We start from the raw sequence: 288,358 nt of genomic DNA on the forward strand, positions 1-288,358 counted from the left end.
TGTGCCCTATATCAGAACTACACACCTTATCATAGCAATGGTTCCATTTATTGAGCACTTACTATGTGCTTGCTGCGTATCTATCTATATATATATAAAAGCTTAAGCAACTGTCCAACAGTTCAACCGTCCGACCGGTAGCTATGACATGCACTGACCACCAGGGGCAGACACTCAACGCAGGAGCTGCTAAGCAACAGCAACTTTGCAGAGTGCCCTCTCGCACTCTGGGATTCCTCAGACTTAGGGTTTCAGCCTGATCCCAGGCTGAGGGACCCCCACCTGCCAGAGGGACCCTGCTCGCTCTGTAGACACGCTTCGTGCCCTAGCGCCACCCCAGGTGCAACTGGCTGGGCAGGGACTGCAGGAGGTAGGCTCTCGGGCATGTCAGGCCCATCTCGCCCAGTCCTGCCCTGCTGGCCACCTTCTAATTAATTTACTTTCAATGTGCATGAATCTGTGCACGGGCCTCTAGTTTTATATAATATACTAGAAGGCCGGTGCACGACATTCGTGCACTGGGGAGGGGGGTGTCCCTCAGCCCAGCCTGCACCCTCTCCAATCTGGGACCTCTTGGGGGCAGTCGGACATCCCTCTCACAATCCGGGACTGCTGGCTCCTAACGGCTCACCTGCCTGCCTGCCTGATTGCCCCTAACTGCTTCTGCCTGCCAACCTGATCACCCCCAACCACTCCCCTGCCGGCCTGATTAACACCTAACTGCTTCCCTGCCGGCCCGATTGCCCCCAGCTGCCCTCCCCTGCCAGCCTGATTCCAACCCCAATTGCCCTCCCCTGCCGTCCTGATCTCACCCCCAACTGCCCTCCCCTGCCAGCCTGGTCGCCCCCAACCGCCCTCCCTGCAGGCCTGGTCCCCCCCCCAACTGCCCTCCCCTGCTGGCCTGGTCGCCTCCAACTGCCCTCCCCTGCAAGCCTGGTTCCCCCCTCCCCAACTGCCCTCCCCTGTCGGCCTGATCTCGCCCCCAACTGCCCTCCCCTGCCGGCCTGAACTCGCCCCCAACTGCTCTCCCCTGCCGGCCTGGTCATCCCCAACTGCCCTCCCCTGCCAGCTTGGTCGCCCCCAAATGCCCTCCCCTGCTGGCCTGATGGCCCCCAACCACCCTCCCTGCAGGCCTGGTCCCCCCACAACTGCCCTCCCCTGTCGGCCTGGTTCCCCCCCCCACAACTGCCCTCCCCTGCAAGCCTGGTCCCCCCCCCCCCAACTGCCCTCCCCTGTTGGCCTGATTGTCCCCAACTGCCCTTCACTGAAGCAGTGAATCACAGGGATTACTTGCTTAAATGGAGGGGGAAACAGGAAGGGTGGAAATAATGGGAGAAAAAGTTTTCATTAATATAAAAAAAATCTCACCACATATGTTCCATCTTGAGACTCCCTTTATATTCATAACAACCTCAAAGAACTTGTTTCTGTAGGTTATATGTACTAATGTTTAATGTATTAGAAATTAAGTTGAATAAATGAATAAAATATTTATTCATTTTAAAATAACAATAAACCCATTACATGTTAACATAAATCACATATTTTTTATTTAAAATAATTTTCTAAAAAAAGATTTAATGATGCATTGCTTAAATTTTTGTAAATAATTTAAATGTCTGGCTTAATAGAAGGCAGCTGTGTTCTCCTATCTGCTTCTGCACTCAGTGTGTTGTGATGTCACATGTTATGTAGCCTCTGGGAAACTTCCCTGTACACTTGTAAGTGAACAAGAGTGAAAGAGACAAAGACCTTGGTATCATGATGAAAATACCTAGAGGAGGGCTTTTGTGGAGGACCACTTTCTGGTCCTGCACTTTGAGAACTGCTGTTTTAGATCATGAAGTTCAGAGTACTAACCCTGGGAGGGAACAGGTATGGTTTTCATAGAAGGGAGACGGTATACGTAATGGGTAAGGACATTAACTTTGGAGGCGGACACTTCTAGGCTTGAATCCCAGCTCCTCACCTTCCTATACAGTGAGCGACCTTGGGAAGGTTTCCGAATTTTTCTAAGCCTCAGCTCTCCTACCTATAAATAGAAAACGATACTACATCGCTGGGTTGTTGAAAGATGAAGTATTTTTCAAACTTCATTAGTCATATCTTTTGTCAAGTCCATGTAAGGCCTATACTATTATCCTCTTTATATTATTCCATAGCTCACTGTTAAACTTAAATACATTTTTAAAAAATATATTTTATTGATTTTTTTACAGAGAGGAAGGGAGAGGGATAGAGAGTTAGAAACATCGATGAGAGAGAAACATCGATCAGCTGCCTCCTGCACACTCCCCACTGGGTATGTGCCCGCAACCAAGGTACATGCCCTTGACCGGAATCGAAACTGGGACCCTTGAGTCTGCAGGTCGATGCTCTATCCACTGAGCCAAGCTGGTTAGGGAAAACTTAAATACATTTTTAAGGAAATTTTACATCCTCATTACAAATGGAAAACAACTTGCCCTAAATTAAAAGTGCAATGAAAAAAAAAAAAAAGACCTTGTTTCCAGACAAATGTTATGCCCAAGGCCTGGTCTCCTTACGTAACAAAAGGAAATATGTTAGGAAGTCACTCAAGACCTGTACTGAAGGGACTCTACCAGATGTGATCAGAGGGAGTCAGAGACCTAAAGAAGAAATAGCTTTCTCATTATGCGATGGGATTTGACTTCTGCCTGACCCATGCACCACTTAATCATCTCCCCTATTACCTGAAACCATTTCCTGTACCACCCCACACTTAGGTACACTGAGATCATGCATATATAAAGTCCTTAGCTCAATTCCTGGCACAGGGGAAGGACTCTTCAGTGTGGCTTTTGTTATCTTTTTTAACTCTTCCGTTTCTTTTCCCACAGTTAAATGACTCACATAAGCCCATAGTTATTTGGTGAAAGACTATGACTACAACGCCTGTCTCTGTCCCCATACAGATAAAAGCATGGACTCTGAAACTAGGCTCTGTCCTATAGAGCTGTGTGACCTTGAGCAAAGAACTCAATCAATCTCTCAGTCTTCTTATCAGTAATATGGTGATAAATGGCATCTAATTTATAAGGTAAGAGCAAAGGATTTAATACATGTAAAGCACACAGAGCATGCCTGACAGGTATTTAATATGATATACATATTAGCTAATAGTATTTCTTTTTCACCAGCTGGGTTTGACAATAGTAGTCATTAGCAGGCAGGTTAATATAGACATTTTTCTCAAAATATTTGAGAAGGACCAGTTACCCCCCACCACCACCACCACCACCAATCCATGTGGACCAATACTTTTATAAATAGAACAAAAGTGAATTACTAGAAAAATAAAACAATATTAGTAAATAAAGCAAAAGTGAATTACTAGAAAAATAAAAGAAAATATGAAATACAAGCTCACTTTTTAAATTAGATTAGACATACATTTCAATAAAGATAATCAGAGAAAAACAGGAAAAACTACAAAAATGTGTACATTGTTCATTGAAAGCCTGAGTTCAGGCAATTAATAGTCTTACTTTAGTACCTTTTTGTCATTCTATATCTGCAAGAAAACAAAGAGTTATGAAGGAAATAGAAATTCTCCATATTAAATGCTGATATGCATACTGAAAACAATTTCTATATTAATATTTAAAGTTTTCATGTGGTAAGTGAGCTTGCTTTTTCATTTTTTTTAATATATTTTATTGACATTTTACAGAGAGGAAGGGAGAGGGATAGAGAGCTAGAAACATCGATCAGCTGCCTCCTGCACACCTCCCACTGGGGATGTGCCCGCAACCAAGGTACATGCCCTTGACCGGAATCGAACCCGGGACCCTTCAGTCCACAGGCCGACACTCTATCCACTGAGCCAAACCGGTTTCGGCTTCATTTTGTTTTTCAATTACAGTTTACATTCAATATTATTTTGTATTAGTTTGAGGTGGTGAGCTTGCTTTTTGCTTGTCAATTTATCTTATCAAATTTGGATAGATGATAGCACTATGAAGAGAGGATCGTGTATATCTAAACAGTTTCTAGGTTTGCTTTAAAAACATTCATAGTAGAGAAACCAGTCTTACAGAGATAGGTGGGGGCACACAAACATTCAATTTATAGCAACCTGTTCAATGAGATTAGTTCTTTGATGATGCCCTGACATGTTGTGACAATGTCAAATTACTATAAAAGTTTCTAAACCATCATTGCTGATTTTTGTATTTATCTTGTTGTGGCTGGGAACAAACCCACAGACCACACTTTGAGTAACAGTGATATGGAGCACAGTGCTGGAATGATGAGTTGCATAATTTTAGGAGGAATATTACTGGATGGCAGATGATGCTTCAGTTCTTTATCAAGACTATTTCCACTTTTGAAGAAAAAAAACAACAACTCCTATTCACACATTTGCATTTCAGGGGCTAAAGAAATCTTGAGAGGAATACTGAGGCTATCAAAGTAATGCTACAAACTTTACAGAGGAAGGAAAACTGGGGCAGAATTTGCCCTTCCTCTCAAACTACAAACAGCCTTCTTTTCATACTCACAGACTTGGGTAGTAATTGTTCACACACACCTGTGAGCTTCATGAGAGCAGAGACCGGGTATTTTTTACCTGTAACTGGAGCACTTAGTACAGAGATGGGCCTATAGTAATCATTCAGTAAACATTCATTAAGGGAGTGGATTCTAAAAGCTTAGCTGTCTTAAATCTTGGTTGGAGTGCTGTGGAGGGACAGTTACTGGGGAAAGAAGGAACAGTTTACCAGTGTAGGAGATGTATGCATCTTTCCTTTTTCTTCTTACTATTTTGCTAGGTTATCTTCTCATGAAAAACAAACACAAATTCAGGTGTGTTGTCTTCATTGAAAGTCATTCTGAACTCCACTCTTTTGCAGAGCAGAAAGGCATTTAGATATGGGAATTCTCATTGATCCAGGTTAGCATTTTTAGATTGCTCAGAATTCTTTTTTTATTCTACTTCCTCTCTATCACAGAGGTCATTCTTAGTTATCTTCGTATTACTGTGGCCTCATAGAGGGCCTGGCACACACTTCAGGACTGTGGCATAGTGTTATTAGCACATCTGCCAGGAAGCGGCCAGGTGAACTAGAGCAGAGCTCCTCATATTTCATGTGCATGTGAATCACCTGAGGGATCTTGTTAAAATGCAGATTTTGATTCAATTGCTCCAGGTGTGCTCCCAGGTGTGCTCTTAAGAGATGCCAATACTTCTGGTCCAGGGGCCACAGTTTGAGTAGCACGTAACCAAAAGAAATAAAAGGAACCTGAGCTTCGATTTAGCTGCTTGTTTTAGCAAATGAAGCTAAAAAACTGGAATGATTTTTAGTGATCTGTAGCTAGCTCTTTTGGTGATACCAGGAAAGACCTTTTTAAGAAAGGAAAATAAGTCATGTGGGCCACACGTGATTCCACAATTCTCCCTGGGAACTCACAATTGTCTTAGAACAGAAACATGATACCACAACAATCAACCATCTTTTAAAGCTTGGTACTCAAGCATCTGGTTCCATGGAGAAACAAAACACAGTGAAGCAGTCATAGGATACATTCTTCTGTGTCTTCTGGAATATATGATGGCACTGTCCTTAAAACATTTTTTTAATCACTTACTACTTATTACCATTACGGTGGATTGTAAAATTTCAATATATGTTTCTTTCCAGGTTTCTTTGCTGCCAAGTCAACAATGCTGAGTGCAAAACACACCTTTGGGGTCTTACAAACTTGGGTAATACTCCCAATTCTGACCCATTTATGACTGTGTGGCGGTAGGTTTGAGCCACAGGTTCAACAGTAAAATAAGATTAACACTCCTACCTTGAAGTTTTATTAGGATAAACTGAAGGGGCACTTGGGCCATGGTGGGATCCCTATAAATAATTTTTGTTCCCTCCAAATATTGCCAACCTAGGCTCTAAGTCACCTACTTAAGTGGGATTAAAGTGAAGCACAACCTGTAACCCAACTACACTAATTTGGAACCTAGATCTTACCTGAGTTTCCTCCTAGGAGCAGGGGATAGAGGTTGGCTAAGAAATGTACCTCCAGCAGCTGTGACTGGCCTCTGGGCAGCCTAATAAGAAGGTATTCTTGAAATTCTTTCACTACTTGAGCTTGGTGAGATTTTAGAGTTTGTCTTAGCAGGTTAATAATAGCCATCACTGCCCTAGATGGTTTGGCTCAGTGGATAGAATGTGGGCCCTCGGATTGAAGGGTTCTGGGTTCCATTTCAGCACGTACCTCAGTTGCAGGCTCGAACCCCAGCTTGAGGAGGAAACCAATCGATGTGCCTCTCTTACATTGATGTTTCTCTCACTCTCTGTCTCTCCCCTTCCCTCTTACTCATTCTAAAAATCAATGTAAAAATATCCTGAAGTGAGGATTAAAAAAATAATAATAATAGCCATTACTTATTAATGGTTAACTACATGCTAAGCACTGTTTTGAGATATACTGGCTTTTATTTTTCAGATTGATGATAATTGAGATGGACTTATTTTTTCCAGAAAATTATATTTTATTTTAGAAATAATTATGATAAATGGGATTTTTGTAAAAGAATCTTCAGACAATCACATAAGATAGAAAGTAAGCTTCTTTGAGGGTGGGAAGCATGTCCTGTTCATCTTGTTCCCACAGTCACACTCCATGTCTCACTTTTCAGAGGCAAACCCTGTTAAGAGTGCAAGACTGTCTCTATTAAGAGAGGGACAATTTCTTGGACTAATCGACCACAAAGAATAACTGTGGGCCACAAGTTCTAGATGAAATATAGCCATTTCTCAGACATGTGGTGAAGCCATAAGCTTAATACCGGCCCCCAGGACTGTAAGTGACCAATAAGTGGTTCCAGGTTGAGGCTTGCTAAAAGTGAGTGGGGCTGGAAAAGCTGCTCCTGGGGGAAGGGTTGGGCCTATTTCTTCATTTCCTTCATACCACACACCTGACTGACCCTTATAACAATGGGCTTGCAGAGAAAGCCCAAAATATTAGGGAAGTGTAGGTATTCTCATTCTCTCAAAAAGTCTTATCACAGCCCTAACTGGTTTAGCTCAGTGGATAGAGGGTTGGCCTGCAGACTGAAAGGTCCCGGGTTCAATTCCGGTCAAGGGCATGTATCTTGGTTGCAGGCACATCCCCAGTGGGAGGTGTGCAGGAGGCAGCTGATCGATGTTTCTAGCTCTCTATCCCTCTCCCTTCCTCTCTATAAAAAATCAATAAAATATATATATTTTTTAAAAAGTCTTATCATAGAGGGTTGACTGCGGTATCACAGAAAGCCAGGACAAGAGGCACACATGAGAATGGGAGCCCGACATGGACAGTGACACCAACTCTGAGTCAGGCTTGGACTCAAGCAGGACAACAGAACTGACACCTGCAGTAGGAGGTGTGAAGGAATTCTAAAACTGAATGACCAGGAGGGGCTAGGGACAATCTTCAGGGACTTGAGGTACCCCACTGCTGGGGAATGGTATGTTAAGCTTTTTCACTATTCATCCAATGTTTATTAAGTGTATATTTTATGCCTGAGACTCTGCAGTGAATAGAACATGCATAGCTCAAAGTATTTCAAATAAATGAACTTTTCAGACAACTGCAAGTTGTGATTTTCTTAAATACTATCAATGGAACATTTTATAATATTGTATTGGTTACATGGTTTTGAATTGTATACTAAACATAGGTTGTGCTTTACTGATGACTTGGGGTCACCATCTTATTTAGGATTGCCAGATAAAATAAAGGACACCCAGTAAAATTTGGATTTCAGATCAGCATAGGCAATATTGGGGACAAGTGTACTAACAAATTATTCCTTGTTTACCTGAAATTCTAATTTAACTGGGTGTCTTACACTTTTATTTGTTAAATCTGGCAATCCTACCATTGTTATGTGATGCTGTGATAATACAGTAATGCCTCAGGTGCATTGGGCTGACTGTCCTGATATTTTGGGGCTCAAGGCTGTTGTGCTTTTTGAATTTTTTAGTTATTTTTTAGTCTTTTTCTTTACTATCCAATGATTGTATTGCTTGTTGTAGTCAGTGGATAGCATCCTCGCTTCTCATTCCCCTCTCCTACTACTTCATTGTTCTAATTGGTGTGGGCTGAGAAAGAAGATCCCAAACATGGTTGACTTTTCTGTAAAGTAAGAGTAACTAGTTTCTGAGTAAGGATACAGGTACCTGAATATACATATTTGAGAGAAGTAAGCAAATTTTAAAATAAGGACTTCATAAAAATTTATTTTTACTGCCCAGAGATCATCTTGTAGTTTCTTTCAAAGTCCCTTAGGATTTTGGATGATGTTCCGGAAAATCTTTAGGAAGAGTCAGATATATACTGATTTGGCTTGAGGAATCATAGTAATCATGCCTTGAGTCTGGGGACTAGACTAGATGACCTTTTGAAATCACTCACAGATATGTAATTTTGATTACTTTATGACCTATCCAATCAACTCAAAATAATGACCACATCCAAAATAATGAAATCAAAGTAAAATTACCCAGCATCATATCTGCAATGAAAAATAATATGTATTCCAATCATGGTGCTTAGAAGAGGTTCTGGCCAGGCTGCAAAATCTTATGTGGAAGGAATTACAATGTCTAGTCCTCCCTGCTGCACTCATTTACGCAGTGATTAAACAATTTTTTTGTCCCTAGGCAATGCTTGTTCTGAATATAGATTTGAAGCCACTCCTGAATTGGAAATGCTGTTCCTAATGCTAAGCCTACCATTACTCAAACTCAGCATGCAATGTCAGCAAACACCTCTCCACACCTTACATATTTGCATTTATCTTTATTTGACGTCAGAACAATAGTTTGGAAATAATTTATGGTGCGAAGAGGATCTTCAGGCTCAGTATGATGAAATTTTGTGTCATCCAGCTATGTCTACTTTTATAGGCTTTAAAGAATGACTCATCTGAATCAGATCCTGGGGAATATTTTGGGAGGTGTTAGAGATGTCGAGGGCCAAGCAAAGACCAGCATCTTGGTATAATAGTTTGATTTTTTTCAGAGGCTTCCGATATTGTACAAACTGGGAAATGCTTGCTTGACTGTTGCAAAACTATTCTAAATATTTCAAGCCTTTAAAGTTTGTTTTAGGCCTTTTAGTCACAACAAGAGCAATTCTGGTCTGTGTAGAACACTGGAGCCGTTAGCTGTACTATATATTTAGATTCATGTGACCTGAATCAACTTATTAATGTGTTAAATATAGTTTTCTTTTCTTCTTGATCAACAAAATAAAAATTCACTTCTAAACAATGTTAAGACTTATGGGCTTTCGAGTATTATTTTTATTTTGGTCTAAGAAATATTTCCTTAGTTGTTTTATTTTTTCTTCTTCAACAGCTTTCTTCTACCCTAACATGGTTGCTATAATATTTTAGTAGATATCTATCTTAAAGGACAAGGATAATGTGGGCTACTGGGAGGATAGAGTGATTAAAACATATTTAAGAAATATTCAACTTCAATTGTTGAAGTTTACAAGGTACTATACTATAGGCAAGGAGTTAAATAGTACAGTGGTGGGAGAGGCAGATTCATGAACAGAGTTATATTACAATGTGGTGAGGGTAATGATGAAGATATGCAGAGAGGTGTCCCTTTCTCCGTGAAGCTATATAACAAATTCATCCTAGAAGTGTTGAGGGAAGGCCTCCTATAGGAGTTAGCCTAGGTTGAGTCTTAAAGGTAAGTAGTCAGGCAAAAAGTCTGAGCAGAAAGCCTGAGCAAAGACACAGAAGTGAATAGAGAAAGGTCCCTCTTGTTCCTCTCAGCTTCTTAGTCATTAGTAAAAGGGGAGGCTGTCCCAGCCCTGTCACTGTTTAATCATAACAGAGAGGCTTGTGTAGACATGCTGTGCAGTGGTGATCACAGTGGCAGCTATTATGACTAAAATGTTAAGTTTACTAGCTATCCCCACCCCCCCACCTTTACATACAACTCTTAATTTTCCAGGCAGTCCAGTGTAGCTCAAATAACCACAACCCTGCATTAGTTTGCTAGGGCTGCTGTAATAAAGCACCATACCTGGATGGCTTAAACAACAGAAGTTTATTGTCTCACAGTTCTGGAGACTGGAACTCTGAGATCAAGGTATCAGCAGGGCTGGCTCCTTCTGTGGATTGTGAGGAGAATCTGTTCCATGCCTCTCTCCTAGCTTCTGGTGGTTTGCTGGCGTCTCTGGCTTTCCTTGGCTTGTGGACACCACCCAGATTTCTGTTTGCCTTCATAGTCACACGGTGTTCTGCCTGTGTCCAGATTTCCCCTTTTTCTAAGAATACCAGTTTACTGGATTCCCAGTAACACCTCATTTTAATTAGTTACATCTGAAATTACCCTATTTCCAATATGGCCACATTCTAATTAATTACATCTGAAATTACCCTATTTCCAATATGGCCACATTCTAAATCCTAGAGTTAGGATTTCTACAAATTAAATTTAAGGTGACAATTCAACTCATAACTCTCCCTTTCCAATATAAGTTCTATAATGTAAGGTCAAATCTTAATTTCAGAAAACATTTACCAGGAACATAAATGTTTTGTTACTTGTTTTCCATGGGTTAACCTTCCTACTCTTAAAAATAAAATATGTATAACCTGTTAATTTTACCTTATCATAGATTTCACAAAGTGTTTGAAATTTAGTAAAAATTTACCTATAAGCTGTTGTTTCATTAAATGCTGATCTTTTTCGAAAGACATTTTTCAGTGTAATATCAGACATTTATTCTATTAAGATATTTATATTTATTCTATAAAACAAGAATATATTGTATAAAGAATAATAGACAAAACAGTACAAAATATCTTTTAGTTACTGAACAAATAAGCCCTGCAAGCCAGTATTTGATATCTATGATCATTTGACAAGATGGCATTCACATAGATAACTAGTTTTGTATTGGATTGGTGATAGCTTACATAGGCCAAGGACTAGTGACAGTTATTTTTTTTTTATAAATCACTTTTTTATTAATGCTGTATTTTCTGATTAAAAGTACAATTTACAGGAAAAAAGTGTTTTCCCTGCTTATGAAATGGGCTCAACATCTACTCCTTAGACATTGTGTCTTTTACTTCTTTACCTTTCACAATGTATACACCAATATTCAACAGAGATAAAAGAATTTCCAATATCATTCACTTTTTATCCAAAGCAAAACAATTTGGTTCTGTATGTTATTCAAATTCTATTCATTTACAGGGTAAAACTAGCTTAGCAGAATTACTAAGTGGATGCAAGTAACTACTTGGGAAAGGCAAAGCATCTAGTTCAATCAAAGATCCTGTAATCTGATACTATTACCGTTCTCTTTAGCAGTCCTAAATAAGTTCTATAATCTTATTTCATAGCCCCTCAAGGTGACAGGTTTTATTTTTGGCACTCATATTATCGAAATTAATCTGTCTTGGGCTGTTGTTTCTTATTTCCCGGTTGTTAAATAACTGTGGAATTGGTATCAGGACAACTAAATTTTAAAGGTCTTTAAGCCTGCTTTCCCTACCGGTTAGTTTTCCGGTCTCCCAGTTTCTCAAAGCCTTTTCTTTTTTTCTTTTGCTGAGTTCTTACACGCAAACTGTAGGGGGATTTAAATTCCAACCCGGAACTCGGAATCACGCGCCTTGAATGACGGGAGTCGTAGTTTGCGCGACTCCTTCCTAACCCCTTCTCTCGCCGACTCCTACCCACAGTGAAAACCTACAACTCCCAGAATGCACGCTCCGGGTGTCCACCCCTGAGCGCACGCGCCCTGACGCCGCAGGATTTGAATCGGCGGCGTTGTTATTGACGCCATATTGCGGCCGGTGGCGGGTGGAAGAGTCGTACCGCGGAGGGGGAAGTGACTGGACGTGTTTGCCGGAGCTCCTGACGCCGCCGTTGCTGCTTTGCAATCTCTCCTCATCGACCGCCGGTCTCAAGCTTCGGACCCCTACTCAGTCATTTTAAGAGCCACATTCCAGCCTCACACCTCACGAGGCTGGTATCGACTGCCGAAGGGAGCCGGTTTCGGCGCAGGAGCGCCTCTGGAGCGGCGCAAAGCTCGAGCGGACGGCGGGGGCGCCCGGTGCCTCTCCCGGGGGATCCGCGCCTGAGGAGGCGGAAGAGCCCCCCTGACGCGGCTGGCGTGAGCTGGCGACACCGCCCCTCCCTCTCTCGCCGCGCCGGCCCGGGCCCCTGCCCCTGCCGCGGAGGCGGCGGCCTCCTCTCACGCCGGCGCTTCCCCACACGCCTTTCTGCTCTTGAGCCCGTGGGTCAGCCGCTCTTCGAGTCCCCGCTCTCCCCCCTTCCCTCGCCCTCCCCTCCCGTCTCCCCTCTCAACCCCACCCGAGCCCGGCACTTCGGCGGCTCCGGCCATGGCGTGCGGGGCCACTCTGAAAAGGACTCTGGATTTCGACCCGCTGCTGAGTCCGGCGTCCCCGAAGCGGCGGCGATGTGCGCCATTGTCGGCGCCCACCTCGGCCGCAGCCTCCCCGTCGTCTGCGGCCGCGGCCACCGCCGCTTGCTTCTCGGCCGCCGCCGCCTCGCCGCAGAAGTATCTCCGAATGGAGCCGTCCCCCTTCGGCGACGTCTCGTCCCGCCTCACCACAGGTGGGACTCGGCCCTGCGACCGCCGCGGTGGCAAGTGGGGTTCCCGGGCGGCCGCCGGGGTGGGGGCGCAGGACCGGTTCTTAGCAAAGTAGTCGGGCGACCACATTTCTTTAACTTCTCCAGCTTCGGAGACACAATAGAAATGGCCTGATGTGAAGGGGCGGGGAGGGGGCGTCGGGACGTGGGTGAGTAGGGGCTGTGTCTCGCCGAGTATTGTGGGGAGGAGGAAGGTCCTTTTATTTGGGGCGAATGACTGGAATTGAGTGTTTCCGTAGTCTGGAGAGCCCCAGCGGAAATGATCAGAGAGGGCGATATTTATTTATAAATTTAGACTGTAGAAGGGTCACATTTCACGCGAATCTCGACGTCTTATCTCCCCGAATCGATTGGTCGCAGCTATTAACTCTGGGACTGGGTGGTTTCAGGCGAGGAGGCAGCCCCTCCTCCAGTTCAGACATGGCTGATTTTAGTTCGGAGGGGGTGGGGATGGCTGTCATTGGGGCGAGATCTAGGCCTGTCATTAATCACCCACAAGAACGCCACTTTGGCTGAGTCAAGACCTGTTTTCCTAGCAGGGTCAACAACAAAGAAAATGCTCTTCCCGAGTCCTGTAACATGATCACACTACACTCTAGACCTTGAACAACTTGAACTTTTAACGAAAAGCAAATTGTATCGAAAATTGGGACTGATTAGTTGCTTTTATAGGAAGTGCTTTATTTTGCCCGGCAAAACACGTTGGGAGGAAGCCTAGGCCTTGAGAATAATAAAGAAATTAACCCAAGATTCCAAGGGACTTCAGACTATTTTTGCTTTTCATCTTGAAACATTTCCTGAAAGTGACTAGAGGGAAATGCCCCTTGGCTGCTTTGTACTGCATGTGTATGCCATTTTTATGTACTTTAAAAGCCCTTGTGTGCCCCTGGCACAGTCCTAGGATAAGCTTTTATGGACTGATAGTGTAAATCTGTTTCCTTTGTGTGTGAGCCTTTGGTAATAATATGACCTGTAGACAAAGCCTTTTAATAGCTTGATTAGATGTTTCGCTATCTTGAGCTTAAAAAAAAAAATCTGTGGGTAGTATATGTCACCATGTTTAGTAACTTCCATTTGGAATTGACTTAGTTTAGTTATATCTTTTTCAGGCCAGATTTTTAAATATCCTTTTCTAAATAATATGGGGCTTCCTTTTTTTCTATTAAATATTTTATCTAACTAAGTATATACTATTGTATAGTTGTAGTGGATTTTCAGAGAATTTCCACTTTTATTTAGTGACCACACCTAAGTAGTCTTCTATGTAAAGGCATTTATTGATTTATTGTTAGGCTTTACATTAAAAAAGAAACAAGAATGGGCTCCTAGTGCTGAACATTATTTTTAGAGTTTGACTCTTTAGTAAAATCGTTGGAAATTGAAATGATACCATGGAACCTGTACTTAACTAGGCCACTTAAAAATAGCTCTAGCTAACCAGCAATAAATTTTAGTCCACAGGGTGAATTAATGCAGTGTTAGGTTTGGGAGTTAAAGTATATCTCAATGCTGAAATAGTCTTGAGCACATACCTGGTAAACCCGCCAGGAGTTACAACATTTGTCCTCACTTTAAAAAGAACTTACTCAGAAAGAATTGTGATCCTTGGCAAATTTGCTATTTCATTGAAATATTTGTAGCATTGGCTAATGCATTTGTTTCACATTATCTCAAGTTTCAATTAAGTGGATAGAAAAACGATTGAAATTGCTTAAACCTGCTGATTCAAATACATTTTCCAAAATATTGCTGTCTTCTGTTCTTCAAGGTGCTTTTGACATCATCTGAAGTTTGATCATAACCTGAACTGTAAAATCACACTGTAATTGAATTTTGTTGAGTTTGCTAATAGTTATTAGCTATTACAACTAATTTGAATATTAACATAAAAAGTTGCCTTGAAAACAGCTAAAATCGCTAAAGTTTTGGATTGCTAAAATTTGCTTTTTCTAATTTTGAATAACATTTTACATGTAATTTGGCCTTGTGTGTTTTCATGGCCGGTTTGGGGTATGCTCTTGTGTGGTTTTTGTAATAATGTTGTCATAATGGGAGCTGCAGTGTTGTGCAGATATCAAAGAGCTTCCCAGTTTTGTTGTCACCAAACTTGAAAATAACTTTCCAACCACCTAATATTTAGATTTCTCTTTTTAACAGTGGTGATTCTTAAGCTTTACAAAAGTGAATATCCATATATCCTTAGCTGAAGTTAACTAACTAGGATTGGAAATGGAAAGTGACTTACCAAATTGAGATTGGGATTCTACAGAAACTTTGTTTTCCTTTCATTTCTGTGAATTCATATGTAATTTAAACGATTCAGAGCATTTATATAATTAATCATTATCATTGTTCTTCTCTGGCTACTTAATGTCTTCTGATGTGTAGCTTGAAGTCATGTTGTGGCTTTACCAGTAGTTTCAGAAAAGTGGACATCTGTTTTAAACCCGAGTTTATTTTACTTATCCCAGGAAGGTGATTCCAAAGTTTGACTTGATGACTATTATTTAAATCAATATTCCAAATTGTTGCAACCTTATACCAGGAAAAAGGAAAGGGCTGGCAAATAAAGTTTTATTGGAACACAACCTGTTCTTTTTCTTTTTTTTTTTTTTTAAGTTTGTTTATTGCAGGCTATCACAGCAGAGTTTAGTAGTGACAGATTTTTTTTTTTTAATTAGGGTAACTTTTAAAATGGGGTGGCTGCAGCAGATATTATATAGACTTTCTTATGGCATTGCTATCTATGTACCTTGTCTAAAGCTATGCCACTTAAATTGCCATATTTCCTTAGTTTGGTGCCTATTTATTACATGAATATAATTTTTGCATTATCACTTTTCATACAGATGTTGTGTGTGTGTGTTTTCCCAAAGCTCAAATATTTTGTCTGGTCCTTTATAGAAAAGTTTTGCCTATCCTTGGTCTAGAGTGTCAGCAGTTTATAATACTGTGTATGTGAAAGGGGAAAATTGAATGAGGAGAGGATGGAAGAGGAAGCATTGACCGGAATTCGGTAAATGAAGGTCTATAATAGCTATGTCAGCACTCATTCTGGTAAGTTAGTTGAAAACAGTCAAAGGTTTTTACCTTTCTCACTTTGTTTTTGAAACATCTTAGAATATTCTATTTAGCCAAAAGATCGTTATGATATTCCCAAGAACAAAATTGTTTTAATAAAACCAAAATATTATGCAACATTACAAAAGTCTGTCAGTCAAATCCAGTACAGTGTTTTTCATAATTATGTAGTGAATGAATGAATTGTCTGGTGAAAAGATCCTTCTGTAAATGTCAACCTATTTTGTGAGTTTCCAGGCACTTTTGTACACATTGTTTTGTTACCATTGTTATAGTCTGCCTTAGGAATTGAGTTGGATGAAGAGTTAAATTCCACTGTAAGGCCTCATTGTATTTGCTGGAAACCTGCCATTAAAAATGGAAATTGCAGCTTGTGAATGGGGAAGGGTTTGCATTGATGCATGCCTGCAAACAGAGACACCAGCTGGCTTAAATGAAGTATAAATGTAGATTCTAGGCAAACAAATGAGATTCTGTTGGAGGAGGCAGCATTTCACTTCAGATGTCATTTATATTGAGCCAGAAGTGTTTCTAATATTTTGTGGTTATTTAGACAGCTGTTAAGTTGCTTCTACTTTCTCAGTGGATTTGGCAAATAAACAGTTTTTAATGGTCTTTGTACTTGGGATTTTAAGCCTGTATATTATTTAGGACTATGTGTGTAGCTTCATTTATTTTATAATTCTTGAATTATGCATTTAAGAATCCTGTAAGCTTATGGCCATTAAAAAGCAGAATGCAGTTGTATTCATTATTGGGCTATTTTGTTTTGAAAGTAGAAAAATAAAGCCTAACTTCAGCACAGAAACACATTGGGTAAACATGGCTAGATCAGAGAGAAGTTAGCCCTTTAGATATAGATGCTATATCATGGTTACCACGGAGATATAATCTGAGATGTAAAGGAGAATAATTTCTCTGTCCTTGAATGACATTATGGGAAAAAGAATATACTGTATTTTTCAGGTAGGTCTTTCCTAAGTGTTTAGGTAGACCCAGGAAGACAATGATAGCAATACTTTTGTTTTGAAAGGTTGAGAATAAGAGATTCAGAGGAAGTGCCCAGTTTTGTGTATTTTTCCTATTTGAAAAGAAACTTGATTCTCCTTCAGAATATGGGGCTACCGTAAGTTTGGACCTCTTGGATAGTTGGTTTATGAAACTAGATAATGGTGCTGGGGGTGAGTCTTTTCAAATACTTATTACTGAACTAACCAGCAACTTGTGGTTCCTGCAGTCTTGGCCTTAACCACTGTTAGTACTGTGACTCACAGTATGTTCTCTATGTATATGTGAAACCACAGTGAATTTCTTGCCTCTGAGACTACCTACTTTCAAAAAAGTACGAAGGGTGAAGTACTTGTTGGAGCCTATATGAATTAGTCTGGCATCTGCAGATAGTAAAGAGGTCTTCACAAATGAATTTAGTTAAAAGAGATTTATCTTTAACTAGAGGCCCAGTGTACTGACATTTGTGCACTGAGGCGGGGAGAGGTCCCTCAGCCCAGCATGTGCCCTCTTGCAGTCCAGGACCCTCGGGAGATGTCTGACTGCCAGCTTAGGCCAGCTCCCCACAGGCTGGCAGTCTGACCTCCCCTAAGGGGTCTTTAGCGCTGCTGCGGAGGCAGGCCGCTGTGCTCGCCATCAGCCCGGCTTGTGGCTGAGCTGCGCTCCCCCTGTGGGAGTGCACTGACCACCAGGGGGCAGCTCCTGGTGGTCATTCTGCCGTTCAGTGTATTTGCATATTACCCTTTAATTATATAGGATTTTATTGCTGAGTGTAGGGATTCTAGAACTCGTCTTAACATTTCTCAGTTTATAAACCAACAACCTGAGAAATGTGATCTGTCAGTAGCAGTCCTTATAGCAATGAGACTTGCTAACAGGATTTGTTAATCTGGATTTTGAGGTGGTTGGTCACATGGGTCTTGTATAATTCGAAAATAATCCCAAAGTTATTTTCTGCCCTCTTAATCACAAATAAAGTTTAAAAATATTTATGAATTAATCAAGCCTTGGCATTTCCCAAGGTTCTTAGAGCTACTGAAGCTGTTTTTTTTTTAATGTAATTTCAGTTTTACCCCTCATTCTGTATCAATTTTTTAAGACTTTTGGGAAAATATAGTTATCCTTTGTGATTATATATATATATTTTAAATTGTGATGCCAAAAAATGGGTAGTAATAAGTATAGCAATTCCCTTAAGACTTTAAAGGGTACTTTTTCTTTGGCATTTGAAGTATACTTAGTATTCCCTCATCTTTCTGGATAATGGTGAACATGGATTATGTGCATTCTAATTTTTTATGGAACGCTTAACGAATTTGCGTGTCATCCTTGCGCAGGGGCCATACTAATCTCCTCTGCATAGTTCCAATTTTAGTATATGTGCTGCCAAAGCAAGAATGGTTCTAATATTTGGAATAGCCCCATTTACATATATTTTTTCCATTTTCAGAGATTGGCTCATTTGAAGAAACACATTTTTAAAGATTTTACATGATTTTTAGGAGAAAATACTTTGTATTATGAAGTTCTAATCTTATTTCTAAAAGAATTGAATTATTTTAAGTTACAAAAATATTCTCATGTGTTAAGATGTTGCCAGCTATATTGAGCAGGGAGATTATCTTTGAAGATAAATTAATTCTAGTGTATGTCAGGTTGTCAACTTTGATATTTATTTTGGGCCTTTTGATCAGAATTTTGCAAGTATGCCAGATTGTGTAGTCTTCCTGAGATAATAAGCTTTTGGAGGATGGTGGTAATGGTTTTTAACATTCTAGTACTAGAAAAACAGCTCATAATAAATATACTGGTAGTTTGTCTTGGAGTATAACTTAATTTCTTCCTCCCTTTAAAAATCATAAGTCATAAGTTTTTGCCAGAATCGTCATAGGTCAGATCATCCTGACATGTACTAGTAATTTGCAATATTTTTATTTTATTAAAATTGTAGTCTTTCCATTGATAGAATTTTTGGATTTGACTTAAATTTTAATTTTTAGGTCTATGTAAGTACGAGGTTTTTCACAACATTCTTTTAAAAGTCTAAATACTTACTCTACAAGTCACTTGTTCTAGCTTTTAACAGCCTCACTTGAGTTCCAGGTACTGTGCTGTTTAGGCAAAGAAGACAGTCTCTGGAGGGAATGATAAAGCCACCACGGCTAATACATTATTTAGCTAGCTAAACTTGAATAAAAATACTGTAGTGTTTATGCTTTACCACATCTTTAACTCCGTGTGGACATTTATCCACATTAGTATTATTTTCACCTTTGGCAGCCCAAGTCTTGAAATTGGGTTACTGGATTAAATCACATGTTGACTACTTATGAAACCTTAAAAAGTTATTCTTTTTAGGTGAATGTTGAACCTTGTTTATTGGCTAGTTCTGAAATTGCTTCAACCTATGATGTGTAGTTTGACTTTAATTTAGCATTCATTTTCATTAATATTAATTCTTAACGCTCCAGAAATCAAACTAAAGGGAACGGTTGGAGGGAGGGACCTGGGAGAATTGGTTTTCTTTTGTTTCTTTAAAAAAAAAAAAGTATTGTTAAGTATTGTTGCATTGATTTAGCAATCGAAGAACAAAATATAGAGTGGGATTTGAAAATTTGCAGAAAGTCAATTTTTAAAAACATTGCTGTCCCTGGAGTTTGCCTCTTAATTGTTATAGAGGATTGCCTTGTTCCTAGTGCTGAAGTATTCTCTGCAGCAAAACTTTTCTAAGTGTGTAATTGGTTTACTAGTAAAGTATAGGAGGTTTTAGGTTGCTGTGACAGAACAGGGGAACCTGATGCTCACTGTAACCACCCATCCATGGCCGATGGTGAAAATAGTACATTATCAGAGGCTGGCATTGTAGTCAGTACTGCATGGCATTGCTGATCTGCTAATTTAAAATACTTACTCAGTTTTAAAATACCAATAAAACATTCTGGTTAGATATAGGTGCCTATCCTGAGAGGAGGCAATTTAGAGACTCTTGAACAGGAGTGGGCAAACTTTTTGACTCGAGGGCCACAATGGGTTCTTAAACTGGACCGGAGGGCCGGAACAAAAGCATGGATGGAGTGTTTGTGTGAACTAATATAAATTCAAAGTAAAGGAGCGGAGGGGAGAGCAAGAGAACCCGGATAGAACAGCCGGATCCGGCCCGCGGGCCGTAGTTTGCCCACGGCTGCTCTTGAAGCATCCCTTAAGTAAATATCTGAATGTAACGAAGATTTCTTATAATCTGTTATAGCCAGTGATTGTTGTTTCAGATCTCTAGGTAGGTGAGAATTATGTTCCATTTTGGTTAATACCATCTTAAGAGTCGCAAAGTTTGAAGTTTCAGGGTATGATGTAGCAATGATACATGGTAGTAGTCCTATATAATAAAAGCCTAATATGCAGATTGTCCCCATTGGCGGTTGTTCGGCTGGGAGTTTGACCACTTGCTACAATGTGCGCTGACCACCAGGTGGCGGCGTGGAACATGGTGGGCGTCAGCAATGTGGTGCTGGCAGTGGAGGCGCTGCCCCAACGAGACCAGGACCACGGGATGGTGGAGCAGGTGAGCAAGGCGGCGCCAGGCCAAGCGGGTGCGAGCGGGGGGCCCCGTCGCCCCACCAATCCCCCCACAGACTGCGACCAGTGGCAGGGCGGGGGCCGGGCCCCTGGGCTGGGATTGGGAACTGGGGGTGGGTGGTGGCGACCAAACTCCCAAGGAGCGGGGTAAGGGGGGTTGAGGGGGGGCGATGGAGACAGAGGTGTGTTGAGAATGTAGGGTGTCCGCCAAGCTCGCTCTCATTCCCCCTGCTACCCTCCACCGGGACGCCAGGGCTCGCACACCAGGAAGCCCCACGCTCAGGTGCTGGGTGCCCATGCAGAGCCTGTCCTGCATCCGCGCAGCCTCTTCCAGGTGAGCTGGGCCCATAGGGATTGGTTAGGCTCCTCATGGGTTCATGCAGGAGCTGGTCTACGAGGCTGGCTGGGAGAGAGTGTGCTGCCTGCCCGGCTTCCGTGCGGTGCTGCTGGGTGGCCCAGAGGTCCAAGCTGCGTCCCGTCCAGACACTGCAGGCCGTGCTCACTGCATCTCCACGTGGGGACCCAGGCGCCATGACTCAGGCAGAGGGGTGCACCCAGGGGCCCAGGTGCTTCCCAGGGCCCAGAGGTCAGCTGGGACCTGCCCTTCCACTCCAGATACTTGCGCTTCAATCGCCGTCCAGGCCTAGGGACCGCACCCATGCACAAATTTCGTGCACTGGATCTCTAGTCCCTCTTATAACTGGCATCCTATGTGTTGTTGTTTTTTAAATTAGCTTTCCTTATTGTGACTTATTATAGCTTCAGGTGATTGTAGAATGCTGGCTAGGTATAGTAGTGCAATACTGGAGAGGGGAGTGGATATTAAGAGTGTAGGCCCAGAGATCAGGGTTGGCTCTGCCATAATACAGCTGATGTTAAAGCAAAACTTCAAATTATGCACATGGTGATAGTATCTCCCTTCTAGGGTTGTTATTAGGGTTGAGCTTTCCTGTCCCTGAGTGCTGAAAACGGTCACAATAGAGCAATCTCAAATGTGACATTTTACACTGTCCAGCAATCCTGCTATTTTAGTGAATAGCCTTGTCTTGTATTTCACAGAAAAAAAATAGAAGCCATCGTATGGCAGATTCTTCATTTTTCCCTGTACCAGCACTACCAACATTTGTGCCTATCTAGTTTTCCTTTTAGTATCATTGAGGAAAATTAAGTGAGGTAATTAAAGCACTTGACACAGTGAGGGGAAGGGTCCCACTTCTCTCCAAAGGAATGTTTCCTCAACTATTTTTCTTTCCCAACCAGACCTTTGCTTTAATTTCCCATTATAAAGTAAGTAAAACTTTCTCATTTTCCTTCAGCAGTCATCCAGAGTCCTCCACTTCAAAATCTAATTCGAAGAGCTTTCAGGTAGTCTATTTGCTTCCATTTCTTGGGTTTTCAACTCACTCCAAATATATTTGTGCCTCAAACCGCTCTTGTCAAGTCATCAATGACTTACATGGCACATTGTGAATCCTATTCTTGTTTGACTTTTCTTACAACACTGCTGACTTATTCCCTTCTTTTTGAAATACTTTTTTCTTCCCTTCTGTGACAATACTGTTCTTTAATTTCTCTGGCTGTGTTCTGTCTTCATGTGGCCATTAAACTTAGGAGTTCTTTAGCTATAGATTCAGCTCCACTTTGTCTAGCTTCATAGTCCCTAAGCAGTCACATTTCATGCTTCAGGCTTTAGTTTCCCTTCATAGATAACTATTTAATTTATATCTTCAGACCATTTCTCTCAGTTCAGGCCATTGAGCACTTGGACCTTTTTATTGTCAGATCTTCTCAGTAGCCTACCCTCCTTCTAGAAGTCACAATTATTGTGAAATATGTTGACTTTTAAATATTCCTAACTAATTTATAATATATATGGAATAAACAAGATGTCTGTGGGCTTCTAATCAGTGCTTTCTGGTGTGAGATAGTCTTAATTGCTTTTTTAAAGCAGCCATATAAAAGCAGATGCATTTGTTCACTATTGATTACATAATGAACATGGATTTTAAAAAAGGTGTGTTAGGAAAAATGAATAGATATGTGTATGTTAATGTCATGTAATGAGTCTCCTGAAGTAGATCCAATCAAGTTCAAATTGATTTACAGAATATTTTCCTGCTGGGGAGGAGGGCATGTCTACCATTGAACTAGAATAGCTATGCAAGTGAGGGTAGCAAAGTGTATTTAGTACATCTTACATATATTTATACTTTTAATAATTTCTGCTGTTACTACTTTTCTTCTCTCCATTTCCTGGTATGGCCAATAAAACATAAACCAACCACTTTTTAATTGGATAGAAACTTTAATGCCCATAAGGTATGTGGGAACCAGTGAATTCCAACCTTGCTACTGATCAGCAGCATCACCTGGAAATTTATTAAAAATGCAGAATCTGAGGCTCCATTCCTCAGTCTTCATTTAAAAAAGAAAATCCTTAGGTGATTTATGTATTCATTGGAAGTTTAAAAGCACTTGAGAACTTATGCCCAAAAGGTAGCAGCTACTCTTAGCTGGATTTTACCACATATCCAATTCCTCCCTCACCCCATCGTAGCAAAAAACCTGACTTTTAGTGTAAAATACCAACTTTTAAATGACAGCCACAAATTCATACTTGTTTAAGTATTCAAGCCAGATATGTCTTTAGTCTGTCAATCATCAGTTTGCAACCTGGTTTCCAGGTATGCTATAGCTCAGTGTATGTGTGTGTTTTGGGTGCCCTAATAACTTGTAGAAGATTGGTTTATTCCTCAGCTTGATTGTGCTGTCTGTCCTTCTAAGCCTTACTTATCCTCATGGCCATGGTAAATTGGAACCAAAGCTTCTATAACATGCATGCTTGAGGATTTGGATAGTTCAATTTCCCCTTTCTGTTATCCATTTACTGCTTTTTTTGTTCTTATTACTTTGTGTTTTTCTAGTTTGAAAGCTATTTGAAGAGATACTTGCAGATAGTAAAGAGCTGAACAGCAAAAGCAACAGGGTTAACATATCCCTTAGAATCTAGTGTAATATAAAATAGAGGTATGAAGCTTCTTGGATATCAGGGAAGAGACATCTGCTGTTAGAGCGTTGTTGGACTCCTTGCATTAGTGACTCCCGTTGTGCAGTTAATTTGTGAAATTTATACTTAGGCCTGGCAGGGTTTTAACAGATTGAGTCATTTCAAATAAATAATCAGCTATTATAGTACCCGTGAAATAATAGAATTTGACCTGTAATGATTATAGTTTTTCTTCCTCCTGTAAGAAACCAATGAATGCTGCTTATCTATACTAATAAGAGAGAAATATGGTAATTGACCATCACTCTGTGACACACCCAACCAGGAAGGAATATGCAAATTAGCGGTACAAGATGGCATCCACAGAGCCAGCCATAGTGGGAGGGAGGCTTGGGTCGCCCCTGGCAACAGAGGAAGCCAAGCTTCCTTGCCCGCCTGGGCAGGCTGCCAAGGGAGGGGCCTGCAAACGGCCCTCAGCTCCTCACCCAGGCTGGCCATGCCACCATTGGGGTGAGGGTACCCGCTGGGGAGGCGTGGCCAGCCTGCAAACGGCCATCAGCCCCTCACCCAGGCTGTCCAGGCACCCAGCGGGGACCCCTACCATGAAGAGGGTGTGGCCAGCCTGAAAACAGCCTCAGCCCCTCGCCCAGGCTGCCCTGCCCCCCAAGGGAACCCCCACCCTGATCTGGGACACCCTTCAGGGCAAATCAGCCGGCCTCCACCGGTGTACCAGGCCTCTATATATACTAATAAAAGGGTAATATCCTAATTAGACTGGGAGACCTCCCAGGAGGCCTTCTGGACGTTCTTTTGGACAAAGCCATAGTGGTGGGGCCAAGATAGAGGTGGTTAGGGGCCAAGAGAGGAGGGAAGTTGTGGGTGATCAGGCCAGGATGGGGACGGCAGTTGTGGGTGATCAGGCCTGGGGGGGGGGGGGCGTTTGGGGTGACAGGCTGGCAGGGGGGCCAGTTGGGAATGAGCAGGCCAGCGGGGAGGGCAAGGTGGGGGCGAGCAGGCTGGCAGGGGGGGCAGGTGGGGGTGAGCAGGCAGGCGGGGGGCAGGTGGGGCCGAGCAGGCCAGCAGGCAGAGTGGTTAGGGGCAATCAGGCAGGCGAGCGGTTAGAAGCCAGCAGTCTCGGATTGCCAGAGGTATGTTCGACTGCTCGTTTAGGCCCTATCAGGCCTAAACCAGCAGTTGGACATCCCCCAAGGGGTCCCAGATTGGAGAGGGTGCCCGCCAGGCTGAGGGACACCTTCTCCCCCACCCCACATGAATTTCGTGCACCGGGCCACTAGTACATTTAAAATATTATATAATGTAATTTTTTTTAAAGAACTGTAAATAATACCCTAATGTTTATATAATTGTGTGCAACTATATTACACTTGTTAGGATTCATGCTAATCCCAATAGAAGTTAAGATTGTAGATACAACTTTACAATTTTTTGTTAAAGTTTGGTTTCAGGTCCCTTTGACATAGCAATAATTTTAAAGTGAATTAAAAACAGCATCAGCACATTCTTTTTACTTACATAGCTCTTGGCTGGATAAGAACATTGTCCTTAAGGATTCCTTCAGGGAGAATGTGAGAACTGTTTGTGAACAGATGATCTTGGGAAAATAATTGATTTACAAAAGATGGGTCTTCATAGCAACTGTTAATTGAGTGTTGTAATTTATAAAGCAGGCATGACATGCCTAGTATATAGTTCAAAGCTTTAGATTTGGTCTTAATTTGGAACATTTTCTTAGTTTTAGGTTTTAATGGCTACTGCAGGTTTTCTGTACTTGTGTATAGGTTTTCCATTAGATTTGTGTTCCTGCCTGGAGCTGACAGACTTTTAAGATTTATTTTATTTATTTTAATCCCACTGTTGGAGGCATCTGTCTAAACGAACTTTCACTTTGTGTTTTCAAAGATATGCCATAGAAACATTAGTACACAATGTGAAATAAAAGAGTATTATTCTACACCTACACTTAAAATGGTTAATGAAAATTAATGTTTGATCTATTAATGATGTCAGTAGGAAAACAGTAAGTCTATACAAGTCCAGACCAAAAGTTTAATATCACAGATGTTTAGACATTTTGTGGACTCTACTCTAGAAAAAAAGATATTTGATTCCTCCCCTTCTACAATTTTTTTGGTCCTCTAAACACATTTTTAGTTGCTTCTAATTCCGTATTTCTCCTGTAGCTCTCAGTCCCATCTTAATGCCGTTTTTCTTACCCTCATCAACTCAGGCTTTTTCTTTTCCCATTTACGTAGGATTTTTTTTGTTTGTTTTTCTCTTTTAATATCCCAAAGGAGTAAGTGCTGTCTCATTGATAATCTACTACCACCTGTTAAAGGAGGAGAATTTTATTTGCAATCTCAATGTCATTTACTAGATTTGGGAATGAAAAGCTGTAGTCATAGAATTTGCTAATACTGATTTTTACTTAATCTAGTACAGCGGAAAAAAAAGTGTTAGCAGTATTCTTTTATAAAAGAGTGATGTAGTTTTTAGGATTTTTGAAAAGCGATATATACAGCCATTTGTTGTGGTAGATTGTCATGAAGGTAACTACATATTTTACTAGTAAGTGATTTACTGCAAATCCAATCTATTTTTCCTGGTCAATTATGAAAGCTGCATGATTAAAACTCAAATGTGCAACTAACTGATCATGTAAGTGAAGCTTTGACTTTTTCTTTAATGGACTGCAAATTGTGTTGTCAAAACAATGTCAGATGTTACATGTACTTGGAATAAAATGTCACTTGCTAGTTTGCTAAGAGATGGCTAGATTTAAGTAACTTATGATTAAGTGGACATAGGTACTTTATTGATATATGGAAGGCCTTTTTGCAGCTGGTAGGAAAGCAACTTAAGTCAGACTAATATCTAGGCTGAGCTTACTACACTGAGTGGCCAGCTTATTACGATCTCTGAAAGCATAATAATCTGGCGCGCGCGTGTGCGCGTGCGCGTGCGCGTGCGCGTGTGCGTGTGCGTGTGTGTGTGTGTGTGTGTCCGGGTCCGGTTGGCCGGCTGGTCGAACTCCTGGTCAAGGGGACAATTTGCATATTAGCCTTTTATTATATAGGATATACACTGAACGGCCAGATTGTTATGCGTTCAGAGATCATAATAATCTGGCCACTCAGTGTATGTGTGTGGTGGTATTAAATTAAATCTAGGGAAGTATTCAAAATTGCTTTCACCTCTGAACTGAGATAGAGGATTAAGTTTGAGGTTTGCAGTTATTAGCCTTTTACTGTTTGTGTTGCTAAGATTTTGGTCAAGTTATTCACATGTTACCAGTATTAGAGCATTTGAGGGCACATTGAGGCTTAGATGACATAGTTGCATCCTGTTAGATGTACTAGTAGTACATTTAAATTTGTGAACTAATTTGTAAATTATATCTTGAAAATTCCTTAGCTTTTTTGATTCTTCTTAAGATCGTATGGACGTTTGTAAAGCTAAAATTTTAAAAGTTTGACCATATCTGTTTTTTTTTAATCCTCACCTGAGGATATGTTGATTGATTTTTAGAAAGAGAAAGAAGCAGGGAGAGAAACATCGATTGGTTTGCCTTTTGATAGCTCCGTGATGGGATTGGAACCCTCAACCTTTTTGGTGTATGAGACTATGCTCCAACCAACTGAACCACCTGGCCAGGAGAAATTTTACCATATCTTAATCCCAGGCTCGGTATTTTTTGAAAGTATTAAAGGAACAAATTACTTGTTACAACTATTCTTTTGGTACATCTTAGTTATGCTTTTGTTGATTTTGTGAAAACAAAAGGAAGACTAAGTAATCTGAGAACAGCTGTGTGGTGATCAAAGAATAAATCATATGGGAGATGTTAAGGTCAAGTTACTCTGTGCCTAGTACATTTGAAATCTCTGGTTGTGAATAAACTTTAGGATGCATTGAATGGCACTTTTGATGGTGATGATGTTAGCTTTCAGCAGAAAATAAAAAATGAATGAGACTAAACCATCATAACGTATTACAATATTGCTACTGAAAGTGTTAAAAAAATAAGGATGCTTGAGCTTGTCCTGGTTGGTATAGGATGTTGCACCCATTTTAATGGACACCTGTGAATCTTAGGAAACCCATTTCTATTAAGGTGCTTAACTGTTCAAATAGACATCCATTTTATTTCACACTGGTAACTTTGATTTTAAATTATAAACTATTGCAAATAAATCGATCAAGACTGAAAATAACTTTGACATAAACAAATGCAAATATTCTGAAAAATGTAGCTAAAGCATCCCTCACACAACTACCCTAAAAGTGTGGTTTTTGTGCTTACACTGCACATTCATATACTGTACATGTAAACAGGTTTGTTACACACAAAATTTACATAAATGAAATCTTCGCTGAGTATCTCTTGCAATTTTTCTTCCCCCTTTTTTCAGTTAAAATAATGAAATGGCATGATATACAATGTTCAAAGGAGTGATTGATGTCTGCTTAGTCTATCTCTCAAAAGCCCTAAAAGTACTTACTAGGAAACAATATAAACTGAGAAAAGAAAATTAAATGTATACCTAAGAAAATAACCAGTATGAAATATTTTTTTAAAGGATCATTCTTATCTTAAAAAATTGCTAGCCTTGCCCTAGTTGGTTTGGCTCAATGGATAGAGCGTCAGCCTGCAGACTGAAGGGTCCCAGGTTCGATTCCAGCCAAGGGCACATGCCTGGGTTGCCGGCTCGATCCCCAGTAGGGGGTGTGCAAGAGGCAGCCAATCAATGATTCTCTTTCATCATTGATATTTCTCTCTCTCTCTCCCTCTCCCTTCCTCTCTCAAATCAATAAAATATATTTTTTTAAAAAATTGCTAGCCTTCAATTGAGTTTTTAGTTCATATTTAAATTAATTAATCATTATATAATTGATAAAGTTACACTCTATTATATTTATGGATCATGTTATTGCCTCTTAGTTACCATTTGGATTGGCATTATTCATTTCTTGGGATGTACAGTAAGTCCTCACTTAACATCATTGAAGTATAACTAAACCAGTTTTACCATGGCTAAATGATATAAACAAGAGTTAAATTCCTATGGCATCTCATCAATGTTATTTTAAAATGACATTCAATGAAATGATGTTTATAAAAGGACCTGTTGTAGTTTCAGATGGGTAGCCTATTAAATTTAGGGGCTGTGGTGGTTGTGAGAAAGTCTGTTAGGAGGAACATTGGAGAACCTCAGGGAGGGATTTTCTGGAGAGGCTAAATGGTAACTATTTTGAATTAGAAATTGTTCTAAAATGAATCATACTGACCTTAGGGATATGCTTGATATAATTTTTTCCCTGTTTCCGTGGTTGAAGATAATGGCACCATGGTATAGTGATTCTAACTAATTACCAGTGATATACCAAGCATTTTACATGGATTTTTACTCCAAATATTCAGAACAAAAATTTGCTGTTAATGCCTTAATTGTCATAGGTTCTGTTGAGCTTCATATTAATGGCTATTACCATTTAATATATGATAATATTTTAGTTCTCATGTATTCTGTCATTTTGCTGAATGGCAGTTCTCACTTTTAATTTTTGTTTGGCTTTGGATTGGAATTAGTAACTTCTTAAAGATGTACAGTAAGTCCTCACTTCACATCATTGACATGTTCTATGACATTTAGTGAAATGACATATAACAAAACCAGTTTTTACCATAAGCTAATTGATATAAACAACCCTTTTTTAAAAACTTGAAAGTTTTTATCTTGCCAACTTTTAACTTTTTTCTTTTAGAACAAATTCTGTACAACATAAAACAAGAGTATAAACGCATGCAGAAGAGAAGACATTTAGAAACTAGTTTTCAACAGACGGATCCATGTTGTACTTCTGATGCACAGCCACATGCATTTCTCCTCAGTGGACCAGCTTTGCCAGGTAATAATAAACTACGTGAAAGGAAATGTTACTTAGTATAGGAAAAAGTAATCCGTTAGACACTTAAGCTCCTATTTCTTCCCTTGATTAAAAAAAACAAAACCCCCACAACATTTATTCAAGTAAATGCATGATCACTTAAAAAACTTGGTACAAAAATAAGTAAATGCTATGATTTGAAGCTTCCATTTAAAAAAAAAAACATAAAGTATACCTACCATGTGCTTCTGTTAGGTATATATGTACTTTGCCATAGCTGAATACTATGCCATTTTATGGATTTCCCATGATTATCAAAACATGAATTAGACTCAGAATTTCTGCTACTATAGTATTTACAAAAATTTGTCTTTTGTACATATATTCTCATGCACTTGTCCTGTTAGGATAGATTCCTAAACATGTATTATTTTGATCCAATGTTTTATACCTACTTTTTAGTTGGGGGGAGTAGTTTGCAAATACACTTTATAAAAAGAGCAGAAAAATGAAGGCTATTTGAAATGAAGGGGAAGTAAAGCTTCTTACTAAAAAAGCCATCAAAGTGGCTCTTACCTTTAGTAAACTTCTCAGCAAAATAGTCTTTCTTGTGACAATAGTTGCCTGCCTTCTTTCTCTCCCCTCCCAGCAGGGATAGGAAAATCTGATAGAATTGAAAAGGAAAAAAAAAAAAAAACAACAAAAAAAACAAACATTCAAAGGCTGTAAAAACAGTGAAATAAAATTAGATTAGGAAACATGAACTTGTTCAAAACTAAATTCTACAGCACTCCTGCCAATTTGGGAGGCCAGGTATAAGTGGGTGAAAATGTAGTATGGGGAGGTAAGTGTAGAGACTAGACTATATCAGAGGATGAAGATCATAATCATTCATTAGTCTATTTATTTTGTAGATCAATTAACTGGCAGGTTCAACTAACAAAGCTGGGAATTTGAAAGTAAATAAACATAGCCTTAGTGTAGTTATGCATTGCTTTAGGTGGTATAAATAAAGTTCTGGGATACTTTGTTCTTGCTATATGGACACAGCTCTAAGAAGCAGTTAACTGGTCCCAGTCATGCAGGTTATAAGGGGCAAATGAAAAGAGGAATTGGGGCTACACCAGGGACAGGTATACATAGCAGGAAAAAGGATTGGTAGCAAATCTATGTATTTGTGTGTGCATAAAATACTTGTAGCAATGTTATAATGGATGCTTGTCAATCCTGAGTTCTCAAAAAGATTAATTTTAGATGTTCTTTTTAAGATATGAGGAATGATATTTTTTGAAAATAAAATTGCCTTAAGAGGAATACATTCTGAAGAAATCTTTCCTTTTTTTCTTTAATCTTCACCCCAGGATATATTTTCATTGATTTTGAGAGAGAGAGAGAGAGAGAGAGAGAGAGAGAGAGAGAGAGAGAGAGAGTTAGAGAGAGAGAGAGAGAGATAGTTCAGTTGCCTCTCATACATGCCCGAACCAGGAATGCAACCCACAACCTTTTGGTATACAAGACAACACGCCAACCAAGTGAGCCACCTAGTCCGGGCTGAAGAAAGAAATCTTTTGTATCAAGCATAACTATCTGGTTATGACAAGTGGCTTTTTAGATCAATAATCTTTAAGGACTCTGAACCATTAAATTCAATATTTAATATTAATAATATATTCTCAGTATTTATTTTTACAAAGTGGTCTCCTAGCTAATATCACTAATTAAAAAATCAAAATTTATTACGTTTTGTTTGTATTTTGTAGTTTTCTCCACTCATCTTCAGACTTTTCCTCTAATATTTGATTGCATTCATCTTGCTGTTTTTCCAATCACAGCAAAAGATTCAAATGAGACCTCTTCCATTACAAGACGCTTTTCTATGGCAGCCCTAAATCAGTTGCTTTTCTTTGTTCTTCATGTTATACATAGGGACTTCATCTGCAACATCCTCACCATTAAAAAAAGAACAGCCCTTATTCACTCTAAGGCAGGTTGGGATGATCTGTGAACGTTTATTGAAAGAACGTGAAGAGAAAGTTCGAGAAGAGTATGAAGAAATACTGAACACAAAACTTGCAGGTATGAGTTTATTTAGTCTCCTAGAAACTCACCATAAGAAATGCATTATTTCCCAATTATACTTCATGTCAATTAAATTACCCCTTTCTGTATACACTGGTATAATAAGTTTTCTAAGAACCAGAGAATTTCAGTTCAAGAAAGGAAATGAATCTTTCTGTAGCTCATGGCCCTCGGTAACTTCAAGAAATAGTATTTGTTAGCCATGTAGATCAGCACCAGTATTAATGAACTAGATTTATTTTTTCAGATAGAAATTTGATTGGATTTTTGGGCTTTATTTCTTTCACGGTAACTTTGATTAGAAACATGAAATAATCTAACTGGTACTATATATCAATTTAGAGTATCAAGCTACTGCAGCCTTTTTTTTTTTTTTAAGTATGCTTTCACTGATTTTTAGAGAAAGGAGAGGAATAGAGAGATAGAAACATCTAAGAGAGAGGAACATCATAGATCTGGCTGCCTCCTGCACGCCCCATAATGGGGATTGAAGCTGGCATCCTGAGTATGTGCCCTGACCAGAAATTGAAAGATGACCTCTTGGTTCCTGGGTCGACGCTCAGCCATTGAGCCACACTGGCTGGGCTGCTGCAGTCTTAATGATAAAAAAACCCTTTTTTTTTTTTTTAACCCTTTTTTTTTTAAAGTAAAATTTGCAGTAAATACAATGTGTTCCTCCCACCCCTATTTTTATGCCACAGATTTTACTGGATAGCAATATTATAAGCTTTTTTATTCTTAAGGAGTTAAATCAAGGTGCTAATATAATGCCGGGGGTCTTAATCCAGCATCTAGAAGGATTCAGGAATCTGGAGATGGCACTGCGTGTAAATTATTAAAGAGTCCAGAGACGAAACATAATTTTGGAAGGCATTTTGGGGAGCCAGAGAAGACTTAGCTAAAGGAGCCAAGTTCTCTCTGTCTCAGGACCCCTTGTTCTTTATTAACACAAATTGTCCTAAGGCAAGGTAGATAACACATCAAAGGCCAAGGTTTAGTATACAGAATCCATTGTCAGATTTGGGGGAACTGCCTTCAGCTGTTCAAGTGTTTGGCCAGCAGGAAGCAGTAACATGTAGATTGAAATGCCCTCAGCTGTCTGGCAGCAAGCAATCATTTATGCATCCTTTTCAGGTTTGGGGGAATGCCCTCAGCCATTCCACATGATTCAGCCCTGCTGACATGCTGGAATTAGCTTCCGGCACTAATATAGCCATAGCCTGGCCAGTGTGGCTCTATAGATTGAGCATAAACCCATGGAACCAAGAGGTCCCTGGCTCAATTCCCAGTCAAGACACATGCCTGGGTTGTGGACTCAATCCCCAGTAGGGGGAGACAGCCGAATGATGTCTCTGTCATCGGTGCATCTATCTCTCCCTTGCCCTTCCTCTCTTTCTAAAATCAATAAAAACATTTTTTAAAAGGTAAGATAATTTGTTTAGTTATATAAGACATCTTTTTCTGTGACATCTGATAACAGGTGGATTTCGGGGGGGATATATCATATTTTTTAAGCATTATCTTATTTCCTCTCATTACGGTAAATTTGCCATTTAATAGACAACTTACAATTTCAGAGTAGAAAGACATCTTTTTATTTCAAGCCCTTTATTTTTAATAGGTTAAGAAATATGCCTTACCCAGCCTATCCATGAGGTCTTGTGCTTTGGACTAAAATGTGGATTTTCATATGATACATTATCATTATTACTAAAGTTAAGTGTCTGATTAAGTGCCAACTTAGAATTGTTTCACTATACATACTGGATTTTTTAGTTTATCTGGCTCTAATTTATTACAGAGGACATTTATAAGCCATGTAATTCACATATACCTTTACTTATAGAACAATATGATGCATTTGTGAAATTTACGCATGATCAAATAATGCGACGATATGGAGAACAGCCTGCTAGTTGTAAGTATTGCATATCTGAACTGAAAATAAGACAATCTTTTAATAAGACATTTATTATAATTATCTTCATACTTGAGAATGAAATAGAAAATGATGGAAAAACCCTGGTGGAAAATAGGACATTTTACTAAGGCTTGTTATTTAAGTACGTAGGGCAGTGATTTTTTCAACCAGTGTGCCGAAAGAATTTTTAACACATGGAATACCTGACTAGTCAGGGGCACTGACCTTTCCCCTTAGATTGTCAGATAAAATAATTACAGCAGCCATTGGTGTGAATGAACCAAAATTAAACCTTTTTTGTCTGATGGGCAAAAATATATTTTTTGGTCTGCTGCAGAATTTTAGTAATTAGTTTATGTGTGCCATGAGATGCAAATGGTTGAAAATTGCTGACCTGGGGCAATATTGGGGATAGAGATCTGGTATGTGTTTGAATTTTGAATTGGACTTTGCACTAATTTTCCTTTTCTCCCCCTTTAGATGTTTCATGAATCACATTTTCTGCATTTGTGGGCTGCCTTTGTTCCTTGTTGAATTGTTGCAAGAGGTCCCAATTATGACATGCGGCAATGCGAATATACCCCCCTGTGAAACAGGATATTTCAAGCTTTCGTCAGTGACAATTACTCTTAGGCAGTAACTGGTTTTGGAAATTTCCCTGATGTCAGTACCATCTGGATATGGACCTTTGCTACCTGTTTAATACCAGTGGTCTTACTTGCTGTATCATTACAATTTGGCTTCTCATATTCATATGTTTGAGAGGATTAGCGCTGGTATTCTAAGAACATGCCCTTCACTGGTTATGTAAATAAAACTGTAGAATGACACTTCAGATGAAGTTAGTGTGATTTTAATTGTGCACTACAACCAAGCTGTAACCAGTTATTAATAATTTAGAATGTAATCCCAGGACATTATTAAGCAAATAGCCTACAGTGCTTCCTGTGAAATAGTGAAGGAGAAGGGCATTTCTTCTCGGGGTTTCAAAATGGATTTATATGATTTTCTCTCACTTTTTTTTTTTTTTTTTGGTAGTTTTTATTTATTCTATCAGTCTTTTTAACAAATGTTTATTGCTGCATTCTCCCGCCCCCCAGTGTATCATTGTTTTACTGCCCTTGTAGTACTGGAATTTAGTTGGAAGAATAAAACCTTTACTTCTAATCTGCTTGTTTTTTAATGTACAGATGGGTAGTATTTGAATAAAGGCAATGTTTTAAAGGTAAGCATTTTCCAGGAACCAATCAATTTAATCTGACTTAAAAGACTTAAATATCAGTATTTTCATTTACCAAATCTAAGATTTTAGTGCTATTTTCAAAAGCTGAGTCTGATTCCAAATTGTTACATGATTGATCAGTTTTAACAGCTTTGGAAGTTTTACTTCAAAAGCACATTTAAGTCACTTTCAACAAAGCTTTCCTATAATGAAATGAATGGAAATGCTTCAGTGAGTTCTTTTAGCATATCCCAGTCATAAATGGCCTAAGACAGTGGTCGGCAAACTGCAGCTCGCGAGCCACATGCAGCTCTTTGGCCCCTTGAGTGTGGCTCTTCCACAAAATACCACGTGCGGCATGCATGTACAGTGCGATTGAAACTTCGTGGCCCGTGCACAGAAGTTGGTTTTCGGTGAGTTTATTTTGAAGTGGCGTTAGAACACTCAAGGGGCCAGAGAGCTGCATGTGGCTCATGAGCCGCAGTTTGCCGACCACTGGCTTAGGATATGGCCTGGTACATGAAATTTTGTGCACTGGGGGGCATCCCTCAGCCCAGCCTGCACTCTCACAGTCCGGGACCTCTTGCTCCTTACGGCCCGCACAGGAGAGGCTCCCCCCACTGCCACTGCGCTCACCAGTCCTGAGCCCACCTTCTGGCTGAGCAGCACTCCCCCTGTGGGAGTGCACTGACCACCAGGGGGCAGCTCCTGCATTGAGCATCTGCCCCCCTGGTGGTCAGTGCGCATAATAGCAACCGGTCGTTTCTCCATTTGGTTGATTTGCATATTAGGGTTTTATTATATAGGATTTATATATGACTTAATTTGTCAGAGAAAGCAAAATGTTTATTTTTCCTTTATTAAAACTTGAGTGCTTATGTTTTCCCAATTCTTTGTTTAAAACAAGGCCAAAATGAGGTACAGAGCTTTCACAAGATCTCCAGATAATTCATATACCCATTAAGTGCTTGAGAAACACTGGTATAACACAAGGTGCCATCAATAAGGGGGGGGAGCAGTTCTATCTGGTTTTAATGGACTAATACAGATTCTCAACTGCAACATATCAATTTGAGCCAGATCATTCTTGGTTTGCAGGGTTATCCTGTGTAGTATAGGATGTTCAGCATCATCTCTGGCCTCTCCCACTAGATACCAGTAGCACTCTCCCCCAAATCCCTCTTGTGACAATTAAAATGTACCTCCAGATACTGCTAAATGCTGGGGGTAGGAGGAGGAGACAGTCCCCAGCTGAGAACCAATGATACAGTGGGATAGCATTTTTAGGAGAATGTAAATAGGAAGTTAAAATCTAGAGTGAATACATTTTATCAGAATAATGAATGAATATTCTTTTTAGTATGTAAGTTTTCACATAGTATTAAATATAAAACAATTGGTTTTATTTTTCTATTAAATTTACTGGAGTGACAACTTTTATTTTTTTGCATCACAATATTAACTGGAGAACTTCTAGGAAAGATCCCATGTTCTACCCCCAGAGACTGCTTTTTTAAAAGATGGGGGAGGGGAGGACTGTTGGAATCTATTTAATATGTTCCCTAGGTAGAAGTGATTGTCTTATTTGGGTCATCTACTCCCTTCAAAATTATACAGTAATTGGTATTAATAAATGAATACTCAGCTAAAGCACCTAATAACATGTTCCTGTCGACTCAGGCATGGCTCCAAAAATTGCTCCTACGTTCTAGGTAAAAACTAGATCCAAAATCCTCTCATTAAAAGCCCATTCCAGTAGTCCTCTCTCCTGCATCTATTTTCTTTCTCCCAGATCATTCCCATAAGCATAATAAACATGCCATTAGAAATCTTTTAATCCTGTAATCCCCCTCTAGCTCTTTTGCCCTATTTTTCTGCTTTAAAATAACCTTTAAAGCAAAACTCAAGAATTTTCTTCGTTCCCACTTTTTTATTCAGAAAACACTCAAGCTGAAAGAGCAGTCAATAATATACTTAGTGAAAAGTTATTGTACCATATTTATGTTTATATTTAACTATTTCAAAGAACATACATACTGCAGCTTCTAAGAAAAAGGTAGTCCTGTATAACTAGAAACTATTATCTCACTTAAAATAATACTCCCCTAAATTTAATTAACATCCAGTCCATACTCACATTTTCCCATTTGTCTCCAAAATGTCTTAGAGCAGGAATGAGTACTATTAAATCAATTGCAAATACTTTATACTCCTGAATAAAGTTATTACATTTACATACTATGTTCAAGAACATTTTATTAATATGAAAATTAGTGATGATGTGAGAAAGGTTTCAGTTACAATGTACGTGTGTTACTGGATTCCAAAGTATGCTGAAAGTGTTTTGATATAGTCCTGTTTGGGATTAACAGTCTACTTTCTGGTTAAACATCATGTGGGGATTATACATTTGTCCTCTAGTGGTATGTAAGGATGACTGGTCTCTCTTAAAACTAAATGTGATCCTTCTGGCTTCATTCATTTGCTTTCTAGCAGCCTCCCCATGTTAGCCTTGCCACGTGGTCAGTCTTCTGTTTGGTAGGTTTTACAAATCCTAAAAGTTCTAGTTCAGAAACAGCTCTAATGAACCGAGCACTGGAGGATATAGTTAAGGAAATTGGCCATGTTGTATTTTGACAAGAGGTTAAAATATCAATGTTAAAACATTAGTAAACTGAAATATAGTTCAAAATACACTCCTAAGTTAAACACTCCTTAGAGGGAAACCATTAAATATTAAATGTAATTGGAATCCAGTCAATAAGATATGAGTGGAAAAGTGCTTAATATTTACCTAATTTTTTCCATAGTATGAAAACTACTCCTGAAAGTACATTAATAACCTTATAAAAATAGAGAATTCAATAATGACAGTTTTGGATGTTTTTTGGTGAATTTTGGAATATCTTGCTATAAGTTTTAAACCAAATATTTTAGATTTGGCTTCATTTTAGATTAAGTTTGGATTAAATATTTAGAGACGTCATTCTGGGATGAGACGGTTAATATCAATAAGGTTGGTTGCATCACATCTTTATAAATCTCGAATGTAGATCTTGGAAAATTACAAACATTCTGTACATATACTTGGACATTGTAGAGTGGTTTTAAAAGGATACTGAATAATGTCATTCCTTTCTTCTGAGGTTATAGAACTGGCATCCGTATTTTCAGCAGCTGTCACAACTGTTGCAAAAGCCTTTTGAGAGAGAAGACAGAAGAAAATAAAAATCTCTACTGTTGCCAAACATCTTTAATTGCCCTTGATGGCTCTGTATAAAGCCAGATCAAGCACTGCTGCTGCTAACTGGCACATTTTTAACAATTACACCAAGTTTCAGATTCTCAAAACTATACTGATACTCACTTTAAATCAAGTACACATGAAAAGATAACAGAGTGGTTCCTGCATAATGTTATTTAAGAGAAGGAATGTGCAGAGAAAAATTACCAAAGTTAAAAAGCAAGGGATGCACTGAATCCTATACTCCCAACCTCCATTACCCCAGCAAAATGCCTGGTTTTCTGGGAAGCAGCCAATTATTAATATTTTTAAATGGCAACAACAGATCTATAAAATAGGGCCTTCAACAGTTAACTTTGTAATATTCTGAGGGAAGGAATAGTTAAAATAACGACAGTTGTCCATGGCCTTGCCAACTATTCCTTGTGCTTCATTATTGCTAGTGTAGTTATTCCAATGTGTTTGTTTTTTTTTCTTTTCGTTTATGCTATAAGGGAAATGGTAGTTAATATACTTTTTTATTTTATGGAATAACAAAACTGATCTAAACTGCTCCGCTTCTGCCTACTGTTAACTTGGGTTTGATCCCATGAATGCACCATTGCCTTGGATCAGAGTGCAGGGGATTGGGAATGGGAATGCTGAACAGTAAGCTGCTATTTTGGAGAAATTTCTGAAGCGTGAGGTGATTTATGCTTTTCAAAAAAGACATTAAGAAAAACAACTCAGGCCGAAACCGGTTTGGCTCAGTGGATAGAGCGTCGGCCTGCGGACTGAAGGGTCCCGGGTTCGATTCCGGTCGGGGGCATGTGCCTTGGTTGCGGGCACATCCCCGGTGGGAGGTGTGCAGGAGGCAGCTGGTCGATGTTTCTCTCTCATCGATGTTTCTGGCTCTCTGTCCCTCTCCCTTCCTCTCTGTAAAATATCAATAAAATATATTTAAAAAAAAAAAAAAAGAAAAAGAAAAACAACTCAGGAAAGTGTCATGGGTAGTGTACAAATAGTTTGCTCTTCTCCCTCCACTTACCTCTGACCAGTCCACAAGGTTGATTAGCCTGCTGCACTCGAGGTGCAGTTTATATGCTATGCAGATGTCTGGGGCGACATTTGGAATGCAGCCTTCTTCACTTTTCAGTGCTTCATTCTAAAAATAACAGTAAACTAAGATGATTACCTTTCAGAAATGATTAGGTACAAAATCAGACAATAAAACCCCTGACCTAAATTTAGTAAATCAGTAAGTGGAGTATAATTTCCTTTATTTTACTCTGCAACAGTTTACCTGTTTAGGATTAAGTCTTGGTCATAATCCTGCTCACTAAAGAATACTCCCAGGATCAGAAGACAAGCATATTTTTCATTTTATTCTTTTTTTTCCCTCATTTTAATAATACATTACTAATTTCTGAGACCCTAATGCATTTCTGGTTTCCATGAAGTTTAAGGAATTCTTTGTGGGTTTTCAACACAATGCTACTTCCAACATTTGAAATTATTTGAATTCTAACAATTACTATACTGTATTAATACCAACTCACTACTTACCAAGTCTATAATCCCAAAGGCTTGTCAACACTGCAGTTCCTAACCCTTACAAAAATCATGAGTGTTTTTCAATTTATTTGAAATCCATGGTTCTTACTTAGAAACAATCTTTCTCACACATTCACTTACACATGGAATTTATAATATACTAGAGACCCAGTGCACGAGATTCATGCACTGGAGTGTGGGGGTTATGTCCCTCAGCCTGGCCTGTGCCCTCTCGCAGTCCGGGACCCCTCGCTCTTTACCACCCACCTGCAGTGGAGGTGGGAAAGGCTCCTGCCACCACCGCTGTGCTCGCCAGCTGAGGCTTGCTGTTCCTTAGCGTAGCGCTGCCTCAGAGGTGGGAGAGGCTCCCGACACTGCTGCTGCGCTTGCCAGCCCTGAGCCCGGCTTCTGGTTGAGCAGCGCTCCCCGCCCCCCGCCCCCCCCATGGGAGCGCACTGACCACCAGGGGGCAGCTCCTGCATTAAACATCTGCCCCCTGGTGGTCCGTGAGCATCATAGTAACCAGTGGTTCCGTTCAGTCGATTTGCATATTATGCTTTTATTATATAGGAAGGATACTCCCAAAGACTGCTAAAATCACACCAGTTCTTTTCTGTGACCTACCACTAGCCAGAATTATTTTGTAAGGCTTAATGTGTGCTTTATATAGAAATGATATTTTGTGTTGTGAATATGAAATTACTCAAGCTCCCCACTACCCACCATCACTGAAGACCACTGATTTTTATCTTCCCACTCAAGATTTCTCTTGTAATGCTTAGCATGCCTGTGTGCCACTTTGGAATAGGAAACTAGTACACAGGACACTCTTCATAGGTTTCATGGAGTCACTCCTTAGGTGTCCTTTGTGGTAAGATTTCTACATGTAAACTGAGTGACAACTTAGTAACTAATAAATTAACAATATTAACTTATTAAAAAACTATCAACAAACTTTTTAATATATGTATATAACTTACTGCAATATAGCTTACTAAAATGTTTAAAGTGACCACTTTATCTCACCATAAGAAAATTTTTAAGATCCTGATCTGTCTTGTACTTTCAGTATAAACAACTTTGTAGAACTATCAAATGTGTCTCGTTTTAGGAGACTATTCCTGGCAGATTCTGGCCATCTGGAGATGCTCTCTCAGAATAGATCGTTCCTTGGTTTAAAATCCAAGATGAAATCCCAGAGCATTTCTAAGTAATTTTAGTAGGCCATACAGTTTGAGCCCCTTTTTTGCTGTTATTGGGGGAAACATTTATTTCACAAAAGTAGTAGCATTTTACTCGTTTTAGTATCTATCTACTGATTTTATCACACGAAGGGGAAGACATTTACAATGATCTAATGTTGGCAGCATTAGTTGACTTGATTATTTTCAATGGCTTAGAAAACACCCTCTGAAGTCTAAAGAATTTTTAAAGGTATCTGAAAGAGGTGCCAATTCTGAGCTGCCAACTAACTCCCTGGTCACTAGGAACTGTAAATTTATGTTTTTGTGATAAATAATGCCTGGGGTCTGACCCAAACTGTCAGAGAAGTGAATCTGCTCCTTACCTTGAGATAATAATAGGGGTTGTTGAGTGCAGTGTGGAGGGCCAAGCGCGGAGCAGCATTGAGGTGCTCGTGAAGGGTGTGAGCAGCGGTGAAGTACACCACCTCATGCAGAGACTGTGTCTCGGGAGGCAGAAGGTATTCTCTGAAACAGCCCAAGTCAGCTATCAGCATTTAGATAAGCACAGATTTAATTTCAATGTAACATTTTTGTGAATCTGGGGGGAAGACTGAACAATTTGCTTAATGGGCAAAATCAACAACAACCAAAAACAAACAAATGAAACAAACCCAAAAATCAAATTCAGTGCAGGTTCACAAAGAATTGTACCTATTCCATTATTTTTTAAAACTTCCAGAATTCTTCAGAGCACAAGAAACTATATTTGTTCTGATTTAAACCTTTAAGAACAAATGTACATAAATTACATTTCTGTTGTAAATCTTCAAAGTATAATTTCTTAAAGTATTAAGATATACTTTCTTAAATTGTTTAGAAAACCAAGATATCCACATTCCTGCCAGAGCAAACACTTACCTCTGCAAATATTAAACAGGCCTTGTGCCTGGAATTAAGAGTTTACAAAATTCTTTTTGGATCACAGAAAGTATTTTAATTTGTATCTCTCATAGAAATGGTACCTTGAAAATTTTTATGTTAGAATTACTTTTTACTTTAGAAGGCAAAAAAGGCTAAATGTTAGCTTCAGGATATTGAAAAACAAGCAAATGTAAAAAGTTTAATGAGATTCTTATGAGCTAGATGATAAACATAATTAAATCTGAACTTAAAAAATAAAGCATTAAAAAATTCAGTTTGAGTTAATGTGGCTCAGTTGGTTGGAACATTGTCCCATGCACCAAAATGTTGTGGGTTTGTCCTTCAATTGTAGTGCATACAGGAGGCAACAAATAAATGTTCCTCTCTCACATCGATGTTTCTCTCCCTGTCCCTTCCTCTCTCTCTAAAATAATTTCTTTAAAATTCAGTTTGAATGTTAATGAGCCCATCAGCTGGTCTCAACCATGATAGTGATATAGGTCTTTGGTGGCCTAGAGGGTAACAAATTGGAAGAAGCTTCGGTATACATTACCCAAAGATAGAGTAATAAGTCACTAATTCAGTGAACTCACATGCCTTCAGAAAGATTCCTGGGGCTTAGTCCAGTCCTAGCCTTGAAGTATTTTGGCCACATGACGGATTGTAGCAGCTCCTTTTCCCATGTGTGCAAGCAGCACATTTACCTCAGCCAAGTTACCAGGGAAATCATCCTCTTCTTCCTGCAGTCCTGGCTTTCTCCCTCTTGCAGAGGATACCATTCCCCAGAAAATCCCACTATCCCTGCTCACCAGTGTCAGTGGAGGAAGAGAAAGTGAAGAGGGTATTAACCATATACATCATTCCCCAGTATCTCCTTCCTCCCTGTCTCCAGAGCTCCTGGCCCCCAGCTCAGTCCACTTCTGTAGACATCTGCAGTCAATCAGAATAAAAGCCAATTGCAAAGAGTATGATTTGTAACTTGACCTAAGGACCAGCAGTCTGTACCTCAAGTACTGCTAACATCTTACTCAAGATTAAGTTAATTTAGCTGTAGCCCCAGGAATGGTTTCTGTGATGCTGAATGCCAACCTGGATGGCTGGTTACTCATTTATAATTTCTGACCATAAACTCTTCCTACACCAACCTCAGGCTGTTTCTCCCCAATCATTAAAGACTCTATTGACGTTCCTGCTATGTAATAAGGACTGGAAGTTTAACAAGGCAACCAGACAGAGTCAATTTCAGAAAAGAATTATTGTCTCACATGTGTAATCCTCTCCCTTTTCAACATCTTTATATTTAATGTTTAGAATTCCTAAGGGGAAAAGTCTTTTTTAATATCCTCAAAGTATCTCCAACAGAGGTAATATATTTGCCTATATTTTGTTTCCACTGGGCTACATTAAGTGAACAACAGCTATAAACCTGGAGATTGGCACAGAAATATTCTTCTGCAACTTATTTGCTGTGAGAAGAAATATGCAATTAGTTGGACACTACAGCACCTACCATGCTCATTTTGGATTCAGATCAGAGAGGTGTTTTTAAGGGAACTGGTAGAATCATTTAGTATCAAGGGCTGAAAAGCTGAAGCTTGGTATTTTGGTGAAAACTGGAACTTAGTCTCTGCTCTCAGTAGTCTCAATAAGGCTCATGGTACACTGGGAACCCTGCCTTTTGGAGTCTATTGCTTATATTTATCTTTTTGTCCACAAGCAATATTTATCTGGATAATTTCCACAAACTATATATGAAGTTTCTAACTATCACAATACAGTGAAGTAAAAAACATTAAGTAACAGGCTGTGGGAAAAGAAGGCAGCACCAATGGTAGCACCTTCCAATCTTGGTTGGCCTAGGGGTAGGGAGTGTGGACGGTTTCTTTTTAAACAGAGACCCTCATTTCAATTTACAAAAGAATTACCGACTGATATAAAATTGAATTGCGAACAAAAGTAGACTAAAAAGCAAATACTACTCTACTTTGGGGTGGAAATGGGAGAAAAGAATGAGTCCTTCAGAGTAGGAGGGGAGACAGTTGGGGGAAGGTTCTGTGGCTGTGACCCCAGGTGGCCACTCAACGCTATTTCACTTTTACTTTCAGTGGTTTCAGGAAGGTCCGATTTTTCTTCTTTCTTCCCCTTGGTATATGCTTCAAAGTTTGCCAAATGTCCACAAGGCCACCTTGACTTTCCTCAAACTTTTTCTAGCCACTCCCTTTCCCATCTGGCTTTTTGAACTTCAATCTCTTCCTCTGTCACTTCCTTTCAAGCATTTCTTTAGCTTCTCTCTTAATTTCCAGCTCAGCAAAGTTTCACGGTCTGTTAGTATATCACTTGTTTGAACAGCTCTAGATCACCTTCCTCCACATTTCTCCAGAACTCCAAGCTCTTTTCGAACATCTGTAATGTGACTGATCCTTGGTGACAGTATGGAGAAATGAAGAGGGCCTTTTGACAGATGTCATCATACGGGGCCTGGGACTTTCCATAGTCAGCCTCTCCTTGGGCTTTAGCTCCCACATGATTTCTCGGGTTCCTTTTAGCTCTAATATGCTACAAATCCTAATCTCTTTCCTCCTGGGAGTCAATCTTGGTAAAGAAAGTCAACCCTAGTAAGGAAAATTTTGTGATTTCACAACATATTTCAATCATGTTCAGTTTTATTTTAGTAACTACTCAGAAAGGTAAAAGGTCAGACATATTAGGGAAATGGTTGTCTGGTTTCAGAGCCTACAATTTGGGATTTGTGAGAACTCAAAAAGGAACCTGATATTCGGCTTAGAAATTATGCCTACAATTCATCGCAAAATTATTTTTAGCAACTGCAATGGTCACAACCTGGTAAAAGGGAAGAGCCAGGCCAAAACCGGTTTGGCTCAGTGGATAGAGCGTCAGCCTGCGGACTGAAGGGTCCCGGGTTCGATTCCGGTCAAGGGCATGTAACTTGGTTGCGGGCACATCCCCAGTGGGAGGTGTGCAGGAGGCAGCTGATCGATGTTTCTCTCATCGATGTTTCTGACTATCTATCCCTCTTCCTTCCTCTCTGTAAAATATCAATAAAATATATTAAAAAAAAAAAAAAAAAAAAAAAAAAAGGGAAGAGCCAGGAACTTGGGGCTGGAAACTGTAAGAACAGGGAAGTCAGCAGGGCAAGATTAACTCTACGAGTTCTATAAGGTCATTTCTGGCTTGTAGGTCAGTTCAACACTGCATTGCATCACTTTTATATGACACATTTCTCTCACTGTATGTAAACTGCCTTTGTCATACTTGGTTGATCATTTGGACCTCTTTCATGACATTAGTAATTTCTCCCCAATGACTAGGAACAATGACTCTGCCCCCACATTGTCCTAGAAAATGGAACTTTTCACTTTCAAGAAGGTCAGGTAATTTATCAGAAAACCACTCTTTGTCTTCAATAACTGAGCTGCTATATTTTCAGTACTTGATTCTATTCAGTGTCTAGCTGGCTGCTGAGTTAGACTGCCATTAAAATAGAATCAGCAATGATAAATAACAGTTTGTTTTCCTACTCTTTAACTATGAAGTCATTTTCTTTTTCTCACTTGCCTTGTTTTTCTATAGCAGTGATCTGGGTTTCCCAAAAAGGAATAATCTTTAAAAAACAGGCAAGACTGGTAGACTTCTAAGTTTACTATGAGTACATTTCTTAACATGAATTTAGTGCTGATAATGAGTTGCACAGGTATTCTCTAGAATTAGAAGTCCTTTCTTTACTCGGGATAAATAGGACATTACGGCTAACCTGCTCTGGGACTTGGCCCAGGTCCAGCATACTATTAGCAGAGATAGAGAAAGAATAAAGTGTAATGCAAATACTGTGTTATTAGAGAGGGGAAAAACGCTTTCTGTTTCCATCACCACCCCTCCTATCCCAGCCTAATGAACTAGATCAAATTTAACCTGTATTTTTGAACTGGCTGTAAAAGAATGCACTAAGTCATTTTGTTTACACATCTTCATAAGGATGGAAAGATGATCAAAATTACAATTCTTGGCTGGGAGGAGGAACCTGAAAAGCATAAAGCCTAATCTAGGGGCAAGTGTCCAAAATGGGTATGGACGCTATCACATCAGTGCTATTTGGGAATAGCCAGTTTTAGCTCTTAAGAGCCACAACTTACCTCACCAGACTGTCAATGAAGTTCACAACTTTTTCTCTCAGGACTTCAAACTTGGTCTGTTTCTTTCCTGTTCTTCTTAGCTCCTTCATTTCCAATAGTGACTGTGGATGGAAAGAACACGGCTTTACTGGTGATTCGGAGAAAGAAAACCCCCCAGAGGCAGCTGATGCCCTCTGCGTAGACAGAATGTGCAAGAAAGAACCAGATCAGAATGGGTTCTTTTTTAATTTTAAGGTCTGGAAAGAATCTCTCCTCCTAGTGTTTTGCTTCAAACATTGAGTAAATTTTCCGGGAAAGAGGAAAAGGGCAGTTTACTTCGTTACTAAGTTATATGGCAGAGTGCTCACTATCCACAACTCATTACTTCATTTAAGTAAAGGACTTACAAGGAAAAGAAAAACCTTGCCCTTTTGCCACACTAACAGAATAGATTCCATGTGGTTTGCTTTTGCTTAGATTGAAATTTTACTCTACATTTATCATAACTTGGTATCATGCTATACAAAGAAGGTTCTATACTCTGACAACCAAGATTCTAAAGTTAGAACTACCTGAAAAAGATTACAATGGGTATACTGTAGTTCAATTTCGCTCTACATGACTATACATTAAAAAAATCAAGAAAAGTATCTAAAACTAATGAGGTAGGCTCAACAGAAATACCAATAAATACATCAGATAAATAATTGGATTCTTTTTTGCAACTATGTTCCCATTTTCCCTATTGCTAGTTAATTTTCTTTCTCTCTGAGGCTACAGGAACAGTTTCCACCTATGTTCACTAGTAAATTCCAGACTGTGTACATGGAGAATGAGGCTGGTTTTATTTATAAGTGAATTACAAAGTATGCTTTGTTCCTGGGTGTGATTTTAAAAGGAAAATAAAAATATCCAGGCAGAGCTGATCTAGAGTACATACTGGGAAAAGGAGTATCACAGGATGTCATTGGAAGGAGAAGAAAGTGACCTGACCTTCTGAAGATGATAGAGGTCTGTCTTCTGAAGCCCCTTTGACTGTGACCCAGAAGCATCTTCTTCCTCTTTGACTTCTGCTTTTAATACAAAACCAATATACAGCAACTGGGATAAATCCATTCAAGTCAAGAGAACCAACATTTCTACTATTCCAAGAGAAATACAGTTTCATCTGGCAGGGGATCAAGCGTCCATCAGATAAATTATTTCTTCCAGAAGCTAAAGGTCAATAAATATTACATAACTTATGCTGCAGAGGGGTCCTGAAAAAACAGCCACTGAATGTTTAAAATGTGACCACAATGAAAACAAAGTACAAATACCCTCCCCTCAAAAAAACGAACAGCAAAAAGCGCCAAGTCTTTGTGCTGTTATAAATAGCTTCTAAAAAACAAAGTTAAACTGTATTCCTTTGACTATGCCTACACACATAAACCTGTACACTGGCAAGTTTGGCCCTGATGTTGCAATGTACTATTTTTGACAAAATGCTATTAAAGTAATCAAGAGGGTGTGTAAAAGCTGTGACATAATCTACTAAAACACAAAGTGCATCTTTGCTCTTCAGCATAGGCTACAGTAAACCACATCTGGCCAGAGGTGCAGCTGTGCTTCTGGAGAGGTGAGGCTGTATACCCTCTTCCTCGTGCAAGGCAGCTGCTAGAACTGCACACTCACATGGCTCATTCGGACCAAGTCTGAGACAGGAGGATGTAGCTAGAGAAGTGATCTTGTTCTCAAAGAACAACTTCCTTTTAGCTATGGATTATTCTTGGTTCAAGAAAGATATAATTTAAGATTAAAATATCTGATAAATTCTTTGTCCCATTTCATTAACATGTAGCAGATTCTTAAAAATAAATATGACACTCTGACCTACTTAACCCTCAAATATAATTTAAAAACCAGACTGTAATATGTAATAAGTGTGAAGGAACCAGAGATAGCATATAGTCAAATATTTCCGGTTTTCCAATGTAGGGGGTTTTAATGTCACTTTATTATTAACAATGTGTCACTTCTGGAAATAGAGAAATTACAAACATTTCTTCCAGACACCAGTTTTGCTTCAACTTGTAAAATTCTTTATTCTTTATACTACTAATCATCTTAATCTCCATCCTTCCCATTAAGGTACATTACTTCATGTACTATTAGCACATCATAGAATTTGTTCATTAGTTTATGTTACATGAACTCTAATTAAAATTATATATGCAGTTTCATTTGACAAAAATCTGAGTCCAATTTTGGGTTTTTTGTTTTTATATTTTTATTGATTTCAGAGAAGAAGGGAAAGGGAGAGAGACAGAACATCAATGATGAGAGGAAATCATTGATCGGCTGCCTCCTGCCCGCTTCCTACTGTGGACCACGCCAGCAACCTGGCATGTGCCCTTGACCAGAATCAAAACCCGGGACCTTTCAGTCTGCAGGCCGACGCTCTCTCCACTAAGCCAAACCAGGTAGGGCTGAGTCCAATTTTGTAAAAGACTGAAATTTATCTTAAATTCTCCTAAGTCTTTTACCCTATTAATGTCCTTAAAGTGGACCTTCACTGTCCCAGGGACCATAATTAGGGGGCATTTAAAGTGTGAATCAGTGAGAAAAGAACAATGAGCTGGTGATTAAGAGAGGTAGGTACTGGTCTGGAGCTAGCTGGCTGTGGGATTTTGAGCAAGTTCCGTTCTCATCCGAGCTTTAGATTCTGTATGTAGCTGGACTCAATGATCTCCACAATTACCAATTACAGCCCTTTTGAAACATGGTTAGGCTCATGCCCACCCACAACCTGGAGGGAACCGACCCCTTAGTCTTGTGGGGTACTTCCTCCTTTTGCCTGTTCCTGCCACTTGCTCTTTCACCTTCCATTAACTAAGCATTCCTCTGGTGAGGGATATCAGCAAAAGTGGTTTCCTAAATCTAAAGGCTTTACAAGACAAAGGAACACTTGCCAAACAGGAAGGATTACTATGGGCATTCCAAGTAAAATATTTTCACTAATCCATGTGCAATCTATGTGCTTATACATTATCCACCAAGCTGTCTCTTTCCCCCAAGTTCCGTTAAAAATTTTCCTGAATAGGGAAAAGTAAAAGGTGCACACTTATTTTGTTTGCTTTACCAAAGAATTCCAAACTTTGGTGCTAGAGACAGAGCAAGAGAAGAGCCCATGAGAATTAATGATCAGTACCAATCTGTGGTGCTCTAGAACAAGAAGTCCTGGAGCATGAGAGAACAGAACATGGCTACTTGTACACAACCAGGCACCCCAGCATCTGGCAAATATAAATATGGTCACATGGGGGCCATGAAAATAAGGGAACTCTAACCCTTCACACAGAGAAATGGCAGGTTCACTTTCACTGTAAGTTGATTAAAGCAGACCTCATGCACAATTTGGTAATCAGCACACCAAATGAGCCTTACTGCTGTGAAAGAACTATTAATTTTTCAGGCTTACTAATGACTTATGCAGTGTTTTTGAGATCGATAAAGGACCTGATGGAATGCTTAAGAAAAAAATCTAAAAGGAGTCCTTAATTATGATGCCCTGCTAATCTCATCAATCTTAATATTTTTGTCCCTCCCCCTCCTTTTTTTAAAGATAAGTCCTCCAAATTGTCCATCTGCAGAAAGAATGTTTCTATTTTTCTGCCCATTTGATGCTTTTCATTGCTTAAACCAAAGCTGGAAGATAACCATTTGACCTGTTTGTAATTATCAATATGTAATATTCTGAGGCTTGGTATACTGACTATCATGAACTACTTTATGCCTTCATCTCTCAATACAGCCAAACGTGGGGTTTTCCATGTCATTTTAGTTACATGACTTTCATAGCCAGTAAAATTGGCAGGATATCATCTTCTCACCATCAAGGCTCTGAAGCTGGGCCAGGAGCTCCTCTATCCTCTTTGCTGTGCTGCCAAGCTGCTTTTCAGAAGAGGACTTTAAAACGCTGAAACACTTCTGAAGGATGGTCATCAGTTCATCTTTTGCCAACATTCTAGAATAGAATCAGTGACAGGAGATGTAATCTAACTGGAACATTAATGAGGTTAAAAAATATTGTCTACATATGAAATGATTCTGATCAGAAGAAGATGGTACAATTTCTTCATTAGTAGCTACCAACATTTGTTGGAGAGATTTTCCTCAGTATGTATGACATTCAGAAGTATTCAGAAGAGTTCTCATGAAGAAGCTCAGCTTAGAAAGCTTACAAACATCTGGTTTCATAGTCTGGCTCTGGCACTTACTATGTCTGTAATATAGAACAAATTACTAAACACCTGTGATCCTTGGTTTCCCTGTCTGTAAAATGAAACAGGGACTCACCTATTTCACAGCTTAGAATGGAGGCTTAAAAACTAAATCAGAAGATATTTGAAGAATCTGGCACAGTGCTTACCATACAGTAGGCATTGAAGGTTTCCCTTCACTTCAGATATAAATGTCAATATGAGACAAGAAATGTTTGCTGAGGAAATAACACTTATGCTAAAAGAAATCTTGCTTGGAAGGACCAAAAGACTATCACAATAATTTCTCTAATTACTATTTAGCTATGCTTTATATCTTTTATGGGCATTATAAACATCAGTCAGGAAATCCACTTAACTTTAAATTACATAGGAAATTCTGCTGGTTTTGTAACAAGCAGAAGAGTTGTGTAAGTCATTTAAGGCCATATTGGAAATCTTTGTTAGGAATGAAGAGAGAACACAGATATTCTCAAATTAAGATCCTGTTCTCAGAGCCATTACTTATAGGATCTCTCCACTAAGATCATATTCAGTAACAGAATGAAATGGAATCAGGTCAATATTAGTAATGTTAAGCACTATGACATAAGTATACAAGTTATTCTCAGCAAACAGTCCTGAATTATGACGACTACAATGATTAAAAGTTCTTATATTAATCATGAAGAAACAATCAGACAAATCCAGAATGTGTGCTATTCTGCAAGATAATTCTCTCATGTTTGACATTTTTCATAATAAAAAATGGGAAAAAATACTAATATTACTAAGTTAGGAGGAAAATACAAATCTAACTAGATTATGACTACTGAAAAAATTAACCTGGTTACTTCAACTAAAATATAAATGCAGACTGAAAAACAAAAAATACCATACAACCAAACCAATAAATATAGAAACTGGTAGGTACGGACAAAAGGCAAACTTTTCCTGATTTTTTTTTTAATTTAATAAATCTTTATTGTTCAGATTATTACAATTGTTTCTCCTTTTTCCCCCCTAGCTCCCCTCCACCTGGTTCCCACCCCACCCTTTGCCCTTACCTCCCCCCACACTGTCCTCATCCATAGGTGTACGATTTTTGTCCAGTCTTTTCCTGCACCCCCACACCCCTTTCCTCCTGAGAATTATCAGTCCACTCCCTTTCTATGCCCCTGATTCTATTATATTCACCAGTTTATTCTGTTCCTCAGATTTTTTATTCACTTAATTTTTAGGTTCACTTGTTGATAGATATGTATTTGTTGTTCATCATTTTTCTCTTTACTTTTTTCTTCTTCCTCTTCTTAAAGAATACCTTTCAGCATTTCATATAATTCTGGTTTGGTGGTGATGAACTCCTTTAGCTTTTTCTTATCTGTGAAGTTCTTTATCTGACCTTCCATTCTGAATAATAGCTTTGCTGGGTAGAGTAATCTTGGTTGTAGGTTCTTGCTGTTCATCACTTTGAATATTTCTTGCCACTCCCGTCTGGCCTGCATAGTTTCTGTTGAGAAATCAGCTGACAATCGTATGGGTGCTCCCTTGTAGGTAATTAACTGTTCTTCTCCTGCTGTTTTTAAGATTCTCTCTTTGTCTTTTGCTCTTGGCATTTTAATTATGATGTGTCTTGGTGTGGTCCTCTTTGGATTCCTTTTGTTTGGGGTTCTGTGCACTTCCTGGACTTGTAAGTCTATTTCTTTCACCAGGTCAGGGAAGTTTTCTGTCATTATTTCTTCAAATAGGTTTTCAGTATCTTGCTCTCTCTCTTCTCTGGCACCCCCATAATTCTGATGTTGGTACGCTTGAAGTTGTCCCAGAGGCTTCTTACACTATCTTCAACTTTTTGGATTCTTTTTTCTTTTTTTTGCTTTTCCAGTTGAGTGTTTTTTGCTTCTTTGTATTTCAAATCTTTGACTTGATTCTTGCATTCCTCTAGTCTGCTGTTGGGTCTCTGTATAATATTTTTTATTTCAGTCAGTGTATGTTTAATTTCTAGTTGGTCCTTTTTCATATCTTTGAGGGTCTCGTCATATTTATCGGCATTTTCTAGGATATTCTTGGAAAGCCTTATAACCGTGGTTTTGAATTCTATATCCAGTCGTTAGTTTTCCTCCATTTCTTTCGTTTGTGATCTGTTTCTTCGTCTCCCCATTTTTCACTGCTTCCCTGAGTTGGTAGGGTAGGTTTGTGTGCTAGCTTTCCTACATGGCCCAGTGGGTCTGCCTCCCCAGTTAACCTGAGGTGGACACTCTTGGTGCAGCCCTTTGTGGACTATGTGTACAGCCTTGTTGTAGTTAAGTCTTGATTGTTGTTGGTATCACTGAGAGGAATTTACTTGCAGGCCAGTTGGCTGTGAGGATCAGGTGTGTCTACACTGGGAGATTTTCGGTGCTGGAGACAGCCTTATAGGATTAGCCTTACCAGATTGCAAAGGCCTCTGTGCTCAGCTTGGAAGGGGCGGAGTCTCAGGGCAGAGCAGACAGTCTTGGCTTCCCGTCAGCCCTGCCCTTGCTCGCGAGTCTCCAGACCTCTGCCTTCCGCGGTTCCTGAGTTTCTGCCTTACAGTCCAGATTTCTCCCGTAAGAGCGTGGGTCCCCAGGGGCTCGCCCGGAACTGCGGTTCAGTGCAGTTGGAACTGGGGTTCAGTGCAGTCAGGAGCTTCCAACTCCCTTCTGCTAGGGATAGCCTGTGGTAACCTCTGCAGTCAGTCTTTGTGCGCACTCGTGCCTCCAGACCCCTGCCGCCATGGCTCCCCTGAGTCTCCGAGTTTCTGAGTCTCCATGTGCCTTTCTCCCCACCCGACAGTCCAAACTCCCCCTGTATGAGCCTGGGCCCACAGGGTTTCGCCCGGAACTGAGGTTCAGTGCAGTCGGAACTGGGGTTCAGTGCAGTCGGGGGCTTCCTTCCCCCTCCTGCCAGAGAAAGCCAGCCAGGCACTCTGCTGCCCTTCCTCTCTGCGCGCGCGTGTCTCCGTACCTCAGCTCTTTGCCACTCCTTCTCTGTGATCTTTCCTCTTTCCTTCTAGTTGTAGAATTTTCACTCAGCCAGCTTTCCTGTGGTTCTGGATGGTGTCTGTTCTGTCTTTTTGTTGTAGTTTTGAAATTGTTGTGCGGGGCAGCAGTTTAGGTGCTTACCTATGCCGCCATCTTGGTTTCCTCAACTTTTTCTGATTTTAAGAAAACGTATAAAATCTTCTCTTCTGCCCTGGTCAGTGTAGCTCAGTTGGTAGGAGTGTCCTCCCATCCACCCAAAGGTCTAGGGTTCGATTCTGGGCCAGGGCACACATCTGGGTTTCAGATTACATCTCCCCCCCCCCCGCCACCCCCATTGGGGTGTGTACAGGAAGCAACTGATTGATGTTTCTTTCTCTCCCCAACACCCCTCTAAAAATCAATGAAAATATATCCTCAGGTGAGGCTTTAAAAAAAAAGTGGTGAACTATGTTAAACACTGATAATAGTTTAAAAATGCAAATGAAGATGGAGAATAGACCATTACATTTAGGTACATGGAGGTCACTGTTGACCTTGATCAAGGTACTTGTGCAAAAAACAAGAAAGTTAACGAAAGAATGGGAGGAGAGGAATTGAAGATAGTGTGACAATGCTTTCAAATTTTGGTGGATTCCATCTAGCACATTGCTTTCAAAGAAATAGAATAAAAATGAAAAGAAGCCCTAACTGGTTTGGCTCAGTGGATAGAGTGTCGGCCTGAGGACTGAAGGGTCCCAGATTCGATTCTAGTCAAGGGCATGTACCTTGGTTGCAGGCACATCCCCAGTAGGGGGTGTGCAGGAGGCAGCTGATTGAAGTTTCTCTCTCATCATGTTTCTAACTCTATCCCTCTCCCTTCCTCTCTGTAAAAAAAAAAAAATCAATAAAACATATTAAAAAAAACACAAAAGAAAATAATTGAATTTAAAAGTGTAAAAGCCATCACACTAGATTACTTTGAAGAGAAAGGAAAAAAACACATCTAGGATAGATCATATTAATGTGGAAAATGAGCTATTTATCTTTAGCCAATTTAATTAAGTGATTATATCACCATCAAGTAAATTGTTCAAAAAAGGCTTGTGGTACTTACTGTGTTAAAAGTTTTATAGGTTGCCATAAAAAATGTTTCCTTAACTGAGACAGAAAGAGAATCCTTTAGCAATCATTAAAAACAATCATCCTGCAGGGCAATGGAGTGTTCTGCTTCATTGTGCAGAATAATTTCTGGTTAAGCACTGATTATATAAACGTCTGATTGAGAACAGACTATAAGGAGAAACTAGTCAATCCATGGCTAATGCAAAGATCTGAATAAAGAGCTCGAAGGTTCTCAATACACCAATATAAAACTGCTTAGAAAAATATTCAAAAACTTAAACCTGAAAATATACCAATGAAGACAAGAAGAAAAACAAACAAAAATGCTTAAAAAAAATACATTCAGAGATTATCTTCTTCAAAGACAACACAACAAAGCAATCATATATGATCATGACAAGTGAAATAAAAATATGCATGATTCCTTCTAAGTCTCGATATTTCATTTTAGATGCCACTTCTCCAAGAAACTGCTCAACCTCCAAATGAAAGTTAACTGTACAGTGTATTAGTTCCTCAGCACACAAAACCTCACCCATCATAGCCCTTATTACTCTGTATTTATATATTTTATTGATTTTTTACAGAGAGGAAGGGAGAGGGATAGAGAGTTAGAAACATCGATGAGAGAGAAACATCGATGAGAGAGAAACATCGATCAGCTGCCTCCTGCACACTCCCCACTGGGGATGTGCCTGCAACCAAGGTACATGCCCTTGACCGGAATCGAACCTGGGACCATTGAGTCTGCAGGCTGATGCTCTATCCACTGAGCCAAACCAGTCAGGGCTATTACTCTGTATTTAATTGCCTATCTACTTGTCTACCTTAATCTCTCACTTGGCCAAAATTCAATGTAGGTAAAAACAAGGGTCATCTTTGCCATCAGTGGCTCAACATAACAAGCACAAAAAAACTACAAAAGTATAATGCTAAATTCACAAGAAAAAATAAGTTGTCAAACTAAGTTTGATTAGCTATTACTCCATTTTATTTCTTAGCTACCTATTCATTTTACTAGCAGAAAAGTAGTAGTGGGCATTAACTTTAATAAGAAAAAAAATTAAAATTAAAATTCAGATTTTTTTTCTGTTTATTGATATAAAAAACCATGGCTCACTATTAGCAATTAAATACTTTATTCCAGTTTTGGACTAAGAGATCAATTTGAGATCAATGGCCCAAAGTCACCCAACTTCTCCACAATTAAGACTTATCTTTTCCTTTAATGGCTTCCTTTCTTCCTCAATTTCTTTTTTAATTGACTTGAAAGAGAGGAAGGGGGTAGAGAGAGAGAAACACTGATTGAGAAACATGGATCAGCTGCCTCCTGCACATTGCCCAACTGGGAACCGAACCTGCCACCTGGGTAAGTGCCCTGTTTGGGAATTGAACCCACCATCTTTTGGTATGTGGGGCAGTGCTCCAACCAACTGAACCACCTGACTAGGGCTCCTATTCCCTTATTTTCTAAAACAGTGTTTCTCAAAGTGGTTCCTGGACCATATGTCCAAATGTGGTGGAGTGCTTGTTAAATTCAGGTTGCTGCTGACCACCACACCGAGGTTCCCAATAACCAGATACAGAATTTGGGGGGAGAGGGCAGAAATTTACACATTTAATACACCTCAGCTGATTCTTATGCACACTAAAGCCTGAAAAGCATTACTCTAAAAACATTACTCTTAACATGTTTTGCTGTAAAATGAACTTCAACAGTTCAGCTGTTTGTCTGACTTTACCACAAGCCTACAAATAATTGTGGAGGACCCACTGTGATGCAAATTCAGAACTGGTAATCCCTGCTCTAAATGTAAGAAATTAGATGTTAATACTGCAATCTCATGTACCTTCTGCATGGATAAATCTAGATCATCAAAAGTTAGATTACTGCTATTTAGGAACCATCTCACAAACTGTAGAACTGTATCATTTTTCATAACTAGATCTTTAAATATCATCTAAAGATGATCTGCAAAGTCAGAAAACAATGCATTATTTAGGTTCCAAATCTCTAGTCTCTTTGAAGTAAGCTAAAGTGATCAAATGTTTTTTGAGTCATGTTTTTTCAACTCGATGAAAGCTGAGCTCTATTACTGTTTAACTCAGAAGCCTTCCTCAGAAATTAGAATAATTTCTTTCAGTATAAATTCCTTCAGCTATCAATCAACTTCAATTTGCAAATGTTTCTGCAACAAACTCATAAAGTTACACTCAGCATAAGCAGACTAGACACTATGGCTTCTTTTATTTATGTCTGCAGCCTGTGCCAAGATGACCAGAATCAGGACATGAGGGGGAAGAAGGGGTGGGGACGTTGAGTCCACTGAAACTTGCTCAGCTGGCTCATTTTCAAAAAGTGGGTCTGCTCTGAACATGGACTATTGGCCACAAACCCATATAAATTTCCTTTTACACCACCTTTCAAATAATTACAACAGGATTAAAAAACAGACTGAACTTTGAAAATTCAGATTTAAATTCCAGCTCTGCTAACTGCAAAAAAGTCACTCAATGTTTCTGGCTTTGGTTTCCTTGTTTGAAATAAAATGGAGTAAGTATGGATGGTAAATCTCAATTGATGGGGTAGGGGGCAGAATAAATTCCCTAAAAAGGGGCACACTTTTCATTATCCCAATTCAAGAATCGTTGCCATAGTAATCCATCACTCCTAATGTGAGGGCACAGTACTCTTCAGGCCCAGTTGATCCATCGCCTTCCTCTAAGTTCAGGACTGTGACTTAGATCAATCTTATTATTGAAGCAAGGTTTTTAGAATTACCTATGTCTGAAAAATTCTTGATCTAGTATTTAGTTTCTAGATGGCTGTTGAGAGATTCTCTCCAATAGGAAGGTTAATTTTTCATCTTAAGGTCTTTCATAGCTGACCAGGAAAAGCCACTGTACTCCCTAGCTCACTGCTGAGATGACATCATTTTTACCACTTTCTGTTCCCAAATGGCATTTTAACTTAAATATGTCCTTATATAATTGGATGTGGTTGAGTAAAAAATTAACCAATTCATATGCTGTAGGTGGTCTTCATGCTCCAAAAGTTGACTCAGAGAGGAGAAGTTATGGAAGACATGCAGAACCATGTATTCATATCAGATTATGACATATTATTAAGGCATACTTGCATGCTGCCCCCACACACATCAATGTCTGTTGCACAGATTTTTAAAATAACTGTGATATAAAATTCTGCAGATCTTTCCCAAAAAATCGTTGCCAAGACCAATGTCAAGAAGCTTATTTAACGATTATGTTTTCTTCCGGTTTTATGGTTTCAGGTCTCACGTTCAAGTCTTTAATCCATTTTGAGTTGATTTTGTGAAGTGTAAGATAGTGGTCTGGCCTCATTCTTTCACATATATCTGTCCAAGTTTCCCAAGACCATTTATTGAAGACTCTTCTCTCCTCATTGTATTTTCTTGGATCTTTTGTCATTAATTAATTGCCCAAATATCTGTGGGTTTATTTCTGGGTTCTCTATTATGTTCCATCAATCTGTTTTTATGACAATACCATACTGTTTTTTATTACTATAGTTTTGTAATATAGTTTGAAATCGGGAAGCATGATGTCTCCACCTACATTCTTCTTTCTTAAGATTGTTTTGGCTACTAAGGGTCTTTTGTGATTCCACAAAAGAACTTTTTCAGTTGGTTAGATCATTGTGTTGATACATCAAGGTTGTGGGTTCAATCCCAAGTTAGGGTACATACATACAATAGTCAACCAATGAATGCATAAGTAAGTAGAACAAATCGATGTTTTTCTCTCCTCTCCCTTCCTCTCCTCGCTCAAATCAATAAAAAACATTTTTTAAAAAAAGAATTAAGTACTTTTTAAGGGTCAGGAAATATTTCATCAAGTAGATCTATGGTTACTTTAGCATGTCACTTTCCAGATAACAGGAATTTTTTCAAGAAAAAATACTTAAGAAAAATATTCAAATTGGGAATGTTACTAGACTATGGTTCTAACAGTACCTTAGTTTTTCTTTCCAAAGTAACATTCAATGATAATTTTATTCTTAATTTCTTTCATCATTTGAGTTGTTTGAAGACAGATGATAAGAATGTCTAGTTTCCTAAATTCAGATGATTCCTAATTAGAATGCCAAACTGACAAATGTCTCTGACTTCCTGTCTATGACTAATCTGTACAAAGGGGAAAAGAAATCCAGTCCACAGGTTCCCAGGTTCCTTCTCTTTTGTAGTGCCCACTCTTGCTGGTCCTTTCTGTAGCTGCTTTATTTGATCTTAGTGCCTTTTATAGTCCTATGTTTCTGACCTCAGCTTAGCAAAATGACTAAAACTTTGCTTTCTATTGTTTCTGCTTTATGAAACCCCCAAATCCATAAGTACAACAGCTTCAAAATGAAGCCTGGATTAGAATCTGATTCCATCAACAGTTAAGAGAATCTGGCAAATCACTGAAACATTATCTGTGCTTCAGTTTTCTCAGCTATAAAGTGTGTTTAATAGTATATACTAGTAATAATTGAGTACTGAACTGGAAAATGTACTGAAAGTACATAATGCAATAAGAGTAACCAACAGATGCAAAACATTGGGGGGTGAGGCATGTATGGGAGTGGGGTGGGGGGGGCAATGGTAAGATATGTACACATATAATACCTTAATAAAAAAATAAAAAAATAATAAAAATAAAAATTAAAAATGGAAAAGAAAAAAAAAAGAAAGTACATAATGCAGTGCCTGGCACACTACAAGCCTTCACACAGGGTGGTTACCACTGTCATATTACATTTATTATTCATGTTTCCCTACTCTAGTTTGGAATTGGTATTCATGATCCTTGACTTGTACCCCGACTACCAGGCCAAGGGAGATACAGAAGGAAAAAAACAAGTCCTTCCCTGACAAAGGAATCTATGAAATACCGAACTGGAGAAGGAAGACAATCACTAATCATGAAGGTTGAAGAGGAAATCTAGCAAGAATCAACTGGTTGTTTGAGATAGGTATGTTAACTTTAATAGAAAACAAAAGAAGTCTCAGAAATATTTCAGTTGAAGCATATAAATACATAGAAATCTCTTACTGGCATTTAAAAAAATAAAATAAAATACAGCTTTTCAGTAGCAACCTAGTTTCCATGGGGAGTTATTTTTCCAAATAGCATAAAATTAGTTTCCATCTTAAACTGCACCTGTTAGATCACTAAACATTTGTATTATTAAGTCTCTGGACTTAAAAGTGCTGTCAATGTGAATTTTCCTCCTACTGTGCCCATCTGTTCTTTTCTTGTGGGCCCAGAGAAGCCAAAACTTAATAAATATTCAGTTTTCAGACTTCTTTATATTTTCATATAAGCATTTATATCTACTGAGGAAAATTATAAGACTGTGTGCAGAAACTTAACTCACATTTGATTTTCCTTTTCTCACTGTCCAAGTGGTCACTATTTTTATGGAAGACTAAAGAGTCACCATACATATAAAGCCAAGGAAAACAAATGATTATAACTTTAAAAGATGCATTTGTCAGAGATGGTAACTGATCTTTGCTGATAATAACTCCACAATGTATCTTACTTATTCATGTAATATTAGATAAATAATTTATGAATTACCCAATGTTGATGTGAAGGGCCAGCTCAGGTGGGGAAAAGCATCAAGGCCACTGCCTACTCGTGGCTGCTCCTCATCGAGGTCAGCAGTGACCTCCTTCACAGGATGCATTTCACCTAGTGATGTTGCTCCTCCACTCAAGCAGCGAAGGGCCGCGGTGAGCTCGCTTTCCAGGACTACCTTCCCTGTCATGATGTCAAGCTGGCTATATTAGAATTATCCATACCTACTCGTGTAGTGTTACTATTTGACTAAACAAATACTTGTTTTACTTTAAAAATCACACTTAAAAACAAAGTAACACCAACGAAGAAATGGATGGTTGCTACATTAAAAACACTGGAAGCTACAAACATAAATTCAAGATAGATATAAATATTAGACACACATGGCTACTTATAAAACTACTTGGCAGGCAGAGATCTGCAGGAAGATGTTACATATTGGCAGGCTTAGAGCAGACTGAAAAAAAAAAAAAAAACTACCTCAGCAGCTGCAAGGCCGATGCATACTCCTCTGAATCCCATATGTTCTTTTCTAAACATGTGCAGTACAGCTCTCTGATCTGTAAGTGAACAGCATACTTATGAGGAACCAAAAGTGATGTACTAAGTTGGCATTACTACTAGTTTGACAAAATCCACATAAATGGTCAAAAAATTAGGGTTACTAAAAACAACCATTTTCTTTTGATGACAACAAAACCAGCACATATCACATGGATCAGTCTTTATAAGAACATCATTTACATATAAGGAAAATGAAACTATATTGGAATTGGCTGCTAATCACTGGTCACTTTGCAACACAAAAATCATAAAAATGATGTGATTAATAAAAAAAGGCTTAATGGCAGAAATCATTTTATAAACAAGTTATTTTTAAAAAATATTTTTATTCATTTCAGAGAAGAAGGGAGAGGGAGAGTTAGAAAAACCAATGATGAGAATTATTGATGGGCTGCCTCCTGTAGACCTCCCACTGGGGATTGAGCCTGCAACCTGGGCATGTGTCTCCGACTGGAATCGAACCCGGGACCCTTCAGTCTGCAGGCCAACGCTCTATCTACTGAGTCAAACCAGCCAGGGCAATAAGTCATTTTTTACATATTTATTCTCTGAACCTTTAAGCTAGGTGCAAAGTTTTAAGAATACAAAATTCTTCCATTAAAATCCTACAGATGGCTCATGGGTTTATGATATGACACAAAGGCCGGCAGAGGGTAATTTTGCAGGAAGAAGTACTTGTTCCCTTTTAGCTCTTAGTACAATGCAAGGTTAACCATTAAGCACTCTCAAACAGAATTTTTCCATTTCACTAAGGCGGAGGGTCACCTCTGTTTAAGTGATGGAAAGTGTTAAAGAGAGAAAGCTGAAATGCCTTAGCACAAATACATTGTAGAGGAAACAACACCACTAGGATTGATGTGGTCATTTCTAGTTGTGGCAATCAGAGTAAAAAATATTGTTTCAATTACCAGTAATGGGTACAGCTGGAATGGATTTAGATTGTGCACTCACTGCAAGATTTGGATCCATTTCAAATTCTGATGTCTGAATGCTACCGAAATCAAAGCAAGAAACTAACCAATGTTCTGACTTCACAGATTCCAAATGAGGAAATTTTGGTTACCTGTCGACCCAATGGGTACTTGGGAAGAGAAGAAGTGAACTGATGAAGACATCTCAAAACCAGAAAGTAATTTGTATGGTACACATGCAGGCTTTCTAGTAATGATTGCGTCTCCTCCTAAAAAAAATCACAGAATACATATGTAAGTCAGTAATTTAAAAAATACAACAATAAATCTCCTTGATGGATATACATAATTTCAGAAAAACTGATAAGAAATGATTCAGAATTACAAATTATCCTCCTCAATTCTGAGAATTTATAATGTATACAAAATCCAGAGTAAAGGCTGGGTATTTTTTATTTTTTATTTTATTGTTTAAAGTATTACAAATAGTAGTACATATATCTCCTTTTTTTCCCCCCCCACTGACCTTCCAAGGCTGGGTATTTTTTATTTAGTATAAAAGTCTATTTTATACACACCAAAATTAATACGGTGATTTAATCTCCTATCTACAGCACTGCCACAAAATACAAGTGTGGCCCCCAAAATACAAGTGTGCAAATAGCATCTTAACTAGCCAGTGTGGCTCAGTGACTGAACATGAACTAAGAGGTCACAATTCGATTCCTGGTCAGAGCACATGCCTAGGTCACGGGCTCGATCTCCAGTAAGGGGCATGCAAAGGGCAGTCCATTGATGATTCTCACTCATCTTTGATGTTTCCATCTCTCTCTCCCTCTCCCTCCTCTCTCCGAAATCAATAAAAACATATTAAGAAAAAAACACACAGAAAAAAGAGCACCTTGTTGGATGCCCGCCTGTGCCAGGCACCTCGTGTGTGCCACAGCAAAGTAGGCCCATTACCCTCTACCTCACTGGCATCAGAAGAGGGAGGAGATGACCAGTAATTAACAGTTACTGAGGTCCCACTTACGATGTATGCTTTTCTTAAAGTACAGCTAGAGTTATGTTTGAAAGGGAAGAAACACCACAGGTGATTCTGCCTTTTGTTGAGATTCTCCAATATACACAGGTTTTTCTTTCACTTTACCAATTAAGAAAAAATAGTGAAAAAGAGAAATCTAAAGCCAACAAGCTTTATAATTTAGAATTCAGTATGATATGAAAGATAGTGTCTTAAGACTAGGATGACTAACCTTACAAATAAATTTCAAAAGGTTTTTTTTTAGGGGGGATGGGAGGTTGAGGAGAAGGAGCATTGTTTTCTAGAACCTTCTGAAGTAGCTTAAAAATGATTTTAAAACACTGCATCCTAGCAAGAGTTTTTCAGGCCTCATCTTTTCATGACTGTGTACTTCTGTAACATTTTCTTAAGAGAATTATGATCTACTTTTCAGATTTCTTTTTTCTTCTGAGAAGTCAAATAAAGGACTTTAACCACTGGGCTGTCTTTTTTCGGGAATATCTTGCAGATACCCATTAATTTTAGTAGTCAACCATGCAGAAACAAACACTTCAGGTATCAATAAATTCAAACAAATCTAAAAAGCAGCAAATCTGAGATATTTTCCTAAACTCCAAATCACTTAGAAATCAATTCCTTGTTTCAGCAATCTATGGGTCAGCCTAGGCGCAGTGGTCGGCAAACTCATTAGTCAACAGAGCCAAATATCAACAGTACAATGATTGAAATTTCTTTTGAGAGCCAAATTTTTTAAACTTAAACTTCTTCTAACGCCACTTCTTCAAAACAGACTCGCTCAGGCCGTGGTATTTTGTGGAAGAGCCACACTCAAGGGGCCAAAGAGCCGCATGTGGCTCACGAGCCACAGTTTGCCGAACACGGGTAGGGCAAACAAAAAAACAAACTGAAAGCCTAGGGCAAATTAAAAAAAACACCTTTAATATCAAAATGTTTTTCTTCCCAGTATTTGAATTAGTTGGTAATTCAAAAATCTAGGTCTCCTATCATCAGTACACCAGTAGTACATCAGCGCAAATAGTACTTTAACCACCAACTGGGAGAGCATATTTTAATTCTATGTTTACCGTCAACCAGCAGTTTTTGATGCAAGAATTTTTTAAAACAGGCAATACCTGACTATTTAGTCAGCAACACTGATCTCTTTTTCCTTAGATTGTCAAATAAGAAAAATAACAACAGCCAACACAACAGCCATCCAGTGTGAATGAATCAAAATCATACCTATTTTTTTGTCAGGTCAGCAAAAAATGTATTTTTTGGTGTGCTACAGAATTTTAGTAATTAGTTTATGTGCCATGAGATAAAAAAAAGATTGAAAATCGCTGCTGTAAACTGTAACACAGAAATTGCATAAAGGCAACAATTGCTTCCCTTGATGAATGCTTAAACAGCTTTTAAACAGGGGAAGCATTCCATAGAAAAAAGAATCTATTACTGAATAAAGTCATACTTGATGCTACTTGCACTACCCAATGCTTCTACCCTGTGGAGTAACTATATATACAAATAACTGAGTGGTACAGTAGAATTGAGTAACATCTTTCCGGAATTTACTTGTATGAGGAGAGAAAATAAATACTTTACACAGCATGGGCAACATTGCACACTCAGGAACTGTGCCCTGGAGTGTAAGATGAGAGATATCTGAAAACCCCATTTCAGATTTCTCAAACACTAATAAAGAACCCTAGGCTCCTGCTCCTCAGCTTATACTAACTCTTCAATAAAGTGTCACAGAAAGTGTGTGGGCTTTGACATCAGGCCTGGAAATTAAGGCCAGATCTTCCACTTGCTAATTGTGACACTTTAGATAGGCAACTTACTTAATCACTTTGTGACTCCCCCATCAATACAAAGGGATGTAAAAACATCTGTCTTATGTGGTGGCTGTGACTCACAATGAGGCAATGCATAAAAACTAATTGGGAAAAGCTATTAATATTCCATTTCCCCAAAACATTTGCTCATGGAAAGGAAAGTAATTTTTCATTATTTAAAAAACCTTTTCATTATTTCAAGGCCTAGTGTTTGTTATGATCAGATAATGATGATAATTATGCAAATAAGATGAGGCCACAGTCTTAAATTTCAGGCACAAGCAATTATAGTAAATTTGAAAGTTCTGTTTCAGGCTCTTTTGACTTCTCAATTTTTCATGAAATACAGTTTCCTAAATGAAAGTTTTAAAGTTGATTAGAAAAAAAAAAGAAGGCTTAATTACTAAAGCAACACTAGGGGCAAAAACACAGTAAAAGTATATCTAGTCACTTCTGCTATTTCATCTAAAACCTATAGTTGTCTAACTAATAATAATTAATAATTTATCTATCTTCAATTAAACCTATGCATTAAAAGAAAATTATAATGAGGAATTTAAATGATTTAACCAGCCAGGAAAAATTATTACTAATCTATTTAATGAACAAATACATAAAATCATAGCATTCCAGAGCCAAAAGAAACTAAGGATTATTTGGTTAAACTTCTTTTAAGTGTCTGAAAGCTATGAGTCATCAGATGTTTCAGTCAATGTCAGCTGTGTAGCTTATTCTGCTTAAACGTACTAGAACTTGATTGTTAATTGTCAGAGTATACTCTTTGGCCATGGTACCCAGTTGCACTAAACATTTATTCAAGGGACAGACTATTCAGAAATAAGAAAATGCACAGAATCTTTTAGCCTTTCATCAGCAACAAATGGTCTAATGTCCCACCTTAGTTTAAACTTCCTAGTGAATTTTATACAAATGTATATGGTTTAGTCAGCTGAATTTTTAAATTTAAAAATGCACTCTCAAAAAGCCCAGTCCTTAAGTTTATAAAATACACAGTTGGGATATAGTTTTCTTGTTTGTTTGTCTTTCAGACCTTAACTGCAATTTTGTGTGTGTGTGTGTATGTTTTTAATTCTTTATTGTTTAAAGTATTAAATAAGTCTCCTTTTTCCCCCATTGACCTCTCCCCGGCTGCCCCCACCCCCCAGCACATCCCCTCACCCCCTACTGTCTGTGTCCATTGGTTATGCTCATATGCATGCATACAAGTCCTTTGGTTGATCTCTTACCCCCTCACCCTCCGTCTTCCCTCATAGGTTGGACAGTCTGTTTGATGCAGGATATAGTTTTAAGGCAATATTTAGTAAACAAAAGGTCCATAATTTTAAGTGAGTTAAAGGTTTTCTTTAACACCTTGAGTCCAGTCAGAGGATATTGAAAGTGAATCATTTGTTTAGATTTGGATTTCACAGATTAGTATAATACTTAAGAAAATAAGGTAAGGGAAAAATAAACATTTCCTTCTAGGGACTCAATCTAGTTTAGTGGTTCTCAAAGAATGGTCTCTAGCATTACCTGGAACCCTGCTGGAAATGCAGAGCTACAGTCAGAACCCCTGGGGATGGAGCCCAGAAATCTCCTTTAACAAGCCCTCCAAGTGATTCTGATTTGATTACCATTGGTTTAGTTCATCAGAGTAAAGACGAAAGTAGATTTTTAGGGCAGAAAGAGCCCAGACCAGCCTTGGGCAAACTACGGCCCGCGGGCCGGATCCGGCTGTTCTATCCGGTTCTCTTGCTCTCCCCTCCGCTCCTTTACTTTGAATTTATATTAGTTCACACAAACACTCCATCCATGCTTTTGTTCCAGCCCTCCGGTCCAGTTTAAGAACCCATTGTGGCCCTCGAGTCAAAAAGTCTGCCCACCCCTGGCCCAGACATAAAGACTACACATTTTTTTTGGAATATACTTTGAGGTACATGTCTTAGAAATCTGAGTTTAGAAACTAGATACAAAAACAAACTCTAAGCCCATCCAGCATGGCTCAGTGGTTGAATGTTGACCTATGAACCAGGAGGTCACTGTTCGATTCCTGGTCAGGGCACATGCCCAAGTTGCGGGCTCAATCTCCAGTGTAGGGTGTGTAGGAGGCAGCCAATCAATGATTCTCTCTCATTATTGATGTTTCTATCTCTCTCTCCCTTCCTCTCTGAAATCAATAAAAGTATATTTTTAAAAAATAAAAATAAACTCTAAGAGTAGGCATGTCTTTATATTATATAATCTATACGACTATGTAAAAGAATATTTTATATATATCCTATATATATAAAAGCCCAGCAACCGTTAAGGCTGAAGGACTGGACGACCAGAACAACCCATCCCTATGACACGCACTGACCACCAGGGGGCAGACGCTCAACGCAGGAGCTGCCCCCTGGTGGTCAGTGTGCTCCCATAGCCGGAGCACTGCTCAGCCAGAAGCAGGGCTCACAGCTGGCGAGTGCAGCGGTGGTGGCAGCAGCGCTAAGCAGTAAGGAGCGGCAAGCCAAGCAGTAAGGAGCGAGCAGGTAGGCAGTAAGGAGCGAGGGGTCCCGGATTGCAAGAGGGCGCAGGCCAGGCTGAGGGACATCACCCCCACAGCATGAATTTCATGCATCAGGCTTCTAGTATTTATATATAGTATATAAAACAGTATAGTATATAAAACTATGTATTCATATTGAGATCTTAATTTTTATAATAGTAAAAGTAGTAACAATATGATTTACATTTACAAAAGTTTTAGTTATATTTGTTTTTAACTCATTCTCACTTGCTGAGCAGACTTTATCACTAAACCTATAAGAAAATTGAATGTTTTGTTGGAGCTCCAGTGGCGCAATCGGTTAGCAAGCGGTACTTACAAGAAAATTGTACTAGGAATTATTATCTGATTATTTAGATAAGGAACTAGAGGCTTAATAGGGTAAGTGATTTTCTTAAATACACATGGCTCTTGAATAGCTGGAGATCAAATGTAAGATTTCTGAGTTTAAGATAAGGATCTTTCCCTACATCATGTGGTACCATATTTTAATGTGAAGTTTTTCCAATTTTTAAAATTGTAGCAAAATACACATAAAGTTGAATTATCATGTATTTAAAAACAAAATTATAAAAAGAAAAAAGCATTATAAGAATAAAATATTCAAAGATACTTTTACCCTACACTATTCAAATCAACATACACACTGATTAATTTTTCATAGACCTCTTCTGTCCTTTGAATTCAGCAGGTAGCCTGCAGATAACTTTTTCAGGCAAAGGGTACAAATCTTTGTACTCCTTCATATTCTATGTAAGTCTCAAGAAAATATGCCTTTAAATGAAAAAACATAAAATCCTAAAACGAATTCAGGAAAGATAAGAAGCAGGCTGATGAGTGTAACAAGAACAAGTACAGCAGAAATAAATGCTTAGAAAATACACAAAAAGTTACTGAAAAGCAGAGATAAATGTCAGGCTATTTCTACAAGAGACTAACCTAGACATTCTCTCCCATTGTAACTCAATGGTTAAAGGTACTCTAAAAACCTATTCCTGGCTTTTAAAAATATACTCTCAAAAGAAAGTTCTAGCAGGAAATGCACTTGGCAACAAGCTCACTTAGCAGAGAGCTAATCTATGTGATCTTAAAAGACTTCAGTAAACATGCACACATCCTTTTCCAGTGGTTCTTAAATGTCCTCTCTACCAAAATAACCTGCATTAGGATTTGAGGACTTCCTATACTGCTCTAAAAAGGTTATAGAAATTATTAAAACGATTCTTAAACTCAATCTAGAAGTGATTTTATATTAAGGCCCAGTGTGGATTCTGCATTAAAAATGATATTTAATAGCTTAGCTGGTGTAGCTCGGAGGTTGAGTTTTGACCCAGGAACCAAGAATTAGCTGGTTCAATTCCTAGTCAGGGTGCATGCCCAGATTGTAGGCTTGATCCCCAGTAGGGGGCGTGCAGGAGGCAGCTGATCAGTGATGTTATTCTTTCATCGATGTTTCTATCTCTCTATCCCTCTCCTTTCATCTCTCTCTAAAAAATAAAAAACCTATTTTAAAAAAGTAATCCTATATAATAAAAGCCTAATATGCTAAGTGTAGGGTCGGACAGTCAGGCGTTCAACCAAGCGTAAGATGCTAATGATATGCTAAGGAAGCTCAACCACTAGCTATGATGTACACTGATTACCAGGGGGCAGACGCTCCGACTGGTAGGTTAGCTTGCTGCTGGGGTCTGGCTGATCGGGACTGAGACGGGCCGGACACACCCTGGAGTCCTCCCGCAGTCCCTCCCCAGCTGGCCAACCTCCTGTGTCCCTCCAATTGTGAACTGGTGGGGTCCCTCAGCCTGCCCCACACCCTTTTGCAATCTGGCACCCCTTGGGGGATGTTGGAGAGCCGGTTTCCACCCGGTCCTGCTCAACGCAGGGGCTGCCCCCTGGTGGTCAGTACGCTCCCACAGGGGGAGTGCCGCACAGCCAGAAGCTGGGCTCACACCTGGTGAGTATAGCAGCAGTGGCAGGAGCCTCTCTCGCCTCCTCAGCAGCGCCAAGGATGTCCGACTGATGGCTTAGGCCTGCTCCCTGGGGGTAGCAGGCCTAAGCCATCAGTTGGACATCCCCCGAGGGCTCCCGAACTATGAGAGGGCACAGGCCGGGCTAAGGGACCGCCCCCTGAGTGCACAAATGTCATGCACCGGGCCTCTAGTCTATATATATAAAAGCCTAAGCAACCATTACGACCAGTTGACTGGTCGACCAGTTGCTATGATGCACAGACCACCAAGGGGCAGACGCTCAATGCAGGAGCTGCCCCTTGGTGGTAAGTGCGCTCCCATAGTGGGAATGCCACTCAGCCAGAAGCTGGGCTCACAGCTGGCGAGAGCAGCTGAAGCCTCTCCTGCCTCTGCGGTAGCACTACCGAGCGTTGGCAGCAGGCTCAGCAGGGCTGGGATGAGCGGAGCGGCACCCGCCCCAGCTTGGGATCCTTCCTGGCCGCCTGCTGCTTCACGCACTGCTACGTCCCCCGAGGGGTCTGGGATTGCGAAAGGGCACAGGCCGGGCTGAGGGACCCCACCAGTGCACGAATCCATGTACTGGGCCTCTAGTGTTTAATAAAAGCCATTCTCTATTGTAATGTTGTATGTCAATTGTAGCTCAAAAAAAAACACAACCATTCTTAATAATTTTTTTGAATTTACAAAAAGGAGGTAAATTAGTATTTAGAACTATACAAAACATATGCCCTCTGGGAACTAATATTCTTTTACTCAAAATCTGAAAATAATACATAATAGCAAAATTCACACAGCACCAGAGCTTAACTTCAATCTCATCTTAATTTTATTACAATTTTCTAACAGTTCACTTTTTCCTTAAAATGGCATAAAGTGTATAAAAATCAGTGTGACATTATGAGTTTCTAATTGTCCATCAGTAAGAGAAATTGTCCATCAGTAAGAGACTTGTTGAATAAAATGGACAATCATTCAATAAAATATTATGCTACTGTTTAGTACAGACAAGCAATGATTTCCAAAATTAAGTGCAAAACAAAACAAGGTACATATAATCCTATATAATAAAAGGTTAATATGCAAATCAACCAAATGGCAGAACAATCGATCGCTATGATGCACACTGACCACCAGGGGGCAGACACTCAATGTAGGAGCTGCCCCCGGAGGTCAGTGCACTCCCACATGGGGAGCACCACTCAGCCACAAGCCAGGCTCACGTGGGGAGTGGGCCTAAGCCGTCGGTTGGACATCCCCTGAGGGCTCCCGGACTGCTAGAGGGCGCAGGCCGGGTTGAGGGACTCCCTCCCCGCCATCCCCCGAGTGCATGAATTTCATGCACTGGTCCTCTAGTAGTGTATATAATATACTTATTTCTGTAAGACAGGGGAGGAAATCCCCATAATATATATATATATATGTATATGTATATATATATATATGTGTGTGTGTGTGTATATATATATACACACACACACACACACACATATACACATATATATACATATATATATAATTACTTGTATGTAGAGAATATTTCTAGAATGATATGTAAGAAACTAGTAATGCTGGCTATATCCAGGAAGGGAAAGAGGGCAGATGGAGTCTTTTCACTCTATATTGCTTTTGCCTTATGAATGATGTACCATGTCCAAGTATTATTTATTCATCCTATCTACTAAAAACGTAATATTCAAATTAACCATCACTCTGCTATACCCACAAGCCACGCCCACCAGCCAATCAGGAGTGACTATGCAAATTAACACAACCAAGATTGCAGCTAATTTGCATATCCAAGAGTAGAGGGAAGACTGAAGACAGCGTAGAAGGAAGCCAAGCACTGCAGAAGGGAGCGAAGCTGCAGAGAAGCAAGCAAGTGGGGCTGCAGAGAAGGGAGGGAAGCAGGCGGGGCAGGGAAGAAGGAAGGGAAGCAGACCGCCGCAGGAAGCCCTATTGCAGGAATCTTCCTGCAATGGGCCTCTAGTAAAAGATATAAAGCCAAACTCCTTCTTTTGATATTCCCTTCATTTTATGGCTAATTCATAATATTTTAAGCCAGCCTTGGGCAAACTAAGGCCCGCGGGCCGGATCTGGCTGTTCTATCCGGTTCTCTTGCTCTCCCCTCCGCTCCTTTACTTTGAATTTATATTAATTCACACAAATACTCCATCCATGCTTTTGTTCCGGCCCTCCAGTCCAGTTTAAGAACCCATTGTGGCCCTCGAGTCAAAAAGTTTGCCCACCCCTGTTTTAAGCTCATTACTTCTTTCCTGGCATTATATTATCAATATATAACGACATGTATCAAATCAATACCCACTTAGCTGTGAGTTCCTAAGCTGCATGGCTTCAATGTGCTTTTATTTATGACAGTCTTTAAAAGGACATTAAAATGAAACTGTCTGCAGATTCCAAAACTGTCATGTGGAAAGAAAGCTGAGATCTAAAAGTGTTTTCAAAATAGACCACAGGAGAAACCTAATGTTCTAGTTAATAAAAAAAAAAGTCTTATCTCTTATATGAGGTTTAGTGTCATCTTGAATAGTCACATTCCTATATGATTATCAAGGACTACTTCATTCTACAATGCATATTAAGATATACAGATGTTTTGTAAAATTAACTCAATAAATATTATGTGTATATTTTTTTTTCATTAAGAAAACAAGAATAAAATACATCCACACTCCTACCTTTAAAAATCTCTCATTAGTCAAGAGTGCAACCTGCTTTTCTGTAGCTTGCTTTTCCACGTACCTAAAATGTTTACAATATCATACACAAAAGGAGAAAATTAAACATTCTAAGTATTTGAATAGCACATGGGGGAAAAGAACTACCTAGATTGGTGGTCACATTCTTTCATTTCTTCTCAAAAATACATTCAAGATGATAGTTTAATGATATTTTTTAACTCCTTAAGTCAGCTGCAGTTCACAGCCTAGGGGTCAAATCATAAACTCCAGAAATGGAAATGTTATTTATAAAAAGTAACTCTGGAGAATCTGTAAATTATGTCCCCTTGTAAAAATATTTTTATTAATGCCAAATTTTGAAATCCAACAAAGAAATCTGACAATTAAAAACAGAAGGGGCACAGCCAGTGTGGCTCAATGGCTGAGCATCAATCTATGAACCAAGAGGTCACGATTTGATTTCCAATAGGGCACATGCCGGGTGTGGGCTCCATTCCCAGTAGGGGGCATCAGGAGGCAACCAATCAATGATTCTCTCTTATCACTGATGTTTCTATCTCTCTCTCCCTCTCCCTTCCTCTCTGAAATCAATAAAAATATATTTAAAGAAAAACAACAAAAAACACAGAAGGGTTTAAATTTGCTCTAAAAAAATTAAGTTTCTTTTTCCTTTTTCATCTTCAAAAATAACTGCATCTGAGATCCCTTATTTTGGCCCAAACTCTATCATAAGACATGTTAAATATGCACTTTTTTTTTTTTACCTCCTAAATGATGGAAGACGTCGGATGTTTTCACATTGATTATTTGATAAAAAATGTATTCTTCTCTTGGCTTCTGGGAGATTACAACACAGAACACTGAGGGGCTGGGAATAGAAATGCTCTAATAGAGAAAGCTGAAAAAAATATAAAGATTAAATATATTTGTTATATTTTGGCAGTAAATCTTTTGCCCTATGCCTGCTCAATTTTTAGTTGTTTTTTTTTAAACAGCAGAAGTATTTATGACACAAAATATACTTAATGTCACAATAACACTGCAAAAAATACATAAATGGTTAATACCTTTAATATTTTAAGGTTTTCATTTTGTGGACAAGGTCAGAACATTATAATCTCTGAAGTATAAACTAAATAAACTAATACAAATAGATAAATTAGTTATTTGCAGAAGCAACTCACTTAAAATAACAGTACAGTAAATGTTGTGGGGATGAGACCCAAGGTTCTAATCAATGTTCCAAAACGCATAAAAAAATACCAATCTAAAATCAGTGTAAAAACTGGTCTACTAAATAAATAAAAATGTTACAATGGTAGAAGTTTTGCCTATTCTTTTTTCATAAAAATAATAATGAAAAACGAGAATGGCTAAAGAAAATGTATCTTTTTAAATTCACTTTTACTTCATGGAGGAAAACATAATACAGTATCTGATAGATACAAGTAATCTAGTACTAGAATGCTATAGTTGTCACAGTAAAAGGATTAATGATTTTCCAGATTCTGCCATAACTGGTAAGATCTATCTCGTAAAACTCTCCAAATATTAAAAACTTTGAGTCTAAGCAACCTTCTATTGACCAGTTTGCTCTTTTCCAGATACCTTGATACTAGAGAGACAGTTCCCTACATAGTAGACAAAACACACTGTCATCACTGGGAAATAGCATTCCCATCACAAAATAATAAGTTAATATGCTAGCTTACAGATCACAATTAAGGTATTTGAGCTTGGTCCTTCCTGGGTAAACTAATAATGAATTTCTGAGCTACAGACCAGATACCCAAGGCTAGAGAAAATCCTCCAAAATAGTTCATTCTGGAGGAAGTATAAGGCTGTAAGGTGAAGGACCAGCCTAACTTAAAAATAAGTACTAATCAGAAAGCAACTATTCATGCCAAGTGCTAAGTTATTTTTGCACATATTAACATAATCTTGTTTCTTACTTATATTTTCCAATGACATTAATGTGGTAATGCTTATTCTAACGTTAACACCATTTTTTAAACATGAGAAAAATAAAAATCAAACATGATAAGGAACTTCCTGGGGAGGAGGAATGGGAGCAAGACACATGAGTTATAGAACTATAAATGGGATAAGAACCCAGTGTCACTTAACTATTTTGTCCAAGTGCGTCCTCAATCTCTGGGTCAATTAACAAGTTGGTTAACATATCCAATTGATGAAGGAAGGATTTAAACATATACAGAATAATCATATTCCCTATTTACCTCTACAGAAATCAGGACTTACACATATTTCCCACTGATGATTAGGAAAACTGGACAAATGGGGTCTAAATGTTCTGCCACTTATTAGCTATGTGACCTTGGCCAAGCTACTTACCTTAAGCCTGTATTTTCATGTGCAAAATTGAGGGTAATAAGATACATTAATGAAACAAAGGAAATACTTAGTAAAGTGCCCAGCACAAAGGAGGTGCTTAGTAAATGATCAGAAACCTATAAAATCATCCAATCTGATTCCCCTTATTTTACAGATGAGAAAACTGAGACCCACAGAGATTAGTAACTTGGTTAATGTCCTTTTCTTCACTTGCTTTTTCAATGGTATTTGAGACTACAATTTATATTTCCTAAAGCTCCTCCTTCCCTTGACTTCAGTGGTACTGAACTTTCTCTTGGCTTTCCTTTTGTTTTTAGTCTCCTTTCCCATCGCTCACTCTTATGTATCAGTCTGCTTTGGTTTCTACCTTTAGCGCTTTCCTTACGCCTCTGCTTGTTGCTTCATCCTCATTACATGACTTCAACTAACCACTTTTTAATGATAAATCCTAAATATTTCTAGCCCAGGTTTTTTCCTCAGTGCCAAATCTTTATATCCAAGAAAACCTAAATTAACCTCTTCAAAAAGAAACTCACCCTTTTCTAACTGGCTTTCATTTATATTAAGTGTACACTTAATAAATGGTACCAACCTCCAATCCATCTGCCAAACCAGAATCTTTGTATCTGTCACTTATGCTCCTCTCTTACACATCCTATCATCCATTTAGTCACCAGATTCTGCTGATTCCATCTCATCCTCAAATTTGTTTCCTCCTCTCCAGTCCCACTAACACTACCTTATTTAGCCCTTGTCCTATTTTGTCTATACTGCTGTAGATCTCTCCCTCTCTGGTTGCCTTTGCCTGGACTGCTCTTCCAATTCTGACCTGGCTAGCTCTTCTTCCTTAGGACACACTTCTTTATACAGAATCCCAGGAATGTTTCTTTCATAGCATTGACTCAGAACTATAAATGCATGCTTACTTTTCTGCTTCCTTCATTAAGCAATGAGCAATTTGAAGGCAGACATTTCTTTGTCCTCTGCATTTCTAGAACTTAGCATAGTGCTTGGATTTTAGTAGGCTCTTGATAAATAATTATGAAAAAATAAATGAATAAAATGAAAGAGTAAGAAGTTAGAAGTTGTTACAACTCCATGTCATTTAATTTCACATATTGCTAAGGTAAATATTTTCTTGCTTTTAAATACTTTTATAAAAAATATCTAAACTGAAAAAAAGACATATATTAGCCATAACAGACCACTACATATCCATAAGAGTGGATATGGAAAGTAATTTATAATCATCTAGGCACTACATAAACATGAGGTATTATATTGTGCTTTTGTACCGAAGTTATTAATACACAGGTTTTAATCAATTTGACAACTGACATGTGTTCACAATGATTACACTTTGCTAAGTTATTTCAGGTAGTCACCAAGAGAGGGAAATAATATTAAGTTTTAAACAACTAAAGAATGGGCTCTCTCTATTTTTAGTTTAGAATAGATGTTACGAAGCTAGGTTAATGAATTTTTTCTGGCAATTTAGGAAATCTTGGTGAAAATGCATTCACAATATATAAGAACAAAATATAAATGAACACATACACATATATGCAGGGGACAGCAAGCTATGACCTACGGCCCATTTTTATATGGCCCAGGAATGTTTTTTATATCTTTAAAGGGTTGTGGGTTGTTTTTTTTTAAAGCAAACAAAGACTATACAACAGAGGGCATATGTAGCATGCAAAGCCAAAAATATTTAATATCTGGTCCTTTACAAAAGTGTTTGCTGATCCCTTATATATAACATTTCCTAGGTAGAAAGTCCATAAGCTTTCATCAAATTTTTTTAAAAAGGTCTCTTTTCCCACCCCACCCCCTAACATGGTTAAGAATCACTGGAATGGACAGGGGCCCTTTTCCATTTAGCTATCCAATTAATGCATTCTCTATATTTTTGCTGCAAGGTAATAAAGCAATGGTAGAACCTAGAATAATATAACTTGAATTTACTTATTCTAGATTTTGCCATTTAAAATGCCTTAAATATCACACTAGTCAATTTGAAATAACATGCAAATTATTTAGAATCAGCTTGTAAATTTTCAAATCCATTAGTGTCTTCTTACCTGAAGTCCTTTTATAAAGTTCTGTATTGAGAAATCATAATATAAAAAGATGCTGGTTAGAATCTGTAATACTTTTTCACTTAGTTTAAAGGGAAATTGAGTTGTAAGAAGTAGCTGAAAGAGATAAATGGGGGACAGGACATACTCCTTGTTAGTCTTTATTCTTCATAAATATCAAGTATAAATAATGAGGCAAAGAATGAGACTATGACACAGTAACTATGAGAGCTATAACAATAGCTAGGTTTTTTTAGGTTAAACATCAACTGAAATTTTAAATTAATTAATTTACACAACAATAACAAAAAGGAGCTGTTCATATCACACATTCAGAATCAAAGATGTCTATCACCTCCTACCCAATTCCTCATTTTAAAAAATACTGCCTATCAACTATATAACTCCCTTTCTCCCACCAGAAGCCATTGAAGCTACAAGCTACTTGTTATCTGATTTCTTTCTCATCCCTACTGATACATTAGATGAGAAACCCCAAATTAACATGTCTATTTCAAAAATATAAAATAGCTGAATTTGTATTATCTAGCTCATTTTCAATGGCCTATAGTGAAGATTTTACATCTGAAAATGAAGTCATACTAGACTTTAAAAATTTTTTTATAATTTATCTTTATTGTTGAAAGTATTACAGTCTCCCTTCCCCCTCCCTCATTAGCTGCCTCCACCCCACTCCTGCCCCTCCCCAGGTCTAGGCTTTTTAAACAGAAACATGGTCATAGAAGGCTAACTGAACTTGACTACAACCAAGCAATTTTAAAAACTATAGCTGGAAAAATTTTCCCTAGAGTGTCAGCAAACCAATGGATACCACCTTTATGGGGAAAAACTGTAGAAGTGGTTAGTAAGTAAATGGAAGGTTGTCATTCGTTTACCTTACACAAGCAACATAAAGCACATCTTAAGGGAGCTGAGTCTAGCAACAATTTGTGGAAGGTCAATACTAAAGAAGTTTATTTCTATTTAGGTAGAGGCATAAAGCTATGGTCTGGGAAAACATTAGTGTTTATTTTCAGTCAAGAGCAGCATGACAAGAAAGAGTACACTAAAAACTTCAAATCATTTAATATTAAATGTAAGAGTCAAAACATTGTTACTGTTACCAGAAAGACATTAAATTCTGTAAAAATTTATTTTTAAAATCAATAATTTTCCATTGAGTAATAACTGATTGATAGCTATAGATTGATAGATATCATTCTTTTCATAAATCTTATCTTTTTTTTTATCTCAAGAAGCAATACTATACCACAAAATCATTAAATAAAAATATTAAAATATGTGAAGGAATATGTTCAATATCATACTCTGAAGAGATGCAGAAATTTATTATTAACATTTATATTTATAATCTATTCTTGGCAATTTTCTTTCATCCTATTTCACTGGTAAATTTTTTTTTATTTTTACCTTATCAATTACTGTAGTCAGGTGCTCCTTGCAAGACAAAGATTGGAATATTTCTATACACAACAGAGATGATACTGCATGAGGAAGCAACCGATGGATGATAACAGGAGATGTGGCAATTCCAAAAATGAGTATTAGTGGAAATTCATGTAGATGCTGACTGGTTTAAAAAAAAAAATACAGAAGTGGGATTTCTTTAGAAAATATATTTCAATATATCGTTTTTCAAAATAAGGCCTTTATTTTTATGCCTACTTTATAAGACAATGGTAAGGAGTATCATTCTAGATACTAAAATTTGCTAGGCCACTCATTTTCCTGTTAAATAACATTAAAATAGTTATTTACCAGACATTCTAGCTCTGAAATCAAGCTATTAATGGTTCCTCTCATTTTATCAATGAGAACACAGAGGTCCAGAGAGATCAAGTGCCTCCCTCTACAGTTACACAATCTCAAGTGTTAGAAGAGGTGTAAGATACCATACAATTTAACCTCTCACCCAAAATTTGAGTCCCACTTACAGTCTTCCTCAGAGTTAGTTATCCAGCCTATGCTTTAAGAGTTCAATGACATGAAGATCACTAATTTTCAAGGTAACTTATTCTATTTATGGACATTTCTAACAGACACATTTCGAAGACATAGTTTTAGTGGACATTACTAAAATATGTTACATCCTTTCCTCGCATCCTTAACTCAAACTTATTGAACATGATTGATTCTTAGCATTACCAACAGGAAAACAAATGACTTCCCCAGAGTAAAACAGTTCTCTCCTTGAGAGCTACTGCAGGTTAGTCCTGTGTAACAAGGCTGATGATCTTGCTTGCTCCCTCCTGTTAGCTATTGCTTTTCATAGTATAGCTGTATACAGTTCTACCACCACAGGAGTGTTGCATGGACTCTGTTACTGTTTTAAGTTCTTACTTTTTTTTCCTTACTTTTGATGGTAAAAGTAGTCACAAGTCTGAGCTTCAAAAAAGTAGAGCTTTTTCATCACTATTCTATACTGTACATTTTTCCAGTATATTACGCTATTCAGTATTAGCATTAAGAAAAGTCTTAGGATCTAGAAATTTTAGTTTCAGTAAGGAAAAAAGACACTATCAAAATAGGAATAAGTATATTAGTAAATTAAACACATGTAGCCCTGACTATTAAACAAGTAAACATATAGGAAAAAAAATAAATTATACTTTAAAAAATGTACCACGGGTAATGCATGTTATTGGATTTTAATATAGAGTTAAATCTCACAGGATTGCCTTAAAGATCCAATGAGATTATGGAAGTAGATTCTCACTAGATATCTATAATAAAAGTGTAATATGCTAATTAGACCAGATTTCCTTCGGATGAAGCTGCGGCAGTGGGGGCCAAGGCAGAGGTGGCCATCACAACGGTGGGGGCCGAACCCCTTGCACGAATTTCGTGCATCAGGGCTCTAGTATTATATAAAACTAGAGGCCTGGTGCATGAAAATTCATGCACTGAAGGGGGGGCGGGTCCCTCAGCCTGGCCTGCCCCCTCTCACAGTCCGGGAACCCTCAGGGGCGGGAGGCGACCCGGCAATCGGGAAGGCGATGCCCCCATCACACCTCTGCTGCTGCCACTTCTGGCAGCGCAAGCCTCGGCCAGCCCTGGTTACCTGAGCCTCGGGCGGCCCTGGGCGGCTGAGCAGCTGCCATCCGAGGTTTGCCTGTGCCTCGGGCTGGCCCTGGGCAGCTGGGGGGCTGAGGAAACTGGGGAACTCCAGAGGCAGGCGTGCGCAGAGCTGGGCCCGCCTGGGGGTGGGCCCAGTCTTGCCACACACCTGCCACCCCAGTGGGGCTGAGGGGACTAGATGCCGCCATCTTGTGGCTGTGGGTGCCACCATCTTTGAGGGCATGGCAGTCAATTATCATATTCCCTTCTTATTGGCTATGGGCGCCGCCATCTTTTGAAGGCGTGATAGTCAATTAGCATATTCCCTCCTTATTGGCGCCACCATCTTTGCGATGGCGTGAGGGTCAATTAGTATATTACCTCTTTATTAGATAGGATAATATTATTTAGAAACCATTCTTGCTCAGTAGAGCTAACTCAAACAGTAGGGCTAACTCGGTGGAGAGGTAACAGAAAATAATACCTGACAAAAACATCTCAATCTGCAATACTTTATACATTCAAGGGGCAAGTAAGAGAGAGACAATTTTGGTGAGAGAGAAATTATATTTTATACTGCCTTATCATGCTAATTTAAAATTGGCTAATTTTTGTCTTTTGATTCTCATTCTTTGGTCAAAAAGCAAATGAAAATCTGATAGGTCTTTGAACATTCAATTATAAGGAATTTGAAATCATCTTGCTTTCCATCCTTTTGGTATTAAAATAAAGATTAAATTGCCATTCATTTTCTCTGAAAAAGGTTGTTTTTTAAGTTAAACATGGTATATTTTCTTAATAAAAGAAATTTTATGATAAAACCAGGTGATACAACATCTACCTGCTGATAATTATGAAGTCTTGGAGTACTTTTGTGGTGAAGCTTTCCATATCCTTTAAGATAAGCACAACAGGAGGAGATTGCCATTGGCTAGAAGTCCTCTTTTTCCGTGGCTTTCCTGGGTCTGTCTTCTTTTAAGCCATTGTGGAAAGAAGGAGTTAAAAGGTAAGCCTTATCAACCAAACAATGCTATACCTGTGATCTCTCTCCCTTTATATTTCACAGTAACAGTCTGTGTGTTTTTTATTTCTCCTACATATTAAATAGAAACTCATTCCAACATTTATTAGCAGAATCTTTCCATTTGACATGGGAATAATAACCAAGAAGAAAAAGGTCCAGTAAAATCTATAACTCATAAGAAATACTTATATTTTCTGCTATCTGAAAAAATGAACAAAAAGCATAGGGAGAAGAGAACATTCTCTATAAAATTTATTTTTCTGTTGGTAGAATGTCATATTTTCCTTTGCTTTAAGGTGAGAACTAGTATTTTTTAATTAGAATGCATAATAAATAACCCAGCTCTGCTACTGTAAAATTTCAAGTTGAAAAGCATCTTAAATTATCATCTAGTCCAATCCCAATCTTTTAAATTGCAGACAGCATTTAATTTCTACAAAATCTAAAATTCTGGCCCTGGCTCAGTTGGTTGGAGTGTTATCCCATGCACTGAAAGGTTGTGGGTTAGATTTCTAGTTAGGGCACATACATAAGTTGCAGGTTCAATCCTCAGTGGGGGCATACAGAAGGCAACTGATCAATGTTTCTCTCAGACATCGATGCTTCTCTCTCTCTTTCTTTCTCTCTCCTTCCCTCCCTCCCTCTCTCCCAACCTCCCATGAAACACATACAGGAGGCACCCAATCGATATGTTTCTCTCACATCGATGTTTCCGTCTCTCCCCCTCCCTTCTACTTTCTCTAAAAATCAATGAGAAAATATCCTTAAGTGAGGATTAATAACCACAACAAAAAAAAATCTAAAACTCTGGATCAAATTAAGATACTGCAGTAAGCATTAGACCCAATTTGATACCTACATATTGCAAAAGAAAGCTTTACTTATGATCACTTCAGCAAATACATTCATCAAAAAATGTCAATACAGTATTTTTTCCCATACTATCTGGCTACACAGCATCATAAACTAAGGCTATGGTTTTATGGTACAGTTACCCATGAATCACCTAAGTTATTCATTTTCACCAGAAACTAACATGGTAGAATGAAATTTCTTTTTATTTATGTTTGTTGAATATACTTTACTTAAGAGAGCATTTACTCCCCAAGAATTCTAAATATAAAACAAATTAAAATTCTTAAAAATATATACCTATGGCTATTTCACATCAGACTAAGTTGATAATAGATATTGACAGCATGGTTCTACTGCACAAAAGCAAATATTGAGGAACCTATGAGATAATATATTAACACTAGAGGGCCGGTGCACAAAATTCATGCACTGGGGAGGGGGGGGTGTCCTTCAGCCCAGGCTGCACCCTCTCCAATCTGGGACCCCTCGGGGAATGTCCTAAACCAGCAATCAGACATCCCTCTCACAATCTGGGACTGCTGGCTCCTAACCACTCACCTGCCTGGCTGCCTGACTGCCCCTAACCACTCTGCCTGCCAGCCTGAATGACACCTAACCGCTCCCCTGCAGGCATGATTGACACCTAACTGCTCCTCTGCCAGTCCAATCACCCCCAATTGCCCTCCCCTGCAGGCCTGGTTGCCCCTAACTGCCCTCCCCTGCTGGCCTGGTCACCCCTAACTTCCCTCCCTTGCCAGCCGGGTTGCCCCTAACTGCCTTCCCTTGCTGGCCTGGTCACCCCCAACTGCCCTCCCCTGCCAGCCCGATCACCCCCAACTGCCCTTCCCTGCAAGCCCGATCACCCCCAACTGCCCTCCCCTGCCGGCCATCTTGTGACAATGGGGGTGGCCATCTTGTGACATGGGGGCATGAGGGTCAATTTGCATATTACCTCTTTATTATATAGGATTACAGACATTGTTACAGAGATAAAATCTGCAGCAGAACCAATTCCAAATGCTGTTTTTCTCACTAGATGACATTCTCCCACAAATAAAATGGCCTTGTAGGAACCTAAACTTATACCAGGAAGTAGGCTGCATACTGATAAAAGAAGCTACTATTAAATTAACAGCTAGTGCTACAGAAGCATATCCTTATTAGAACAAAATAGTACTATGCTTAATATAATCCCAAGCCTCTTCAATCATATGCCAATTTCTTGGGAGAAAATTATCAGTGTACATTTACCTGTGTGACATTCATATACCAACTGGAAAGAGAATCCATTGAACAATGTGTCTTTTTCTGGATATCTTTTTCCTCCTCTTTGGATTCCACATCTACACAGCAGTCCATCAACTGTGAGAACAGCTTTTGCAAAAAATGTTTCATATCTGCAGTAGATAAAAGGTAAGAAAGTTTATCTCTCCTTAAAGCAAATCTTAAACAACTGAAACTTCTTGATCAGTAGATTTACATTATTTGAGTAGAATGTGTTTTCTATACTTAACATTAACTAGCATAACATTTAGCATATTAACTATTAGTGTTCATTAGTGTTCTCTCCTTAATACTAAAATTTCATTAATTGAGACTAACACTAGGCCAAAGTTTATTTGTATTGTCTATACTAAAAGTGTTACCTAAATAAATGTATAACTATGAAAACTATTAATTATATTAGGAATAATATATATTTAAGTTACTTCTGGATAGCAAAATGTTTTTAAAGACCCTAAAAAGACCAAAAGTGTTATTTACATAAGTTATTTTACTGATTACAAATCTTCCTTAAAGTCATTTTTAAAGATGTCCTAAGGGCTTTTACTTCATTACAATCAATTTATGAATATGAAAGTAATATAAAGCCCATAAGCACATCAGTCCAAATCTAAGCACATTTTACTCTTAGTGTCTACAGCCTTTATGATTTATTTAATGGCTTCAGATACCCAAGGTAAGCTCTGACAATGGACCATTTTTACCAATGGTGGCCTTTCAAAATGGAACAATAAGATGATTTGAACCTATAAATATGAGCCTATGTAGTCTATTCTCTTTTGGGCTAAGCACTCCCAATTCCTCAATTCTTAGCTCTCTGACCCAAACATTCCAACTTGAAATGCCTGGACTATTACTGGCAATGAAGCTATATGGCAGGAGTAGGGCTGGAATAGTGTCAAAGACTCCTGCAACTTGGGAGGCACTAAACTTCACCCTGCCAAAATATAGTACCATATTCTTCCCACAAATAAAAAGGGATGAAGACAGCTTGAGAGACACAGACAGACAGATATGGAGAGATACACAAAGAAAGATGGAGAAGGGCCGAAGAAATTGATAACATCTCACCAAGGTTATTAAAGCATTTATACTTTACCTGGACAGTCTCTAGCTTGCAATTTAACTACATATGGAGTGACATTATTCTGAACGGCTTCTATTAGACTTCTGAATGTAAATTCATGATCTGTTACATTCACACCTATGGGATTATACATCATATTACACCACTGTTTTTATTATTAATAATTTAACAACAAAAGCTATTTAACATGTCAAGAGAATTGCTAAGTAAAAGTAATTTTACATGATTAATAAAACAACACACTGCATAAATGAAGAGATCTCCAGTAATACTAGATATCTAGAGGCACACACTGTACTTGTTAGGAAAGATATTTAGCACAATTTCTCTTTAAAAAAAAAAATTACTGGGGATGTGTAGTTTACCCTTGAAAACATCTTAGGAACATCTTGAAAACATTTCATTTCTTTGTCACATTCATTAAGAGCTCTTTAAAATAATTACTCAAAAATAAAGACTATGGATTCCAGTCTTACTGTTACCCTCACTTAATACCCGAGGAGAATCCAATCAGTAATATTATTTATGATCACAGTAGTAAATAGAATAGGTAAAGTGTACACTAAATTCATTTTTAAGTAAAGAGTCTAAAACCAAATTATAGTTTTTGGTCCTTTAGGTATTTACTAAATTCTGATTCTCATTTCCACACATCAGAATTTCAGTGCTCTGCATGCAGTTATCAGAATTGAGTGAAAACTTCCCACTACTTTGGAAAAAATACTATTAACTGGTAACTTCCCTAAGGTCCCAATCTGTGCTTTCTAGAAAGAGCTTTGGCACTTGGGCAGATGCCAGCAGCAGACATCTTGAAACTACTTGAGGCTTGCTACTATAAACCTTCAAATGCTTGCAAGAAAGGTTCAGAATCATCCAGACCACCAATAGTCAACATTTTTTTCCTAGGAGAGGCAACAAACAAAACTGTTGGCAGGATATTTTTAAACACACATACACTAAAAGAAAGAAAGAAAGAAAGAAATAGACACATACCTTACAGAAAATAGAAACTGTGCAATATGCTGAAGTAACTTTGAGTACCGATTTTTTTTAAGTGTCAAAATGATATTCCTAGCATGCATTACAGTCTATGATTATGATACTACATCTCTAAACAAATTTAGGAGTTTAGTAAAGCACTGGCTTATCTTGTCTGACTAACTTTGTAAGCTATTTAACACTATGTTCCTTAAGATAACGCACTTGTCTATTGGAAACAAGATAATCAGTGTCTTTAACTGGAAAAATGTTCTCCTCAAACTACTGACTTTCAAACACATGATTTCCATTAGCTTCTTTCCTCCTTTTGGCACTAGGCAGAGAAGGGATTTAAACAGTGCTCTCACAACAATCTATCAGGTCATCCCTCTTGATCGTGTTTCTCCCACTCCAATTACTGTAACATGGCAATAGAGAAAGAAAGCACCCAACAAACAGTACAAGCCAGCCATCACTGGGCTTCAGTTTCTCATCCATAATGGAAGGGATTTTCAAATTAATTGGCAGGTTGCACTGAAAAGCTGATCCACAGCATTTTAAAATCATTCCACAAAGTCTTATTACTCAGAGGAGTCCTGGGATCAGCAGTATGGGCATCAGATAGAGACCTATTAGAAAAGCAGCATTTTAGGCCCTCCCCCAGAATTATTAGTGAAATTTTTCATTTACTAAGATCCCCTAGAGCAGTGGTTCTCAACCTTTTTAATGCCGCGACCCTTTAATACAGTTCTTCATGTTGTGGTGACCCCCAACCATAAAATTATTTTCGTTGCTACTTCATAACTGTAATTTTGCTACTGTTATGAATCGTAATGTAAATATCTGTGTTTTCCGATGGTCTTAGGCGACCCTGCTAGCGGTTCTCAGGTCGCGACCCACAGGTTGAGAACCGCTTCTGTAGAGGGCCCTAAGACCATCGGAAAACACAGATATTTACATTACGATTCATAACAGTAGCAAAATTACAGTTATGAAGTAGCAACGAAAATAATTTTATGGTTGGGGGTCACCACAACATGAGGAACTGTATTAAAGGGTCGCGGCATTAAGAAGGTTGAAAACCACTGCGGGCCTAGCGGTTATTTTTAGGTACATGAAAGTTTGAGAAGTACTGCCCTGAATATCAGGTAGATAATTAACAGTATTAGGCAGTACATTTTAAACAAAATGAAAAAAAAAACAACTGCTAATATTTCAAAGAAAATTTTTCCATTACCTGCAAGCCAGATATTTGGTTAAAATTGAATGTTAATGATAGAAATTTAAGTAACTAAGAAATTTACAACCTGTAGTCTGAAAGCAGTTTATATATAATTCATCCAAAATTCTTTTAAACAATTACAATTAATACAATATTATGAAACAATCAAATATTTAAAAACTACAAATAAGGAAATAAAATTAAAGTCATAGAATAAATGCACTGAAGAAATGATAAAAAGACATAAAAATAAAATCTTTTAATATACTGCTGGTTTCTTTATTACCTAATTCAAATCTCATCTACTTTCATAATATAACTAAAGAAGAAAAGAGTAACATATATATTTCCCCTTCATTTTTTCAGACAGAAAGTTGATCAGGGTACTAGCTAACCCAAATAAATTTCTTCTAATTTATAGATATATGATCAGTATAAAGAACTTTTATTGGTTTGGAAATTATGCCTAACAAAATATAATTGTTTTAATTCTGTAAATGAGAGAGACAAAACAGGTTTACCAGAACAGATTATTCCCCACTATTCTCAAAAACAGAACTACCAATTTAAAAAAAACAACAAACCTGTACATACCTAGAATAAGAGCAGCAGTTGGAATTTCTCTTAGTTTTATTTGACAGCCCCAGTCTCTTGAATTCTTCTGGAATCCAGGATGAGACTTTTGTAGAAATTTGATTAGATTGTCAAATAGGTTTTTATTTAATTCCTCTTGCATTTGCTACACAGAACACACAAAATTTTATGGATTATAATTAGCAATAATCTGATGTGTCTTTCAAAAGAAAACTGTCATGAATTCAATTCCAAAGATTACATGTAAAATTACAATCACGATGAAAAAAAATGTTCTTTCTTTAAATCTCCAATGATTAGGGCTTTGGATCCCCTCATTAAAGAGTCTCATTTAATTATTCAACAAACATTGACTAACCACCTTACAAATGAAAAGATAGTCCCTACCCTAAAAAATGTAAAGAAATTGAGCAAGAACGCTTAAAATGAAAATATGTTGTGTAGAGTACTATGACAATATAGGAATAAAGAGTAGGACCATCCAACTTAAGCTGATGAGGTGATATATCTGAGCCAAAGCATTAGAGCAGGTGATGGAGTTGGTGATGGTAGGTAAAGGAAGTTTGAATGAATGGATAGTAAAGGAGGCAAGGAAGGAAGAAAGCACCAAACAACTGAAGAGCCACAGATATAGCTAAGCATAAAGAACATGAAAAGTGTTAGGGAATGAGATTGGACAAATAAGTAAAGGGCTAGGCCAAGAAAAAATATATTTGATGTTAAAGAGTTTAGATTTTACCCTGTAGGGAGAACCACTGAAGACATTTGAAGTAGAGATATGATTAAATCAGGATTAGGAAGAGTTAATCTGACAGCACTGTGAAGGCCAGTTGGCCCCAGACCTGGAAATCCCCAGTTGCAGGACCTAAGACTGTATCTGCATGAAAGGAGGACTTTTCTAACTTGGCCAATAGTGCCACAGGGACTAGTGGCAGATCTGAAGGGTTTTACACTGAAGAGTCAGTTAAGAGGATATTATGACAATCAGGTAAAGAAATAAAGAGGACCTAAATTGGAAACCACGAACTCAAATATCTTCAAGGGTCACATGGAATACATGAATGAGCAAAGCCACTCGGTGTAAAGCAATAAAGTATGGTGGGAAGCAATAATAAACTGAAAAGCACATAACTGTCCCAAAGGCATTTAAAAAAAATAAATAAATAAGACTGGAGCAGCCACTGTGGAGAATAATATGGAGTTTCCTCAAAAAACTAAAAATGGAACTCACATTTGACCCAGTGATCCCACTTCTAGGAATATATCCCAAGAAACTAGAAACACCAATCAGAAAGGATATATGCACCTCTATGTTCATAGTGGCATAATTCACCATAGCTAAGATTTGGAAACAGCCTAAGTGCCCATCAGCAGATGAGTGGATTAAAAACTGTGGTACATCTACACAATGGAATACTATGCTGCGGTAAAAAAGAAGGAATTCTTACCATTTCAACAGCATGGATGGAACTGGAGAGCATTATGCTAAGCGAAATAAGCCAGTCAGAAAAAGACAGATATCACATGATCTCATTTATGGAATATAAGGAACAACATAAACTGATGAAAAAAAACAGATCCAGAGACAGAGAAGCATCGATCAGACAATCAAACCTCAGAGTGAAGGTAGGGGAGGGTGGGTGTCAGGAGAAAGATCAACCAAAGGACTTGCATGCATGCATATAAGCCTAACCAATGGACACAGACAACAGGGGGGTGAGGGCATGAGTGGGGGGCAATAGGGCAATAAGGACACACATGTAATACCTTAATAAAGAAAAAATATATACAACACTGTGTTGGTAAAAAAAAAAAAAAATCTGTTAGCTCTAGAGCAATGAATCTGCTATAGTGGAGAAATTTTTCAGAGCTGGAATATAAAGAACATGGTAACTGGATATAGGATGAGAGAGTGAAGGAGTTTAGAAAGAGCTTGATTTCTTATTTGTGTAACTGAATGGATAATTTGGACAGTGCCAGCATTTCAAAGCTGTGAGGATGTGTAAAGAGCCCCTTGCCTTAGCAACTATCATTATAAACATACTAGAGGCCTGGTGCATGAAATTAGTGCACGGGGGGGGGGGGGGGGGGAGGTGTCCCCAGCCTGCACCCTCTCCAATCTGGAATCCCTCTCACAATCCGGGACTGCTGGCTCACAACTGCTCACCTGGCTGCCTTCCTGATTGCCCCTATCCGCTTCTGCCTGCCAGCCTAATCACCCCTAACCACTTCCCTGCCAGCCTGTTTTCCCCTAACTGCCCTCCCCTGCAGGCCTGGTCCCCCCAACTGCTCTCCCCTGCAGGCCTGGGTCCCCCCTAACTGCCCTCCCCTGCAGGCCTGGTCACCCCTAACTGCTCTCCCCTGCAGGCCTAGGTCCCTCCCTACTGCCTTTCCCTGCAGGCTTGGTTGCCCCAACTTCCCTCCTCTGCTGGCTTGGTCACCCCTAACTGCCCTCCCCTGCAGGCTTGATCGCCCCCAACTGCCCTCCCTTGTAGGCCTGGTCCCTCCCAACTCCCCTCCCTTGCTGGCCATCTTGTATCCACATGGGGGCAGGATCTTTGACCACATGGGGGCAGCCATCTTGTGTTGGAGTGATGGTCAATCTGCATATTACTCTTTTATTAGATAGGATAGAGACCTGGTGCACGGGTGGGGGCCAGCTGGTTTGCCCTGAAGGGTGTCCCGGATCAGGATGGGGGTTCCCTTGGGGCATGGGGCGGCCTGGGCAAGGGGCCTGTGGTGGTTTGCAGGCCGGCCACGCCCCCTGGCGACCCAAGCGGAGGCCCTGGTATCTGGGGTTTATTTATCTTCTACAGTTGAAACTTTGTAGCCTGGAGCAGAGCCAAGCCTTCTGCTTGCTCCGAGGCGGCAGCCATTTCCATTGGGATTTATGTATCTTCTATAATTGAAACTTTGTAGCCTTAAGCGGAGGCCTGGGCTGGCCAGGGTGTTCGGAAAGCTTGACTTCCTCCATTGCCAGAGGCAACCCTAGCCTCCTGCTCTTTCCAGCTCCGTGGCTGCCACCATTTCTGTTTGGATTTATGTATCTTCTATCATTGAAACTTTGTAGCCTTGAGTGGAGGCTTAGGCCGGCAAGGGCAGGCGGAAAGCTTGGCTTCCTCCATTGTCAGAGAAACCCAAGCCTCCCTCCTGCTCTCTGTGGCCGTAGCCATCTTGGTTGGGTTTATTTGCATATTCACTCCTGATTGGCTGGTGGGAGTGGCTCGTGGGTGTAGCGGAGCGATGGTTAATTTGCATATTACTCTTTTATTAAATAGGAAGTCCCAGTACCTGAAGCTATGCTTAATACCTGGAACATGAGGGTTTTGATTTTAAGGATATACAGATTGTGCTTAACCAGTATTACCTACATTTCATCAATTCTCTTGTAAACTGGTGGAAAAGAAGATGAAAAACAATAAATATGAGATTTACAGTATTAGAGAAATGTTATTAAAAAAAGTATTCACCTCAGTTTCAGATTTCATCTGCTGCCATATCAACTGATAAGTTTCAAATCGAAGCTTACTGTCCTCAGATTCATTTTTCCCTTCATTAAAGTACTCCTCTGAAAACACAGAAATAAGTCAATGTCTTTTTTATATAATGTGTGTGTGTGTGTGTGTGTGTGTGTGTATTTGGTGATAGGTAACATAGATTATCTTTTATATTTAATTTTATTTATACATCTTAAATTCTTACTGTAAGTATTGTAAGGTTAGATATCTTATTTATTTTTTATAATGTATTTCTATCATTTACTTCTGAACTTCTAAGTTTTTATTTAATGGTTTTGATTTGAAATATATATATTTAATATTAATATATTTTCATTATTTACTCTTATTCTAAGGCTCTATATACTTTGCTTTATATATCTGTTTTGAGTTCTCCTTTATTAAATGACTAGAGGTCCGGTGCATGAAATTTGTGCACTGGGGGGTGTCCCTCAGCCCAGCCTGCACCCTCTCCAATCTGGGACCCCTCAGGGGATGTCCTAAACCGGCAGTCAGACATCCCTCTCACAATCCAGGACTGCTGGCTCCTAACAACCTGCCTGCCTGATTGCCCCTAACCGCTTCTGCCTGCCAGCCTGATAGCCTCCTAACCGCTCCCCTGGTGGCCTGATTGATGCCTAACCACTCCCCTGCTGGCATGATTGACACCTAACTGCTCCCCTGCCAGTCCAATCACCCCCAACTGCCCTCCCCTGCTGGCCTGGTTGCCCCCAACTGCCCTCCCCTGCTGGCCATTTTGTGACAATGTGGGGGCGGCCATTTTGTGGCAGTGTGGTGGTGGCCATCTTGTGACGCAAGGGCATGAGGGTCAATTTGCATATTACCTCTTTATTATATAGGATTCTTACTACTACTATCCTTGTTCATTTGTTCAACTGATACAGTTTTAGCCCAGACTTATATTTATTCTGTCTGCATTATTTTATATATTTTTGGAATGTTTTCCTCCCAATGGTTGGCCATTTATCAAAATACCATTTGTTGTAGTGGTTTTCAAACTTTTAAAACCATGATCCACATTAAGGAATACATCTTACATCATAATCCAACACACACACATATAATAGAAATCAAAACTAAGTCCCACAAAACAACTTATTATGTGATACCAAAAGTTTTCTATTCTGTTTTTTAAAACTCTCAAGACCTACTAAATTGATTTCATGACTCACACTTGGATTATATGTAAAAACTTTCAGTTTGAAAAACACTCCTTTCTTCTACTGATTTGAGATGTCCTTATCATCTAAATTCTTATAAATACATTTGGAACTATTTTTGAACTTTTTCTTTTGTTCTACTGAATCTAACCATACCAGTCCTGAACTATTTTAATTATTGTAGCTTTGTAGTTCATTCTAATATTGAATAAATTCAGGTCTTCCCATCACCAAAAAACATCATCATTCTTTTTCAAAAAAATTTAAGCCATTCTTTCAAACTAATTTTGTCATTTCTAAAAAATAATTACACTGGTATTTTGACTGGATAAAAGACAATCTATAGATTGATTTGGGGAAAAAATATATTTTTTTGTTTTTTAAATATATTTTATTGATTTTATACAGAGAGGAAGGGAAAGGGATAGAGAGTTAGAAACATCGATGAGAGAGAAACATCGATCAGCTGCCTCCTGCACACCCCTTACTGGGGTTGTGCCCGCAACCAAGGTACGTGCCCTTGACCAGAATCGAACCTGGGACCTTTCAGTCCGCAAGCCGACGCTCTATCCACTGAGCCAAACCGGTTTTGGCTAAAAAAATATATTTTTAATATATTAAAAATTCACGTCCAGCCCTAGCCGGTTTGGCTAGGTGGATAGAGTGTCAGCCTGCAGACTGAAGGGTCCAAGGTTTGATTCCAGTCAAGGGCACATGCCCCGGTGGTGGGCTTGATCCCCAGTGGGGGGCGTGCAGGAGGCAGCCAATCGGTGATTCTCTCTCATCATTGATGTTTCTATCTCTCTCTCCCTCTTCCTTCCTCTCTGAAATTAATAAAAATATATTTTAAAAAAATTCACGTCCAAAAATACTACAAGTCTCTTCTTTTAATCAATATTTTACATTCCTTAAATCTTGTTTACTTCTAGGTATTTTATTGTAACAGCTAGAACTTTCATGATATTACATAATTGTGAAAGTACACATTTTGTTCTTGACTTCACTGAAATGCTGCTACTATTCCACCATCAAATTTAAATGTTAACTGAGAGTTTGGAATATAAATTCTCTTTCATATTAAGGAATTTTGCTCCTAATCATAGTTGACTAAGTTTGGGGCAAATATTGATTTTTAAAGAATTTTTATTAAAAGGCTTAGAATATATTGAAGTCATCATATGGTAAAATGATAGAAACGGTTATAGTATAAAAATGCTAACAAAAAAAAAGCAAGGAGATATACTAGTACTAAGAGACAAAGCAGAATAAGTTAGCCTTAAATAGAATGAAAATATTCGTCTTTGAAAATCACTAAAATCATATAAAATGTTAAAATGGCAAATGAAGACATGAATTTATTTTATGTGTTGAATAACGCTGCATCAAAATAGATAACAAAAAAACTTCCAGAAATTGGAAAATAAGAGCAGTAGGACATGTTAACCTGTTACCAAGACTTCTCTCAGTCATTTATCAATCTAGTAGGAGCTACAGAATAAATACCAGCTTTCATTGCTGACAGGTTCCCTCCTGCCTACTCATAACCCCCGCCCCCAACCTCTCTCTTTCTCCACAGAATACTGAGGAGAGAGAGAGTTACCAATCTTTTCTTAGACAGATGGCGGGCACAATGTAAAACATCTTCCTACTTATTCAGGCTATCTTGTTTCAAGAACGGAAGCCATTGAAGGCAAGTGCTAAATTCTGGATATGTTTTCCTCATTTCTGGTCCATCTTTCTTAAAATTAGGGTCAATTCCTCTAATATTTTCATATTAAAACAGTATCTGTTGGTCTTAGATCAGCACAATGGGAAAAACCTTATATACCTCAAAGTTCATATTATACAATTGTACACATTAGGTTTACTAATACTAAAAACTTTATACAAATCTTAATAAATTATAGCTGAAATTCAATACAAAAAAGTTCTAAGCAAAACTCACCTCATATTTTGAAAGTAATAGTTAGACCATGGATTCGAGAATCTGACAGCTTTGGTTTAAACCCAGCTCTGTTACTTACTATAGCAACATCATTGAAAGTTCTTTATGTCTAAGTATCCCCATTTGATATGTCCTAACAAAAGTATGCACTCTCATGACTACCCCCTCAAATCTAAGGAACATTTTCCTCACTCCAAAAAAGTCCCTATTGCCCTTTGGAAGTCAATACCCATACTTTGCCCCAGAAAACCACTGAGATTTTTAGGACAATCTCTTTTAAAGAATGGTGACATATCCTTTGAAGGAAATTTACTTTTCAATTGCCCTTTGTAAGCCATGCTTAGACAAGAGAAGTACTAAATTCAATTAGGGGTAGAAAACTAACACATTTGATATTAAGACATCATACCTATTGGCACAGAGATCTTTCTCTTCTTGAAGTTTGGCTTAAACACAAAACAGCCCTATAAAAAGAAATATAAAGCATAAAGTCAAAGTAGCCAAGGAGCAGATAAATCTGTTAACCAAGTATTTTATGGATAAGCAGATTTTTTTTTTTTTTTAAAAAAAGGTGTTTCTTTAAAGTGCTAAGATAGCGCTTTTCTATCTAAGTTATAGGAGGAAAATTCTTAAACAATACAAGGACTATCCATTTCTTTCTCTTCCTTCTCATGGAATGTTCATCTTTGATTATGTTCTTTGGGACCTGATCTAAGAGACAAAGAAAATAAACTCTGATGAAATTTAAATGCAGAAAGATTCCATTTTTATAAACTTAGAGAAGAAAGAAATTAGTAGTACACATTAAAATGAAGATCAAGAAGATATAAAATAGTCTCAAAAGAAGTATCTCCATCTCAAAAGAAGTATCTGTTATTTAATTAAACTCCAACTATTAGAACCATGATGGGAAATAAATAATTTGGGCTATTATTGTTTCCTTTCTTCATCTGATAAATACATATTCATTTATCCATTACAGATCAACTCAAACTCAGCCACTCTAGTTAGAATTATTCCCTCTCCTAAGATCTCACAGGACTTGAATATCTTTATTTTTAATCACTTTCACTCTTCATCATAGTTATTTAGAGTTTGTCTCCCTAAATAGTTTCTGAGTGTCTTCAGAGCACAGATTTCATTTAGTTCATGATCATTTTCCCAATGTTTAGGACAGTGTTAACATATACATTAGGCAATCCGTATATAGAATGAATGCTTGCCAAGTAATATCTCTGGTAATTTCCTAGCTACATTTAATTTCATGTTGTTATTTGATTAGTGATATATAGTCCCCAGGCTACTGGTCCTATGTTTATTCTCCCAATCCTAAAGCATGGACAGCTTCTTAAGATTGCCATTTCTGTGGAAAATGAAAAAGTGTATATACATCTTTTGGTGTCCCCCCAAAAGATGTATATACACTTTAACAACTGATAGCTCAATTTTGAAAATGAACTGTATGTTAATAAACACTGACTTTACAATCATTCAAAGTGTGTATATCTTTTTGGGGGGACACCTGTGTATCTAGAAAAAGTCATCTCAGGGTATTTGCACTGCTAAAGACAGCAGTGCCAATATAAAGTGGCCATTTGGATTACAGGATCCAAAGTGAGAACTTTGCCCTATATACTCTTATATCTGCAGCTAGTGGAACCATTTAAAATACATACATATTTAGAAAAATCATGTGATACCACAACAAGCTTGTTACTACCTCCTTTCTATATTTATCTGCAATCAGTAAAGGAAAAGGAACTTTGAAGGAGTCAAATACAGAGTGTCAAGAAGGAATCCTAATGTATGGCAGTGGTAGTAATATGGTTAACCACTTTGAACTCCTGATCAAGGGATGGTGTTTGAGATGAAGAAGTCTAGGAGGACACCGACAGCAAGAAAATATGACAAAGAGAAGTTTAGATAGGTTAGGGAAAAATAGTCTAAAGATTCTTATTCATGTAAGGTTCCCTTCATAATCATCTCAATACAAGCATTTCGGTTATAATGCCATAAGTGCTTTCCTGGGGGTGGGAAATCTCACAATTCTGCAAGATATACAAAAATAAGAGGCTTGCCCGGGCTGGGCGGCTCAATTGGTTGGAGTGTCCTCCCATACACCAAAAGGTTGCACATTCGATTCCTGGTCAGGGCACATACCTAGGTTGTGGGTTTGATCCCGGGTCAGGGTGGATATGGGAGGCAACCGATTAATGTCTCTCTCTCACATTGATGTTTCTTTCGCTTTCACACCCTTACTTTCTCTAAGGACCAATAAAAACATATTCTCGAGTGGGGATTAAAAAAATAATACCAGGCTTATGCAACAAAAAGGATTAGAAGACAGACCATCCAAAATCTATGGAACTTTACAACCAAGGCAAAACAAAAACAGTACCAATCGTAATGATTTTTTTTTAGATACTAGCAGTTAAATCTCTTCTAGCTTGCACCTAGCAACACAGTTAGTCCTTTGTAAACTTAACCCTAAGCTTGTAGCTCCTCCTTGATATATAGTCTTGGAAGGCACTGTGCTCATAATTTTAATCAAAATGGTGTAGCCTTCTTCATTAATCTGGTTTTATACAGAGAGAAATGTCTTTGTACTTCATCTGCATTCTCAACTTTATCAGACAGCTTAACTTAAGGAGCTTCTAGTTGCACTCATATTACTAAAGGTCTTACTTGACTGTCTATAGCAGTGCTATCCAATAGGACTTTCAGTAACAAGGGAAATATAAAAATCTGCACTAAGATGTAGTCATATTAGTGAGACTGAGGAACTAAACTTTTAATTTTACTTTATTTTCATTTAAATACCCACATGTGGCTAATGGCTACAGCACTGGGCAATAGAGCTCTAAAGTTTATCTTCTTACCAACTATACTATGTCTTGCAATCCCTGGCCATCTAAGCAGCCAGTATGAGAGGATCTATATGATCTCCTCACACACACACCCTTACACTACTTTTCATTAGTTTTCGTAAGGCTCCCTTTTCTATTTCTACTAATAATACAAATTTTTCAATTCCTTTATTTAATATGCCATTTTATTTCTATCTTCTACCAAAGAACATATTCTCTTTGCTAACACCCTCCACTCCCCACCCCACTCCCCAATCCTTTACCTAACTTGTCATTTTTCAGGTCTCAGCTCAAATGTCTTTCTCCAAAGGCCTTCCCTGACCTTGGGCAATCTAGGTTCTTCTAGTTCTTCTGCTCACTCACTTAGAACTTTCTTTCTTGCTCACATTTATCTCAGTTTATCTGCTAACATTTATCACAGTCTGTGGTCAGTTTATCTGTGTTTAATGTGTTTCTTCAGAGCAAACACTGAGTCTATTTTGTTAACCCGTGTATCCTGGTACCTCATGAAGTGTTTGGCACAATAAACATTTGAGAAGGAACGAGGACGGGTGACTGGAGCACATCCTCCGGACAGTCGACCTCCACAAACCACAAGTTAAAAATCCTCCTAGCCAAAACACTAAGGCAGGTGAGCGTCTTCGCTCCCCAAACAAGGTTGGCCTGAACTGGACCTGGAGCCAAGAGCTCAGCTCCGACCGCCACACCTTCCCCTGAAGTCGGTACACCTAGGCCTACGTAACCTACGCTTCATGCCTTCCCCGAAAGGGGATGATGTTGTGGCGGAGTCTTAGTGGCCGCCCGCCCCCGCGTACCTTGGACACCGAGGAGGTGGCCATGGTCCCGGCGGCAGAATGGAATCCAGAAACTCAGGATTTCCCGCGCTCCTTCGCGGCAGCAGGGCAGAGGTTAGTGACGAGCCACTGGGCTTCTTGATTGGCTGGCATCACCCTCGAGGCGGGTTTCCGGCGCGTGGAGGCGGGGCTTCAGAGGAGGGCGGGGCGTGGTTCCATCTGGAACCTCTGGGGCGCACTAGGTGGAAGTAGACATGGCGTGCAGCTTCCGCAGGTCCATCGCCTGTCAGGTACGGTCCCAGGAACGGAGCCCCGCACCCCCAAAGCCGTTTCACCGTTGTGGGCCAGTCCTCAGTCAGCGGAAGGGCGGGTTCTGAGAAAACCCCGTTTATTTCTGCCGCTTCCTCACCGTCCTCTGGAGATGCTTCAGCTGCTGAGGCAAACCCAGTGGAGGATCTGGCATGCGGCTTAGATCAGTTTTCAGGGTGACAGGTAAACTTGGGAAGGCACGCGTTGCTTCCCTCACTCCTTCCCACCCTACAGCTTTGTACGCTTTATCTGGGTAGGAAGGTCACGGGGCCATGATTAGACCCCACAGAAATTAACGTTGACCTAGTGAAATCAGGAGGCTTTGGCTAACATGAATGATAAAGGTTTATTCAAGGTCTTAGAGTTTGAAAAGCGAAAATATAGCAGTGCAGTACCCAGAGTGTTCTGAAGAAAGAAAAACTGCCGGTTCTTATAGAAGAAAGGAAGTTCTTGGGAAATAGTTCTGCATTCTTGCCCTCTGAACTCCTAGGTGATAATTAGGCAAACTTTTTGACTCGAGGGCCACAATGGGTTCTTAAACTGAACCGGAGGGTCAGAACAAAAGCATGGATGGAGTGTTTGTGTGAACTAATATAAATTCACAGTAAAGGAGCGGAGGGGAGAGCAAGAGAACCGGATAGAACAGCCGGATCCGGCCCGGGGGCCGTAGTTTGCCCACGGCTAAGCAGTGGTTCTCAAGCCTTGGCTGCAGACTGCAATCACCTGAGGACCATTAAAAAATACCCAAGCCCAGGCCCCCGTGTAGGGGGCGGGGGGGAGGGTCTTTGAAACTCTGTCAGGTGACTTTGTTGTTCTTCCAGGCTTGATAACTACTAACCAAGGAAGACCAGGAGGCAGAAAGGTATAGTGCAGTGGTCCCCACACTTCTCTGCACAGTACAATCAACACAAGAACTTATTAGCATCCTGTTGCTCACATCACATCCTGTGCTAGTTAAATCAGAATATTTGCATCAGTGTTTTCTAAAGATCTCTGGGTCATTCCACTGTGCAGCCAAGGTGGGAGCCCTTGGTATAGTGATTAAGAATACTGACCATGAGGACATGTGGGTTTAAATCCACCTTCTCTAGTAGGTATGTAAGTTCTCTGTCCCTCATTTGTAAAATCTGGAAAATTATTTAGCTACTTTATATAGGATTGTCATTAGAATTTAATGAATTAATACGTATATAGTACTTGGGGGTTGTGTTTGGTACGTTGTATACACTCAATAAATATTGTTCATTCTGTTACATTAGAGTGCTGATGACGGTATTTTGAATCCCCTTGCTACACTTCTGATGTGGGAATCTAGTTATACATTACTCTCAGTGAATGCTTTAGTCCCACATGAGGTTAGGTCACCAGAAAGCTACGTATCTGAACCTTACTTAATTTTCAGTGAAAATTCCTTAGCAGTACTTTTATAAAGTCAGGAAAAAAGAAGGAAGGAAGATAGAAAAACTGGGTAGATATGCTTTTTATAAAAATTGTAATGAGTTTTTATTTTTAGGTTTGCTTCTTTAAAAGTTTTATGATGAAAAATGTCCAACTACTAAAAGTGTAATAGTGTTAGGATTCCCCATGTACGCATAACTGAAATATTGTTTTAAATAAGAAGTATTAAACATAGTTTTGCTTGAACTTAATGAAAGAAGAAACCAAAGTGCAATGCAAAGAATTATTGATGTATTTTCTACATGAGTCCTCTGCAGTTAAGAGATTATGCAGAACAATACAATTTGGAATGTTTCTTTAAAATCTTGATGTTTCATATTTAGAAAATACCAACCCCTGGCATGAGAGACAAGGACATTAGAACTCTTATAGTTGGCATAACTTTCCTCTACCATTCCTAATTTGTTTGGGTAACTTTCTCACTCATTTTTAACACTCATAGTCTGTTTATTAGGCATATATGCACAACTTGTCTGCTATTCACTTTATATTGATTTGGATAAGATGCTTACCATTACTTTTCCTGGTTACATAGCTTAATTGGCTGGATTTCTTTATAAGTAGGTTTTTCAAGAAGGGCTCATGGTGCTTTATTTTTTTTCAAACTTTACGTAAAAAAAAAAGAAATTATGACTTCTCAGATAAAATAATCTTGGACGTATCAAAAGGTTTAGTTATTTAAAAATTAGCATGTTTAGAAATATCAAAATAGATTTGGAAATATAAAAAATCATCATTTTTGAAACAAAGCAATAACAATATTGTTTAGTTCTGATTTTGAATTTTCCAAAGACTTATACCATAGATGCAAATGCATACAACAATCCAATGTTATTTTTTAAATTTCCAATTTTTATATGTTGGCAACTAAAGCAAACTAAAAACTGAGCAAGTGAAACAAATATGCCCATCTGCAATTTTTCTAGTGGATTAATGTAGTCCTATATAATATCATTGCTAAATTATTTGCTTTAACCAGGTAACATGAATACAAAGTAAAATGCTTCTTTTCATCTCTAGATTTTTTATTGGATGCTTTATCTTTTGAAATTTAGTAACTTAGCCTGATGTTTCTCTGTTAAATTTTCTGTGTTATATTTTCCTGACATAGTAATTTACTTTTGATCTGTGGATTCAGTTTGTTTCTCTTTTTTAATGAAATATTTAATCATGGAGAAGAAAATAGATAGTATCCATGTACCCATTACTAATTGGGATGCATTCATAGGTTGTAAGTGACATGCACAGATATGGTAAACACAAAACCTCATATGTGAGGAAAGAGAATTTGCAAGTAGGGATGAGTAGCCAGGAGATTTTAATATTTACAATAATTTATTTTTCAGTTATTAAATTTTATTATTTTTTTAAATCCGTACCTGAGGCTATTTTCCCATTGATTTTTAGAGAGAGTGGAAGAGAGGGAAAGACAGAAATTTAAATGTGAGAGAAATACATCGATTGGTTACCTCCTGCTTGCTCCCCGACCAAGGCCATGGCCAGAGAGGAGCCTACAACCGAGGTACATTCCCTTGACCTGAATGGAACCTGGAACCCTTCAGTCTGCAGGCCGACACTCTATCCACTGAGCCAGACCAGCTAGGGCCAGTTATTAAATTTTATATAAGTGGTAATCAAACTGTAATTATCCTTCTGCAACTTGGGTTTTTGTTTGTCTGTTTGCCTCAATTTTTAAAAAATATTTATAAAGGGTATGGAGGTTTAATTCTTTCATTTTACTGCAGAGTGGTGTGCCATTGCCATAATATACCACAATATAGATTTGGTTTTTTATTTCAGGGACGTTTTTCCTATTATTGAATATTATGCCCTATTTTCTCCCATCACTTGGTCACACCTGTGATTCCAGCTGCCACTTGTGTGAACAGTTTCACATGTGCTCCCATTCCTTATTGCTAACAGCATCCCATTCCGTTTTTGAAAGGCTGCTAATCCCAGCCTATGGGCTCAAGTGTGGTGGAGTTAATGTCAAGGACAGCCCTCAATCAATAGGTGGATGGAGGCTCCTGCTTCCTATTTTTGGATGGACAGTTTTGGTGGGCATCGTGTATGCTTCTTAGGAGGCAGTAAGCAATGGAAATTAAGCCCCCATTGCCTATAGTAGTGGTCTTGATGGCATAATCTTATATTTGCTTTTTCTCCTTCTCTTTTACTCTCTGCCGATCACATCTGCCCTCAGGATTCACCTCCCAAATAAACTATCTACATACAATCCTTTTCTCAGTCCCTGCTTTTGGGGGAGCCAAGATATATATCAACAAATACTTTTACATTTTCTTAGGTTTTGTTGATTCATTTCTATGGCTTCTGATAAGTGAGACCAAGTTAATATCTTTCCTTGGCTATCACTTTTTGAAGAGTGGCTTTGTTGGGCTTTGTCTCTATCCTTATGTCTTTGCTACTGGAGAACCAGTGTGCCTATTATCCTGTCCTCTTCTTCTACCCTTTTTATATTTTAGGGGCATCAAATATACTAAGGGTGGATTATCTTTATGCATTTTTTATATTGCTCTGATTGCTTTAATTACAGATCTTGAATCACTTATGAAGAATGTTTTTGTATTTATTAGGCTGTATTTTTCTTTCAGACAAGAGTTCTTTGATCTACTATATGCCACATTCCTTCTCTTCTGTAATTTTCTTTTCCTCCCTCTCTTCTCCGCTTTACTTCTCTCTGTTTATTTGCCTATTTGTGATGCTTATTCTTTCACATCTTGCTCAGGCTTGTCAGCTCTGCTCAACTCTGTATTTGTTCCTGCATTGTGTGGATGACTTCTTCACTCTCCGTTTCAGATTTGTTCTTGGCTCACCTCGCTTTTGTGGTTACAAAAATATAAACTCCGCAGCTCTCCATTCCCCTTTTGTCTCTCCGGTAGGTCGTGGTGACGTGTACACATATTCCTGAACTCCGACTTAGCATATTAGGTTTCTACTAGCTAGCCCTGATATTTTTCCATCTTCCCATTAAAGTTCCTTCTCTGATTCTTTCTACCCATGCAACACCAAATCAAGATTTACTTCCTGTACTTGGGGAATGTGTTGTGTTTCTACTGGGAGGCTCCTCGGAGTGTGCTGTCCTAGAATCTGCACTTAGGCTGGAAAGTGCTGAAATTCACTTCTCTGTTTACTCTTTCTCTCCCGAAACTTTGTAGCATCACCTATTCATCAATGGGGAAAAAAAGGAATTTATTGAAAAATTTTTTTTTCTCTCCAGATTTGGGGTATTAATGAGAATTGTTAATTCAAGTTAGGAGACTTGCCGAACAGGCTGCATCCATTCCTCTTCAGAATCTTCTGTATCTTTCCTTGGCTATTACTTTTAAGTTTATATCTTTGGACTGTGCCTAGCTGTTGTATTTGTTAACCTACAAATAACATACATACTTATAACCTACAGATAACCTACATACTTATTACGTACCTTCCTTCCTTCCTCCTCTCCCTCCTTTTCATTTTAATTTGAAAATAGGTGGGAATTGGGAGGTGGGAGATTATATACAGAAGCCTTCATTCCACTACTTTATCCCAGAGTATTATTTCTTTTAGAGTTTTGTTTTGTTTTTAATTGTGGGGAAAGATACATAACATAAAATTTACCATCTTAACTATTTATTTGTAAATGTACAGTTTAGTAGCATTAAATATATTCACATTGTTATGCAACCATCACCACAACCATCTCCAGAATTCTTTTAATCTTGCAAAACTGAAACTCTACTCATTAAACAGTAACTCCCCATTGCTTCTTTTCCCCCAGTCCCTTCTTTTTGTTTTTTAATTTGCATCATATAAGAATGTTTCTGTGCCTTTGTAAAACTACTATTGAAGATAACTTTCTATTTTGGTGTTCATATCTCCATGTGAATATAACTTGGTCTTAGAATTTACTTTTAGGAAAAGTTGGTTCCTCCTGACTTGCTACATCTATTACTAGATAAAACATGCTGTGTGGTTATGCCCTTTGTACCTTGGTTTCCAAGAAGCATAGTAACTATCTTTGCATGGTTTTCTGGTATAATTTTACACCTCTATTTTATTTATATGTTCTTAAGCCCCCCTCAGAGCCCTTCTGGAGCAAATGTAATAAAAAAAGAAACATTTAAAAGTAGTTTTTAGTTTATATAAGAAATTTTTTGTTTTGTTCAATTGAACGTAAACTTTAAAACTTTCCTACGTCACTTTTCTTTTTTCCCAGCAAAGTTTAGTTGTATTTAAGAAAGGCAGAAAATGTTAGTGGTTATGGATGTTTTGAGATGTAGAAGGAAATAGGAATTTATTACATCCTTATGTGACACATTTCTCTTAATCCTCACAAGAGCCCTACCTGGTTTCTTATTTAATAGATTTATTATCCCCATTTGTCAGATGTGAAAACTTAAGTTCATGCATTTAAAATGACTTTTCCAAGGATGCAAAGCTAGTAAAACTAGAACTGGAATTTGAACCCCTTTTTTTCTAAGAGAAATTATAACAGAACCTTTATTTCTGAGAATCTGTATTGGCAGGAACATTTTGTAGTATAAACATGAAGTATTGCAGCTTTCATTCTATAAGTGCTTTGAAAATATCTACTTCTGAGAAAATATCCTAAAGAAATACTTTTTTGTAGGGGATACAGTAATGGCAGTTCCTAAAGACCAGAATTTAAAAATAAAGACTGCACTTTAAAATTTAAAAATCAACCTTTACTAGATCAAAGCAGAAATGTCCAGAGCATCTTAAAGATAAATGACAGCTCCAGGTCAGCAAGTTTTTACCTTTTTTTTAAATGTTTGTGAAATTCAACACATTTTTTTATTTTTATTTTGAAGGTAATACTACCAGTTAGGAGACAGTGCTTTTAGTTTTATTCTTCTCCAGAATAGTTACAAACACGTCTGAAGATTTCTTCTTACATTCTTTACTTCCTATTTACCCCATTTCTCCCTTGTCTTCTCCCTCAACAGCCATGGTTTGTCCATTGCAAAGTCTTCATAAAAATTAAGGAGTCAAGGAGGAAAGATGAAGGCAGTTCTAAATTCATTATGGCTATACTGCTATCTCACTCTTTTCATGCATAGCTCATTGAAAGGATATATGTATGACATGGGTTGGGTGTAGGTTCTGGCTTTAGATTGCTTGTGTTCACATCTGAGATTTTTCACTTAGGCATGTTACATAAATTCTCTGTATTTCAGTTTCATCGTTCTTGAAATAAATTCTGTAATAGTGTAACAGTCATGGAATTATTTCAAGGAAAAATTAAGGCATGTAAGATGTGCCTGTCATGTAAGAATCCTATATAATAAAGAGCTAATATGCAAATGGTTATCATGCCATAACGCCTTAAAATGGCTCACTCAACACTGGGGAGAGAGGGATGGGGACCAGCCCGGCACAAATGAGCTCACAAGAGAGGAATGGGGACCAGCCAGGCTGGAGCCCAGGAGAGGGAGAAGCCGTCCACCCTGCGGTTCCGGGTGGCTGCGGCTCAGCCAAAGCCATCTGACCACGGTCCCCTGCAGCTGCGACTGGCCCAGGCGAAGCCGGCCTGGGTCCTGAGTGCCTGCAGCCGGCCAGAGGGAGGGAAGCCCGGATCCCGAGTGCCTGCAATCGGCCGGAGGAGGTCCCGGGTGCAGGGCGAGGCAGAGACGGTTAGGGGCGATCAGGCCAGCAGGGGAGCAGTTAGGGGCGATCAGGCAGGCAGGCAGAGGTGGTTAAGGGCTATCAGGCAGGCAGGCAGAGGGGTTAGGGGTGATCAGGCATGCAGGCAAGCCGTTAGGAGCCAGCAGTCCCGGATTGCGAGAGGCAGTCAGACATCCCCTGAGGGGTCCCGGATTGGAGAGGGTGCAGGCAGGCTGAGGGACCCCCTGCCTGTGCACAAATTTCATGCACCAGGCTTCTGGTCATTCAATAAATAGGATTGACTAAGGCAATAGTTGATAACTATAGCTATGCATTATATTCATTCAAGGAACTTTTTAAAAATACAAATGCCCCTGTTCTTGCTGTTCTAGCTAACCTTTAATAGGGCCTGGGGATCATATTTTTCTCCCATTATTTATTTGTTTATTTTTAAGTGCCATGAGATTTTTCTCTCTCTTGTTCATTGCTGTATCCCCAATTTCTAGAACAATACCTGGCACAAATTAGGTACTCAAATACTTTATTAATGAATAAAATGAATTATCTTTGATTCCTAGTGGTTCATCTCTCTTTTAGGAAAAAACATTAACTCATTTTTAAATTTCTAAATATAAAATTCTTTTTTTGAGGAAGTGGGGAACAGTTATGTTTGTTACTTATAGTCAAACCCTCTTCTCATCCTCATTCCCTGGCAACCATGATCTATTCTTCATCCTTACAGTTTGGGGTTTTCCAGAATTTTAAATAAATTGAATCATACACTGTATAGCCTTTTGAGTCTGGCTATTGTCACTTAGCATATGCATTTGAGGCTCATTTATGTTGTTAAGTGTCTCAATATTCCTTTTTTTTTTTTTTTTTTTTTTGCTGAGCACTGTTACATTGAATCTGGAACAAATATATTAACAATCTTGCTCTGTTTTGTTTTGTTTTTCTTCATTTTTAGCTTTCCAGAGTATTGGATCTTCCACCAGAAAACTTGATCAAGTCAATATCTGCAGTTCCAATTTCCAGAAAAGAGTTAAGTATAACATACTTGTAATAATATAAAATGTTGCTTACTTTGTAAATATACCAAAAAAAAGTTACTCTTCAATTTATAGAGTAGTCCTTGAAATTAACCCTATTAGTAACCTTGTGTTGTTTTGATATTTATGCTAATAACTATAATTATGGCGAAGTCCTTAAGAAAAATGAAGAATGAGGCTCAAATTTAATTGTGTAACAGCAATTAAAAGAACTAAGATTATGGTTAGGATCTCAGGGTTTTTGAAGGACTTGGAGAGATTATATACCTGATGCTTGAATACTATTGTATAATATTTACCTGCTAGTTTTTTGTGTTTTTTTTTTTTTTTTTGTGGGTTTTTCCCCCTCCATTTGAGGACTCATGGTGTTACAGGGAACTTTTGGTTAGGACTACATGCAACCAATAGTTTGCCTTGTTGGTTACAAGGAAAAATCTCTCTCTTTGTGAGTTTGGTCATTCTAAATGATACTTGACTAGAAAACTTTAATATTTGGATAAAATACCCTCTCAGTCAATTAATAATGACAAGAAATTTGCTAGACATTTAAGCCCTAAGCTTTAGAAAAATGTAAAGATATAATCATCAGGATCATTATGTCCTTATGTTTTGTCCCCTTTGTCAGGATTTTAGATACAGTAGGATAAATATTCTTGCTTCCAGAGTTGGACTAAGAGATAAGTGGAAAAGGAAAAGAAAGCTACATGTAGCATTGTAAAAGAGAGCATCTTTAAAATGGCCTGCTGCAACTTCCTCTATATTGAGTTCTAAGGCCCACTGACCAAGGGGACCTTATAATTATACTAGAGGCCCAGTGCACAAAATTCGTGCACTCGGCGGGGGGTGGGGGGTCCTTCAGCCTGGCCTGCACCCTCTTGCAATACAGGAGCCCTCTGGGGATGTCTGGCTGGCAGCTTAGGCCCGCTCCCCACCAGCAGTCAGACATCCTTAGCGCTGCCACGGAGGCAAGAAAGGCTCCCGCCACCGCCGCTGCACTCCCCAGCCATGAGCCCTGCTTCTGGCACACTGACCACCAGGGGGAAGCTCCTGCATTGAGCATTTGCCCCCTGGTGGTCAGTGCGTGTCATAGCGACCGGTCATTCTGCTGTTCGGTCGATTTGCATATTAGCCTTTTATTATATAGGATATACACTTATGTAATGTTCCAAATCAGTTACTTATTCCATAAAGTCTCTAAATGACATTCTGCATAATCATGGGAATGTCTCTGTTTTTATTTTATGTTTCAAAGAGCTTTAATAAGCTGCACTGTCTTGGCCTATCTTGTGAATAAGATTACCTGACTGGAGCTCCTTTGGGCAGTTCCACTTTAGCACTCTGAAATGCTAAGACTTTGATTTATAGAAAATAAATACTGGGGAGGACTTTATAGTTTTCCTAGGCTACAAGTCTAAAATTATACATATTTATTTAAAACAAAGGGAATTTCTAATGCTTTGTCATAATAAAGCTAAGCGTCCTTTACAGCACTAAAACCAAGCCTAACTGTTCTATATTTCTAACTTTATTCTAAAATACTATTAAGTGCCATAGATTAAGAAATACTATTTTGGGGGGGTAAGAGAGCAACCCAAGGACTTATATGCATGCATATAAGCATAACCCATGGACACAACAGCAGAGATGAGGCTATGTGCTGGGGGGTGGGAATGGCTAGGGAGAGGTCAATGGGGGAAAAAGGAGACATATGTAATACTTTAAACAATAATGAATTTAAAAAACAACAACTCAGTAACTGTAAAAAAAAAAAAAAAGGAAATACTATTTTTGTTAATGTGGCTTATTTAATGTGATGTGAATCAATTTTCTCAGGTCTACTAGTTCAAATTTGTCAATTATGGTGGAATTTCTATTTAATACTGATCATAGTAGAGAAGATTAATAAGTCTAGGGATTTCACAACAAAAACTCCTCAGAAATAGTGGAAAAGTAGCTATTGCTTTTTAAACTCTCTTTTAATTTAAACAATAATAAAGTAGAGGAAATGGATTACCGTAATGACCCCTACGTGCCCATCAGTTACTGTCATGTCTCATGGCCAGTTTTGTTTCATCTATACTGCTATCCACTCTCCTTCACAATGGGTTATTTTGACAGTTACTGCTTTTATAGTCTAGATGTTATGTCTTGTTATAGGTTTTTCTTAATTTGTTTTTCTATCACAAGAACAAAACAGATAATCTTAAGGAGATTTGGGAAGAATAAGAAGAGAAAAAATTCCCATTAGCCTTACTGCATTGAGACATCTGATGTTAGCAAGTTGGCATATTTCCACATTTTCTCTTTGAATATGTCTTGCAGCCTTTAAAAAAAAAACCACATAGTTATAGCCTGGCCAGTGTGGTTTATGCTTGAGCATCGACCTGTGAACCAGGAGGTCAAGGCTCAATTCCTTGTGAGAGCACAAGGCTGTTTTGGGCTCAATCCCCGGTAGTGGTCTTGCAGGAGGCAGTCAATCAACATTCTCTCTCACTGCCAAGCAGTTTGACTCAGTGGATAGAGCGTCGGCCTGGGGACTCAAGGGTCCCAGGTTTGATTCCGGTCAAGGGCATGTACCTTGGTTGCAGGCACATCCCCAGTGGCAGGATGCAGCTGATCGATGTCTCTCTCATCAATGTTTCTAACTCTCTATCCCTCTCCCTTCCTCTCTGTGAAAAATCAATAAAATATATTTTTTTAAAAAAAGATTCTCTCTCATCATTGATGTTTCTATCTCTCTCTTCCCCTCTGAAATCAATAAAAATATATTTAAAAACAACAACAACACAACACATAGTTATAAAACTGTATGTATAATTTTTTAATCCTTTCTCTTGACATCAATCTATTTTTTTTATAAGTATCACTTTTAACAATAGCTAAATAATACTCTAATGCTCCCCTGTTGGACATTTAGAATGTTTTAAGACTTTTTACATAATTCACATTTAAGAATACATCTTTAAATAGACAAAGCAAAAGTTCCTTGTGGCTACTTAATTGAAAGCTCCCAAAAGGGAAAATGGTGAAAGAGGTCAAGTCTGGTTGATTTCCACCTACCTCCTTAAAGCATTTATTTTTCTTCTGGGTCTTTTTTACTGCCAAATAACCCTTCACATAATTTCAGAATTCATGTTTTAAATATTCCTAGTTTAACAAATTATTGTTCATCATTTTTAATAGACTAAAAGGGTGATGTTTTAAAATGCGTCCTTCTATCACTGAACTAATTGGGACTATTTGTCATGATTCTATTCTATTGCGATAATAAAATTTTTAAATTCAATTGAACTACTTTATTATTCATGTCTAGAATAAAATTGTATGCATGATTTTAAATAACTATAGAAAATCATGTGACCTCTGTGTTTCCTAGATGTTTTGAGAGCCACCCTATAGGTTTATGGTCATATTTAACCTTTTATAAATTATCCTCGCTGCATGTTAAAAATCATAGTTTTTTTATCTTTATTGTTGAAAGTATTACATATGTCCCCTTTTAAAAAAAGTCATAGTTTAATCTTTGGTATATTCAAATCTGTATAATTTCAATTAACATTGTTAGTATGGATCTTATTTTAATTTAATATTTTTTCATGAGCCGAAACCGGTTTGGCTCAGTGGATAGAGTGTCGGCCTGCGGACTGAAAGGTCCCGGGTTCGATTCTGGTCAAGGGCATGTACCTTGGTTGCGGGCACATCCCCAGTGGGAGCTGTGCAGGAGGCAGCTGATCGATGTTTCTCTCTCATCGATGTTTCTAGTTCTCTATCCCTCTCCCTTCCTCTCTGTGAAATATCAATAAAATATATTTTAAAAAAAAAACTTTAAAAATATTTTTTCATGAAAAAAATAAATCTTTGTGTTAGTTAGTCCCATTTTGTTAAATTTATATTTTCAGTGTCCCACATTATTGGCACAAATACTTGACTTAGCTGTCAGAGTCTTTTGGAAAGAATAGGTAAAATAAATACATCTAGACCTTATATGAGTTTCCAGAGTTAAAATTAATCTTTAGAATAGCAAATTGTCATTTTATCATTAGAGAATAGTCTTAGGAAAAAAAAATACAGTACAGTTTGCCAACCAAGCTAGTGAAGAACTACAGACAGAATAATTCCCAGGGCTTAGTACTGGTACTATTAAACATTTTTATTTAAAATCAGAATTAAGATCAGTATTATTTAACGAGAATTTAATTTTTTAGCAACACTATGAAGTAGGTACTATTAATACCATTTTACTCAGGTACTAGGGAGGTTTAAGCAACATGCCCAAGATCACACAGACACTGATTAATAGATGAACTTGAGTCTGTAGTTACAGCTTAACATATAATTCACACTAGGCTGCTGGATAATGGATTAAGGCTCAGGAAAATTCTTTTTTTAAAAAATTTAATAAATTTTTATTGTTCAGATTATTACAATTGTTCCTCTTTTTTCCCCCCATAGCTCCCCTCCACCCGGTTCCCACCCCACCCTCTGCCCTTACTTACCCCCCCGCCGCCACTGTCCTCATCCATAGGTGTACGATTTTTGTCCATTCTCTTCCACACCCCCTACACCCCTTTCCCCCTGAGAATTGTCAGTCCACTCCCTTTCTATGCCCCTGATTCTATTATATTCACCAGTTTATTCTGTTCATCAAATTTTTTATTCACTTGATTTTTAGATTCACTTGTTGATAGATACGTATTTGTTGTTCATAATTTTTATCTTTACCTTTTTCTTCTTCTTCCTCTTCTTAAAGAATACCTTTCAGCATTTCATATAATACTGGTTTGGAGGTGATGAACTCCTTTAGCTTTTTCTTATCTGTGAAGCTCTTTATCTGACCTTCAATTCTGAATGATAACTTTGCTGGGTAGAGTAATCTTGGTTGTAGGTTCTTGCTGTTCATCACTTTGAATATTTCTTGCCACTCCCGTCTGGCCTGCATAGTTTCTGTTGAGAAATCAGCTGACAATCGTATGGGTACTCCCTTGTAGGTAATTAACTGTTCTTCTCTTGCTGTTTTTAAGATTCTCTCTTTGTCTTTTGCTCTTGGCATTTTAATTATGATGTGTCTTGGTGTGTTCCTCTTTGGATTCCTTTTGTTTGGGGTTCTGTGCGCTTCCTGGACTTGTAAGTCTATTTCTTTCACCAGGTAGGGGAAGTTTTCTGTCATTATTTCTTCAAATAGGTTTTCAGTATCTTGCTCTCTCTCTTCTTCTGGCACCCCCATAATTCGGATGTTGGTATGCTTGAGGTTGTCCCAGAGGCTCCTTACACTATCTTCAAATTTTTGGATTATTTTTCTTTTTGCTTTCCCGGTTGAGTGTTTTTTGCTTCTTTGTATTTCAAATCTTTGACTTGATTCTTGCGGTCCTCTAGTCTGCTGTTAGGTCTCTGTATAATATTTTTTATTTCAGTCAGTGTATGTTTAATTGCTAGTTGGTCTTTTTTCATATCCTCGAGGGTCTCGCTAAATTTATCGGTCTTTTCTAGGAAATTCTTGAAAATCCTTATAATTGTACCTCAGCCTTTTGCAGCTCCGTACCTCAGCCTTTTGCAGCTCCTCTGAGTCTCCGTGTGCTTTTCTCTTTCCTTCTAGTTGTAGAATTTCCACTCAGCCAGCTTTCCTGTGGTTTTGAACTCTATATCCAGTCGATTGCTTTCCTCCATTTCTTTCATTTGTGATCTGTTTCTTTGTCTGTGCATTTTCGCTACTTCCCTGAGTTGGTAGAGTAGCTTTGTGTGTTAGGTGTTCTATAGCGCCCAATGGCTCAGCCTCCCCAGTTACCTGAGGTGGTGCACCCCTTTGTGGGCTCTGTGCACAGCCTTGTTGTAGTTAAGTCTTGATTGTTGTTGGTATCACTGGGAGGAATTGACCTCCAGGCCAATTGGCTGTGAGGATCAGCTGTGTCTACGCTGGGAGAACTTCTGTGCTGGAGACACCCTTATGAGACAAGACTTGGAAATTACAAAAGCATCTGTGCTCAGCTTGGATGGGGCAGAGTCTCAGGGCAGAGCAGACAGCCTTGGCTTCCCATCAGTCCTGCCCTGTGAGGCCTCTGGGTCTCAGTGTCCCTCGGTAATCGCTGCAAGCACCTCTGAGAGAAAGCTGCCCTCGAGTTTCGCCCGCTGCCAGACAGTCCAGTTTCTCCCAGAATGAGTCTGGGTTCCCAGAGTCTCGCCTGGAACTGGAGTTCAGTGCAGTCGGGAGCTTCCGTCTCCCACCCCCTTGAGAAAGCCACTCAGCAGTCAGTCCTTTCTGCGCGCACGCACCTCCAGACCTCTGCCTTTCGCAGCTCCCCTGAGTCTCAGTGTGCTTTTCTCTTTTCCTGACAGTCCAGATTCCCCCGTATGAGTCTGGGTCCCCAGGGTCTCTTTCTGAACTGGAGTTCAGTGCAGTCGGGACCTGCTGTCTCCCTCCTGCTTGAGAAAGCCAGCCACGCACTCAGCCACCAGTCCTCTCTGCGCGCACTTCTCAGTACCTCAGCCTTTTGCAGCTCCTCTGAGTCTTCGTGTGCTTTTCTCTTTCCTTTTAGTTGTAGAATTTCCACTCAGCCAGATTTCCTGTGGTTCTGGATGATGTCCGTTTTGTCTTTTAGTTGTAGTTTTGAAATTGTTGTACGAGGCAGCAGTTTAGGTATTTACCTATGCCGCCATCTTGGTTTCTCTCAGATCCCCCTTTTTTTTTTTCCAGGAAAATTCTTAATGGTCCTTGTTGACTAGGTTCTTTAATGTGCTGTTAAACGAAAGATACACAGGATTTTTCAGGCACATCTCTAATTTGAAGAGAGATAAGAACGGAGTCACTTGTGCCCCTCTAAAATGTGTCTTTTGTGTCAATGAGAGTGGGCTAGCCGCTAGACAGTGGCTTAACCCACTTACTCTGCCCATAAAGTCTCATTCTATTAAATATCAGATGTTCAATATGGGTAATTATGTAGATGTTTCTATAGCAATAAAAATTATTTTGCATTTTGACCTATTGTAAACCTACAAAAAAATTTATAGAAAACAATGTAATAAACACTCATGTGCTTACTTTCTAACAAGTTAGGTCTTAATTTTTTCCGAAGTGGCTGCTCTTCCTATCTCCCAGAGATATTACGAAGCTACAATTAGGTAATAGAAGAGGGAGAATTTCATAAGATGATAAAAGATAAAGTTCTAAATAAATACAAGGTGATGATATTTCTAATTACTTTATATATTGAAAGCATAATACCTTGTTCTTATAAAATTAGGTCAATGTGGGAAACTCATAGTGATTAATCTTTTTTTGTTATATTAATAATGTTTGTAGGGTAATAACAGTTTTTCCCTACTTCTTTAGAGAAATAGCTGATTTTCAGCTTTCTGTGGATTCTCTGTTGGGGAACAATGAGTTTTCAAGACCAGATATTCAAGTTCAAGCCACACAACTGGCAGAGAAGGTACTTTAGCACTATTACCTTTTTTTTACTTTATAATATAATTATTATTTTACAGAAGATACTCTGCCGGTTATCTCAGCCATAGTAATGAATTTAATGTTTCTTTGTTGAAAGCACCTTGGAAAATATACTTTAAATTCATTTTAGCCATGTACTATAAAATTAGGAAGATTTTTCAAGTTAGTTATAGAGCATTCTTCTTGAGCTGACATTGTTCATTTTTTTTATTGACTACTTACAGGAGGACTGAAGTGTTAATTAAATTTACAGATTGAAGATGGTTGGACTTCTGAATTTAGGAGAACAAGGTTGATAAATTAGAGCAATGGGTTGCACTTTTTAAAATGAGTTTCTGAGAAAATGAACATTAAAATATGAAGAGAAATTATTAGGTTGCAAAAGAATTATGATTGCAGAGAGAAAGTGGTTAGATTATCTAATAAACCTCTTTCATTTCTAATTTCTGTGATGAATTTGGTACCTAAAAGAGGAATTGAAAGGATTGTAGAGAATGACCAAGTTGTTTGTATAATACCACCAGAAAAGGCAGGTGTTGCACAAGTTGTTTGTGTGTTTGTTTGTTTTTAAATAAGGTTATTACAAAAAAGGTGTCTGGGTACCCTGAAGAACTGGAACGATGGAAGTCATTATCATAGAAAAAGATGCTTAAAGAATGAGTGTGATAAAGGAGCTTTGGTAGCTGAGTATTTATTTGATCAAAAACCACCCCAGATTTTTATCAGGAAGTAAATCAAGAATAGAATCATCCTAATTACAGTATTTAGTGTCAAAATAAAAACAAGTGGTTCTTCAGTGACAAGTGTTTTTTTAAGTTCCATGGGTATATCAGGTGCTTTGAATATCTAGTTGGTTAAAATTTTAAGACATATTCACTGAAGACAAAGTATTTAAGTTATTTACATTTTATATGTTGAACTAGTGCTTTAGCATAGGCCCTGACATAATGTCTTGTTCTGTGGCTTTTGCGACAGGTGGGTGAGATAAAAAGTGTTCATTGCATGTCAGGATACATAAGGTGGAAGTAAAGTGATGCTCTCTCTCTTCATGTCAGATGGAGAATTTGAGGCGAGGGAATGAGAAAGAGAAAGAGACTAGGAATACAGAATAGTATTCTAATTAGTAAAGAAGAAAACATGTTTATCCAAATAGGATGATTGATTTGAAGGGACTGGCTAAGTCCCGGGTCCAGATATAAAGACAGAGAGATGATGCACCTTTTGCCTTTGGACAGTTGAAAGTCTAATAATTTTAGAACTACAACTCTCATTGGGTTTACCTTATAATATAGCTAGCTATTTTACTTGATCTGTTATCTTTTCAGCTAAAATGTGATACAGTGGTGACTGAAATCAGCACTGGTCAAGGGACTGTAAATTTCAAAATAAACAGAGAACTATTAACAAAGGTAAGAATGGGTTACGTTTTAGCTCTTGCATCTTCACTCACTCTCTCTGCTTTAGCTACAGTGGTTTCCCTCCAATTCTTAAACTTATTTGTCTCTTCTTGCCTCATAACGTATGCACATTCTAATGCCTCTGCCTGGAATGCCACCCCATGTTAACTCCTGCTTATCCTTCAGATCTTGATATTTTCCGGACAGTGGCCTTCTGACCCCTTCATTTGTACACTCTCATAGCACTGTACATCTCTCCTTATAGAACTTACCATAGTTCCTTTTACATTCTTTTTATTTGATTAATGTCTGTTGCCTTTAAACTCTAATTTCCATAAGGGCTTATAGTTTCTGCTTTTCTCACTCACTATTAGGTCTCCCAGTTCCTAGCACAATGCCAGGTGTGTAGTAGATGTGAGATAATTATTGTTGAATGAATTAATGGGCTCTGTATCGAATGTAAGAAAGGTACTGCTGGTTTCTGCTCTCTGGTAGCCTGTATTCTGCAGGAAGCATAAGAATCATACAAATGCAACCATAAGACAGCTTTTTTTTTTTTTTTTTTTAATAAAACAATAAATAGTCCTGGCCAATGTGGCTCTGTTGGTTGGAGTGTTGTCCTGTACACCAAGAGGTGGTGGGTTCAATTCCTGGTCAGGGCACATACCCAGGTTGCAGGTTTGATCTCTGGCCAGGGCACATGCTGAGTGCGCGGGAAGTAACTGATTGTTTCTCTCTCCTTCCTTCCCTCCTCTCTAAGATCAATTGAAAAAGAGAGGTGTTTTTTTTTTAAAAAAAAAAAAACAAAAACCACAAAGAAACAATAAATAAAGATGATTGGTACAATAAGCATAAGAAAGATCAAAGATGGAAAAATCAGGATGGCCTGGAGGATTGGGGAAATATCATAGAGGAATTGGGTCTCACATTAGTAAGGCCATGGAGCACATGTAATTCTGGATAGGCAGTGGTATGAGACCTTTTGTTGAGAATCTCATATCAAACATTAAAATTTATCATAATGCAGGCTTTGGTGTAGTATGTAAAAAAAAAAAAAAAAATCACACCAGTATTGAGTTGGTCAGGCTAAGTAAATGCTGCCTCTTGAATTGAAAATAACTATAAAACCAAAATTTCTAGTAATACTTTTTTTCACTGAAAGAGAGATAGTGTTTCATACTTGTCTCTAGATCTTTTAACTTTTTTATCTTTTTTCACTCTTCAAGGTAAATTAGTTAGCCAAAATCAGTCACAAGGACAAGAAGGAACAATTTTTTTTTAGCTTTTCACAAAGTGTCTACAACATGCTGGACTCTTGATAACATTTCATGCCAATTAAGCAAACCAGTGAGTCTAATTTACCATTTTTTAAATAAGTGACTTTTCTAATTGTTGAGTTAATTTTATTGAAGTATAAGTGCAGCTCACCAAAGTGCCTACCAAACTTTAGGCCATTTGGTAGGCAGCAATATTGTACTGTTTCTGTTTTTTCTAAGATGGGAAAATGTACTATGGTAGATGGAGTTTGCCTTTACATCTGGCTTAGCTGAAAGAGATGTGATGTGTATTTTAAAGCACAGCATATATTAATAATTTTAAATTGTAATGGCCATGAATTTTCATGTTTTATTGCAATTAAATATATTTTCTCTGGTTTAAGAATGCCCATTTGCTCACTTATTAAAAATATTCCCAAATCCTTCTCGGTTGACAACGGAAGGAATAAGATTTAGGGCCTTGAGAATCTGGATCTTAGTGTTTTTGTTTTAAAGGAACGAGCAGATTGCTCACATAGCCCTGCTCAGTGTCACAGTAAAGATACATCCTAGAGCAGTGAACACCCATAGTCTAAGAAAAGAATATTGAATGTGCCTGTGTTTATAAATTATAATTTTTTTATTAACAGAACATTATTTTTATTGGCTATCATAATTACAAATGGCTTGTGTGAATGTATTGGGAAATAGTGTCTTCTATATTTTATCAACCAATGGCAGTAGGCTCTAGATTTTTTTGGGGGGGGGCTTTTATTTATTTTTTTTAATTTCAATTATAATTTTAAATGATAATACTTCTTTGCTCAAAGTCTAATTTCTTCTACATTCTTTTCAGCCCTTATACAGTGGTCATTTGCATGTCTAATGAATTTCTCAGATCATGTCAAGAAAAAAATTCAACCCTTTTAGGCCCCCCCCTTTTTTTTTTTTTTACATTTTAGAGTTGGCAAGATTGACATGTAGCCAATGCTCTATGTCCAGAATTTGCTCCTCAAGCAGAGAATTGTGAATTTGTCATTGCTTACACGTGTATAAACTTAGACTGAATGAAACATTATCTGTTTGTGAATTGCAATAGAATTATTAGCAGTGGCAGCACCAGGGATGATTAAATATTAGCTTAATTTTGGATCACACATAGTAGCTTAAAATCTCTTCATATAAATCATTCTCAAGGGTAGGAGGCTAAAATATGAAATTAAAGGCAACTACCAAATATCTGGGACTAGACCATAAATTTTCAAAGCTAGATTATGTGACTATTTCATACACTGTGAAGAACTATCTCTTTGGTACCAAACTTCCACCTGTTAGTAGCTTATGGATTACTTTCAAGAGAAACTATAACTTTGAGTAATAATTAATTCAGTCTAGGGAGAGAAAAAAGAAAAGAGTTTAAATAATAGGAAAAAGGGCAAACAAAATCCTGTTTTTTAGGTGTACCTTAGAAACACAGTGGATGACATTATTTTATTTTACATGTACACATGGGTTTTTTATTTTCCAAATTCAACTTTGTGTGCTTTATCAAAACTTGAGAAGAAGAAAAAATGATACTAATTTAAGTGGTTCTAATTCTGCTCATTATTTCACTAATTAAGTTTGTCAGTAGGCAGTCAGGATGCATTTAAGTCATGTGTAGTGCCAGTTGGCTGAACACATGGAAAGAATGAATAATTAAACACTTCTCTGCTATTGACCAAAGAATTGACTAGACAAATAGTGGTAGCTTGCTTACAAAACCTCATTGAGAGCTGTAGAGAAATAGCAACCAACAGAGTTAGATAAAATGACAAAAGTCATCCACAGGAAAAGTGATGGTGATAGACAAACAAAAAGTGTCAGCCAATTAAAATATTAATTTGCTAAAGCATTCCAAAAAGTAAAACCTTTGAAAGATTTAATTTTTTATTATAAACTCATGATGCACCCAAGTTTACTGAGTACATTTTACATTTAGACATACATATTGGTGAATGGATTGGCCTCTAGCTTGTTCATCTATTGGAATATGGAGAAACTTTACTAGCTCACTGACATTCTATAGTTAATAGTTTTGTTCTGTGTAGCCACTAATTTAATAAACCTCCTGCTTGTTACTTATCAAAGACTATATTATTGAAATCTACATAGACCATGCCTTTTAGGAACTTATGGTAAAAAAGAAAAGCATAGCCCTAGCTGGTTTGGCTCAGTGGATAGAGCGTCGGCCTGCGGACTGAAGGGTCCCAGGTTTGATTCTGGTCAAGGGCACATGCACAGGTTGAGGGCTTGATCCCCAGTGGGGTGCATGCAGGAGGCAGCCTATCAGTGATTCTCATCATTGATGTTTCTATCTCTCTTTCCCTCTCCCTTCCTCTCTGAAATCAATGAAAAAAAATATTAAGAAAGAAAGAGGCAGAACCAAGATGGCGGCATAGGTAAATACTTGTACTTGCTCCCTCCCACAACCATATCAAAATTACAACTAAAATATATAACAACTATCATCCAGAACTGCAGGAAAGCTGGCTGAGTGGAAGAACTACAACTAGAGAAGTAAAGAAGAAAGCGCATTGATTCTGGTAGGAAATGCAGAGGTGTGGAGGCGGCAGAGGTAGAATGGGCTGGCACCCGGGTGTGCCACTTTTTTAATCGGGAGGGAGATACAAGCTCCCACTTGCACTGAGCTCCAGTGCCAGGCGAGACTTTGGGGGACCCAGACACATACGGGGAGAAACTGGACTGTCTGGCATCCAGGCAGGAACACAGGGGCAGCTTTCTTCCAGATAGAGGTGCTCACAGCGGTCATTGTTCCCGCGCTGGGACCTCCCCAGAGCAGGGCTGACTGGCAGCCATTGCTGTTTGCTCTGCCCATCCTGGAGATTTCCTGAGACCCCACCCCATCCAATTTACAACCCCACCCAAGCTGTGCACAGCAGCTTTTGGCCAGTCCTTTCTCAGCCTAAAACCTGTCAAACTGCACCTGGGTCAGAGAGCCCCAAAGCTATCAAAAGAAGGCAAAGGCCAGCACCACAGCTGCCTGCCTTACTTCACAGCTGGCCTTCACGTGGGCACTTTCAAACCCCATACAAAGAGGAGGAATCTGCAGATCTCTCTGTAGCTCCTGCTGGGTGGCTTTAAACTCTTAATTTCCATTAGGGCATATAGTTTCTGCTTTTCTCACTCACTTTTAGATCCCCAGTTCTTAGCACAATGCCTGGCATGTAGTAGATGTGAGATAATTATTGTTGAATGAATTAATGGACTCTGTATCAAATGTAAGAAAGGTTCTGCTGGTTTCTGCTCTCTGGTAGCCTGTATTCTATAGAAAGCATAAGAATTATGCAAATGCAACCATATGACAGCTTTCTTTTTTTTTTTTTTTTTAATAAAACAATAAATAGTCCTGGCCAAGTCTTGCACCTCTTTGGATATCCAAGAGCCAGTTTACCCAGTGGTCAGATTACAACTCTTCTCACCCATAAGTCTGTCAAGGGGCAGACTCATTGATCACCAAAGCCCCACTGAAGCAAGTCCTGCCCCATAAAGGTGTCTCCTGTATAGCAGCTCTTCCATTGTAGACACAGCTGGTCCTCACAGGAGGTAAACAAACACAGGAAAACAGCCAAAATGCAGAGACAAAGAAACGGTCACAAATGAAAGAAATGGAAGGAAGCAAACTACTGGATATAGAGTTCAAAACCACAGTTATAAGGTTACTCAAGAATCTTCCAGAAACCTCCAAGGAATTTAGTGAGACCTTCAAAGATCTTAGTGAGAATGCCAAAAAAATGGAAAAGGACCAGTCAGAAATTAAGCATACACTGACTGAAATAAAGAATAATATACAGAGATTCAACAGTAGAGTAGAGGATCCCAAGAATCAAGTCAAAGATTTGAAATACAAGAAAGCAGAAAACATCCAACTGGAAGAGCAAAAAGAATAAAGAATCCAAAAATATGAAGATAGTGTAAGGAGCCTCTGGGACAACTTCAAGCATACCAACATCCGAATTATGGGGGTGCCAGAAGAAGAGAGAGAGCAAGATATTGAAAACCTATTTGAAGAAATAATGACAGAAAACTTTCCCCACCTGGTGAAAGAAATAGACTTACAAGTCCAGGAAGCGCACAGAACCCCAAACAAAAGGAATCCAAAGAGGACCACACCAAGACACATCATAATTAAAATGCCAAGGGCAAAAGACAGAGAGAGAATCTTAAAAGCAGCAAGAGAAAAGCAGTTAGTTACCTACAAGGGAGTACCTATACAATTGTCAGCTGATTTCTCAACAGAAACTATGCAGGCCAGAAGGGAGTGGCAAGAAATATTCAAAGCGATGAATAGCAAGAACCTACAACCAAGATTACCCAGCAAAGCTATCATTTAGAATTGAAGGTCAGATAAAGAGCTTCACAGACAAGAAAAAACTAAAGGAGTTCATCACCACCAAACCAGTATTATATGAAATGCTGAAGGGTATTCTTTAATAAGAGGAAGAGGAAGAAGAAGAAAAAGGTAAAGATAAAAATAATGAACAACAAAGTGACAACAAATACGTATCTATCAACAAGTGAATCTAAAAATCAAATGAATAAAACATCTGATGAACAGAATAAACTGGTGAATGTAATAGAATCAGGGGCATGGAAATGGAGCAGACTAACAATTCTTTTTGTTTTTTTTAATTTGTTTTTTTAAATATATTTTATTGATATTTCACAGAGAGGAAGGGAGAGGGATAGAGAGCTAGAAACATCGATGAGAGAGAAACATCGATCAGCTGCCTCCTGCACACCACCTACTGGGGATGTGCCCGCAACCAAGGTACATGCCCTTGACCGGAATCGAACCTGGGACCCTTGAGTCCCCAGGCCGACGCTCTATCCACGGAGCCAAACCGGTTTCAGCTAGACTAACAATTCTTAGGGGGAAGGGGGTGTGGGGTGGTGCAGGAAGAGATGGGACAAAGATCTTAATATGCATGTATACGGTACCTATGGATGCGGACAGTGGGGTTGCTAGGGCCTTGGGTGGGGTGGGAACTGGATGGAGGGGAGCTATGGGGGGAAAAAAGAGGAACATCTGTAATCTGAACAATATAGATTTTAAAAAATAATGTTTAAAAAAAGAAAGAAAAGCGTAAAAAATGGTGTAATGTGTGATGGGTATGATAATGTGATGGCTAATATGGAGTCATGTTTAAAGCTGCAATCCAGTCTAAAAAAAGATACACTTCATTCTGTCTTGAGGTGAGAGGCGATAACTTTGAATTGGGGTAAAAATGAAGAAGAATATACCTAGGAGGTACAAGGGCAGGCATTCCAGGCAAAGGGGACAGCTTGCGCCATAGTGCAGGCAGTCAAGAAACATGACATTGTCTGGAAATAAGCAGATGATTATATTTTGTACACAGGATGGTATGGGAGAAGATATGAAGTTATATACTGTGAAAGGCCTTATATGCTCTGCATAAAGAGTGTTAGCTTTTTCTATGTAATCATTTTTCATGGTATGTTATGTGTACCACAGCTGGTACATGTGATGATTTTTGGTATTACACTAATGAAATTGCGTTTTAATAGTTATACAGTTGACTCTCAAATAACACAGGTTTGAACTGTGTGGGCCCACTTAAATGTGGATTCTTAAGAATACTGTAAATGTATTTTTCTTAAGATTTTCTTAATATTTTTTTCTCTAGCTTTCTTGTAAGAATACAGTATTTAATACATGTAAATACAAAAATGTGTTAGTTGACTTTATTGGTAAGGCTTCCAGTCAACAATAGGCTATTAGTAGTTTTGGGGGAGTCAAAAGTATACATGCATTTTCGACTGCACCAGGAGTCAGCGCTCCTAGCCCCTCACATTCTTCAAAAGCCAACTATGTATTTATATGTACACTAGAGGCCCGGTGCACGAATTTGTGCACGGGGTTCCTTGGCCTTGCCAGCAATTGGGGTTGATCAGGGCCTGCCGGCTGGGTGGAGGAACCTCAGGAGGTTGGCCAGCCAGCCAGGGGAGGGACCACGGGAGGTTGGCCGGATGTGGCTGTGGGAGCATACTGACTACCAGAGGGCAGCTCCTGCATTGAGCGTCTGCCCCTGGTGGTCAGTGCATGTCATAGCAACCGGTTGCTTAGGCTTTTATAGAGAGGGAGATTATATAAGAAGGCAGTTAGGTGTTACTGTTTTGTAGTGGTGTAGCTGAGATATGATGAGGGTCTAAACCAGGCCAGAGGATAACTATAATGATATTTGGGAGAGAACATGAGCCGGGCTTGGTGATTAATAGATGATTGGTTGTGAATATTAGGGAGGTAAATATTAGGAACTCCTAGGTTTCAGACTTGGTTAGCTGGGGGTAAAATTCATGGAAATGGAGAATGCAGAAGGAAGAGAAGTATACTATTTTGTGCCTGAGAGAGCTGTCTAATCCTGATCTGTATATATCAGTCTGTGGCACAGGAGAGATTTTGTTAAGTAAGTAGTAGTTGAAGTCTTAGCAATAATAACTAGGAAATGTGTAAAGTAAGGAGCTAGAAGCAAGGAAGTAGTGCGGGGGGTTAGGGGGAGTGGGTGGCTGGCGGGGGGCGGGGGGGAGACAGACAGTGGAAGAGGAACCTACAAAGGAAACTGAAGCAAAAATCAGTAGAGAGTGATGTCATTACAATCAAGGAGGGAGGGTAGTTGCAAGGAGAAGAAAGTAGTCATCAGCTAAGATGGTGCGTGAAAGTGGTTACTCCTGGAGAAGGCTGGAAGGGACCGAGGAGGTCAGGGTGGATGATGAAAAGGAACTCTAGACTTTAGCCTTGTTTAATTGTTTATTTGTTCATTTTATAAAACAATGTATTCATAAAAGTAATATATTAAAATTTAAGCATTCATTTAGGTTTGGCATTTGGAATTTTGATTTGGAGAGCACTTTCAGTGAAATAGTAGAGAAAAAAGCTCCAGTTGGCAGGTAGGTCAAATTGTTAAAGGAATGTTTGGAAGTGAAGCATATAAGATAGTTTTTAATTAAAGTTACTTTTTTTTGTTTGTGCCAGAGAAATCAAACTGAGTCACTTGTAAAAGAGAATTCTAACTTATTGCTATTACCATTTATGGAGTCTACCATCCATTAAAAGAAAAGGAATGGAAAGTGAAAAAGATAGTAGACTTTAACTTTAAAATAATCTTGAGAATGAATGTCTTCTCACTGTTTACCTCCCCACTTGCAGTCTTCTTGTTGCCCATATTCTTAGAGTAATTAACATTTAATAGGCCCTTAGTGTATGACAGACACTATTCTCTTTAATGTCTATATATTTATTAATATTTTCTCTGTGTCCTACTGTACAGTGTGGGTGAAGAAAAGATTATTTTCTATGTGTCCTTGGCAAATACATACTGTTTCTGAACCTTAGTTTTTATAGCTGTTGCTCACCTCTAAGATTGTGGGGCTTACAGATAACATAAAAGCATCTAGACTTGAACCTAGCACTCTGTAGATGTATCCTAAAAGTATTGCTTTGCTGCTTCCTTTTACCTCTCTGCCTTTTCCATTAAGTGACCATCTTAACCAACACTATGATAGTAAAATTCTTTATAGCATAAACTGCATATTTAGGATTCGGAATCCAATTTGAGAATCAAAACCAATATAAGAGTAAATTAAAGTCTATCACAATAAATGTAAAGCCCTAAAGTAAATAAATTATCACCATTAGCAAAAAAGTAATAAAATATAAATTTTGTGAACTATACAATAGTTCTGTGTTAATAACGAAAAATTAACCTGGAATATGTTTTGGCAGTTTCTGTATGATTTCCTGTTTTTATTTACTTATGTAGCCAATAAGCATTTGAATTATATTTTTTTTGTTTTCTACATTGCATGTTATCGTTAGTATCAAAAAGTAGCAGCATATAATAGTTAGCTATGGAGTGAAAACAATTTTTGCTACATGACTTACTAGCTGAATGACCTTGGAAAGTTACTTAACCTCTGTGCTTTTATTTTCTCATTTGTAAAAATGATACTTATCTCTTAAGATTGTTGTGAGGATTAAATAAGTAAATACATAGAAAATACTTAGAGTAGTGCCTGACACACAGAATGCAGTCAGTAAATATTCAGATGCTGCTTCTGGTTTCTTTGTTACTACTTGCTGTGAGACTTTTGGCAGGTACTTAACCTCTCTAAACTTCAGTTTCTTCACCTGTAAAATATTTACTTCATCAATCACTGTGAAGAGGAATAGACAGGATGTATAAAAGAGCACAGATATGAACTCAAGAAGGTGAGGCTGCTGATAGTGCTATAAACTTCTCAGTTCCACAAATTAAAATGAGCCAATTAGCAACATTTAGTTTCCAGTAGCAGAGTACTTAAGGAAACCACAGATCTTTTTCTATCATTAAATCCCAACCTTTACTTTTCAGACAGTGCTAAAACAAGTTATCGAAGATGGTTCAAAATATGGATTAAAAAGTGAGCTTTTCTCTGGTCTTCCCCAGAAGAAGATCGTGGTTGAATTCAGGTCAGTGCCTATTCTTCTTATGTGTTCATTAATCAATTAGCTGAGCAGGTGAGTGTTTTACTATCTGTAATAATAAAAGCGTAATATGCTAATTAGACTGGACGTCCTTCTGGACAACCTTCTAGACAAAGCCTGGGTCCCGGGTGCCAGAGGGAAGCCAGTGCTGACAGCCAGGGGCCTCTAGTTACCATATAAGGTCTCACAAAATTATGTCTTTAAATTGATGCAGAACACAGCGCCTTCTTCTCTAGGGAGACATTTCAGTACTATATTACTCACGCTCCTTGCTGTTACCTAACCAATAGTAAAGGAAAATCAGTAGGGAGGTGGTACTGTATTGTTCCCATGCATACATCCTTGAAATAATGCCACTGTGAGTTTCTTGAAACTTGAAAAGTTGCCACCAGTGCTCACTTCTAACACCTTTCTCATTCTCACTTCACTGTCACCATCTCTCCTCCCCAACCAAGCTCAAAATGCCAAAACCTTAGTCTTTCTTACTCATTGATTCTCTGGCTTTTCTCCTCAGTTTTCATTTCCCATATACAGTCAAACCTCGGTTCTCTAATGTATCCCATTTCGAATAATTCACCTCTCGACCCAACACCCTTTCATGCTCATACCTGTATGAGTCACATCTCTCTGGGGCGACAAAGGAAAGAATGTGCGAGTATGAATCAGTTTACTACTAAACCTCACATTGTTAACATCCCTGGAAAGTGTGCTGTGAATATTTTTGTGTGTTTTTTTGCTTTTGTTACTGCTTATTTTATTAAATTTTCATTTTTTACTGTACATTTTATTTCCTTTTATTAAATTTTCATTTATATTTCATGTCCTTTTTGTTTTTAAAGTATTTATTTATAGATTAAATAGTACCTTAGACATGTACTATATGTAAGAAAGGTCAAAAAATGGAATCATTTGGGAGTCGTGAAACAGATTAATTCAATTTACATTTCTTCTAATGGGAAATAATGATTCAGTTTTCGAACAGCCTTCCGGAATTAAGTTCAAGACCTGAGGTTCCACTGTACTGCTCTTTTTGTTTATGCTTGTAAGAAATATCTAAAAATAACCTGTTCTATTTGAGTTGTATTCTGTAGGCTTTTTCTCTGGTGTTATTTGCCTATGAATTTGCCTCTCTCAACTTTTTTTCTATAGCAGTTAAGGAGGGCTGGAACTTAAATGAGCATTTGAATGCTGATGAAGGCAGGGTCCCTTTCCCAGCAGCCATCTTTGCTCTGGCATTGCTGTGGGATGACCATAGCTGCCCCTCCCTTAGAAGTTTTCTAATTACTGTGGTGCTTACCATTGTGGTTTCAAAGTAGAGACAAACAGGTGGGGGATGCGGCAAAATTGATAGAAAACATTGCTCATGAATTTCTCCTGAAAATGAGAGAGGTGACAGAAGAGAACGTTTTAAATATGTACTATCTTAAATAGACCAGGCAACTTTCCCCACAAAAGCAAGAGATATAATCACTGTGCTCAAGAAACTTGCTCCTTGCATTAAGATGTTGATGATAATAGGTCAGCTAACTTGCTTAGGGTCATAGTGCTAACTCTGATTCTAAAACCTACATATGTAACCTTTACTGCCTCCCTGATACAGTGTTGATTGTCATAATATTTTGTCAGATGTAGGAGCAATGTGATGAAGTACCAGAGTAGATAACTGTACCTGGTAGGTGTTGTAAAACTTGCAGGTAACTACTATTGCATCTCTCCTCTCTGCAAAGTCAGCCTTTGTTATTTTGTTCAGATCAAACCTGCAGGAGCACAGTCAGCAGTGGTAGCCTTTCCTCTTCTTTCCTCAATGCAGTCTTCTCCCACCCTGAAGTGTTCTGAGAACAGATTGAGGACCTCTGATTGGTAAAATGAGAATCCAAAAGATGAGAGTACCAGTTCTGACTGTTAGTAACTGATTTGGTGATCTCAGATGAGACAGCTTTATTTCCCCTGGTCTCCTTTCTTACCTGGAAAACTAGAGGCCCTGTGCATGAAAATTCATGCACTGGAGGGGGTCCCTCAGCCCGGCCTGCCCCCTCTCACAGTCCGGGAGCCCTCAGGGGTGGGAGGTGACCCGGCGATCAGGGGAAGGCGACACCCCCATCACATCTCTACTGCTGCCACTGCCAGCAGCGCAAGTCTGGGCCGGCCCTGGTTACCTGAGCCTTGGCGGCCCTGGGCGGCTGGGCAGCCGCCATCCGAGGCTTGCCTGCGCTTCGGGCCGGCCCTGGGGGGCTGAGGGGACTGGGGAACTCTGGAGGCAGGTGCCCCGGCGAGTCTGAGGGGACTGCGTGTTGCCATCTTGTGGCTGTGGGCACCGCCATCTTTGAGGGCATGGCAGTCAATTAGCATATTCCCTCCTTATTGGCTGTGGGTGCCTCCATCTTTGTGAGGGTGTGATGGTCAATTAGCATATTCCCTCTTTATTAGATAGGATAAGTGCAATAATATTTGTCTTTTCTTACAAAATTGAGAAAGTTACATGAAATAATTATTTATAAGTTCCAGTAAGTTGTCCAAACTGTAATTTATTCATTGCGGCTACTTTGGTTGCCAAAGGAGTTGAATTTGTATTTTCCATTTTATTGTATTCCCTTCCCAGTAGGAATATAGTACCAGAGAATGGCAAAGTGATGATTTCAAGTGACCTTTTGTCAAGGCTAAAGACCTACATAGATTGAGTTCTTCTAATCCTAGAGGAAAAAATAGAAAAGCTCTGTGAAAGCAAAAAAACAAAAACAAAAACTCCACATAGTATAAATACCTAGTCTGAAAAAAATCAAAGATTGCAAAAGGATACTCAGTGAAAAATAAGTCTCCTCCCCATCTAGTTTCCTGGTTCTTTCCTTTGGGCATTTACCAATACTAGTTTCTTATTTATCTACCTAGAAATAGTCTGTGCATTTATAAACAGATCTCACACATTATATATTGTTCTCCTTGCTTTTTTCCACAAAACAATGTATCTTGTGCTCCTTTAATGTCAGAACATCCAGGGCGGTTTGTAATTTTTATTGTTTCATAGTGAAGCATAGTAACCTCCATCTTGGGTAAAAACTGCTGTTTAAAATTTAACCCTGCTATTCTGGCTTCTGTAAAGGTTTGCTTGCTTAAAGAGGTCAACCAAAGGACTTGTATGCATGCATATAAGCCTAACCAGTGGTCACGGACAACAGGGGGGTGGGGGCATGCGTGGGGAGGGGTTTGGGATGGGAATGGGGGGATGAGGACAAATATGTGATACCTTAATCAATAAAGAAATTAATATAAAAAAAGATAATATAAAAAAATAATAATAGGGAAAAATAAGACTACTCCCCATTCCAAAGAGGCCATAAACTATGCCCCACACAGAGTTGTCAGTGCTGGCGCCAGGCCAGGCCGTGAGATATGGTCTCACGGCCTGTCCCAGAACACAGGACTTTTTCTCAAAAGGTCTGGAAGTCTCATTCCAAATTTGGGAGACTTCCACAATATTGGGCCTCAGAATTTGAGAAGCAAGATTTTCCTCTGGGCCCGCTAGCGCTAGCGAACAGGACTCCAAATAAATTAGGCTTATTGATAAAGGCATCTTCTGATTTGCAATATAACAATAGTAGTCTGTTGGTTTTTTTAAAATCATCTTTATTGAGGTATAATTACATACTATACAATACAGTTCACCATATTTCAACATATAATTTTATGAGTTTTGGTAAAGGTGTACAGTTCATGTAACCACCACTATACTTATAGTATAGAACATTGTCTGTCTTTACCTGTTTCATTGATTTTTGCTTTTATTTGTCTCATTCTCTTTTATTCTGCTTTCTTTGGTTCTCTTTTTCTAGTTTCTTATAAGAAAACCTTAGATTATTGATTGGAAATCTTTTTTCTTTTCTAATATAAACATTTCGGGCTATGAACTTTTCTGCTTTAGCTCATAGAGTTGCTATTAAAGCAGTCTTAGGGATCACCTTGTTTGTTCTCATTCTCGCAGGATCACAGACCTTATACCATTTCATAAAACCAGTGTTTTATGTATGTTTCTGGTTTCCTGGTCAATTTACTTTTTTAATATTGAAAAACTTACGAAAATTTCAAACATACACAAAACAGAGAAGTAGAAGTAAATACCATGTGCTCAGCACTAAGATTCAAGTCATCAACACATTGCCACATTTGTTTTATCTCTTTTTCCTTGTTGTCTCAGTTCCCTCAGCTGTAGAATAAGAGTACCTACTTCACACCTCCTATGAGTATTAAATGAGTTAATGCATAAAACTGCCTGTCAGGTAGTGAGTGCCTTAGAAGCATTTGTAATGTTAAATCATTGATTACAACTTCTCAAACACACAGAGTAGTGATAAAGGTGATGACTGAGAATTTCAAGTGGTGAATCAGCTTTCTGGTTATTCTGGGAAGCTCAATCCATGAATTATTTTATATTTTAATTTCTGATCCAGTAAATATTGATAGATATTACCATACAGAGTAAATTTCTTTGGGGTCCTTAATTTTAAAAGAATAAAGCGTTTGTGAACTGGTGCACTAAATTTAATTCTCTATAGTTAACATTGTGTCAAAACAATATCTCTGAATTTCTTCATCTTTTTTGGAATCCTTAAATGTATCTGCTTTTTCCCCAGTTTGCCACTTCTGTGTAGGGTACAGCCTCATGAATCACAGGGTCAGTTTCACTACACATGATTCTTTGAGTTCTAATTTATGTTTGCTCTAAATTTCTAATTTTTAACTTATCTTTGCCCTAAATTACCAAAGGCCTTAGTCCCCAATTGTATTGAACTATGGAGGCATGACCTAGTTCACTTAGAACTTTTGTTCTTAGAACAAAAATATAACTTTTGCAATTATTTGCAGTTCACCTAACGTTGCCAAAAAATTTCACGTTGGACATTTGCGTTCTACCATCATAGGTAAGTGTTGTTTCACAGAAAATATTAAACATGTCTTTGGGGCACTATTTGATAATACAGTCTAATGGTTTAATGCTTAAATAGCAATAGGATAAAAAAGTTCAAATTTATATGAGCTTGGTGCTCACTAAATATTACATGAAATGGGAAAAACTGGTTTAGAAGTGGAAAAAAGATATTTGTTTCAAAACTTAAAGATTAACTCAGAAAACAGTTTTAACTGAAATGTTTGTTATGATTTTAACTTTTAAAAAATATGTATGCATATGGAGAAAATATGAAAATAGTTATGTGACGATGATAGTAAGCTCCCCAATTTTTTTGTTCGTGTATTTTGTTTTAAAAACGAAACTGTTGCCCGGCAGGCCTGGCTCAGTGGTTGAGCATTGACCTATGAACCAGGCAGTCACAGTTCAGTTCCCCCCCATCAGGATGCCCGGGTTACAGGCTCGATCCCCAGTAGGGGGTGTGCAGGAGGCAGCAGTTTCTGTCTCATCACTGATGTTTCTATCTAGTCTATGGATGAGGAAATGTAGATACCAAAAGTAACTTTTCCAAAATCACATAGCTAGCTAAGTATCATAGCCAGGATTGGAAATTAGACAGTCAGTTCCTAAAGCCTAGATTAAGTCTTTCAGTTGGATTTGTAACGTAATAAGGCATTAAGAAAAAATAGGAATACAGTCTGAGTACCATCTGAAGAAGGTGTTTCCTGTTGCTGGGACTCTATAGGTTGGGAAAGCCTCGAAATAGGGAAGCTGCAGTAATTTAAGAAAGATATACATATAGGTGAGGGATTATTTGTAGAAAACTGGATCTACTCTAGTAAAAGCAGGAAGGGATTTACTACAGGATATTGACTAATTTACCAAGTTGTTCGGAGTGCTGAAGAAGCTTTGGATTAAGCTGGCAAAAATTACTCCTAAAACTATGGCATGAGATTGGTCATCAAGGAGCATCTCCCTTTTCTGCAATCACTTTCACTGCTTTAGAACCATGCTGCCACTACCATAGTCAGGAAACTCGCCTTGCCTTCTAGAATTCATACTAGCAAAAGAGGCAGCCCCATTCATTTTCAGTCTTTCAGTTACCTTGGAGCAGTGGTCGGCAAACTCATTAGTCAACAGAGCCAAATATCAACAGTACGACGATTGAAATTTCTTTTGAGAGCCAATTTTTTTAAAACTTAAACTTCTTCTAATGCCACTTCTTCAAAATAGACTCGCCCAGGCCATGGTATTTTGTGGAAGAGCCACACTCAAGGGGCCAAAGAGCCGCATGTGGCTCGCGAGCCGCGGTTTGCCATGGTAGGACACCAGGCCCTCTATTTGTGATCACATACACACAAACCCACAACTATGTTTGTCAGAAATAATAGAAGTAGCTCTCCTTCCACCTTCTGAATCTCATTCAAAGTATATGTAATTGGCTAAAGCTAAATTACTTCTGGAACTTTAACTGCAAGAGATTCTGGGAAATGTAATTTTTAGGTTTCTAGCCTCTGCAGTATGTTGAGTGCACACTAGAAAGAAAGTGGAATAGATGTTGAATATCAAACCAGTATTAGCAGTTCCGGGAAGCCTTGGACTGCTGTGTGCTGTTAGGGAGCAGGCATGAGAAGACTGAAAGAAGTTAAAGTGAGCTATTTAAAACTAAAACCAGTATGGCTCAGATTCTGTAGGGCACAGCCAAATTATTTCTTATTAATTACTAAAACGGTATTATTTTCTGCCCTTGGGATTAACTTGGAATAGCAGTTACTCTAAAGTGTTCCCAACTCCCATTAATGTTAATGAAAATTCTGTTCTTATGAAAGTTAGGGGATTCCTTGTAATAACCACCCGCCCAATAATTCCTTACTTTCCATAACATAGATGAAAACACAATAATGAATGTTTTAGTAAAAAACAAAACAAAACAAAACAAAAAAACAAAAAAAACTGAGATGGTAAATTTTTCAAAAGGAATTTTCTGTGTTATATTTTGATAATAGAGAAGCACACGGTTCTTATGCCAAAATGGTTAACAAGAATGAAAAACTGTATATTTTATTCATTACTAGGAAATTTCATAGCAAATCTCAAAGAAGCTTTAGGACATCAAGTAACCAGAATAAATTACCTTGGAGATTGGGGTATGCAGTTTGGTAAGTAAGTTTGAGATCTTATTTTTCATTTCACTGTTAAATTTAATATGTTTTAATATCATGTCACTTGGTCATCTGCACAGAATATAAGCAGAATCCCATTAGATAAAATAGTGTCTCCTACATTTTTTTTTCCTAGTTGCTCTTTTGCATAAATCTTGTATTCTATTTTTCAGAATAATTCTCACCACACAAGTAAGTTTGGCTGAGGATACTTCACACATTCAGAGAAACACCTGATAATCAGGACTCTTGTGGTTTTATTAACGAAAAATAGCTTATATTTGTGAGTTAAATGGAGGAGTATGTATACAGGGAAGAAGATAGGTCTAGCTATGTACACACTTGTCAACCACAGCCCTCCTGGGCCATTCTACGTGAAGGTTGATCTGTTTTTATATCCTGGGCCCATGGCCTAGAGGAAAAGAGGAGTGAGATCCAGACAGATGAGTGCCACAAATGATCTCAAATGTCAAGTTCAGTCAGAATCATTCCTAGCTCATATACACCAGCAATTAAGGTATAAGAAAGGCAAGATAAATGTAGTTGCTAAGGCGTTAAAGGACTGATAGCATGTGAAGTGCAAATTTTTAAAAATCTCTGCCAAAAATCCAACACCCTTTCTTGATAAAAACTCTCAACAAGGTGGGAATAGAAGGATCATACCCCAACATCATAAAAGCTATATATGATAAACCCACAGCTAACATCATACTCAATGGGCAAAAACTAAAACCATTTCCCCTAAGAACAGGAACAAGACAGGGATGCCCACTCTCACCACTCCTGTTTGACATAGTACTGGAAGTATTAGCCACTGCAATTAGACAAGAAGAAGAAATAAAAGGCATCCAAATTGGAAAAGAAGAAGTAAAGCTGTCCTTATTTGCAGATGACATGATATTGTACATAAAAAACCCAAAAGACTCCATTAAAACTAACAGACTTAATAAATGAATTCAGCAATGTAACAGGATACAAAATTAACGCCAAGAAATCTATGACATTTCTATACACCAACAGTGAACTTACAGAAAGAGAGACTAAAAAAGCAATCCCATTTTCCATCGCACCAAAAAAATTAAGATACTTAGGAATAAACCTAACCAAGGAGGTAAAAGACCTATACGCGGAAAACTATAGGACACTGAAAAAAGAGATAGAGGAAGATGTAAACAGATGGAAGAACATACCATGTTCATGGATTGGTAGAATCAACATCATTAAAATGTCTATACTACCCAAAGCAATCTATAGATTCAATGCACTGCCCATTAAAATACCAACGGCATATTTCACAGACCTAGAAAGAACTCTCCAAAAATTCATCTGGAATAAAAAAAGACCCTGAATAGCCACAGCAATCCTGAGAAAGAAGAATAAAGTAGGAGGGATCTCAATACCAGATTTCAAGCTGTATTACAAAGCCACTGTCCTCAAAACAGCCTGGTACTGGCACAAGAACAGACATATAGATCAATGGAATAGAATAGAGAATCCAGATATCGACCCAAACCAATATGCGCAATTAATATTTGACATAGGAGGCATGAGCATACAATGGAGTCAAGACAGTCTCTTCAATAAATGGTGTTGGGAAAATTGGACAGATACATGCAAAAAAATGAAACTAGATCACCAACTTACACCATACACAAAAATAAACTCGAAATGGTTACAGGGCTTAAATATAAGGTGGGAAACCATAAAAATACTAGCGGAATCCACAGGCAGCAAAATCTCAGACATATGCCAAAAGAACTTTTTCACTGATACTGCCCCTAGGGCAATGGAAGCCAAAGAGAAAATAAACAAATGGGACTACTTCAAAATAAAAAGCTTTTTCACAGCAAAAGAAACCATCAACAAAACAACAAGAAACCCCACTGTATGGGAGAACATATTTGCAAATGTTATCACTGATAAAGGTTTAATCTCCAACATCTACAGGCAGCTTATACAACTTAATAAAAGGAAGATAAATGATCCAATAAAATAATGGGCAACGGACCTAAATAGAATCTTTTCAAAAGAAGACAGAAGGAAGGCCAAGAGACGCATGAAAACATGCTCAAAGTCACTAATCATCCGAGAGATGCAAATCAAAACGACAATGCGATACTATCTCACACCTGTCAGAATGGCTATCATCAACAAATCAACAAACGACAAGTGTTGGCGAGGAAGCGGAGAAAAAGGAACCCTCGTGCACTGCTGGTGGGAATGCAGACTGGTGCAGCCACTGTGGAGAACAGTATGGAGTTTCCTCAAAAAACTGAAAATGGAACTCCCTTTTGACCCAGTAATCCCACTCCTGGGAATATATCCTAAGAAACTAGAAACACCAATCAGAAAGGATATATGCACACCTATGTTCATAGCAGCACAATTTACAATAGCTAAGATTTGGAAACAGCCTAAGTGCCCGTCAGCAGATGACTGGATCAGAAAACTATGGTACATCTACACAATGGAATACTATGCTGCCATAAAAAAAGAAGGAATTGCTACCATTTGTAGGCACCTGGATGGAATTAGAGAACATTATGCTAAGTGAAATAAGCCAGTCAATGAAAGAAAAATACCACATGATCTCACTCATTTGGGGATAATGAAAAACATTATAAACTGATGAACAATAAGATAGATACAGACGTAGAAAGCATCAAACAGACTGTCAAATTACAGCGGTAAGGTTAGGGAGAGGTGAGGGAATTAAGAGATCAACTGAAGGACTTATATGCATGCATATAAGAGTAACCAAAGGATGCAAAACATTGGGGGGTGAGGGCATGTATGGGAGTGGGGTGGGGGGGGGGCAATGGTAAGATATGTACACATATAATACCTTAATAAAAAAAAAATCTCTGCCAACTACTATGTTTGTTTTAAGATCTAGCCCTTATAGTGTCACCTCTAAAGCATTCTGACACCCAGACACACCCTTGCCAACCTTCTTGCATCACCAACTTCCTGTACCCAGCTCTATTCAAATAGGTTTCTGTCCTACTGTCTTCTTATTTTTGTCCTTCTCTCCCTGCTAAACAATATTTGTGAGTGTCCCCCCACCCCACGTCCCGCGTCGTTCAGGGTTCAGGTTCAGGGTTCGGGCTCTGGAGGAGGCCGCCCACAAATGAAAGAGACTAGAAAATATTAATTTGGAAATATTGGGGGCCAGGCGGGAGCCCAGTTCAAGAGGAAGGACTCTGCTTTGCTCTGGCCTGGCGATCCCTTTTATTCAGGTTTTGGGATACACCCATAGCCCTTAGGCAGGCAATTCCAATGATAGCCCATCAGCAAGGATTTACATAAGACTAAAAGGTGGAAGTTGCTTCAGCTCCCTTTGTTTCAACTAGACAGTGGGTGCTTGGCTCTGACCTTTGCCAGAGCCTTCAAGGTTAACCGGCCTTCTGGACTCCTTGTCCACCTCTCTCTGCTAGTGAAGGCAATGGGCAGCTTCCAACAAATATTTTTTTTTTGAGGGCATGAAGTATGTCTTAATTATTTTTGTATCCATAGTGCCTGGCACATAAGAGGCACTCAGAATGATGAATGACTGTCCTGGAAAGTATTTTACAATCCCAATCCAAGAGAAAGGCTAGGTAATATTTTAAAGTTTCTTTAAAGTGCAGTGTACACTGCTGGTTCTAAAGTTCACTGATAATAGTATGTTCCATATCTAGTGAAATGAAATCAAAGCTTTCAAAAGACAGACTTATCAGGACCTTCTCTTGTGAGTATTATACTTTCAGTTAATAAAAATCTTTTGTAGACCTTACAGTGGATAAATTTGAACCTGTTATTAGTGCCCTTGTATTCACTGTGGAGGAATCAGAAAACATGCCCTGCATTTTAAAAATCTATCTGTAGTTCACAACAGCTGGCAGAGGTTTAGGCTCTAGGCTCAATAGTCAGACTTAATAGATGGTGTCTACCTTATGTTAGTTTGACTGATTTAGGCATTTCACAGGCATTAGCAAATATGTGTTGATGATATTCATGGAATTTTAGCTGCAGGATTTTATTGTAGTTGTTTTTCTCTGAAGGACTACAGTGGTTAATGACCTGTTAACATTTCCATTATAACCGTCATTGTTGAAGAGTTTTAATTTTGGTTGTTTCAGCTATCCCCTATTGAAAGTTGGCAGGCATTCCTAGGCACAGAGGTTTTGAAAATATATTAGGTGAAATGTTAAATGGAATTGGCCTTTTCTTTTCCTATTTCTGTTTTTTAGAACACTGTGCATCTTTCCACATCCTGCTTACTCCCAAGACCTTGAATCACAATCATATTTGCTTTTGCTTGAAAGTGAATAGAGCTGGTACATATTTAATCATCCTTCTGGTACCTGTCTAAGCTCCAAAGTATTGTATATATAATGTGTCAGTAGCATCCCACTTTCTGTTGAGCCTATGTAGAAAAATGTACCCCAATTAGCAAAGCCCTGTAGCAGTAGCTCCTTTAGAGCTGAAGCTTGGTAATTGATACAATTGTAGAAACAGATGTTTTTTTAAATAATTAAACTACTTTTTATTGCTGTTGACCCCAGGCTGCAGATATCCTTTCAAACTGAAATTGTGATCATCTTTTAGCAAAATATTTTAGGAGTATAAATATTCACAGTCCATACTGGGCATTTTCATTGCTGGTTTATAAACTTTAATTACTATTTTAAAAAAATGTTTAAACTAATACTGTCACTGAATGCTGAACTTCCCACCAAAGATTACCCCCCCAAAAAATTATTGTCAAATGGCAAAAATACGGCCAGATAAAAGAATTTTGTTGCTTGGTTAGAGGGAAGTAACCAGGGGTGTTTTGAGTTTTATCTTTTATTGTTTTTATTATTAATTATTTGTGTAAGAAGTGATATTATAATATCCAGATAATTCCTACCTTTATTTTAACAGCTACAAGTTTAAAAAGAAAGTTTTGAAATCACTTGCCATCAGTTTGTTTTCACAAATTTTGAGTGCCCAGTGTCCAGCATCATGATGTTTTCCCCAGAGTTAGCTGCTCAACAAATGCTTCTTTTATGTTTGCTAGGGAGGTGTTGACCACTTGTTAGTACAAAGATAAATTACTTTTACCTCTGCCTTTGATGAGCTCATAGTCTATTGGTTTCTGTGAAGTTAATTTCAGTAACTCAATATATTGAATTTGTGATTCAATATATTGAATTTGACTGGTGTCGGTTTATGGGGTAGCAGAAGGTGATAGCATGTGTTTTGCAATATCCTAAGATACATAATTATGAGAGATTGATTTTTTTGTAGAACTATACCTGTTCCCTGCCATGACTGATCTCTACTGTTCCATTTTATAATGTTTTCATTTATGGATTATTGTGGTAGGTCTTCTGGGAACTGGCTTCCAACTGTTTGGCTATGAAGAAAAGCTCCAGTCCAATCCTTTGCAGCATCTTTTTGAAGTAAGTTGTCAATAAACAGTATTAGAAAATATTTCAATTTTTTTTTTTTTTTCAGAGTGCAATGCAGCTTGGTAACACATTTTTAACCCAGAGGTTTTAACAAATGTTCCTTAAAACAAGGAACCACAAAATTGAAAATGTTGCTTTTATTTTACTAGGGAGTTATTTTAATTTTCAAATCCAAGAGTTCTTTTATTACTATTTTAGTTGATTTGGGACACTAGTTCTCTAGGTATCAAATCTTCTTAGAATAAACACATAGGATAAAAATTTAATAATACAGAGAGAAATTTCTGAATTTTTGTCAGTTGTTATATACTTCAGCTTCCTTTTTTATTTTTTTAAATATATTTTTATTGATTTCAGAGAGGAAGGGAGAGCGAGAGATAGATAGAAACATCAATGCTGAGAAAGAATCATTGATTGGCTGCCTCCTGCAAACCCCACAATGGGGACTGAGCCCGCAACCCCGGCATGTGCCCTGACTGGGAATCCAACTGTGACCTCCTGGTTCATAGGTCGATGCTCAACCACTGAGCCACGCCAGCCAGGTACTGTAGCTTTGTTCATGGTAGTAACTATAATTTATTTAGACTTGAAAAAACATGAGATTATACTCTTTTTGCTCTTCTTCTGGTGTGGAAGAAAGGAGGTGTGTTTCTCTCTAACTTTATATGGCCTTTTTTTCATTTCTTTCAGCTCCTTTTCCTGGCTCTTGCCCAATGTGAAATTTTTTCTATTCTACTTCATTTAGTGCCTTCATTTCTCTGTCGTCAGTTCATCCCTAGAGTTCATTAATAAAACTCTTCCTGTCCAATTAATCTCCAAGGATGTGTTTCCTTTCATTGTCTCAGTTGTTATCTCTGCTATTTCTGGGCCTCACAAGAAGAAATACAGATACACCATCAGCCATGTTGGTGACGGACCACGGGCTCAGACTAAAGATGTTATGCCTGTGCTGTGTGTGAGGAAGAGTGGGTGCCAAAATATGCTTTATTCCTCTCCAGTGGTCGGCAAACTCATTAGTCAACAGAGCCAAATATCAACAGTACAACGATTGAAATTTCTTTGAGAGCCAAATTTTTTAAACTTAAACTTCTAACGCCACTTCTTCAAAATAGACTCGCCCAGGCCGTGGTATTTTATGGAAGAGCCACACTCAAGGAGCCAAAGAGCCGTATGTGGCTCGTGAGCTGCGGTTTGCTGACCACTGCTCTAGCCCAGTGGTTCTCAACCTTTCTAATGCCGCGACCCTTTAATACAGTTCCTCATGTTGTGGTGACCCCCAACCATAAAATTACTTTTGTTGCTACTTCATAACTGTAATTTTGCTACTGTTATGAATCGTAATGTAAATATCTGTGTTCTCAGCCGCTAGCAGGGTCGCCTAAGACCATCGGAAAACACAGATATTTATTTATTTAAAAAATATATTTTATTGATTTTTCACAGAGAGGAAGGAAGAGGGATAGAGAGTTAGAAACATCGATGAGAGAGAAACATCGATCAGCTGCCTCTTGCACACCCCCTACTGGGGATGTGCCCGCAACCAAGTTACGTGCCCTTGACCGGAATCGAACCTGGGACCTTTCAGTCCACAGGCTGACGCTCTATCCACTGAGCCAAACCGGTTTTGGCAAAACACAGATATTTACATTACGATTCATAACAGTAGCAAAATTACAGTTATGAAGTAGCAACGAAAGTAATTTTATGATTGGGGGTCACCACAACATGAGGAACTGTATTAAAGGGTCGCGGCATTAGAAAGGTTGAGACTAGCCAAAACTACCGAGAACATTTTGTTGGTTTTCTTTTTATTTTTTATTTTTATTGATTAAGGTATTACATACGTGTCCTTATCCCTCCATTACCCCCCACCCCCCATGCCCTCACCCCCTGGTGTCTGTGTCCATTGGTTATGCATACAAATCCTTTGGTTGATCTCTCCCCTTTACCCCCACCCTCCCCTACCTTCTCTCTGAGGTTTGAGCATCTGATGAATGCTTCTCAGTTTCTGGATCTTTTCTGTTCATCAGTTTATGTTGTTCATTATAATCCACAAATGAGTGAGATCATGTGCTATTTATCTTTCTCTCATTTTCTTTTTGTTAAATGGTTTTTCTCCTGCAGCTGGTTTTGTAGTTAAATTTCACAAAAACACATTCTAATTCTTGAAAATCTTTAAAGATTTGTAATTTCCTTCTGAGAGAATGCCTACACTGCACTTGAAATGCCTACATTTTTATATATAATATTAACCAAAATATTTTTTTCTCTCTCATTAAGAGTCTTATTGATAGGCAAGAGTTTTAAAAATTAATAATTCTTTATGGTTGTCTATAAATTAAGAATGTCACATTAATGCCTGAAATTTTTACTGCGTTATTTTATTAAACTTTGAATAATGGCGAGTATTTTTTACCACAAGCTTAGTGAACCTGTCATTTGATCCAGGCCCACAGAGACAACCCAGGGTGCAGAAAATACCAGCCTTGGAGACCTTGTGTCATTCAGAGAACATTTTTAAGAATCTTGAGTACAGTCCTAGCCAGTCTGGCTCAGGTTCAATTCTGGTCAAGGGCACGTACCTCAGTTGCAGGTTCGATCCCTGCCCAACCCAGGTCGGGAGGCAACCAATCCATGTGTCTTTATCATATTGCTGTTTCTCTGTCTTTCCTCCTCCCGTCCACTCTCTCTCTTTAAAAATCAATGGAAACATATCCCCAGGTGAGGATTAACGAACAAACAAAAAATAAAAAATGTTGTTCATCTTAAACAAATATTTCTTGGAAGAAAATTACTTAAAAAAAAAAAAAAAGAATTTTGAGTACAGCTTCACATGGGAGAGTAACTGTTCTCACCTTTCTTCCACCCCACACAAAAATTTTTATTGAATCCTGAAAATAGTAAATCTTTGTTGGCCGCAATGTTTTAAATATATTAGTAAAATCTGTTCTCAAACTCCATAGAAACCTAAACATGTGTTTCTTTCTATGTAGTTTAGTACAGCTTCCCGTCTTTTGAGACTCATAGGAAGGAGATCACGGGTCTGTGTTAGAGGTGACTAATTAATAGATCCACAGAAGGAAGAAAGGGGCAGGAGTATTCCTACGAATAACTAAAAACTCAAGGAACAATGGCTTTGCTTTCATTAAGTATCCTTTTATCTTGTAGGGGAGCATTACTTATGGACAAAAAGAGTGCAAGTCAAATACACCCACCTTGCTGTTTGTAGTAGAAGATAGAAATCCATTCGAGCACCCACTGCTCTCTTTCTCCTTCCTTTGCAGGACAGAGAAAATGCAGAGCCTAAAGTGACAACTTCCAGGTTATTTTAGCTTTGTGTTAATTCTTGCAGACCTAGATTTTATTTTAAAATTACAGTTGTCACTGTAGATTGCTTTCAACAACTTTTAGCATAAATGGATTTTTTCCCTTTTTAAAAGCTTTAAGCAAATATTATAAAATGATTTTATCCTGTTCCCAAAACAAACAAGCAAACAAACGAAAAACACACAAAAAAACTTGACCCGTGGTCTAACCTCTGGTTTTTTCCTTGTCAAATTGTAGTTGTAAGCTCTTCCTTCGAGAGGAAGGACTGTGTTTTCCTGATCTTTTATCCTCAGCCCCAAATGTTATGCCTTGCAGGAAATGTTTGAATGAATTTGGCCTTGCCCCTTTCTCTATCTTTCATTTAAGTTATGCAATATATCTTTCTGATGTATAGCTTCAGGAAAGGGCTAACTGTGGTAGGACACACTGATTACCATTTGTCAGATTCTAACTTACTTTGTTATGCAGTTTACTAATAAAGAACCCAAGGCCCAGACCCAGAATTCCAACACAGGTAATTTGGCTCCCAAGTGCACTATGTACTACACTGCCCTGCCCCCACTGGCACTATAAAGTACCTTTTTGAGCCATTTATTTCCATCGGTTGTAATTATTTATATAGCTTTTTTTTTTTTTCTTTCATTCTCAAATTGCTGTGGCAGGGATGCAATTAGTAACTTAGTTTTGGCAGTTTCAACCTCTGGCATATTTGTTCTGAATTTGGCTTAAGTCATTCAGTAGCATATTTTGTGTCCTACCTCCCTTTAAATTGCACCATGGTCAGTTTTCAGTGTTTCAGCCAGGTTGGAAATGATATTATAGAATAGTTTTAGCATTTCTTTTCTGTGATGAAAATATTTAACACCTTTGGTAATTTATATACTGCATTTCCATTTTTGTGCTCATTATTAGTTTTTCTCTGTATGTGTAGTCATTCTTTGCCAATGACATCTGGTTGTTTTGTACATAAAATTAGACCTTTGTAAGCCAACATTTGAAACTTTTTATTTTTTTCTAATTTGTTGTTCTAATTTGTTGTAACAAAATAGGGAAATGGTTTCGTAATAGTTTCTCCCCAGTGAATTGGCTGATGAGTTAACAAGCTAATGTATTTGCTGTTTAGAATTTGTACTGTTAATTCAAGGAAAACATTTGTGATAAATTTTGGAACACTTACAAAAAGACTTTCCGTTTATGTTGAAAAGTAATTTCTTATGATAAAAAGTTAACAAGTATTAAATCTATATCATGGGTATATAGGTGTCATTATTTTTGTTTCAATGATAATATTTAGAAGAAATTACTCAGGTTCCTCCTAGATTTAAACTTCTTGAATAGACCTGGACAACATCTAACACTGTACCTTTAGGAATATATATATAACATTTTTTTTCTTTTTCTTTATTTTGCTACAGAAGATTTAAAATTTGACTCATTGCATGCTACTTATTAATAGGGATTTTGATAACTATAGATATTCCTCTGAAATACTAGCAGCCTCTCACAAGAGTTAAAAATTATGTCAGTAAGTACACATTAGCTCTGTACCCTAGCTCTGGCAATTATAAAGGTAACAAAATATATTAAAACAGATAATATTTTTTATTTTAAAAAAATTATTTTGTTTATCAGTTTATTTTGTTCATTGGATTCCACAAGTGAGATCATGTGATACTTATCTTTTTCTGACTGGCTTATTTCATTTAACATAATACTTCCCAGGTCCATCCATGCTGTTGAAATAAGAGTTCTTTCTTTTTTACAGCCGCGTTGTATTCCATTGTATAAATGTACCACAGATTTTTTATCTGCTCACCTGCTAATGGGCACTTGGCCTGTTTCCAAATCTTAGCTATTATAAATTGAGCTGGTATGAACATAGGGGATGCATGTTCTGATTGGTTTTCTGGTTTCTTAGGATATATTCCTAGAAGTGGATCACTGGGTCAAATGGGAGTTTCATTTTTAATTTTTTGAGGGAACGCCATAGTGTTTTCCACAGTGGCTGCACCAGTCTGCATTCCCACCAGCAGTGTACTAGAGTTCCCTTTTTTTTTTCATATCCTCACCAATACTTGTCTTTTGTTGATGATAGCCATGCTGACAGATATGAGGTGATATCTCATTGTCATTTTAATTTATATCTTTCTGATGCTTAGTGACTTTGAGCATTTTTTCATGTCTCTTGGCCTTTTCTCTGTCCACTTTGGAGAAGTGTCTATTTAGGTCCTTTGCACATTTTTTAATTCGATTGTTTATCTTCCTTTTGTTAACTTGTATGAGTTCCTTATATATTTTGGAAATTAACCCCTTATCAGATGTATCATTGGCAAGTATGTTCTCTCATGCAGTGGACTCCTTTTTCATTTTGTTAATGGTTTCTTTTGCTTTAGTTCAATTTGTTTACTTTAGCCTTAGTTTCCTTTGCCCTAGGAGATGTATCGGTAAACATATTGCTACAAGAGTTGTCCAAGATTTTGCTGACTATGGCTTCTTCTAAGATTTTTATGGTTTCACAACTTATATTGTGAGTTTATTCTTGTGTATGGTATAAGTTAGTGGTCTAGTTTCATTATTTTGCATGTACCTGTACATTTTTCCCAGCACCATTTATTGACAAGACTGTCTTTACTCCATTATATGCTCTTGCCTCCTTTTCAAATATTAATTAAGCGTAATGGCTTGGGTCAATTTCTGGGTTCTCTGTTCTGTTCCATTGATCTTTATGCCTGTTCTTGTGCTAGTACCAGGCTGTTTTTAGTGGCTTTGTAGTATAACTTGATATCTGGTATTATGATTCCTCCAACTTTGTTTTTCTTTCTCAAGATTACTACTGCTATTCAGGGTCTTTGTTGGTTCCATATAAATTTTTATAGCATTTGTTCTAGATCTGTGAAATATGCCATTGGCATTTTAATAGGGATTGTATTGAATCTGTAGATTGCTTTGGGTAGTATGGACATTTTAATGATGTTGATTCTACCAATCCATGAACATGGTGTATTCTTCCATTTGTTTATATCTTTCTCTATCTCTTTTTTTTTTCAACATTCTGTAGTTTTCTGAGTACAAGTCTTTTACCTCCTTGGTTAAGTTTATTCCTAAGTATCGTAATTTTTGTGTTGTAAATGGAAGACAGCTGTGCTCAGCACTACACTGCAATTGCAAATGGGATTGTGGGGTTGTTGTTTTTCATTTTCTCTTCCTGAGAGTTCATTATTGGTGTATAAAAATGCCATCAATGCCATAATTTTGTATTCTGCTACGTTGCCAAATTCATTTATTGAATCTAGTAGTTTTTTGATGGATCTTTAGTGTTTTCTATGTACAATATCATGTTATCTGAAAATAATGATAGTTTTATTTTCTCCTTTCCAATTTGGATGCCTTTTATTTTATAAATTTTTTCGTCAGTTCAAAATGATCCCCATAATATTTTCTTTTTACCTGCCCCATTCTAAATGAATTTGAGGTAATTACAGTGATGGGCACTTTAAAAAGACACAGAAAGAGGATAATATATAATTGGAAAATCTCTTTATATAAAAGCATAATATGCAAATCGACTGGACAGCGGAACGACCAGTTGCTATGATGCGCACTGACCACCAGGGGCAGATGCTCAATGCAGGAGCTGCCCCAGCCCGCAGGCCCTGATCACCCAATGGGGGCCTGCCGGTCAGCCTCTCAATCCCTCCGCCCGGCCAGCAGGCTTCGATCGCCCGATGGGGAACAGAGAACCAGGATGGGTGGCAGTGGATGCGGGTGGTGCCAGGCCAAGGCGGTGCGAGCGGGGCCCCGATCACACTGCCGAGTACCCCACACACAGAGGGCAACTGGCTGCAGTGGGTGGGCTGGCTACCGGCAGCTGGGGAAGATCGGCCCTGATCACAGGCCAGGCCTAGGGACCCTACATGTGTATGAATTTTGTGCATCGGGCCTCTAGTAGTATATAAGAGATTTGACCCTAAGTTTCCCTGTATCAGTAGCAAAAATAAAAGTAAAAAATAGTAGTAAGTGAAAATATAGGGCAAGATCAAAACCAACTTGATGAGTGCTAATTTGATGAGTGATCTCATGATGCTCTCATTTTTTAATATGTGGAGGAAAAGTATCTATTCCTCAAGAGAGCATATTTTTTCTGGTGTTGAGTCCCAGAACAATTCCTCAAACTTAAGTAAAGAAGATAATTCAAGACTAAATTGATTCTAGACATATAAAGGATGATTTATGCAGTTAGAAATTTTTATTGTATAAGGAAATGAATTCAAAAGCTTTTTATTGGTTAGGTCGCATTACCTTTTTCAATGTGTTATGATTGATGTAAATTTTATTTGTTATAACAATATTATGCAAGAAAAAGCTCTTATATTGTAAGTCTAATTAAATCTAAACCCCACCATCACTTTTGAGAGTAGTGAGAGTCAAGTCATTGCTAGGGATTTCCCACCTCCCAAATCACACAGAGTTACCTAGACTCTTATGCACATCCCAGGAAGGGCATGGAAGCCTCTTCTTGGCCTCAGTCCACACTGGTCTTGACTGACATGCCCAGATCTACTGTACCAGTTAATATGCGGATTTTTTTCAATAGAGGGAGTTACTCATATGTTGACATTTGATATGTATGCTATTTTGTTGTATTAACAGCAAGCTTCACAACTTCATATATCAAATTTGCTGAAGGTGTTAACGTCATAGATATTTTTATGCTTAATAATGTCGAATTTCGTGCCAAAAAAAGCATTTGTGGGAAGTTTTAATTCATTATTTTGAAGAAAAGTGCTGCTGAATACTTTGGGAAGCTTATGGTGAACATGCTCCATCTCAAGATACTTGTGAACACTGGTTTAAACACTTTAAAAGTGATGATTTTGATGTGAAAGACAAAGAATGTCCACGTCAACCGAAAAAATTTGAAGACTAACAATTACAAGCATTATTGGATGAAGATGCGTGTCAAACTCAAAAACAACTTGCAGAAAGATTAAATGTTGCTCAGCAAACAATTTCTGATTGTTTACAAGCAATGGGAAAGATTTTAAAGGAAGGAAAATGGGTGCCATATCAACTGAACGAAAGACATGGAAAACCAAAAAGTCATCAGTAAAATGTTGCTTCAACGGCACGGAAGAAAGTCTCTTTTGCATCGAATTTTGACTGGCAATAAAAAGTGGATTTATTTTGAGAATCCCAAATGCACAAAATCATGGGTTGATCCACGTCAACCATCAACATCGACTGCAAGGCCAAATCACCTCAGAAAGAAGACAAATGCTCTGCATTTGGTGGGATCAGGAAGGTGTGTATTATGAGCTGCTAAAACCAGGTGAAACCATTAATACTGATCGCTACCGACAACAATCAATTTGAACCACACTTTGATCGTGAAACGACCAGAATGGGCCAGAAGACACGACAAAGTAATTTTGCTTCATGATAACGCACCATCACACACTTCAAAACCAGTTAAAGACACGTTAACAGTTCTTGCTTGCCTGGGAAATATTACCCACCTGCTGTATTCACCAGACCTTGCTCCTTCAGATTACCACTTGTTCCGATTGATGGCACATGCACTTCCTGAGCAGCACTTCAAAACGTACGAAGAAGTGGAAAATTGGGTCTCTGAATAGTTTGCCTCAAAACAAGAAAAGTTCTATTGGGACGGTATCCACAAATTACCTGAAAGATGGAGAAATGTGTAGTTAGTGATGGACATTACTTTGAATAAAGCACTTTTGATGTTTCTCTTGAAATTATCGTGTTTTCTTTGATTATAAAATCCACATTATTAACCAGTACACCTAGTAAGCCTACATAATGCTTTGCAGGCACACAGCTCTACTTGTGTGATGAGCTTCCAGCCTCTGTGTTAGGGATGCCGTGAACCTTTTTCTCTGAGTGCCTCTTGCCACCCCAGGGTCTGCTCAGTTTCTGCTATTCCTGGGAGACTTCCCATATCCCATCTTCAATCTAAACAATTCTTCCCTCTCTCTGGGAAGCCTCTTTGCTTCACCATTGCGCTTGGCAATCTTCCCCAAAGCCGCTTGAATTTCTCTCTTAACTCATGCTCTTCTGGAACAGCACTACAGCATCATCTCATTGTACTCTTAAGTGTTTTTAGAATGAGGATGGAAAGACCCAGCAAGGCCAGAGTACATGTTACTAGCTTAGTAATTATCCCACCCCATTGAAATGTGCAAAAAAACCCAGGTTTTTCAGCATGAAAAATGTTGTATTTATTAGGCACTAATGCATGATGATCTCAATAAGTTAATAATTATCACCCTTGATTAAGGAAGTAATATATCATGGAGATTATTACATATGTACAGGAAATAAAACTAGAAGATTTTAAATATTAAAAGAAGATTAATGAATGGTAAAATGTTGTTTCTATGCTGCTATAATGTACTAATGAGAAATTTGACAATTAGTGACTTAATTACTTTAAGTGAATTATTTTTTTTATCTAGCAAGCTTTGACTTCGTTTGATGTGTTAATATATTAAATTATAATTATATAAATTTGTTTGAATTTTCAAAAAATTTTATTTAACATAGGAATCTGTCTCAACCAAGACATGAATTAAATTAACGGCTTGTTTGAATTATAATTATGATTTAGTTATACATTCCTTTCTAAAAAATGAGATAAAAATTAAACCCATTTTAAGATAGAGGGCAAATAAATATGCAGATAAAATGGTCTTTAGTGTCCACGTTATGTTAACCATCCTTAGCAGTTACTCTGAGTTTTAAGACAAAAATACTGTAACTAGGGATAGGGTTAGAGTCCTGCCTCAAGGAAATAGACTGGGCCTATGTAGTTAATGGTATTTTAGAATCAAATTTAAGGGATTACGAAGGACCAAGAGGACTTTATCTGGTACTTTATTTTTCATGCTTATTTCTTTACATTTGTGCAGGTCATCCAAAGAGCTGACTGTAATTATCTTTTTTTTTTTTTTAATTTTTTTTTTATTGAATTTTTTACAGAGAGGAGGGGAGAGGGATAGAGAGTTAGAAACATCGATGAGAAACATCGATCAGCTGCCTCCTGCACACCTCCTACTAGGGATGTGCCCGCAACCAAGGTACATGCCCTTGACCGGAATCGAACCCAGGACCCTTCAGTCCACAGGCCGACGCTCTATCCACTGAGCCAAACTGGTTAGGGCTGACTGTAATTATCTTAATTAATTTATAAATAAATGTCATAGGCTTTTTCACAATCTCAACATCTAAATCCCAACATCTAGAAATAATGAAAGGATGAGGTTAATATTTCTTTATAGATACATACATGTATATTAGAGGCCCGGTGCATGAATTGGGGGGGGGAGGGGCGGTAGACAACGGCGGTTGGCTGGCCGCAGGAGGTTGGCTGTGGGAGCGCAATGACTACCAGGGGGCAGCCTCCTGCATTGAGCATCTGCCCCCTGGTGGTCAGTGCATGTCATAGCGACTGATCGACCCGTCTGGTCATTCAGTCGTAACAGTGACTTAGGCTTTTATATGTATAGATTTTTATACATATATATATTTTTAACATATATATTTTTATTTTAGTATTGATTTCAGAGAGGAAGGGAAAGGAAGAGAGAGAGAGAAACATCAATGATGAGAATCATTGATTGGCTGCCTCCTGCACGTCCCCTACTGGGGATCGAGCCCACAACCCAGGCATGTTTGACCGGAATCAAACCTGGGACCCTTCAGTCCACAGGCCGATGCTCTATCCACTGAGCCAGACCGGCTAGGGGAGGTTAATATTGCTTTAAGGAGGTCTCAGACATTTAGTTTATTCCCTAATTGGAAAACAACTGGCTTTTGTATTCTAGTAATTAAATGAATATTTGTTTCCATCTTCAAAAACACTGCTTAAGCCATTTTTTCTTAGTATCAAATCCAAATAATTTTCCTTTTTATTCTCTTTGTGAACAGATCTAGCCTCAAAAGAGAGCTATATTCAAATGCATACTTTCTAAGGGTAAAAACTTTGTAGTAGTTGTAAATTAAAACCTACACTTTCAGCAGTACACAGTATTAAATTTATTTGTGAAGGAAAAGGTATTTCTTTTCTAAAACAGTGAAGAATGTTATTAATTATAGTTTATATTAAAGGCCCAATACATGAAATTTGCGCAAGGGGCTCGGCCCTCGTAGTCCCAGATTCATCCAGAAGGTCGTCCGGATGGTTGTTCTGCTGTTCGGTCTAATTAGCATATTAGCTCTTTATTATATAGGACTAGAGGCCCAGTGCACAAAATTCGTGCACAGGGGATGGGGGGGCCCTCAGCCCAGCCTGCACCCTCTCCAATCTGGGCTCCCTCTCACAATCCAGGACTGCTGGATCCCAACTGCTCATTTGCCTGCCTTCCTGATTGCCCCTAACCGCTTCTGCCTGCCAGCCTGATCACCCCCTAAACACTCCCCTGCCAGCCTGATTGATGCCTAACTGCTCCCCTGCCAGCCTGTTTGCCCCTAACTGCCCTCCCCTGCAGGCCTGGTCCCCCACCCCCCCCCCAACTGCTCTCCCCTGCAGGCCTGGGTCCCTCCTAACTGCCTTTCCCTGCAGGCCTGGTTGCCCCCAACTTCCCTCCTCTGCCGGCTTGGTCACCCCTAACTGCCCTCCCCTGCAGGCTTGATCGCCCCCAACTACCCTCCCTTGCAGGCCTGGTCCCTCCCAACTCCCCTCCCTTGCTGGCCATCTTGTGGTGGCCATCTTGTGTCCACATGGTGGCAGGACCTTTGACCACATGGGGGCAGCCATCTTGTGTGTTGGAGTTACGGTCAATCTGCATATTACTCTTTTATTAGATAGGATAGAGGCCTGGTGCATGGGTGGGGGCTAGCTGGTTTGCCCTGAAGGGAGTCCCGGATCAGGGTGGGGGTTCCCTTGGGGCGTGAGGTGGCCTGGGAGAGGGGCCTGTGGTGGTTTGCAGGCTGGCCACGCCCCCTGGCAACCCAAGTGGAGGCCCTGGTATCTGGGGTTTATTTATCTTCTACAATTGAAACTTTGTAGCCTGGAGCGGAGCCAAGTCTTCTGCTTGCTCCGTGGCGGCAGCCATTTTTGGGGGGATTTATGTATCATCTATAATTGAAACTTTGTAGCCTTAAGCAGAGGCCTGGGCCGGCAAGGGCAGGCAGAAAGCTTGGCTTCCTCCATTGCCAGGGAAATCCAAGCCTCCCTCCTGCTCTCTGTGGCTGTAGCCATCTTGGTTGTGTTTATTTGCATATTCGCTCCTGATTGGCTGGTGGGCGTGGCTTGTGGGTATAGTGGAGTGATGGTTAATTTGCTTATTACTCTTTTATTAGATAGGATTGTGCCTTTATAAGCAGATTGTTAGGTGCCAGTTGCGGGTTTTTTATTGTTCTTATTGACAGTGTCAGTTGATTTTCAGTAATATTTGGTTTATAACTACAAATTGCTGAAATGCCAAGATTCTTAAAGTATTAGAAAGGGTGGAGTTTTTTTGTTGTTTGTTTGTGTTGTTTTTTGTTTTGTTTTGTTTTGAGGAAGGGAGAGGAAGAAATAGAAATACCAATGATGAGAAAGAATCATTGATTGGCCACCTCCTCCATGCCCCCCACTGAGGATTGAACCCTCAACCCTAGCACAGGCCCAGACAAAGAATTGAACTGTGACCTCCTGGTTCACAGTTCGACACTCAACCACTGAGCCACGCTGGGCGAGCAGAAAGGGTTTTTATGTTTTGTTTTAATTATTTCTATTTTAAAATTTAAGGAAGGAAAAAGATTTCGGTTAAGTTTTTAAAAAAAATATTCTTACTAGTAGTTTGAATGCTTATTAGATTTTTAAATGTTTGGCTATTTGAGTTTAGAGTCCTAGATTTAAAAAGACTAAAATATTTCCTGTTTTGAAAATGAGGGTATTTTGTGTATGTTTGCTTATAAATTGTGTGCGTATGTTTGAGAGATTAATTTTGAATCATAAACCATATATATGTCTTTACTCCTATAGGCTGGACTAGAGGCATACCTCATTATATTGCACTTTGCTTTATTGCTCTTCATAGTTGTAGGCAATCTTGAGGAATGCCTGTATTAAGCAGTTGTCATTGTAGATAGGTCATTCAAGAGTCAAGAAGTTTGCAATTTACTGTCTTACATTGACTCTCTCAGTTGCCTATACTTTACCAAAGTCATGTTTTTCTGTTTTCTAACTGAATAATATTTGGACTTATTCATAGGACCATATGGAAATTAATTTTTATGATATGTGTGTCAGGTCTCCCAGGTTTGGTGATTCACTAGGAGGATTCACAGGACTCAGCATATAATTGTACTCATAGCTATTATTTATTATAGCAAAAGCATGCAAAGCAAAATCTGCGAAGGGAAAAGGCCCTGGGGAGAAGTCCGGAGGAAACCAGGCCCAAGCTTCCGAGGGTCCTTTCCTAGTAGGGTCACATAGGATGCACTTAATTCCTTCTGCAACCAGTTATGACAGTGCATGTGTGAAATAATGTCTACCAGGGAAACTCATTAGATGCTCTGCGTCCAGCATTTCTTTTGGAAGATCATGTAGGTACTTCCAGAGGAAAGCAGATGTTTAGCATAAACCTTAGTGTTTGTACAAACAGTTTAGGCACAGTGAGACACTTTTATCAGTGAGGTTGGTGAGAGCATTCCCAAAATCCAAGTTCCTAGATGTCAGTCAGGGGCTAACCTTGCAAACAGAACATTTTAAGGATTTCAGTCTCAGACCTGCTATATTAACTCTTTCCTACACAATATACTTGAAAGAGGAAAACTATATTAAGGTAGTTTTTACTTTTAGTTAGGTATGTATTCATTCAATTCTGCCATTCCAGTAATTAACACAAGCCATCTGTGAAAGATGAGATATTTTTACCTTGAGACAGATGTTTAATGCCCTGTCCCTTATGGTGGTAGTATCTCATGGGTATAAGCCACATTATGGTTCTCCCAAAGTATTCTCCAGCAATCAAAGCATTTTTATGTAAATGCTCCTGCCATGATATTTTGATGATATTACTGTCAGAGTTTAGAGGCCTCATTATTTTTTTTATTTTGGTAGTTAGTCAATTTTTATTACTTTCATGCTACTTTAATAGTTTTCTGGGGGGAAAATTATGGGGATAGGTAACTTATTCCTGTTTCTCTCTGGAAGTGAGTTACAACTTGTAAATAAAATCTTTAGAGTCCGTATGCATAACTTCAAAACTACTTGAGCTATAATGTCAATATTTAACCTTGCATTTTGGAGACTGGAAAATAATAAACTGTGTTGTGAACACAGAATCCTAGAACTGCCAGAGTTCTTAACAAACTCTCCAGCTCCACTCCTGTCATTGGGTGGTGCAGAGCTGAACCAGCCAAGGCAGATGGTACAAAAGTACTCCAGCGGTGAGGGCTCTACGCAGTTCTCAGGAGCCCATGTTGGAGTATAATTAAGCTAAGCTAACTGTCCAAAAAGTCTTCCTGGATCACCTATTTTACTGGTCTTTTGTGCATTTAGAGAACAATTAAAAAAATAATTTCATTAAAACAACTGCTAAATCATCCTTTGGCCTTTTCTTTGCCAGATTGAGCCAAGTTGCAGCAATAACAATTTGACTTTCAAAAATAAAAAAACAAGACACATGCTATTCTAGCCTAAGCCAGGCTTTCTTAATGTAAGGGTCTATGAACTTGGATGGGAAGAAAAATTTATACATTTTCACTAACCTCTATCAGAAAGTTACCATTTTCCTTTATTACTATATCTTAAATAAAAAAAAAAAATTGGATAACTATTTCAATGTAATTATTTTCTTTGTAAATGTATGTATTTTACTTTATGCATTTAGAGAAGAAGAGATCCATAGGGTTCACTAAAGGCTCATGGCAAAAAAAGAAAAGGTTACACTCTGTGATGAGGGCGGTTGGATAACGTTTAAATGAGAATTTTTAGGACTGTGTTTTTTTTTCTTTTCCTTATTGAAGATAACTGTGACTAGTAATATATATTACTGTTGTGCTTTTAGGTTTATGTACAAGTTAATAAAGAAGCAGCAGAAGACAAAAGTGTAGCCAAATCAGCACATGAGTTCTTCCAGCGATTGGAACTAGGTGACATGCAAGCACTTGAATTATGGCAAAAATTTCGGGACTTGAGCGTAGAAGAGTACATTCGGATTTACAAGGTACCTGTCCACTCTCCTGCTTTCTTGAGATGTGGTGCAGCTCTTGACTGGTACCACCAGGCAGCCAAGTTTCTTCTTAAGCGCATGTTTTAAGAATAGATTTGTCATTGAGTTGGAATTTAGGACTCAAATATTGTTCTTTGGGCTGAAAGTTAGAGCTGTGAAATAATCCTACAGCCTAGGAACTTAACAGACTGACATTCTGATACTTCATTTCAGGGAGGCTTTTCTTTTCTCTATCATTCCTCTACTTTTTTTTCCACCATTTTTTCTTCATGATGGATATAAATTTGTTCATTTAATTAACTTTTTAGGGCATGGGAAAAATACAACAGTGAATAAAAAAGATAAAATTTCTCATGGACTTTACATTCTAGCATGGAGACAGTGCATTAAACAAAGGCAGTGCGAATTAAATAAGAGCATGTAGTCTGTTAGATGGTAATGATGCTGTGGAGGAAAATTAAGCAGGGAAGAAGAGGTCAGGCATACGTGGACTGAAGAGAGTTTCTGTAAAGAAGCCCATGTGGCTGGAGTAGGTAAACAAGATGCAGACTGTAGGAGAGGAGATTGAAGAGGTTATACGGTGGGACGTGATATGGGATGTTTTCCAGGGCTGTCTAATCTGGTTTCGTGAGGTGATGGAAATGTCCTGTATCTTTGCTGTCCAGTATGGCAGCCACTAGCCTTGTGTGGCTACAGTGTGAGTAATGTCATTGAGAAACTAAACGTTTTATTGTATTTCATGGGAATTTCAATAGCCTCCTGTGCCTAAAACTACCATATTGGACAGTATGGTACTGTTAGGAGGACTTGACTGGTGGAGGAGCCTTTAGAAGGTTAGAGCAGAGGAGTGACTTGTTCTGTGTGCCAGACTGTAGGGCATCCTATTTTGTCTTAGGGTAAGGTAAAGGACATTTAAGTAACTCTTTTTCTTTTGTTTCTGAACCCTTTTAGCGTCTAGGAGTACATTTTGATGAATACTCAGGAGAATCATTTTACCGTGAAAAATCTCAAGAAGTCTTAAAGTTGCTGGACAGTAAAGGACTCCTGCAGAAAACAATGTATGATCAGGCTACTATTCTTTAGTAAAATTATTTGTTCTTTTTTTGAAATTGGTGTTGATATATTCACTCAGTAAGGACAACAGAATGTGCTATGCAGCCCTTTCTGGCATTTTTTTAATAGTGCTTTTGCTATTCAAAGTACTTTTGTACATGCTGTCTTTTGCTGCCATAACAAAATTCTGGTAAGGTTGGGAGAAAGGATATTATCTGCTGTTTGCACATGAGCAAACAAGAACAGAAGGTACGCATGACCTGCCTAAGGTCACAACGGCTGATAATAGTATAACTGTAAAAAAGCAATAGAATTCACATCTTCTTAACCCTGCCTTTTTTAAAAAAATAATCCTATCCTCTTCAATAAAAGATTTAAGGCAGCTCATGAAAATAGGTGTAATACAACAAGCTTTTGAAAGAGTAAAAGGAAGAAATCAGGAAGTGGGGGCAGAAAATAATATAAAGTCAGGGTGATATCAGTACGTCATGTAACACACACTGGGATTCTGTTTCCTGGCTAAGGTAGATTTCTAATTTAGCTTTGAGCTTTCTGTCAACCAAACAGAAAAATAGTACCAATCATAGCAGCTCAGATATCTGTAATGTAAAAGCAAACCAGTTGCTTAGAAGTGCCACTTTTCATAGAACCAAAGAGCAATTTCTTTTGCCTTCTATTATAAAGAAGACATGGAAACTGTGTTTAATAAAATCCTCAGCAATGTCATTAAGGAAAATTTTTAGATTACCATATACAGATTCTAATTTTTGCTCAGGCAGGGAAGACAATAACAAAATCCCATGGTTTTATTACTCAAGGGTACTTTATGGCATCTCAAAGCTAGTCCAATATTTAATGTTATAATAACTGGAATTAGAGAAAAAATATGGTGTTTTATAGTTAAACTATAGTTGTAATCTCATTTTTTTTTTAGGTATGTTTATTACATTATCTAAGTACCTTATCCAGAGTTACAAGATAACCAAATATTAATTGTACTAGAGTCCCAGTGCATGAAATTCATGCACTGGGAGTGGGGGGGGGTCCCTCAGCCTGGATTGCGAGAGAGCATAAGCGAGGCCGAGGGACCCCACTGGTGCATGATCAGGGCCAAGGAGTGACATGGGAGGTTGGCCAGCTGGGGAGGACCGCAGGAGGGCTCCAGCGCATGTCTGGCCTATCTTGCTCAGTCCCAATCGGCCAGACCCCAGCAGCAAGCTAACCTATCAGTCAGAGCATCTGCCCCCTGGTGGTCAGTGCATGTCATAGCAAGCCGTTGAGGGGCCTTAGCATATCATTAGCATATTACACTTCGATTGGTTGAACGGCTGACCGGATGACAACTTAGCACATTAGGCTTTTATTATATAGGATTATACCCACTCGTGATAGATTCATGGTCAGATTCCATCTTATTTTTCTTCGTTGTTGGTTATACCACTTATTGCTACTTAAGTAATAAAAATAGCTTCTGGTTTGCCAAAGATAATGTTATAGATATTATACTTTTAAAGGTCTTAATTTTTATTACGTTGCTTCAAGTTACCCTTTTGCATTTCTAGGAAAGGAACAGCTGTAGTGGATCTTTCTGGGAATGGTGACCCCTCCTCAGTTTGTACTGTGATGCGTAGTGATGGGACATCTCTCTATGCAACCAGGTTTGTATCTTATGTGAAGATCAGCATTAGAATTAGAATGTGTATATGACTTCATGTTATTTGTTCTAGAGTTAATGCTAAGACAATTATGTTATCCTCAAAACTATTACCAAAGGCTAGTTTCTAAATCTCTTGTTCTCATCACTAAAAATATACTTTTTGGGTTTCTGTTTAGTGCAAGTTTTATTGCCTAGAAAGGTTAAAAATCATCAGAAAAGTGACTGAAAACTACTTACAATTCGTTAAATAAACATCATAAGATTCCACATTATTCTACCAACTATAAAATTGAGATTCCTCATAATCAACTATAAATATTTTACAATTGCATAGTGGGAGGGAATGTATGCTAAAAGGTGGCTGTATGAGCTCATTGGTGTCCTCACTCTGTAAAGACCATCTTAACAATCAGTCCTCATTCTGATTGTGGTAAAACAGGCCATGTCACTTACATTTTTTCTTCTGTCTCCAAGACTGACTCCTGTGGAACAAACAGTCTCTGTTAATAAGATCTGGCATTGTCAAACACACTTATTTCTGAGACAAAGCTAATAGGAAGGAAAAGACAGGAAAATAAAAAAGCCACACAAGCACACATGGCCATATTCAAGCACTGCTGGCAAAAGGCTCTAGTGTCTCCTGGGCTAGTTTTATATTATATCACAAATCTCTTGTAAGCATAGTGAAACTAATGACATTTTTTCTTTTTTTTTTTTTAACTACTATCATTTGTTCAAAACAACTTTAAATAGCCATCTATCTCTCTTACTGTCCTTCAGAAAATTAATCTACTTTTTTTACTTTTTGAAATGTCTTTTTATCAATTCCATACAGTTGAGGGTGGGAAATGAAAAGAACCCATATATCTTAAGAAGTACATTTCTTTTTCTAGATACAAAAAATATAAACAGTAGGTCCTCGGGTTACGTCGGAGATCCGTTCCTACGGCGCAACGACGATTTTCGCCGTTAATTTGGAACCCATCTACATAAGCACCTACGTCACTCACATGGAGTACATACACAGCAATAATGAAGTGAAACTTTAAAAGAAAGAACAATTCCTGACCTTTACTTGTGGTGAATAATAAAAAACATAAAGCACATATGTACATACGTTGAAATGACGGAACTTTTTTTATAAATAAATGGGAGATGGCAACGTAACCATGAAACGACATACGTCGAGTCTGACGTAACCTGAGGACTGCCTGTAATAGAAAAAAATTTTTGTGCCAGCTAACTATTGCTGGACAGATTACAAAAGAGACCTATGAGCAATGGTTATAAGAATTGTGTCCACTCAGAATGGAAGTTCCATGACATGAAGACCCTATAACTGCCCTGAATTTGGTATCTTTTTTTGGTTATTATTAGGTCTAGATTATTCTGTGTACAGTCATCCCTTGGTATCCATGGTTGGTTCCAGGATGCCCACAGATACCAAAATCCATAGATGCTCAAGTGCCTAATATAAAATGGTGTAGTATTTGCATATAAACTACGCAAATCCTCCCGTATACTTTAAATCATCTCCAGAGTACTTAACAATATCTAGTACTATATAAATAGTTGTTACACTGTATTGTTTAGGGAATAATGGCAAGGAAAAAAAGTCTATACATGTTCAGTACAGATGCAACCATCTTAGAGCAGTCCTGACTGCACAGTACATATACATCAACAACATAACCTTTTTGTCCAAAATTTTCTATTTACGGTTGTGATACCCATGGATGTGGAGGGCCAACTGTATTTATTGTAATACTTACACTTTCTCTTTTTTCTTTGGAAAATAATTTTGTCTTTGCTACTTGTTTGAAGTGTTTGATTTTTTGCCTTACTCTACCTTTAGTTGTTTCTGCCCTTTCAATGGGTTCCTTATAGAATACATCTGTGTAAGTGTGAGTTAAAGGAATTGTTATAACAACAAAGAAAAGTTTAGAACACTGACAAGAGCACAGGGCGGGGCTGGGTACCTGAACTTTGTTCTGAGAACATGCCCATCACTTACCTCTCTGAGCCATGGTTCCATACTTTGTGAAATGAGAGGCCTGGACTAAATGACCTGGCATATCTTCTGGCTTTCAGTTCGAGTTCTACAAACTCAACCTACAACTTTTTCTTATACTCTTCTCTTTTATTCTTTCAATGGATCAGAAGGCTTATCTGTTTTGTCCTTTGCTCAAAACAAAAAGTATAATGGGAGTATATATATGTGACTTCATTTTGGGAATAATCTTCTAGACCAGTGTTTCACAACCTTTTCTTTTTTTTCATTATACCCCTCTTGGGAACTGTTTTTCCTACTTGCCTACCCTCATGAATGTTAATACCATAAATATACTATATATCTGTATGTGTTGTATGCAAATATGTGCTTTACACATAAAAAGAGTAAGATTTTACTGTCCTTTAAGAACCAGTTTTTGCCTCCATTGAGAGTGCAAGTTTTATGTTATATCGGGACTAGAAGCCCAGTGCATGAAATTCGTGCATGGGTAGAGTCCCTAGCGGCTGCCGGCTACCAGCCAGGGTGCCTTCCTTCCCCCAGCTGCCTGCCACCGCCGCCAACCCTGGCCCCTAGTCGAACTCCCAGTTGAGGGAACAATTTGCATATTAGGCTTTTTATTACATAGGACTAGAGGCCCGATGCACGAAATTCGTGCAAGGGGCTCGGCCCTCGCAGTCACTGCAGCTTGCCTCGGTCTGCCCTTGCAGCCCTGGCTTCGTCTGGAAGGTTGTTCAGCTGTCTGATCTAATTAGCATATTACGCCTTTATTATTATAGATTATGAGGTGAGTACTAATGATATTTTGATAATCCTAACATTTCAAAAGATCTAGGAACTTTTTAAGTCCTCTCCCAGTATCACATATTGTCAATAATCATTTTAATTTTAAATTTCAACGTTTTTATCATCTTGACTTGAAATTTCATAGTTTATGGTTTATTTTTTATTATTTTATATAACATGTAAACTGGGTCTTTTCTAGTTAATCAGAGATGAGGGAGTTAAATAGAACTTTTATTGAAGTACGTTATGATCTTTTAACATGCTTTAGAAAATATTACTTATTACTGATCCAAGACTTTGAAATCCCTTGATCATACTAATAGAGGAGTAGCTAGAATTTATCTATTTAGCTACTACATCAACTATCTACACTAATAAAAGAGAAACATGCAAATTGACCATCACTTGGCTATGCCCACCAGCCAATCAGGAGGGAATATGCAAATTAGAAGGACAAAGATGGCGGCCACCCAGCTGCTCCAGGCATGGAGTGGCCGGGTGGGTCAGGACGCCTGCTATGAGAGGGAGGGTGGGGGGCGAAGGGATCTACAGGAGCGGCACTCTGGCCGTAGCAAAGATGAAGACTGCAGACTCCAGCCAGAGTGAAGGCCTGGGTCCTGGGTACCAGAGGAAAATGGGTGCTGGAAGCCAAGGGAAGGAAGGCCTAGTGCATGAATCTCTTCATGCAATGGGCCTCTAGTTTTCAATATGTTCTTTAATAGAGTGTATTGCAAATTGATGACAATTAGGTGATTCTTTACAATAGGTTTTTTGTTTTTATAATTAACTAGAGGCCCAATGCACAAAATTTGTGTAAGAGTAGGCCTTCCTTCCCCCGGCTGCCGGCACCGGCTTCCCTCTGGCACCTGGGACCTGGGCTTCCCTCTGGCTGCCAGCAGGCACCCGGGACATGGGCTTCCCTCCGGCCCCGGTTTCATCTGGAATGATGTCCAGAAGGACAGCTGGTCTAATTAGCATATTTCCCTTTTTTTATTATAGATTGTGTAGAATCTGTTTTTTAAATTAAGAACAGAGAACAAAACTGTTCCGTACATACATATAACAAACAGTGGCACATTCCTTTTCCTTGGGTAACAAGATAATGACAGAGAGAAAAAAGTGTGGCTTTGTCAGGAAGAACGTGCTGAGCACAGAAGAAACAGATCCCTCCAAGCAGCACTATGTGGGCAGGGTGTGGAAGCCGTAGAGAGAACTCTGAGGGAGGCAGTGCCAGCCTTGGGACAGCCTGGGCACCTCCTGCTGGGCAGGGCCACCTGTTGGGTGATTCTGACCTTTCCTAGGTATTCAGGGCCTGTGGGAGGCTGGGGGTGTGAGATTCACAGCTTTTATTCTATAACTAGTGGCCCGGTGCACGAAATTCATGCACATTAAAAGGGGATTAGAGGAAATAATTTAATATTGCTATTTGCCCTTTCTCTATAATAGAAGTGTCACAGATGAAAGAAAATTAGTAAAATGTATATGAAAACCTTCCTCCTGTCAGAGTCTGGGGCGCACCACAGGACCCAGAGTCAAGTCCCCGCCCACCCACATGCGCCTCAAAATCACGTGAGACCCAGACCCGGCTGGCCCCTGCCCCCATTGGGCTAGATCCAGACCTGGCCAGTCCCACTCTTGTCTAGCCCCCCGGGCAGGGGACGTAGCCTCAGGTCCCCTGGCCCGGTGCCAGGACAGGGGACGTGGCTTGAGGTCCCCCAGCCCAGACCAGGGTGGGGGTCTGCCTTGAGGTCCCCGTCAAGCCCTGCCAGGTGGGGGACATGGCCTGAGATCCCCTGTCAAGCCTCGCCAGGCGGGGGGGGCGCAGCCTCAGGTCCCCCAGCCCAGCACTGGTTGGGCGGCACAGCCTCAGGGGGGACGCAGCCTGAGTTCCCCCAACTCAGCACTGGGGGTGCACCTTGAGGTCCCCTGTCAAGCCCCGCCAGGCAGGGGGGCACAGCCTCAGGTCCCCTGGCCTGGCTCCAGGGTGGGGAGAGTGGTCTGAGGTCCCCCAGCCTGACACCAGGGTGGGGGGCACGGCCTGAGGTCCCCTGTCAAGCCCTACAGGGGCAGGGGTTGGGCGTAGCCTCAGGTCCCTGCTGATTGCTCGTTAAGGCTCCTAATGGGAACTTGGCTTCAGCTGTGAGTGCAGCCATCTTTGTGACGGAGTTATGGTCAATTAGCATATTCCCTCTTTATTAGATAGGATAGATCCTAAAATATTTACCTATAAACACTTTGCCTAGAGCTATTGTATTTTTTTTACCATTTTTTTCTTTTTTTTTTTTTAAATATTTTATTGATTTTTTACAGAGAGGAAGGAAGAGTGATAGATAGTCAGAAACATTGATGAGAGAGAAACATCGATCAGCTGCCTCTTGCACACCTCCTACTGGGGATGTGCCCGCAACCAAGTTACATGCCCTTGACCGGAATCGAACCCGGGACCTTTCAGTCCGCAGGCTGACGCTCTTCCACTGAGCCAAACCGGTTTTGGCTACCATTTTTTTCTTTATTGATTAAGGTATTACATATGTGTCCTTATCCCCCCATTGCCCCCACACCCCCCATTCTGCCCTCATCCCCCGGGTGTCTGTGTCCATTGGTTAGGCTTATATGCATGCATACAAGTCCTTTGATTAATCTCCCCCCTTACCCCCACCCTCCCCTACCTTCCCTCTGAGGTTTGATGGTCTGATCAATGCTACTCTGTCTCTGGGTCTGTTTTTGTTCATCAGTTTATGTTGTTCATTATATTCCACAAATGAGTGAGATCATGTAATATTTATCTTTCTCTGACTGGCTTATTTCGCTTAGCATAATGCTCTCCAGTTCCATCCATGCTGTTACAAATGGTAAGAATTCCTTCTTTTTTACCACAGCATAGCATTCCATTGTGTAGAGGTACCACAGTTTTTAATCCGCTCATCTGCCGATGGGCACTTAGGCTGTTTCCAAATCTTAGCTATTGTAATTGTGCTGCTATGAACATAGGGGTGCATATATCCTTTCTGATTGGTGTTTCTAGTTTCATGGGATATATTCCTAGAAGTGGGATCACTGGGTCAAATGGGAGTTCCATTTTTAGTTTTTTGAGGAAACTCCATACTGTTCACAGTGGCTGCACCAGTCTGCATTCCTACCAGCAGTGCACGAGGGTTCCTTTTTCTCCACATCCTCGCCAGCACTTGTCATTTGTTGATTTGTTGATGATACCCATGGGGGCGTGGCCGACCTGCAAACCACCACAGGCCCCTTGCCCAGGCCGCCCCACGCCCCAAGGGAACCCCCACCCTGATCCGGGACACCTTTCAGGGCAAACCAGCCGGCCCTGCCCGTGCACCAGGCCTCTATCTATACTAATTAAAGGGTAATATGCTAATTAGACTGGGGGACCTTCTGGATGTTCTGGACAGAGCCATGGTGGCGGGGCCAAGGTAGAGGCGGTTAGAGGTCAAGAGGGGACGGCAGTTGTGGATGATCAGGCTGGTGGGGGGGGGCTGTTGGGTGTGACCAGTCCAGCGGGGAGGGTAGTTGGGGGTGAGCAGACCAGCAGGGGGGCCAGTTGGGGGTGAGCAGGACAGCAGGGGGGCAGTTTGGAGTGAGCAGGCCGGCAGAGGGGGGCAGTTGGGGGCAAGCACGCTGGCACCAGGGGCAGTTGGGGGTGAGCAGGTCGGCAGGCAGAGTGGTTAGAGGCAATCAGGCAGGCAGGCAGGTGAGTGGTTAGGAGCCAGCAGTCACGGATTGTGAGACGGATGTCTGACTGCTGGTTTAGGCCCAATTCCTATAAACCGGCAGTAGGACATCCTTCGAGGGGTCCCAGATTGGAGAGGGTGAAAGCCAGGCTGAGGCCACCCCCCCCCCCCGCCCCAGTTCACGAATTTCGTACACCGAGCCACTAGTCCTGAGAAAGAAGAACAAAGGAGGAGGAATCTCAATACCAGATATCAAGCTGTATTACAAAGCCACTGTTCTCAAGACTGCCTTATACTGGCACAAGAACAGACATATAGACCAATGGAATAGAATAGAGAACCCAGAAATTGACCCAAACCACTATGCTCAATTAATATTTGACAGAGGCAAGAACATACCTAGAGCTAATTTAGTTATTATTACTACTTGTTCCAGAGTCTTACTCATTTATGTTTTTTATCTTTTCATAGCACACTTATTATTGCTTTTCCTAAAGCTATTTTTATTATTTTTACTTGGTATCTCAAAATATGATATTTGAATTATACAAACATGGGTAATATACCCCAGCCTGTGGGATAACAGGCATTCTTAATTAGAAAAGCTTTATTACTATTAAATAGGTAAAACAAATTATTACCCAGATCTGCTTAGTAACTCTTAATTTATGGCCATTTTTTCAGAGATCTTGCAGCTGCTATAGATCGAATGGACAAGTATAATTTTGATACAATGATTTATGTGGTAAGTAATCACAGTAAAGAACAAAAGGTTATGATCCCTACCTCATGAAAACTGCAAAGATAGAAATTGGATTGAAAATCTATGCCATGTTGAAAAATTACGGAAAAATAATTTTGTCAACCTATAGAAAGAATTCAGTACTAAGTGTAATTAAGGTGGCAACCACAATGTTTAAAAAAAAAAAAAAACATAAAAATTAAAAAGTTCACGTTGTTTCATAGTAAAAACAAAATTATCTAAATCAGGAAAATGGTTATGTGAAATGAATATGTACAAGTCACTGTCATACACTTTAAAAAATAACTTTCTATTTTAAATATTTTAAGACTCACAAGAAGTTTTAAAATAGGATAGAGTTTTCATATGCCCTCTACCTAGCCTTCCCCAACAATAGTATCTTACATATGCTATGTCCATACCAAGAAAGCGACATTGGAAGAGATCTTAATTAAATTTTGCCAATTTTTACATGACTGGTGCATGGGCCTGAATGTTTTTGTGTGGTGTGTTTTTATGAAATTTTATCACATATGTAGATGCACATAACCATCACCACATTTAGGATCCAAAACTGTTCCATCACAAAACAAACTCTCTCATGGTAACCACTTAATAACCACACCTCCCCAACCCTAGCCCTTGGCAACCACTTTTCTGTTCTTCATTACTACAATTTTGTCGTTATACAAATGTTATATAAATGCGTTCACAGTATGTGACCTTTTGAGATTGGCTTTTTTTTACTCAGCCTTAGGGATGCCCTTGAAATCCACCCAATCTCTTGTTTGTATCTGTTCCATTTGTTGCTGAGTAGTATTTTAGTCTCTTCTTCCCTTTCCTTCACTTCCATGTGCAACCTCCTTTCCCCAAAGAAAAAAAGTTGCCTTTAAATATCTTTTTAGAGCTTAGCTTTGTTCTTATTTGAGATAAAGATCATAACAGCTGGGAGAGGAGGAATTTAAATAGAAGATTCAGAATATTAAAGCTTCTGTTTCCTCCTTACAGTGTAGCAGCTTGCTCTTCCTTCTCATCTAGCACACTCACCTAAGACAGTCTTCTGGTGGCATCCTCTTTATGTGTATATTTAAAACATATCAATTAACAATGACTGTAGTCTGTCAGAACTCAAATATTTTAATTCATGTCCAGCATATTTTTGTAGATTATCATTTTTCTTTTATTTTAAATACCTTTTTCCCCCCCAAAGACAGATAAAGGACAAAAAAAGCATTTTCAGCAAGTGTTCCAAATGCTGCAGATCATGGGATATGACTGGGCAAAAAGGTAATGTATACATGGTTGTTAACCACCCGCCTCAGAATCATTGTTACGTCAGCCAAATCCAAAAATGTGCCAAGTTCTTAAAATTTTTCATTGAAACTTCACTTCTAATTTCTAAGGTGTTCGTGTGGGAAAGCAGATTTTTTTATGTGCTTTATGCCTGGCTGTATTAATAAGTAGCTTATATAAACATTTAATAAATGTTTTTATTAGATGTCTGCTCTCAGTGGCTTGATTTTCAAAATTCTTTTTTTTAATATATCTTTATTGATTTTAGAGAGCGGGAGAGAGAGAAAAAAAAAACATCAATGATAAAAATGAACCATTGACTGACTGCCCTTGCACACCCCTACTGGGGATCAAGCCCACAACCTGGGCATGTGCCCTTGACGGGCATGAAACCCAGGACCCTTCAGTCTGTAAGCCGATGCTCTATCCACTGAGCAAAACCAGCTAGGGCTGATTTTCGAAATTCTTTACCCCCCTCTCCTGTTTTTCAAAAAGGCAACTATGCTAGTGATTATCTCTCTAAATAATGCTGTGTGTTTAACATCTGTGGCATACAATAAATCACATCATGTTTCAATCTATTAATTTTTTAAAACCCCATTATGAGAGTTGAAGTTCAGACTACTCTCCAAAATGGTATTATTCTATACTTTGGTAACTAGCTCGTTTTTAGTTTTCAGTTAACTAAATGCTCACTCCATTTCAGATGCCAACATGTGCCCTTTGGAGTAGTGCAGGGAATGAAGACTCGAAGAGGAGATGTTACTTTTCTGGAAGATGTCTTAAATGAGATTCGATTAAGGATGCTACAGAACATGGCTTCTATTAAGAGTGAATTCACTTTTTTGTTGTTATAGTCATAACTTATCTGCCTTTTTTTTTTTTTAATCTTTATTGTTGAAATTATTACATATGTCTTCTTTTTCCCCCCCATTGACCTCTTCTAGCTTGCTCCCACCCCCCACCCAGGCCTTCACCACCCTATTATCTGTGTCCATGAGTTATGTATATATGCATAAAAGTTCTTCGGTTAATCTCGTCCCACCACCCACCTACCCCTGGCTACCATCAACAAATCAACAAATGACAAGTGCTGGCAAGAATGTGGAGAAAAGGGAAACCTACTATACTGCTGGTAGGAATGCAGACTGGTGCAGCCAAAATGAAAAACAGTATGGGGTTCCCTTAAAATATTAAATATGGAACTGCCATTTGACCCAGTGATCTTGTTACAGAAGACCGGGAATAAAACCACGCTTAGAGAAAGGGAGTTACATTTTATTAAGTGCAGGGCCAGAGAAAAATGTGCCTTTTAAATTCTGGGCCCCCCCACATGGAGGAAACCTTTTCTATTTATACTTTTCCTAGCTCTTCTGTCTCCCAAATTTGAAATGAGACTTCCAGGCCTTCTGGGAAAAAAGGCCTACGTGCTGGGAAGGGGCCATGAGACCATATCTCAAGGCCTGGCCTGGTGTCAGCACTGACAACTCTGTCTGGGGCATAGTCCACGGCCTCTCTGGAATAGGAGTAGTCTTATTTTCCTTATTATTAAGCAAGCAAGCATTTACAGAAGCCAAAATGGCAGGGTTAAAATTTTAAACAGCAGTTTTTATGTAAGATGGATGCTTCTAGGAATATATCCTAAGAAACCCAAAACACCAGTCAGAAAGAACATATGCTTCCCTATGTTTATAGCAGCGCAATTTATAATAGCTAAGATGTGGAAACAGCCCTAGTGCCCATTAGTAGATGAGTGGATAAAAAAGCTGTGGTACATTTATACCATGGAATGCTATGCAGCTGTGAAAAAGAAGGATCTTACCCTATGTGCCACTTTTATATTTTGCTGGACTTTTGTGCAGTGTGATTTATTATGACCATTCCTCCACTGAACTTTCACTAACTTATTTAAAAAATAGCTTTCACTAATTAAAGGTGCCAGAATTTTCAGACTTGCTGCTCAAGTATTGTTCAGTTCAGTAATCTGAGTTGATACTACTGTGGCTTCTTTTCATGGACGGCTTCAGATTATCATTCCATTGTTGGTAGTGGTCCTGTGAAGTTCCTGTTATATAATTTGAAACTAGTCACAAGTCCTTATGGCTTTGTTTAACCGGCACCCTTGGAAAAATAAGTGCCAGCTATATCTATTGTCTTAGAAGGATATTTTCTTATAAGGGATATTTATAAAACAAAAACGAATATTTTCCCTTTTAATGAAGGCAGGGGAATTGTCATTATCAAAGGCAAATAAACCCAAATTAGAAAAGTAAATTGCCCACTGTAAACCTGTTTGTTCTTGATACCGCCAGCATCCATTTTGGGCAGATTTTATCTCCACTTCAGTCCCTGACTCTGTGTAGGTTCGTGCAGGTTAACGATACCACCTTTGTCTGTTTCAGCCACCAAAGAACTGGAGAACCCACAGGAGACTGCAGAGAGGGTCGGGCTGGCAGCACTCATTATTCAGGTCTGTTAGACTGCTTCCTAAGGCCCTTTTGTGTGGTAGTAGAACGGATCCCAGCACTGAAGATTCCTCTGTCATTTTAGGACTTCAGAGGTTTACTCTTATCTGACTATCAGTTCAGCTGGGATCGTGTGTTCCAGAGTCGTGGGGACACAGGTGTCTTCCTACAGTACACGCACGCCCGCCTCCACAGGTGAGAAGAGGCTACAGGGAAACAGTGGGCCACTCTGCCCTTCTCAGGGTGGGGTTTGACTGCTGCAGTCCTAAGACCAAAGGCCCTATTTTCCGGGCTTCTCTGATATCTCATATTAAAAACTAATTAAAGTACAGTGGACAGCCTACATGTTATGTTGTTTTCTTGTGGAGTTTCTAGAATATTTATTGAGCACCTATGTAGGAAATGCTTTTATGCATTTTACTTTATTTAGTATTCACAATAATCCTACCAAAAGAATATACTCCGTTTTCAGATAAAGATACAGATTTAGGAAAAATTGAGGCATCAAGCCCTGGCTGGTGTGGCTCTGTTGGAGCATCATCTCTTACACCAAATGTTCAATTCCATCAGGGCACATAGCCCAGGTTGTGAATTTGATGCATGGTCTGCGTGCATGCAAGAGGCAACTGGTCAGTGTTATTTTCTCTCTCTCTCTGTCTCTCTCCTTTATCCCTCTCCTCTTCTTACTCTCTCTAAAAATATTTTTTTTAAAATTTTTTTTTTAAAAATTGAAGCATCAGGTTGAACTTAGTTTTAAAGACAGGCCCTGTCACTAAGTGGAGCATGACTGAGAAATGCATTCTGAGGTGATTTCATGGTTGTGCACACATCATAGAGTGCATTTTCATAAATCTAGATGGGATAGCCTGCTACACACACATAGGCTGTATGCTATATAGTCTATTGCTCTGTAGGGGAGCAAAAATAATTTCCCTGTACCCTTCCTTCTGGGTTCCTGACTGAAATATTCCTATAATAAAAGACAGATTAGCAGGAGAAAAACTAAAGTTTAATAATGTGTATACTTCCAGTATACGTGGAAGAGACCCACGAAAACTGAGTTACTTGCCAAAATGCCTGGAGCCACCACCTTAAAATAACCATCTTCAGTTGAAGACAAAAGGAGATGTTGGGGGTGAGGTTGGTCAGTTATGGAAGGTTACCAGGAAGAGCATAGTTAAAATCAAGGGTGAGATTGTTATGCAAATTTAAGTCCTAATCTTCTGCATTGATAAGAGTTTCTAGAAATAAGGTCATTTTCATCTTCAGGGTACCGGAGGGAGACACCCTTACAAATGGAGATTCTCTTACAAATATGTCTTTACAAAGTGTAACATCTACTTGATTTTCAGAGCTTCTCCCCTTTCATATATATTGTCTCTTAAAGTTAACCAGCCTAAATAATACTTATGCCAAATAGACATATTTTGGGGTAATAGATTCTGTTTTCCTACAGCTCATAGGCTACAAATCTGTACAGCATGTTACTGTACTGAACACTGTAGGCAATTATCACTCAATGGTAAGTATTTGTGTAGTGCATTGTACTATAGTGTTATGACAGCTACAATATCAAAAAGTGATAGGAATTTTTCAGCTCCATTATAATCTTATGGGAGCACCATCCTATACTCCGTCCATGATTGACCAGCATTATGCGGCATGACTGTATATTAAGGAGAGCAAGACTGTATTATGACATGGTGTTCATCACTTGAAATTATGTGTCCTTCAATGACTTGTTTAATCCTTTGTTGTTTTCAAACTTTTGATAACAGTTTGGAAGAGACTTTTGGATGTGGTTATCTGAATGACTTCAACACTGCTTGTCTACAAGAGCCGCAGTCTGTTTCAATTCTCCAGCATCTTCTCAGGTATGGTTTTCGAGTATTATTGAGTCAGCTTCTGCTTAGTGAAATTGTTCTGAACCTAGGTTCCTGTGCCTGCTGCTTCGAAAGGCCAAAACTCAAAACCTCAGCCTTTGGAATTTATTGATTGAGGAGCCAACCAAGATGAGAGACCTAATAGTGCCTCAAATCCATCTTACCGCTGGACGAGGTTAAGGATTTTTAAGCTGGGAAAGGGGAGTGAGGAGGGGTGTTAGGGTAAATTCTCAAGGAGTAGATTCTAAGATGCTGTGAGAGGACACATGGGTCATGGGTGGTATTGAGTCTCCATCGTTTTCTGCAAAGTCAGCTTGTAAATTATTGCCCTGTGACCATTCCTTTCTCTGAAGAAGCAGAAACATTGAAGTGAGATGTTATTTGTGGTTTTCCTGAAATGGTTGTTTGACCAGTAGGTCACAAATTATTAATCCAGGTACTGGTCAGTCTTGCTGAGCCCCACAGTTTAAACATTAAGCAGCCTATCGCTACAAGGGAACGGGTGGGTTAATATAGTTTTGTTAGGGGAAAACAGGGGACCTAACTTGCAGAGATAAGAAGAGGGCCTGACTTGTGGGGTCCAGTTACAAAATGATTGTTGGTGGTTTGCTAGCCACTAGAGTGAACAGGCTAGTAGCTAGCTCCTGCCTCTAGACAGCATTTTCCTCAAGGTAGATTAAAAAGTGAATGTCTGCCCTTTAAGGGCACACAGAGGGCATATGAATGGTCGTTAGGTCTTAAAAATATTACCACCACTGAATTAGCCTAAGCACCTACCACCCTTTAGGTAGTATGAGAATGTGAACCCTGGTAAAAGCGTAACGGTGTAATTTTTACTCACCCTCCATGGTAAGTAAAGGAAAATCCCTGCCTTTACACAGCTTCCCAGAGTCTTCCATTTGCCTCTTGGTTTCAAGTCATAGTTTCAAATATGCATCTGTCTGATGCCCTCATACGGGGCAGGAGATTGCACCTTTGAGCTCTCCAGCATTACTGGGAAGCCAGCCTTGTGAGGAGAGCTCAGTCTCCAGAAGGGATGTGGATGGTTACCAAGGCAGTTTTGTCTGATTGCCACACAGCGGTCAGTGATTCTTTCCTGGGATCAAAAGGAGCTAGTTTACTCATATTTGGCTAATTTGTGAGGAAATAAAAGCCTACTTGGATTTTTTGGCATTGAGGGTAGGCTCTGTTTGCTAGTTTCTAGATTATGTCCCTAAACATCACTAAGCAGCTTTTACATTCAATTTAACAGCCATGGTTTGAGTTCTTGTGCTGAAGTAGGCCTCAGGAATAAAAAGATGATTTAGAAAGTGCCTGTCATCTAGAAATTTGTGAGAGAAAAATGTGCCTATACCTTCAACTGTACACAGGTCTTTTTTCATATACCTCCTACCCTTAGTGATGTCAGGTCAACCTTACATCTTGGATCTGTCTTAACATCTTAGCTTAGTAACATGTGCACATCTTCCCCTGACAGTTGCTCCTGTCATCTTTCTTTTAGGTTTGACGAAGTGCTTTATAGATCATCTCAGGACCTTCAACCCAGGCACATTGTCAGCTACCTTCTAACTCTAAGGTACTTTTATAATCTTGCTATTTTCAGGTATAACCAGACAGCTGAGGCCTGATCTGACAAAGAACCTTTCCTTCATCTGAAGTGTTCCTCTAAATAAATCCTCTGGCCTAAAAATATTGCGTGCTTTAAGTTACAGGAATTCTTGCTTCATCTTTGCAAATTAGCAATCAATGTTCATCTATTCACTCAGTCAAGTGAACAGGAAACAGCAGCCTCATAGGAGGTTACAGAACAGTGCGTATGTGTTAGGATAGAGTGGATGTGAGAGATAATGTCAGGGCACTCAGCCCAGCCTTGAGGGATCAGAGAGGGCTTTCCAGAGGAAAGGAGTAGACATTAACTAGGAGAAACAAGGTGGCAGAGGGGGAGGAGAAAGCCCAGAGTTAGCAAGAACATGATCATTAAAGGAACTATCAGCATAGTCCCGGGCAGGATCCGATGAAGCATTTCTGCCATGTACTAGGCATTTCATCTTATTTTCAGGGCAGTAGGGTCCACAAAAAGGTTTTAAGCAGAGGCAGAGAAATATCAGTCAGCTAGAGGGCAAGAATGAATTGAGAAGCAAGTCAGTGACACTTGGATAGGCATTTCATGGTAGCTATTTTAGAAACGTGACTATTTGATTCTGTCTTCTGAGTGATAACTGTGTCTCCCCATAAAACTATTTAAGAAATATTTGCTTTTATTCAAGACTTACTGAAACCAAAGATTTATTGGGACTGTTCTCTTAATTACGCTTTTTATTTTGTCTTCCCTAGATTTAAATAAATGTTTCCTTTAAAATCCACTTAGGCTTATAGAGACGAAGAAGCCAAAGTCTTATTAAATGCCACTTAATCATTGAAACAAATGTCATAAGCTTCATTTCTCTGGCACACTGTTGTAATTGCTGCCTTACCTAAATAGAAAAATGTTTTAAAGATGAGTGGCCAGTATGTGTGCAGAGTGGACTGACCATACAGAGGTGAAAAGGCCAGACCATCTTAAAGGAAGCCTAATGAGGAAAAACTCACTAGAAAGGAATCTCCTATATTTGTAAAACTAATAATGAAATAATCTTTTTTTTTTTTTTCAAAGAGGGAGGGAGGGGGAGGAGATGGATTTGTTGTTACACTTATTTATGCATTCTTTGGTTGTTTCCCACAACCTTGGTATCTCGGGATGATGCTCTAACCAACTAAACTACCTAGCCAGGGTCTTCAACTTTCCAACTTTTGATACATTTTAATGGTTGTATATAGGATTTAATTTTTTTTTTAATCTTTAAATTGAGGAAGCAAGATTAGATATCAGGCTTATATGTTACAACAGGAAATTACTACTGGTCCTGATCATGATTTCTCTTTTCAGTCACCTTGCAGCTGTGGCACACAGAACACTGCCCATAAAACAGAGTCCTCCTGAAGTGGCTGGGGTATGTTACAGTGTTTTGTGTATAATCTCTCGCATCCCCAGACTAATATTACTGAGTCCGTCTTGCAAATGTTTCTAAAATAGTATCCAATTGTTCAACTTACTACAGCAATGTACTTACGGTAATAATTATAATTGGGTTGTAACAATCAACGTTTATGTACTTTGCAACATACTAAACTATGAAGTACATTTTCCTACATGAAGTGTTACAGTAATGGGTTCCCTTATCTGAATCTGTGCTGTATGATGGTACTGTCACTCACTCCCCAACCCTTGGGTACCAGTGTTACTATTAGAGATTCTAGGAATTTGTATTCCCTTGCCTACAGCAAACCCCAGGGCACTTTTGAGATATTGTTTGTACTTAGAAGAAAGTTAAATTTATTCTTAAAAACATTCTTATTCACTTTATTGTTAGCCTATTATTGAACATTTAATCATTCTTTGATTTATTTTGTAGGCCAGGCTTCATCTTTTCAGAGCTGTCCGTTCTGTCCTAGCCAATGGAATGAAACTTCTTGGAATAACACCTGTATGTAGGATGTAATTTCCAATGAAAATGGCTTTTTAAATACTAATTAATTCTAGTTATCTATTCTTATATGCCTTGCTGTTTAGAATTTTATTATTCAGTGTCAGAATCTATACATTAAATCTACAAGTGATTTATTAACTGATTAAATCTTAATCCTTAAAAAGAAATCTCACAGTCATTAAGTATTAAATAGACTTTTATAAAATTCATTTAAATCTTTTCAATGCATTGGGGTCTAACGGGAATAAAGGGTTAGAGTTTAAATTCTACTTTGAGGTTTCTCACAATGCCATTCCTCCAGAAACTATTCTTAAAACCAACTAAGATTACCTAATGTTTTCATCAAATTTCTTATGACTAGAGTCTGAAAAAATTTAGACCAGTATTACACCTTTTTGCCAATACAGCTGATAACTCCCAAAGAACAGATCTCGTGTTTTTTTGTTGATATGTATACAGGTAACTTACTACATGAACTCGGGAACTAGATACATTGAATAACAAGAAATTACTTGTATATAAACCATTTACTTCACATATCTGCATATTGGTAAAGTATGTCTTGTGTGATTGTTTAGGTTAACATGTAATCTGTTTGATCAGTATGGCTGCCCTCATCTGCCAGCATTTCTAATTTATTTTAAATGTTGCTACTACAAGTCTTCTCTAGTGTCAGTATCAGTGACTATCTCATTTTACAAGCCAGAGGGGGAAATTAGCATGAACCAAGCTTCTCTAGTTGAATGAAAATAGTTTTATATTAGCAAGTATGGTATGCCATCTTTAATCATAGTTAGTTTATAGCTATTATTCGCAACCAAAGAACACTAATACAATTTCAACATAGAGAAGATTTTAAATGCAATGTTTGGGGTTAAAAGCTTATGTCTTTGCATTACCTTAATGGTATATCGATAACACAAAAAGTGATCAAACAGATTTCATATATAGTTTATTGATGAATTTCCCTATTAATATAAAAAAATTTTTTAAAAAACAGAATTTCATAAATTATTGAGAGCCCCACAGCTAAACATATTTTATAAAAAAAGTACAAAAGTGACATTAGAAATATTTTTTGGAGAAAAGTACATCATCTAACAGCAAAGAAATATGAATCCATACAATAAATGGCAAAATACAGCATTTACAGGAGTATTCAGTCACCACCCAGAAATCATTGTCTTGAGTTATGCCACTTTCAGTTTGTTTCTAACTAGTCTGTCTTGTTTTTGTCTCTCTTGTAAGAAAATAGGTCTTTACTGCTGCTGGAACAAATTACTGTACATGAGTTGGGGAACAAGGAGGGGGCATCCTTCTCCCCTGGTACCTGAACAAGACAACAGTTAGTACAGAAATGGCTTTGGCACTTTAACCTTTAACATTGTCCCAAACCTTATTATTTGAATATTATAGCCTCACATGATTTTTTAACCGTGCTACCTCCATACTTTTATATACATTATATATACAAAAAAATTCATTCTAAGACAAAATGGGTTGACCCCAAACAAGTCACATTAAGTCTTGGTAGCAATTCACTCAAGATAGCTTTCTTCTTAATTCTTATACCACACAGTTAATTTGTTATTCTTTGTTTAAGCTACCTTCTGGGGTTGACTTTAAGGCTCTAGTTTAATGCAAATGGTTTCAATCTTAGTAGGAATCTCATTTGAGGCTGAAATTACACACCACTGGCTCTCCCTTTTGAAGCTGTTTCTCCTTGTTGGATGGATGTAGTATCTTGTCTGGGTAATCCATAGAAATATATAGAAACACATACTAGAAGAGTACCCAGAGCAAAGGTGAGTGCTGAAAAGGAAACAAAATAAGTTTTATTTGTATTTGTGTCTATAAAACTATGTAACAGTGATTGGTTTAGAATTTTGAAAACTTTCAATTATAGGTTTACACCATTTATTTGCATTTATGACGAGTCAATTTTTTAAATGGAATTTAATATGGAAAATCTATTTCTATAAGGTTTAGAAAGACGAAGGGAGTGAAAGTCACTGAGTACAGTGTATATACACTTTTAAGAACACAGTATGCCTATCCTGAACCACTGACAAAGAATATACTAACTTCCCTCTATGCTGATTGAAAGAAAGAGTAGTGGAGTGTGCTTTTCCATGATACTAGAAACCTGTGCAAATTTAGAGCAAAGGTATTTGAGTAAAATTCAAACAGTTAAGTAACCAATAATTATTTAATTAAATCCACTGAAGATTTCTAAATAGGAGAAGTGGTGATTTACTAAGTAAAATTCCATTTTCTGCTAGCCTTGTTTCTTTATCATCTTAATCCTAAAAATCAGGACACCACTGAATTACAACTTGTCTAAACTTGACCAGTAGTCACTTTATAAATAAATGCTATGTCAAAACTGTATACTCCATTCTATATGGAATATAATGGTACAATCTTAACAGCTTACAAAATGGCATGTAAAAAAATGCCATCAAGCTATGATTTTAGTTCAACCCTAACCAGAAAAGACTAGCTTTACCTTCAAAACAGGGGAATGGGAATCCTATATAATAAAAGCCTAATATGCTAAGTGTCTGACCATTTGACCAGTCTCTATGATGTGCACTGACCACCAGGGGGTAGACACTCCGACCAGTAGGTTAGCTTGCTGCTGGGGTCCGGCTGATCGGGACTGGACAAGACATGGCTTGGAGCCCTCCCACAGTTCCTCCCCGGCTGGCCCCGATCCTGCACTGGTGGGGTCCCTCGGCCTGGTCTGCACCCTCTTTCAATCCAGGACTCCTCAGGGGGATGTCAGAGAGCCGGTTTCGGCCTGATCCCCGCAGGCCAAGCCGAGGGACTCCACCAGTGCACGAATCCATGTACCAGGCCTCTAGAAAATTAAATAAGAAACTGGAAGATTGCTAAGACAGTCTAATTTCCTTGACCATCATTAACATAGAACATTGACCAAAAGCATTTTATACTGTTCCCAAGTATTATTTAGGAGCAAAGTCATAGGATTTGTTGAGCATAAGGATGGTTCAGAACCTCAAAGTTCACCCAAATCAGGTAAGAAAAATATCTAGAGGAGGGCCTATACCTGACACTTAAGTGGTTGGCCTTATACAGAATACTTATTACTACATGACAGGCACTATTCTAAGCACTTTCCCTGAAACAACCCTATGAGGCAGGTGCTTTACCATTCCCGTTTTATAGATGAAGAAACTGAGACACAGGTTAATAATTTTCCAAAGGTTGTACAGTCAATAAATGGCACAGGCAAAATTTGAACCATCAATAATAATAAAAGCGTAATATGCAAATGGACTGAACAGCAGAATGACCTTCTGGACGACCATGCTATGACACCCACTGGCGCCAGGCCAACCAAGGCAGGTGCAATGTGATTGGTCAGGGCCCGGCCATCGCCCCATGATCGCCCTGCAGGAGGCAGCCCAGGCCACTGCCTGGCAGGCAATCAATTGGGGGGCTCCACGATTGCCCCAAAGAAGGAGGCCCAGGCTATCCTGCGGGGGCCATCTATCATGGAGCTCCAGCCAGGTGGGCAGGGCCTACCTCTTTGGGACAATCGATCACAGGGCTCCTGGACTGTGAGAGGGCACAGGCTGGGCTGAGGGACCCCCTGACACCCACCTCCCCAGTGCATGAATTTTGTGCACCGTGCCTCTAGTACTATAAAATAGTTTTCTAGTATTTCTACAAGGTTGGTATTCCTCTATTTTTAAATGAAATATAAACATGTTTCTTTTCAGTGTTGATATTTGACAAATTTTCCTCATGTATTATTAAATAAAATTATTACAGCATAAAAGCACCCTTAAATGTTAAGTCAGCACTACTGCTTAAGTAACAAACCAACTTAATGCTGGGTGTGGGCTAGGGACAACTGTATTAGAAGGACTAGCATAGTCCTATAGTAATGAATTTTGTATCAGTTACATATTAAGTGAAACAAAGATATCTTTATAAAAGAGAAAAGAACATTTAGATTTGAATCGTAATTTCAAAACCAGTTTGCACCCACGTCCAAAACAAACTAAGGGGGGAATGAAAGAATTTGTTATTTACTCAAAAAGCTTTGTTTATTCTAATTCTGCTGAAAGTAATAATTTCCTAAAGTCCTTATATTTCCTCATGTATCTCATCATAGTATATTCTCCCTGAAGCACTTAAGTTGTCTTATATCTGGGGAATTGGGAGGTCTTGCCTATAAAAAAGCTCTAAGAGAAGCCCTCTCACTTTCATACAGAATGAGCACCCCTCAGCTTAAGCTCTAGAACTATTTAAAAACAAATACCTAAGTACTGCTGACCCATATTCCACACAACTAGGAACTGCAGCACTTTTAGAATAAATTATAACGAAACTAGGAATTTTTGTAAAACAACATGACCATGCCACATTTAAAAGACAAATCAAGGAAATGAGAGGCTTTTCCATGTTAAAAACTTGAAAATACAAACTAAGACATACTTATCTGTAATCCAAACAGCAGCACTGAAGCAATGGTAGAAAGAACAATGGCTGCTGCTGCAGAAAAGCCTTTCATGATGTTGTCTGTATACTTGACCACAACAGAAGTGTAGAGACCTCCAACACTTGCAAGAACTTGTACATAGAAAGAAAGAAAATCTTAACATGCTAATAAATGAAACATTCTATGATGGTGAGGAAATTTTCATCCTCAAAGATGCCATACCATTTTCCTTAGAAGCAGCCACCTGAGAGAGTGATATTAAAATTCAGTAATAGTTCCTACAAAACTGTTTTTCAGATGCCCAAAGGGCTGTGTGGTCCACTACTAAATTGTACACATTTATTGCTAACACATTCGATACTTCTGATTAAGAAGACAAAATTGCTTTGGAACAGCTATGCCACAAAATTAAGTCAATAAAACCCAAATTACATTTCAAACTAGTGTTCACAATATAAAGGAACAACTTTAAAATGCTATTAAACGCTTCAAATAGACATCTGACTTTTTTTTTTTAAGGGTCTACCCAGAACCTTTGATTCCTGGATACTTACAGATGACAAACCAGACATAATATGTGTAACCATAGAAAAATCCTTTTTCTTTAATTTCAGCTCCGTCTGACAAGTAGACGCCAACTAATGTCACAACAATCCCTGATAGATACATTTGAATGTTTCTCACCCAAAGGGAAGTGTCTGAACTCTTTAAAACTTTTTCAAAGTACACTCCTGAAAGAAAATTAGACATGCAAATATGAGATAAAGATATTATTAGAAATTAACTTAAAAAATAACACTAACCTGGAGATACAGGATAATATAAAGTATGCGATTTGGGGAACAAACATTTTACATTAAACGCACACTTATTATGTTTGTGTGACACATGGCATATTGAACATTACCAATTTTTTTTAGAGTACAGAGAATAAAAAGAACTTTCTAACTCACATTTAACAGGACTCTTAAATTACTGTTAAGAACAGTTTCTGCCATTATTATAGCAGTAAGATACATAGAGTCAATTATCATAATCACATCCTTATAAAATCTGCCTAGTAATGAATATTCCCAGCTTTGCAAAGTAACCTGTATAATCACCAGTTTGGATTTTTTCAGAGTAAGTAACACAACCAAAATAAAATTTTAATAGAACTTGCTGAGTGGAGCCATTTACCTTTAAAGCAAGGCTCCCCAAGCCACATTCATACACAATGTCAGAAGGACCAAGAACTTCCTAAGTAGATAATGCACTCTGCATTTTTCTGTGTTTGGGAGAGCCACAGCTTTTTTCAGATACTCTAAAAGAGCACATGATACCTCCCCATCCACCCCCAATCACTGCTGTAAGTTTTACTCTTAAAATGAACACGTTTAACAAAGATATTAAAGATTTAAATTATAAATACCATGTAAATTCGAGATTTAGAAATCGCCACTGAAGTATTAATCCACTGAAAATTCTAATGAAAAACAAGATTGATTTTGGCACATATATTGGGAAGAGCCAGAAAATGGGGAAAAACATAATTTCTACCTATGAATTTCCTATCTGGGAAAACCACTTAACTAGTGAGTGCTCAGTTATTCCAGTATAAATGAACCACTCACCATTTCTTCAACTATTTATTAAGAAGAACTAACAAGAATGTTGGACACAAACATTTAATTGTTCGAAATAATGCTAAAAAATCAAATAGTATATTATTTTGAGAGGCAACTCAATTTTGTTTCTAATTTGCTCGTTACTAAGAATAAAAATTTAGCATGATGCTATCATTAGGTATATTCCCAAATTCAGATTTTCCCCTCTCATCAAACATCTGTTTTTATAATCAATATTTCATTTCCATATCCAGCCTACTTTCCCCGTCAAAAGTAAGAGCAGAGTCCAAACTCTTGAAATAACACAAATAGAGGTAAAGACATATAGCTATAACTAATATACTCTTTACCAGAGAGAACTATCTCTAAAACACATTTTATTTCTTATGTTATACATTCATATACTGTCTCTTGATTGAGTGCAGAATGGCTTGTCTCTACACGATTCTAAATTTATTTTATGTTAATGATTTTGATTTTTGTCCTTCTGTTTTTGGCTGTTACTTTATGTATTAAGTTTTCTGGTACTCTCCACCCCACCCCTCCCCTCTTTTCTCCCTGTTGAAGCAGAGGAAGAACTTGAAGTTACTAGGGAAAAACAAATACTGGGCTGGACTAAGAATGGTCAAGGACAAGTATATTCTTAGAGAACTACAAGTATGAGTAAAGACTGAGGTCTGAACTGAGTTAAACACTACCATGCATTTATTGGAAAAATAGCTGACACATAACTAAACTATAGGTAAGCTTTAAGGGAAATATAATTGTTATAATAAAACAAGGTAAACTAGATTCCTAATTAGTTTGATATTTTTAAAATTGGACAACAGAATAAAATGCTTTTGTGATTTACCTGCAAATCCTGAGCACAATACAGCAATAGCTATAGCACCAAACCCTAAAAATGGATTCTGTTCCACCTGCAATAATAATGTTTTATTTTTAGTGAGTAATAAATAGAATTCATCCAACAGACCAAATAAATGGAACACAAAAATTTGTGTTACAGTTCTACTTAAAGTATTTGCCATATTAGACACAGCTATTCTATAGTCCTAATTCTTGAAATAACACAGAGATAAAGACATATAACTATAACCAGTTAGAGAATGGATACCCCCCCCCCAAAAAAAAAACACACACACAAATATCTTGATTTAACGTCTCTAGTATTTAGAACAATGGAGTTAATTAGCAAGTTACATCTCACAATGCTCAGTCAACATCTAGAGATAGTGTGAAGTTTTAGGACATAATGAGGAACAATAATAGATGAATACATCTAGAAGAGAAATACAGGGAAGTATTAGGGCAGGAGGCAGGAATTGGGAAGTCTCTAGAAACCAAATTCTAGAAAGAAACCATCAGGTTGTCTCAATGAGGAAAAAAGACTTGGGAGGAAGGATGTGACATTGTCCTCAAACATTCAGAGGATATATGGGAGATAACAGAATTTGAGTTATTCTGACAAGAACAAAGAACAATGAAGCAGTTACAGGAAGCTGTACCTTGTTTAAAGTATAAAAGAACTTTCTAGAGCAGCGATTTTCAACCTTCTTCATCTCATGGCACACACAAACTAATTACTAAAATTCCAAATCACACCAAAAAAAACATAACTTTTGCAGATCTGACAAAATAGTATTTTGATTCATTCACACCAGACAGCTATGGTTGTGCTGGCTATTATTTTTTTTTTATTATTTCACAATCTAAGGTAAAAGAGGTTAGTACCCCTGACTGAATAGTCCAGGGGTGGGCAAATCTTTTGACTCGAGGGCCACAATGGGTTCTTAAACTGGACCGGAGGGCCGGAACAAAAGCATGGATGGAGTGTTTGTGTGAACTAATATAAATTCAAAGTAAAGGAGCGGAGGGGAGAGCAAGAGAACCGGATAGAACAGCTGGATCCGGCCCGCGGGCCGTAGTTTGCCCAAGGCTGGAATAGTCAGGTATTGCATGTTTTAAAAATTCTTGTGGCACTGGTTGAAAATTGCTGCTCCAGAGGAATCCAAAAGTAGGATAAGCTGCCCTATACTCTGCTTTAGTTTACTAAACTTTTCACATACATTACCTATGTGAGGTGGACCTAACATCTTTTCTAATGGGGTGAGGTGTTAAAGTTCACATTTAACTTTTAATTACATATTGGCCTTACTTCCCAACAAATTATTTCTCTGAAAGTCTACAACTAAGTTAAATATGCAGTGCATGTTTGATCAGTGTTTTGGAATGTCACCAAGAATATGAGCATGTTTAAACATGTGAAGACAATATATATTAATCTAAAACTCATTTTCGGGAGGGGGGGCGGATCTCCACCAGACTAGAAAGTAACTACCTAAAAAGGAATTGACGTCCTGTTTCACAAGCTCTCCTTACATCCCCAGCTGCCCTATATTCCTAAAAGAACTTTCATTTACTAAAAATTGAAGAGTCTGGCCCTGACCAGTTTGGCTCAGTGGATAGAGTGTCAGCCTGCGGACTAAAGGGTCCCAGGTTCAATTCCAGTCAAGGGCATGTACCTTGGTTGCAGGCACATCCCCAGTGGGAGGTGTGCAGAAGGCAGCTAATCGATGTTTCTCTCTCATCAATGTTTCCAACTCTATTTCTCTCCCTTCCTCTCTGTAAAAAATAAAATATATTTTAAACAAAAAAAATTGAAGTCTTCAGTTGCAGAAAGAAACTAATGACTTTCAGGAAGTCATTCACTAGAGTTCCACTCCCTACTGCTCTTTAAGAAAATAACTGATTAAAGCATATAACATTTTTAAAAATTCAGGTATGTACCTTAACATTTAACTCTTAGCAAACTAAAAGTTGTAAGTAAAGTACATGTTTTGCCCTATTCTAGTTATCAAGTCAATTATCAGTAAAAACACTACTCTTTAATCTCTATGACTGACAGTGGAAGTATGTACAGAAAGATAAAAAACTGTCCCAGCTGGGTGGCTTAGTTGGTTGAAGTATGGTCTCATACACCAAAAAGGTTTCGGGTTCTATTCCCGGTCAGGGCACGTACCTAGGTTGGGGGTTTGATCCCCAGTCCAGCGCACATGAGAGGCAATCGATTAATGTTTCTCTCCCCCCAGCCCTACCTCTCTCTCTAAAATCAATATACATATCCTCAGATAAGGATTAAAAAAAGGGAGATAAAAAACTGTGAAGTTGGGGGTACGGAGAGATGAAAACTAGATGGATAAAATCTTTGCCCAGTGTTTCTGAGAAAATGTCTGAACGAGGTTTAAAAGTTCTGAACAGCCGAAACCGGTTTGGCTCAGTGGATAGAGCGTCGGCCTGTGGACTCAAGGGTCCCGGGTTCGATTCCGGTCAAGGGCATGTACCTTGGTTGCGGGCACATCCCCAGTAGGGGGTGTGCAGGAGGCAGCTGATCGATGTTTCTCTCATCGATGTTTCTAGCGCTCTATCCCTCTCCCTTCCTCTCTGTAAAATATCAATAAAATATATTTAAAAAAAAAAAAAAAGTTCTGAACATACATACTTTTGTAGAAGTCACAATTTTAATCACAGGTTACTTCACCTCTTTGGACTTCAATTTTGTCATCCATAACATTAAGTTTAAAGACCCTTCCATCTCAAACAGTTATGCATATTCCCCTAAATTACATTATCTTTAGTCATATACTAACGGGATTTTAAAAGCCTATCTACAGAACAAATATTTTCAATCAAAGAAATATAATTGTGCTGCATTCACCAATGTGACTGAAGTAGGTAAGACATAGGAAGTTTCCTATTTTAGTTATGGTAAGCATTTTGTTTCTTACCATGACTTTTGTAGCTTGGGCTGGTTTCCACTGTACAAGTATAACTCCACCACATAGCATAAAAACTGAAATCCACTGGACTTTGCTGAGTGCCCGGTTTAACATTAAAACAGTACATAAAGCAGTACAAGGAATCTTCAATTGGTAGGTCACCTAGAAACAAAATAATAAATTAATGAACTTAACGTTAATCTCTGACACCACTATTTCCGATATCATTAATAGAATTATTGAGAAAAATATTTCACCATAAAAACATCTTTTGAGATTCTGCTCTCCATTATCATTTATTCCACTTACCTGGTACACTGCTGCATCCAGGTTGCTGAGAGCTAGGAAAGCCATGTTGTTCTGAACAGCATACACTAATGATGGCACACTTAACTTCATCAGTTCTTTGGGGCTCCCCAAGACATTTTCTCTTAACGAAGTCTTGAATCTACCCAGACTACCAGTTTCTCTTTTAAAACAAAAGGGGGAAAGGAGAAGAAGTTGAGGAAGATTAAAGAGCATCCTTTTGATAAGAATTCTTCACACACAGAATAGCTGTATTAAGTCCATTGATGTAATTTAGCAAATTTATTTTGTTTTTATAATTTTCAACTAATCTTAGATTTTTAAAAATGCCAACAACTGCATAAAAGAAAAGCAATTATAAGTTCTCTTTGGGAAAGTATGAAAACACTCAGGTTTACCATTGTCGGCCTCTGATGAAAGTTCCAGGAGTTTTTGAGTATATTAAATAAATAATAAGACAGCAGGAAACCAGAAATGCTGATTATTACCTACTTAATTTAATCCCTGACACTTTAACTGCCATTACATCAAGTTCACCCTGATTATTTCTTTTTTTTTTTTAATATATTTTATTGATATTTCACAGAGAGGAAGGGAGAGGGATAGAGAGCTAGAAACATGGATGAGAGAGAAACATCGATCAGCTGCCTCCTGCACACCTCCTACTGGGATGTGCCCGCAACCAAGGTACATGCCCTTGACCGGAATCAAACCCGGGACCTTTCAGTCCTCAGGCCGACGCTCTATCCACTGAGCCAAACCGGTTTCGGCCACCCTGATTATTTCTTAATTAATCAGGTTGCATATCCATTTTTAAAGTGTTTTTTTTTTTAATTACAATAAATTTAAATTTTAAAAGAAAAAGGCTTTGGTAGCTATAGAAGTTACTTGGGATAGGAATTGATGGATTCAGGTCAATATCATTTGCAACTTAGCTCAGTGCTTATGAAGTATTGTGGACAATAAATCTTTAAGCATATTCTCAAAACACAAGTACTTGTCTATAATTTTGCAGGAAATCTGTAACTTACTAATACCAACAAAAACTATAATGAATAGCCGAAACCGGTTTGGCTCAGTGGATAGAGCGTCGGCCTGCGGACTGAAGGGTCCCGGGTTCGATTCCGGTCAAGGGCATGTACCTTGGTTGCGGGCACATCCCCAGTGGGAGGTGTGCAGGAGGCAGCTGATCGATGTTTCTAGCTCTCTATCTCTCTCCCTTCCTCTCTGTGAAATATCAATAAAATATATTTTAAAAAAAAACACTATAATGAATATAAAGTTTACTACTTGACTGTGTATTGATTATCCATGCTCTTAACTATTCTTATTTTTCCTCAGGAGGAACAAGATAATCTGGCTTATTTCTCCCACTGTAAATCATAATAAATAATAAGCATTATACCAGAAAAGTACTTTATCAAAAGGACCTAACTGCAATTCACACTATGCTTAGGACCATAATACTTTGTTGACCTGTTTCAACTCAAAGTTTGATACAGTTAATATATTAGTATCGACAGTCATTAATTGATTTTTCTCCTACAAAAATAATCACCAATGTTCTAAGGGAAACCAAAAAAGTCCATAATGTTAAATTGACTACCTATACCTATCCATTGTACAACACTCTGCCCCCAAGACAATGCTTAAGTAAGAAAGGAAATTTGGCCTAGGCCAGTGGTCGGCAAACTGCGGCTCACGAGCCACATGCGGCTCTTTGGCCCCTTGAGTGTGGCTCTTCCACAAAATACCACGACCTAGGCCAGTCTATTTTGAAGAAGTGGCGTTAGAAGAAGTTTAAAAAATTTGGCTCTCAAAAGAAATTTCAATCGTTGTACTGTTGATAATTTGGCTCTGTTGACTAATGAGTTTGCCGACCACTGGCTAGGCCACGGAAACAAAAGATATCCTGAGTTACAGATCTTCCTCTGTTGCCAAATTCACCCTGCTCCAATGGTAAATCTATATGCTGAGAAGTAACACACATAGCTTGGTGGGAGATTGCAAACTATCCAGAGGAGGCAGAAAATACCAGAAAGATCACTCTGAGAAATTTTACATAGTAGGGGTTTCCAAGGATCTGAAAATGGGCCCTTTAAACATTTCACATGCTTTTTAAAAATTACTTTTAGTGCAAATCTAAGGTGTCCTATATACTATCTCAACATCTTAAAACAGAGTATAAAGAATTTTCCAAAGAATGTTTTCCCTCAATTATAAAATTGAAGAAAAAATTAAAAAGAAAAAAGATAAAGGTCCAATCATCTTAACACATTGCGGACGGATCACGAGAATTCTCGCTTCATATTACACAGTGTTTTACAAAGTATACTTTAAAAAGATGTTAGCTTGTAAGAACATGTAATAAATACTTCAAAATGCAATGGGTATTTAATTTTAAAGTGTGCCTTTAACATTTATGTAAAACGTTTTTTGTACTCATTCAATAGATACTTATCTGGCCACTGGGTAAAGCTAGCAATAAAACTACTGGTCTGCAATGTGTTAACAAGGTCATGTATTAGAAAATATAATTGAACATTTTCCTTAATGTCGTAATTCTCACTAGTAAGCAATTATGTAATAGTAGAGATATAAATCTTACAGATTTTGTGAAGTATAGGATACTGCTTTCACTGTACTTTCAGTGACTTTCTAAAATACCGACTTATGTTGATACATGTTCAGAGTGCTTTCCCATGGAGCTTACTGAGAGGTACCCATCTGAACCCATTTCCCACATTCTACCTCCTTCCATGCCCATTGATCTCCCACCTAAGATTCCCCAAACTTTAGTATAGTCACTATTTTTCCTTTCCCTAATCTCCTGCTATGGCAATACATTACCTTCACCCATTAGAGATACTCTAAGCCTTCAACAGCATCAAGTTAATTTTTGGCTAATGAGAGAATACAGTTTATCTTTTTATCACTGGTACCCTTTTGCCTGTCAGAATATGAGCTACTTAAGGATCTTATTGCTATTTCTAATAACCATTCCTGCACCAATAATCAAGGTTGCCGTAGCCCCTTTTCTCCCTGTCACTTAACCTCTTCTTCCACACTTTCCGTTTTCACAAAAACATGGCCCTATGAGACCACCAGCCAGTCTGAGTACTCCATTCCTTACATGTGACAAACCAGTAGAGAACAGTGTGTTGGATTAACCTTCAGATCTTTTGCTCTTCTGACTGTATCCTCTTTCGTTCAATGCTTAGGAGCTACTACTTATTCACTGACAGTAGGGCTTAGCATCTTTTTCTGGTTCCTTTGCTAATGTGGATGTTTGAGAAGCCAAGCTATACCAAAATGCTAACTACTGGAATGCTCAAGTTTCACTGTAGTACCTCAGAATTTCAGCAATAGTATATAATTATAAATAAGGTATTTTGAAAAAAAAGTTAAAAAAAAAGTCAGGATGCTAAAAGAACTTGTAAAAAAGAAAACACAAGCTCGGGAATAATAGAAAAATAGGAGGTATAAAAAAGAATATGTGGGGATTAGTACACAGAAAGTTTTAAAGAAGATGATAATGATTTCAGTATTAATCAGATTAAATCCTGCTTAATTTAACATATGTATTAATAATACAGCTCTGAAAGCTTATATTTAGATTTACTCACTACAGTTTTAAAAAAGTAACAGCAATATATCTTCCAGAAAACACTGGTAATCATCAATCCTTTTACTATTAAGTAGACAAACATAAATGATCAATTCTAAATATACTACAGCATTGAATATACTATAAAAAGTAGTAAATAAAAACCAATGGCCATTTTTTTCTTCCATTTTCATGTCCTGATATTTTCCCAAGTAACTTAATGAGTACCTTTTGTTAAAAACAAATGTATTAAATTTATATAAATGACAATGCTAGATAAGAGAAAGAGCATGTATAGTCAAAAAGCATATACTGGTTTTCATAAACGTATTTCCTATTTGAACAATGTTATTTTTATCACTAAAACAAAATCTATGTGCAGCCTTTTGTTACCTGAAGAAATTCTGAAGCTCCATGTTGATTGTAGAGAGATTCCAAGGCCTCCTCCCCCCCTAAATTTCCTATCAAACGCTGAAATCAGTTCTTTCTGACCTATGTTTGGTCAAAAGTAGGCCTCATTCTTCCAGCTCCTGATCTGATGAGAACTACTAGGAGGCATAAAATCCTTGGCTAGGTTACCAAGGCACTGTGCAAAATGGAACACAGCAGAAGTTACTCATGAGCTTAAGAAATGTAAATCTTGCTTACAAATTTCCTATCATCTTCAAGGTTAAGTATAACTAACTCACATAAAAGACTTAGGGGGCCAGGTATAAAAACCAATAATGAGGTCATTTGAGGACAAAAATACTCATATGAGGTACAAGACTTTTACTATCTCATGTCCCTACACCCCTTATAGCCTGGATACAAAGAGGCAGTCAAAATGTAAACTCAGCAGGAGAAATAGAATAGGGCTGGATAATCTACAACATAAGTATTTGATAGCTACATTAATTATTCTAGGTAATACTTGAAATAATAGAATTTTCTCCAGCCTTATATGGATAGCAGCTCAAAGTTTTAAGATACATGTGCTTTATTACTAAACACACCCAAAGTATATGTACATTTATACATCCTACTAGATTTATTTAGTCTTTATAAACTGTGGTGAATAGCAAACAATAAAGTTGACTTTGTTATGGCAATGTGAAAGTGTTTTCATTTCCTTCTTTTCATAGCACAAAAGACTAAATCAAAACTGTCAGTTTTAATAGCTATGACAGGGTTTAATAAAGCATACAAGTAACCAGTAATTTTCCTGTGAATTGTAATAGTAATTAGTTTTATGAAGAACCAAAATATTTTAAATGTTATACTGTTTTATGTTTGAATGAGACTCCAACTTAGAAATTGGTAACTTATAATTCAAAGATTTTAAAAATTAACTATTCGCATAAGAACTTTTACAACACCAAACTAATTTGACCCCTCACCAAAACAGGATTTAATAGTTCCCTTCTCAATTTAAAAGTGATTTGATGTAATCATACATGTGCACTACAGTGTATGTAAAAAGATAATTATTTCATTTTTGTAGTAGCAGAAGACTGGAAATGACCATTAATAGAGACTCCTATATCTGATACATCCATATAATGGAAAACCATGCAGCTCTCAAAAAGAATGAGACAGATTTCTATTTACTGACATGAAACAATAATCTCTAAGGTAAATAAAATGGAGCACAGTGGATATTGTGTATATATAGACACACATATAACTAAAACTCACCAGTTAGACCACATATACCTTAAATCTTATTTATCAAGTAACTGTCCACTCATTCTTCCCCATACTCCCTTATTTTCTTGCAGTTCTAACTTCTCATTGAAATAATCATATTTTCCATTCCAAAAATTACTGTAAATTATAAGTAAAATCAACAAGCATGGGAAAACCCAAAATTAATTACTAACAGAAACTAAAAGAACTGGTTTTTTAAATTACAAAATTACACTGAAGCAGAAAAAGAATAACCCAAGTATTCCAAACAGTCTTTTTACTATGTACTCTAAAACTAAAGGCAAAAAGAACTATACACAAAAACTGAACTTGTTAGGTTTGTTTTTCACATTGTATGTTAGAAATTCTAAATCTACTTATGTATTCTAGAATTGAGCAAATAAATATCTTGAGAATAATGGGAGCTAGACTCATCACCACTGAAGGGAACAAATATGAAAAAGGGGAAGGTTAAAATCAACTCTGGAGTGTTGGATGAGAATTATAGGTATCAAACAATATGTAACTCATACCGTTACACAGACAGACATATATATGCATACACAGATAGGTGTGTATACGTGCACATACATATGTTTCCTAGCTCTGTCTGCTGAAAGGGCCTAGAAGCAATGATACCCCAGTAGCAATAAGCACACCTATTATCTAGATTTTTTTTAAATGCCATTCTGGGGAAAAAAAAAAAGAACAAAGCTTCAAGGCTTCTTAGAGAAATGTATGATTTCAGAGTTGGGGCAGGGAAAATCCAAGATACGTCTTGACCATCTTGGCATGAAAAAAAGATGGAGAAACTGTTATAGATTAAAGGAAGCTACAGATATGGCAACTAGATGTAAACTGACTAATTTACTATGAAAGGACATTAGTGGGCAATTGGCAAAGTTATCTAAGGTCTGTGAAATAAATAGTATTGTATTAAAGTTTATATTGTGTCATTAAGTAAGAACTAGTGGCCTGGTGCATGGATTCATGTATATTGAAAGAAAATTAATTAGAAGGAATATTATTTTAAAATATATTTTATTCATTTTTTACAGAGAGGAAGGAAGAGGGATAGAGAGGTAGAAACATCGATCAGCTGTCTCCTGCATACCTCTTACTGGGGATGTGCCTGCAACCAAGGTACATGCCCTTGACTGGAATTGAACCTAGGACCTTTCAGCCCGCAGGCTGATGCTCTCTATCCACTGAGCCAAACTGGTTAGGGCAGAAGAAATATTTTAATATCACTATTAGCCCTTTCTCTATAATAGAAGTGTCAACCAAGTTCACAATCGACAATGACAGATCAAAACACACATGTGCGATTGGAGCCAGCGAGAGCTTTATATGTATCGTACACACGTAAGTCAACTTAGCCTTTTATATACATAGAATAAACTTGCTTAATTAGACCTGCTTTCTGATTTAGCTAAACTTTTTCCAGCCCAGTGAAGCACCCCAACTTCTCTTTCAGGTAATTGTTAGCAACACAGCAGTAAATATCAACACAAAGCTGATTATTATTGTACATCACGCAGGTAGAACAAAGGGTAAAATATTTAACTGCAGCAGTGTTTGACTATATTCTGCGCAGTGAGAAAACCTGAAGTCATTTTCAAGGTCCACCATTTCTTACTTCTTTTCATTCAGGTCAAGTTTCTAAACTTTCTAAATCTCCATTTTCCGGCTAATGAAAAGAAAATAGGATTCCATCGAGTCTCCTACCTACCTACTCCAGGACTTCTGTGAGGATCAAATGAGATGAGGCATGGGAAAATGCTTCACAGACATTTGGTTAAAGTGTGAAATCTTTGCACCTGGCTATAAAGCAAGTCGTGTTCCTGGGCTGAAGACACTGCAAGGCGGCTAGTCGTCGCTAGGGAGAGGAAGCCAGGTGTCGCTACGTGACATCATTACCTGGATAGACACTTAGCATATTAGCCTTTTATATATGCAGGGGTCCTCAAACTTTTTAAACAGGGGGCCAGTTCACTGTCCCTCAGACTGTTGGAGGGCCGGACTATAGTTTAAAAAAAAAAACTATGAACAAATTCCTATGCGCACTGCAGGCCCGGGACGCGTTGGCTGCTAAGCAGGATAGGCAGCGGTACCCAGCGGGCCGGATAAATGTCCTCGGCGGGCTGCATGTGGCCCGCGGGCCGTAGTTTGAGGACCCCTGTACTAGAGGCCCGGTGCATGAAATTCTTGCACGGGGGGGGGGCGGGGGGTGTCCCTCAGCCCAGCCTGCACCCTCTCCAATCTGGGACCCCTTGAGGGATGTCCAACTGCCCGTTTAGGCCCGATCCCAGTAAGGGAAATGTAAGATTGGGCCTAAACGGGCAGTCGGACATCCCTCTCACAATCCAGGACTGCTGGCTCCCAACTGCTCACCTGCCTGCCTTCCTGATTGCCCCTAACCACTTCTGCCTGCAAGCCTGATCACCCCCTAACTGCTTCTGCCTGCCAGCCTGATTGATGCCTAACTGCCCTCCCCTGCAGGCCTGGTCACCCCTAACTTCCCTCTCCTGCAGGCTTGATCGCCCCCAACTGCCCTCCCTTGCAGGCCTGATCCCTTCCAACTGCCCTCCCCTTCTGGCCTAATCGCCCACAACTGCCCTCTCTTGCAGACCTGGTCCCTCCCAACTGCCCTCCCCTGCTGGCCATCTTGTGGTGGCCATCTTGTGTCCACATGGAAGCAGTCATCTTTGACCACATGGGGGCAACCATCTTGTGTGTTGGAATGATGGTCAATTTGCATATTACTCTTTTATTAGATAGGATAAAGGCCTGGCGCATGGGTGGGGCCGGCTGGTTTGCCCTGAAGGGTATCCTGGATCAAGGTGGGGTTCCCTTGGGGCGTGGAGTGGCCTGGGAGAGGGGCCTGTGGTGGTTTGCAGGCTGGCCACGCCCCCCAGCGATCCAAGTGGAGGCCCTGGTATCTGGGATTTATTTATCTTCTATAATTGAAACTTTGTAGCCTTCAGCAGAAGCCAGGGCAGGCCAGGAACTTGGCTTCCTCCATTGCCGGGGAAACCCAAGCCTCCTGTTCCTCAGTGGCCCCAGCCATTTTGTTGGGATTTATTTATCTTCTGTAATTGAAACTTTGTAGCCTTCAGCGGAGGCCTGGGCCGACCAGGGTGTGCAGGAAGCTTGGTTTCCTCCATTACCGGGGAAACCCAAGCCTCCTGCTCGCTCCGTGGCCGCAGCCATCTTGGTTGGGTTAATTTGCATACTCACCCGATTGGCTGGTGGGCATGGCTTGTGGGCGTAGCAGAGGTACGGTCAATTTGCATATTACTCTTTTATTAGATAGGATAGATGTCCTGTTTTTAGGAACTATGCCCTAAAGAATTTAGGGACAAATGGCAACTTGTGTAAAACAGTTCAGAAAAAATTATACACACACATACAAATACATACATTGAAAGAATATAAAACATGCATGTTAATATCTGGGAATAAAAACTTAAAGAGAAAAAATAAAAATACTGAAAATAATTGAGGTATTTACAGTGCTAAGTGTTTATCTTTGTCTTAGTTAATAAAAAAACCTGCTTATTCATTCATTAGCGATCAGGGAACTTGTCTTCTATTCCTATCACTGCAGTCACTTTCTAGGTATTTTTTGCAAATTGTAACTTCCCTCAGCCTAAAGTTTCTCATCAGAGAAGATGAAATAATAGATACAGCTAAAATAGAGGTATGAGAACGAAATGAAAATTAGCTGTATTTACCTGTATGTTGCCCTCACCTGTTTTTAAGGGGAGACAGGAAAGAACATTTTCTTAACACCATCACTCTGGCAGCCTGCCATTCTCAATAGCAACAGTCCTGAATGTCTGAAGGCAGCAAACTTAGTTGCTGCAATCTTAAAAGAGGATGTTTGGCACTTTACATAACACCTTTGACAGTGATTAACAGTTGGTATCCTAGAGAGTAGTTACTTGCTTTCTAAAAAAAAAAAGTTAGGTATCTGCTCATTAGGTTTTCAAAACCTTGTTTTCCACAATAGCCCTCCCCCAAAAAGAATATTATTATCTGTTTTTCCTAAGGCAATTTTAACTTATGTTATATATTATAGCAATGATATATTTTAAGAATTTTCCTCATAATTTATTGCCCAGTTTTCTTGGAGATCTCACCAAGGTATGCATTTCTTTGCCTGAAAGAGGTGTTTTTACTTTTTTCTGAAGAAATATAAATGAAGTCCGTGAGCTCTGTTCCCCAATATATATCAGGCACTCCTCACTGAAGCAAGTCTATATCTCTTCTAAGAAGCTAAAAATCCTAAACACATCAGGGAAAAGATTTTCAAGTCAATTCTGTTTATAATTTTTTAGCTAGTTCTTTTTAAAATATTATAAATAAGTAGGGCAGAGGAAAGATTTGCAATTAAAATTAAGCTATCATCATGCAGTGTTTTGGCAAGCCAGCGATACCATGCAGCTTACAAAGGTCTTACAGTCTGATAATGTGAATGTTAGGGTACTCATGCCTCAGGTGTGCAGTTCTGCTACTCCTACCCCAGGTAAGGGGAAAAGAGAAAAAACCAAAGAGAACAGGTCTCAGCCATTTGACCTAGATTGCAATTGTGAGTTCTGTCCAAATAGGATTCTGTAGGTATAGAAACTCGGGGCCACCTCCAAGCCTGACAGAGACTGACCTTTCACTGGGTCTGGAACCTTGATGTTACATTTGGCTAGGTAACATTAGCCAAAGATTACATTAATTAGTCCCTTTCTAGGCTCAAAGTTCTCACACTATAGATGAGTAACTAGACAGACCTCAGGCCTCCAAAGGCTCACCAGGATCCCTGGAGCTACAACTGCCTCTGCATAAATTCATGTGACCTCAAGATTCTAATCTGCCTAATCTGGGCCCTTGAGTGAAGTTATCCTTACCCTAGCCTGCTTAATTTAACTCGTAAAATTATTGGACACTGCTTCATATCTGTTACTTAAGCTGACTTTCATTTGTCTAAACACTGCAACTATTATTGTGTGTCCTCTTTATATTAGTTCTGTAGTTTCTGGTTATACTGTACAGAAAACAATACTCTTTAACGTATATGGGGTCAAAGGACATTGAAAATGATACTTTTACGAGATCGCTCTTTTAACAATCTTTTAATCCCGAGATTAAATACTTTCATGTGGTAAGGACTCCCATATTTATTTTTCCAGCCCAGACCTCTGTTGTGTGTGCCTATTCTGTGCCTATTTTTCCATGCCCACTAGGATGTCTCAGAGGCATTAAAATTTTACATTATACCTACCCCAAATTGTCGATATCCCCTTCCCTCAAAGCTGCTTTTCTTCCTGTCTCAAAAAAGAAAACACAAAATCTCTATTTACCTACTCTTCTATACAAAAAAAGATATGATTCTTGACACCTGCCTTACCCTCATCTATTGCAGTTGATCCTCATTAGTCATGGATTCTGTGTATGTGAATCTGCCAGTTTGCTAAAATGTATTTGTAATCCCAGAATCAATCCTCACAGCACTTTCACAGTGACGGGTGGAAATGTAGAGCTGCAAAAATGTTGAGTGGCCTGATGCTCACATTTCCAGCCGAAGTAAAATAAAGGCGATACTCTGACTTCTTATTTCAGATCATACTGTAAACAAGCACAGTCTATTTAGTGCCAATTTTTTTTTACATTTTTGTGCTTTTTAATTTTTATTTTTTATTTTTTGGTGATTTTACTGTTTAAAAATGGCCCCCGAGAGTAGTGCTACAAAGTGTAGTGCTCCTTAGTGCAAGAAGGCTGTTATATGGCTTAGAGAGAAATTACACATTAGGTAAGTTTTGTCCAGGTATGAGTTCTAGTGTTGGCTGTGAGTTCAATGCTAATGAATCAATAATATATATTAAATAAGGTGTCTTTAAACAGAAACACACATAAAACAAGGTCAAATAAAATACAAAATCCTTCACAGGGCCAAAGGGTTGCTCTTGATATCCTTCTGATCTCTCCTCCTTTACTCCCCTCTCACAATTCTCCAGACACACTAATTCATTATTCTTTAAAATGAGGGACTTAACACTGTTCTCTTTTACTTCTTTCTGCTCTTTTCTTGTATATCTTCTACTCAATCTTCAGGTCTTAGTTTAAATATAATATCCTCAGAGAGAAAGCCCTCCAATCCAAATGGAAGCCCTCTATTATAGTTACAGCATCTTCTACTTACTATTTGCTTAAGTATCTGATTCTCTACTAGATTATAAGTTCCATGGGAAAAACTATGCCTTCTTAGTTTTCAGCAATACTTCTTACATCTGGAACAGTGTTGAGCACATAACTGGGGCTTAATAAATGAATGAAACTAATTATCCCATTACATCTTTTTAATAATATATTGAAACAGACATAGCATGACTAGATGCTTAAAATGTTTGGAGGGAGTGAAACACCTATTATTTGGACGTGGCAGTGATATGTTTCTCTGTAAATGAACCTTAATTATAAGCAAGACACTATGAAATTCAAGAAATTTATTGAGTCTCTGCCATCTCCACACAGTATAAAATGATGTGCATTTACTTTAACAATTAGCCAAGACTGAAAATATTACTGAGTAAAGAGCATTACTATAGAAATAGTATAGAAACCATACTAAATAAGCAGCCAGACAGGCTGGTCTATAGAGGTTAAGCTTTGCACAGTTCAGATAAAGTTCTGCAATGATATGTGAATCAACTCGATAAAGTTATACCTTACCATAGGTTAAAGTGGGAAAAAAGGAAAAATAATTTTCTTCCTTCAATAGTTTTTTCCATTTAAATAGTAGTTCCAGTTTATTTCCCTTTTTCTTTCATTCTCTAAAAATGTGAAATAAAAATTCAGTAATAATTTATCTAATTTTTACATTAACTTTATTTTCCTGTGAACATGGGGGAAATTTATTATTTTAATCATCAAAAAAATTTTTTTTCCTGTATTTTCTTCTCTGAAGAGGTTTTTCAAGTTCTAAACCTTTTGTTATTTCTCATACAATTCTTTCACATTCTCCCACAATATCCTGAAATGGTTATCCTTTCTCAAAGATGATAAAAGTATTGCTCCTACTATGAACACAAAGATTTAAAAAAAAAAGTCTAGTCTCATAGAAAGACTTAGCTTTATAGAAAGAATTAGTTTAACACTGTGGTAAAGAATTTTCAAACAGATATAAATTCAAAAATATGAAATCAATTTTAGTTAGCTTTATATATAACAAATCAACTCAAAAATTTTGCAAGTAACAAATATTTTCTTATATTTAGAAGTTTCTCCATCACAGCAAATAAAGCACTGATAGCCAACATGTGTTTTTTAAAAACTATATAATATCCTACTTGCCTTTGAAACTTATTTTTTAATTACAAATTTTAATGTGTGAACAAGAAATGACAGCATGGAGAACATCTGGAAAATCTATTACTTTGTTGCAAATGTCACACCAAGAAATAGGAAAGACACATATAAAGTTCTAAGCTCTTTAATTTGTTGCAACTCTTACCTGTTCAATTCACTTAGTGGCCCAGTCATAGCCTGGCCGTGTATTTTATTCATCTTTTCCCTATTTCAAACTGCTCCAGGTGAATTATTATAAGCCAACTCTCCTTTCAAGATCTACAATCAACTTTCAACATTTTTCCTGGGTATCTTTCCCAAATTGGTGGCTATGCTTTAGCTTCATTAAATCAATCATCACATATTACTGAAAAAGCAATCACAATGTTCTTCCATTTCATTTTGTAGCTACCAGTCTGTGACATCCTATATAATAAGGAGGTAATATGCAAATTAACCCTCACACCCTCACAAGATGGCTGCCTATGACCAGGCCAGCAGGGGGGGTAGTGAGGGATGACCAAATGACTGAACGGCAGGCTGCATGGGGCAATAAGGCCAGCAGGGGGGTTAGTGAGGGACGACCAAATGACTGCACAGCAGGCTGCATGGGGTGACCAGGCCTGCAGGGGGGTTGGTGAGGGACAACCAAACAACTGAACAGCAGGCTGCGTGCGGTGACCAGGCCGGCAGGGGGAGCAGTGAAGGGTGACCAGGCCGGCAGGCAGAGGCGGTTAGGAGTGATCAGGCTGGCAGGAGGGGCAGTTAGGGGTGATCAGGCAGGCAGGTGAGCAGTTAGGAGCAGCGGTCTCAGATTGTGAGAGGGATGTCCCCGAATGGAGAGGGTACAGGCTGGGCTGAGGGGACTGCCCCCCCCACCCTGTGCATGAATTTCATGCACCGGGCCTCTAGTTTATACATATAAAAGCCTAAGCGACTGGCTGATTGACCACCAGGGGGCAGATGCTTAACACAGGATCTGCCAAGCTGTGGTCACTTGGCAGTGGTGGTTCTCCAGTGACGGTCCCAGAAGCAGAGAGGAGGGAGCCCGAATCTGGGGTGCGTCACCCGAGAACTGACCTCTCGCAATCGGGACCTCTCGGGGGATGTCAGAGAGCCAGTTTTGGCTCAGTCCCCTCAGGCCAGGCCGAGGGACCCCACTGGTCCACGAATCCATGCACTGGGCCTCTAGTTTTTATATAATTTCAAAAAAAGTTTCCACAAAACAAACTATAACTGACCATACCCATAGCATTGAATAGCTGAAAAATAAATACTACACACCATAAAACATCAAAATAGAACAAAGTCTGTGCAGGTGGGTTGGCAGAAGACTAGCCTAACTGCTAAGTTACACCAAAAGCCTCATTGCTTTTTTTGCACATTTGGTTTTTTAAAATTCTTAAGGGTCACAAAACAACTGAACCATGATTTGATCTTACAGTTAAAAATGGCTCATTTCTCCCTAACCGGTTTGGCTCAGTGGATAGAGCATCGGCCTGCAGACTGAAAGTTCCCAGGTTCAATTCCAGTCAAGGGCATGTACCTTGGTTGCAGGCACATCCCCAGTAGGAGGTGTGCAGGAGGCAGCTGATCGATGTTTCTCTCTCATCGGTGTTTCTAACTCTCTATTCCTCTCTGTAAAAAATAATAAAATATATTAAAAAAATAAATTAATAAAATGGCTCATTTCATGCTTAACAGTCCCATTTCAATCTTGAGTCCCTAAGGAAATCAGGAAATAAAGAGAAGAAATGTGTTCCCCTATCCCTCTTCTTCCAACAACCCTATATTTATCATAAAAGAAGTTAAACCTTAAGATTTTATTAATTTATTCGCTCTTAGGTTGTTAGATGGAAACTGTCCTGAAGTTTTAAACATAGAGACTTTTGCCTTTGGAACACTTACTTTTTAAAAAATATATATTTTTTTATTGATTTTCAGAGAGGAAGGGGGAGAAAGAGAAACATCAATGATGAGAGAGAATGAATGATAGGCTGTCTCCTGCATGCCCCCTACTGGGGATCAAGCCAGCAACTCAGGCATTATACCCTTGACCAGAATTGAACCTGGACCCTTCAGTCTCCAGGCCAACACTATCCACTGAGCCAAACCCACTAGGGCTGAAACACTTTTTTAATTGATTTCAGAGAGGAAAGAAGGAAGGAGAGAGATAGAAACATCAATGATGAGAGAATCATTGATCAGCTGCCTCCTGCACACCCCCACAGGGGATTGAGCCCACAACCCAGGCATGTGCCCTTGACCGGAATCGAACCTGAGACTCATCAGTCCACAGGCCGACACTCTATCCACTGAGCCAAACCAGCTAGAGCTGAAACACTTACTTTTAAAGGTACAATAAGGCCTCTCATTTAGCTGACATTATCCAAAATGAAGAATCCTTTAATGAAAGCCAAATATCCATAAAAATAAACCTTTTTAAGTAAGAAAGTGGAAGGTCTGAGATTTTACCTTACTTGCAACCTAACAAGTTAGGCTGCCTGGAAGATATATTTTAAACTCAAATACATTAAAACTTTCCACCTTCTGGCCTGAGTTATTTTCCTGTTCTTTTCTCCTTCCCCAAGCCATGTTTACAGTATTTTTCCCCACATGATTATTTGTAGTCATATGTGTTTACTGATTTTCCCTCTTCTACTAAACCTAAGTTCCAAGCAAGCAGGAACCATATCTATTTCATTCACACCTGTACATTCAGTACCTGTTATAAAACTGTCACATAGAAATCACTTAATAATCATTTGTTAAATGAAATTTAAGTGTAATTTTTTCTACCTAAACTCTGACACATGCTATTCTGCGTTGGTTCCCCACTCATATCTCGAAACCTGTAGGAAGTCTCACCTGCTCACATGACCCAGATGGGCTCACCTATCATAAATCTTTCCCTAAGTAATTTCCTACAAAATGTTATTTCATTCTCACAACCCTGTATTTTGTTCTCCCATTAAATAAGGAAGAAACTAAAGCTTAGAGAGGTGAGAAATGCATGTAAAATCATAATCCCAACGAGGCTAGGATGAAAATTAGGTGTCTCACTTCAAAGTCCCTATTCTTAACCCTCTTTTACACCGCATCCTTAGCTAAAATGATTCTCATATGATGTTATTTGATTCAAAGCCCAGTGCTGCCACATATTAACAGTGTAATACTGAGGACTTCAGACGCTGTACAAGTAAAATGGGGGTAATTGTAGCATTTATCTACAAATATAAAGGCTAAATGACATAATGAAAAGCACAACGCACAGTGCCTAGCACTTAACACAGTAAACACTCAAGAGATGTTAACTACGATCATCATTATAATCCTCTAAAACAGGTCAGCAAACTTTTTCTGGCAAAGGCCAAATAGCATATAGTTTAGGCTCTGTGAATCATACCGTCTCTGCTGCAACAAAACAGGCAGCAAGCTGGATTTGGCTCAAGGTTCTCCAACTCCTTGGCACTACTCAGATTTAAGGCTGGGTAAGTCTTTGTTTGGTGTGTATGCTGTCCTGTGCATTACAGGATGTTTAGAAGCATCCTTTGTCTACCCACCACATGCCAGTAGCATCGCTCAAGTTGGGACAACCAAAAATATTTCATGGGGAGCAAAATCGCCCCAAGTTGAGCAATACTGCTCTACAGCAATCAAACATATAAAAATGTAGCTTGATTTTTTTCTAATAATGAAAGTACCTTAAGTGAAAAAATAACTTATTTCATTAAAAGGTAATTATACTCACTTAGCTAAAATTCCCACACTTAGCAATAACTTTATAACTTCTGTGATACACACAGCTGTGGTTGAAAAGTAGAGTTCTTTGTCTGATGTCCTTGTGTATCTTAAAGCTATGGTATACGTTGCAGCCACCAGGGTCATCACTGTCAAGCAGTATAACTTGAATAATAAACTGACATTTTCTGGAAAATATGTACAACAAAGATATTATTTAGTAAACAATATTAATGTATATAAAATTTAATCAACATTGTACCTCAAAATGCCTTCCAACTTCAAGCACAAAATAACTTTTTAAACCCATATTTAAAAATTTACTTAAAGCAATACTTCCCAATTATATGAACATAAACATACATACATACACAAAATACAGCTGAGTTTGAATATCAACTGATTCAGCACTGATTTTGTTCCAGGGAATGCCTCAATTGCAAGACTGACTCTAGTTTGGGATATCATAAATTACCTACCTATAATAATCTATAATAAAAACATAATATGCTAATTAGACCAGACAACCTACCGGACGAAGCCACAGTGGCGGGGGCCGAGGCAGCCGCCGCCTGCGGTGGGGAAGCCCCTTGCATGAATTTCATGCATCAGGCCTCTAGTTTTATGTAATCTTTATAACTCAAACTTATGAAAACAATCATAGCAATTTATATCCTAAATTTAAAGACAGCAGAGAGAAAAAAAGGACTGAGTGATAAAAGTGGAGCTTAATATAAAACTTTATCATATAATAAAAACAAATCATGTAGCCTCTTATTTCATAGCATTATGCACAGAAAAATACTTCATAACTCAAGAGAAGAGTATTAAGAATGAAGCCCTATAAAACTGGGAATGCCGGATATGTGCAACGTATAAACACTCAATTTTAAGAACTGCTTGCAAGTATATGTGCGCAGCAGCCATCACTCGGGCACCAGGGTGGGTCCAACAACCTCAATAAAGCCCAGTCACTGGGGTACCCGGTCTCCCTCATACTTCCTTACTCCCAGCCCTGCTCTGATACTGCCATCACCCAAGGCTCAAACTATTTCTACTTTCTTTACAAACCTCCCACCTCTTATCTTAACCTTTCAAAGCTTCAGGCTCAGGTTACACAAGGGTCAGCAAAATGTTTTGTAAGGCGCAAATAGTAAATATTTTAGGCGTCTCAGCCTACAAGGCAAAATCAAGAATAGCATGTAACGCAAGAGAAAACAAATTTTTTGACAAATTCAAAATATAACAATTGAGTACAATGCTTTATAATATATGTCTGCTATTGAGAACAGAATTATTTCGAGGGGTAACATTTTGCTTCATTGGTCTTCAGAATTACTGCTCCATCAAATCAATTGCAACTGTTCACATCAGTAAAAACCATGGGCCGCACAAAACCAAGTGACAGGCTGGATTTGGCCAGTGGGCCATACTTTGGCAGCCCAATGAAGAATCAGTCACCCCTCTGGACAGGGGCCAGCCTGGGCTGCTACTGTAACCACAACATACACTAAGTTTGTTTTTGTTCACTGCTTTGGAGCCTAACCACAATTCAAAGATGGTTTTCATAGGGAAATAAAACAGGAGTTACATATGTGAGGCAGAAACTTTCAAGGTTATAGGTTCTTCAATATAAATATTGCCCTGGGGGTAACTAAAGAATTATTTGTAAATTACAGACAATTTTTAAAATTTTATCAGTTATTAACTAAAAAGTAATGTGGTAGAACAAAAGAAAAAGAGCTTATATCTGCCTAAACTTTCTTTCCAAAAGATCTGAGCCAAAAAGCAATGTTTATGTGAAAGGAAGTGAAGATCACTACAATACTTCCTTTGTTTTAAAACTTTCCTATACAAGGGAAAAGTATATAACTTCAAAAATAAAGAGCAATAACCTTTAGTTACTCAATAAAGGAGAAAGCACTTCCCATCTTCTAGATTAGGGGTGAGCAAACTACATCTCATCTCTTATTGTTATATAGCCTGCAAGTTCAGAACAGCTTTCTATTTTTCAATAGTTGGAAAAAATTTAAATAATCTTTTGTGACACAAAAATTATATAAAATTCAAATTCAGAATCCATAAATAACGCACTATTGGAACACAGCCATGCTCATTTGTTCACATTTTTTTTTTTTTTTATTGATTTCAGAGAGGAAGGGAGAGGGGGAGAGAGAGTAACATCAATGATGAGAGAGAATCATTGGTCGGCTCCCTCCTGCACACCTCCTACTGGGAATCAAGCCTGAAACCGGGGCATGGGCCCTTGACCAGAGTAGAACCCGGGACCCTTTAGTCCAAAGGCTGACGCTTTATCCACTGAGCCAAACCAGCTAGAGCTGTTCCCACATTTTTGCCCTGGAATGGCAGAGTTGACTAGTAATGACATCCAGTCCTTTACAGAAAAAAAATAGCCAACCCATGTCCTAGAATAGATTATCAACACTTTGATAAATAATAGAGGTTGGGACTGCCAAGCTGAAAACTATCCCAAAAGCAACACAGAGCTTGAACACTAAACCAAATATTTATAGCCTACAAGTATAATGAGACCTATAGTTATCATTGCCATCAACTATGAAAGTACACCTATTTGTATATTTATATAGGAATATATATGATATTCTTGAAAATAACTACTGCTCTAAATGGAAGAGCAAACAAGTAAATTCAGACATTTATAAAACATATAGGGCTTGGTATGGAATACTTAAAAACATAAACTTTAAATAAATACTTAATGCTTTTAAGCATTTTTTTCTCTCATTTCAGTTTAACACTGGATCAAAATAGTTCTTCACTCCATTCACAAATTCTCCAGTATGGAATTTCAATTATTAGCAATTTCATATTTTCCAAGGTAAAAATCAAAAGTTCATGTCATGTGCTCGCTGTAAATTCTGCTAAGTACTCACATGGTGCCCAAGGCCTGTAACCACTGAGCTGACACATCAGCACAGCTGCATTGCTTTCCATTTCTCACCAAGTCCCATTCGCTCCCTCACATTATTTGTTTCTGTGTAGACCAATGTTCCCCAAAAGAAACTTAAGGTTTGAAGTTTTTTTTGTTTTGTTATATTTTACTATGTTTCAGAGTGGGGATTATTTTTAATGCCTGAGAACTTGGAAGTTCAGGAAGTTCCAGTTAAATCTTTGGGAATATCCGGAAGCTATAGCAACTGCTTTTCTGTTAGGATTATATGTTCCTAGATTGCATATGAGATCTATAACATGACCAAGGCACACAAATATGTACTGGCAATAGCCTAAAGACCAATAAAATGTTACAACTGTTTCAGATAATGACTTGGATTCCTTTAAGTTTCACTCATTACTCTTGCTGTTCCCATCCTGTTAATTATCAAAACAATTCTGTCTTTCTCCTTTTATTTCCTGTGCTTTGTTTGTTTTTAAGGCTCTTAAGGTTGGACTTATTTGAAATGGGAACATGCATAAAAGAAGCACATGAAACTACAGGCAATCATCCTCGACAGGGCTTAAATGATAAATGCGGACTCCCCAACCAGGAAACTAATTTGGCACCCATGCAAAAGACAGTTTTTAAATATTTGTTCAACTTTTACTCAGGGATGAAGCTCTATGGGGAAGAGTGAAGAAAGAATCGGGTGCCACCCAACCCTTCCTTGCCACTGCCCGACCGCCCAGAAATTCAGCTCCGGTCCCAACTTACCCTACTCAGCAAAACAGAAAAGCTGCGGATTCACCACACTCACCCTCAGGAAACGGCAATTAGTCATTAAATAGTACCCAGACGAGCCATTCCTGCGGAGAGGGGGTGGATCTCCTCACCGTCCACCCAAAACATCCGTGTCCCCTTTAAGCACACACAGCACTGTCCTTGGGACACTGCTCTCTCCAGCTCCCGGCGGTGTCTGTGCCTTAAAGCCCCAGTGACCTTCTTACCGGCTGTCACAGGACCAGCCGCGCTCGGGCTCCGCACTGGAACTGCCCTCTCGCCTCTGAGCACCGCAGGGCAGGAGGCGCACCTGTGACCGCGGGCGTGCGGACCCGACCGGACCGGGAGACGCGGGTCCCTCAGGGCCTGTGCCCGGCCCTCCCCGGGTCCGCGCAGCCCCGGTCTGACTTTGGTTCCCACCCACCACCAGCTCGTTGGGGCCGAGGCGGTCTGGAGCCGCCGAACGATCCCGCGCGAAGGCAGCCGCAGTGGGAGGCTGGCTGCCCGGACCAGCGGCGGCGCGGACTCCCGGGGGCAGCTCCACACGCGCTGCTGATGCCCGGCGCCTCCGCCTAGCCCCGGAGCCCCGCGGCGCCGAGGGTGCCGCCGAGTGCTGGCGCTCCTCTGCCGCCCCCTGCGTCCTCCCCCATTCCCGCGGCCCCAGGCTCACCTCTCGCCGCTGCCATCTTCCCCCGACAGCCCCGCGCGGAACTGACGCGCGCTCCTCCGAGCCAGCCACGCTGATACCCAGGACCGCCTCCCGTCGTCATAGAGACGAAGCGCTCGGCCTAGAGTGCCTTGCGGCCGGCCGCCGGCTTCCCGGCCATCCAGGGACAAGATTAGGCGCGGAAATCCGTGCTGCTCCCGACAGTGAGACGCTACGGGTGGAGGAGACGCCTTCACGGCCGAGTCCTTGCGGACAAGTGTGTAAAACTCGATGGGAAGGAGTCTTCTGTAAACTACAACTCCCAAGGGAGTGGAGCCAAGGGAGTGGAGCGTTGCCTTCTGGGAATTGTAGTCCTCACCAAGTTGACAGCAAATAAGGATTTTCGGTTAGCCTTTGTGATTCTTGTCCGTGGGAAGCTATTGTAGAAACTCTCGTAACTCATAACAGAAACTACTTCCAGCAACGTTGTAACTTCCAGCAGGTCCATTCCCTTCCATTGTTACCGCTTACTTAACTAAACAATTTATATTACATATTGTTCAGAAGTTTTGTGCCTGTGTCCTTATAGTCAGCATTATCCTATATAATAAAAGGCTAATATGCAAATCGACTGAATGGTGGAATTACCGGTCGCTATGACATGCACTAACCACCAGGGGGCAGATGCTCAATGCAGGAGTTGCCTCCTGGTGGTCAATGTGCTCCCACAGGAGGAGTGCCACTTAGCCAGAAGCCAGGCTCACCACTGGCCAGCGCAGAGGCGGTGGTGCCGAGAGCCTCTCCTGCCTCAGCATCAGTCAGACATCCCCCGAGGGCTCCCAGACTGTGAGAGGGTGCAGGCTGGGCTGAGGGACCCTCCACCACCCCCCCCCCACTATGCACGCATTTCGTGCACCAGGCCTCTAGTAGTGTATGATTATAGAGAACCAAAATGTGCCAGTGAGTTAGAAAGTAGGCACTAAAAGGAGGGAAGTGTTATTAATACTTTACAGCATGTCCTTAGGAGAAATATTATTCCCTATTAACTTTATAGCTGGCTTTTCTGTTCATTAACCTAACCCCGTGGTCGGCAAACTGTGGCTCGCGAGCCACATGCGGCTCTTTGGCCTCTTGAGTGTGGCTCTTCCACAAAATACCACGGCCTGGGCGAGTCTATTTTGAAGAAGTGGTGTTAGAAGAAGTTTAAGTTTAAAAAATTTGTCTCTCAAAAGAAATTTCAATCGTTGTACTGTTGATATTTGGCTCTGTTGACTAATGAGTTTGCCGACCACTGACCTAACCCAATGAATAGCCAAGCAGATATTTACATTCTTTGTTTGAACTAACCTTTCCTTTCCCAATCTGAATTATCCTAAGTCTTGGAGGAGAAAATATTGGCTTAATATGTTTATTTTATGTATGCCTAGCTTTCTATACAACACTGGTCAGTGCCAGAAGCATCACTCTTAAACATGTGAACCACAAGGTAATTTGATAATGAGCTAAACTTACAGTGCCTCAAGCAGCATTTCTATTGCCATGTGAGAGCCTAATGATAGTCCTGATTGTCACTGTCAAGCTTCAGTATTTGTCTTGATACTCTGCTCACCTCTATCTCTGCTCAGACATGAGAGCTTACCACCATCTCAATGAATTATATACAAGAAACCCAGTACTATATCCATGGGCAATAAAGTGAAAGTGTGAACTTAAACAGAAAGGCTGTGCCGTAGGCAAATACCAAAAGGCATAGGGAGGTTATAGTTTTTTTTTGTTTTTTTTTAATATATTTTATTGATTTTTTACAGAGAGGAAGGAAGAGGGATAGATAGTCAGAAACATCGATGAGAGAGAAACATCGATCAGCTGCCTCTTGCACACCTCCCACTGGGGATGTGCCCGCAACCAAGTTACATGCCCTTGACCGGAATCGAACCTGGGACCTTTCAGTCCGCAGGCTGACGCTCTATCCACTGAGCCAAACCGGTTTTGGCCGGGAGGTTATAGTTAAATTCAAATACGGTAGCTATACAATAGGTTATTAAAAGTGCTAAGGTTTAAAGTATAGTAAACCATTAACCATAAAGAACATGCAGACAAATGCATATACTTCAACAGAATTGTTTCCATGTCAGTTTAAACATATTAGTCTTATTCTGCTATTAAGAAAAACGTACAAAACCAATTTGCTAGATCATTGTTATTTTAGAACAATTCTTTCCTATGGGGTAATATTACTAAAGACAAGCCAGAAGAATTATTGCGTTTTATAATTGAGAAAAAAAATACAAGGAAACAAGGTAAATTTTATTGTCTGGACTAGGAGAGTTAGACATGACTCATCATCATCAATATCTAAACATTCCTTATTTGAGTGTAACTCTCCCTTGTCACCACTTCCCTTTTTGGTAACTACATCTCATTTTCCTTTTCCTGCCAAACAGTCACTGACACGTCAACCATTTTCTGCTTACCTTGCTGCAATCTTATTTCCACTCAAGCCAACTCTATGAAAACAAAGCTCAGCAGTTGCCTGCTCCATTGGCCTTTTCTCGTTCCTCATCCTCGATTGTTTAGTCATCAGACATTGACTGAACACATAGTGTGCCAAGCATTACTCTAGGCACTAAGTGAGAGCTAGAAAACAGGAAGTGAGGGACGTGAGGATGGGAGCACAGCAGAACCAGGCAATGGAGGGTTTCTCTTCCCTTGGTTAACACAGACAAAGCCCTTACTTACCAACTAATTGCTTTACGTGTGTTAATTCATTTAATCCCCTTGACAACCTGTTTGACAACCCAGTTTGTATGATGAAGAAACTGCAGCCAAAATATATTAAGCAACACAGCTAGTAAGTAGTAGACCTGTCTTTCCTTCCCTGACCACAGATTCCCTTGTGTCTCTTCCCACCCTTCTGACTACTTCTCTTGTTTTATGTCTCCCTCCTCATTCCATCCCTATTTCCTGAGGGTTGACCTCCAAAATCATCTTTTTCCAGCTCAAATTCCAGTCACCTTTGCCTTACTATTTTTGTCATCCCTTAAACTCAAATATTCTAAACACTTTCCTTTTTGATGAACCAGTTCCTTTTCCTATTTATCCTTGGTCTCCTAGGGCAGAACCCTGAAGTCTTTGATTTTCCTCCTGCCCTTTCCTGGGATGTTATATTGCATTCATTAAATCTCACATTTGGTCCTTCATGCCATCCATTACTACAGGCCCAACTCCAGTACCTCTCTCCCAAAATTGATTTTCTGTTCAAGAATCTGCAGTGTTTTTCTAATGTCCTATTGCAGTAAGGCAACATATCCCTCTGCCTGGCTTTCAAAACCTGCAAAAACTATACCAACCCTGCTTATCTAACTTTACTCTCCCCCCCCCCTTCCCCCAAAATAATCTCCTTTTCCCCTCTCCGTTTCCTCTCTCTTCCTTTCCAATGATTACTTTGCTGCGGAACTCCTTATCAATTCCCATCTTGACTATTAAAATAATCATTCAGCCCTAACCGGTTTGGCTCAGTGGATAGAGCGTCAGCCTGCAGACTGAAGGGTCCCAGGTCCCATTCTGGTCAAAGGCATGTACCTTAGTTGCAGGCACATCTCCAGTAGGGGTGTCCAGGAGGCAGCTGATCGATGTTTCTCTCTCATCAATGTTTCTAACTCTCTATCCCTCTCCCTTCCTCTCCGTAAAAAAATCAATAAAATATATTTTAAAATAAATAAATAAAATAAAATCATCATTCAACTGATCAATACCCTGCTTCCAGTTTGCCCTTTCATTCATCCCTCTTTTTTTCCATTCAATTGTCCAACAAGATATGACATGAATGCCAGGGATATAAAAATGACTAAAACACAGTTCAAATCTCAAGAAATTCAATCCAACAAATGAACACATATAATCCTATTTACTTTAAGTGCTATAAAATTATAAATATTAGATATATCTCCTCGAGCAAGGGAAACAAAAGAAAAAATAAACAAATGGGACTATATCAAACTAAAACATTTTTGCACAGCAAAGGAAACCATTGACAAAATGAAAAAACAACCCATTGAATGGGAGAAAACATTCATAAATGATACATCTGATAAAGGATTAAAACCCAAAATATGTAAAGAATTTATACAACCTAACACACACAAAAATATCTAATTTAAAAAATGGGCAGAGGATCTAAAGAGACATTTTTTTCCCAAGAGGATTTAGAGACCACCAACAGACATAAAGATGCTCAACTTCACTTATCAGAGAAATGCAAATTAAAACCACAACGAGAATCACTTCACACCTGTCAGAGGGCTATCATCAATAAATTAACAAATAACAAGTGCTGGCTGAGGATGCCAAGAAAAGGGAACCCACTTGTCCTGTGGGTGGGATTGTAAATTAAGTGCAGCCACTATGGAAAACAGTTCAACGATTCCTCAACTATTTAAAATAGAGCTGCCATACAATCCATCAATTTCACTTCTGGGAATTTATCCAAAGAAAACAAAAATACTAACTCAAAAATATATATGCACCCTATGTTCACTGCAACATTGCCAGTAATCACCAAGGTATGGAAGTAACTTAGACGCCCATCAATAAATAAATGGATAAAGAAAATGCAAGTCATATATATAGTAATTACATATATATAATTCAGCAATACAAAAGAATAAAATCCTGACAATTGCAATACATGGACGGATCTGGGGTTTTTATGCTAAGTGACATAAGTCTGACAAAGAGAAGACAAGGTCTCATATGTGATATCTAAAAAAACAAAGTAAATGAATAAACATAACAAACAGAAACAGACCCCTAGATATAGAGAACAAGCCAAAGGGGAAGAGGGTGAAGGGAATAAAAAAATTAGATAAATAGGCCTGGCCCCAGTTGGAGCCCCGTGCAGGAGGCAACCAATTGGTGTGACTCACATAAAGGTCTCCTCCCTCCCTCTCCCCCTTCCCCTTCCCCTCCTCCGCTCTCTCTCTCCTTCTCCCTCTCCCATTCTTCCCTCCTTCCTTTCTCCCTCCCTCTTTACCTTCCACTCTCTCTAAAAAATAGAAAAAATATCCTCGGGTGAAAATTAACAACAACAACAAAAAATTAGGTAAATAAATAAAAGAGTATAGATAAAATCCGGTGAAAACCCAAAGGAAGAAACAATTAATTCTCTCAAAGGTGATAGCAAAAGCCTTCACTGAAAAGGTAAAATCTAATCAGGCTGTTTGAGGACAAACATGATTTCATGGGGGTGTCTGTGAGTACGCTCCAGGTGACAGAGTGGAAAGCAAGAGCAGAGTAGAGGTATTAAAGACCATGACATGTGTGAAGAGTTGTGTTTTATCTGCCTCATGTGTATGGTGTGTGGAGACAGCATGAGAGGGATAGAAAATGAAACTGGAAGATAAATGAATATATTTTGAAGTCTTACAAAACAGGTGAAGGCGTTTGTACTTTATCTCCTAGGTCAGTGATTGGCAAACCGCAGCTCATGAGCCACATGCAGCTCTCGAGCCACAGTTTGCCGCTCTGTTGACTAATGAGTTTGCCGACCACTGGACTAGACTGAATGTTACCCTGTAGTTGGAAGCTGTGAGGATTAAGCAATTGTGGCATATTGTGTGCAAACCTAGGTAATGGGAAAGAATCTTGGTAGGTTTTTAAGCAAGGGAAGTGGAGGTTAGGGGAGGGGGCCAGGTGATATGATCAGATCTATGTGTTATAAAAATTATGCCAGCCGAAACCGGTTTGGCTCAGTGGAGCTTCGCATGCGGACTGAAGGGTCCCGGGTTCGATTCCGGTCAAGGGCATGTACCTTGGTTTCGGGCACATCCCCAGTGGGAGGTGTGCAGGAGGCAGCTGATCGATGTTTCTCTCTCATTGATGTTTCTAGCTCTCTATCCCTCTCCCTTCCTCTCTGTAAAATATCAATAAAATATATTTTTAAAAAAAAAAGAAAAGAAAAATTATGCCAATGAATCAGGTGGCAGGACTGAGTCATAAACTATGACAGTCATGGTGAGAATAGGAAGACACGAATTGCAGAGACAATTCAAGCCAATCAACGGGGTTTGATGATGTAGAGGCTGTGAGAGCAAGACAAGCAGGGCAGTTTCAATTCGCGCTACTGGGTAGATGGTGGCATTTGAACCGCAGTGTTGCAGAAGACCAAAGAAAAACAAAGACGCTTCTAAGAAAAAGGAGGGACGCTGTTTAATACACCGGCAGACTCAGAGAACAGCCTTCCAAATCTGAGTGAAGGAACACATGGGGCTTTCCTTTATATCTCCCTCCCTGTGGTCCTTGTCCCACAAACATGGATTATGCTTCCAGTCCCTTTCGCAGGCCTTGCAAGAAGGCCCCCAGGTGTTGGGCATCTCCAGGCCATCTCTGATGGTCTGGCCTGGCGCCAGTGTTAATAACCCTCCCTCTGGGGCAGTGCACTGTTCACAGTAACAGGTTCTGCAAGACCAGTATCTGGGAAGGAGAGAGGGACTTAATTATAGGTTATCAGGAATGTACACTGAGCTTGCTGGCTTGGATTCAGATCACTAGCCCCAAATATCAGGGTTACATTGGAATTAGCCCTTTTTAGCCTTCTCACCCCCCCTACCCCGCCCCCTGCCTTGTCTCACAAGCTTCTCTTAGCCTTGTGGTACAACGACTACGGGATGTTATGCTGAACATGGACAACGACTGCTCTTAACTGCTTCCAGCTGGAAGGAGGTGATGACAAGGGGTTAGCATCCCGTGAGGGGTTTGTAGGGAATTCTGAAGTTTAAAGGCATTCCCGTCCAGTTTGCAGGCAGGCAGAGGCAAGCAGCAGTTCCACACACGTAGAATGTTCCTGCAGGGGAGAACCAGGTGGTGTTTTCAGCCTTGAGGGTAGAGTTGCATAGTTCCGTGGTCGGCAAACTGCAGCTCATGAGCCACATGCGGCTCTTTGGCCTCTTGAGTGTGGCTCTTCCACAAAATACCACGGTCTGGGCGAGTCTATTTTGAAGAAGTGGCGTTAGAAGAAGTTTAAGTTTAAAAAATTTGGCTCTCAAAAGAAATTTCAATTATTCCACTGTTGATATTTGGCTCTGTTGAACTAATGAGTTTGCTGACCACTGGCATAGTTCAGCTGGGAGGCGACCTGTTGGATGTTGGCCCTGGGTACTGCTGAAACAAATAGGAGCAACATTAGTGAGCTGCTGCACATTGGCCGTGACAGGTCCTATCATTTTTTCCATCCAATACAATTCCCCGCCCCCCCCCCCCCCCCACACACACACGTGCATTTGGTAGTGGAGTCATAACATGCTGCCGGCTGATAAGTATAGCTAACAAACATCTGGCTTGATGGGGCTTTCCCACAGGCTACCCGGTCTAGCGTATTTGGGTAGTGAGTTTCTAAGCAAGGACACGTGGCAGTGGTCCCTATGGGAGGCAAGTATGTGCTAGCTAATATTATTAGTGGGAGCATGTTATTCCCTCTATTTCTGTTCAGTGGGGGGTCCACAACAGTGAACCGCTAGGACAAAGAGCAGTATTATGGCTATTCCTGCAAGGCAGCTGTAGCCAAGGATGGCATGACAAGCTGTAGTCCAACAATTCACGATGAGGCCTTTGTTTCCTTGCTGTGTGGGAAGCAGTAATTTTATGGTGTTTCTGTGTCTCAGCAAGGGCAGATGAGTTCTCCTCCTGGTACTAGCCTTGGGTTCCGGCGGCACTCATAAAAAGACAAAATGAGAATTATTAGAAAGATAAAACCAATGATTATCCAGAAATACCAGAGCATATTACCTTTAGGAGGAGATAAGAAAGAAAGATTAGTGTTAGGGAGAGTTCAGCAGGGCGTTTCTGAATTCCTTGGAGCAGGTTAATTGGCCAGATCCGCTGTCTTCTTGAGAGTGATCCTCAGGGGGTGTTTCTGGTCAGAGATCACCTTCCACTCAGGCTGGGCATCACTCAGCTGGTGGGCTGCCTTCACCCGGGATTGGTGGATCCAGGTATTCAGTCCTGCAACCTTAAGAGCTGTGGGGTGGTTAATATGACTGGATAGGGTCCCTTCCAGATAGGCGTGAGGGGCTCCCTTTTCCAGTCCTTTACCGAAACCTGGTCTCCAGGTTTATAAGGATGTATGGCTGTTCCTAAAGAGATGGGTAGTCGGTCAGTAACCCATCTGTGTACCTCAAAGACGTTTTTCCGAGTCCTTGTAGTTGTTTCTGGATTTCTAAGTTCCCTATTTCCCCCAAATCTCCCTTTGGCCGAATTAAGGGAGGGGGTCTACCATATAGAATTTCAAAGGGAGAGAAACCTACCCTGGCCCTTGGGGCACAGCGTACCCACAGGAGTACAAGAGGCAAGATATCTGTCCAGGGTAAGGTTGTCTCTTGGCATAGCTTAGCCATAGCCTGCTTTACAGTCCGGTTCATGCGCTCCACTTTCCCTGAACTCTGAGGCCTGTAAGCTGTATGTAGGTTCCATTTAATTCCTAAAGCCTTAGCTACCTGTTGTACTATTTCTGCTACAAAGGCTTGGCCATTATCGGACCCTATGGTCAGAGGCATTCCATAACGTGGAATTATATCCTTCAGCAATGCCTTAGTGACTTCTCTCGCCTTTTCCGTGCCAGTGGGATATGCCTCGACCCAGCCTGAAAAGGTGCAAACAAAAACTAGCAGGTATTTATTCCCTCTGCTAGGCCCTATTTCTGTAAAATCTACTTCTAAGTCCTCAAAAGGAGCTTGCCCACAGCACTGAACTCCTATCGGTCCCACGGGACCCTGTTTGGCATTGTTCTGAGCACAGAGGAGGCAACGTTGAGAGACTGAGGCACACAAGGAGGGAAGATGGGCAATTAGGTAATATCTGCCTAACAAAGCTTCTAGGGAAGTCTTCCCTAAATGAGTAAGTTCATGCTGCTGGAGGACTACCTTATGGGCTAACTGTTCTGGGACGTAGACCCCATGATCTGGGAGTATCCACCAGCCTTCCTTCGTTCTCTTGCCCCCTTCTTGCTGGGCCCATTCCTCTTCCTGAGGAGTGTACTTTGGAGGTTCAGGTAATTCGGGGCCAACATGATCCGTGACAGTGCCACTTGTTCTTTAGCAGCACGTTGGTTTCCTTCTGATACTGAGTCTTTCTGTTTCTGGTGACCTTTGCAATGGATGACGGCTATTTCCTTGGGCTCCCAGACTGCTTCTAGTAACTTTAAAATCTCATTCTGATTTTTGATTCCTTTTCCTCCGGCCGTCAAGAGCCCCCTTTCCTTGTATATGGCCCCATGCATATGCAGGGTAGCAAAGGCATAGCGCGAGTCAGTGTAGATGTTGGCACGCTTATCCTTACTGAGTTCTAAGGCTCTGGCAAGGGCCCCAAGTTCTGCCCTCTGTGCTGACCATCCTTCAGGCAGGGCCTGTGCCTAGATTGTCTCAAAGTTTGATACCACTGCATATCTGGCATGTCTTTTTCCTTCATCTAAGAAGCTGCTGCCGTCTGTGAACAATACCAAGTCCGGGTTTGGCAGGGGCCTATGCGTTAGATCTGGCCGGCTGGAATAAACCTCCTCTAGGACTTCCAGGCAATCATGCTCAGGGGCCCCCTCAGCAACGGGTAGAAAGGTGGCAGGATTAAGAGTTCTCACTGCTTCTAATCGTACCCTTGGGTTCTCACTTAACGGGCCTTGATATTGAGTCATTCGAGCATGAGTCAGCCAGTGCTGCCCCCTTGCTTCCATCAGGGTGACAACAGCATGAGGTACTTTTACATTTAAGTTTTATCCACTTCCTTGACTGACAATGCAGTGGCTGCAAGGGCCCTGAAACATGGGGGCCACCCAGAGGCTACTGGGTCAATCTGCTTGGAGAGATAGGCTACTGGTCATTGCCAGGGTCCAAACTCCTGGGTTAGAACTCCTAAGGCTACCCCGCTGTTCTCGTGAACAAAAAGATTAAAGTCTCGTGTCACATCTGGTAGCCCTAGTGCTGGGGCCTCAGTGAGCTTTGCCTTTATGGTGATGAAGGCTTTCTCCTGTTCGGGACCCCAGTTGATGGGTGCCTTCTCTTCTTTTAAAGCTTCATAGAGAGGTTTAGCCAGGTCTGAAAACCCTGGGATCCAAATTCGACAGAACCCTGCCACTCCCAGGAATTCCCGAATCTGCCTCCGGGTGCTAGGGACTGGGACAGCACATACTGCCTGCTTTCTTTCAGTCCCTAGCCTTCGTTTCCCTTGGGTGATCCGAAAGCCTAGATACTTGACTTCTTTCTGACAAATCTGTGCTTTTTTTCTTAGACACCGATAACCTGTTTCAGTTAATAGTCTCCGAAGGGCTCGTGTTCCCTCCCAGCACTGAGCTCCTGTGGAGCTAGCCAGTAGGAGGTCGTCTACATATTGGAGTGGAACACACCCCAAGTCCTGTCCTGGGAACTTAGATCAGATGCTAGTGCTCCACTAAAGAGAGTAGGGGAGCCCTAACCGGTTTGGCTCAGTGGATAGAACATTGACCTGTGGACTGAAGGATCCCAGGTTCGATTCTGGTCAAGGGCATATACCTTGGTTGCGGGCACATCCCCAGTAGGGGGTGTGCAGGAGGCAGCTGATTGATGTTTCTCTCTCATCTATGTTTCTAACTCTCCCTCTCCCATCCTCTCTGTAAAAAATCAATAATATATATATATATATATATATATATATATATATATATATATTTAAAAAAAAAAAAAGAGTAGGGGAGTTCTTGAACCCTTGTGGCAGTCTGGTCCAGGTGAACTGCTCCTTGGCCCCTGTGGTTGGGTTTTCCCATTCAAAAGCGAAAAGAGGCTGGCTGGAAGGAGCTAATCTAAGGCAGAAAAAGGCATCTTTCAGATATAGGCATGTAAACCATTCCGCCTCTGATGGGATGAGTCCCAGAAGAATGTAGGTGTTCGGCAGTGCTGAATGCAGGGTTATAACAGCCTCATTAACAGCCCGTAGATCCTGGACAGGGTGGTAGTCATTAGTCCCAGGCTTTTTGACAGGCAAGAGTGGCGTGTTCCATGGAGACCTGCATCGTTTAACAAGTCCCCACTGAAGCAGCCGGTCTAAGTGGACCTGGATTCCCAGGCATGCTTCTCTCGGAATTGGATATTGGCAGATTATAACAGGCTGTGCCCCAGGCTTTAAATCAATCAGCACCGGGGCGTGGTCCTTAGCCAGGCCTGGAGGATTTCCTTCAGCCCAGACCAGCGGGAATTCTTTTTCTAATTCAGGTTCTAATGGTGAGGCCTTTGACTGGGGGGTATAAAGTCTCCATTCTTCCTCCCTTTGCACTGCTAGGAACAGGATCATTGGGGAGGTCTCCTCACTTAGGCAAAGCTGTGCTGAGCCATTTGGAGCAAAAGTGATTTCTGCATCCATTTTGGCTAAAAGGTCTCTACCCATTAGAGGCACTGGGCAGTCTGGCAAGTACAGGAATTCATGAATTACTTGATGATCGCCAAGTTGGCATCGGTGAGGGCAGCAGAATGGTCTACGGGTCTGATCCCCAGTAGTTCCAATAATGGTGACCTCCTTTCCTGAGAGAGGCGCTATTTTCTGTGTGACTACTGAGTGCTCAGCTCCTGTGTCAACCATAAAGTCCACAGTCGGGCCCCCAATTTTCATTCTGACCATGGGCTCGTGGGGGCCTAGCTGAAAAGAGCCCGGTCTGTCCTAGTCGGAATCAGCCTTTGCTAGCCCAATGAGATCTGCTTCGAGTGGCTCTGGTTGATAGCGACTGGGTGGAAAAGGGGGTCCAGTTTTCTTACTTTGTCGTTTGGGACATTCCTTCTCCCAGTGTCCTGTCTCCTTACAATAGGCACACTGGTCTCATCTCAGGCTCGCTCTTCCTTTTCCCCCTGATCCGTATTCTTGCTTCCCTTTCTGATCTGTCTGGGAGGCTGAGCTTCTAAAAGCCACTGCTACCATATTGGCCCTTCTTTGTATTCTCTTTTCTTCCTCCCTCCTTGCCACACTGTCTCGGTTGATGAAAACCTTGTTGGCTATCTCTAGCAGTTCGGTGGCATTCTTTCCCGCAAACCCTTCCAGCTTCTGTAATTTTCTCCTGATGCCAGGCTGGGCTTTCCCTACAAAAACGGCATTTACAATGGTGTGATTTTCCAGGGCCTCAGGTCTAAAGGGGGTGTAGATCCGGTATGCCTCACATAGACTCTCATAGAAAGCTGCTGGACTTTCGTCAGGCTTCTGGAAAACCTCAGAGATTTTAGCCATATTGGTGGGCTTCTTGGCTCCGGCCCTGACCCCCTGGAGGAAGGCCAGCCGATATCTTTCTAGCCTGGCCCGTCCATCTTCTGAGTTCGGGTTCCAATCAGGTTCCTCATCTGGGAAGGCCTCCCTGGCCCATCTGTCTGTGTCTAATGTCCCTGCCAAGACCTGGGTCTGGAGCCACTTCCAAGCCTCTGATCCTACTCTCATGCGCTCCTCAGTGTTAAAGAACGTGAAAAGGAGCTGCTTGCAGTCCACCCAGGTAGGCTTCTGGGTCTGGAAAATCATTTCTAGGAGGTCTACCATGGCCTGAGGTTTTTCAGGATAAGCTGGGTTGTGATGTTTCCAGTTCAGGATGTCACTTGTGGTAAAGGGCTGATAATAATAGACTGGCCTTCCCTCCTGCAAGGTCCCATCTTCACCAAGCACTTGGGCACCCTGAATCTCCCTGAGAGGCATCTGACATGCTGGTTGTGGCTTGGGCCCTTGATCGGCTGAATGCAAGCGCCGCCCAACTGGCTCTGGAGAGCTTGGTCGAGGAAAAACGGAGGGGGGTGGTGTTTCCAGACTTTCCGGACCTTCCAGGCCAGTGTGGGGGAGCACTTGGTGCTGCCTGTGGCACATATGGAGGTGGTAAAACTGGCGGGACTTCCTCAGGGGGTCCTGGCAGAACAGAGGGTTGGGTTCCCCTCTGAGGGACCTGTTTCTTTTCTCCTGCCTGCTTCTCTTCTGCTTTCTCCTCTCCTGCCTGCTTTTCCTTAGCTTGCTCCTGCCCTGCCTGCCTCTCCTTAGCCTTCACCTGCCCTGCCTGCCTCTTCACTCCTGCTATTAAAACCTTACTCTGTCCCTTGTTACACACGCAGAACCAGACCCAAGGCGGCAAGGTTTGAGCAATTTCTCACCAGCTGTCTATGTAGGGAAACTGATCTGAGTGTGCAGGGTCTTTCGTGACTACATTCCAGACTGCCCCGACCAGTCCCTTATCTAAGGAGCCTTCTGAGGGCCAGCCGACCCTGAAGGCTGGCCATTCTGATTCACAGAATTTCCTCAGTGTTTTGGGGTTCATTTTAATACCAGTCTCCATTGAAACCCTTTTCAAAATTTTTCAACATGCAATTGAGAACAGTGGGTTTACTTTGTCCCGACCCCATGATCAGTGGCGAGAGACAGACAAGGGAGGGGGTGACCTGTTTTCACAGATCTTCACTCAGATGCCCACCTGGCCGTGTCCCTTGGGAGCTTAGATTTGTCCTAGCTAAGGTGCACTCGTATAAACCCCAGGCCTGGTCACCTCCACGTGGGGGTGAGTCACCGTTATGCCATATGACAAATCGCGGAACCGCAGGTTGGGGCCCACTTGGACTCCGTAACCAAGGTCGTGGAGCCACACAAAGGATAAGAGAGGGCAGGCCCTCTCCCTCCACACTCACACACTTTCACCAGACATTCACTCAGAGTTTAAAAACACAGTCCACCCGATTCCTGACCAATTTAACTGATGAAGTCCTATGACTTCCGGGGAGATGATCAAGCTCCCCCTTCTACTCACTGGAGTGGGCCTGACTGACTGGGGCCCCTACGTTACTGATTCTGTCGACAGGTCCAGAAGTGTCTGTCCACTTTCTCCAGATGCCGGCTGGGTCCTAGGCTGAGGTCTGGGAGCGCCAGGAGTCCCCGGTTCAATTCTCCTAAAATCAGCAGGGTGTCCCTTCCGGAGGCCTATCCCGCACCCCTGTTCCCCAAGCCCTGTCCCCTCACCGGAGGCCAAAAAAGCCAAGTGTGGTTGGTTTCCCGGGATCAGGGAACCAGCTGTTGCAGAAGACCAAAGAAAACCAAAGACGCTTCTAAGAAAAAGGAGGGACACTGTTTAATATGCCGGCGGATTCAGAGAACAGCCTTCCAAATCTGAGTGAAGGAACACGCATGGGGCTTTCCTTTATATCTCCCTCCCTGTGGTCTTTGTCCCACAAACATGGATTATGCTTCTGGTCCTTTTCTCGGGCCTTGCAAGAAGGCCCCCAGGTGTTGGGCATCTCCAGGTCATCTCTGATGGTCTGGCCTGGCGCCAGTGTTAATAACCCTCCCTCCGGGGCAGTGCACTGTTCACAGTAACAGGTTCTGCAAGACCAGTATCTGGGAAGGAGAGAGGGACTTAATTATAGGTTATCAGGAATGTACACTGAGCTTGCTGGCTTGGATTCAGATCACTAGACCCAAATATCAGGGTTACATTGGAATTACCCCTTTTTAGCCTTCTCAACAGGAGGAAATACAGAGGGAGAAACTCATTTGGCAGAGATAATCAGCCTGTGATAGGAGGTGGCCATCTGACAGTGGGTAGATGGTGGAGGTCATGGGAGGGTGAGTACCAGTTGGTCTAGCTCTCCTTGTTCTGATTTGTTGCCCCGACCAGGAAATGTTCTAATATTAAGATTAGCTTTTCAAATTGTTATTTTATTCACTTGGCAATCTTACTTTCAGCCTTAATGTTACAATCTCACATTGGGGCTTATCAATCATTCTTTTCTGTGTGTAGGACTCATGCACAGTTGAATGAGGGCTGATAGAACAGATGAAATCAAATTCCCGAATTTGCAGTTTAGGAGTAGCGACAACCATCCCATCTCCTTCAGGTACAGATCCCTCCCCCCCCCACCACCACCCCTCTCGCTCCCCACCACCACCACCACCCGCCTCTGCTCCCTGGCCCCAGGCCTTGCTTCAATAGCCAGCCAGCTACCTTTAACATCATTTTTAAACTACAGGTGTGAAAACTTAGAAGAAGGTCTGTTTGAGGTTTACTTTTATAAAATCTGTGGAAAATAGATTTTGAAGCATATTCATATTATAAAAATAACATTTAACCTACATAGAAAACATCCTATACAAATACCTTAGTAAAAGTTGCTTAGGCAGAAGAAAATATGCTAACTACAAATGACCCCTCAGCTTTTAAAGCAGTTTAACATCCCTCCACCTGGAAGCCTTTATTGTCCATGAGTTGATATTAGATGTAAGACAATGACATTATAGCTCTGAACCTTATCAGTAATTCCCAGGGGCCCTAAACACCACTGCCTAAGGGTCAAGCAGATGAGGTGAGTGAAGTGGGAGACCCAGGACAGCAGGACTGGAACTAGAGGTGCCTGTCCTGGTAAAGGCCAAGTGCTGCCAAAGAATTCTGTTCTTTTCACAGGGCCAGCAATCCAGACTTTAGGTAACATTTTCAGAGTTTAAACAATATCATGTGGACCTCGGCTCTAGTTGTTCCCATGAGTGAGGTTCTGTTACACTGTCACCCCTGCCCCTTATCCTCAGGGGATACGGTCCAACACCCTGTGGATGCCAAAGCCAAAGACAGTGCTGAACCCTGTATCTGCTTTGCTTTTTTCTATACAGACCTATCTGTGAGAGAGTGAGAGAGCAACAGCAATAACTAGTAATGAAATAATTATAACGATATGCTATAATAAAAGTCCATGTGAATGTGGTCTCGCTCTCAAAATATCTTATTCAACTGCAGGTACAGAGAGGATACGCTGGACAAAGGGGTGTTTCACATCCGGCGGAATGGAGCAGGAGGGTGGAAGATTTTATCAAGCTACTCTGAATGGCATGCAATTTAAAACTTATACATGTTTTATTTCTGGAATTTCCTAATTAATATTTTTGGATCACGATTGACAGAGGGTCAATGAAATGGTGAAAAGTGAACCGGTGAACTGTAATCAATGTAATCTATGTTAACAATGAATAGATAATGAAGCTAAAAACACTGACTAGATTTTAAATTTTTTTCCTAGTATTGAATGATTGCTATTTTATAGTCAGTTTCTTTTTTTAAAATTCTTTATTGTTTAAAGTATTACATATTAGATTTTAAATTTTTAATGTTTAACACTAAATATGATTTTAGAAAGAAATTTCTATCCCAGGCATAATAATCTTATATTAACATCTAAATGGCATCATCATTTCAGTCTTAATGTGACAAACTTTTTCTAACAAAGATGAATGGACCGAGTTTTATTTTTCAATTTTAATAGAATGAAAACTATGTCACAGAAAACCATTTTTCAGTTTTTTCAAAAAAATTCACACAACTAATGAATGTGCCAGCACCAACACATTTGTTAAATTTCATGGATGCAAATATACTTTTAAATGTCTGCCACTGTTCACAGTTTGGTGATATCTTCTCATAAAATATGGTCTCTAACTAGGTTTCATCAACAGCTCTAGTTAGGTTGACCTTGACCGCCCGGGTGGTTTTAGTCTGACCCCCGCGGAGACCAGCTATGAAGATCTGAGGCCTGGGCACTGCGGTGCTGCCCTCCCTCTTGGACTGCGTGCCCACATGCTTTAACGGATACACCTGTGAACAATTTTCTCTTCTCATGTGACTGAGATCGGTTTGTACCGAGTGAGTAACTTTCCGCCGCAAATTGGCCTAAGTAGAAAGAGAATACATAGGGATTAATATTTCTCTAAAAAACGAATAATATAAAATATTACCAGGCACCAGTTAATATCTGGCTATTTTTTCAATCCATAAAGAAATTAGTTTTTCAACAACACATTAGAGCATTAAAAAAATCTAGAAGGGAATAGAAAATACCCTTTGCTGCAAAGTAGGGAAATATATTAAATAATGAAAAGGGACCCAAACAAAGAACATACAGGATCAGACTTACAGTGAGCTCAATCATTTGTTAAATAATCTTCTAATTCCATCATGACTTTGAGATTCATACAACTTACTCCTTTTGTGAATTATTAGTAAACATGAAGTTAAATAGATTACTCAGGCTAAAAAGCAAGGAGGAGCTTATAAGAGGAATTGGAGCCCAGCCGGATGTAGCTCAGTGGTTGAGCGTCGACCCAGGAACCAAGAGGTCACCAGTTCGATTCCTGGTCAGGGCATATGCCCAGGTGGCGGGCTCAATCCCCAGTGGGGGGCATGCAGGAGGCAGCCAATCAATGATTCTCTCTCATCATTGATGTTTCTATCTCTCTCTTCCTCTCCCTTCCTCTCTGAAATCAATAAAATATATTTTAAAAAAATAAAAGTCAAACAAATTGGACTTAAAAAAAAAAAAAAAAAAGAATTGGAGTGCTCTGGCCGGTGTGGCTCAGTTGGTTGGGCATCATCCTGTACACCTGAAGGTGGCAGATTCAATTCCTGGTCAGGGCACAGGGCGCATACCTAGGTTTGCAGGTTCCATCCCCAGCCCAAGGAGCATGTAGGATGCAGGAGGCAAACAATATATCTCTCTCACATCAACATCTCTCTCTCTTTCTCTCTCTCCCTTCCTCCTCCCCTCCCTCTCTAAAATCAATGTTTTAAAAGTATATTTAAAAAAAGAATAGGAGTTACTGAAGTTATGGTGAAGTGCAAGAAAAACACACAGAAGACATTAGAGCATGTGAGTTAAGGAGAGACCTGGAATTAGAGGAAACATTTCAGAGTTTGAGATACTGCAGGTGATTGAGAATCAAAATTACTCCCCCCTACACAGCTTATTATCTATACTAGAGGCCCGGTGCATGAAAATTCATGCACTGGAGGGGGGATCCCTCAGCCCGACCTGCCCCCTCTCACAGTCCAGGAGCCCTCAGGGGCAGGAGGCGACCCGGCGATCAGGGGAAGGCGACGCCCCATCACACCTTTGCTGCTGCCACTGCTGGCAGCGCAAGCCTCGGCCAGCCCTGGTTACCTGAGCCTCGGGCAGCCCTGGTTACCTGCACCTTGGGCTGGCCGGGCAGCTGCCATCGGAGGTTTGCCTGCGCCTTGGGCCAGCCCTGGGCGGCTGGGGGGTTGAGGGGACTGGGCACTGCCATCTTGTGGCTGTGGGCGCCGCCATCTTTGAGGGCGTGGCATCAATTAGCATATTCCCTCCTTATTGGCTGTGGGTGCCGCCATATTTGAGGGCATGACAGTCAATTAGCATATTCCCTCCTTATTGGCTGTGGGGGCAGCCATATTTGCGACAGCGTGAGGGTCAATTAGCATATTCCTTCTTTATTACATAGGATTATTACATAGGATTAATATGACTTTGCTATTTCATTGTCTTCATTCGCATCATTTTACTATTTCAAGAGACTCCTGCCAAAGCAAATAACTTGACTATTCATTACAGAATATCCTAAAAGATGCATCAGTTCTTCAGTAATAAGCATTAACACGTAGATTAAGCCTTAGCATTCTTTGCACCCCTTGCCTCAAAAGTCACCTTGCTATTCCCCTCCATGCTGGGCTGCTTCCTCGTGATCTTTATCCAGACCAATTCAAGCCCCTGTCCCATCCCTGATCTACCCGTGGCACTGACACACCTGCCTTCAACCAAACTTCAAATTCTCAGTTCTGACCTTGCTGCTGCTCCTCTGCCAAAGCTCTGCTGAGGGGGTGGTTTCCCTCATGACTTTAAGGCAATATACTCAGCTTTGTCTTGTCAACAGGTTGTGTTGGCAATATGTGGGGAGCTGCATTCCACGTGATGCGACTCGAGGGGACAATTAGGTCCACGTTGGGACTCAGGACGAAGTGGAGGTTGAGGAATGAGAAGAGAGGGTTCATCGGTATGAAGTTCAGCCCCACCGAATACCCATTCTCTTAACATTCCCAGTCCAGACCTGTGCTGTCGCCTCTACCTCTCGTATCCCATTCAGCCATCACGCCCCTCTTCTCCTTTGCCTATTTGTATCTCAAAACCAACTGAAAATGTCACCTAAGTCAATTTAGTAGAATTTTTATTTCACTCCTGTCATGCCACTTAGTGAGAGGTACTTAAACATTTGTAGTGTCTTAGTGCTACTTGGTAAGACTCTTAGCTCCTGAAGAACAAGGCACTGGAATCTACATGTTATCTGGTACCTATCTGATGAGTGAGAGTGAGGGTTAGTAGGTAACAGAAAAGAATATGGGGACTGGGAGTCTCAGAAACCACAGGAGAGAGATGAGTAGGAATGCTAATGGGAAAGTGATCAAAAGATATACCAGGAAGCTGAACCTTCCTCAATCCAGGAAATTGGGGGCCTGTTTGAAAAGCTGCCACCAGAAAGGGTGGCGAGGGAAATGAGGTGGTTTGAGAAAAGCCTGTGAGACACAAACAAAGGCCAGACCTTAAGTGACAAGAGAACTCGAACCCACAGGCCTTCAGCAACCAGTGCGGGAGCCAAACCTCAACCCCCGCAGCTGCAGCAATCTCGGCTCACACTGTCTGGACCCGGCAGGCATCCCTATTTGCATGCCCGAACCCCTCCCCCAACTCAGGACCAACCAGAGAAAGCCAAATATGCTCACCAAACCACTCACCTGAGACGCCCACCTCCGGTTTGCCCCTGTCAACAACCTCCTGTTTTTCCCCTGTAAAGCTTGCCTGCTCTGCTCCCTGCCCTGGAGTCTCTGCCAAAGGCAAGTGATGGCGACCGACTCCCCCACTGCAGCAAGCTCTGAGAAACAGCCCTGTTCTCGTTTGGGGAGTCTTCATTTATTCTGAAACCTGACTTCAGCTAAAGAGATGGATAAAATATACTAAGAAAAAGCTAAAGATATAAAGTGTTGGTTGTCTTCATACTACAGTGAATGGTTGTTTAAAATGACAAGACCCTTAAATAGAACTAGTGGGGGTGTTCCATTGGGTCAGATAGGGATGCGACAGTCTTTCATGCGAGGCACCGTCTGTGATCAGGATGACTGAGAATCAGGACGAGGGAGCTCAGTGTCTGGAAAGAGCATGTCCCCAGTAAGAGGGGGCAGTGCTTATGACACTACAGAGGTAACATTCTGCTCCTCACTAAAGTCCAAAGAAGAGAAGGGTACACTTTATGATTAGAGGAAGTAGGGAGTGCTTTATTTTTTAATAAAAAAAAAAAGTTCTTACTGATTTTAGAGAGAGAGAAAGGGAGAGGGAGAGAGAGAAACATCAATTGGTTGTCTCCTATACACACCCTGACCAGGGCTCAAATCCACAACCTGGGTATGTGCCCTGATTAGGACTAGAACCTGAGACGCTCCAACCAACTGAGCCACACCAGCCAGGGTGGGAGTGCTTTAAATATTAGCACCTCATAGATTAGCATAATAAATTAAAGCTATTACATAGATAATTAGAAAGATAAGAGAGAGAGAGAGAGAGAGAGAGAGAGAGAGAGAGAGAGAGGAGAGAGAGCATGTACGCTACTGGAACAATGATCTAAGATAGACAAGGAAGCTGAACCTGGCTGGAATAATTTGAGAGTAGTTTCATGCTTCCGTATTTCTACATATGCTTAAAAGTAGAAGACAATCTTACAATGTAAAGCTGGCAAATGATAAGTTACACTAATTATTTTTATGTTAACAAAGAACTCTGTACAACTCCATATTTTATAAAAATAATTAAACTTAACTCTAGAACAACATATTAAAATGTTCTAACCTATAGGTGATTTTAGAAAATATTGTTACAAACCAATTTTATAGCTTTTCTTCTTAATTCCCATTCATTCCACTCATATGATCTCACAATTGTTGGTGGTAATATGTGTGTATCCGTCTGTGTGCTGGTTTCACTCTTTGTAATTGGTTTTATAAGATGTTTGCCAGTATCTTTGAGCTAAAAAAATAGAGTTTTGTGATTAATATTTGCAAAAAGTAAACATTATTTACAGATAACTAATAAAGTATTCAGCTAAAACTAACAAAAGGTTAGAAAAACAAGAAATTTTGAGCATGGGATATACTTGTAAATACCAGCAGAGAAAATAGCTTATAATTAGTGAGATGTATATAATTTATCTTCCTGGGCATTGTGGCTTTGTCTGATTTTGTGAATTTAATGTAGGAGGTGGATTTTGGAGGGGGTAAACCTAACATCACTCACTGCCAAGTCAAATGCCCTGTCTCTGACTTTCACAAATGGTCGCATAAGAGATACCTTATTGGAAATGAACAGAACCTTAAAATAGCTATTAAATATTCGGGATAAGACACATTTCTTTAAAGTATTGGAACTTAGGATATATCTTAAACCCAAACTAGGCCTACATAGCCAGATTATTATCCAAAGGGTTTTTTTTTTTAATTGAATATGTTAATTTTCTGCTGGGACACCCAGAAGCTCACTATTACTATTCACATAGTAAGTACTCAGTAATTCCATGCTAACAAGGTACCATTATGCTGGATATGAAGTTGCTGGAGAAGTGACAGAGATTTAAGGAGCTCAGACACAGCACAAAGGAGAGAGAAAAGATTAACTTTTTCCCCCAAGTCAAGCAACAGATATGAGTGCCTACCATTTAACACGAGACATAATTTTTACCTTCACAATAAACTTATGATATAGTAAGGTAGATAAAAACAAGCTGAAAAGTACAATTAATGACATTATACCATACAAAGTGGCAAGTAATAACAATACAGACTATACCATTGGAGGGAGAAAACTTACTTCCATGGGTTATTGAAGGCCGCTGAAGAATAGCTGAGAATTAAATGTAAAGAAAGGGGGTGGGGATGGTAGCGGGCTGGAAGAGGTTAATAGGGGGTGGGGTGGGGAAGGAAGACCTAATACTTTCAACAATAAAATTTTTTTAAAAAAGAAAAAATAAATAGAAAGAAAGGGAAACACGAGACCAGATATATAGGGAACTTTTTTCTATGGTGGAAAAGTATGCATTGTTTACATACAGCACACCTGTCTGGTTATCTGATTCATTGTCTTCAAGCTATCTCACAACCCTGTAAGTTATAATTAAGTGATAGTAAGACCAAATAAATCTTGTCTATTCACATGCAAATTTGTAACTCTTTCAAGGTTTTCTATAGAACCTGGTAATGTAGTTCTCAAATTTATATGAAAAGTAAAGAGTCAAGTATAGTCAAGATTCCTTAGAGAAAAAAGGGTGGGGCAACTTACTTTACCAGATATTAAGACTTACAAAGTTATAGTAAGATATAGGCACAGGAATTTTTTTAAAAAACTGAGTATTTGAACAGAATAGAGAGACTTAAAAAAATAAGCCTGTGTATATAAGACAGTGGGGAAAGGAGAGAGTATTGAACATACAGGCTGGGACAATTTGCTGTTCAAATGGGAAAAAAAATTAAAATGAGATCTTCACCTTCCACCAGACCCAAAACGTCAAATCCAAGTGATTAAAAATCTTACTGTGAAAGCCAAATTTATATTTAAAACAGCAATTTAGGAGAATATTTTTATGATCTAAGCAGTGGTCGGCAAACTCATTAGTCAACAGAGCCAAATATCAACAGTACAACGATTGAAATTTCTTTGGAGAGCCAAATTTTTTAAACTTAAACTTCTTCTAACACCACTTCTTCAAAATAGACTCGCCCAGGCCGTGGTATTTTGTGGAAGAGCCACACTCAAGGGGCCAAAGAGCCGCATGTGGCTCGCGAGCCGCAGTTTGCCGACCACGGATCTAAGGATACATGATAATTTCTTAAATAAGACATGAAAGTTCAAGACATAAAGAAAAAATGATAAATTACACATAAAAATGAAAAACTTTTATCAAAAGACACCACAAAGAGAATGAAAAGATAAGCAGCACGATGGGAGGATATATCTGCAAAACAAATATCTCACAAAGAATTAGTATAAAAAAATTCTTTTTAAAAAACACCTCCTACAAATCACTAAGAAAAAGACTTACAATCCAATAGACAATTGGGCAAGAGACTGAGTAATTTCACAGAAATATATTGTTTAGGAATATAGACATGAATGGCAAAAAGACAAGGAATGAATAATACCAAATTCATAACGTAGTTACTGTTGTGGAGAAGAGAAAAGAATGACATTGGAAAGGGATACAAAGGGTTCTCTGAGATACTTGTTAAAAGTGACAGATGTGCAGATGTTTGTTTTTCATGCTTGTGTATAGTGATACACTTTACATACTCTTTGGTTTGTATAAATATTATACAATTAAAAGTTAGTTATTTACTTAAAATGAATGAGACATATTTCCCTTATGTAGTGTCTTTTTTTTTCAGCCTTTTAGTTTTATCAGAATTGATACATAAGAGGGTTTTGTTTTTTTTAAGTTTTCTCACTGTTTTAGAAGTAGGCAGAGAATAAAATATGAATAAAACCATAAGTTTTATTAAGGCATAGTTAAGGAAACTACTAATGGTAAAAACAAATACTAAGCAAATGGTACTTTTTAATGATGGAACAACCCAATATAATAAACATATAAATTCCCCCACAAATTATTGTATTATTTTAATGCAATACCAATTAAAACCCAGGAAGATTTTTGGGGTTGAGGGAGTTGGCAAATTCATTAAAAAAAAAAAAAATTCAGGAGAAACCAAGATGGCGGCATAGGTAAGCACCTAAACTGCTGCCACGCACAACAATTTCAAAACTACAACTAAAAGACAGAACGGACACCATCCAGAACCACAGGAAAGCTGGCTGAGTGAAAATTCTACAACTAGAAGGAAAGAGAAAAGCTCACAGAGAATTGGAGGTACGGCAAAGGGTCTTTGTACGCGCAGAGAGGAAGGGCGGCTGAGAGCCTGGCTGACTTTCTCTGGCGGAAGGGGGAAGGAAGCCCCCGACCGCACTGAACCCCAGTTCTGACTGCACTGAACCCCAGTTCCAGGCAAGCCCCTGGGGACCCACGCTCTTGTGGGGGGAGTCTGGACTCTCGGGCGGAGACTCGGGAGCCGGGGAAGGCGGAGGACTGAAAGCGCGCACGTGCATGCAAGGGTAAGGCTGACAGGAAGCCAAGACTGAGACTCCACCCCATCCAAGCTGAGCACAGAGGCTATTGCAATTTGGCAAGTCTAATCCTATAAGGCTGTCTCCAGCACCGAACTTCTCCCAGCATAGACACAGCTGATCCTTACAGCCAACTGGCCTGGAGGTCAATTCTTCCCAGTGATACCAACAACAATCAAGACTTAATTACAACAAGGCTGTACACACAGTCCACAAAGGGGTGCACCAAGAGTGTCCACCTCAGGTTAACTGGGGAGGCAGACCCACTGGGCCATATTGGAAACCTAGCACACAAATCTACCTTACCAACTCAGGGAAGAGTGAAAATGCGGCGTCAAAGAATCAGATCACAAACGAAAGAAATGGAGGAAAACAAACGACTGGATATAGAATTCAAAACCACGGTTATAAGGCTTTTCAAGAATATCCTAGAAAAGGCCGATAAATATAATGAGACCCTCGAAGATATGAAAAAGGACCAACTAGAAATTAAACATACACTGACTGAAATAAAAAATATTATACAGAGACCCAAAAACAGACAAGAGGAACACAAAAATCAAGTCAAAGAATTGAAACACAAAGAAGCAAAAAACACTCAACCGAAAAAGCAAAAAGCAAAAAAAAAAAATCCAAAAAGTTGAAGATAGTGTAAGAAGACTCTGGGACAACTTCAAGCGTACCAACATCAGAATTATGGGGGTGCCAGAAGAAGAGAGAGAGCAAGATACTGAAAACCTATTTGAAGAAATAATGACTGAAAACTTCCCCCACCTGGTGAAAGAAATAGACTTACAAGTCCAGGAAGCGCACAGAACCCCAAACAAAAGGAATCCAAAGATGACCACACCAAGACACATTATAATTAAAATGCCAAGAGCAAAAGACAAAGAGAGAATATTAAAAGCAGCAAGAGAAAAACAGTTAATTACCTACAAGGGAGCACCCATACGATTGTCAGCTGATTTCTCAACAGAAACTATGCAGGCCAGACGGGAGTGGCAAGAAATTTTCAATGTGATGAATAGCAAGAACCTACAACCAAGATTACTCTACCCAGCAAAGCTATCATTCAGAATTGAAGGGAAGATAAAGAGCTTCACAGATAAGAAAAAGCTAAAGGAGTTCATCACCACCAAACCAGTATTATATGAAATGCTGAAAGGTATTCTTAAAGAAGAGGAAGAAGAAAAAAGTAAAGAGAAAAATTATGAACAACAAATACATATCTATCAACAAGTGAACCTAAAAATCAAGTGAATTAAAAACCTGAGGAACAGAATAAACTGGTGAATATAATAGAATCAGGGGCTTAGAAAGGGAGTGGACTGATAATTCTCAGGGGGAAAGGGGTATGGGGGGGTTCATGAAGAGATGGACAAAAATCATACACCTATGGATGAGGACAGTGGTGGGGAGGTAAGGGCAGAAGGTGGGGTGGGAACTGGGTGGAGGGGAGCTATGGGGGGGAAAAGGAGAAATAATTGTAATAATCTGAATAAAGATTTATTAAAAAAATAAAAAATAAAAAAAAATAAAAGCCTGGAATTCCCCCCCCCAAAAAAAAAATTCACATGAACATACAAAGATCCATACATGAATGCTTAAGACAATTTTGAAAAAAATAAAAGGCAAGCCCTATCAAATAATAAAATATATTACAAAGCAATAGTAATAAAACAGTATGGTCTCAGCATAGAGATGGACAAATAGGCCAGTAGGACAAGATTGAGAGCCTAGAAACAAGCCCATTTCATATGAGAATTGCTAATACAGTGGAGGTAGCATCAGATTTAGTGGGAAAGAACATACATTATTAGTAAATGTTAGGAAAACTGGCTCACTACATGAATAAAAATAAAGTTTGAACTCTATATTATCTCCAAATAGACTAAAGTCTTAAAAGTGAATAAGTTAAAACAGAAGAAAATATAAATAACCTCAAGACAGTAAAGGATTTCTAAAAACAAGACTTCAAAAAGGGCAATTGTTAAAGAGAAACGTTAATAGTTGTGACTACATTAAAATTAAAGATGTGTCTTCAGTGAAGGCCTCACCTGACAAAACTCACCGAGATGTGACAGACAGGACAAAGATATTTGCAACTTCTACAACCACTAAAGAATTAATACCTATAAGAGACAAGGAATTCCTGCCCACCAACAGGTTACAGTTAGAGAGAGTAGTCTAGAAAAGAAAAAACTGGAAAAAGTTATGAATAACTGGTGTATAGAGAAGGAAATCTGAATGAGTAATAGATGTAAGAAGAAATGCTGAACTTCATTATCAGAAAAATGTACGCTAACACAATAATGATATACCATTTTAAATTCATCACATTGGTAAAAATTATAAACCCAGGTAATAGAAGTGCTAGCAGGGTTATGGGTAAGTGACAAGCCCCAGTTACTGAAATTAAACTGGTCCAATTATTTTGAGAGTAATGTCTCAGTTGAGCTAAAAATTGTAGACCTACCATTTGAGCCTCATACAGAAGTATACTAAATATACCTGTCTCTTTCCACGCCAGGAGAAGCCTAGAATGCCTGGAGAATTGCCGTATACAAGAGGAGTATCACATTCATAGACTGGTAGCACCCTGTCAGAGTAAGAGTGCCAACTGAGCTGTCCAGGGTTTGACTGCCACAGCGGCCCTCCACACCACTCCCCACCACTGTATTCTTAGCATGTTGCCAGGCTCCTTGCCCAAATGTTCAGACTACCCTCTGTGCCTCACTGTCACCAGCCCAACTATCCTCTTACCAGTCACTACTTCAGTCCCTGCTGAACAGGTCAATTGAACACAACCCACCCGCATCATAGTCAAAAGTTGATAGGATAACACACACACACACACACACACACACACACACACACACACACACACACACACACACACACACCCCAAAACCATTCCAGGTTTTTATTTTAGTGAGTTTAAAAGAGAGGAACTGCTCAGCCAGTGTGGCTCAGTGGTTGAGTGTCAACCTATGAACCAGGAGTTCACAGTTCCATTCCCAGTCAGGCCACATGCCCAGGTTGTGGGCTCGATCCCCAGTGGGAGATTTGCAGGAGGCAGCCAATCCATGATTCTCTCTCATCATGGACGTTTCTATCTCTCGCTCCCTCTTCCTTCCTCTCTGAAATCAATAATTAAAAAAAGAGAGATTATACATTTAAAAAAGAGAGAGAGAGGAAATGAATGAGAGAAGAGACAGAAAGAACAATGAAAAGGTGAACAAAAATGAGAGACAAAGAGGAAGAAAATGAGAAGAACACAGCAGTAGAATGTGAGCCCCATGTAGGTGTTTTTGTTGTTGTTGTTAATCTGTTTTGTACACTGCTAACTCTCCAGTGCCAAGCTAGTGCCTGGTTCACAGTAAAGTGGCTCAGCAAGTATCTGTTGAATGAATTAATGACTAAGTGCCAACATACAAAGAAACACACCTTCAGATCCATTTTGTGGCCTTTCAGACTTGCAATTTAAACGTGTTAAATTATTTTACAACTCTGAGTGTAAATGATCAACATGTTATTTGTGCTGAGCTCCTTTAATTTTAGACAAGAAAATATGTAGTTGCAATTATTTCTCTAAATGTAGCTTTTCTTTTTCAGACTTTTCCAGTCTAATGCATCAATTTGACTCTTTGTCTTGTTTTCACTATTCTTTGTGGATTTCCTTAGTTCCATCTTCAGATGTGAATTCCTTTCAGATAACCTGTAAAGGCCTCATCTGACCCTGTTTCTGCCTGGATTTGGGAACAAGATAAATATAACTTTTAAATTAACTATATTTTTAAACAGATAAGAACAGATACTACACTTGATCTTAGCCAAAAGGACAAGAAGCAATAAACTAACTATATTTTTAAGTCTCATAAATTCTTTTTTAAAAATCTTGATTTTTTTTTTTTTTTTTTTTTTTTAGAGAGAGGGAAAGGGGGTGAGAGGGAGGAAGAAGGAGAAAAAAGGAGAGAGAGAGAAAAGAAAAGAAAAAACATCGATTGGTTGTCTCCCGCACACACCCCGGGACCTTCTGGACAATGCGTAACCACGGAATCACACCGGCCAGGGCTTAAATGTAATAAATTTTTAAATATCTACCCTGCTTACCTCAGCACATGGAATGAGGGTTTCAAATTGCTGATGAAGTTCCAGTAGCTGAATTAATTCTGCATGCTTTTTGGCCTTTTCTGTAATTAAATTAATGTACTTTTCAGGGTTTTCTGCAAATGAATATGCCGCATCTCTGGTATTGAAAGTGTAATATTTTTCTTTATATTTCAAAATTCCAATTGCTTGATTTCCTGAAAATTAAGAAAAGGAATTGAATGGGCTATAAAATATTAAGTTGATTCTGTGTTTGTAATATATCCATAGAAATATTTTCTATATACTGCATTTTTAACCTATTACTTATGTTTTTATTTTGCTGATAAAATAAGTAATTTTAAAGTATACATTTTATTAAATTATAGCTTATCTGAAATTCATATTAAGTTAATTAATTTTATGTTTTTATTTTAAAGCATGATTTTATAGAAAAATATTTCACTATCTAGATACAAGGTGTTTAAAAATCTCTTATGAGAAGCCAATTGCCTGGCAGGTTTCACAAATCTCTTCCAACTAAACTAACTACCATATAATCATTGTTTTAAAAATAATTCTGTAAGAACTGCAAAAATGGGACATCTTTTTTAAAATGTAAGTTTGCATGTTAGAAAGTATTTCCCACTGTGAAAAGATACTACATAAAATATGGATTATTAAATATCCACCTAGTTTGTGGGAGTTATATAGAAAGCACAATCTGTCTTACTTATTTGTTGTTTCATTTATTCAACAAATATTTATTGGCCCTGCTCTTGGCACTGAAGATACAGAAGAAAACAAACTCCCCACTCTCACCAAATCCACAATTATACGCTAGGCCAGAGAGAGATCAGTGCTACAAAACAAACAAACGAACGGAACCTAGTAAAGCAGGTTGAACACACAGTAATAGGAAAGCAGACGAGGTTGCTATCTTCAATTGGGTGATCAGGAAAGACTGAATAAAATAAGCAGCAGGATATATAGCTATGTGGCAGGTACAGCAAAGGAGCTTAGCACGTTCAAGAATAACAAGAAGGCCAGGGGGGCTGGAGTAGTGAGCAAGGGAAAGCGTGGCAGGCAGCGAAGTCGGTGAGGTCATCAGAAAAGGACCGTGATGGGGAGCCACAGTTATCAGCCTGGGGTTGACCCCTTGTGGTCTGCAGGAACGGACAGAAGCAGGGAGGTGCTACAGAAATCCTCTGAGGCAGTGCAGGTTGCTGCTGCCCAGAAAATAATGTTGTGAGTAGAAATACTACAGTGAACAGAAATAGAGTAGTCAGGACTGGCTTATACTCAGAGAGGATTCTAAAACCCAAGCCCCACAAGCTCCCTACTTTTTCCCTTTCCCTCTTTCTTAGAATCATAATTTACAGACGCTGGAAGGGACCCATCAGACCTCCTAGTTGGTCCTTCTCCTTTTCCTGACTTGGAAACCGTGGTCCACAGAAAGCATGAGATTTGCTGAAGGCTACTCAGTCCACTAATGGCACAACTGGGACTAGAAACCAGACTTCTGAATCCCAGCCCATAGCTCTTCAACCTCATCATGCTACCTCTGTCGCTCCACACACCCATGTTTCCTTTCGTGTTTGTGTCTCTCCTGACTTGGAGGAAGAAAAGGAGAGAAGGAGGAAGGGAGAGGAGGAGGGAGGAAGGAAGGGACGGAGGGAGGGGGGAGGGTGGGAGGGAGGTAGGGGAAAAGAAAGAAAAGCAAAGGAGAAAAAGAGAAGAAGCCATCTACTTCTTCACGGATCTTGAATATTTTCTCCCCAGTATCGATGACCCTCATAGGGGTCTCAGAAAACTATTTTCTCAGTTCCCCATGGCAAATCTTCTGTTAATCCCATTATAAAAAATCCAATACCATAAAAATGAGTCCATTTGTGTGCTCTCTAGCCTCTATATGCACAATCCCAATGATAATTTGTAAAAAAGTAATACCCACCTGTGAAATATAACAAAAGAAATAAAAAAGAAGAAAAGGAAGGAGGAGCTTAATGGTATAAGGGAAATAAGACACAATCTTGTCAAACTGTTTTCATTCTAGTCCTAGCCAACTTCTTGTTATCCCAAATTCACACAGGACTTTTTGGATAACTTATTCCATCTCAATTTCTGATTTACTGTTTGTTTTAGAAGCTATAGTAATATCAAGATAAATTTTACTTAATAAGAAACTGGCCATTTCCTTAGTGGTATCTGCCTTATACAGAAATCCTGATCTATGGTAATGGAATGTAAAATGACAAAGAATATCTATAATAATAAAAGCATAATATGCTAATTAGACCGGACAGCCAAACAACCTTCCGGACATCATTCCAAATGTCTTTCCAGACGAAGCTGCAGCAGCAGGGGCTGAGGCAGAGGTGGTTAGGAACGATCAGGCAGGCAGGTGAGCAGTTAAGGATGATCAGGCAGGCAGGCGAGTGGTTAGGGCGATCAGACAGGCAGGTGAGCGGTTAGGAGCCAGGGTTCCCAGATTGCAAGAGGGTGCCGGCCAGGCTGAGGGACCCCCCCTCCCATGCATGAATATTTTAAAATAAAATATCAGAAAAATCAGTGTTTCTCTTTCACATAATTACTTTGGAGGAGGATGTATTTCAGTGATGTCATGTAACATTTCTACAATCCATCACCGGACACAGGAGTCAGCCCCTATTTATGATACGGTAGCATCCATATTTTATTATGTACACATTAAATTACTTATCACTCGTATTATAACTTCATGTTTATGTCAATCTACCAGATTATACTGTGAGTACATCAATAATGAACACTTTGTCTAGGTCATCTTTGTAATTCCTTTCTAAGTTCACCATCAGATCCCATAAAGATTTAAAAAGTGAATAAGTGACAATGACAGCACTTCATTTAAAGAAAGAAAAGGAAGTGGGAGCAATATTATTTCCAATGATACCTGGAAGGAGAAGACCATCTGTTGTCGCCAATGTATAACCACAATATCCCCGGTACTGAATTAACAACTTGGCAAAATTTGCTGTTGTTTCTGGGAAAAGCCATTGTTGTCTTTTAAAATCCATTGGATGTACTCTTTCTTCTAAAATGAAAGAGGAGGACAAGAAAAACTTTATTCAATGAGAAGAGTAAACAACCCAAGGAAATGAGCAGAAGGAACTGGCTGTTATGTGACTAAAACAGAGATAGATCAACTTCATTCAAGAGGGTGCAGCTGTTTACACTAGCTGGCAAACGCTTATATAGTAGAACTATTGCTTCTTGAAACAGATGAAAATATTTTGAACAGAAACAGTCAAGGGAATATCTCTTTGTAACTTAATTTTCATAAAGTGTACAATTTTCATAACAAGGTGTACTTTTAAACATTCTTCCTAGTGTTGTTAGGTAACCTACTTACATTTGATAAGCAAATTGACTATTTTTACACAAATAAAAACATGCTTTCGTAAAACATTGATACCCAAGATTCTTAGCTGTTGTGATCCTACTACACTTCTGTGTCTGGCTCTATAGCCAAAGATCAGATGCCACACCTGACCTCGTGGCTATGACTAGAAGTAAATTCATACTTTGGAAAAAATAAGCTTTCCCTCTTTATTTCCTGATATGCCTGAAAGCCTTGAACAGTTATGACATGTGTCAAGTGTCAAGTGAGTTCTTTCAGAAGAAAACTGGGTCTGGCTAGTGTGGCTCAGTGATTGAGCATCGACCCAAGAACCAGGAGGTCGCTGGTTCAATTCCCAGTCAGGGCACATGCCCAGGTTGCAGGTTCAATCCCCAGTAAGGGTGTGCAGGAGGCAGCCGATGGATGAGGTCCTCTTTCATCGATGTTTCTATCTCTATCCCTCTCCCTTCCCTCTCTTTAAAAATCAATTAAAAATATATACTTTTAAAAAGAACATTGGGTCTCCCCATATACTGGAGCAGTATCTTGAGAGTGTTCTAGTGGGTACAAAGTTCTGACCTATGGTGGGAAACATATGTCTAAATCTAAGTTGCAAGTGAACTATCTTGCCGATATGGTTGAGTTTAATATCTCCTATTGAAATGGCTCTACCTTTTTAATTTAATTTAGTAATTGCATAGATATGCTGTTTTAATAAAAATAAAATCAGTAAGAAAAACTTTAACTGGAAGCATGCCTTTGAGTCTCTTTGATCTTATGTGTTCTCTTTTCAGATTTTATGTGTTCTAATAGTTTAAGAATGAAACTGCTGATTCATTTTTATTTTCCACTTTACAAAAATAAAATTCGAAAAGGAAATTTGGAAAGTAAATTATCTAATTTCATTTTCTGAAAAAAAACTTTCTTTTTAGGCAACAACTCAAATCCTAGGCTCTATTTTGGCATTTCTCATGAATTTTAAATTGTCTTTAGGGTAGGAGGGACCAAAAACGTAAAGAGAAGTTTATTGATAAAGACAGCCTTTCAAGAATCAATGCATCTCTTAAAGGGTCTAAAATAAGCTCAGTTAATTTTACAAAGATAAAATCTATTGATTTATAAATTTCAAACTCAATATGAGATAGGTATATGGCAAATAGCAATCCAAGAAATGAAACTTAATTTGCAACAAATATAGCAAGAATTAATATCCTTTTCTACTGCAAAAAATAATAAAAATCACTAAAACTACAAGAGCAACATGTAAGCACAGAAAAATCATAGTTAACCCAAACACTAACCATAACATTAGGAGTGGTTATTGCTGGATAGTAAGATATCCAGTTTACATATTTTTGTTTTCTAAATTCTCGATATGAAAAATTATCTTACAATCAAGAAAGATGTTTAACACCTTATAAGAAAGATATAATATGAAAAATTTAAAACAAAAGAGTGACTTTATTCTAGAGGTGATTTTTAAGAGGAAGAGGAAATAACAGATGATTTCTACTACCCAGGTGTTCTTTCAGTCGAAACATATCAGTTTTCACAATTACTTCATCAAGAAGATCTTGTATTACTTTCTCAGGAAATAGCAGGTCATGAGTGCCCAGAAAGCGCTCAAGGTTAGCAGTTAAATTAGTGAGGATTCCAATCAAAACAGTTTCATCCTGAAAGCCAGTCCACACATTGGAAAGTGCAATGAAGATGGGCTGAGGAAGAGAAAAATAAAAGTTCAAAATGTAATTGTTTAATTCAATTATAATCACTGTAGTCTTTTTTTAAAAATATATTTTATTGATTTTTTACAGAGAGGAAGAGAGAGGGATAGAGAGTCAGAAACATCCATGAGAGAGAAACATTGATCAGCTGCCTCCTGCACGCCCCCCACTGGGGACGTGCCCGCAACCAAGGCACATGCCCTTGACCGGAATCGAACCTGGGACCCCTCAGTCCTCATGCCGATGCTCTATCCACTGAGCCAAACCAGTTAGGGCATCACTGTAGTCTTGAAACTAAATACAATTTGTAAAGAAATTATCCCTTAAGACAAATAAAAATCTCATGAAGTTAAACAACAGAATCTTAATAGAAAGTGGACTCATAAATTATGAGAAAATAAACTTTTATTTTATTTGAAAGCAATTTATTTTGGTATCCTATCTAACAAAACAGTAATATGCAAACTGACTGTCACTCCAACACACAAGATGGCTGCCCCCATGAGGTCAAAGATGGCTGCCCACATGTGGGCAAAAGATGGCCACCACAAGATGGCCAGCAGTAGAGGGCAGTTGAGGGAGATTAGGACAGCAGGGGAGAGCAGTTGGCAGGGACCAGGCCTGCAGGGGAGAGCAGTTAGGGGTGACCAGGCCAGCAGAAGAGGGCAGTTGGGGGTGAACAGGCCTGTAGGGGAGGGCAGTTGGGGGGGACCAGGCCTGCAGGGGAGGGCAGTTGGGGGGGGAACCAGGCCTACATGGAGGGCAGTTGCGGGGGGGGAACCAGGCCTACATGGAGGGCAGTTGGGGGGGACCATGCCTGCAAGGGAGGGTAGTTGGGGGGGACTAGGCCTGCAAGGGAGGGCAGTTGAGTTGGACCATGCCTGCAGGGCAGGGCAGTTGTGGGTCACCAGGCCTTCAGGGCAGGGCAGTTGGGGTGGGACCAGGCCTGCATGGAGGGTAGTTAGGGGAGACCAGGCCTGCAGGGGAGGGCAGTTGGGGGGGCAGGCCTGCATGGAAAGCAGTTGGGAGGGGCAGGCCTGCAGGGGAGGGCAGTTGGGGGGCACTAGGCCTTCAAGGGAGGGAAGTTGGGGGCAACCAGGCCAGCAGGGAAGGGAAGTTAGGGGTGACCAGGCTGGCAGGGGAGGGCAGTTGGGGGTGACTATGTCTGCAGGAGAGGGCAGTTGAGGGGGATCATGCTTGCAGGGGAGGGCAATTGGAGGTGACTAGACCTGTATGGAGGGCAGTTGGGGGTGACCAGGCCTGCAGAGTAGGGCAGTTGAGGGGGGACTAGGCCTGCAGGGGAGGACAGCTGGAGGCAACCAGGCCAGCAGGGGAGGGCTGTTAGGGGTGACCAGGCCTGCAGGAAAGGGCTGTTGGGGGTGACCAGGCCTGTAGGGGAGGGCAGTTGGGGGGAACCAGGCCTGCAGGGGAGGGCAGTTGGGGGCCACCAGGCCTGCAAGGGAGGACAGTTAGGAGTGACCAGTCTGGCAGGGGAGGGAAGGTAGGGGTGACCAGGCTGGCAGGGGAAGGCAGTTAGGGGCAATCGGGCTGGCAGGGGAGCAGTTAGGCATCAATCAGACTGGCAGGGGAGTGGTTAGGGGGTGATCAGGCTGGCAGGCAGACGCGGTTAGGGGCAATCAGGAAGGCAGGCAGGCGAGCAGTTGGGAGCCAGCAGTCCTGGATTGTGAGAGGGATGTCCGATTGCCAGTTTAAGCCCGATACTACCCGGATCGGGTCTAAACAGGCAGTCGGGCATCCCTCAAGGGGGTCCCAGATTGGAGAGGGTGCAGGCTGGGCTGAGGGACACCCTCCCTCCCCCTACCCCGTGCACGAATTTCGTGCACCTGGTCTCTAGTGATTATTATAAAGTTAATTTACTCAAACAAACAAACAAAACAAAAAACAAAACCAAACACACACATTTGATCACCTGGCTCTATTTCCAAATATCAGACACCACAAATGACCTTGTGGCTACCACTGGAACTAAAAGCATACTCTGGAGAAAACAAACCTTTCCTCTCTTCCCTGACATGCCTGAAAGCAGAAAGATTTATGGGTGTTTCACCTCAAAAGGTCAAAGGGAAGATAACTTCTTTTGTATTTTTTTAAAAAAGCTAAATTTGACACATGATTAGATTTATCTGTCTCAACATGATTCAAAAGAACATGTAAAATCTAACAATATATCTTGGGGCATGTCTTGTGAGCTGCAAGTTTAAAGATTTTAGGTCAGTGAGGTAAAATGTTTTTTACTTGTATTAAAGATCACAGACTTATAGAACAAACAAAAAATTATTCAGGCTCAAATTATAAGTGAAACAACTTAGCCTTTGGCTTCTTAGTTTTTAAAACCAAATATTGGGTATGATTATAGAAAATTATCAGCCGAAACCGGTTTGGCTCAGTGGATAGAGCATCGGCCTGCGGACTGAAAGGTCCCAGGTTCGATTCCGGTCAAGGGCATGTACCTTGGTTGCGGGCACATCCCCAGTGGGAGGTGTGCAGGAGGCAGCTGATCGATGTTTCTCTCTCATCGATGTTTCTAACTTTCTATCCCTCTCCCTTCCTCTCTGTGAAATATCAAAAAAATATATTTTTTTAAAAAAAGAAAATTATCAAAGCCCCAAAGTGCTCTATAAAATACTGCATTTGCATCTTCTACCTCCGTGGGACTACCAGATTTGTCCATAAGATGGTCCAAATAATCAGAAAAGTCAGCATAAATGCAGGTCTGGTCATCAAAGTGGTTATTATCCGTCTTTTCAGAAAAGTCACAAGTTGCATCACCTCTTTGTTGAAGGCAGTTAGAAACCAGCTACTGTGAATACATTTTCAATACTATATTATGGATATTTTTTTTTTGCCACAGCCAATTCTGATAGTATGGTTATTATTACATACTAGAGGCCCTGTGCATGAGATTTGTGCACTGAGCGGGGGCCCTCAGCCCAGCCTGCGTCCTCTCGCAGTCCAGGACCCCTTGGGGGATGTCCACCTGCTGACAGTCAGACATTCCTCTCGCAGTCCAGGGCTCTTGCAGTCCGGGACCCCTCACTCCTTACCGCCTGCCTGCAGCGGAGGCAGGAGAGGCCTCTGCCACCGCCGCCGCTACTCTCGCCAGCCGTGAGCCCAGCTTCTGGCTGAGCAGTGCTCCCCCTCTGGGAGTACACTGACCACCAGGGGGCGCCGCTCCTGCATTGAGCGTATGCCCCCTGGTGGTCAGTGCAAGCCATAGCAACCAGTTGTTCCGCTGTTCAGTCGATTTGCATATTACGCTTTTATTATATAGGATATCTGTATTGTCTTCAGCAACAAAAGCCTACCAAGGGAGTTCTGTCATCCAATGTATACTATTACTACAAAATAACCAAAAAGAACAGAATCAACTTGTATGAAACCAATATTAAATTTTTAGTAATTAAACACAGGGAAGGGCAAAAGTAGCTTTACAGTTTTGAGTACACGAAACACCATTTATCCTTGTATTATTATTTATTAACTAGAGGCCCGGTGCACAAAATTCGTGCACTGGGGGGGAGGGGGTCCCTCAGCCCAGCCTGCACCCTCTCCAATCTGGGACCCCTCAGGGGATGTCTGACTGCTGGTGTGGGATCGGGCCTAAACTGGCAGTCGGACATCCCTCTCACAATCCGGAACTGCTGGCTCCTAACCGCTCACCTGCCTGCCTGCCTGATTGCCCCTAATCGCTTCTACCTGCCAGCCTGATCACCCCCTAATCGCTCCCCTGCCATCTTGATTAAAACCTAACTGCTCCCCTGCCAACCTGATTGCCCCCAACTGCCCTCCCCTGCTGGCCTGATCTCACCCCCAATTGCCCTCCCCTGCCAACCTGATCTCACCCCCAACTGCCCTCCCCTGCTGGCCTGATGGCCCCAACTGCCCTCCCCTGCCAGCCTGGTTACTCCCAACTGCCCTCCCCTGCAAGCCTGGTCCCCCCCAACTGTCCTGCCCTGCCGGCCTGATCTCGCCCCCAACTGCCCTCCTCTGCTGGCCAATTTGGTTCTGATTGGTCGGTTTCTATGCTAGTCAGTGTCAAAAGCTCCGCCTCCTAGGCAGCCATTGGCTCCTCACAGTTGACCCAGATTTGGTTCTGATTGGTTGGTTTCTATGCCAGTCAGCATCTCTGGGCCTATCAACGGGGCCTGATCAGAAAGGGAGGGCTAATCAGCAGCCCAGGTGAAGGCCTGGAGAGAAATGGAGGCACGGCTGCTGACCAGGCCCAGAAAGAAAGAGAGAGGCAAGTGCTGATCAACAGCTGCCACAGAGGCTACAGATCAGACCCTGCTTCTCTCTTCAGGCCTCTCTCCGGGCCTGATTGGCAGCCCCCTAAGCAGTCAGTTCTGGGTCACCGTGCCTGCAGCCATAGCAGTCAGGGCTGGGTTGCCACGGCAACCCAGCGCTGACTGCAGAACTGACTTCTGGTTGGTTGAGCCTCCCAGTCATTGTGGATGTGACAGACCCAGAGTTTTTATATATTAGGATTATTGTATTTTTTTCCATATGAACAACTGTAAACCTACTTTTGCCCCACCCTGTATAATCATAATTACTTCTGACTCAGTTTTATAGGACCCAAACTATATTCATCCTTCAATAAGGTCAAAGTTGATGACAGATACTTACAAAGACTTGTGATGTTGGGACAGCCATCTTGGACTTTACAGTCATTGTTAATTGTTCAAGTAGGGCTCTTAACTGCTTTGTCAGCAATTCCACTTCTTGAGCACAACTAATTATTTCTGACTGTGAAGACAACATAATTTGCATTAATATTTTTATAATTTCACCTCAAAAATTGTATGTGTTTTAAGCCCCATCTGCTCTCTGAAGGTCAGCCCACTGACAGGGGATTCTGTGCTCCGTGGCTTTCTCAACACCAGGAACAGTGCTGGCATATGGACAGTGCTCTACAAAGAGTTGGTGGACGGGTAAATCTTCTGAAACACAATGGCTATACTTTTTTCTCCAATGTATACTGAATTCCTGAGAAATGGATCCTATGGCACAGCTTTGCATAGCTGTTATTTTCAATGATAAAATTAATGAGGTTTTCCTCTGAACACTATTTTGATATCAAGGTTTTTAAAAAATTACATTCAAGAATGTAGGAAGTCTTAAAAACTCAGTATTGATGGAAAAATAATATATATCTGATACAACAATAGTAATATGAAAATAGGTGCTGAATGCTAAGTCTGAAATAATTGCTAGCATTTATTCTTACTATGTACTAAAGCCATATGAAATATGTAAGTACAAAAAGGAATATGTACAAATAAGGAAACCAAGGTATAGAAAGGAAGTAAATTGCCCAAGAATATACAGCTAATAAGAGGTAGAATCATGATTCTACCCGACCATCAGAGCGCAGAGCCCAGCTCTTACCCATTATACTGTCCTGCCTAAGATGCCATCAGAAATGGCAGTGGTATGGGTGTACCAGTACAGTGTAAAAGAGTGACATTTACTTTAAGGGAAAAAAAGTGCATTTGAGTTTTCATATATCTGTACCTAGTTTTCAATAACAAAAACAATTACTTCACAAAAATATCTCATACTACTGTATTTCAACTAATTAAAAAATTTGTTATCCTCACCCAAGTACATTTTTCCATTGATTTTTAGAGAGTGGAGGGGAGGGCGAGAGAGAGAAGCATCAATGTGTGACAGACACATTGGTTAGTTGCCTCCCACAGTTCAGCCCAACCAGGACCGGGGCCAGAGATCAAACCCGAAACCCTTCAGTCTGCAGGCTGATGCTCTATCCACTGACCCAAACTGGCTAGGGCCAACTAATGAAATTTTTTATTCAAAAATGTAACATGCATCCTGTTTTAATTTTACCCTTACAACTCTTTAAGCATCTTCCTTCCTCTTGCTTCATTCTCACATATCATATTATCTACCCTATCTTATGGGTCTCTTGTCTAACCCCCCCAGAAAATTACCTCCCTAGATGTTAGTTCTGTTTTAGGAATCAAATATGAAAATTCAGTCCTTAAAGTCTTTTCAGATTTGTGCAACAGCAAACAAGAAGCAGAAATAAATGTGTATGTCCTCCAAATTAATAACACTCCTTAAAACCTACAATTGAAGATACTCTAGACCAGGGGTCCTCAAACTATGGCCCGCGGGCCACATGCAGCCCGCCGAGGACATTTATCCGGCCCGCCGGGTGCCGCTGCCTGTCCTGCTTAGCAGCCGACTTGTCCCGGGCCCGCAGTGCACATAGGAATTTGTTCATAGTTTTTTTTTTTGTTTGTTTTTTTTAAACTATAGTCCGGCCCTCCACCGGTCTGAGGGACAGTGAACTGGCCCCGTTTAAAAGTTTGAGGACCCCTGCTCTAGACCTTCTTCCCCAAGTATGTTTGTAGGGTCTAATCACAGAGTCGGTATGCAGAACTTCTTGATTTTTCCTGATAACGCCTCATAACAATCACTCTGTTTACATTTTACCAAAAAGAACTCAATTACAACCATGTAGAGGTTTTAGTGGTAAAATTATTTCTCACAAGTAAATGAAGAGATATTCTGTGTTTATGTATTGGAAGAATTGATATTATTAAAATGCCCATACTTCCCAAAGCAATATACAGACATAATGCAATCTCTCTCAAAATTCCAATGACATTTGTCATAAATGTAGAACAAACAATCCTAAAATTTGTGAAACCACAAAAGACCCCAAACGTTCAAAACGGACTTGAAAAGGAAGAACACAAGTGGAAGGATCATGCTACCTGATTTCAAACTATATTATTATTATTTGAGCTATAGTAATCAAAGCAGTATGGTACTGGCATAAAAACAGACACACAGATTAATGGAGCAGAGAGAGCCCAGAAATAAACCATGTATGTATATATGGTCAATTAATTTACAACAAAGGAGGGAAGAATAAACAATGGGGAAAGGAATGGTGTTGGGGAAACTGGACAGATACATGCAAAAGAATGAAAATGGACCACTATCTTACATCAATCACAAAAATCAACTCAATATGGATTAAAGACTTGAAGTAAGACATGAAACCATAAAACTCCTAGAAGAAAACATAGGCAGTAAGCTCCTTAACATCAGTCTTTTTTTTTTTAAAATATATTTTATTGATTTTTTACAGAGAGGAAGGGAGAGGGATAGAGAGTTAGAAACATTGATGAGAGAGAGACATCCATCAGCTGCCTCCTGCACAGCCCCTACTGGGGATGTGCCCACAACCAAGGTACATGCCCTTGACCGGAACGAACCCGGGACCCTTCAGTCCGCAGGCCGATGCTCTATCCACTGAGCCAAACCGGTTAGGGCTTAACATCAGTCTTAATGATAAGTTTTTGGCTTTGACACCAAAAGCAAAGGCAAGAAAAGCAAAACTAAACATGTGAGACTACATCAAACTAAAAGCTTCCCCACAGCAAAAGGAATCATCAAAAAAATGAAAACGCAACCTACCAAAGAGAGAAAATTGCAAATCATGTTTCTGATAAGAAATGAATATCCAAAATACATAACAAACACATACAATTCAATAGCAAAAAAACAACACCAATCCAATCTAAAAAAATTAGCACAGGATCTGAAAAGACATTTTTCCAAAGAAGACATATAGATGACCAACAGGCACCTGAAAAGTACTCTACATCACTAATCATCAGGGAAATGCAAATCAAAACCACAAAGAGACGTCACCTCTCACCTGTCAGAATGAATGACAAGAGATGAGTATTGGCAAGAACGTAGAGAAAATGTGCACTGCTGATGGGGATGTAAATTGGTGCAGCCGCTATGGAAAACAGCATGGAGGTTCTTAAAAAGGAAAAAATAGAACTACCAGCCCTGGCTGGTGTGGCTCAATTGGTTGGACTTTGTCCCGTGCACAAAAAGGTTGCCTGTTGATGATTCCTGGTCAGGGCACATGACTGGGTTGCAGGCTCCATTCTAGGTAGGGGGCATGTAGGAGGCATTCAGGAGATCAATGTTTGACTCTCACATCAATGTTTCTCTCTCCCCCTCTCCCTTCCTTTCTGTCTAAAAATCAATTTGAAAAAAAAAAGAATTACCATATGATCCAGCAACTCCATCTCTGGGTATTTATCCAAAGAAAATGAAAACACTAACTAGAAAAGGCATATGTACTTCCATGTGCATTGCAGCATTACTCACAATAACCAAGACATGGAAGCAACTTAAGTATCCATTGATAAATGAATGGACAAAGAATTTTATATATATATATATATATATATATATATATATATATATATACACACACACACACACACACACACACACACACACACATATACACACACACACACATACATATATATTCTTTTAATGTATATGTATGTATTTATACAGGGGTGGGTAAAAGTAGGTTAAATTACCAGCCATTATTACCTAAAAGATAAATCATAAGTAAGGATATGAAATAATAACAGTAATAGGAAAAAGACAAATAATACAAATAAATAATATAATTAAGAAATAATTTAAGAACAAACTGTTTTATGTACTCACAACTGTAAACCTACTTTTGTCCACACACCTATCTATATATGCATCTATATACAATGGAATATTCTTTAACCATAAAAGGAAGGAAATCCTGCCATTTGTGACAACATGGATGGATCTTGCAGCATTATGCTAAGGGAAATAAGTCAGAAAGAGAAAGACAAGTATTGTATGATCTCACTTATATGTGGAACCAAATATAAGAACTCATAGATACAGAGAAAAGGTTGGTAGTTGTCATAGTCAGAGGTTAGGGGCTGAGCTAAATGAGTGAAGGAGGTCAAATGGTATAAACTTCTACTAATAAGATTAAATCCTGGAGATAGAATGTAACAACATGGTGATTATAGCTAACAATACTTTATTGTATACTAGAGGCCCGGTGCACGAATTCGTGCACCAGTGGGGTCCCTCAGCCTGGCCTGCGGGATCAGGCCAAAACCGGCTCTCCGACATCTCCTGAGGGGTCCCGGATTGCGAGAGGGCGCAGGCCAGGCCGAGGGACCCCATTGGTTCACGATCGGGGCTGGGGAGAGATGTGGGAGGTTGGCCAGCTGGGGAGGGACCACAGGAGGGCTCCAGGGCGTGTCTGGCCTATCTCGCTCAGTCCCAATCAGCCAGACCCCAGCAGCAAGCTAACCCACCGATCGGAGCATCTGCCCCCTGGTGGTCAGTGCACATTAGTGAGCAGTTGAGCAACCTTAGCATATCATTAACATATTATGCTTTGATTGGTTGAACAGACGACTGGACAACCGGACACTTAGCATATTAGGCTTTTATTATATAGGATTTGAAAGTTGCTAAGAATAGACCTTTTAAAGTTTTCATCACAAGAAAAAAAAATTGTAACTGTGTGTGGTAAAGAACATTAACTAGACTTATTGTGGTAACCCGTAGGGAGCGGCTGTAGGGTTAAGCCTCGGACTGACCTGTTGGCAAAGCCACAAACAAGTCCCAGCTTAGAGGGCACAGCCCTCTTAGCATAATTAATCTTAACGTTATGACACTCCCTAGATCAGTGGTCAGCAAACTGCGGCTGGCTAGCTTTGCCGCTCTGTTGACTAATGAGTTTGCTGACCACTGCCCTAGATCTTATCTGGGTAGCTAATGGGCTGTGGGAGGTGCAGCAAGTGCTGCCAAAACAAGTGAAACTCACAAGAACATTGTAACTATGGTGACCACTACCTTGTTTACCTCTGGCTATAAAATAAAGCCTCAGCTTACTGTCTGGATCTTTTCTCTGTGGACTCAGCCAGGCACAGGAGACCTACCTTATTCTCTTTGTCTTTTCTTCAATCCTTCGCCGCCCTCCGTCAGGCTCACCGAACCTTTGGCTGTGCTGGCACGGCACAGTAACCATTTTACAATATACATAAATATCAAATCCTTATATTATACACCTGAAACTAATATAATATTATATGTAATTATATCTCAATTAAAAAGCCTATTTCAGCCTGGCAGGTGGTTGAGCATCAACCCATGAACCAGAAGATCACGGTTCGATTCCTAGTCAGGGCATATGCCCAGGTTGCAGGTTCAATTCCCAGTAGGGGACATGCAGGAGGCAACTGATCGATGATTGTCTCTTAGCATTGATGTTTCTATTCCCCTCTCCTTCTCCCTTCCTCTCTCTGAAATTAATAAAACATATTGAAAAAATAAAAAGCCTATTTCACTTAATATCTTTAATGATACAGCAATACATTAAAAAAAATCATACACCATCATCAAGTGGGATTTATTCTGGGATTCAAGGTCGGTACAATGTCTGCAAATCAATAAGTGTGATACATCACATAAACCAAATGAAAGATAAAAATCATATGATTATATCAATAGGTGCAGAAAAAGCATTAGACAAAATCTAGGACCAATTTATAATAAAAATCTCTCAGCATAGTCAAATAGAGGGAATATATCTCAACATAATAAAGGCTATTTGTCAAACTCACAGCCAACATGATACTCAGTGGGGAAAAGCTCAGTGTTCGCCTGGAGATCAGGAACAAGACGAGGATGTCCACTTTCCCCACTTTTATTCAACACAGTACTGGAAGTCCTAGCCACAGCAATCAGACATGAAAAATAAATAAATAGAAGACATCCAAATTGGAAAGAAAGAAGTGAAACTGTCATTATTTGCACATGACATGATACCATATATAGAGAATCCTAGAGATTCCATTAAAAAACTACTAGAACTGATAAATGAATTCAGTAAAGTAGCTGGATACAAAATTAATATTCAGAAATCAGCTGTATATTTATGCACCAATAATGAATTATCAGAAAGGGAAACTAAGAAAACAATCCAATTTACAACTGCATAAAGAAAAATAATATATCTAGGAATAAATTTTACCAAGGAGGTAAAAGACCTGTACTCAAAAAATTACAAGACACTAAAGAAAGAAACTGAAGAAGATACTAATAAATGGAAGCCTAGGCCATCCTGAGATATAGAAAAAATATCATTAAAATGTCCATACTACCAAAAGCAATCTATAGACTGCAATACAATTCCTATTAAAATACCAATGGCATTTTTTCACAGAACTAGAATAATCCAAAAATTTATATGAAATAGCAAAAGACCCCCGAATAGTCACAGCAGTCTAGAGAAAAAAGAATAAAGTTGGAGGTATCACGCTACCTGATAGCAAACTATATTACAAGGCCATAGTATCAAAACAGCATGGTGCTGGAATAAAAACAGACATATACATCAATGGAACAGAATAAAAAGCCCAGAAATAAACCCATACCTATATGGTCAATTAATACATGACAAAGGAAACAACAACATACAATAGGGTAAAGACAGTTGATTCAATAAATGGTGTTGGTAAAATTAAACAGATACATGCAAAGAAAGAAACTAGATCACCTTCTTACACAATATACAAGAATAAACTCAAAATGGGTTAAAACCTTATATGTAAGCCCCAGCTGGTATGGCTCAGTGAATAGAGCATCGATCCATGGACTGTAGGGTCCCAGGTTCAATTCCTGTCAAGGGCATGTACCCTGGTTGGGTGTGTGGGAGGCAACCAATCAATGTGTTTCTCTCACATCGATATTTCTCTCTCTCTGTCTCAGATCTCCCTTTCACTCTCTAAAAATCAGTGGAAAAATATCATGGTTGAGGATTAACAAAAAAAATAAATTAAAAAACTAATAAACTGAGCAGTTATTAAGGTTGCCTTCTTGATCAATGACCTGGTTCTACCTTTTGCTTCAGCTCGATATCTAAAGAGGTTGAAGTCTATGGAAAAGGCCAGATCTTATGACATTAACTCACCAAAATGGTCTGAAGGAAGATCTCATACTGTCGCACATTATAGAGTGCTTCTTTTAACATATATGGCTGCAGGTCTGCAGCCATGAGCGGGTTCTTTGTCACTTTCTCAAGGATGGCCGTATAGCGGTATGCCTGTTCTTGAGCAATCTGTAGTTGGGAGTCAATATGTTGAGTGGTGGCTGGGATTGCTTCATGTAGAATAGCTGGCACTGTTTTTAAAGGTATTGAGAGAGACATTAAGAAATTTAAGCCCTGGCCAGTGTGGCTCAGTTGGTTGAGTGTTGTTCCATGCATTGAGAGGTAGCCAGTTCGATTCCTGGTCAGGGCACATGCCCGGGTTATGGGCTCAATCCACAGTGGGGAGGTGTGCAGGAGGCAGCTGATTGACATTTCTCTCTCATCGATGTTTCTCTCTCTCACTCTCCCTTCCTCTCTCTCCAAAGTCAATAAAAACATATATTTTTTTTAAAAATCTAAAATGTCTAGAAAGTGGTCATATTTTGAGCATTAAGTTGAATTGGTTTTATGTCAACCTAATTAATAATGCTGAGGCATATACTTCAATGTATCTTTAATGATACAGCAATACATTAAAAAAAATCACACACCATCATCAAGTGGGATTTATTCTGGGATTCAAGGTTGGTACAATGTCTGCAAATCAATAAGTGTGATACATCACATAAACCAAATGAAAGATAAAAATCATATGATTATATCAATAGGTGCAGAAAAAGCATTAGACAAAAATCATATGATTATATCAATAGGTGCAGAAAAAGCATTAGACAAAATCTAGGACCAATTTATGATAAAAATCTCTCAGCACAGTCAAATAGAGGGAATATATCTCAACATAATAAAGGCTGTATGTCAAACTCACAGCCAACATGATACTCAGTGGGGAAAAACTCAGTGTTCGCCTGGAGAACATGGGTCCCAAACCATGAAAAATAAGAATCCAAAAAAATCCCTATCCAAACAAAACATACTGTCAGAATAATAACCAAAAGGTGGAGCAGATCAGTTTTTGCCACTGAAATACAGAAGAGCCTAAAAAACTGGTAGGCTATGGTATTGTGTACTATTGACCATGTGCCTCTAGAAAAGTCACTCTATCTTTCCTTCTGTATATCTTTTCTGTTTGTAAAGAAAATGAAAAAGCATACAACTTAAGAAACTCATTACAATACTTAAAAATAGCAGAATAGTCTAGCAAAATAGAGAACTTTATGAAGAATGGGAGCCTGACTTTTTAGAACAGTTTTTAAAATGCAAAAATTTACCCCAATGTACTAGATCAGTGATCTGGTAAAAAATACTAACCCCTTATCAGTGGGTCTATATGTGCACCAAACTCCTAAAGAAGTTATTTCCACTGGTAGACCCTTGATCTAACATTTCACAAGTCCTTTCAGACTTATACACAATACATGCAGTAAGTATATTACAGCACAGTAAGTGCTCTTGAATTTACAGATTTGAAGATATCTTCTCTTGGACCTTTTCATTCCATTAACTGCATCAGCAACTGTTTCATTTTCAGGGTGATTTCTATTTTTTAAATCATTGAGTTTTACTCCCTTTTGGTTACTTGACTTAGAGTAAAGTACACAAAGCCCGATGAATGGTTTCCAGGCAGGCCTCCACATTCCTTTCACTGATTCCCTCTTCTAGACTAGAATCATGACACATAAAACTTAAAGTCTTGCCCCAGCAAAATTAAAAATTACTACACATTATGAACTGTAGTTGTAACTAAGGTACAATCAAACCTTAAATCTAAGAATAGTAATGGTGTGTTGGGAATTATTTTCCTCACTATGCAAGTTAAATTTTAAACCTGCATGACCCATAGAATTCACCTAACGATATACCTACAATATTCAATGCCTTCTCCTCCCTTTCCAGTCTCTCGGTTAAATAAACGAATTCCAGTAACAATCATGGCGAGTTCTTTCAGCTGGTGTTCTTTTTCCTTCTTAGAGAGACTTAGAAATGTCCCAAGTTCGGCCTGAGGAAAAATACTCTGCAGGGCAGCTAAAACAAACCACAAAAAGGACAACAAGATGATACAATAAAAACATCAGAACTTAAATCACAAGTTCCTTTCAGCAGGAAAGTTAAAGGGCCTATCTTTGTAGAATTGCTTACATGATTTTTTAAATTTCTGATACTGATTTCAGAAAACATAGCAAAATTTATCATATATTAAAGTTGAGCTAGTGAACTTCTGCCATTTCCTCATGTCTGTTTTTAGTAAGTAAGCATCATCAGTAATTTTTGGCAATGGGCATTAAAACAAGCTTTCTAATGAGAGCTATAGTGTGAAAGGAGTCTGGGTAAGTTTTAACCTCTTACTTGTGCTAATTTTGTTTTCAGATAAAAGGAAATCTTCAATCTTCAACACTTGTAATTGAACCCATTTTATAAGATATAGCATTCAAATATTTTCACTTATAGAATGGAAATTGTGCTGTTGTTTTTTTTACCTGTTGCCTCTCTGACAATCTTGAGATCTGTAGGGGATCCGACCCCAGAGCGCAGTAACACATAGCTGACGATTTTTCGGTAGAGGCTTTCCAATTCTTGTCGGGAACATGCTCTGTTATCTGTAATTTCTCTGCTAATGAAGCCCAATTTAGACTCCACAATCCGGTGATGTTCTTCAATAAACTCATCTAAAAGTGGCAAAAGATAATGTTTCATATATTTGATACTTAGAATTCTTTTCACATAAGAAAGTAGGACCCAGAAAAAGAAAAGGGCTTGGGTATAGCAATTCTACTGCATGAAAACAACAATTTTCATCAGATGTCGTAATAAACAGAGGCCAGCAATTAACCTCAAGGAAAAAATCTAGTGGGAAAGATTTAACACAGCAATTTAAATAGCACACTTGTCAAAACATATAAGACCTTAAATGGAAAATCCAAACAGTAATATCAGAGGGCTAAGACCTTCCAATTAAGCAGAAACTATACAAGACAATTTATAATATATACATAATAAACATATAGTATAAATATTTGTACTATATGAACCTGGGACCCTTCAGTCCTCAGGCTGAAGCTCTAGCCACTGAACCAAACCAGCTAGGGCAAGCAATCCTATTCTTAAAGACTTGATTTGTCATAAACAAGTGGATTTGAATCATACCAAACCACTATATATTTTTTACTGAACTGTCTCTTCATTTCTACTAATGCAATTCTACCTTAAAGCTTATGTTGTATAATTTATACTAATAAAAGGGTAATATGCTAATTAGACCAACATCTTCTGGACATCCATCCAGATGTTCTTCTGGACAAAGCCATGGTAGTGGGGGCTGAGGCAGAGATGGTTAAGGGCAACCAGGCTTGCTGGAGAGGGCAGTTAGGGGCGACCAGGCCAGCAGGGGAGGGCAGTTAGAGGTGACCAGGCTGGCTGGGGAGGCAGTTAGGGGCGATCAGGCTGGCAGGCAGAGGTGGTTAGGGGCTATCAGGCAGGCAGGCAGGTGAGCAGTTAGGAGCCAGTGGTCCCGGATTGCGAGAGGCAGTCAGATATCCCCCGAGGGGTCCCGGATTGGAAAGGGTGCAGGCTGGGTTGAGGGACACCCTGCTCCATGCACGAATTTCATGCACTGGGGCTCTAGTATATAGATAATAAACATATAGTATAAATATTTGTACTATACACGTATGCTTTATGTAAGCACAGTATACACATAGATGTTGTGTAAATATTTATGTTCAATTGTGTGTATTTGTATTTCAGTTCTAGATACATTTCCTTTGACAACTAGCATTACTGATAATATAATGTTGCCTCAAAAACGGTATCCCTCTCTCTTCTTCCTGTGATATGAAGAGGTCTACACTTAATTGTAGCAGTGGCCACAATTTACCAGCAGCACAATTCTTGCAACTAACTCAACAAAACACTTCATTTTATAATAATTACTATATTAACTATGCACAGTTCATACCTATAATCTTTTTATAAAAATAGAACTTTTTGCAATTAAAAAATCGAAATGATGGCATCAATTGCTTACAATTTTCATTATTATTAAGCAAAAAAGCAAGATATATGATTTTACATATGAAGCATAAATGAAAGTTCAATACATAGAAGGGAAAAAAAGACAATGCAAATTAACCAATGGTTAATAATGATTGCATTACAGTGGGGCAGAAGCAGTATAGACTATAGGGGAATTTATTTACCTTTATCTCATTTCCAGTTTTTCTTTGATATAGCATTAAACTATTTACATAAGAAAATATGTCCTAAACTTAAATTCACCATCATTCATTTCATTTTTGTGTTAGGTATATAATTTAGGTAAGCACTATGAGATAATATAAACCAGGAACACAAAAAATCAGCAAATTAAAAACTTTTAACTTTGATGGACTGGTTGTTTTAATTTCTAATTATTATGTATCAGAGGTATAACAGTTAGAACACAATAGATTTGCCCTGGCCTAGTAGCTCAGTTGGTTAGAGCGCTGTCCCGATGTGCCAAAGTTGCAGGATACCCGGTTAGGGTACATACAAGAATCAACCAATGAATGTATAAATAAGTGTAGCAACAAATCCATGTTTCTCTCTCTCTCTCTCTTTCTCTCTCTCTCAACACAATAGATTTGGAAACACAATTATTATGGGTATAATAATTAGAATTTACTTTTTTTAAAAAATATATTTTATTGATTTTTTACAGAGAGGAAGGGAGAGGGATAGAGTTAGACACATCTATGGGAGAGAAACATCGATCAGCTGCCTCCTGCACACCCCATACTGGGAATGTGCCCACAACCAAGGTACATGCCCTTGACCAGAATTGAACCTGGGACCCTGGGACCTTCAGTCCACAGGCCGATGCTATCCACTGAGCCAAAATGGTTAGGGCTAGAATTTACTTTTAGCACTCAGAAAGGCCATTGGTGTTTTTCTCCTTTAGCATTTCCAACATTATTATACTACTAGAGGCCTGGTGCACGACATTCGTGCACTGGGGGGGTGCCTCAGCCTGGCCTGCACCCTCTCTCAATCCAGGATGTGGGGAGTGGGCCTATGCCAGCAGGTGGACATCCCCTGAGGGGTCCCTAGTGCTGCCAGCAGAGGTGGGAGAGGCTCCCGCAACCGCAGCTGTGCTCACCAGTTGTGAGCCTGGCTTCTGGCTGAGTGGCACTCCCCCTCTGGGAGTGCACTGACCACCAGGGGCAGCTCCTGTGTCGAGGGTCTGCCCCCTGGTGGTCAGTGTGCGTCACAGCAACTGGTTGTTCTGCCGTTCAGCCGATTTGCATATTTTCCTTTTATTACATAGGATTCTTCAAAATTGGCACAAATTTCAAAAGATAGGCCAAAAAATTAAATTGTTCATTGTCAACCAAATAAAGCCCTTATTACCTTAAATACAATATGAAACTTTCTAAAAAGCATATCAAAATAGATATGTTTACCTCGATTTGTATAATTCATATCAAAGTAGACTTGCATCTTAATGGTGTCCAGGGATGGATTTTTATTGTCCAGTAGCCGACTCACGCAAACCTAGAAAAGAATACCCCATGAATGCTTCTAGTTACAGTTTCTAAAGTGATCCAAAGTATTTTCTAAACCTGTTTTTAAAAAATAAGGAAAACATCATTTCTGAGCTTTTTGGCTAAGATTAAGTGTAAGAATAAAGGAAACATCAAAGTAATCGTTTTTGATACTTATCTACCAATAACTCCTCTTACTATTCTTTCTTTTTGAGGACTTCATACTTTATTATTCACCGAACCAAGAACATTTATTAAGTAATAAGTTATTTCCCCTAAGTCTGTGGTCGGCAAACTGCAGCTCACGAGCCACATGCGGCTCTTTGGCCCCTTGAGTGTGGCTCTTCCACAAAATACCACGGCCTGGGCGAGTCTATTTTGAAGAAGTGGTGTTAGAAGAAGTTTAAGTTTAAAAAATTTGGCTCTCCAAAGAAATTTCAATCGTTGTACTGTTGATATTTGGCTCTGTTGACTAATGAGTTTGCCGACCACTGCCCTAAGTTAACCAGTATCACGATACACAGGTGGGTTAATAGTCTAGTTGAAGACAAGAAACTTGACATTTTGGTTAGTCTATACAGTGTGAATGTGGGTAAATGGTCCATGAAGCTCATGAGTCGTGTCCAGAGCTTTTCTCAAACTCCTCATCCCTACTTAATTGAGCCTTTAAACAACACTCCCTTTCTGATGCTGGAGGTTATATGCATTTTATAAAAAGCTGCTGCAGTTACCCTCCTCTGCTCACAAAATTCATCTGGCTCTGCCTTTCATTTCAAAATATCTTCCTTTGGTCTGTTTTCTCCTATTCCCCCCCCCACCCACTTCCCTGCTTTGCCCCTTTAGATGACATGATCAACCTGAACTTTTGCTCCTGTCTTCTCCTCCCCTCTCCACTGCCCCCCCCCCCACCCCTTTTCCTGTCTCACTCTTTCACTCTTTGGGCTTTATCTGCAGTTGGCTGGCACGTCTGCAGCATCACCTGCCCTCACCTCCCCAGCACCAGCCCTGCCTTCCTGGGAGGAGGAAGGGAAGAATGCAAGAGGACAGGACACTGTCTTTATGGAACCTGTGCACCTGGGTCCCTCCAAGTGGAGGACTGCTCTAAACACAGAATTTACGAAGTCTACCTCACCCAGGTGATTTGTTTTTGCAACATTTTATTTTAATTTTTTTTCAATTACAATTTAATATTATCCAAGTAATTTTTAATTGAGAAAAAATAAAACTTTGTCATTTGAATTGTGATATACATTGATAGTTAATATACCTGTCACACTAAAAGTATACTGAGCTTGATTCTCTCCAACTTAGTTGAATCAGAGGAAAAAAAAAAAACTCTTCTTGAGCCAAGAAAAGAAGAAAAACATGTCTGCCCCTCCTTGATTCTCCTCCATGGCTTTCCAATAGAATTTCTCATTGACTGTCAGTCATTGCCCCTATTGCTACGAACGGGTTCCATACCACATTTAAAATCAGCACTGAGAGACCCCGCTCCAGGCTGCCCTGCAGAACCATGGAGTCTGCACTTCCTGCACAATCACCCTAACAACATTGCCCCAGTTCAGATTCCCAAGGCTCTTCCTGACCCTTAGCATCTGCACATAGACCTGTGCTCCACTGTGTGAACTGCTGGCTGTGAAAGAAGAGGGGGATGGTGAAAATTTTCTCTGCCATTTGTTTGAACCCAGAAAATATCCATATACAAGTTGGTGAAAGCTTGCTTCAAGTCTTCTGTGTAAAGAAGGGAATTAAAATCATTAAGCCTAGAATATATTTTTTAAATGTTGAATTTTTAGGAAATACATTTAAGAATATTTAGAAAATAAATATTTAAGCACTTAAATCCAGTGAGTCAAACTTAAAACATATGAAAAAAATTAATGATGTTCTTTAGTTCTTAAAAATGGTTTTCAGTCCAGCCGGCATAGCTCACTGGTTGAGCATTGGCCTATGAAACAGGAGGTCACGGTTCGATTCCTGGTCGTGGTACATGTTTGATCCCCAGTGAGGAAGAAACCGGTCAATGATTCCCTCTCATCCTTGATGTTTCTATCTCTCTCTCCCTCTCCCTTCCTCTCTGAAATCAATATAAATTATTTTAAAAAATGGTTTTCAGGTATATCTACTTGATTTCTAATTATGAGTTACTTTACTTTGGCTTCAATTTTTTCCTTTTGAATTGAAAAACACAAATTACACTGAATCAATAAATATATGATAGCCCTAGCCGGTTTAGCTCAATGCATAGAGTGTTGGCCTGTGGACTAAAGGGTCCCGGGTTTGATTCCAGTCAAGGGCTCGATTCTGATCAAGGACACATTTGACAGTTGCAAGCTTGATCCCTGGCCCTGGTCAGGGCCCATGCATGAGGCAACCTATCGATTCTCTCTCACACTGATGCTTGTCTCTGTTCTCTATCCTTCCCTTCCACTCCCTTTAAAAATCAATGGAAAAATATCCTCGGGTGAGAATTACCAAAAATAATTACATGAGAGCTCATGAACATGGACCACAATGTGGTGATTGGGAGTGGGAAGGACAGTAAATGATGGTAGAGGAGGGTACAGGGGGGATAAATGGTGATGGAAAAAATAAAATAAAGAAAATACATGAATTTTAATTTAGTACTATGTAATTTTACAGTATGTGACAAGTCAGTTAATAATGTTCTGAACGTAACATTAGATTAATAACAAGATGTCTCTAAAATACTGTGGCAGACATTCTACCAGCCAGTATCCATACCTTCTTCTTTTTTTTTTTTTTTTACTAATAAAGCTCCAATTTGGATTGGGGCAAAGATTTGTTCAACTGAAAAAGAAAAAGAAAATCAACATTTCAGGCTGACTTGCAGTATTCTGGTCAAGCAGCATGGGAGGGATCCTGGGAAAGCTATTATTTTCCTAATAGAAAGTGAGAGACCCTACTGGCACACGCATTTGGCTCTTTGTCCTTCCCCCTTATACCTGCCTTAAGGTGGAATAGCTATCTTGTGACCCTGAGATGGAATCCATATGCATGATGGTGACCCAGGAAGCCAGGAATAACAGCCTATGTACCTCTGGACTCTGTTTTATGAGAAAAAACAAGTCTCTTATTTGTTCACCCCATCATTTGGTGGGTTTTCGTTTCATGGAGCTAAAGTCAATAATGGCTAACACTCATACCGTATTTATAATTTCAAATAAGTATTTCAAAATTTGAGAATTGTTGGCTAATCACCTTAACAAGTTTCTCCACGTCACTTTTCATGAGGGGTCTATCCATGTTAAAGCCATTACTGGGATCCAGGACAACAGCTTTCACCTGAGAGTAGGAGAGAGCCCATTAAATCATTTCATTTCATATTACTATGAAATTAGCTTAATATGTTTCCATTTTTTAAGCAACTGCCTCTTGATGACTCAGGGGTTGATGACTGAGCTGACTTTCTTATTACCCAACTCATCAGCACCTTCATTAGAGGTTGAAGAAAGAAGTACTACACATCAAATCTGAATATGGTGTTAGAAAAACTATATGGAGAAATAGGCTAAAAGCAATGGCTAGATGTTAGATTGGGAAACTATTTGAATTTTTACTGTGTTTTTATTGTGTATTGTTAAACCAAAAGCTAACAGAGAAACCAAGGCAACAAGTAATGTTTACAAGTGAACAAAAACATGGTATAAAAACTCTGAGCCCAGCCGGTGTGGCTCAATGGTTGAGAATTGACGTATGAAGCAAGAGGTCACCGTTCGATTCCCAGTCAAGACACAAGCCCAGCTTGCGGGCTCGATCCCCAGTGTGGGGCGTGCAGGAGGCAGTAATCAACGATTCTCTCCTCCCTCTCCCTTCCTCTCTGAAATCAATAAAACATTAATTAAATAAAAAAAACCTCTGACACAGTACACTATGAGTTCCAAAACTCATCAAGATCTTCTAAATCAGTCTCTATAATTCTAGGGCTGACGTGCTTTATAGACTTTTTAAAAAAGTATGTTTTGCTAACTTGTTGGATGATCTCAATATGTTTTCAGCTGAGTAACATTTAGGAAAGTTTCACAGAAGTTTAGAGGAAAATGGGTACCACTTTAAGACATTTTAAAACGAAGCAGTAATTAACAGAAATATTCATTCTTACCATAAAAGCAACCAGAGTTTCAGAGGCCACCTCTCCATGGGATGCACATTCTTGTCCTATTTCTCGAATGATATTCTTTATAACACTTTCTGCCTGAGTGGGAGGCATTCTGGCGAAATAGAACAATAATTATTTTTAATTTGTATTTATATATTGTTTCTTGTTTAGATTTCTCCTTGTGTTTCATCTGTAGAGTCATAATATTATTTATTAACTTGTAAGTATTTATTAGCATGTAGGCCTCTCCTGTTTTGCATTAGTTAATTTGTTTTATATTTATAAAAATGAAGGACTTTGCTGATGACAGAGAAATTGGGACTTCAAACAACTGAAACATTTCCTTTTTATTTAAATAATGGTGGTCCCTGAAATTAATTTGTATCATAAATTTATATCATATTTTTAAATTTTAAAAAAGGCTAAACAGTACGGGGCAGGAGGTCAGAATTAATGGGAAACCCCACCCCAACCTGTGTAGGTGACAGAGTACAGCTTTAAAGGGGAAATGCTTATTCCACCACATTTACCAAATGACCTTCCATAATTATAAGACACTTGGAAAGCCATTCTTGCTCAGATCATCTAAATTGTCTTTTCTGCACATCCAAGTTGGAGATTAGACTCTTAATTAAAAACATAAAAACCAAAATTCAAAACGTATTATGAGAGTTACGCATCAGGGAAAAAAATGAGCTCTTGGTTATTACTTCCATTTCCTATAAACCAGGAAAAGTTGGTAGATGTTAATGGTTACGGGGTGCCCGGATTTTCCTGAGCATCAGTAACTGAGACTGGGGAACTTAGCATGTAAAGCACAACAAAGGCAAGCCCAGGTAGATAAAGCTAACTCTCAGCATCGTCAGCGTTCAGGTAAGAGGCATTTTGTCCAGTACAACCGGACTACCTGGGATCCATCGTGACGAGGACCGAGTTCTTTATAATACTTGGTAGTTAAAATAGTGCAGGGCATAAGGTAAGCACTTAACATAGCTTGTAACCAGTACTCAGCGTTAGCCGCCCTGTGCGCCTGCGCCGGCGCTGTTAGGCTCTGTGCTCCGGGTCGCTATTGACACCTCTTAGTACCCTGCCCGCCCCACTCTCTGAAGCACTAACTTTCCCGAGTTCTGGCCCTTGGGGGTGCAAGCGGCGCTGGACAGAGACAGGAAGACGAATTAAAATCCTAACCTGCGGACGCGGGAGGAGAGAGACCTTTACAGTTAGACTCAACAGGCTGCGCGGGATTCGCCAGCGGTCGGGGCTCTGTCCGCCGCCTACGCTCGCCTCTTCACGGGGCGCATCTCAAGGGCACGGAGCCCCGAGTGGGCTGACCTTGGCCGGAATGGAGAGCGGGAGCTGAGTTTATCCGACTCTTTTCTGGAGCCTCTAGGGCAGCTGGGCGCTATCCGCAGCGGCCGCGTAACCATGGAGACCGAACGCTAGAAACCAGGGGCGGGGCCACCGTGTGGGCGGGGCCACTATGTGGACGGGTCCAACCTTGAGAGTATTGTCCCGGAAGGATGAGTGGGAAGAATTTTAGAAACCAAAAAAACCCCACAAATGCCCAGATCACAGTCAGAAAAAGCCAGGTTCATTACACCTCAGAGTTAAGGGTGTTAAACACAAAATTTCTTAAAGTATCAACTTGCTAGCGTGGGAACCTGTAGGCATTTTAAAAAAGGAGGGTCTGGGAGAGGCGGGAGCCTGTTCCCAGAGGATGGGAAAACCAAAGCGTTGTAGTGTTGAGAAATGAGTCCATGTGAAAGTATCTAGTTTTAAAAAATAAGGGTAGCCCTGACCCTTTGGCTCAGTGGATGGAGCATCAGCCTGCGGACTGAAGGGACCCAGGCTCCTTTCCAGTCAAGGACATGTACCTTGGTTGCAGGCACATACCCTGTAGCAGGTGTGCAGGAGGCAGCTGATTGATGTTTCTCCCTCATCAATGTTTCTAACTATCTGTCCCTCTCCCTTCCTCTCTGTAAAAAATCAATAAAATATACTTAAAAAAAAAAAAAAAAAACAAGGGTAAAAAGGATCGCAGTTTAATTTCATGTCCAGTTGTCAAAGAAAGTCCATAAGAGAATGGTCCAAGGTGCCAGAAGAGAAAAATGCATATTCGAAGGATGTCTGTGGAGTGAGCAGGGTCCCTCTGGCAGGTTGGGTCCCTCAGCCTGGCCTGTGGGGATCGGCCGAAACCAGCTCTCTGACATCCCCCAGGGGTCCCGGATTGCGAGAGGGCAGTTCTCGGGTGACACACCCTGGATTCAGGCTCCCTCCTCTCTAGTTCCAGGGTGCGTCACCCAACAACCGCCGCTGCCAAGTCATCACAGCTCCTGCTTTGAGCGTCTGCCCCCTGGTGGTCAGTGCGTGTCATACCTACTGGCCAGTCAGATGGTCGCTTAGCCTTTTATCCTATATAATAAAAGGCTAATATGCAAGCTGACCGAACAGCAGAACGACTGGTCGCTATGACGTGGACTGACCACCAGGGGGCAGACACTCAATGCAGGAGCTGCCTCCTGGTAGTCAGTGTGCTCCCACAGGGGGAATGCCACTCAGCCACAAGCCAGGCTCACAGCTGGCAAGCACAGTGGCGGTGGTGGGAGCCTCTCCCACTTCCATAGCAGCACTAAGGGAGCAGGCCTAAACCATCAGTTGGACATCCCCCGAGGGCTCCCGGACTGCAAGAGGGCGCAGGCCAGGCTGAGAGACACCCCCCCAAGTGCACGCATTTCGTGCACCGGGCCTCTAGTATATATCCTATCTAATAAAAGAGTAATATGCAAATTAACCATCACTCCGCCATGCCCACCAGCCACGCCCACCAGCCAATCAGGAGCGAGTATGCAAATAAACCCAACCAAGATGGCTACAGCCACAGAGAGCAGGAGGGAGGCTTGGGTTTCCCCGGCAATGGAGGAAGCCAAGCTTTCCGCCTGCCCTTGCCGGCCTAGGCCTCCACTCAAGGCTACAAAGTTTCAATGATGGAAGATACATAAACCCAAACAGAAATGGTGGCAGCCACGGAGCTGGAAAGAGCAGGAGGCTAGGGTTGCCCGCGGCGATGGAGGAAGCCAAGCTTTCCCCACACCCTGGCCAGCCCAGGCCTCTGCTTAAGGCTAAAAACTTTCAATTATAGAAGATACATAAATCCCCCCAAAAATGGCTGCTGCCACAGAGCAAGCAGAAGGCTTGGCTCCGCTCCAGGCTACAAAGTTTCAATTGTGGAAGGTAAATAAACCCCAGATACCAGGGCCTCCGCTTGGGTCGCCAGGGGGTGTGGCCGGCCTGCAAACCACCACAGGCCCCTCTCCCAGGCCACCTCACACCCCAAGGGAACCCCCACCTTGATCCAGGACACCCTTCAGGGCAAACCAGCTGGCCCCCACCAGTGCACCAGGCCTCTATCCTATCTAATAAGAGAGTAATATGCAGATTGACCATCACTCCAACACACAAGATGGCTGCCCCATGTGGTCAAAGGTCCTGCCACCATGTGGACACAAGATGGCCACCACAAGATGGCCAGCAGTGGAGGGCAGTTGGGAGGGACCAGGCCTGCAAGGGAGGGCAGTTGGGGGCAATCAAGCTTGCAGGGGAGGGCAGTTAGGGGTGACCAAGCCGGCAGAGGAGGGAAGTTGGGGGCAACCAGGCCTGCAGGGAAAAGCAGTTGGGAGGGACCCAGGCCTGCAGGGGAGGGCAGTTAGGGGTGACCAGGCCTGCAGGGGAGGGCAGTTGGGGGGACCCAGGCCTGCAGGGGAGAGCAGTTGGGGGGGACCAGGCCTGCAGGGGAGGGCAGTTAGGGGTGACCAGGCCTGCAGGGGAGGGCAGTTATGGGACAACAGCTGGCAGGGGAGCAGTTAGGCATCAATCAGGCTGGCAGGTGAGTGGTTAGGGGGTGATCAGGCTGGCAGGCAGAAGCGGTTAGGGCAGGGGTGGGCAAACTTTTTGACTCGAGGGCCACAATGGGTTCTTAAACTGGACTGGAGGGCCGGAACAAAAGCATGGATGGAGTGTTTGTGTGAACTAATATAAATTCAAAGTAAAGGAGCGGAGTGGAGAGCAAGAGAACCCTCCGCTCTTTCGGCTCTGCAGGCCGGGTAGAACAGCTGAATGGGCCAGATCCGGCCCGCGGGCCGTAGTTTGCCCACGGCTGGGTTAGGGGCAATCAGGAAGGCAGGCAGGCAAGCAGTTGGGAGCCAGCAGTTCTGGATTGTGAGAGGGATGTCCGACTGCCCGTTTAGGCCCGATCCCCTTGAGGGGTCCCAAATTGGAGAGGGTGGAGGCTGGGCTGAGGGACACACCCCATGCACAAATTTCGTGCACCGGGCCTCTAGTATTTACATAAAATAATAGAGAGAGGGGGCTAACTATTTGTAGAGACTGAGCCCAGTTTAGAATTGTAAGTATACAATATAAAACAACCATAAAGAAAGTGATATTGAAAAATTTTAACAGTGGTTGTATCTGGGCAAAAAGATCATGGCTGTTTTCTTTTTTATGCTTTAAGATATCTAGCAACATGTCTTTCATGAGCATATATTACTTATGAATTAGAATATTAAAGATCTGTTAAGATGGACTATCAAACAAAATAGAAACAAACTCATAGATACAGAGAATAGACAGGTGTCAGAGGGGAGGAGTGTTTGGGTGGAAAAGGTAAAGGTATTAAGCAAAAAACCCCACACCAACTCATAAACACAGACAATAGTATGTTGATTATCAGAGGAAAAGGGGGGGTAGAAAAGGATAAAGGGGGGATAAATGGTGATAGACGGAGACTTGACTTGAGGTGGTAAACACAATACTATACACAGATGATGTTTTGCACAACTGAAACCGATATAATTTTATTAACCAATGTCACCCCAACAAATTCAATAAAAATTTTTAAAAAGAAAGAAAGGAAGAAAGAAAAAAAATAACTACTGAATGAAACAAAGCTAAACAAAATCATTGAATAATTCAGGGAATTAGTAAATCTGGATCCTTTTCCCCTCATCCATACTTCATGGAGGATATTAAAGAAAACATTCAATCAAAAACAGACAAGGTGGTAAGAGTAATGCCATCATAAAACAAACAAGAGTAATGCCATCATGTTAAGTATAATCCTATATAATAAAAGTCTAATATGCAAATCAACCAAACCGTGGAATGACTGGTTGCGATAATGCACACTGACCACCAGGGGGCAGATGCTCAATGCAGGAGCTGCCCCTGGTGGTCAATGTGCTTCCAAAGGGGGAGCGCTGCTCAGCTAGAAGCCGGGCTCACGGCTGGTGTGTGCAACAGCGGTGGCGGGAGCCTCTCCTTCCTCCGCAGCAGTCGGACATTCCTTGAGGGCTTCCGGACTGTGAGAGGGTGCAGGCCAGGCTGAGGGACACACACACCCCCCCCCCACACCCAGTGCATGAATTTCGTGCACCTGGCCTCTAGCTTTAAAATAATGGGCAAATCCTGGCACCAACACTATCTGGGTGTGTCTAGTACGGCTAATTGCATACCTAGTGTCAATTGTCTTCTTCCTCACTAATCCTGATTATGTTGTGAATGACAATGTTCTCTGCTGAAAGAAAAGAAGGAGATATTTCAGCCCCTCTTTCAGCTAGGGGTGGCCTGTGACATGGGACTGGCCAATGAGATATAAGTGGAATCCCTGGACAGGATGTTGGAACACCCTTTCATTTTACGTCTATCTCCTTCATTTTTCTTAGTACTTGAAATGAGAATGTGCTGGCTACAGTTCCAGCAGCTTTATTGTGAACATAAAGACAAGGAACACACCTAAAGGATGGTAGAACAAAAATCTTAAAAGGAGCCTGAGTTCCTGGTGATAACAGTCTTCTTGACTGGCTACCTCCGGGCTTGATAATGGAGAGGAAAGCCGAATTTTCAGGGTAAAGTGAGAAAGAAGCAAAACAATACAAACCTCCCTTATTCCAGTTTCTTTTGCTATAAACAAGAACTGTTTCCTTTCCGTCCAGATCAGGAGATCATTTCTTAAACATCTTCCTTTTTATTAGTAGATATTAGTTACACGAGCACAGATGGTTGAGATTCCTGACACAAAAAGAGGACAGCTTCACCTCGGCCAGTGCAGCTCAGTTGGATGGGCATCGTCCAAAAGGTTGCTGGTTCGAGTTCTGGTCAGGGCACATGTCCTGGTATCCCTGGTAGGGGGTGTGCAGGAGACAGCCAATCAATGTTTCTCCTTTTTTCTTCTCTCTCTAAAAATCAATACAATATTATTTTTTAAATCGTACCTTAAAAAATAGGACATACCTTAATAATAAAAAAAAAATAGGACAGCTTCATAAGTGCATTAGTTTGACCCTTAAAAATCTACTTTTTTCCAGATGATTATCAACCATATTTAAAGGTAAGATGACTGATGAATAAAAGCATTAATTTTTTTGTTCTCCATCTCTTTCTGCACCACATGATCCAGTCAGTAGAGAAACCAGAGACGTTAGGATCAGATTTCCACAACCTAAATTAGGGAGGAAATTGAAACTTTTACTGCAGACACTCAACCCAGGTCCTGCTCTTTCATGTATTACAAAAGAAATCAGGTAATGTTTTGTGAAATCCCCAGCCCTTATAAACAGAGCCTGGGATATGATAGTAACGCTGGACTATTTGGTTTAGGGACACCAATATAGAAGTGGGTGAAATGAAAAAAGAGGGAGAAATTTTAGGTGTCTTTAATGTTTGTTTGTTTGTTGTTGTTTTTTTCCTGAAGGGTTAGGGTGATTTCAGGAGAAAATTACAATTTTGGAGGGAAAGAAGGAGGCATTTAAATGACAGGTCTTCAGCCCTAGCTGGTTTGGCCCAGTGGATAGAGCATCAGCCTGGGGACTGAAGGGTCCTGGGTTAGATTCTGGTCAAGGGCACATATCTCGTTTGCAGGCTCCTTCCGGAACGGGGGGGGGGGGGGGGGGGAGGCGGTGTGGGGGGCATCTGGGAGGCAACCAATAGATGTGTCTCTCTAACATTGGTGTTTATCTTTCTCTCTCTCCCTCTCCCTTCCACTCTCTCTAAAAATCAATGGAAAAAAATTGATTAACAAATTTTCATGGTGCCTGAGCTTCAGAAGGTAAGTGCTGAACTAAGAGACCCCTGGTCTTACAAGGCTTCTTGTAAGGGGAGGTGTTAGAGATGGGCAGGAGGCTGGGGATTGGCCCCCAGGTTTAATTCCTTTTTCTGATTCCTTCCTACTATGAGGGGCACGATGGCACAGCTCCAAAGGACAAACTTTAATTAAACCCTTATTGAAGAAAGAATATTTTCTCAATTATCAAGGAACACACTGCAGTCCATAAACCCTCATTTTCCTGAGGAGGAATTTTTTTGATCCTCTTCCAGTTTTGCTGAAATTATAAAAGAGCTTCATTCCACTTTTAGCAGTTTTGACTGTTTTCTTATGACCGAATAAAGGCCTAAGATTCCATCAGATTATTCCAATTCAGTTGCTGCTCTGACAGGAGGGCTAGACTGCCAGTTCCTTCTGGCATATTGCAAGTAGGGAGATAATAACAGATCACCTGACTTTCTCACTGCACTCCAAGCTCATTATCTCCAACACTCATCTTCTCTCCAAACCCATCCCACCCTCTGCATTCTTTATTGGGATATAATAGTAGGCCCAACGACTGAAGCAGCCCAAACCTGCTTCAGGTCGTCCTGCTTCCCTCCCTCCCTCACCCTTCACACTCAGACGTGTCACTACGTCGCCCCAGTTTACCTTCTTAGCATGTCTCACATCCTTTCCCTTCCCTAATTACTATGCGCTCACTGAAGCCTGTTACTGGAATCTCTAAATGTTTCATCTGCTTCCACTCTGCCCAACTCCAGATCTCCAAAACGGAGCATACAATTCCCTATGCATGGCCTTGAAGGCTTCCCACTACCCACAGAAAACAAAATCAACCCCCTCACATGAGGTGCAGGTTCTTCCTTGATCTGGCCTCTCTACCTCCAGACCTGCACTGTCCCATACGGCAGCCACCGGCCACATGAGGCTACTTAAATTTAAATTAGTTTAAATTACATGAAATTTAAGATTCAGTTCCTCATTGGACCAGCCACACGTGGCTGGTGGCTATCGCACGGAACGGTGAAGATAGGGAACATTCCCATTAGTGCAGAAAGTTCTGTTGGACACTGTCTCTCCCTTGCTGCACCTGAACGCAAACGTCCAATGACTCGCCATTGAGGGTTCCGTGCGTTAGCTGAGGCAGCCTCCTTTCTTTGTAGTACCTGCCCGCCCCAGCTGTGCCTTTCAAGATACAGCTCATTGTCACCCTATTCACTGAAGTCTTTCTGAACCAAATCTCCCACACTCTTACAACAGGTCACTTCCCCACGTGGGTCCCCACTGCCCTCTAAGCAGACCTCTGCCAGAGCGCCCCCGCACGCCACGGCACCTCTCCTGCAGGTGTTTCCCTTCACTACACTGTGAGCTTGGGGGGTGCAAGCAGGGACCCAAGCTTCTCTAACTCTGTCTGCTCAGCTCCTAATGCCTGACTTATAGGATATGCTAAATAACTATTTTTGTAAATGAGCAAATATTACAAATAAATATTCATAAGGTCAAGATTCTGTCAGTCTTCAGAAACAGGGGACAACCCAATGTAAACCCTTCACTGACAGGTGGAAAGCTTGAAGAAGAAATGTATTTTCAGTCAGGTCATCAAAATACGGGACAGCCTCTCTTAAATCACAGTCTCATGCTAGAGTTGAGTTCCATTTAAAGTTAATCCACCAAAGGCCTGACAGTTTGAGCGTATAATTGAGGTGGTTCGATGGGTGCGGTGAGGGGAGGCAGACTGGAGCAATTCTGGCTTCAGCAATTATTAAATACACACCCACAATATTAAAGTCATAAAAATTTGGCTAGCCTTCAAATATTTATTTTTTAAAATATATTTTTATTGATTTCAGAGAGAAAGGGAGAGGGAGAGAGAGATAGAAACATCAACAATGAGAGAGAACCATTGATTGGCTGCCTCCTGCCCACCCCCAACTGGGGATCGAGCCCGCAACCCAGGCATGTGCCCTTGACCAGAATCCAACCTGGGACCCTTCAGTCCACAGTCCAACGCTCTATCCACTGAGCAAAACCAGCTAGGGCTCAAATATTTATTAAGTGCCTAGGCTTAAAAATAGTTTATTGGGACCTTTTTCATTACCAAAGTAACACATGCTCCTTATGGAAATTTTGAGGAAAGCCCATCACCTGTGGTTTCATTAATAAAGGTTATTATTGTTAACATGTTTGTGTAATTTTTATTCATGTATGTTTGTTTTACATTCTTACTATACCTTATGCTATCTTTTGCACTTAACATTACAACACAAATAGTTTCACCTCTAACTATAGACTCTGTATATATTATTTGTTTTTAATCCTCACCTAAGGATATGTTTAATTTTAGAGAGGAGGGATAGAGAGAGAGAGAGAGAGAGAGAGAGAGAGAGAGAGCGAGAGAGAGCGCAATGTGAGAGAGAAACATCAATTGGTTGCCTCCCGTACATACCCTGACCAGGGATCAAACCCACAGCCTAGGTATTATCCCCTGACCTGGAATCAAACCCGCAGTATTTTTGGTGTACCAGACAATGCTCCAACCAATTGAGTCACACCGGCCAGGGCTGTATATGTTATTTTCAGTAGCTGTATAATATGCAATTGAGTGCTATGTCATAATTTACTGAAGTATTCCAGTTATTAGTATAGCATCTTTTAAAGTTTTCACCATTTTAAATAACACTGGGACAAATACCTTTGAGTATAAAAATTGTTTGTATTGCATGTAATTTCTTCAGGAAAGGTTTCTAGATATGAAATGTCTGTGTCTTTTTTTTTTTTTTTTAATGAACGAATAATCACTTGTCCCAGCATCATTTAGTGACAACCTTACATTTACCACTGTTATGCAATGCCAGAGCTCTCATTGATCAAATGTTCTTAAATAAGTGGGCCAATGTTTAGATTCTCAATTCTATGCTATTAGCCTATTTGGGGAGGGGGAAGAGAAAGGAGCCAGTTGGGGAAGTGAAAGGGAGGGATGACTAGGTGGAACGAATACTACACTGTTTTAATCAAACTGCTGTATAATAAGGCTATATGTCTGGTAGGCAGTGCCCCTGCCTGATTCTTCTTTAGGAGTATCTTGGTGTTATGTAGTGGGTTAAAGAAGGCCCCTGTATATTGGTCCCTGTGTTCTTTACTTCTTTACAATACTGTGTTAAGACTGTTAGGTCAAAGCCTGCCAGTGCCAAATTCAAAAGTTTCCACACCCAATTGCCTTAAATATAGCCCACATAGGCTTATTTTTTAACCATTGAGAGCCTGCCTGCTTTGTATAGCCCACAAAAATGCATCCAACATCTGCTAGCCATATATGACAACCTTGTAGCTTAGCTGTGGAAGACCCCACACCATTGCTTCCTGGGTTAGTCGCTCACGCTGCTATAATACCACAGAGGGAGGTGTAAACAACAGGCATTGTTTCTCACAGTTCCAGAGGCTGGGGTGTCCGAGATCAAGGTGGCAGCATGGTCAGGTATGGTGAGAGCTGTCTTCCTGGTTTGCAGATGGTCACCTTCTCACTGTGTCCACACATGGCAGGGGGTGGGGGGATAGGGAGGTAGGTGGGCTGGAGGTGGGAGATGGAAGAGAGCTCTCTGGTGTCTCTTATTATGTGGCACTAATTCTATCATGGGGTCTCTACCTTCATGACCTCCTCTAATCACCTCCCAAAGGCTCCACCTCCTAATATCAACGTATGAATGGGGCTGGGGGGCACCACAAACATTCAGTCTATAACACTGCCCTTCAACCTGAGTGGCTCAGTGGTTGAACATTGATGCAGGAACCAGGTGGTCATGGTTCAATTCCTGGTCAGGGCACATGCCTGGGTTTGATCCCTAGTAGGGGTGTGCGGGAGGCAGCTGACTGATGATTCTCTCATCACCTATCTCTCTCTCTCCCCCTCTCCCTTCCTCTCTCTGAAATCAATAAAAATAAACAAACAAAACAAAATTGAAAAAAACACTGCCCTTCAGAACTCACTGACCAGTGACTTCATGCATTGCTGCTGAAGGACATGGTTTAGACTTGCAAACCCTTCTCTGATTTTACTCTGCCCCTGCACTTCCTTTGGTCTCTTATTCTTGGCACTTTGCTCTTCCACATGAATTTTAGGATCTTCTTTTCATTTGTGCCTCCCTTATTGTCTTTCAATAAAGTTTTATAATTTTATTCATAGAATGCTTGAACATTTGTTATATTAAGATTGTCTGTGGCCAGTATGTAAATATACATTGATTTTTGTGTGTTGATTTCTGTATCCAGCAAACTTGCTAAACTCTGCTATTAATTTATCTGTGGATTCCTTTAGATTTTCCAAGTATAGAATGATAGCATATGCCAATAATGACTATTTCATCTTTTCCGTTCTTACCCATTATCATAGAGTATGCAGGCTTTTCTGATTGGCTTCTTTCACTTAACAATGTGACATTAAGTTGCTTCCATGTCTTTTCCTGGCTTGATAGGGTGGTTTCTTTTTAGCACTGAATAATATTTCATTGCCTGGATATGCCACAGTTTTTTTGTCCATTCACCAACCAAAGGACATCCTGGTTGCTTCCAAGTATTGGTAATTATGAATAAATCTTCTATAAACATTTGTGTGATGCTTTTTGTGTAGCTAGCTGTAAGTTTCCTACTCCTTTAGGTAAATACTAATGAGTGCCAGTGCTGAATTGAATTGTAAGAGTATGTTTAGTTTTGTTTAAAAACTGCCAAACTGTCTTCCAAGATGGCTGTACCATCTTGCATTCTCAGGAATTTCATTTGCTCCACATCTTCATCTGCATTTTGTTGTTGTCAATGTTTGTATTTTGGTCATTCTAGGAGTGTAGCGGCATCTTATTTTTGCTTTAATTGTGCAATTTCCTAATGACATATGACGGTAAGCATCTTTTCAAATGCTATTTGTCACCTACATAGCTGCTTTGACTCAGATTTGCTTCATTGTGGACTTTCTCCAGCAGTATCCCAGAATAGAGGACTCCAGCAAAGCTCAAGTTAAGTGAAGAAATTAATGGGGCAAGCTGACCAGAAGGGCACTGAGTTTACCAACTGTGGATTTCAGAAGGTCCACTTGGTGGAAAGAGAAACTAGCACTATTACTTCTGATACTGAGTAAGGTGAAGCTGAGGTCTGTGGAGTCTAAATCTCAAGCAATGGTTAGAGGAAAGGTTCCTGATGGGCCATCGGTGCTGTTACTAAAATTGTACTCTAATGTTGGAATGTTAGAAGTCCAAATTCGTGATGTCTTTAGCATGTATGAGTGAGGTACCATTAAAGCTGAATGGCAATCTTTATGAGAGAATTAGTGGGAACAATATTGCCAACTGTTTTTCATTCCCAGAAAGAACAATAATCAGATAGTTATCCTAAAGGCAAGCATTGGTGCTAAGAAGGAAGAAACTCCCTCCTCCTGCATTAATGTCATATTTCATACAAAGATCAATACAAAGAATTGCTCCCAAATTCAGCCTCAATGATACACACTTTGTGACAACTACTCAAATGACTTAAAGGATTCTTACGCAGACCAGTGTCACTTTTCTTGTGTATATGTAAGGGAGCCACCTGCTGTCAAAATAGAATACTACAGCGACAAATTCTTCCTCTTTTCTCCCTCCAGTTACATAACTGCATGAGCTTAGCTCCAAAAATCTAGAACAAGAATTTTGTAGAATTCAAGAAACTGACATGAAATAACTTTTGGGGAGAAGTAACTCCCCAAACCTGTCTCTTTTGGAGGGTAGAAAGTATTCATTAGGCACTTATGTCTCTTTATGACACACTGTAATTCTCAAAGAGGGTTCTGGCATGCTGGGATTAATCAGGCAGTCTGTAATAACAAATGTTCCTGCCAGTTTCCTTCTTCATGTTTTTGGTAATCCTATTCTTTCCTGACCTTGTCTTTGCCTTCCCTCGGGCCAACCTGCCACGTCCGCTCAGGTCTCATCTCCTCCATGAAGACTCTCACCGCTCCAGCCCACGGTGGCCTCCCCTGCTTGGACTCCCACCATCCCTGAGGCCCCACTCCTGTAGGCACTTCATCCTACACCACTGCTTCATAGTGAAATATACCAAGAGCTAGAATGGCCGAACACCAGCACTGGTGTGAGCACTTGACTTTCATTAACTTATTTAGTTCTCACCCTAGCCCTATGAGGTAGTTACTATAATAATCCCCATTTTGCAAAAGAGGAAACTGAGGCCTAGTGATGTTAAATAAAAGTTGCCCAAGGTTAATAAGCAGTTAAACCATGATTAAACCCATGCACCTGCCTTTTCTACTTGTTTGCAAGCACCCAGAGGGCGAGAACTATGCCGTAAAATGCTTTTAGAGTTCTCACAGTGCCTAGCCTAGTGTTAGGCTCTTAGGGCTGATGTTTATTGGTTTCCTAAAGTTTATTAACTTCCTATGAAGCAGAAGAGGGCCATTTTGTTCCATCAGTTAGGCTGTCTTAAAAACAAAAAACCAGTCTGGCCAGATACTATAGTCATAATAGAGAACCTGTACTGAGAAGGTACTATGAGCCTGGTACTGTGCTAAGTATTTTTTTAAATATATTTTATTGATTTTTTTTACAGAGGAAGGGAGAGGGATAGAGAGTCAGAAACATCGATGAGAGAGAAACATCGATCAGCTGCCTCCTGCACACCTCCCACTGGGGATGTGCCCGCAACTAAGGTACATGCCCTTGACTGGAATTGAACCTGGGACCCTTCAGTCCGCAGACTGATGCTCTATCCACTGAGCCAAACCGGTTAGGGCTGTGCTAAGTATTTTTATATATTAACTTATTTAATCCTTTTAAAAAGTCATTTCAGAGAGGAACTATTATACATATTTTATCGACGAGGAAAGGGCAGCACAGAAAGATGAAGTAACCTGCCTAAAGTCACACAGACTCCCACCCACGCCTAACCTACATGCTATGGTCTCACACTTTCTGTGCCAGAATACTTATCTGAGAAGAGATTTAGAAACGGTGGTCTTTCCCAGAAAACACCAGCTCCTAATCTTGCAGCCGAGGTGCAGGCAGGAGCACCTCCTGCCTGGGACAGGCCCTGGGGAGCCCCCTGGTGGCCACTGCCAGCACCGCGCTGGCCTCAGCGGGCACTGCTCCCCTTTAACACCTCGGCTTACTGGCTTGCTTTTAAAACCCAAGCTGTCCTGAAGCAGGGATGGAACACTTAAACCAGAATTTGTCAACGTCCAGGGCAATAAAACAAAGAGAGAGTATAACAAAGAGCCCCAAGATGTGGTTAATGTGGTTACCAGATGTGGCCTGCGCTCCAAGGCTGGACAACAGGGTGACTCTTGATCTTCCTTTCTGCGGAGGCTCCATTCCTGTGTTTACCACCCCAGGGCATTCATTCACCTGGTGCCTTCCCTCTTCACAGGGGGGCTCTTAGAGGATGGCGGGTGTGGTGGGGTGGTGGTGGGGGGGGGGGGATGGGGAATCCCCTGTGGTGTGAGGCAGAATTCTGAATTCTGCTTCCTGTCTGAGGGCCTGCCTCTTCCACAGACGGCTGACACTGGACAGGAGCTCTCTTGGGGAGTTGCCTGCCCTCCAGCCACTCCCTCCAGGAATGAGACCTGTTCTGAAGGCTCAACAGGATAACACAATACGTCTAAGGGCGGTATGAAAGAGTTAAATGTGCAGCAGTAGGTGGCCACACACCAAGTTTTTAGTCAGGGTATCAAGAGACAAAAGGAGTTCTCCCCCCATGATGCCTGAGAGCTTAGAGAAGCCAAGGAGATGCATGAACTGCAGCCAGGAGCACATCCCAACAACACTGTATACATGTGCACACATGCCTGCGAGCATGCACTTTGCAGTGGTGACAGGCATTTTTGTTTCCAGTTGCTGTCATTTGAAGTGCTAATGGTGAGATCACCAGGAAGAGAGCACGTGGAGACAAATATTGAGGAAAGTATATTGGTCATCACTTCTACTTGATGTCGCCCCCGGACCTGTTTGTCCCCTGCTGCCAGGTGCCTAACTAGCTGGAGGAGAACCCAGCCCATAATTGTCGATACCCAAGAGCTATTCACTAATTTTACTAACTGCTTGTTTAATGTTTTTCTTTTGCTTTTTAAAAAACAACTATCTCTGAATCTGGCAACAATGCCTCACCTGGACGTTTCTTTTCTGCAGTTTGCCTTGAGACTAATTTGGCCTTTGCCTCTACTAAATCCACCCCAACTAGACCTCAGACATGAAGATTCTTATATGTCTCAGCATAACTTCTAATATGGCACGCACCAAAAGTATAAGGCACTCCCCAGTCAGTGGCTATGGTGAAAATAGATGAAAAACATTTCCTTCCTGGTCATCTATATATATAATAGAGGAATATGCAAATTGTCTGTTACAGCATCATGTCACGACCAGATCAGCAGGCTGTGTCCCCGCCCTCTGCTCAGGCAGCTGCAAGACCTGGGGTAGGATAAGATACGATAGGAGCAGATAAGAAAGGAGAGGGAGAGGGAGAGGAAGGCAGGCCTGTGTGCAGACAGGCCAAGAGGAGAAACAGAAATATAGAACGGGAACAAGAAAAAGATGCAGGAATGGAAAAGGGAAGGAAATGCTGGGCTGCACGCGGGAGGGGGTGGCGACCCTGGAGGATGGAGCAGGTGCGCCCGGCGAGGGGTGGAGCACAGGCGGTGCAGAGCAGGGAGCCCCGCCCAGACACAGGAGGAGGGCGGTGGCGGCCATTGGCAGGGAGGTGCCCATGGGTCCGGGACGGAGTGGAGGACGGTACGAGGCCTTCTGGGCAGAGACGCTCTGGCTTTGCGGCAGCAGCACCCAGGCCATGCAGGCCTCGGCCACCCTCGCTGGGCTGGGCGTCCCGGGCAGGGAATGGGAGCAGGACAGCAGCAGGGAGGCCGGGGAAGGGGGTCGGCGAACACCTGGCTGGGGCTGACCCCTGGGCTGGAGGTTTATGCCCCCCCGAACGGAAGCTTTAAGAAGGGAAGGAGGGAGGGAAGAACTTTATAAAGGAGTCAGTAGAGAGCAGAGTTAAAGAAGGAAAGAGGATGTGTGAGTGAACTATAGGAGCTATAATGAAAATCAAGTATAGTTGTGTATTGGGGGCAGATTTTAAAAGTAGGAGTCAGAAAAGAAAAAAGATAAATGATAGTGAATAATTAGGCAGGTAGATAGATAATAGATATTAAAATAGTGGAAGTAAGTAGAGAAGAATGTATGGGAAAGGTAGGATGAGAGAGAAAGAGGGAGGGAAGAAAAGTTTTAAAAGGGAGCCAGTAGAGCTTAAAAGGAGAATGGGAAGAAGGAAGAAATGGGGGAGAGAGCAAAGCAGGTCCGAGGGAGGAAGTGAAGAAAAAAATTAAGGTGGGAAGGAAGGAAAAGGGGAGGGAGGGGAGGGGTAAAGATAAATGAAAGAAGGAATGTGGGCAGGGAGGGAGGGTGGGAGGAAGATGGGAAGAAGGATGATGGAACAGAAGTAGGAAATAAGGAGGAAAGAAAAGTTTATAAATGAGTCAGTAGGGAAAAGTGTTACATAAAGGAGAGAGAAAAATTGTGTGAGAGGGAGAAGCCAATAAGGAAGTCAAATACAATTGTGTGTGAAGGGGATAAGATTAAAAAAAAGGTTAATAGGGGCAACCAGGCCAGCAGGGGAGGGCAGTTAGGGGGATCAGGTAGGCATGCAGAGTGGTTAGGGCAGGCAGGCAGGTGAGCGGTTAGGAACCAGAGGTCCCGGATTGTGAGAGGGATATTCAACTGCCAGTTTAGGCCTGATCCCAAGAGGCAGGCCCACAGGGATCAGGCCTAAACTGGCAGTTGGACATCCCCCAAGGGCTCCCAGATTGGAGAGGGTGCAGGTCGGGCTGAGGACCCCCCCCCCGCCCCCGCCCCCCATGCACGAATTTCGTACACTGGGCCTCTAGTTTAGAAGTAATGTACCAAATTGATACATGCATCTGTTTTCTAAGAAAATCTACGGACACTGATATCTGTGATAGTTTCCCATCAATTACAGCCTGCAGGCCAAATCCATCCCCTCTTGTTTTTGTAGGGTTTGCAAGCTAAGAATGATTTTTATATTTTAAATAGTTGAAAAAAAAACAACAACAAAGAACAATACTCTTTTGTGCCATATAAAAACTATATGAAATTCACATTAATCTATAATAATAAAAGCATAATATGCTAATTAGACCGGACATCCTTCCAGATGACCTTCCGGATGAAGCGGGGGCTGAGAGGGAAACCCGGGTCCTGGGTGCCTGCTGGGCCTCTAGTTATGAGGCCCGATGCATGAAAATTCATGCAAAAGTAGGCCTTTCTTCCCCTGGCTGCCAGCACCAGCTTCCCTCTGGCACCTGGGACCTGGGCTGGCTTCCCTCTGGCCCCGGCTTGATCAGGAAGGACATATGGAATGACATCTGGAAGACATCCGATAATTAGCATATTACCCTTTTATTATTACAGATGGACAATTTCAGTGTCCATAATAAAGTCTGACTTGAACACAGACCTGCCCATCCATACTCATCCGTGTACTTACTAAGACTGCTTTTGCTCTGGGAGGGTAGAGTTGGAGTAGTTGCAACAGAGCCTACATGCAAAGCCCAGACTATTTCATATGTGACCTTTTACAGAAAAAGTTTAGCAACCTCTGACTTAGTGTGGCAGACCCCCTTACTTCCATGCATAAACTATATCTTCATTGTTTTTCAAATCACCTTAGCGGTTTTATTTTAGGGATGAAGAAATAAGAGACCCAAAGAGTCTGTAAATAGTTTGAATGATATAGAGCCTAAACTAAAACTCTTGGCCAAATTACTTAAGCCCTCTAAACCTTAGTTACATCACATCAGAAAATAGTGTTGACCTCATACAGTTGTGGTGGAGTTGAAAGGAAATAATATATGTAAGGGGTTTAGCACAGTGTCTGGCATATACGCTTCTAAACATAGCTATTTTTATTGGCTAATATCATTATTACTATTAAAATTTAGATCTTCTGATTCAACCTAGTACCCTTTCACTACAAAGAAAAGCAGAAGTAGGTTATATAATCATTGATCTTTAAATGAAACTGGTATTTTATCAAGACTCCAGATAGTTTCCACTCATTCCCGCCTAGACATCTGACCTACCCATGGCCTCAAGTTTCTACAAAGGTGACATCATAACGGGCACAGATGATCTTTTGGGAGATGCATATCACTTACTCAGGAAGACCTAGAGCCATTTTACCTCATCGGATCTGTAAAATGAGACTAAGAACGTTTGTCCTACATAACTAGAAGCCCAAAGGGAGATAGAAGAAGGACAGAGGGAAGACAGAGGAGAAAGGAATATGAAGAAGGGAAGGGCAGACTGATGACCAATGGAGATAATGAAGGCATTTTGAAAAGTGAAATGTCTTTGCAGTAAATTACACACCTATGAAGAAGCCTGTTGCAAAAGCAGGCCACTGAGAGACTTGTCATCATGTGAGCCATGACCTAAATATAACACTTAGGTTTCTTTTTTTTTTAAATTTAATAAATCTTTATTGTTCAGAATATTAAAATTGTTTCTCCTTTTTCCCCCCATAGCTCCCCTCCACCCGGTTCCCATCCCCCACCTTTGCCCTTACCTCCCCCGACACCGGCCTCATCCATAGGTATACGATTTTTGTCCAGTCTCTTCCTGCAACCCCCATACCCCTTTCCCCCTGAGAATTATCAGTCCACTCCCTTTCTATGCCCCTGATTCTATTATATTCACCAGTTTATTCTGTTCCTCAGGTTTTTAATTCACTTGATTTTTAGGTTCACTTGTTGATAGATATGTATTTGTTGTTCATAATTTTTATCTTTACTTTTTTCTTCTTCCTCTTCTTAAAGAATACCTTTCAGCATTTCATATAATCCTGGTTTGGTGGTGATGAACTCCTTTAGCTTTTTCTTATCTGTGAAGCTCTTTATCTGACCTTCAACTCTGAATGATAGCTTTGCTGGGTAGAGTAATCTTGGTTGTAGGTTCTTGCTATTATTCATCACTTTGAATATTTCTTGCCACTCCTGTCTGGCCTGCATAGTTTCTGTTGAGAAATCAGCTGACAATCGTATGGGTGCTCCCTTGTAGGTCACTAACTGTTTTTTTCTTGATGCTTTTAATATTCTCTCTTTGTCTTTTGCTCTTGGCATTTTAATTATGATGTGTCTCGGTGTGGTCCTCTTTGGATTCCTTTTGTTTGGGGTTCTGTGCACTTCCTGGACTTGTAAGTCTATTTCTTTCACCAGGTTGGGGAAGTTTTCTGTCATTATTTCTTCCAATAGGTTTTCAGTATCTTGCTCTCTCTCTTCTTCTGGCACCCCCATAATTCTGATGTTGGTACGCTTGAAGTTGTCCCAGAGGCTTCTTACACTAGCTTCAACTTTTTGGATTCTTTTTTCTTTTTTTTGCTTTTCCAGTTGAGTGTTTTTTGCTTCTTTGTATTTCAAATCTTTGACTTGATTCTAGCATTCCTCTAGTCTGCTTTTGGGTATCTGTATAATATTTTTTATTTCAGTCAGTGTATGTTTAATTTCTAGTTGGTCCTTTTTCATATCTTCGAGGGTCTCATTATATTTATCGGCCTTTTCTAGGATATTCTTGAAAAGCCTTATAACCGTGGTTTTGAATTCTATATCCAGTCATTTGTTTTCCTCCATTTCTTTTGTTTGTGATCTGTTTCTTTGTCTCCCCATTTTTTACTGCTTCCCTGAGTTGGTAGGGTAGCTTTGTGTGCTAGGTTTCCTATATGGCCCAGTGGGTTGGCCTCGCCAGTTAACCTGAGGTGGACACTCTTGGTGCACCCCTTTGTGGACTGTGTGTACAGCCTTGTTGTAGTTAAGTCTTAATTATTGTTGGTATCACTGGGAGGAATTGACCTGCAGGCCAGTTGACTGTGAGGATCAGCTGTGTCTACACTGGAAGATTTTCGGTGCTGGAGACAGCCTTATAGGATTAGCCTTGCCAGATTGCAAAAGCCTCTGTGCTCATCTTGGAAGGGGTGGAGTCTCAGGGCAGAGCAGACAGTCTTGGCTTCCCGTCAGCCCTGCCCTTGCTCGCGAGTCTCCAGACCTCTGCCTTCCGCGGTTCCTGAGTTTCTGCCTTACAGTCCAGATTTCTCCCGTAAGAGCGTGGGTCCCCAGGGGCTCGCCCGGAACTGCGGTTCAGTGCAGTTGGAACTGGGGTTCAGTGCAGTCAGGAGCTTCCAACTCCCTTCTGCTAGGGATAGCCTGTGGTAACCTCTGCAGTCAGTCTTTGTGCGCACTCGCGCCTCCAGACCCCTGCCGCCACGGCTCCCCTGAGTCTCCGAGTTTCTGAGTCTCCATGTGCCTTTCTCCCCACCCCACAGTCCAAACTCCCCCTGTATGAGCCTGGGCCCACAGGGTTTCGCCCGGAACTGAGGTTCAGTGCAGTCGGAACTGGGGTTCAGTGCATTCGGGGGCTTCCTTCCCCCTCCTGCCAGAGAAAGCCAGCCAGGCACTCTGCCGCCCTTCCTCTCTGCGCGCACGTGTCTCCGTACCTCAGCTCTTTGCCGCTTCTTCTCCGTGAGCTTTCCTCTTTCCTTCTAGTTGTAGAATTTCCGCTCAGCCAGCTTTCCTGTGGTTCTGGATGGTGTCCGTTTTGTCTTTAAGTTGTAGTTTTGAAATTGTTGTGCGTGGCAGCAGTTTAGATGCTTACCTATGCCGCCATCTTGGTTTCTCTAACACTTAGGTTTCTTTATCCCTGGATTTAGAGAGCAGCAAGAATACCCAGCTCAGCCCTAACTGGTTTGGCTCAGTGGATGGAGCGTTGGCCTGCAGACTCAAGGGTCCCGGGTTCGATTCCGGTCAAGGGAATGTACCTTGGTTGCGGGCACATCCCCAGTGGGGAGTGTGCAGGAGGCAGCTGATCGATGTTTCTCTCTCATCGATGTTCTGGCTCTCTATCCCTCTCCCTTCTTCTCTGTAAAAAAATCAATAAAATATATTTTTAAAAAAAGAAAAAAAAGAATACCCAGCTCAGAACTTGAGAGACGGAGCCAGTGAGGAAGAAAAGAGGAAGTTGCCGGCATAGGGAAGGGGGCGCACATGAGGGAATTCTCTGCAGCTTCCTCCCAGCTGTGTGCATTCCCCACCCCGGGCCTCTCTCCTGTGGACCCTCTCGGCCTCCTGCAATCTGCCACTCCTTCGTTTCCATCTTTCTTTCTCCTCCTGTTTTCCCTGTTTCCCTCTTCCATCTCCCTTCCCCCACTCCAACCTCACCCTCCTTCTCTCTCACTTGAGAAGAAAGAATTAAGTAAATAGGACTTTATTGTTTGTGAAACTTTCACATGCGTTATTTTGTTAAGCTTTAGATCCTCTCAAAACCCCCTTAGTAAACAGTGTTCCAAATTACAAAAGTGGGTAATGACAGCAAAAAGCTTTCATACTCTTTTATGTGTCTGAATAGGCAAGCATCTCTTGGCTGAACAGAAGAGCTTCCTGCACCATGAATTTGGAGTATCGTGTGTTGGATTTGTTCTTTATTTTCTGATTTTCCTCTGATCCATTTTAAAGATGCTCATGATCATGTTATCGCCTAGCAAATAAGTTCCCAATTCTCTAGCATGGTGTTGGAACGCCTCCATGATTAACTCTGACCTCTCTTTTCAGCCTTATTTCTCATGACCCCATTTATGTACCATACCAGATTACATTTTCCTGACAGTGCCCTCCTCATAAATTTCTCTGCTTACATTACTCTACCTTCTTCTTACCAAATCTGCCAAAAGGATTGGACTGGTCCTTCAAGGCCCCGATCAAAACTAGCCATTACATTTCTCTGAACTCCTACACTGTTTTGTTAATGCCTCCATGAGCACTCCCCAGATTTGGCGTGTTGTTATTACTATCGTTTATGAATCCATCATCTCCCACTGCTGTCCGACACATCCTTCTAGTCCCCATGAACCCAGCACAGTGACTGCACACCATAGGTTTTCCACAATCAAACCTACTGTCTCCAGCCTACATTCCCTATTTAAGATCTGAAAAAGTTCAATTTTAAAATATTTTCACTTACATTTTTATTCCATTTTGGAGTCAAAGCACGTTCCTTATTTAGTATCAGGCTTTACCTTAGCATTGATGACATGATGATGGATACGACTCTGCTAGGTATTTCTCTAAAGTCCTAACCTCTGGGGAGAATGAAAAACATCTGCCATAGGCGCTTATTCGAGCACTGCAGTCACCGAAGGACCCGGCAGACAGGACTATGAATGAATGATGCTGACCTTTAAGATGGCTTTAGGTTTTGCAGAACTATCACATGACCTCAAGGCTGGCTTTACTTTCACGTCTCAGTCATCCAAAACACTCCCAATTATGTATTACTCTGCAATGGCTCATAAAATGTGACATTAACATCCTGGAATAAAATTACATTTGAATCCATTTATAATGGAAAGAAAACATAGTTAATGTTATTTTTTGGAAGTGCCCATCTCTACAAAGTAGAAATAGGTTATATAATCATTTGTTTAAAATGCAATTGGTACTATATTAAGACTAAAGACATCTGATCCACTAATGTCTCCAAGCTCCTGCCGTGGCAGCCTTAGATAATCCCGGATGGGCCTCTGGGAGGTGGACATCACTTACTCAGGAAGAAAAAGTTGTATATACTCAGCTCAGATTTCTTAGCAACATAAAATAATTTTGTTAAAATTCGAAAGCCATTTCTTTTAAAAGCTAGCTTTTTTTTCCTTTTCAAATTTAGCAATTTCCCCCTCAAACCCAAGCTTTCTCATATTTCCTTTTAAAGTTTATATAACCTATCCTTGTGACCTTTTCTAAAATGACAGTCCTTTTTTTCCTGTTCTAGGACTCACTACATTTAAATAGGAATGTTACGGTGGCAGAAATACTAAGCTGAGATTCTGTGAAACAGAGTCTTGAAGTGAGCGAGGCCCCTCTGCCCTGGGAGGGGAGGGAAACGTGTGCAGACGCGCCCAGGATGGAGTGCGCCAGTCACTTTCCTGCCGGCTCAGTCAGCTTCTCCCTGGCAGAAAACCTCAGTGTCCCCATAAGAATCCCTAACTCAGGGTCCCTGATGTTAGCCGCTGTGCTGCGATGTGGTAATGTATTCAATCATAGCCTCAAGCTGAGTTCCTAGTCTCTGGGAAGTGGTGGCTCCTCGGTTAAATCTTCAGAAATACAGCTTGTGAGCAAAAGTTGGTTGATTTGTTTGTTATTCAATAAAGACATGCCCGAGAGCCAATTCTTCCCCTCTTCAGCTATAATCTTTCAATACCCATAGCCCTCCCTGAACTCTCAACTCTTGTACAAATAAACAGTTAACTGCACATTTACGTTTTATCATAGTCTGAGGGGCTGTTTTTTAAATTCTCACTTGAGGATATGTCTTTATTGATTTATAGAGAGAGAAGTAGGGAGAGGGAAATGTCAATGTGAGAGAAACATCGGTTGGTTGCTTCCTGCATGTGCCCCAACCTGGGATCGAACCAACAACCTAGGTATGTGCCCTGACCGGGAATCAAACCTGCCACTTTTTGGTGTATGGGATGATGCTCCAACCTACTGAGCCACCTGGCCAGGGCTGAGGGGCATTTTTGGTGAAAACCATATATGTGAAGCAATTCAGAAACTCATTTAGGCCATTGGATAAATAAAGATGAGAACACTCAAGTATTCCTTCTAGATGCTCCATATCATCACTTACTATATTTATGAAGGAAGTAGACTTGGGTCCGCAAGGCTGGTCAGTTTCTCTGAGGTGCTCTGCCTGTAATTCCTTAGTTGTACACCAGGTAATGGGACCTGACAGAGAACACAGGTAAATAAGTTTCTTGTTCTTAATGCAGAGATTCTAAACGTTCTCAGTTCCTGATGACTTCAGTGTCTCCACAATTTTTTCATGGCGTCCCCATGAAAGTACAAAAGAAGTACAGTACCGAACTGTTTTGGACCTAGGCCAAAACAAGTACCTAACAGGTCTAAACAACTTAATAATAATAGTTTGTGTGGTATCTGACAAATGTCACTGTTTCCCTGTAAATATAAAACTTTTGTGCTTCATCTATGAGTTTGCTACAGTGCCTTGGGGAACCTGGAGGAATTGGTCTTAATGTTTTAGGGCATTTTGCAAATAATCCAATTCCAATTCTACATGGTTTCCTTATGAAAAATAATTAAATTAAAATTATGATTTCACTTCTTTCTAGATAATAAAAGTGACATGTATCAACATGGATAGATCTCAAAAATGTAATGTTAGAGGAAAAAAGGCAAGCTGCAGAAAAATGTGTACAATAATAGCATCTATTTAAACTTTATATCTTATTTATGAACTAGAGGCCCGGTGCATGGATTTGTGCACCAGTGGAGTCCCTCAGCATCCAATGCCGCCTGCTGCTCCTGCTCTTTCTGGCCCCACTGCACCTGCCGCCGCTCAGTAGGCTCGCTGTTGCTCCGCTGCGGTCTCTGGACTGCAGCAGCCAGCTGTGAGCCCTGCATCTGGCACCCATCAGCTGAGTGGCACTCCCTCTGTGGGAGCAAACTGACCACCAGGGGTCAGCTCCTGCATTGAGCATCTGCCCCCTGGTGGTCAGTGCACATCATAGTGACCGATCAAATTGTTGAATGGTCGCATAAGCTTTTATATATATAGAAACTAATGTGTAGTATAACAAGGACTGGAAGGATGCACCCATACTTTAGGAGAGTGGTTACCTCTAAAAAGGAAAGGAAATGGTACTGAAAGGAGAATGAAGAAGACCCAAATTTTATCTGTAATATTTTGTTATTAAACATGTAAATCAAACATGACAATGCTATGGACTCAATGTGTCCTTCCCCCTCCCCAAATTCATGTGTTGAAATCCTAATCCTCAATGTGATGATATTAGGAGGTAGGTCTTTGTGAGGTACTAAGGTCATAAGGATGATGACCTCATGAAAGGGATTAGTGCCCTTATAAGAAGAGACATGAGAGTTTGCTTCCTCTCTGCTCTCTACCATGTGAGGATGCAATGACCAGGTAGCTGTTTACAAGCCATGGAAACGGCTCTACCAGACACTGGTGCCTTGGTCTTGGACTTCCCACCCTCCAGAACTGTGGAAATAAACGTTTGTTGTTTAAAATGCCAAGTCTATAGCAATCTGTTATAGCACCTTGAATTGATTAGGACAATGACCAAATGTTGACATTTGTTAATTCTGGGTGGTAGGCTGTATAGATGTTCCTTATATTAGTCTCCATACTTTTTAATATTAAAATAAGACACACAAAAACCAGAAAGTGTTTTGCAAGAATTCAGAGGTAAGTCAAGTGTAATTTTTCCTTTCTACATGTAATCTACCCTTATCTCTACCTACTTAATGCAGTTTTGGATCCTAAAACAATTTTGAATCTTTTCTGAGGGTCATAAATTGCCATATGATACCTACTGATATTTTGCTAAAAAAACCCAAAACACACACGCAAAAAAACACCCAGCAATGGTGCCTTATAAAATCAGCTGCTTGCTAATCCTAATAAGGATTATGTATCTTTTGCTACTAATTAGTTCTGAAAGACAGAGTTAGATTTACATTCAAGTTTAACACATAATTATGTTAAAGAACAGATCTATCTTGATAAATTTTAAAATTTTTCAGTATCTTATATATAGTATGTTCAGTAAATGTCTTTGGAATCAGTGAAACTAATTCACCCTTTTCTCAGCATTAAAAATTATTGTTAGCAATGAGGAAACATTTTTTTGGCACATTTTTATAACAGTTTTACAATATGGGTTATAATTTTTATTATTTTGAAACATATTAATTTTAAAATGTAATATATTCATATGGTTCAAAAGAAAAGGTTTAAATTGTTTTACTAAAAATTAAGGCTCAACATTTGATTCCCAGCCACACAGTTCCCTCCTAAAGAAGCAACCAAAGTGACCAGTTTTTTTGCATATGCCTGGAAAAGATATATTTTATAACATATTACAAGAAAAGGAATATATGTGTGTGTGTGTGTGTGTGTGTGTGTGTGTGTGTGTGTATCCTATATAATAAAAGCCTAATATGCAAATTGTCCCCTCAACTGGGAGTTTGACCACTCACTATGACGTGCGCTGACCATGAGGGGGCATCACAGAACATGGCAGGTGTCGGGCTGCGACTTCTCACTGGCTGCCTGGGGGCAGGGGTGATGGGGACGGAGACGGAGGTGCAGTGAGAACGCAGGGTATCTGCAAAGCTTGCTCTCACTCCCCCTGCTACCCTCACAGACTGGGAAGCCCCTGCGCTCAGGTGCCATGTGCCTGCAAGGAGCCTGCCCCACACCCATGTGGCCTCTTCCGGGTGAGCCGGGCCACAGCCATCCACAGAGGCCGGTCGGGCTCCCCATGGGTTCCCACAGGAGCCAGTCTGCAAGGCTGGCTGGGAGAGAGCACGCTGCCTGCCTGGCTTCCATGCGGCGCTGCTGGGCAGCCCAGAGGCCCATGCTGCACCCCGGCCCGCGGCATCTGGCTGTGCTCACCACATCTCTGCATGGGGACTCAGGTGCTGTGACTCAGGTGGAGGGGGGTGTGCGGGAACCTGGGGGCCCAGGTGCTGCCCAGGGCCCAGAGGTTAGCTGGGACCTGCCCTTCCACGCCAAACGCTCATGCTTCGATCACTGGCCAGGCCTAGGAACCACACCTGTGCACTAATTTCGTGCACCTGGCATCTAGTATACATATATATCTACACTAATAAAAGAGTAAGATGCAAATTGACAGTACCTTCATGACACCCACCAGCCAATCAGGAGTGTGTATGCAAATTAACCCAACAAAGATGGCGGTAGGCACCGAGCGGCTGGGGGTGGGGCGGGATGCTTGTGCCATGGCAACAATGCAGGTGTTCCACACCGCCCCAGCCGCTCCAGGCCTCTGGGAGCATGGGAAGGCGGAAAGGTGGCTCCGGGCCGGAGCAAAAAGGCGGCTCTGGTCGGAGCAAAGGCGGTGCTGGCAACCAGGGGAAGGAAGGCCCATTCTTGCATGAATCTTCGTGCATCGGGCCTAAACAGGCAGTCGGACATCCCTCTCACAATCCAGGACTGCTGGCTCCCAACTGCTTGCCTGCCTGCCTTCCTGATTGCCCCTAAACAGGCAGTCGGACATCTCTCTCACAATCCAGGACTGCTGGCTCCCAACTGCTTGCCTGCCTGCCTTCCTGATTGCCCCTAACCACTTCTGCCTGCCAGCCTGATCACCCCCTAACCACTCCCTGCCAGCCTGATTGATGCCTAACTGCTCCCCTGCCAGCCTGTTTGCCCCTAACTGCCCTCCCCTGCAGTCCTGGTCCCCCCCAACTGCCCTCCCCTGCTGACCCAGTAACCCCTAACTGCCCACCCCTGCCAGCCTCATTGCCCCTAACTGCCCTCCCCTGCTGGTCTGGTCGCCCCCCCCCCACCACAACTGCTTTCCCCTGCAGGCCTGGTCCTCCCCAACTGCCCTCCCCTGCTGGCCTGATCGCCCACAATTGGCCTCCCTTGCAGGCCTGGTTCTTCCTAACTGCCCTCCCCTGCTGGCCATCTTGTGCCAGCCATCTTGTGTCCACATGGGGGCAGCAATCTTTGAACACACAGGGGCAGCCATCATGTGTGTTGGAGTGACAGTCAATTTGCATATTACTCTTTTATTAGATAGGATAGGATAGAGGCCTGGTGCACGGGTGGGGGCTGGCTGGTTTGCCCTGAAGGATGTCCCGGATCAGGGTTTGGGTTCCCTTGGGGCATGGGGTGGCCTGGGTGAGGGGCCTGTGGTGGTTTTCAGGCTGGCCATGGCCCCTGGTGACCCAAGCATAGGCTGGAAGCAAGTATCTGGTATTTATTTATCTTCTATAATTGAAACTTTGTAGTCTAGAGTGGAGGCCAGGGCAGACCAAGGTGGAGTGAAGCTTGGCTTCCTCCATCACTGGGGGCAACCCAAGCCTCCCGCTGGCTCCAGCTCTGTGGCCGCGGCCATCTTTGTTGGGATTTATTTATCTTCTACTAGAGGCCCGGTGCACGAAATTCGTGCATGGGGGTGTGTGTCCCTCAGCTCAGCCTGCACCCTCTCCAATCTGGGACCCCTCAAGGGATGTCCAACTGCTGGTTTAGGCCCAGGTAGGATTGGGCCTAAACCGGTAGTCAGACATCCCTCTCACAATCCAGGACTGCTGGCTCCCAACTGCTTGCCTGCCTGCCTTCCTGATTGCCCCTAACAGCTTCAGCCTGCCAGCCTGATCACCCCCTAACCACTCCCATGCCAGCCTGATTGATGCCTAACTGCTCCCCTGCCAGCCTGTTTTCCCCTAACTGCCCTCCCCTGCAGGCCTGGTCACCCCTAACTGCCCTTCCCACACCAGCCTGGTCACCCCACACAGCCTGCTATTCAGTCATTTGGTCATCCCTCACTAACCCCCTTGCCGGCCTGGTCGCCCCACACAGCCTGCTGTTTGGTTGTTATTGTTACTGTGATGATGCCCCAGACAATTTGCATATTCCTCTATTATTAGTATAGATTAGCTTTGCTAATCTGATAGAAAATGAATTCTTGATGTAATTTTAATTTGCATTTCTTTTGAGTGATTAGAACATTTTTTCCACTAACTTTAAATAATGTTTGATTCTTTTTCTATTTATATTTTTAATCTATTTTTCTATAGGATTGTTTATTTCTTATTCTTAGAAGTTCTTTTTATTGTAGAGAAATTAGCCCTTTGTCTGTGATAGGAAATGCAAATATTTTTCTCTGGTTTGTGGTGTTTTGGCCTTGCTTATAAATTTTGGCCTAACAGAATTAAAAAACAAACCTTTTTTAGTAAGTTGAATTCATCATTTTTATTCATACTTTATTTCTTCTAGATTGTGTCAAACATAGAAGGCCTTTTTCAATATGATTTACTTAAACATTCTCAAATAGTTTCCTCTAGTACTTTTGCAGTTTCAATTTTACTTTTAAACCTTTGATTCACCTGGAATATATTTTGATGTATTGTGAGATAGAATTCGATAATTTCTGTCCTCAATCACTATCCATTTGCCCCAAACCATTAATTGAATAAGTCATCCCTTTTTTACTACTTTAAGTTGCCATCTCACCATATGCTAAATTCATAAGTTACATTAAGGAAGTTCAAAATTGAATATAGTTTGGGACAGCATCCCTGTTTTCCTTATCCCTTTACAGTTTAGTCAGAAATTCCATTCTGTGACACTGATCCTAGTGTCTGTGCACACCCCAGAACTGCTGTGTCAGTATCTACTGGCATATAGTGAAAAGACCAGTGTCCACGTGCATTTATTATCAGAATTTCCCTGAATATTCTTGCTGCTTATTTTCCACCTGAAATTTAGAATCAGACTGTCCACTACTTCTCAAATAATGCCAAAACCAAGACCAAAACAACAGCAACAGTAGCCCTGGGATATTTCTGTGGGTTTTACTTTCATAGTCTCCAGCTCTAATCTTAGCTACTGCTGGTAAGCATATTGAAATCACTGATAAACGAAGTCTCTTCCTGTTTTATCTGTGAGCTAATTCTGAAAGGAGTTTTAGGAGTAAAGTAGGCAGGATTAGGGAGTTTTAGGAATGAAAATGGTCCATGGGAAGGAATGAGACTTGAAGACACCAGGGTGTTTATCTTACTTGTACAGAAGATAGAGAAATGCCACAGGCAAACAGAAATATATCTGGCCTGTGCAATTAAGACAGCCATAAACCGAGGACAGACAGGGGTATCTGTGGTCTGAGCAATGAAAGTGACCATAAGCTACCAGGGGTGGGCAAACTTTTTGACTCAAGGGCCACAATGGGTTCTTAAACTGGACCAGAGGGCCGGAACAAAAGCATGGATGGAGTGTTTGTGTGAACTAATATAAATTCAAAGTAAAGGAGCAGAGGGGAGAGCAAGAGAACCGGATAGAACAGCCGGATCCGGCCCGCGGGCCGTAGTTTGCCCAAGGCTGAAAAAGCAGCCCTGACCTGAGTAGCTGGGAGGCCATAAGATAGGCTTTCTCTGCCAGCACAACTGGGAGAGCCAGAAGATACATCAACAGTGACTCCAATCAACAAGGTAAGGGGGAGGGAAGGTGGGGACACCACGTGGGCTGTGAGCTCTGAAAACTAATTCTCTGCAGCAGAATGACCCATAAGAAGGGGTCAGGTTCAGCCAAAGAACCGCAGCCTATTTAATGCCTCAAGACAAAGGGCAGCAGTCACCCTTCCCAGGGGCCCTCTGTCCGTCCAGGAGGGACAGAGTCTGAGGCTTAGAATTCAGAATCAGGTTTTAGAGGCAGTGTCTGCTTTCATTAAAGTTTCTGTACTTTTCACCTCTCACCGTTTGTCCGTGGCTTCGTTCTTCAAATCCATTGGGACAACAACCCAGGGAAGCAAATCACCCTGCTCAATAAATCAACCCAGATCAATTCTTTCTGAACTGGTTGCAGGAACAGCCATACTTTCATCACTGCCTTGGGCTGTTGTTCTGGGCTCTGAGCCTCAGCAATCCTGATATCCCTCTATTCATTTTTTTTTCCTATCAGTTCATGCTAAAGCATATTTTAAAGTGGTTTGTTCAAAATCATAAGGGACTTACCATAATACTCTTTTTATTAACTTCTTTTAGACAGAAAAGTCTTATAATCCTGAAACTATCTTGCAGTTATTCCATTTCAAACTGCATGTTGTGATCCTGCCCTCTCAGTTTATAAGCATACTTTCCACTGGAGTGGTTAAAGACTCACACACAGCAGTGGTTATGACTGCTGTCTACGTAACCACTCAGGTGAAGTACATAGTCTGACTTGAAGCTTTCCTTCCATCCCTTAGCAGCAGGGGTCCTCAGACTTTTTAAACAGGGGCCCAGTTCACTGTCCCTCAGACCGTTGAAGGGCCGGACTATAGTTTAAAAAAAAAACTATGAACAAATTCCTATGCGCACTGCGGGCCCGGGACGAGTCGTCTGCTAAGCAGGACAGGCAGCGGCACCCAGCGGGCCGTAGTTTGAGGACATCTGCTTAGCAGAGTGCTTAAATTAATATTTGTAATCAACAAACATACTCCACATGGTGAAAGAGAAAAAAGAAACTGAGTAAAAGAATTTTAAAATACATGTCAGTTGGCATTTCATAAAATTAAATTTTTTAAAGCTAAAATTTAAAAAAAGTTCTGCTCATCATTGACTAAATTTATCTTTAAATCTATAAGCAGCAGATAAGCCATAATTAATATTTACATATAAACACAAAAGACTGAAGAAATAAAATAAACGAGATGGGTACATTCTTAAAATTAGAATGGCTGTAGGATTTGTATGAGAAATGCAGAAACTGTATATGCCTTGTGGTCTCATTATTGTAGGGATGAAAACTAATAACTGATGTTTGGAGTACATTCTTTGACTCAGGTACTACGCTAAGCATTCTACTGAATCTTTGCTAAGATCCCATAGATTGGGTACAATTATTATCTCCAGTTTGTATATGAAAAAAACTTAGTAAGCCATTTGTCTAAAGGCAGCCAGTTACCATCTGGTAGACCAGGATTTATACCTAGGAAGCCTTACTGCAGACCACTACGCTGCAATAATGTACAAGTGAGAAGCCAGAAAAGGAGCATTTGCAGGATTTCTTCTATTCTGGGGTACTTATGATTTTTTTAAAAATCAGCTTTATAGAAGTGTAATTTTCATAATAAAATTCACTAATTTTCTGCACAATTAGATGCATCTTGAAAATATGTATTCAGTAGTGTAATCATAACCAAAATTATAATTTCCACTATCCCAATAAGTTTCCTCATGCTCCTTCACAGTTGAGTCCTTTGTCAACATACTCCCTGGCTCTTGGCAATCACTGACCTTCTTTCTGTTATGAGAGTTATGCCTTTTCTAAAATTTCATATAAATTGGATCATACAGTCTTTTGAGGATAAATTTTTAAAGGTATCTTAATGTATTTCAGATTCATGATATCATTGTATCAATAAAGTATTACTTTTTATTGTTGAGTAATATTCCGTTGCATGGGTATGACACAATTTGTTCATCTATTTACCAACTAATGGACATTACTCTTAGTTTGGGGCACTTATATACTCATGCCTGGACCTTGTAATATTTAGACTCTTGCTCTGTCATTAACTGTGGCAAGATACTAAACCTCCCTGAGCCTTAGTTTCTTTTCCTACAAATTGGAGGCAATAATAATTACTCTCAAAAGTTGTTGTGAGGTTTAAATATTAATGTTTTTTAAGTCCTTCACACATGTAAATACCTTAGTATGTAGTGATTTTTATCATCTTTAAACAATGGGATAACAATAACCGCTTTCCTATCTCACAGATTCTTATGAGAAGAATGTGCATGAAAACGTAAAGCGCTATATAAATGTCACTTCCAGTTCCTTGCAGTCAATTAGTATGGACTGCAGTGGTCCTGCACTTTCAGAGAGCTAAACACGGAGGAGAGTGTAGTCCATTATACAACTCTAAACAAATGGCTGCTTTCCCATTTAAATAGCCCAGACTGCTCAGTGGAAACAAATCCACCTAAGTCTTGCTCAAAAACATAACTTTCCAATTTACTGGAAATTGCTTTCCAAGTTATTAATTTTAAAGCCACCAATATAGGTTAGTGATGAATAATTTAAGGATGTTACATTAGAGTGGATAGATTTTGGGAGAAGTCTTTATGGCTTGTGTTTT

At 39.9% G+C, this 288,358-nt stretch overlaps 5 protein-coding genes across 11 annotated transcripts; 2 read left to right on the forward strand and 3 right to left on the reverse strand.

The window, feature by feature from the left end:
- The first annotated feature begins 11,797 nt into the window (after positions 1 to 11,797).
- On the forward strand, positions 11,798 to 34,073 carry AKIRIN2 (akirin 2). Its single transcript, XM_080666701.1, has 5 exons — positions 11,798 to 12,626; positions 29,116 to 29,259; positions 31,165 to 31,314; positions 33,164 to 33,235; positions 33,719 to 34,073. Exons 1-5 carry the CDS (start codon positions 12,392 to 12,394, stop codon positions 33,727 to 33,729), a joined length of 612 nt encoding a protein of 203 aa, XP_080522827.1. The 5' UTR covers positions 11,798 to 12,391; the 3' UTR covers positions 33,730 to 34,073.
- A 1,214-nt stretch (positions 34,074 to 35,287) lies between these two features.
- Positions 35,288 to 95,915, reverse strand: ORC3 (origin recognition complex subunit 3). 6 transcript variants are annotated; one of them, XM_080663745.1, is made up of 20 exons: positions 95,835 to 95,915; positions 92,562 to 92,616; positions 89,000 to 89,097; positions 85,530 to 85,674; positions 82,748 to 82,852; positions 81,616 to 81,761; positions 79,327 to 79,457; positions 76,839 to 76,998; positions 75,411 to 75,524; positions 71,736 to 71,869; positions 70,969 to 71,032; positions 61,048 to 61,164; positions 59,901 to 59,980; positions 49,345 to 49,478; positions 46,466 to 46,542; positions 45,494 to 45,594; positions 40,805 to 40,946; positions 38,732 to 38,848; positions 37,580 to 37,659; positions 35,288 to 37,055 (listed from the first exon to the last, which is right to left on the reverse strand). In XM_080663745.1, exons 1-20 carry the CDS (start codon positions 95,856 to 95,858, stop codon positions 36,950 to 36,952), a joined length of 2,130 nt encoding a protein of 709 aa, XP_080519871.1. In that variant the 5' UTR covers positions 95,859 to 95,915; the 3' UTR covers positions 35,288 to 36,949. The 6 variants fall into 6 exon arrangements, with proteins under 6 accessions (XP_080519871.1, XP_080519870.1, XP_080519875.1 ...); XM_080663744.1 differs by having other exon boundaries at positions 35,315 to 37,055; positions 46,466 to 46,545; XM_080663749.1 differs by lacking the exon at positions 89,000 to 89,097 and having other exon boundaries at positions 35,315 to 37,055.
- A 92-nt stretch (positions 95,916 to 96,007) lies between these two features.
- RARS2 (arginyl-tRNA synthetase 2, mitochondrial) lies at positions 96,008 to 170,869 on the forward strand. 2 transcript variants are annotated; one of them, XM_080666911.1, is made up of 20 exons: positions 96,008 to 96,103; positions 104,173 to 104,246; positions 111,579 to 111,678; positions 113,021 to 113,104; positions 122,781 to 122,878; positions 127,751 to 127,806; positions 129,869 to 129,952; positions 135,308 to 135,384; positions 150,741 to 150,899; positions 151,857 to 151,963; positions 153,521 to 153,616; positions 160,789 to 160,849; positions 162,057 to 162,133; positions 162,846 to 162,970; positions 164,542 to 164,609; positions 164,690 to 164,799; positions 166,383 to 166,478; positions 167,989 to 168,063; positions 169,414 to 169,477; positions 169,940 to 170,869. In XM_080666911.1, the coding sequence occupies exons 1-20, from the start codon at positions 96,068 to 96,070 to the stop codon at positions 170,024 to 170,026; spliced, it is 1,734 nt and encodes a 577-aa protein (XP_080523037.1). In that variant the 5' UTR covers positions 96,008 to 96,067; the 3' UTR covers positions 170,027 to 170,869. The 2 variants fall into 2 exon arrangements, with proteins under 2 accessions (XP_080523037.1, XP_080523038.1); XM_080666912.1 differs by lacking the exons at positions 111,579 to 111,678; positions 113,021 to 113,104 and having other exon boundaries at positions 96,055 to 96,103.
- Positions 170,870 to 170,949: 80 nt separating this feature from the next.
- SLC35A1 (solute carrier family 35 member A1) lies at positions 170,950 to 201,184 on the reverse strand. Its single transcript, XM_080666913.1, has 8 exons — positions 200,905 to 201,184; positions 196,548 to 196,725; positions 180,184 to 180,343; positions 179,884 to 180,036; positions 176,949 to 177,015; positions 175,043 to 175,219; positions 174,485 to 174,619; positions 170,950 to 171,826 (listed from the first exon to the last, which is right to left on the reverse strand). Exons 1-8 carry the CDS (start codon positions 201,002 to 201,004, stop codon positions 171,699 to 171,701), a joined length of 1,098 nt encoding a protein of 365 aa, XP_080523039.1. The 5' UTR covers positions 201,005 to 201,184; the 3' UTR covers positions 170,950 to 171,698.
- A 15,760-nt stretch (positions 201,185 to 216,944) lies between these two features.
- Positions 216,945 to 255,648, reverse strand: CFAP206 (cilia and flagella associated protein 206; the record flags this gene model as incomplete). Its single annotated transcript, XM_080665058.1, has 12 exons — positions 216,945 to 217,552; positions 221,559 to 221,702; positions 228,960 to 229,153; positions 231,868 to 232,008; positions 233,831 to 234,029; positions 238,686 to 238,805; positions 245,884 to 246,092; positions 247,765 to 247,923; positions 248,376 to 248,564; positions 251,337 to 251,427; positions 254,640 to 254,723; positions 255,541 to 255,648. 12 exons carry the CDS (start codon positions 255,646 to 255,648, stop codon positions 217,322 to 217,324), a joined length of 1,869 nt encoding a protein of 622 aa, XP_080521184.1. The 3' UTR covers positions 216,945 to 217,321.
- Between the last annotated feature and the right edge of the window lie 32,710 nt (positions 255,649 to 288,358).

This window comes from Plecotus auritus (assembly GCF_963455305.1).
Source record: "Plecotus auritus genome assembly, chromosome: 4".
NCBI classification, from domain to species: domain Eukaryota; kingdom Metazoa; phylum Chordata; class Mammalia; order Chiroptera; family Vespertilionidae; genus Plecotus; species Plecotus auritus.

Excerpts from the sequence above, each read along its gene's own strand:
- AKIRIN2 (XM_080666701.1), top strand. The coding sequence starts at position 12,392 with ATGGCGTGCGGGGCCACTCTGAAAAGGACTCTGGATTTCGACCCGCTG. Across the intron at positions 12,627-29,115 it reads CTCGTCCCGCCTCACCACAG|AACAAATTCTGTACAACATA; the intron begins GTGGGACTCGGC and ends TTTTTCTTTTAG. Across the intron at positions 29,260-31,164 it reads CAGTGGACCAGCTTTGCCAG|GGACTTCATCTGCAACATCC; the intron begins GTAATAATAAAC and ends TGTTATACATAG.
- ORC3 (XM_080663744.1), bottom strand. The coding sequence starts at position 95,858 with ATGGCCACCTCCTCGGTGTCCAAG. Across the intron at positions 79,458-81,615 it reads GGTATATGAATGTCACACAG|AAGACAGACCCAGGAAAGCC; the intron begins GTAAATGTACAC and ends ATGGCTTAAAAG. Across the intron at positions 37,056-37,579 it reads GAAAGGAATGACATTATTCA|TGCTCGGTTCATTAGAGCTG; the intron begins GTATCCTTTTAA and ends TATATCCTCCAG.
- RARS2 (XM_080666911.1), top strand. The coding sequence starts at position 96,068 with ATGGCGTGCAGCTTCCGCAGGTCCATCGCCTGTCAG. Across the intron at positions 135,385-150,740 it reads CTTTGCAGCATCTTTTTGAA|GTTTATGTACAAGTTAATAA; the intron begins GTAAGTTGTCAA and ends TTGTGCTTTTAG. Across the intron at positions 150,900-151,856 it reads AGTACATTCGGATTTACAAG|CGTCTAGGAGTACATTTTGA; the intron begins GTACCTGTCCAC and ends GAACCCTTTTAG.
- SLC35A1 (XM_080666913.1), bottom strand. The coding sequence starts at position 201,004 with ATGACGACGGGAGGCGGTCCTGGGTATCAGCGTGGCTGGCTCGGAGGA. Across the intron at positions 180,037-180,183 it reads TGGATGCAGCAGTGTACCAG|GTGACCTACCAATTGAAGAT; the intron begins GTAAGTGGAATA and ends TTTTGTTTCTAG. Across the intron at positions 175,220-176,948 it reads ATTGTGCTCAGGATTTGCAG|GAGTGTACTTTGAAAAAGTT; the intron begins GTAAATCACAAA and ends ATTTTCTTTCAG.